This window comes from Doryrhamphus excisus, chromosome 19 (assembly GCF_030265055.1).
Source record: "Doryrhamphus excisus isolate RoL2022-K1 chromosome 19, RoL_Dexc_1.0, whole genome shotgun sequence".
NCBI lineage: Eukaryota > Metazoa > Chordata > Actinopteri > Syngnathiformes > Syngnathidae > Doryrhamphus > Doryrhamphus excisus.
In genome coordinates this window covers 1980001-2210000 of record NC_080484.1, presented here as the reverse complement: position 1 = coordinate 2210000, position 230000 = coordinate 1980001, and the positions used below count along the sequence as shown (strand labels likewise).

Here is a 230000-nt window from a genome sequence, read left to right as displayed (position 1 = left end):
AAAAATGAAACACCTCCAATCGACTGGTTAGCTCGTGAAGGTGGAACCAAATTATATAATCTATGTTTTTCCAGGGTTTGGGGCTGGTGACCATCAATAAGATAATTGTGTTACCTGGTTAGCTTGTGAAGGTGGAACCAAATTTTATAGTCCGGCCTCTGTGGCTTTTCAGGTTTCGTGGTCGGAAAAAAAAAGAAACACCTCCAATCAAATGGTTAGCTCGTGAAGGTGGAACCAAATTTTATAGTCCGGCCTCTGTGGCTTTTCAGGTTTCGTGGTTGGAAAAAAAATGAAACACATCCAATCAAATTGTAATGAAACACCTCCAATCAAATGGTTAGCTCGTGAAGGTGGAACCAAATTATATAATCTATGTTTTTCCAGGGTTTGGGGCTGGTGACCATCTATAAGACAATTGTGTTACCTGGTTAGCTTGTGAAGGCGGAACCATATTCTATAATCAATGATTTTCCAGATGTTTTGTCTGTTGATCTTCTATAGGATTACTGTGTTACCTGGTTAGCTCGTGGACGTGGAACCAATGTCTTTCACGTGGAATCAGATGTGAATGAAATCTCATCCGTCGGAGGTTTCAGCCCCGAGTGGCCGCCTTTCATGCTTATTTTTTTTTTTGTTACCTGGTTAGCTCGTGGACGTGGAACCAATGTCTTTCACGTGGAATCAGATGTGAATGAAATCTCATCCGTCGGAGGTTTCAGCCCCGAGTGGCCGCCTTTCATGCTTGTTTTTTTTTTGTTACCTGGTTAGCTCGTGGACGTGGAACCAATGTCTTTCACGTGGAATCAGATGTGAATGAAATCTCATCCGTTGGAGGTTTCAGCCCCGAGTGGCTGCCTTTCATGCTTATTTTTTTTTTGTTACCTGGTTAGCTCGTGGATGTGGAACCAAATTTTATAGTCCGGCCTCTGTGGCTTTTCAGGTTTCGTGGTTGGAAAAAAAAATGAAACACATTCAATCAAATGGTAATGAAACACCTCCAATCAAATGGTTAGCTCGTGAAGGTGGAACCAAATTACATAATCTATGTTTTTCCAGGGTTTGGGGCTGGTGACCATCTATAAGACAATTGTGTTATCTGGTTAGCTTGAGAAGGTGGAACCATATTCTATAATCAATGATTTTCCAGATGTTTTGTCTGTTGATCTTCTATAGGATTACTGTGTTACCTGGTTAGCTCGTGGACGTGGAACCAATGTCTTTCACGTGGAATCAGATGTGAATGAAATCTCATCCGTCGGAGGTTTCAGCCCCGAGTGGCCGCCTTTCATGCTTATTTTTTTTTGTTACCTGGTTAGCTCGTGGACGTGGAACCAATGTCTTTCACGTGGAATCAGATGTGAATGAAATCTCATCCGTCGGAGGTTTCAGCCCCGAGTGGCCGCCTTTCATGCTTATTTTTTTTGTTACCTGGTTAGCTCGTGGACGTGGAACCAATGTCTTTCACGTGGAATCAGATGTGAATGAAATCTCATCCGTCGGAGGTTTCAGCCCCGAGTGGCCGCCTTTCATGCTTATTTTTTTTTGTTACCTGGTTAGCTCGTGGACGTGGAACCAATGTCTTTCACGTGGAATCAGATGTGAATGAAATCTCATCCGTCGGAGGTTTCAGCCCCGAGTGGCCGCCTTTCATGCTTATTTTTTTTTGTTACCTGGTTAGCTCGTGGACGTGGAACCAATGTCTTTCACGTGGAATCAGATGTGAATGAAATCTCATCCGTCGGAGGTTTCAGCCCCGAGTGGCCGCCTTTCATGCTTATTTTTTTTTTGTTACCTGGTTAGCTCGTGGACGTGGAACCAATGTCTTTCACGTGGAATCAGATGTGAATGAAATCTCATCCGTCGAAGGTTTCAGCCCCGAGTGGCCGCCTTTCATGCTTATTTTTTTTTGTTACCTGGTTAGCTCGTGGACGTGGAACCAACGTCTTTCACGTGGAATCAGATGTGAATGAAATCTCATCCGTCGGAGGTTTCAGCCCCGAGTGGCCGCCTTTCATGCTTATTTTTTTTTGTTACCTGGTTAGCTCGTGGATGTGGAACCAAATTTTATAGTCCGGCCTCTGTGGCTTTTCAGGTTTTGTGGTTGGAAAAAAAAATGAAACACATCCAATCAAATGGTAATGAAACACCTCCGATCAAATGGTTAGCTCGTGAAGGTGGAACCAAATTACATAATCTATGTTTTTCCAGGGTTTAGGGCTGGTGACCATCTATAAGACAATTGTGTTACCTGGTTAGCTTGTGAAGGCGGAACCATATTCAATAATCAATGATTTTCCAGATGTTTTGTCTGTTGATCTTCCAAAGGATTACTGTGTTACCTGGATAGCTCGTGGACGTGGAACCAATGTCTTTCACGTGGAATCAGATGTGAATGAAATCTCATCCGTCGGAGGTTTCAGCCCCGAGTGGCCGCCTTTCATGCTTGTTTTTTTTTTGTTACCTGGTTAGCTCGTGGACGTGGAACCAATGTCTTTCACGTGGAATCAGATGTGAATGAAATCTCATTCGTCGGAGGTTTCAGCCCCGAGTGGCCGCCTTTCATGCTTGTTTTTTTTTTGTTACCTGGTTAGCTCGTGGACGTGGAACCAATGTCTTTCACGTGGAATCAGATGTGAATGAAATCTCATTCGTCGGAGGTTTCAGCCCCGAGTGGCCGCCTTTCATGCTTATTTTTTTGTTGTTACCTGGTTAGCTCGTGGACGTGGAACCAATGTCTTTCACGTGGAATCAGATGTGAATGAAATCTCATTCGTCGGAGGTTTCAGCCCCGAGTGGCCGCCTTTCATGCTTGTTTTTTTTAATTCTTCCATCGGTCTCCAGGGGTGTCCTCCCGTGTCCTTTGTGACCGGGGTCATCAGCTATGAGAAAGAACGGATGATAGAGCGAAGGACAAGGCGGAGCGCGTTGATAGCAGACTTCAAGCGAAGGCTGCGGATGAAAAAAAACACAAAAAAAACGCAGAAATGAAAAATACACTCGGCTGACAAAAGACTCTTGGTAACTTTCAATTCCATGAATGTGTCGCATGCAACCCCACCATGCTGCATTCTTCCTCTTATGCGCTTCTCTTTCTTCTTCTCTGCATTCAAATGAAGCAGGCCGTGACATTTTGGCAACTTGTCAAAACTGTCTTGGGTCCCGGGGGTCAAGAGGTTCTCTTAACATGCAGCGAACAAAGATGGAGAGCGTCTGAGGGACGAGACCTTGCTGACAACCTCTTCATTGAGCCGCCGATCAATGCCTAGCCGGGCACCAGCCCCGACACAATCATGCCACCTTCTGGACTAAATGGGAGCGAGCCCATCAAGGCCAGCGGAGGACGACTTGCTTCAATAACTGTGAGTGCGGCAAAGAAATGGCTTTTTTTTTTTTTTCTCCTCTTTTATCTGGAAATGTCGAGCACATTCTTTTCAGACCCGATCCTACAACTTGCCGCCAAACATTCTCAAACTGCAATTTCTTTCACTTCTTTTTTATTGAACTGAGCTAATGTCGCGCACATTCCCTTGTTTTTCACCGTCAAATAAAATGTTTAACTACGTTTCATTCCAAAAACACGTTTTGAAAAATACATCAATACAAATAATTGAAATCATTCACGACCAGTGTGAATGGTTGTTTGTCTTTATGTGCCCTGTGATTGGCTGGCCACCAGTCCAGGATGGACCCCGCCTGGGACAGCTGGGATAGGCTCCAGCACCCCCATGACCCTCGTGAGGATAAGCAGTAGAAAATGGATGAATGAATGAATGTATGTGAATGGACAAACATACTGTATGTGTGGATTATGTTTGTACTGTATGTGAATGGACAAACATACTGTATGTGTGGATTATGTTTGTACTGTATGTGAATGGACAAAAATACTGTGTGCGGATTGTTTGTACTGTATGTGAATGGACAAACATACTGTATGTGAATGGACAAACATACTGTATGTGAATGGACAAACATACTGTATGTGTGGATTGTTTGTACTGTATGTGAATGGACAAACATACTGTATGTGTGGATTGTTTGTACTGTATGTGAATGGACAAACATACTGTATGTGTGGATTGTTTGTACTGTATGTGAATGGACAAACATACTGTATGTGTGGATTGTTTGTACTGTATGTGAATGGACAAACATACTGTATGTGTGGATTGTTTGTACTGTATGTGAATGGACAAAAATACTGTGTGCGGATTGTTTGTACTGTATGTGAATGGACAAACATACTGTATGTGAATGGACAAACATACTGTATGTGTGCTTTGTTTGTACTGTATGTGAATGGACAAACATACTGTATGTGTGGATTATGTTTGTACTGTATGTGAATGGACAAACATACTTTATGTGTGGATTATGTTTGTACTGTATGTGAATGGACAAACATGCTGTATATGTGGATTATGTTTGTACTGTATGTGAATGGACAAACATACTGTATGTGAGTGGACAAACATACTGTATGTGAATGGACAAAAATACTGTGTGCGGATTGTTTGTACTGTATGTGAATGGACAAACATCCTGTATGTGAGTGGACAAACATACTGTATGTGTGGATTATGTTTGTACTGTATGTGAATGGACAAAAATACTGTGTGCGGATTGTTTGTACTGTATGTGAATGGACAAACATACTGTATGTGAATGGACAAACATACTGTATGTGTGGATTGTTTGTAGTGTATGTGAATTGACAAAAATACTGTGTGTGGATTGTTTGTACTCTATGTGAATGGACAAACATACTGTATGTGTGGATATGTGCACTGTATATGAATGGACAAACATACTGTATGTGTGGATATGTGTACTGTATATGAATGGACAAACATACTGTATATGCGGATTATGTTTGTACTGTATGTGAATGGACAAACATACTGTATGTGTGCTTTGTTTGTACTGTATGTGAATGGACAAACATGCTGTATGTGTGGATTATGTTTGTACTGTATGTGAATGGACAAACATGCTGTATGTCTGGATTGTTTAATTATTAAGAAAGAAAACAAATCCAAAGCTACATAACTGAGATGAATGGAAATCTACCAGTATGGAAAAACGTTATAAAGCCATTTCTAAAGCTTTGGGACTCCAGCCAACCACAGTGAGAGTTTATTATCCATAAACGGCCAACAAAAACGACCCCCACGACTCATCCAAGAGGTCACAAAAGACCCCACAACAACATGCAAAGAAGTGCAGACTGCTGAAAAAAAAAGAACATTAAGGCTGGTCTCCATTTTGCCAGGAAACATCAAAAATTATGAATTTAAATCAGGTTAAATAAAATGTATTTATCCTTGTGATATTGGTGTTGTTTGTTATGGAAGAATAACCTTCAAGGTTAAAAAAGATACTGATTTGAATTATTATTCATTGGGAAATGAATAAAAAGCATTTTGGGAGGTTGGCGGGTGGGGCTGTGGAGAAGAAGAGGGCGACAGAGAAGATTGGGCCACACCAATCGATGGAGCCTCACATCATGGCTGGTGCACAGCTGGACCTGCCCTAATTGGAGAGGGCGACGAGTGGCGAGGAGACGTCCTCAGAGAACACGCACGGATAGCGACACGCACGCCAAACACGGCTGAGCAATCTGAGCATCTCGACTGGCTAACCCATTAGCCTCCACACATACTAGCAATGGAATCACTGGAGAACTCCAACGTTTATGCTGTTGTTACTTTCTACTTTTTACATTTTTTTTTACTTTACATTATATTTTTACATTTTATAACTATTTCATCTTCCTTCTAGTACATTTTCTTCTCATAATTGCAATTATGTTCCCAAATATTCCCCAAATACTTCGATTTTTGCTAGTTTTATTTCAGCGTATTAACACTGTTTACAGGGTGACACTGGCCCTTTAAGAAGAATTGCATTGTGGGAAGTTGAGTGTTTTAGTCCAATGCTTTAGCAAGAGGCGGCGGTTTCGCGCGTCTTTCTGTTACCGCCCATTGTCTTCTGCGTCCTGATTGGCTGTAGACCACTGTCAATCAGTCCTCCTTCGTGCTGCTGTGACTATGGCTAACCCATTAGCCTCCACACATACCAGCAATGGAATCACTGGAGAACTCCAACATTTATGCTGTTGTTACTTTCTACTTTTTACATTTTTTTACTTTACATTATATTTTTACATTTTATAACTATTTCATCTTCCTTCTAGTACATTTTCTTCTCATAATTGCAATTATGTTCCCAAATATTCCCCAAATACTTCGATTTTTACTAGTTTTATTTCAGCGTATTAACACTGTTTACAGGGTGACACTGGCCCTTTAAGAAGAATTGCATTGTGGGAAGTTGAGTGTTTCAGTCCAGTGCTTCAGCAAGAGGCGGCGGTTTCGCGCGTCTTTCTGGTACCGCCCATTGTCTTCTGCGTCCTGATTGGCTGTAGACCACTGTCAATCAGTTCTCCTTCGTGCTGCTGTGACTATGGCTAACCCATTAGCCTCCACACATACCAGCAATGGAATCACTGGAGAACTCCAACATTTATGCTGTTGTTACTTTCTACTTTTTACATTTTTTTTTACTTTACATTATATTTTTACATTTTTTAACTATTTCATCTTCCTTCTAGTACATTTTCTTCTCATAATTGCAATTATGTTCCCAAATATTCCCCAAATACTTCGATATTTACTAGTTTTATTTCAGCGTATTAACACTGTTTACAGGGTGACACTGGCCCTTTAAGAAGAATTGCATTGTGGGAAGTTGAGTGTTTTAGTCCAGTGCTTTAACAAGAGGCGGCGGTTTCGCGCGTCTTTCTGTTACCGCCCATTGTCTTCTGCGTCCTGATTGGCTGTAGACCACTGTCAATCAGTTCTCCTTCGTGCTGCTGTGACTATGGCTAACCCATTAGCCTCCACACATACCAGCAATGGAATCACTGGAGAACTCCAACATTTATGCTGTTGTTACTTTCTACTTTTTACATTTTTTTTTACTTTACATTATATTTTTACATTTTTTAACTATTTCATCTTCCTTCTAGTACATTTTCTTCTCATAATTGCAATTATGTTCCCAAATATTCCCCAAATACTTCGATATTTACTAGTTTTATTTCAGCGTATTAACACTGTTTACAGGGTGACACTGGCCCTTTAAGAAGAATTGCATTGTGGGAAGTTGAGTGTTTTAGTCCAGTGCTTTAACAAGAGGCGGCGGTTTCGCGCGTCTTTCTGTTACCGCCCATTGTCTTCTGCGTCCTGATTGGCTGTAGACCACTGTCAATCAGTTCTCCTTCGTGCTGCTGTGACTATGGCTACCAAACTAGCTAACCGTGTGAAATGCTCGACGCCGGAGAAGAAACAAAAGAAGCTAACCGTGTGAAGAAAATAGGACGACAGGAGAAATATGTTTTAACGAGGATACACAAGTGCTAAAGTGAAATACGAGTGAGTAATCTTGAGAGTTTGTACAGTCTTAAACATATGTAATAGTTGTAAACAAACAAAATTAGCTACTTCCTGGAGTTCACTTATTGTGGGCTAATTTAGGAACCTATCCCCTGCGATAAACGAGGGAACGCTCTATTACCATTTTTTGATGCTAAAATACTAAAATTACATTATTTTTTATCATATTACATTATAACGGAAGTGTATAACTGCCAAGGTAAAATACATGTTATTAAAAGTGTTGGCAGTTTTTTTTTACCTTCATCTACATCATGACTTTTTCCACATTGTTTTATCAAATGTTCAATTGTTGTATCTTTCTTATCAATTTAATAATTCTTATTAAATTCTAAAATTAATATTAATTAAATAAATAAATATTATTAATAATTATTTTCAATTCTCATAATTATGACTTTATTCTCATAACATTTCTTTTCCACAACCTTCTTTTTCTATGCTACTAAAATGCGATAATTTTTCCTCATAATTTTTTATAAAATTGCACTTTTTCCTGAATATTTTTAATTTCATTTAAACTTTCTCCATAGAAATGTAATTGTGACTTTATTCGCATAATATTGTGACGACTTCTCGTAGCATTATAAGTTTTATACTACTGAAATTATGTTATTTTTTTTCATAATATTACAACATTATTCTTATAAAAATAGTTTTTTTTTCCTCATTAGAGTACAAATTTTCTGTGTTAATATTTAACTTAATTTGTGTAAAATTACTGCTGATTTTTCTGTTTTGGCTTTTTGGTGAAATGTTATTTTTTTTAGACTGTGCGATGGGCCAATAGAAAAACAGCCGCTGCTCACAAATGGCCCCCGGGCCACACTTTGGATAGCCCTGCCCTAACCCTAAACCAGCTTCAAAGAACCCCAACACTAACCTTAATCTAATCCCAACCCTGTATCTCCGACCCGAACCCTAAACGGGGGGGGGGGGGGGGTTCCATCTCCTGACCCCCCCAGTGGGACCTGAAGGGTCTGAGTGACATGTCGGAAACACGGAGAAGGAAAATAAATGTTTCCTCACATCTTCAGCCGGAAAAGTTGATGATGTAGTTTTTTTATCTTTGGAAATTTATGTCAGGGGGTGCAGGGGGGGGGGGGTCTTAGTGTGCAAACACGGTCCAGTCCACGTCTGGCTTCTGAAGCAGGCAGACCGGACCCGCCCTCTCGCCGTGTTCCCATTGTGGCGACCATTGTAGCAGTTTTGTCGCGGCCATATGGGCTGATTTAGGGATGCGGACCCCCGGCAGCTGAGCCTTTGTGGCGGTGTCACGGGGGAGGGGGGGGATTGTGTTCCTGTCTAATTCCCTCTTTCAGGGAACTGCAGATCAGAGTCTATAATGATCTGGGGCGGCCCAGCGCGGGGATTAGCCACATCAACAAGCCTGGTGTTCTTGTCCTTGCAGCTTTGTGGGGGCCGACCCTTGACATCCAACCTGCTCTGTGGGGACGGGGACGTCGTACCTCAACCGTGCGCGGAAATGCTGGAAGGCCCTCCTTGTACCCGATTAGACCATCGCAGTTCTTCAAAAAAAACTACAAACCTGCACCTTCCACTCCCAGGAGCGTCAAAACAAACCCCTCACCCGCTCACTTGCTAACTCGGGGTCACAGGAAGGGGGGGCTACACAAAGCGGATGGGGGTGGGATTAAGCCAGATGACATTTTAAGATGAAACAGACTCAAACAAGGAACCGATTCATCCCAAACATACACTTTCATTTTCCACCTCATTTCCTTCAGTGTAGTGCAGGGGTGTCCAAAGTGGAGATCGGGGACCACTTGTAGCCCGCAGCGCATTCAAAAAATACCTTTTTACAGGAAAACAGGTCAACAAGTCTGAGTTGATGAGAATAATATTTACAAGAAAAAAAGTTGAAATAGAAAAAAAATAAAAAGCTTAAATTGAAAAACAGCTGTAGTTTTCCAAAAAGAAAAAATGCAAATATTAAGAGATAACAATCCAAAAAAAGAAAAAAGCTGCAAATGTATGGAAATAAAAATATAATCTAATTTTCGTCATAAAGTTGCAGTGAGTGGAAAAATTACACACAAATTATACACAAAACAATAGCACACATGACCAAAAAATGATGTCATTTTATGAAAAAAATTGCAATATTACCAGTAGAAAGTGGTAATATTATAAGGAAAAATTATGTCATTTTACTTGCTTAGAGTCGAAATATTGTAATATGATAATGTATATGATATGCAATATGATATATGTTATAAGTGTAAAGTGCATGGGTTTTCTCCGGGTATTCCGGTTTCCTCCCCCATTCCAAAAACAAGCTAGGCTAATTAGCGACTCCAAATTGTCCATAGGTATGAATGTGAGTGTGAATGGTTGTTTGTCTATATATGTGCCCTGTGATTGGCTGGCCACCAGTCCAGGGTGTACCCCGCCTCTCTGGAATAGCCTACAGTACCCCCATGACCCTCGTGAGGATAAGCGGTAGAAAATGGATGAATGAATGAATGTATGTGAATGGACAAACATACTGTATGTGTGGATTATATTTGTACTGTATGTGACTGGACAAACGTACTGTATATGTGGATTATGTTTGTACTATATGTGAATGGACAAAATACTGTATGTGAATGGACAAACATACTGTATGTGTGGACATTTGTACTGTATGTGAATGGACAAACATATTGTATGTGTGGATTATATTTGTACTGTATGTGAATGGACAAACATACTATACATGTGGATTATGTTTGTACTGTATGTGAATGGACAAAAATACTGTGTGCGGATTGTTTGTACTGTATGTGAATGGACAAACATACTGTATGTGTGGATTGTTTGTAGTGTATGTGAATTGACAAAAACACTGTGTGTGGATTGTTTGTACTGGATGTGAATGGACAAACATACTGTATGTGTGGATTATATTTGTACTGTATGTGAATGGACAAACATACTATACATGTGGATTATGTTTGTACTGTATGTGAATGGACAAACATACTATACATGTGGATTATGTTTGTACTGTATGTGAATGGACAAAAATACTGTGTGTGGATTGTTTGTACTGTATGTGAATGGACAAACATACTGTATGTGTGGATTGTTTGTAGTGTATGTGAATTGACAAAAATACTGTGTGTGGATTGTTTGTACTGTATGTGAATGGACAAACAAACTGTATGGGTGGATTACCACTAACCACTCGGCAAGCTTTTATTTCGAAGGTTTTCGTCCCCCCCACGTGCCCAAGGCTAAAGGTCACATAAGCCCCCCGATTTTTTCATAGCTACATAAATGTACTTTATTCTCCAAAATGGCAGATAACAGTTAATATTCTATGAATATAATATTCACGTTGAATACCCCAGCTTGGTGTAGAGAAAGTGAAAATGAAATTAGCGTCAGGGCGTCTGGGTGTGTACATACACGGAGGAGTGCTATGTAGAGTACGTAGATACGGTACAGTATATATATGGAGGATGTACGTACGTGCTGAATGAGACTTTACATACATTGTACATGAAGGGTACTTCATTGTTTACCTTATTATTCTCAACAAGGCGGCGGGAAAACAAAACTTGCTTTCACTTTTAATTTGCTGCAGTCGCTGTTGGCATCTTTTTTTCATATTGGATTGTGTGTGTGTGTGTGTGTGTGTGTGTTCCCCAGGTGGAAAGGGCTTTCATTGAAATGCGTGCACTCAAAGGCCGGCGCCCGTGCAAGGCCAAGAGAGAAAAGGTGACCTATTTATCCTGCACTGTTATTTCTTTCTTTCTTTCTACCTCTTCTCTCGCTCTATTCGTCTATTCTAACAACACACACACACACACACACACACACACACACATGCATGGAGAGGACAGCTGCCTCCCGTGTGTTATTAGCATTGCAAATGATAGAAGAAGACGACTCACCAGGCCGCATCCTCCTGCTAGCCAGCTGCTGCCGGACCAAGATGGACGCCGCACATGATGTTCATCAGGGTATGACCCTAAAATGATACCGTGTGCTACTCTAACCTCTAACATCGTACGTCGTAAACCGGCACCCTCAATGTATGCTACTATTATACCGACAACATGACGTAGCATAGCATTATACACAGTACGTGTTATATACTACTAGTTAGCATCCACTTTAGCAACCATTAAGATAATTATTTAAAAAGAAATAACAGACAAAATTAAGGTAAGACTGTTGACGAGGGGACGGCGACGCGCCAATAAGCTACACGGTCAGTCGGCTAACCCATGCTAACTCGTAAACAGGAAGTAGGGACACAAACACCAAAGAAAAATAATACGCGTGGGGAAAAAAGGCCAGTGTTGGAATTTACATTATTATTCTTGTAAATGTACTACGAAATCGTCAATTCACGAAATTATTCTCATCAATTCATGTTTTTTTTTTTTCTCGTAAATGCACAATTTATTTGCGGAAGTTCGCCAATTTTTTCCTCATAAATTTGCTACTTTATTCTTGCAAAAGTTATAACTTTTTTCTTGTAAATACACAACTTTTGTCTATAACATTATTAACCATAAAGTTAGAACTTTATTCTATTTGACCACTTTTTACTAAATTTTACTAATTTTTTTAATCATACATGTACATTTTTGCACATTAATTTACGACTTTATTCTTGTAAATTTACTACTTTTTTCTCATAAAGTTATTAATTTATTCATGTAAATTATTTACGACTTTATTTCAAAATGTATCACTTTTCTAGTAAATTTATGACCTCATTTTTTTTTGAGTAAATTTTTGATGTTTTCTCCATAAATGTATGAGAAAAATTTCCACAAATTTACTACTTTTTTCTCATAAAGTTATGAATTTATTCACGTAAATTTACTACTTTTTTCTCATAAAGTTATGAATTTATTCACGTAAATTTACGACTTTATTTCAAAATGTATCACTTTTCTAGTAAATTTATGACCTTTCTCATTTTTTTTGAGTAAATTTTTGATGTTTTGTCCATAAATGTATGAGAAAAATTTCCACAAATTTACTACTTTTTTCTCATAAAGTTCTGAATTTATTCACGTAAATTTACGACTTTATTTCAAAATGTATCACTTTTCTAGTAAATTTATGACCTTTCTCATTTTTTTGAGTAAATTTATGATGTTTTTTTCATAAATGTATGAGAAAAAATTACCACAAATTTACTACTTTTTTCTCATAAAGTTATGAATTTATTCACGTAAATCTACGACTTTATTTGAAAATGTATCACTTTTTTTGAGTAAATTTATGACTTTTTTCTCATAAATATGAGAAAAATTTACAGCTTTTTTCTCATAGTTATGAATTTATTCACGTAAATCTACAGCTTTATTTCAAAATGTATCATTTTTTTTTGTAAATTTATGACCTTTTTCCTCATAAATGTATGAGAAAAAATTACCACAAAATTACTGCTTTTTTCTCATAAAGTTATGAATTTATTCACGTAAATCTACGACTTTAATTCAAAATGTATCACTTTTTTGAGTAAATTTATTACCTTTGTCTCATAAATAAATGAGAAAAATTTACCACAAATTTACAGCTTTTTTCTCATAAAGTTATGAATTTATTCACGTAAATCTACGACTTTATTTCAAAATGTATCACTTTTTTTGAGTAAATTTATGACCTTTTTCTCATAAATGTATGAGAAAAAATTACCACAAATTTACCACTTTTTTTCTAGTACATTTATGACTTTATTCTTGTAAATGTGTGACTTCTTTTTCCTCGTAAATTGGCAACTTAATGAATTTATTCTTGTAAATTTACTGCTTTTTTTCTCATAAATTTACCAATTTTTTGTCTTGTCTTTTTTCTCATAAATGTAGTTTTTTCTAGAAGTTGGAACATTTTTGTTCCAATGTTGGCAACGGCGATCCCTCCTGCTACATCTTCTTATTCCCTGGCAACTAAGACTTGTTAAGAAATAGAGTTCCAATGCCATGGTATGGTCTAGGTAACCAGGAATGTGTGGCATATTGGTCGTGTATGCATATTCAGACGCCATGAAAGCTTTTTTAACAGTTTTGTACAATAGGGGGCGTTCAAGGTCACACTGCTTAAGTAGATGCTGCAGCAAGCACATGAATCTGGGAAATGTGGAAATATTAATACATTAACATACAAACCAACATGGTGGTAGATGGCCACAGTGTATCACAGTGGCTCACCTTCATTGGGATTGGTTCTCAGACCCCCCCCCCCCCCAACACCCCCCATGTCTGAGTGATGGCAGCAGCATTGTGAGGGTCCCACAAAGAACAGGAAGCCTGGAGGTCGACGGGGGCCGGCCTGAAGGTCAGCACCATCAGTGTCGCTGTGATGGATGCCCGTGGGGGGGAAGGGGGGGGGGGCTGGTTACCGGTCACCAACAAGATGGCCGAATCTGACTTTAGATTGTTTGGCATTCCTGCGTTCTCCACCTGATTTCTTAATGAGTCATACTTTTTTTCTACATTTGAATGTTGACCATGTGACTTTTCCTCCGTACTGACATGACCAAGGAGGGATGGAAAGCCCCCCCCCCCCATGAAGCTGAATGGGCAGACCCTAAATATTGTCAATTCATACTGAGTCTGAGTCTGTTCATGCTACCCACATAATGTAACATACTGTTACGTACTGTTACATACCGTAACTTACTGTACATATTGTTAGATACTGTAACATACTGTTACATACCATAACATACTGTTAGATACTGTAACATACTGTACATACTGTTAGATGCTGTAACATACTGTTACATGCTGTACATACTGTTAGATGCTGTAACATACTGTTACATGCTGTACATACTGTTAGATACTGTTGCACACTGTAACATGCTGTACATACTGTTACATTCCGTAACACACTGTACATATTGTTAGATACTGTAACATACTGTTACATGCCGTACATATTGTTAGATACTGTAACATACTGTTAGATACTGTTACATACTGTAACATACTGTTACATGCTGTATCATACTGTTAAAGACTGTACATGCTGTTACATGCTGTAACATGCTGCACATACTGTTACATTCCGTAACATACTATACATATTGTTAGATACTGTTACATACGTAACATACTGTACATGTTAGATACTGTAACATACTGTTACATATGTAACACACTGTACATATGTTAGATACTGTAACATACTGTTACATACCGTAACATACTGTACATATTGTTAGATACTGTACCATACTGTTACATGCTGTACATACTGTAACATGGTGTTACACACTGTAACATGCTGTACATACTGTTACATTCCGTAACATACTGTACATATTGTTAGATACTGTAACATACTGTACATACTGTTACATACGTAACATATTGTACATATGTTAGATACTGTAACATACTGTTACATACCGTAACATACTGTACATATTGTTAGCTACTGTACCATGCTGTACATACTGTAACATGGTGTTACACACTGTAACATGCTGTACATACTGTTACATTCCGTAACATACTGTACATATTGTTAGATAGTGTAACATACTGTACATACTGTTACATACGTAACATACTGTACATACTGTTACATACGTAACATACTGTACATACGTAACATACTGTACATATGTTAGATACTGTAACATACTGTACATATGTTAGATACTGTACCATACTGTTACATGCTGTACATACTGTTACATTACGTAACATACTGTATATATTGTTAGATACTGTAACATACTGTTACATACCGTAACATACTGTACATATGTTAGATACTGTACATATGGTAGATACTGTAACATACTGTTACATACTGTAACATACACACATGCAATTTGGTCTTGGAACTCTGCCATGCAGGCCGTTTTTGCCCAGTGTCTTTCTTATGGTGGAGTCATGAACACTGACCTTAACTTTGGATGTTGTTGTGGGGTCTTTTTGTGACCCCTCTTGGATGAGTCGTGGCTGCGCTCCTTGGATCATTTTGGTTGTCCGGCCACTCCTGGGAAGGTTCACCACTGTTCTATGTTTTCGCCAGTTGTGGATAACGGCTCTCACTGTGGTTGGCTGTAGTCCCAAAGCTTTAGAAATGGCTTTCTAACCTTTTTCCATACTGATAGATCTCAATTCATCTCAGTCAGAAAAGTAGACTCCATTGAGTCATGGAGGGTGATGATGATGATGATGATGTAGTGGGTGGGAGAAAGAGATGTATCTGAGCTGAGGGGGGGGTGAATGTGGGGGGGGGCATGTGTCGTGGTCGCCAGGGCGACGTGTGTGTGTGTGGGAAGCAGTCCAAACATCGGCCGACTTTACTGACTCAAGGTGACCGGGCCGAGGTGGGAGTAGTAGAGGGGGGGGGGGGGGGGGTGACAGACAATGGCGGCTCCATTGGTGCTAATGGGGTACACATGTAACAAGATTAGGATGAGGACACCTGGGAGTGGTGGGTTGGGGGAGGGGGGGGCACATGGGGAGATGCCACAGCCAATTACATCTTTGCATCCATGTATGCAGTATACTGTATGTATCCAGTGTGTACTGTACTGCATATGAAATATTAATACATAGAGACTTATGTACTTTGTGTGTACCCACTTACTGTTGTGTTTCACAGTGGGGGCTCTTTTGGGGGGGGGTTGGTTCTCCTTGGAAGGGGTGAAGTGGCTTCTTCTCCTTGGGAGTGGAGCGCATTTCCTTTTGTTGCCCCCCCCCCACCCCCCACGTACAAACCCCACCCAACGTATACGTGCGCACCCCCCAAAGTCCCAAGCATCCAATACTGGGTTCTTCCTAAAAGTAAATGGCATTCCTCGGGGGGCCACCAGTGTAGCGGCTTTAGTGAGAGTGTGTGGGGGTGTGGGGGGGGGGGGCATTGGGTCTCCTGGGTGGCCCCTCGGAGGGGGGCGGAGACAATGTCTTATTAATTGACTGGGCGTCCTCAGCAGAGTGCAGGAATTTGGGGAAAGGGATATGGTGGGTTGGTGGGGGCGGGTTAGTGGGGGCGGTCTGGGGGGGGGGGGGCGGTCTTGGGGGAATCTAGGGATTGTGTGTCAAATTTGTAAGCAAAGATAGTGACGCATCTTATAGTTGGCGGGTGCGTCGTTAATGCTAATTCATGCTAAATGCTAATGCTAATGCTAAATGTTTTTGCATGAAAGAGATGTGATGGTGCGGTCGAGTCATAATATTTTGGAGCAATATTTCATACAAATGCTGCAAAGCGACCCGGCGAGCGCTTGCTGAATTAGCTGATAGCTTTTGGAGTGGCGAGCCTCCATCTGGATACTTGACCACCATTTGTACACACACACACACACACACACACACACACACACACACACACACACACACACACACACACACACACACGCTTTATAATGAGTTTCTACACACGCCTCAATTAGCTGAGCTGCCGGTACTTGTGGTGGAAGTGTAGCATACGTAAGTCTCCATTGTCCAAAAGGCCACAGCGTGAAACCACGATAAAGTACGCTATCAAAGACAAAAAAAACAAATTATCTTCCCTCTTCTCTTCAAATCTCCAAAATGGAACCGGTTGCTTTAAAATTGCATATAAAAAAACGCATAAAAAATAAATTCACGGCACAAAAGTCCTAATATCCACGTCAAAGTGGAGTCAAAATGAACACCGCATACCTCATTATAAGGCCGTGGTGTCATGTGACATCCTCCAGCCAATCAGCAGGTACCCCAAAGTAATAATAATAATAATAATAATAAAACTAAAATATTCCATTAGAATTAGATTTTTAAAACACGCTCTTGACTAGCAACAATATTATTTTATAATAATATTTTATTATATTATATTATAATATATAATAATATTATATATTACATATTATTGGTTAAAATTATTTTTAAAAATGGGAAAAGGTAATTAAATGTATTTTACTCCTTTTTGCAGATAAACTACCCTACTACACTAAACTACTATAGAAATAAAATATTCCATTAGAATTCGATTTTTAAAACACGCTCTTGACTAGCAACAATATTATTTTATAATAATATAATAATATTATATTTTATTATATTAAAATATATAATATATTTTATTATATTAAAATATATAATAATATAATATATTATATATTACATATTATTGGTTAAAATTGTTTTTAAAAATGGGAAAAAGTAATTAAATGTATTTTACTCATTTTTGCCGATATACCACGCTACTATGCTAAACTACTATAAAAATAAAATATTCCATTAGAATTAGATTTTTAAAACACGCTCTTGACCAGCAACAATATTATTTTATAATAATATAATAATATTATATTTTATATTAAAATATATAATAATATAATATATTATATATTACATATTATTGGTTAAAATTCTTTTTAAAAATGGGAAAAGGTAATTAAATGTATTTTACTTTTTTTATTTTGCCGATATACTACGCTACTACGCTAAACTACTATAGAAATAAAATATTCCATTAGAATTAGATTTTTAAAACACGCTCTTGACTAGCAACAATATTATTTTATAATAATATAATATTATATTTTATATTATATTAAAATATATAATATTATATATATTATATTAAAATATATAATATTATATATATTATATTATTATATATTATATTATATATTACATATTATTGGTTAAAATTCTTTTTAAAAATGGGAAAAGGTAATTAAATGTATTTTACTCATTTTTACTATAGAAATAAAATATTCCATTAGAATTAGATTTTTAAAACATGCGCTTGACCAGCAACAATATTATTTTATAATAATATTATATTTTATTATATTATAATAATAATATATATATATTATTATATATTATATTACATATTATTGTTTAAAATTCTTTTTAAAAATCGGAAAAGGTAATTAAATGTTTAAATTAAATTTTACTCATTTTTGCAGATAAACTACGCTACTACGCTAAACTACTATAGAATTAAAATATTCCATTAGAATTAGATTTTTAAAATAATTTTTATATATAATTTATAATTTAATTTATTTATAATTATTTTATATATTTATTTATTATATTATATTTATATTATATATTTATAATTACAAATATAATTATTTATGATGTTTTATTTTTATAATATAATATTTTATTATATTATAGTATAATATATAATTTAATGTATTTATAATTATTTTATATATTTATTTATTATATTATATATTTATTTATAAATATAATTATGATGTGTTATTTTTATAATATTTTATTATAGTATAATATATATATAACATATTATTGGTTAAAATTTAAAAATGGGAAAAGGTAATTAAATGTATTTGACTCATTTTTGCAGATAAACTACGCCAGTTTTAGTACTACACAAGGTAAAATAAACTACTGTAGAATATTAATTACTTACTCTCCTTTCTTTTACTACTTCAAAAACTGCCAAATCTATAAATCTAAAATATGGAGCTATGATATAATAATATGAATAATGAGCTTGACGATAGCTTGTTAAAAACATCATCAGATAGCACCTTTGTTTAGTAAACATAAAGGAACTTTTTTTATTGGAACATGACAAACAAATACTTCCAAGGACCTTAAAAATGTTAAATAAATATTTCCACGTTACTCAATGGTCATGGGGGGGTTGGGGGGGTGGACTGCAGACAGTGAACTGTCAGTCAAATACATAGAAATACAGTAGTTTTCTCACTTCAATGTAAAAAAAAAGGATCTTTACACATTGACACAATGCTGCCATCTAGCGGCCGTTCACTGAATGACCTTTCAACGTTAATACATATACTATCAAAGGGGTGAATTGGAATCCTTTAGTTGGTATAATGTAGTTACACAGTAGACTAAAATCATGTCATGAGCAAAGGCCTCAACCAATCACAGTGGGGGGATGAATGACAGATGAGTCGCATGGTAAAAACGGGTTCAAGTGCAAAGTGTTGCCGTTTTTTTTTAAAGCTTGTAGAAGGAAGTGGCGAAGGGATTTACTGCTACAGTACTTTCTGACGTGTGGAATCAACACAAGCCGTGAAAATCAAGCAGCCGCACACGTGGGGAATCGCTCGGAATATGTACAAAAAACAATTCACTTTTTTTTGTGTTACTTTTTAAAAAAAAAAAAAATTTAAAAAATATCGGACGCCGCGCCAACATCGTACGTCTCTACTTTTTAAAAGGAAAAGTGTACTTTTTAGGGCTTTTCTGTGCCTTCCAAAGATTTAAAAATGGATAAAAAAAAAAGAGGCAGCTAAGAATGCAAGTAATGGGACGCACCTATTCTGTCTATAAATTTAGCCTTGTGAAAAAAACCCTCCAAAAAGCACCAACAATGTTCCGTTTTCATCATGTGACCTGCATATTAGCCAAACTACAGCAACATTATTATTATTATTATTATTATTATACTGAAGAACTACATTACAAGAAGGAAAAAAGAGAAGAAAAGATAGAAAAAGAGAGAAGAGAGAGAGAGAAAAAAGAGACAAAAAGGAAAAAAAGAGAAAAAAAGAAGAAAAGAAAAACAAGAAAAAAAGATAGGAAGAGAAGAGAGAGAAAAAGAAAAAAAATAATTAAAAAAATGTTTAATTAAAAAAAAAGAACTACATTACCGGCGTAGAGAAGGAAAAAAAAGAAGAAAAGAAAGGATAGAAAAAAAGAGAGAAGAGAGAGAGAAAAAAGAAGAGACAAAAAGGAAAAAAGGAAAAGAAAAACAAGAAAAGAAGAAAAGATAGGAAGAGAATGGAGAAAAAGACACAGAGAAAAAGAAAAAAAATCGTTTTTAATTAATAAAAAAAAAGAACTATGTTACCGGCGTAGAGAAGGAAAAAAGAGAGGAGAGAGAGAAAAAAGAGGAGAAAAAAAGAAGAAAAGAGAGGAAGAGAAGAGAAAAAAAAAAAAAAGACAGAGAAAAAGAAAATGAAAAAAAATTAATTAAAAAAATAATAATAAAAAAGAACGTTACCCGCATAGAGAAGGAAAAAAGAGAAGAGAAGAAAGAAAAGATAGAAAAAAGAGAGGAGAGAGAGAAAAAAGAAGAGACAAAAAGGAAAAAAGAGAAGAAAAGAAAAGCAAGAAAAGAAAAGATAGGAAGAGAAGAGAGAGAAAAAGCAAATACATTTTTTTGTTTTAAATTATTTTAAAAGATTTAAATAAAAAAAAAACGGAAAAAAAAAAACTACGTTACCAGCATAGAGAGTTCTCCTGTTTTGTGTGGAAGTGGTAACTTTTTGGCTTCTTATTTTGTCTTTCCCCACCCTCGGTTATCGCTGTGTGGAGTTTGCATGTTCTCCCCGTGCATGCGTGGGTTTTCTCCGGGTACTCCGGTTTCCTCCCACATTCCAAAAAAAAACATGCTAGGCTAATTAGCGACTCCAAATTGTCCATAGGTATGAATGTGAGTGTGAATGGTTGTTTGTCTATATGTGCCCTGTGATTGGCTGGCCACCAGTCCAGAATGTTTACCCCGCCTCTCGCCTGAAGACAGCTGGGATAGGCTCCAGCACCCCCCCCCCTGCGACCCCCGTGAGGATAAGTGGTAGAAAATGAGTACTACTACTAGTAGTAGTAGGCTAGTATTAGCCTTCTTTTGCCCTATTATATCAAATTTGTCAGACATTTTTATTTTTAATAAAAAAAATAAATGAAAAAAAAATCAAGAAAAAAAATCAAATTATTTAGGGGGGGCTTCAGAATATTTTTAAATAGGTCTAACGACGCTACTGGCCCTTAAAAGTAAAAAAAAAAAAAAAACGTTAGGTTAATTAGCGACTCCAAATTGTCCATAGGTATGAATGTGAGTGTGAATGGTTGTTTGTCTATATGTGCCCTGTGATTGGCTGGCCACCAGTCCAATATGTGGACCCCGCCTCTCGCCTGAAGACAGCTGGGATAGGCTCCAGCACCCCCCCCCCCCCGCGACCCTCGTGAGGATAAGTGGTAGAATATTAGTACTACTACTAGTAGCAGTAGGCTAGTATTAGCCTGCTTTTGCCCTATTATATCAAATTTGTCAGACATTTTTATTTTTAATAAAAAAAATCAATGAAAAAAAATCAATAAAAAATATCAAATTATTTAGAGGGGGCTGCAGAATATTTTTAAATAGGTCTAACGACGCCACTGGTCCTTAAAAGTTAAAAAAAAAAAACGTTAGGTTAATTAGCGACTCTAAATTGTCCATAGGTATGAATGTGAGTGTGAATGGTTGTTTGTCTATATGTGCCCTGTGATTGGCTGGCCACCAGTCCAATATGTGGACCCCGCCTCTCGCCTGAAGACAGCTGGGATAGGCTCCAGCACCCCCCCCGCGACCCTCGTGAGGATAAGTGGTAGAAAATGAGTACTACTACTAGTAGTAGTAGGCTAGTATTAGCCTTCTTTTGCCCTATTATATAAAATTTGTCAGACATTTTTATTTTTAATAAAAAAAATCAATGAAAAAAAAATCAATAAAAAATATCAAATTATTTAGGGGGGCTTCAGAATATTTTTAAATAGGTCTAACGACGCCACTGACCCTTAAAAGTAAAAAAAAACAAAAAAACAAAAAACGTTAGGTTAATTAGCGACTCCAAATTGTCCATAGGTATGAATGTGAGTGTGAATGGTTGTTTGTCTATATGTGCCCTGTGATTGGCTGGCCACCAGTCCAATATGTGGACCCCGCCTCTCGCCTGAAGACAGCTGGGATAGGCTCCAGCACCCCCCCCGCGACCCTCGTGAGGATAAGTGGTAGAAAATGAGTACTACTACTAGTAGTAGTAGGCTAGTATTAGCCTTCTTTTGCCCTATTATATAAAATTTGTCAGACATTTTTATTTTTAATAAAAAAAATCAATGAAAAAAAAATCAATAAAAAATATCAAATTATTTAGGGGGGCTTCAGAATATTTTTAAATAGGTCTAACGACGCCACTGACCCTTAAAAGTAAAAAAAAACAAAAAAACAAAAAACGTTAGGTTAATTAGCGACTCCAAATTGTCCATAGGTATGAATGTGAGTGTGAATGGTTGTTTGTCTATATGTGCCCTGTGATTGGCTGGCCACCAGTCCAATATGTGGACCCCGCCTCTCGCCTGAAGACAGCTGGGATAGGCTCCAGCACCCCCCCCGCGACCCTCGTGAGGATAAGTGGTAGAAAATGAGTACTACTACTAGTAGTAGTAGGCTAGTATTAGCCTTCTTTTGCCCTATTATATAAAATTTGTCAGACATTTTTATTTTTAATAAAAAAAATCAATGAAAAAAAAATCAATAAAAAATATCAAATTATTTAGGGGGGCTTCAGAATATTTTTAAATAGGTCTAACGACGCCACTGACCCTTAAAAGTAAAAAAAAACAAAAAAACAAAAAACGTTAGGTTAATTAGCGACTCCAAATTGTCCATAGGTATGAATGTGAGTGTGAATGGTTGTTTGTCTATATGTGCCCTGTGATTGGCTGGCCACCAGTCCAATATGTGGACCCCGCCTCTCGCCTGAAGACAGCTGGGATAGGCTCCAGCACCCCCCCCGCGACCCTCGTGAGGATAAGTGGTAGAAAATGAGTACTACTACTAGTAGTAGTAGGCTAGTATTAGCCTTCTTTTGCCCTATTATATAAAATTTGTCCGACATTTTTATTTTTAATAAAAAAAATCAATGAAAAAAAAATCAATAAAAAATATCAAATTATTTAGGGGGGCTTCAGAATATTTTTAAATAGGTCTAACGACGCCACTGACCCTTAAAAGTAAAAAAAAACAAAAAAACAAAAAACGTTAGGTTAATTAGCGACTCCAAATTGTCCATAGGTATGAATGTGAGTGTGAATGGTTGTTTGTCTATATGTGCCCTGTGATTGGCTGGCTGGCCACCAGTCCAATATGTGGACCCCGCCTCTCGTCCCTACGACCCTCATGAGAAAAAAAAAACGAATGTTTCTGTAGCGGAGTAAACGCTGAAATATGATGGAGGAACAGAGGCGTTCAGCACCACGGACAGAACCACCACACTCCAAGATGGCTGCCAGTGTATCCTAGTTTGGAAGCGGGCGCGGAGAGAGGTGAAGAGGAGTAGGAGGGTGTTTTCTTTTGGAACAAACACAAGTGCGGCACATCAGCTAATAGAGCTTGGCTCCCGGAGGAGGAAGACGAGGAAGAGGAGGAGGAGGGGGAGGGGCTGAATGTAGGACACTCATCCCTTTGCCCCACTTGAGCTATTAATACACCAAAGAAAAAGGGGGGGGGGGGAGGCGGGCTGAATGAAGAACTCATGAGAAGTCTACGTGAGACGATAGCTTTGTAGTGCTTCGTCAGGCCTACTTCCTGCGGCGGCGGCGGCGGTGGCGGTGGCGCCGCTTTCAAGTTGAGGGAAACGCGGTCACGGTTTTTGTTTGAACGAGACAAAAGCATCACGAAGAGAGAGAGAGAGAAAGAGAGAGAGAGAGAGAGAGAGAGATGCATAGTTGAAAAGGCGATGAAATCCCACGTCCGACACGTCAACAAAACGCATGAAAAGGAGCGGAAGGAACGTTACGGCGACTTCCTGGTTATTCCACCTTTTTGGTTTTTACCGCCAAGAGTGCATCCTGAAAGGAAGACGACGAGGGAAAACACGGTGCTCCTGAACGCACCACACGGGACATCCACTCAAGACCAGGACGACCTCGCATGCACACACTTCATTTTGTATAAAAAAAGAAGAAAAGAAAAAGAAGAAAAGATAGGAAGAGAAGAGAGAGAAAAAGAAAAAAAAAGAAATAAAAAATAACTACATTACCGGTGTAGAGAAGGAAAAAAGAGAAGAAAAGAAAGAAAAGAGAGAAGAGAGAGAGAAAAAAGAAGAAAAAAAACCAAGAAGAGATAGGTAGAGAAGAGAGAGAAAAAGACAAAGAGTGAAAAAGAAAAAAAAGAAATAAAAAAAGAACTACGTTACCGGCATAGAGAAGGAAAAAAGAGAAGAACAGAAAGAAAAGAGAGAAAAAAAGAGAGGAGAGAGAGAGAGAAAAAGAGTAAAAAAAGGAAAAACAAGAAAAGAAAAACAAGTAAAGATAGGAAGAGAAGAGAGAGAAAAAGACAAAGAGTGAAAAAGAAAAAAAAGAAATAAAAAAAAGAACTACATTACCGGCATAGAGAAGGAAAAAAGAGAAGAAAAGAAAGAAAAGAGAGAAAAAAGAGAGAAGAGTGAGAAAAAAGAAGATAAAAAGGAAAAAAGAAAAACAAGAAAAGAAGAAAAGATAGGAAGAGAAGAGAGAAAAAGAAATAAAAAAAGAAATTAAAAAAAGAACTACGTTACCGGCGTAGAGAAGGAAAAAAGAAGAGAGAAAAAAAGAGAAGAGAGAGAGAAAAAAGAAGAGAAAAAAAGGAAAAAAAGAAAAAAGAAGAAAAGAAAAACAAGAAAAGAAGAAAAGATAGGAAGAGTGAGAAAAAGACAGAGTGAAAAAGAAAAAAAAGAACTACGTTACCAGCGTAGATAAGGAAAAAAGAGAGAGAAAAAAGAGAAAAAAATAAGAAAAGATAGGAAGAGAAGAGAGAGAAAAAGACAAAGAGAGAAAAAGAAAAAAGAAAGAAATTAAAAAAAAAGAACTATGTTACCGGCATAGAGAAGGAAAAAAGAGAAGAAAAGAGAGAAAAAAAGAGAGAAGAGAGAGAGAGAGAAAAAAGAAGAGAAAAAAAGGAAAAAAAGAAGAAAAGAAAAACAAGAAAAGAAGAAAAGATAGGAAGAGAAGAGAGAGAAAAAGACAAAGAGAGAAAAGGAAAAAAGAAAGAAATTAAAAAAAAAAAAGAACTACGTTACCGGCGTAGAGAAGGAAAAAAGAGAAGAAAAGAGAGAAAAAAAGAGAGAAGAGAGAGAGAGAAAAAAGAAGAGAAAAAAAGAGAGAAGAGAGAGAGAGAAAAAAGAAGAGAAAAAAAGGAAAAAAGAAGAAAAGAAAAACAAGAAAAGAAGAAAAGTTAGGAAGAGTGAGAAAAAGACAAAGAGTGAAAAAGAAAAAAAAAGAACTACGTTACCAGCGTAGATAAGGAAAAAAGAGAGAGAAAAAAGAAGAGGAAAAAAGAGAAAAAAATAAGAAAAGATAGGAAGAGAAGAGAGAGAAAAAGACAAAGAGAGAAAAGGAAAAAAGAAAGAAATTAAAAAAAAAGAACTACGTTACCGGCGTAGAGAAGGAAAAAAAAGAGAAAAAAAGAGAGGAGAGAGAGAAAAAAGAAGAGAAAAAAAGGAAAAAGAAAAGAAAAACAAGAAAAGAAGAAAAGAGAGAAATAGAGAGAAAAAGACAAAGAGTGAAAAAGAAAAAAAAAGAACTATGTTACCAGCGTAGATAAGGAAAAGAGAAGAGAGAGAAAAAAGAAGAGAAAAAAAGAAGAAAAGATAAGAAGAGAAGAGAGAAAAAGACAAAGAGAGGACGACCATGCGTTTTCATTTTGCATCATTTCAGCCAAAAACAAAAACAAAATGTCCGCCCTTTGTGAAAACCACAAGAAGAGCCAAGTTAAGGGTTGGTCCTTTCTATCAATCTGCAGTCGATTGGTCATGTCTGATCACAGACCTCAGGATGCTTGCGGCGTCCAAAATGCCACCATGATGCTGGAATCTACACAACTTAAAAGTGCTTTAAGGGGGGGACTCATGCTGAACGAGTCTGGTGACTCTCGGTTCAAAAGTACCCGGGTTCTGCAGGACAAGCAAACGAGTCAACACAGACGAATACCCAAAAGAAAGTCCCGGTTCAGTACAAAACTTACACGTTTTGAACGACTCGGTCAATAATCCACCATCTGTATTCTGTACACAAATGGACAAAAAACATCATCATCTTTGGCAAGCCAATATTTTTGGCCATGACTGAGTCAGGGGTATCCAAAGTGCGGCCCGGGGGCCATTTAGAGTCCATGGCTGTTTTTTTTTTTATTTTAAAAATACAAGAAAACGAAAAAAAAATACTTTTTTTTGCTTCTGTTTTGCTGTTTTATTTGTGCATTTTTTTCTCTTATTTATACTATTAAAAAATATTTTCAGCCTTTAATATTTCATATATTATAATATATTATTATAATATGTATTTGCCTCTTATTCTCCTAATATTTTTTCATTTTGGTTGTTTATTTGTATTATTACAAAGTGCTAACGGCCAATAAAAAAATTAGCGGCGGGCTGTTAATGCCCCCTGAGCTGCACTTTGGACACCCCTGCGCTAAGCTAAGTGGCTAAAGTTTGCTATCAACCATCTTGTATTCCATACACAAATGGACAAAAAACATCATTATCTTTGGCAAGCCAATATTTTTGGCCATGGGGTATCCAAAGTGCGGCGTGGGGCCCATTTAGAGCCCATGGCTATTTTTTTTTATTTTAAAAATACAAGAAAATGAAAAAAATACTTTTTTTGCTTCTGTTTTGCTGTTTTATTTGTGCATTTTTTTCTCTTATATATATTGTTAAAAAAATTATTTTCAGCCTTTAATATTTCAACCTTTTTTGCCTATTATTTTGCCAATTATTACAAAGTGCTAACGGACAATAAAAAAATTAGCGGCGGGCTGTTAATGCCCCCTGAGCTGCACTTTGGACACCCCTGCGCTAAGCTAAGTGGCTAAAGTTTGCTATCGACCATCTTGTATTCCATACACAAATGGACAAAAAACATCATTATCTTTGGCAAGCCAATATTTTTGGCCATGGGGTATCCAAAGTGCGGCGTGGGGCCCATTTAGAGCCCATGACTATTTTTTTTTTATTTTAAAAATACAAGAAAATGAAAAAAATACTTTTTTTGCTTCTGTTTTGCTGTTTTATTTGTGCATTTTTTTCTCTTATATATATATTGTTAAAAAAATTATTTTCAGCCTTTAATATTTCAACCTTTTTTGCCTATTATTTTGCTACAAAGTGCTAACGGCCAATAAAAAAAATTAGCGGCGGGCTATTAATGCCCCCTGAGCTGCACTTTGGACACCCCTGCGCTAAGCTAAGTGGCTAAAGTTTGCTATCGATGTTTCGCTTTATTTTTCCGTGTGTATCCTCACAGGCTAGCTTTAGCTTTAGCGCACCACATGCAGTAAAGGAGCAAATGTATGCTATCGCGAATCGTTCGTTTCAAGTCTAGTTTTTTGGCACGTGTGTTTTTTTTTTTTTTTTAGCGCTTCCTGTCCGTACCATGATGCCGATCTCTCCAAACAATCTCTGGGCGCCCGTTAGCCACTTAGCACCGACGACCGACGACTCAATGAGCCGCTACTCCAAAACAGTTTTTTTCAGAGACGTAGAAAATATTCTCCGTGTATTTTCTTCTGAATATACACAAATAAATTAATAATGTATATTAGCATAAATATTTCCATTAATTACCGTGATCCGTTTTGCCGGGGCTCCTCCCTCCGGAAAAAAGCGGACACCATACTTTCTGTTTCCAGTTGGCGTACAAAGCATCCAACATGGTAAACACTTTTTTGACTTTCCCTTTCGACCTTCGGAGGCATGGAGCGACATGGTGGGTGGGGGTAAACCAGGGTAAGGGGGGGGCAGGTCCTTCCTGGTCCAGTCCCTGGTGAGCTATTGCTAGTGGATATTGAGGTTGCCGCTCCTGCTGCATGCTTGCCTTTTCGGTTCGGAGACGTGCACGACGACATCCATGCAAAAAAAAAAAAAAAAACACGTAGGAAAGGTGAAAAAGAGGCAAAGGGCGTGGCTTAAGTCCTCGCTCACTTCCCGTCGGAAAAGTGAAAAGCAGGCAGGGGTGGCTCGGAGTTAGTTTCCTGGGTTGCGGCAGAGGTGGTGGCGTCAGCCGGGGGTTGGCCACCGTCGTTGTCGTCGTTGTCGTCGTTCTCGGGAAAGTTCTTCTCCTGCGACTGGGACGAGGATGAGGAAGAGTGGGTGCTCTCGCTGGAGCTGCTGCGCGTCTCCGTGCTGGTGCTGGTCTTCTTCATCTTGCGTCGCTTGGCCAGCGGCGCCTTGTCCACCGTCTGCAGGCGGAAGCCCTCACGCTTGCATTTGTTAAAAGCCTGCAACGGCACAAGTACAAAAAAACATTTTTTTTTAATATTTGCAGTGATTTTATAAGAATAAAGTCAAAATATTAAAAGGGGAAAAGTTGTACTTGAATGAGATAAAAAAGTTACAATTTTGAGGAAAAAGAATCTAATTAAAAGTGGCATAAAAAAGTGAAAATATTAAAGAAATTGTGAAATATTGGAAAAAAAAAAAGCCACAAAGACATAATATTGTGAGAAAAAAACTAAACAACAAATAATTTTTTTTAATATTTTTGGGGAATATCAGAAGAATAAAGAAAAATATCAAACATATAAAAATAAAAATAAAGACATTTCGTTGGCAATTTCACTGTTATTGTGCAATGACAATAAAGGAAGTCTATCTATCCATCCATCCATCCATCCATCCATCCATCTATGCCGGTAACATAGTTCTTTTTTTTTTTTTTCTTTTTCTCTGTTTGTCTTTTTCTCGCTCTTCTCTTCCTATCTTTTCTTCTTCCTTTTTCTCTTGTTTTTTCTCTCTCTCTTCTCTCTTTTTTTCCTCTCTTTTCTTTCTTTTCTTCTCTTTTTTCCTTCTCTACGCCGGTAATGTAGTTCTTTTTTTTTATTTTTCTCTCTTTGTCTTTTTCTCTCTCTTCTCTTCCTTTCTTTTTTCTTTTTCTTTTCTTCTTTTTTTCTCTTCTTTTTTCTCTCTCTCTTCTCTCTTTTTTTTCTTTTCTTCTCTTTTTTCCTTCTCTATGCCGGTAAAAAATGTAAAAAAAAAAATTTAAATTTAAAATTTATTTAACAAAAACGTAAATTATATTAGGAAGGCAGGAAGTGAACAAATGTAACAGTTACTGATTGTAAAAGTACCAGATGGATTGGATTAAATTACATTTAATAAAATGTATTTAATTTTATTTTATTTTATTTTAATTTATAAAAGGCTGATTGTAAAATTACCAGATGGATTGGATTAAATTTAATTTAATAAATTAATTTTAATTTTAATTTTAATTTTAATTTTAATTTTAATTTTAATTTTAATTTTAATTTTAATTTTAATTTTAATTTTGAATTCAGGAAGTGAACAAATGTAACAGTTAGTGATTGTAAAAGTACCAGATAGATTGGATTAAATTACATTTAAAAAAAATTAATTTAATTTCATGTAATTTTAATTTAGGAAAGCAGGAAGTGAACAAATGTAACAGTTAGTGATTGTAAAAGTACCAGATGGAGGGGTAGGATTTAATAAGCTTTGCTTCTTCCTACTCCTTTTGGACATGTGGAACTGGGAACTGATTATGGGATGCACTCAATTGGAATCTGATGCATGTTCAAATGAAATAAAACCATTAGCATTAGCATTAGCATAAATGAATGATGAATAATAATAATCCATTCTAGGCGGAGTGTGGCGTCTTACGTTGAAGGTGGCTTTGACGTAGGTGTGCACGGACACGGTCGACGATCCGAGGATGTCCGGGGTCATGAGCGGGTTGGAAGACAGCTGGCTGTCGTCCTGGAGCCAGGCGTTGTAGCGAAGGCCGCTCATCTTGATCCTCTTGTCGGGGTCCACGGTGAGCAGCTCTGGACGGTGACGGAGGGACATCGAATGAGACGTGAGACGTGAGCTCAGGGACTCGCGGTCTCACCTTGGATGAGGTCTTGGGCGCGCTGCGACACGTTCCTCCAGGCCTCGCCCTCGAAGGAGAAATCCCCCTGTTTGATTTTCTTCATGATTTCCTCGGCGCTGGTGTGGGTCAGGCTCGGTTCCTGACACTGGAAAGGGACCCGCCCGGAGAGCATCGTGTACTGCGGGGAAAGTCAACGTCATGATGCAACTTTCTTCGCATAACGGCGGCCATTTTGTATTTTTCCCTTCAAGGCAAATATGTTCAGAGCAGCACCGCATACTTCCGTCGGCCGTCACGTTATGAAAAGAAAGGACAACGGAGGATGCGTGATCTCCTTCTACGCCTTCAAAAGCCTTTTCAAGGCCGCCGCGCCCCCCCCCCGCCATTTTAACTCCACTCACCAGTATGACCCCCAGACTCCATAGATCGCAGGACTCGTCGTAGCCGTCGTACTTGAGTATCTCCGGCGCGGCGTACTGCAACGTGAAGCAGGGGGTCTTCAGGAGCTGATTGTCCGGCGGTTTGAGGCGGGCGAAGCCAAAGTCTATGATTTTGATCTCCAGGTTCTCGCTTTCGTCGGTGAAGAGCAGGTTCTGCGGAGCACAATTCCAAACTGGAGCGGGAGGCGGCGGCAATCATTGCTTTTTTATTTTTTTTTTTTCCCACACATTTTTCCAGCCGGGCGGCACGGCGGTCGAGTGGTTAGCGCGCAGACCTCACAGCTAGGAGACCAGGGTTCAATTCCACCCTCGGCCATCTCTGTGTGGAGTTTAGTTAAGTTTAGTTTAAATTAAATTAAATTAAATTAAATTAAATTAAATTAAATTAAATTAACCAGATTTAATTATATTAATTATTAATTATATTGAATTATACCAGATGGATTGGAATAAATTCAATGTAATAACATTTATTTTATTTTATTTTAATTTATGAAGGCAGGAAGTGAACAAATGTAACAGTTACTGATTGTAAAAGTACCAGATGGATTGGATTAAATTAAGTTGAATTTAATAAATTAATTTTAATTTAATCAATTACATTATATTAATTTAATTATATTAATTATAATAATCATATAATAATAATAATATAATCATATAATAATAATCATAATAATAATAATCATATTATAATCATAATTTAATTTCATTTAATTTTATTTAATTTTACCAGATTTAATTATATTATTTATTAATTATATTAAATTATACCAGATGGATTGGATTAAATTAAATTTAATAACTTTTATTTTATTTTATTTTAATTTATGAAGACAGGAAGTGAACAAATGTAACAGTTACTGATTGTAAAAGTACCAGATGGATTGGATTAAATGAATTTTAATTTAATAAATTAATTTTAATTTAATAAATTAAATTATATTAATTCAATAAGTGGTAACTTTTTGGCTTCTTATTTTGTCTTTCCCCATCCTCGGTTATCTCTGTGTGGAGTTTGCATGTTCTCCCCGTGCATGCGTGGGTTTTCTCCGGGTATTCCGGTTTCCTTAATTAGCGACTCCAAATTGTCCATAGGTATGAATGTGAGTGTGAATGGTTGTTTGTCTATATGTGCCCTGTGATTGGCTGGCGACCCTCTTGAGGGTAAGCAGTAGAAAATATTTTATTTAATTTTATTTTATTTTAAATTTTATATTTTATTTTATTTTAAATTTTATATTTTATTTTATTTTAAATTTTATATTTTATTTTAAATTTGATTTTATTTTATCTTATTTTGTTTTATTTTATTTTGACAGCTGGGTTAGGCTACAGCACCCCCCGCAACCCTCATGAGGATAAGCGGTAGAAAACGAATGAATGAATGAGTTCTCCTCCTATTTTGTGTGGAAGTGGTAACTTTTTGGCTTCTTATTTTGTCTTTCCCCACCCTCGGTTATCTCTGTGTGGAGTTTGCATGTTCTCCCCGTGCATGCGTGGGTTTTCTCACATTATTCCAGTTTCCTCCCACATTCCAAAAACATGCTAGGTTAATTCGCGACTCCAAATTGTCCATAGGTATGAATGTGAGTGTGAATGGTTGTTTGTCTATATGTGCCCTGTGATTGGCTGGCCACCAGTCCAGGGTGGACCCCGCCTCTCGCCCCAAGACAGCTGGGATAGGCTATCGCAATCGCAGAGGGAGGCGATAAGCGACAGGAAAAAGTCAACTGACCTCAGGTTTGAGATCCCGGTGCACCACGCCCACGTCGTGCATGTGGCTGACCGCCGACACCAGCTTGCGCATGATCCGGCTGGCCTCCGTCTCGCTGAAGTGTTGCTTCCTGCGGATGCGCTCCAGCAGCTCGCCTCCGCCGAGCAGCTCCAGAACCAAGTACGTGTGGAGCTGCCAACAAACACACCGCGACACGCCGTCACGTTTGATGCTACAAGAGCTTGGGTCAAGTTTGTGTTTAAAAATTCAGTGCAGACTTTAAAAATAAATAAATAAATATTGTAAAAATATATATGCTTAAAAAAATGTAAACATTTTTCAAAATCTTTACAAATTATTTTTTTAATTGCAAAAAATTAAGACAAATGTTAAAAATAAATACATTATTATTATTATTATTAGAGGACAAACTTTTAAAAATACACAAAAAATTTTTTTTAAGTAAATTTAAAAAAATAAATGAATAAATATTGCAAAAAATATATACTTAAATTTTTTTTAACATTTTTCAAAATCTTTACAAATTATTTTTTTAAATTGCAAACAATAAAATAAATGTTAAAAATAAATACATTATTATTTTTTAAAGAGGACAAACTTTTAAAAATACATAAAAAAAAATTTAAGTAAATTTTTAAAATAAAATAAATAAATATTGCAAAAATATATACTTAAATTTTTTTTAACATTTTTCAAAATCTTACAAATTATTTTTTTAAATTGCAAAAAATTAAAATAAATGTTAAAAATAAATACATTATTATTTTTTTAAAGAGGACAAACTTATAAAAAAATACATTAAAATTGTTTTTTTAATTCAGTCAGTAGTTTACTTTTGTGTCGGCTTTTCTAATAAGAGCACTTCAGAGAGTGCATACTTTAAAAAAGAAATAGTAATTGCATAAAAGTATTAATAATAAATATTATTAAATTATATAAATTAATAAAAAAAATATATCCAATGCAAAACACATTTAAGAAAACTAAAAAGTTTGTGTTTAGAAATTCCAAGTGCAGAGTTTAAAAATAAATAAATATTGTAAAAAAATATATACTTAAATTTTATAAAATTATATATTGTTTTACATTATATATATAACATTTATATTAACATTTTTCAAAATCTTTACAAATTATTTTTTTTAAATTGCAAAAAATTAAGATAAATGTTAAAAATAAATACATTATTATTTTTAAAGAGGACAAACTTTTAAAAATACATAAAAAAAAATTTTGAAGTACATTTTTAAAGATAAATGAATAAATAAATATTGCAAAAAATATATACTTAAATTTTTTTTTAACATTTTTCAAAATCTTTACGAATTATTTTTTTAAATTGCAAAAAATACAAATAAATTAAAAATAAATACATTATTATTTTTTTAAGAGGACAAACTTTTAAAAATACATTAAAAACATTTTTTATAAAAATTTAAAAATATATACTTGTAAAGTATAAAAATGTAAACATTTTTAAAAATCTTTAAAAATATTTTTTTAAATTGCAAAAAATTAAAATAAATGTTAAAAATAAATATTTTTAAAATACATAAATACATTTAAAAAGTACATTTTAAAAAATAAATTTTGTAAAAAAATATATATACTTAAAAAAAATTAAAATTTTTTAAAAATGATTTTTTAAAATTGCAAAAAAATTAAATAAATGTTAAAAATAAATACATTATTATTTTTTAAACAAAGGACAAACTTTTAAAAATACATAAAAAATGTTTAAAAAAGGAAATGAAACTTTTTAAAATAAAGAAAGAGTGCAGCATATCTGACAAGACCTCAGCAGACTAAGCATCATTTATCTGGAAAGACGCGGCCTCAGAACCGAAGAAAAGACGTCTTTGCCACACAATTAGCGAGCGTATCTGGAGTGTTTTTTTGGGACAGCGCTCAGTAAAAAGGGCCAAAACACATCCCTGGGGCTTCGGCATCCTCATTAATCCTCCTTCCCGGATTAATGAGGACGTAACGAGGCTACGGCGCGGCTCTGCATAATTCAGGAAACGCACCTGGTCGTGGTAGATTTCGTGTAACTTGACGATGTTGGGGTGGCCGTCGCAGAGCTTCAGGGCGGCTATTTCCCGCTGAGTCTGCGCCTCCATCCTAAAAACACACGTAGAACGTCGGTGTACAATCTTCCTGGTCTGAACGGGATATGGAATTCTTTCCGGAATATGTTGGTACCGTTTGCTGACTATTTTGACGGCGTATTTCTGCCCGGTCTTCTTGTGCGTGCAGCGCCTGCAGATGGAGAAGCTTCCCTCTCCGAGAGCGCTGTCCTTCAGGTCCATCTCATAGCTGATGTAGAAAGGAGAGTCCTGTACAAGCCAGCACGTGAAACAAACACATTATAATGGGACTGTCTCCGCAACTATGAAAAGAAGATGTAGCAGGAGGAATCGGTGTTGCTAACTTATATTTAGTGCAGCATCGAAGGACGTCTCACACGGTGGTGTGTTCAAGGAAAAACATCATTATCAATGAACCAAAGCTTTGGTCTTGTCGAAACAAACGCTGGAGCTTTGGTCTTGTCGATACAAATTGTCTTGTCGATACAAACGCTGTAGCTTTGGTCTTGTCGACACAAATACTGTCTTGTCAAAACAAATGCTGGAGCTTTGGTCTTGTCGATAGAAATGCTGGAGCTTTGGTCTTGTCGATACAAATACTGTCTTGTCGATACAAATGCCGGAGCTTTGGTCTTGTCGATAGAAATGCTGGAGCTTTGGTCTTGTCGATACAAATACTGTCTTGTCGATACAAATGCTGGAGCTTTGGTCTTGTCGATACAAATACTGTCTTGTCGATACAAATGCCGGAGCTTTGGTCTTGTCGATACAAATACTGTCTTGTCGATACAAATGCGGGAGCTTTGGTCTTGTCGATACAAATGGTCTTGTCGATACAAACGCTGGAGCTTTGGTCTTGTCGACACAAATGCTGGAGCTTTGGTCTTGTCGAAACAAATGGTCTTGTCGATACAAACGCTGGAGCTTTGGTCTTGTCGATACAAATACTGGAGCTTTGGTCTTGTCGATACAAATGCTGGAGCTTTGGTCTTGTCGATACAAACGCTGTAGCTTTGGTCTTGTCGATACAAATACTGCAGCTTTGGTCTTGTCGATACAAATACTGGAGCTTTGGTCTTGTCGATACAAATACTGGAGCTTTGGTCATGTCGATACAAATACTGGAGCTTTGGTCTTGTCGAAACAAACGCTGGAGCTTTGGTCTTGTCGATACAAATGCTGGAGCTTTGGTCTTGTCGAAACAAATGGTCTTGTCGATACAAACGCTGGAGCTTTGGTCTTGTCGATACAAATGCTGGAGCTTTGGTCTTGTCGATACAAATGCTGGAGCTTTGGTCTTGTCGAAACAAATGGTCTTGTCGATACAAACGCTGGAGCTTTGGTCTTGTCGATACAAATACTGGAGCTTTGGTCTTGTTGAAACAAATGGTCTTGTCGATACAAACGCTGGAGCTTTGGTCTTGTCGATACAAATACTGTCTTGTCGATACAAATGCTGGAGCTTTGGTCTTGTCGATACAAATGGTCTTGTCGATACAAATACTGCAGCTTTGGTCTTGTCGATACAAACGCTGGAGCTTTGGTCTTGTCGATACAAATGCTGGAGCTTTGGTCTTGTAAACACAAACGTGCAGCTTTGGTCTTGTCGACACAAACGCTGTAGCTTTGGTCTTGTCGATACAAATACTGTCTTGTCGATAGAAATGCTGGAGCTTTGGTCTTGTCGATACAAATGGTCTTGTCGATACAAATACTGGAACTTTGGTCTTGTCGATACAAATGGTCTTGTTGATACAAATACTGCAGCTTTGGTCTTGTCGATACAAACACTGGAGCTTTGGTCTTGTCGATACAAATACTGCTATGGCTTTGGTCTTGTCGATACAAATACTGTCTTGTCGATACAAATGCCGGAGCTTTGGTCTTGTCGATACAAATGCTGGAGCTTTGGTCTTGTCGATACAAATGCCGGAGCTTTAGTCTTGTCGATACAAATGCTGGAGCTTTGGTCTTGTCGATACAAACGCTGGAGCTTTGGTCTTGTCGACACAAACGCTGGAGCTTTGGTCTTGTCGACACAAACGCTGGAGCTTTGGTCTTGTCGACACAAACGCTGGAGCTTTGGTCTTGTCGACACAAACGCTGGAGCTTTGGTCTTGTCGACACAAACGCTGGAGCTTTGATCTTGTCGACACAAACGCTGGAGCTTTGGTCTTGTCGATAAAAATACTGGAGCTTTGGTTTTCTGTCCTCCTAAATGTTTTTATTTGCTGCCAGTGAATAAATTAAGCATACAAATATGTAATTTAAAAAAAAAAAGGCAGCATTCGAGGACCATGGACGTACCTTCATCATGGCGCTGCGGGCCACTGCAGCCGAGCCCGGCCGCTCGGAGCCGCCACAAAGCTGGACGGGGTCGTCCATCACCACGTTCCTCTTGAACAGGATGGAGGGGGCCATGAAAGAGTAGCCCTGTGTGCAACAACAACAACAACAACAACAACAACAACAACAGGCGTCACATCACACTGCTGTCGGTACAGCATGAATAAAATAGAATAGAATAGAATAGAATAGAATAGAATAGAATAGAATAGAATAGAATAGAATAGAATAGAATAAAATAGAATAAAATAAAATAAAATAAAATAAAATAAAATAAAATAAAATTGTCGATACAAATACTGTAGCTTTGGTCTTGTCGATACAAACGCTGGAGCTTTGGTCTTGTCGACACAAACGCTGGAGCTTTGGTCTTGTCGACACAAACGCTGGAGCTTTGGTCTCGTCTATACAAATTTTACTGTAGCTTTGGTCTTGTCAAAACAAACGCTGGAGCTTTGGTCTTGTCGACACAAATGGTGGAGCTTTGGTCTTGTCTATACAAATTCTACTGTAGCTTTGGTCTTGTCGAAACAAACGCTGGAACTTTGGTCTTGTTGACACAAACGTTGGAGCTTTGGTCTTGTCTATACAAATTCTACTGTAGCTTTGGTCTTGTCGAAACAAACGCTGGAACTTTGGTCTTGTTGACACAAACGTTGGAGCTTTGGTCTTGTCTATACAAATTCTACTGTAGCTTTGGTCTTGTCGAAACAAACGCTGGAACTTTGGTCTTGTCGACACAAATGCTGGAGCTTTGGTCTTGTCGACACAAATACTGGAGCTTTGGTCTCGTCTATACAAATTCTACTGTAGCTTTGGTCTTGTCGAAACAAACGCTGGAGCTTTGGTCTTGTCTATACAAATTCTACTGTAGCTTTGGTCTTGTCGACACAAATGGTGGAGCTTTGGTCTTGTCTATACAAATTCTACTGTAGCTTTGGTCTTGTCTATACAAATTCTACTGTAGCTTTGGTCTTGTCGACACAAACGCTGGAGCTTTGGTCTTGTTGACACAAACATTGGAGCTTTGGTCTTGTCTATACAAATTCTACTGTAGCTTTGGTCTTGTCGAAACAAACGCTGGAACTTTGGTCTTGTTGACACAAACGTTGAAGCTTTGGTCTTGTCTATACAAATTCTACTGTAGCTTTGGTCTTGTCGAAACAAACGCTGGAACTTTGGTCTTGTCGACACAAATGCTGGAGCTTTGGTCTTGTCAACACAAATACTGGAGCTTTGGTCTTGTCTATACAAATTCTACTGTAGCTTTGGTCTTGTCGACACAAATGCTGGAGCTTTGGTCTTGTCTATACAAATTCTACTGTAGCTTTGGTCTTGTCGAAACAAACGCTGGAACTTTGGTCTTGTCGACACAAATGCTGGAGCTTTGTTCTTGTCTATACAAATTCTACTGTAGCTTTGGTCTTGTCGAAACAAACGCTGGAACTTTGGTCTTGTCGACACAAATGCTGGAGCTTTGGTCTTGTCTATACAAATTCTACTGTAGCTTTGGTCTTGTCGACACAAATGGTGGAGCTTTGGTCTTGTCTATACAAATTCTACTGTAGCTTTGGTCTTGTCGACACAAACGCTGGAGCTTTGGTCTTGTCGATAAAAATACTGTAGCTTTGGTCTTGTCGACACAAATACTGGAGCTTTGGTCTTGTCGACACAAACGCTGGAGCTTGTAAACACCAGCGCAGTTTGAAGCGCATGCAGAGCTAGATAAAGCCGCTGGACGATGGCCACCGACGATGCTTTCAAATGCAGAAGTCACTGCCAAGCGATTGTTGGGGAGGTTGCCTGAAAGCCCCAGCTGTCAATGTTTTCCAATTAGACACCCCCGGGGGTTATTTGCTTTAGCAGACCACACCCCCGTAGCATTTACAGTGAATGGCTTTGGACGTCGCATATGTTTATTTGTCGGCGATTTTTTTTTTTTTTCTTGGAGTCGCATGAATAAATCCGACCAATTCTGGTCATTTCGGAGACACGCGGAAGCCGTCCAGCTGTTCCTTTTTTTGTTGTTCCAATCGCTCATTGTGAGGAGACGGCTGCTTAATTCCAACGGCGGGGATTCCGGAGCGCTAATCTTTTTTTCCCGCGCGGATGGACGGAAGCGTGGATGTTTGCCGAATGAATGAGATGCCCCAAATTGCCGGGCTTGAAAATGTGATTGCTCTGCTGTCAAATTACAGCCTGGCGCTCTTAATGCAATTTTAATTCTGTTTTGTTAGGCGCCATCGGGATGGGGGGGGCGAGGGGGGGGTATGGGTGTATGGGTACCAGGGGCACATTTTAAATCTGATCATTATTGCTACTCTCTGGGGCTGGCAAATTGTAAAGACCCCCTCCCTTTTAAAATTCCATCCTGCATGAATGGCAGCTGAGAGCGGCGGTTTTGGGAGAGAGAAGAAGAAGAAAAAAAAAAAAAAAAAAACGACAAGATGAAGTTGGCAATCACAAGCCGGGAGGCGTAACCGAGGCAGACGCTCCGACGCTCCGAAAGAGTGTCACCTTTTATTCCGGCAGAGAAGCCGCTTAATGCGTCTATTGATCTCGCCCGGGGGGGCTCAAGCATCCAGAAGGCAATCAAGAGTTGAAATTTCCACGCCGTATATCAGCCCGGCGAAGTAGTCACGGGACCCGATTATTACGCCTCAAAGCGCCATCAAAAATAGTCATTCGCATCTGTTACTTCAATGGAGGGGCCGCATATGGCGGGCAATTACGCCCACAAAAAAAAAAAAAAAAAGGGGGCCGTCGAGGCGACGTTGAATGCCAACGCGGAGCACGCAAGACGCATGTTGCCTCACAGCAGCCTTTTCACGACATTCAAAACGTCGCTTGATGATTTCGATTGCGGTGAAGTGTGTTTAAATATAGTCGGGGACAAAGACGACGTGTCACACGTGTCAACATTCGGCGCTGTCGGCAATATCGATGGCCGCGCCGGTACTTGCTAGCTAATTTTGTTAGCTAACGATAAAAGCAAAACACCATGAAAGCGCTTCAAGCAAGGGCAGTGGCGAAAGCTGATTGGTCCAGGACTCCAGCCTCGAGTGTATAAAAGACCGGGCAGGGAAAGAATGGGTGCTTTTTTGCTGCTGTGCTGTAATAAGACCCGCTTACTTGTAGGCATACAGGGACTGCAGATAATCCCGGATGTCTGTATTAGGTATTGTTGTCAGGTTCTCATTCTGTGATTTGGTTCTTTGAGATCCCCTTATCCCTTGAGCTTTGGGTCATGACCGAAAAAATGAGATTTCGGATACAGGCGGCTGAAATGAGTTTCCTGCGTAGGGTACCTGGACTCAGTCATCCGGATCGGGGGCTCAGAGTAGAGCCGCTTCTCGTTCACATCGAGAGGAGTCAGTTGAGGTGGCTCGGACATCTAGTCCGGATGCCTCCCGGACGCCTCCCTGGTGAGGTGTTCCGGGCATGCCCAGCCGGGAAAAGGCCCCGGGGCAGACCTAGGACACGCTGGAGGGACTATGTCTCACAGCTGGCCTGGGAACGCCTTGGTGTCCTCCGGGTGGAGCTGGAGGAGGTGGCCAGGGACCGGGAAGTCTGGGCTTCCCTACTAAGACTGCTGCCCCCGCGACCCGGACCCGGATAAGCAGAGGAAAATGGATGGATGGATGGAGATTCCCTTATCCTCTTAGAGTCCACAGGGGGAGGATTTCTACAGTACCCACCTGGAAGATGCGGTCACAGTTCTGAGGCAGAGCGGCAGGAGAGTAGGTCGGGTCCATTTCCGTGAACTCTTCCGCAAAGTTGCTGACGTCCAACTCGTCCCGGATCACCGGCTTAAATGGGGCGGGCACCTTTTTGGCCGCCAAGTCATCCCAGTTGATTTTCTACAGGAAAAAAACATAAATTCTGTGTTGGAAATATTTGTCATTTCAGGTCAGGACTTGGACTTTGGAGCTTTGGTCTCGTCGACACAAACACTGGAGCTTTGGTCTCGTCCACGCAAACGCTGGAGCTTTGGTCTCGTCCACGCAAACGCTGGAGCTTTGGTCTCGTCGACACAAACGCTGGAGCTTTGGTCGTGTCGACGCAAATGCTGGAGCTTTGGTCTTGTCGACGCAAAAGGCTGGAGCTTTGGTCTTGTCGACACAAAACGCTGGAGCTTTGGTCTCGTCGACACAAACGCTGGAGCTTTGGTCTCGTCGACGCAAACGCTGGAGCTTTGGTCTCGTCGACGCAAACGCTGGAGCTTTGGTCTCGTCGACAAACGCTGGAGCTTTGGTCTCGTCGACAAACGCTGGAGCTTTGGTCTCGTCGACAAACTCTGGAGCTTTGGTCTTGTCGACACAAAACGCTGGAGCTTTGGTCTTGTCGACACAAACGCTGGAGCTTTGGTCTCGTCGACGCAAACGCTGGAGCTTTGGTCTCGTCGACGCAAACGCTGGAGCTTTGGTCTCGTCGACACAAACGCTGGAGCTTTGGTCTCGTCGACGCAAACGCTGGCGCTTTGTTCTTGTCGACACAAATTCTACTGTAGCTTTGGTCTTGTCGACACAAATTCTACTGTAGCTTTGGTCTTGTCGACGCAAACGCTGGCGCTTTGTTCTTGTCGACACAAATTCTACTGTAGCTTTGGTCTTGTCGACACAAATTCTACTGTAGCTTTGGTCTTGTCGACACAAACGCTGGAGCTTTGGTCTTGTCGACGCAAACGCTGGAGCTTTGGTCTCGTCGACGCAAACGCTGGAGCTTTGGTCTCGTCGACGCAAACGCTGGAGCTTTGGGCTCGTCGACGCAAACGCTGGAGCTTTGGGCTCGTCGACGCAAACGCTGGAGCTTTGGTCTTGTCGACGCAAACGCTGGAGCTTTGGTCTTGTCGACGCAAACGCTGGAGCTTTGGTCTTGTCGACGCAAACGCTGGAGCTTTGGTCTTGTCGACACAAACGCTAGAGCTTTGGTCTTGTCGACACAAACGCTGGAGCTTTGGTCTTGTCGACACAAACGCTGGATCTTTGGTCGTGTCGACGTAAAACGCTGGAGCTTTGGTCGTGTCGACGCAAATTCTACTGTAGCTTTGGTCTTGTCGACACAAATGCTGGAGCTTTGGTCTCGTCGACGCAAACGCTGGAGCTTTGGTCTTGTCGACACAAATGCTTTAGCTTTGGTCTTGTCGATACAAACGCTGGAGCTTTGGTCTTGTCGACACAAAACGCTGGAGCTTTGGTCTTGTCGACACAAAATGCTGGAGCTTTGGTCTTGTCGACACAAAACGCTGGAGCTTTGGTCTCGTCGACGCAAACGCTGGAGCTTTGGTCTCGTCGACGCAAACGCTGGAGCTTTGGTCTCGTCGACAAACGCTGGAGCTTTGGTCTCGTCGACAAACTCTGGAGCTTTGGTCTTGTCGACACAAAACGCTGGAGCTTTGGTCTTGTCGACACAAAACGCTGGAGCTTTGGTCTTGTCGACACAAACGCTGGAGCTTTGGTCTCGTCGACGCAAACGCTGGAGCTTTGGTCTCGTCGACAAACGCTGGAGCTTTGGTCTCGTCGACAAACGCTGGAGCTTTGGTCTCGTCGACAAACTCTGGAGCTTTGGTCTTGTCGACACAAAACGCTGGAGCTTTGGTCTTGTCGACACAAAACGCTGGAGCTTTGGTCTTGTCGACACAAACGCTGGAGCTTTGGTCTCGTCGACGCAAACGCTGGAGCTTTGGTCTCGTCGACGCAAACGCTGGAGCTTTGGTCTCGTCGACGCAAACGCTGGAGCTTTGGTCTCGTCGACACAAACGCTGGAGCTTTGGTCTCGTCGACACAAACGCTGGAGCTTTGGTCTCGTCGACGCAAACGCTGGCGCTTTGTTCTTGTCGACACAAATTCTACTGTAGCTTTGGTCTTGTCGACACAAATTCTACTGTAGCTTTGGTCTTGTCGACGCAAACGCTGGCGCTTTGTTCTTGTCGACACAAATTCTACTGTAGCTTTGGTCTTGTCGACACAAATTCTACTGTAGCTTTGGTCTTGTCGACACAAACGCTGGAGCTTTGGTCTTGTCGACGCAAATGCTGGAGCTTTGGTCTCGTCGACGCAAACGCTGGAGCTTTGGTCTCGTCGACGCAAACGCTGGAGCTTTGGGCTCGTCGACACAAACGCTGGAGCTTTGGGCTCGTCGACACAAACGCTGGAGCTTTGGTCTTGTCGACGCAAACGCTGGAGCTTTGGTCTTGTCGACGCAAACGCTGGAGCTTTGGTCTTGTCGACACAAACGCTGGAGCTTTGGTCTTGTCGACACAAACGCTGGAGCTTTGGTCTTGTCAACACAAACGCTGGAGCTTTGGTCTTGTCGACACAAACGCTGGATCTTTGGTCTTGTCGACGTAAAACGCTGGAGCTTTGGTCGTGTCGACGCAAATTCTACTGTAGCTTTGGTCTTGTCGACACAAATGCTGGAGCTTTGGTCTCGTCGACGCAAACGCTGGAGCTTTGGTCTTGTCGACACAAATGCTTTAGCTTTGGTCTTGTCGATACAAACGCTGGAGCTTTGGTCTTGTCGACACAAAACGCTGGAGCTTTGGTCTTGTCGACACAAAATGCTGGAGCTTTGGTCTTGTCGACACAAAACGCTGGAGCTTTGGTCTCGACTTTTTTCTCTTAATACTTGGACACCCCCTTTTTGGGGGTGGAGCCCCTGCAAGTGGGACGCATAGTAAAACACCAACCTGGTAAAATGGATGCTTCTTGACATTGTCCACCCCGTTTGGACCGGAACCTAATCTCTTCTTGGGGTCTTTGGTGAGGAGTCGCTGGATGATGTCTTTGGCCAATGGCGACATGTCTTTGGGGAAGGGCGGGTCTTTTTTGAGGATCCTCCTGAGAAGCGGGATGACAGGCGCTGTCAGTTTGACGTCAGTCAAGACTCGACCCCCCCCAACTCCCCCGCCTTCTACCTGGCGATGTCTGTGGGAGTGTTCTCGTCTCCGTCGACGGTAAAGGGCGAGCCGCCGGTCAGGAGCTCATACATGAGGACGCCCAGACTCCACCAGTCCACCGCCTGTGTGAAGACAACATCGTCCATGAAGAAGAAGAAGAAAAAAAATGGCCGTCTCTGCGGTACCTTGTCATGTCCAGACTCTCCTTCCACAATTTCCGGCGCCATGTACTCGATGGTCCCGCACATGGAAAAGGCTCTTTCCACTTGTTTCTTTGAACGCATCATCACGCGTCAACATGAGGCGCGCTCCCGACGCAGCAGTTAAACTGCAATGGCGACCTACCTGGTCAAACTCCTTACTGAGGCCGAAGTCTGTGAGGACAATGTGGCCGTTTGAATCCAGCAAAATGTTCTCCAGCTTCAGGTCCCTGTACACGATCCCAAGCTGCAACGATGACAACAACAACAACAAAGAGGACAATTGTCAGTAATGTAATGGTAATGGTAATGGTAATGGTTTCATTTCATTTGAACATGCATCAGATTCCAATTGAGTGCATCCCATAATCAGTTCCCAGTTCCACATGTCCAAAAGGAGTAGGAAGAAGCAAAGCTTATTAAATCCTACCCCTCCATCTGGTACTTTTACAATCAGTAACTGTTACATTTGTTCACTTCCTGCTTTCCATAATACTAAAAATTAAAAAATATTTTTTTAATTAATTCTTATTTTTAATTTAATTTAATTTAGTTTAATTTAATTATAAATATAATTTAATATGAATATATAATAATATGAAAAAATAATTTAATTTAAATAAAATTAAATAAAATTAAATAAAATTAAATAAAATTAAATAAAATTAAATAAAATTAAATAAAATTAAATAAAATTAAATTAAATTAAATTAAATTAAATTAAATTAAATTAAATTAAATTAAATTAAATTAAATTAAATTAAATTAATCCATCTGGTACTTTTACAATCAGTAACTGTTACATTTGTTCACTTCCTGCTTTCCATAATACTAAAAATTAAAAATTATTTTTTTTAATTAATTCTTATTTTTAATTTAATTTAATTATAAATATAATTTAATATGAATATATAATAATAAAAAATAATTTAATTAAAATAAAATAAAATAAAATTAAATTAAATTAAATTAAATTAAATTAAATTAATCCATCTGGTACTTTTACAATCAGTAACTGTTACATTTGTTCACTTCCTGCTTTCCATAATACTAAAAATTAAAAAAAGATTTCTTAATTAATTTTTATTTTTAATTTAATTTAATTTAATTTAAATTAAATATGAATATAATTTAATATGAATATATATTATTATAAGAAAATAATTTAAATTAAATTAAATTAAATTAATCCAATCCATCTGGTTCTTTTACAATCAGTAACTGTTACATTTGTCCACTTCCTCCCTTCCTAATATAATTTACGTTTTTTGTTAAATTAATTTTAAATTTTTTTACATTTTTTAATTTTTTTATTTTTTATTTTTTTTTAATTTCTTGTCCCGTACCGAAGTACTTGTCGATATGAGCATCCAATGCCATAATGTGTACCATAGTGCATGTCAATATAGTGATATATATAGCACATCATGACTGGTTCAAGACTCTTCATCCTTGTATTTAGCAAACATCAACTGCTTGTATTGTTTCTTGAATTGGCTCATCGTTGTGCATTGTTTGATTCCCTTACTCAATCCATTCCATAGTTTGATTCCACATACTGAAATGCTATGGCTAGCATAACATAGTCCTAGCATAGAAGTGTTTCAAATGTACTTCTTCCCTGAGATCATATTTGTATACGATTGGTCCTTGAGCCTCACCTTGTTTAGATGTTCCAGCGCCAGCACGATCTCGCCGCTGTACAGCGCCACCTCCTGCTCCTTGAATCGCACCCTTTGTACCAGGTGTGTGAAGAGCTCGCCGCCGTTGACGTAATCTGCAAACAGAAATTTTTGTTTTTGTGTTACTACCCCAACCTTCCATAAGTGGGTCAAAAATGACCCAGTCAGGTTAATGAAAAATTGTTATCATTTCATATTCCAGGTATTCCTCAAAAAACATGTTTTTGATATCATGCCATTCACATTTTTAACTTACTTTTTATACATTTTAAGAAATTTTAGTTTTTGTGTTACTACCCCAACCTTCCATAAGTGGGTCAAAAATGACCCGGTCAGGTTGTTTTCTTGAAATATCTTCGTAATGAAATTTTTTTATCATTTCATATTCCAGGTATTCCTCAAAAACATGTTTTTTTAGGCATAAAAAGGCATTGATTCTAGTATGGGTGATTTTTTTGTCACTCGTGCATCTAAGGGTTAATCACACACAAAAACTGAACTGACCGAGGATGAGGTGCAGCTTGGTGTCGGTCTGGAAAGCGTAATGGAGCGTGACCAGGAACGGAGACTGACGGATGTGCTCCAGGACCTGCCGCTCCGACCACGTGTGCTCGGCCGTCTTGGCCTTCTGCACGATGGTGGCCTTCTTGAGGACCTTCATGGCGTACAGCTTGCCCGCATCGTGGCCGCTCACCTTCCTGACCAGGAACACTTTTCCGTAGGCTGGTGGGACGGCGGAGGATGAGGTCATTTAGAAATGAATAAGCGACATCCCTTTAATGAATGTAAACTCACCTCCTGTGCCCAGCACCTTTAAGAGCTCAAAGTTTTCAATTCCCACCCTCTCCACATGGCCCGTCAGATTGGCTGCAGGCAGAACACAAACAAAACACGACATTAACACAACCGCATACACCTTTTATGCATAAATACTCTTTTGCTTGAGCCTATCCCATGCAGCCCTGACATAAAATACATTATAAAAAAATAAAATTAAATTAAAAATTAAAATTAAAATTAAAATTAAAATTAAAATTAAAATTAAAATTAAAATTAAAATTAAAATTAAAATTAAAATTAAAATTAAAATTAAAATTAATTAAATTAAATTTTTTTGGAATGTGGGAGGAAACCGGAGTACCCGGATAAAACCCACGCATGCACGGGGAGAACATGCATGAACTCCACACAGAGATGGCCGAGGGTGGGATTGAACTCTGGTCTCCTAGCTGTGAGGTCTGTGTGCTAACCACTCGACCGCCGTGCAGCCCTAATAAAATAAAATAAAATAAAATAAAATAAAATAAAATAAAACAAAACAAAACAAAACAAAACAAAACAAAACAAAACAAAACTTAATTTAATTTTCTCTTAATATTGCAACTTCATTTTTGTATACATGAAATTAAGCCATTTTTCTCCTAATATTGCAACTTCATTTTTATATACAGGAATTATTAATTTTTTCTCTTAATATTGCAACTTCATTTTTGTATACAGGAATTATGCCGTTTTTCTCCTAATATTGCAACATCATTTTTATATACAGGAGTTATGCTTTTTTCTCCTAATATTGCAACTTCATTTTTGTATACAGGAATTATGCCTTTTTTCTCTCCTAATATTGCAACATCATTTTTATATACAGGAATTATGCTTTTTTTCCTCCCAATATTGCAACTTCATTTTTATATACAGGTATTATGCCTTTTTTCTCCTAATATTGCAACGTCATTTTTATAGACAGAAATTATGCTGTTTTCTCCTAATATTGCAACTTCATTAATTTAATTTAATTTAATTTAATTTAATTTAATTTAATTTAATTTAATTTAATTTAATTTAATTTAATTTAATTTAATTTAATTTAATTTAATTTAATTTAATTTAATTTAATTTAATTTAATTTAATTTAATTTAATTTAATCCACACATGCAAACTCCACACAGAGATGGCCGAGGGTGGGATTGAACTCGGGTCTCCTAGCTGTGGGGCTTGTGTGCACCCACAAAATTAATCAATTACTATGCATTTCAAGAAATGTAATTAAATGACATACAAATTGGTGAAATAAACCCTGCAAAACATTCCTAAATAAGCTTTTTAGTAACATACAAACCAAAAAAGGAATAAAAACAAAACCCGCTTTGTTGGCAGAGCTAAAAAAAAAATTGCCTTGTGTATTTTCTAGTAGTGTCTGCAAGAAAAGTCAGGGTGAATGACACACACACACACACACACACACACACACACCCCGGGCGATTTCGGGTTTGTTGACCTATCCAAATGTGCAACACAAAAAAAGAACACATGCATACTTCATAAATAGCGTCATAATCTTGACGCCCGCTCTAATATACACGACATGCTCACACGGCGTACGAGCATGACGCTACATTAAACAGGAAGGTCATTATCGTCCGTCTTTGAGGTCTTTGGTGTCTCCTCGTGTGGGCATCACAATCTTTCCATGCACGGCCACACGCGCGCGTGTGTGTGTGTGTGTGTGTGTGTTTATTGCAATTAAAGCGTCTCCAATTAGACGTGACAAGGCTATTAGGCCACTGGAATGCACGCGCCCGCGACTTTGAGGTCAGAAGTTCGGCTTGCATAACGGCGTCGTCATGCCCGCTCGCCCCGCCCAGGCAACGTTGATTTCAATGGATATTAATAGACTGACAGCCACGCAAGAGGAAGAAGAAGCGGGCGAGTGAAATGCGATTGTTCCTCAAAATATCTTCCTTCAATGACACTCGGATATTAAGAATGAAATGATGGCCGACACTGAATATGATTGGGCGCTCGCAGCTTTTGCACTCGCTCATAAACACATTATAGAGCAACTGGTATGCCAGAGAAGAAGAAGATGTAGCAGGAGGGGACGGCTGTTTGCAACTCATTCGTTCATTCATTTTCTACCGCTTTTCACCTCGTACTTGGGTACGGGACAAAAAAATAAAAATAAAAAAAATGTAAAAAAAAAATGTAAATTAAATTTAAAAATTAATTTAACAAAAACGTAAATTATATTAGGAAGGCTGGACGTGAACAAATGTAACTGTTACTGATTGTAAAAGTACCAGATGGATTGGATTGGATTGGATTAAATTAAATTAAATTAAATTAAATTAAATTAAATTAAATTAAATTAAATTAAATTAAATTAAATTAAATTAAATTAAATTAAATTAAATTAAATTAGATTAGATTAGATTAGATTAGATTAGATTAGATTAGATTAGATTAGATTAAATTAAATTAAATTAAATTAAATTAAATTAAATTAAATTAAATTAAATTAAATTAAATTAAATTAAATTAAATTAAATTAAATTAAATGTAATTTAATCCAATCCAATCCAATCCATCTGGTACTTTTATAGTCAGTCATTAAATTTAAAATTTAAATTTAAAATTTAAATTAAATTAAATTTAAAATTTAAATTTAAAATTTAAATTAAATTAAATTAAATTAAAAATTAAATTAAATTAAATTAAATTTAAAATTAAATTAAATTTAAATTTAAAATTAAATTAAATTAAATTAAATTTAAAAATTAAATTAAATTTAAAATTTAAAATTTAAAATTTAAAATTTAAAATTTAAAATTTAAAATTTAAAATTTAAAATTTAAAATTTAAAATTTAAAATTTAATTTAGAAAGGCAGGAAGTGTGAACAAATGTAACAGTTACTGACTATAAAAGTACCAGATGGATTGGATTAAATTAAATTAAATTAAATATTATTTTATTTTAATTTTAATTTTATTTAATTTTAATTTAGAAAGGCAGGAAGTGAACATATGTAACAGTTACTGATTGTAAAAGTACCAGATGGATTGGATTAAATTAAATTTAATAAAATTAATTATATTTTATTTTAATTAATTTTAATTTTATTTTATTTTAATTTAGAAAGGCAGGAAGTGAACAAATGTAACAGTTAGTGATTGTAAAAGTACCAGATGGAAGGGTAGGATTTAATAAGCTTTGCTTCTTCCTACTCCCTACTTCCTACTACATTATAGAGCAACTGGTATGCCAGAGATGAAGAAGATGTAGCAGGAAGAACAGCTGTTTGCAATTCATTCATTTTCGACCGCTTTTCCTTACGAGGGATGCGGGGGTTGCTGGAGCCTATTCCAGCTGTCTTGGGGCGAGAGGCGGGGTAAACATTCTGGACTGGTGGCCAGCCAATCACAGGGCACATATTGACAAACAACCATTCACACTCACATTCATACCTATGGACAATTTGGAGTCGCTAATTAACCTAGCATGTTTTTTTTTTTTTGGAATGTGGGAGGAAACCGGAGAAAACCCACGCATGCACGAGAACACGGAGAACATGCTAACTCCACACAGAGATGGCCGAGGGTGGAATTGAACCCTGGTCTCTAACCACTCGCCCACCGTGCCGCCCCCTGTTTGGAACTTTAGCGCTATATTTATTGAGTCACCAGGCCCTTCTTGAAAGCAACTAATCTAGAGAAGAGACTTCAAAAAACACTTGACAAGTGAGTTTTGCTTTTTCTTTGGCTATTTTTCTTGTGACAACAACCTTAAAGACAAGGAAAACTGTAATTCCAAGCCCTGGCTGTCCAGTACAATATGGCGACCTAGCATAACTGTACAATAATAAAACAACACTGCATGTACCACAACAAGTACTTTAGTTGTGTGTGTTTTTTTTACCTTTATAAAGCAGAGTACTATTACTTATTCTACTCACCGTAACCCCAAGTCAGTTCGTCTCCTTTAAAACATCGAAGCTTAATGTTGGAATGCTTAAATACGGCGTTAAATGAGGCATGTCCGGGCGACGCTAGCGTTAGCTCGCCGAGCGGGAGGTTAGCTTAATAGTTTGCACGGGGAAAACAGCACGACTTCTTACAAAGAGTACGTAGCCGCGCGTGCCGACAAGATAAACTCGGCTCTTTTCACCTCGTTGAATGGGGAAAGAGCTAGCAGCGAGTCGTAAGCTAATGTTAAGTTGTTTATTAGCTAGCGTCAGTAGTTAAATGGTTAGGTAACGCTAGAGCGCGCGCCAGGCAGCCACTTAAAGGAGTCGCCAAATGTCAACGTTCGCTTAACCCCGCCTGTTTTTTTTTGGGTTTTTTTGTCGTTTAAGCAACACGACTCCGCTGAAAGGATGACATTTTGAACGAAGCCGAAAAGCGCTCTCTTACCGTTTGTCAGCTCATGTTTCACCACAGTGAAGCGGTCCCCCTCGCCTCTGGACGAGCCCTCCATCGGGGATGGCATCGTAAGAATTGCGTGCGTCCTGCAGTTAAGCTCAAAGGCTCCCGACGAGGCCCCGCTAACGTAAAGACATTGTTACACACGGCGTTGACATTTTAGCCCTGCGCTTTGCCAGCTAAAGTTGATAGGTATGTGTGGAGAATATTACTAGTAAAGCTGTCAGCTTCAGTCAGTGGAAACACTTGCCTCTTACCTTCGCAACCAGGCGGCCCCTCGTCGCTGATTGGCGTTGCTATGTGAAATCCCCGTCGTTGATTGGCTGTTTGGATGGTAACGACGCATAAGGCCCGCCTCCATCAGGGCTCCTACTGTACCTTGTCATGTTCAACTGTCATGTCATTTAATGGTGCTGAATTAAATTAAATTAAATTAAATTAAATTAAATTAAATTAAATTAAATTAAATTAAGTAGTTACTTTGCTGAAATTTTGAAAATGAAATTAAATTAAATTAGTACAGTTTCTTTGCTGAAATTTTACTCAAGTTGAAGTAAAAGTCAAAAAAATAAATTCCAACTGTCATGTCATTTAAAGGTGCTGAATAAAATAAAATAAAATAAAATAAAATAAAATAAAATAAAATAAAATAAAATAAAATAAAATAAAATAAAATAAAATAAAATAAAATAAAATAAAATAAAATAAAATAGTTATTTTGCTGAAATTTTACTCGAGTTGAAGTAAAAGTCCAAAAAGTAAATTTACTCAAGCACAACTTTTATTTAAAATGTACTCAGAATAAAAGTGCAAGTGACACTAAAAGATATTCCATTGAAAAATAAAACACAGTTATTATTATTTGGAGATTTTTATATCACTATGTGTTTTTCAATGTGAAATCCCCATCGTTGATTGGCTGTTTGGACGGTAACGACGCATAAGGCCCGCCTCCATCAGGGCTCCTACTGTACCTTGTCATGTCCAACTGTCATGTCATTTAATGGTGCTGAATTAATTTAATTTAATTTAATTTAATTTAATTTAATTTAATTTAATTTAATTTAATTTAATTTAATTTAATTTAATTTAATTTAATTTAATTTAATTTAATTTAATTTAATTTAATTTAATTTAATTTAATTTAATTTAATTTAATTTAATTTAATTTAATCCAATTTAATCAAATTTAATCCAATCCATCTGGTACTTTTATAGTCAGTCATTAAATTAAATTAAATTAAATTAAATTAAATTAAATTAAATTAAATTAAATTAAATTAAATTAAATTAAATTAAATTAAATTAAATTAAATTAAATTAAATTAAATTAAATTAAATTAAATTAAATTAAATTAAATTAAATTAAATTAAATTAAATTAAATTAAATTAAATTAAATTACATTAAATTAAATTAAGCTAGAAATGCAACATGCACATTGCAAGTGAAATATGGAGTCAAAATTGGTATCTCTGTATGTAGCCATTAAGTTGAATGCCGGAGGTAAAAAAAAAAAATCAGGTTGAATGTGAAATTGCTAATGTTAGCGTTGATGAGGCCTAGTGTTTAACATGATGTTTCTAGCATTACTACAAAGTAAAAGTACAGGAACGTAGAACTGAGGTTGAGAAGTAAACTTCCCTCCTTTACGTCAACTAGCTAATTCTGCATTCCCAACCCTTTTGACAAAGAATATGACCAAAAGAAAGAAAAACACAAACTACAGTGCAAAACCATGCGGCACCAGCAGTCACATTAATGGTAAGAAGCAGTGTATTTATTATTGGTTAGCTTCAGTGTAAAATTCTTTAAAAAAATAATTTAGAGACTTATTATATTCTAATGTTATTGGTTTTGTTTAAAGATGCACACTTTTAGTTTTACTCAATGTTACAAAATAATACATATTAGCCAAAAAGGTTGGTGACAACCGCACTAGTGTGTGTGTGTATCTGGCTGCAGTTAAGCCACTTACTGAAAGGGGGCGCTAATGCGCCAAAGTGACGGATGCCAGCCGCCATAAAAGCGAGGAAGAAGCGGAAGTAGCTGGGTGCTGGCTGACCTCCGCTCCTCCTAGAAAACATGGCGGGTGTTCGAGCCCTTGGTGCTCTCTCCAAATTGCCTTTCCGGCTATACGCTGCCGCACCAGGTAAAAAAAAAACCACAATAACCATTTTAACTCTTGGGAATGTTATTTATTTACACGTAGGGACGCTAACGGTGGTGTTTTGTAGTGTTAGCTGTCTCGCTGTCTTACTCTCAACGCTAATTATTGTAATGAAGGTGTGCTAATGTATGAATAAACATGACATTTTTTGTTCCTTTACACAAAGATAAATTGTTTTTTGACCTACATATTCGCACATATAAATAAAAAACGCAAGTTAGCTACCATGACTAGCTACATGTTAGCTACCAAGTCAACCTGGGCGTTAGCTAAATGCTGTATCGTAGAATATTTTGTACATACTGTGTATATATAAAGCATATGTAATAAATCACTATGTCAAAGATATGACACATAGAGTCTCTCGGTGGCAAAATGAAACCTGTTCAAAGTTTACTCAGAGGATAAACTTGTGCCATTCATTCGCCATTGTAGTGACTGTCTGGCTGGTAGGTGGCAAATGTGGGTGAAAGGTCACAGTTATCCTGGGTTGTAGTGGGTGACATTATGGAGTGTTCCACCTTTTATTCTGGGGGGGGCATGCCGCCAGAGTGACAAATGTGAATGTATGACTATTAGGGGTGTAACTGTACGCCATTGTACCTCAATGGTAAGGTCACGGTTACTGTAACGGGTAACATGAAGTATTTTTCTGAGTGACGGGGGTACGCTGGAGCTTATCCCGGTGTACTTTTTGCAAAAGGGGAAAAAATGACATGACACCAGTTTATTTTTCTCCTGCAGGAAGTACCTTTCGCACCTTCTCGGTAGCTTCTGCGATGCTAGGTATGATTTGGTATTACATAAATAAGTTGATGCCAAAGTAGATCACTTTCTTAATATTTGTTTATTTATTTATTTTTAGCCCGAACCCACGTCAACTATGAGGTCAAGGGTGACGTCGCCGTGGTTCGACTGAACGACCCCAATTCCAAGGTATTGTTTTGGCTAGCTGACTTGTTTGTCGTCGTCGTCGCTTGATAGTGGAATGATTCCTCACACAGGTCAACACGCTGTCCATCCAAATGCAAAAAGAGTTGACGGAAGTGATGAATGAAGTGTGGGCCGACAATGCCGTTCAGAGTGCCGTCCTCATATCGTCCAAGCCGGGATGCTTCATCGCGGGAGCCGATATCAAGTAAGTGATGTAGTTTACAGGGGAACGTTAGTTAGCGGGACAAAAAAATTAAAATGTAAAAAAAAAAAAGAAATTTAAAATTAATTTTAAGAAAAACGTAAATTATATTAGGAAGGCAGGAAGTGAACAAATGTAACAGTTACTGATTGTAAAAGTACCAGATGGATTGGATTAAATTACATTTAATAAAATTAATTTAATTTGATTACATTTTATTAAATTTTGTTTAATTTTATTTTAATTTAGAAAGGCAGGAAGTGAACACATGTAACAGTTACTGATTGTAAAAGTACCAGATATATTGGATTAAATTAAATTTAATAACATTTTATTTTAATGAATTTTAATTTCGAAAGGCAGGAAGTGAACAAATGTAACAGTTACTGATTGTAAAAGTACCAGATGGATTGGATAAAATTAAATTTAATAAAATTTTATTTTATTTTAATTAATTTTAATTTCGAAAGGCAGGAAGTGAACAAATGTAACAGTTACTGATTGTAAAAGTAACAGATATATTGGATTAAATTAAATGTAATAATATTTTATTTTATTTTTTTAATTTTAATGAATTTTAATTTAGAAAGGCAGGAAGTGAACAAATGTAACAGTTGCTGATTGTCAAAGTACCAGATGGATTGGATTAAATTACATTTAATAAAATGTATTTTATTTTATTTGAATTAATTTTAATTTAAAAGTAAAAGTATTTTATTTAATTTTTATTAATTTAAATTTTTATTTAATTTTTATTAATTTTAATTTTTATTTAGAAAGGCCGGAAGTGAACAAATGTAACAGTTACTGATTGTAAAAGTACCAGATGGATTGGATTAAATTACATTTAATAAAATTAATTTTATTTTATTTTAATTAATTTTAATTTTTATTCATTTAAATTTTAATTTAGAAAGGCAGGAAGTGACCAAATGTAACAGTTACTGATTGTAAAAGTACCAGATGGATTGGATTAAATTAAATGTAATAAAATTAATTTTATTTAATTGTATTTAATTTTAATTAATTTTAATTTTAATTAATTTTAATTAATTTTAATTTTATTTATTTTTTATTTAAATTTAGAAAGGCAGGAAGTGAACAAATATAACAGTTAGTGATTGTAAAAGTACCAGATGGAGGGGTAGGATTTAATAAGCTTTGCTTCTTCCTACTCCTTTTGGACATGTGGAACTGGGAACTGATTATGGGATGCACTCAATTGGAATCTGATGCATGTTCAAATGAAATAAAAACACGACCATTCTTGTTAATGAGGTGAAAAATAGGTTTGATGCCAGTGTTTCCAGGAAGGTAGTGGGAATGTTGTTCCAGGTGGTGAAGATGCCTTCACTGACCAGAACTGATGTCCATTTTTGGAAACTTCGCTAGCCGTCCATCCCTAAATGTTTTCAACTGGTCCTAAGATTTTGATCAGGGTGTATGTCTTTAGCTCTTCATGACACGTTTGATGCCAGTCAGGAGTGACTAATAGTCTGTAAAATACGGTATTTAAACCTACTGGAATTGTCAGTAACAGTAACAATGCATCACCTTACCGCAGCATGATCCAGGCCTGCGACAGCGCCGAGGAGGTCACCGCTCTCTCACAAGAAGGCCAGAAGATGTTTGAGAAGATCGAAAAGTCCACGAAGCCTGTCGTGGCCGCCATCAACGGATCCTGTTTAGGAGGCGGACTCGAGGTGAGTGAAGTCTCTTGTCGTCGTCCCACTAAATCCAAACCAGTGTGCTAAACATTCAACGTTCGCGTCCCCAGTTCGCCATCGCGTGCCAGTACAGAGTGGCCACAAAGAGCAAGAAGACTGTGCTGGGGACTCCAGAAGTCATGTTGGGTCTTCTGCCCGGAGCGGGTGGCACACAGAGACTCCCCAAAATGGTCTGTACCGCTTTGGTGTACTGTTGCGCCTTCTTGAAGAAATAATGGAAATGCAATCAAGTCTTGGAATACCCAAATATTTTATCAGGATCAGACGTTTTCCATGAAAAATCGCATGATTGCTATATGTCGATAAATTAATAAGCTTTGCTTCTTCCTACTCCTTTTGGACATGTGGAACTGGGAACTTTTTTTTAGTTTAAAAAAAAATATATTAAAAAAAAAAATTTTTAATTAAAAAAAATGTATATATTTTTTAAGTAAATTCTTTACTATAGTCATATCACCTCATACTTGACAAAAAATGAGAAAATACATTTTTGAATTAAAACTTTTTTGTAATTAATTTTTTTTCCTTAATTTTTAAAACAAATTATTTTAAAAGAATTAATAATAAAAAATTATAATTTTTTAAATATTTTTTAAAAAATTCATAATTAAAAAAAAACTATATTAGGAAAGCAGGAAGTGAACAAATGTAACAGTTACTGATTGTTAAACTACCAGATGGATTGGATTAAATTACATTTAATAAAATTTATTTAATTTAATACGTCACCATAACTACGTTGAAAAATGTATATAATTAATCCATGTTGATATCAGCTGATTCCATCCCTGGATGATTAGAATCGGCAGCATAAAACCCCGATTGGGGCGCCCCGAAATATTGCACATTACAAACTAGTCCCTTTGCTTTGTTTAGTACCGTCAAACAAAAGTGACTGCTAAATAACCCGCCATGGGGCCAAAGGAAGTAGTTTGATAAACACTTAAATTTGTCATTTATAATCATTTAGCATTGTTTTCTACATGTAAACCCGACTATAAACTAACTCCGTATCAGATGTGTTTTTTTTATTTGTTGACTTAAACGGGTTTTGTGTGGTCTTGCGCCGCTTCCAGCTCGGCCTCCCCAACGCCTTTGACATGATGCTGACGGGAAGAAAGCAGAATGTCTTGCTAAAAGAGTTACCATACAGCTTATCTGAAACACTTCTATGCTAGGACTACGTTAAAAAGTCATAGCATTTCAGTATGTGGAATCAAACTAATATATTTTTAATTAAATTAGTAAATTCTTTACTATGGTCATATCACCTCATACTTCGGTACATGACAAAAAAAAATTGTTTTTTTTTTGTTAAAATTATTTTTTAATTTTAAAAAAATATTTACAAAATTATTATACATTGTTATTTAATTCTTTTAAAATATATTTGTATTAAAATATATATTTAAAAAAATTTAAAAAAGTAAAAAAAAAAATTAATTAAACAAGTTTTTAATAAAGTTTTTTTAATAAAAAAATTAATTTAAAAATATATATTTTTAAATTAGTATATTCTTGACTATAGTCATATCACCTCATCCTTCGATACATGACAAAAAATGAGAAAAAAAATGTAATGAATTTTTTTAATTAAATTTTTTTATTAATTAAAAAAAACAATATTTTAAAAGAATTAATAAAAAAAATAATTTTTAAAAATACTTTTTAAAAATTCATTTAAAAAAATTAAACTATATTAGGAAAGCAGGAAGTGAACAAATGTAACTGTTACTGATTGTAAAAGGTACCAGATGGGGGGGTAGGATTTAATAAGCTTTGCTTCTTTCTTTGCTTCTAACTCCGTATCAGATGTGTTTTTTTTTATTTGTTGACTTAAACGGGTTTTGTGTGGTCTTGCGCCGCTTCCAGCTCGGCCTCCCCAACGCCTTTGACATGATGCTGACGGGAAGAAACATCAGAGCGGACAAAGCCAAGAAGATGGGACTCGTCGACCAGCTAGTAGACACTCTGGGTAAACCAGTCGAATCTCTCACTTGGGAATTTTCAAAAGTTGTCTGATATTCCCGCCACTTTCTGCCACTCCGATCGCAGGTCCGGGTCTGAAGAGCCCCGAGGAGAGAACCATCGACTACCTGGAGGAGGTGGCGATTGAATGTGCGAGGGGCATCGTGGGTAAGAAGATTCCCCTACGCAAGGAGAAGAGCACCATGCAGAGTAAGTATGACTTGAAGCGCTTTTAGCGTAGCCGTAGCTTTAATGCTAACCGGCTATGCTATTGTTTACTTGAGCCGCCGCTCTCCATTTTCTCTGTGTAGAAATCCAAGACTACGTAATGAGCTTCGAGATGGTGCGCAATCAGATTTACAAAACGGTGCACGGTAAAGTCATGAAGCAGAGCAAGGGGCTTTATCCCGCGCCTCTTAAGATCATCGAAGTAAGTCAAGCGTTTCTTGGAGATTATTCCAATCGGATGTCACATTTTAAACGTCCTGTTGTGTCGCTTCCAGTGTGTGAAGACCGGAGTGGAGCAAGGCCCCATCGCCGGATACTTGGCTGAGTCTCAGGTAAAAAAATAGTCACTGATGGTGCTATATTGACATACTATGGTACACATTATGGCATTGGATGCTCATATCACTTCATACTATGGTCATATCACCTCGTACTTCGGTACGTGACAAAAAATTTAAAAAACATTTTTTAATTAAAAAAAATATATATATATTTTTTTAATTACATTTTTTTTATTTAAAAAATATTTTATTTTAAGTAAATTAGTAAATTCTTTACTATGGTCATATCACTTCATACTTCGGTTTATGACAAAAAATGAGAAACAATTTTTTTTAATTAAAACTATTGTAATTAAATTTTTTTTTCCTTTTTTTTATTCAAATTTTTTTAAAAAAAGAATTAATAATAAACAATTATAATAATTTTTTTAAATTAATAATTAAAAAAAAACTATATTAGGAAAGCAGGAAGTGAACAAATGTAACAGTTACTGGTTGTAAAAGTACCAGATGGAGGGGTAGGATTTAATAAGCTTTGCTTCTTCCTACTCCTTTTGGACATGTGGAAGTGGGAATTTTTTTTTAATTTAAAAAATATATTTAAAAAAAAAATTTTAATTAAAAAAAAATGTATATATTTTTAAAGTAAATTCTTTACTATAGTCATATCACCTCATACTTAACAAAAAATGAGAAAATACATATTTGAATTAAAACTTTTTTGTAATTAAAATTCTTTTCCTTAATTTTTAAAACAAATAATTTTAAAAGAATTAATAATAAAAAAAATTATCATTTTTTAAATATTTTTTTAAAAATTCATAATAAAAAAATATTAGGAAAGCAGGAAGTGAACAAATGTAACAGTTACTAATTGTAAAAGTACCAGATGGAGGGGTAGGATTTAATAAGCTTTGCTTCTTCCTACTCCTTTTGGACATGTGGAACTGGGACCTTTTTTTTTATTTAAAAAAATATTAAAAAAAAAAAAAAAATTTCAATTAAAAAAATGTATATATTTTTTTAAGTAAATTAGTAAATTCTTTACTATAGTCATATCACCTCATACTTGACAAAAAATGAGAAAACTAATTTTTGAATTAAAACTTTTTTGTAATTTTTTTAAATTAAAAAAATATTTTAAAAGAATGAATAAAAAATTCTAATAATTTTTTAAATATATTTTTTTATTAATAATTTAAAAAACTATATTAGGAAAGCAGGAAGTGAACAAATGTAACAGTTACTGGTTGTAAAAGTACCAGATGGAGGGGTAGGATTTAATAAGCTTTGCTTCTTCCTACTCCTTTTGGACATGTGGAACTGGGAACTGATTATGGGATGCACTCAATTGGAATCTGATGCATGTTCAAATTTAAATAAAACCATAACCATTACCGTATCTGTCCTCCAGAACTTTGGACACCTGGCAAAAACCACAGAGTCTGCAGCTCTGATCGGCCTCTATCACGGTCAGGTCACGTGCAAGAAGAACCGCTTTGGAGCCCCTCAGAAGGAAGTCAAGTAAGTACCTGGACGTCATGCTGAGTGTGTACTCAAACTCGGCCAACGATTAGCGGCACCAACGATTAGTGGCTCCTTCTTAATGATAACCAAAAGAATTCATCATATAAATAAAACACAAAGACTGGAAGCAATTCATCAATCATCACGACTCCAAATATTCCACCAAGTCATAATATTCACAGTAATCCAGCAGAATAGAACGTTTGGTGTCGTTCATGGAGTCACCACTCTTGTAAGTAACGCGTTTGCGCTTCACTTGTTTTTATTTTTTCATTTTTTAAAACCTACAAATGGTCACTGTTAAGTGGTTTTGGAAAATGTTACATATATTTGGCCTAAATGAAGCATTTTCAAGCATAAACATGACAATGAAGTCCAATACAAATTCAGAACCAAATTGAAATGTGTAGTGTTCTACCTTGGCCACTGGGTGTCACTAGTGTTACATTAAGTGTTACATTATGTTGCACTGACCAGACAACGGCCACTGCAGCAACAGCAAGTACTGTATTATGCCTTATTTGGTAGACTGTATTGGGTAATAGACTATAGGGCTGTTATTTCATGTTGGGGGGGGGGATAAGGGGAAGGAGAGGGGGAGATAAGGAAGGAGAGAGGGAGGGAAGTAGAGAGGGGCAAGGTGAGGGAGGGGGGAGGGAAGGAGAGGGGAGAGAGGGAAGGAGAGAGAGAGAGAGAGGGAGGGAGGGAGGGAAGTAGAGAGGGGAGGAGGAGAGAGTGGGAGAAGGAGGGAGGGGGGGAGGGAAGGAGAGAGAGAGAGGGAGGGAAGGAGAGAGAGGGAGAGGGAGGGAAGTAGAGCGAGAGAGGGAGGGAGGGAGGGAAGTAGAAAGAGGGAAGGAAGGAGAGAGAGGGAGGGAAGTAGAGAGAGGGAGGGAAGTAGAGAGAGAGGGAGGGAGGGAGGGAAGGAGAGAGAGAGAGGGAGGGAAGTAGAGAGAGAGAGAGGGAGGGAGGGAAGTAGAGAGGGGGGGGAGAGAGAGGGGGGAGAGAGAGGGGGGGGAAGTAGAGAGAGAGAGGGACGGAAGTAGAGAGGGAGAGGGAAGGAAGGAGAGGGAAGTAGAGAGAGAGAGAGAGAGAAGGAAGGAGAGGGAGGGAGGGAGGGATGGAGGGAAGGAAGGAGAGGGAGGGAGGGAAGGAAGGAAGGAAGGAGAGAGGGAAGGGAGGGAGGAAGGAAGGAGAGAGAGGAGGGAGGGAAGTAGAGAGAGAGAGGGAGGGAGGGAGGGAAGGAAGGAAAGAGGGAGGGAGGGAAGGAAGGAGAGGGAGGGAGGGAAGGAAGGAAGGAGAGAGGGAGGGAGGGAAGGAAGGAAGGAAGGAGAGAGAGAGAGAGGGAGAGAGAGAGGGAGGGAAGTAGAGAGAGAGGGGGGGGAGGGAAGGAGAGAGAGACGGAGGGAGGGAGGGAAGGAAGGAAAGAGGGAGGGAGGGAAGTAGAGAGAGAGGGGGGGAGGGAAGGGGAGAGAGAGAGAGGGACGGAAGTAGAGAGGGAGAGGGAAGGAAGGAGGAGAGGGAAGTAGAGAGAGAGAGAGAGGGAGGAAAGTAGAGGGAGGGAGGGAAGGGGAGGGAGGGGAGGGAGGGAGGGAGGGAAGGAAGGAAGGAGAGAGAGAGGGAGGGAAGTAGATAGAGAGGGAAGTAGAGAGAGAGGGAGGGAAGGAGAGAGAGAGAGGGGAGAGGGAGGGAGGGAAGGAAGGAAGGAAGGAGAGAGAGGGAGGGAGGGAGGGAAGGAAGGAAGGAGAGAGAGGGAGGGAAGTAGATAGAGAGGGAAGTAGAGAGAGAGGGAGGGAAGGAGAGAGAGAGAGGGGAGAGGGAGGGAGGGAGGGAAGGAAGGAAGGAGAGAGAGAGGGAGGGAAGTAGATAGAGAGAGGGGGGAGGGAGGGAGGGAAGGAAGGAGAGAGGGAGGGAGAGAGAGAGGGAAGGAGGGGTGGGAGAGGGGGAGGGAGGGGTGAGAGAGCCCAGGTAGGAATGACCTGGTGTGAGTAGTCCCAATAACAGTCACTTGAGCGGCCATCTTTGTAGTCCTCCAGACCAGGCACTCTGTTGTGGTGTCTAAGCAGCCTGTTCTAAAGGTGTGGTCTTTGCCACCAGGACTCTTGGTATTTTGGGAGCGGGTCTGATGGGAGCGGGTATCGCCCAGGTGACCGTGGACAAAGGTGTCCACACCATCCTGAAGGACACCACGGAGGCCGGTCTGGCCCGCGGGGAGCAGCAGGTTTACAAAGGGTGGGTTTGGACACTTGGACTTCTTCTTCTTGTTCTTGTTCATGATGGAGTCAAAGTGTGAAGGGTTCCATTTCCAGGCTGAACGACAAGGCCAAGAAGAAGAGCATCACAACCTTTGAGAGGGACTCCATTTTGTCCAACCTGAGCGGCAAGCTGGACTACAGCGGCTTTGAAAAGGCCGACATGGTGATTGAGGCCGTCTTTGAGGACATGAGCATCAAACACGCGGTCCTGAGGGAGGTGGAGGCTGTAAGTACAACTCCTTTAGGAGAACACCATGCACGCCTAAGAGCCTGGTTCCAATTGGGTCTTCCATCGCAGGTGGTTCCTCCTCACTGCATATTCGCCAGCAACACCTCCGCTCTTCCCATCAAGGACATCGCCGCCGCCAGCAAGAGGCCGGACAAGGTTTCAACACTTGGCTCCTCCTCCAAAGTAGAGATAAGACTCCCAACTGGTACTCCTCCTCCTCCTCCTCCTCCTCCAGGTCATCGGCATGCACTACTTCTCTCCGGTGGACAAGATGCAGCTCCTGGAGATCATCACCACCGACCAGACCTCCAAGGAAACCACGGCGTCGGCGGTGGCCGTGGGCCTCAAGCAGGGCAAAGTCATCATCGTGGTCGGGGTGAGTCCTTTAGCGGAACGCACACGACTCCTTCCACGCACAAGTGCACCCCCGTCAAGTGTCTTATGTGTGCAGGATGGACCCGGGTTCTACACCACCCGCTGTTTGGCCCCCATGTTGGCTGAAGCTGTCAGAGTATTTCAGGTGTGTACTCTTTGGGAGAGTATTTCAGGTGTGTACTATTTGGGAGAGTATTTCAGGTGTGTACTATTTGGACTGAACACTCTGAACTGATCATTGGAGGCTGAGGCAACAACTCTTTATTTGTCTATTCGTTCAGTAGTGCTCCTCTCATCATGGGCACAGATATAAAAACATCAATATTTGTATACTCCAAACCCTATAATATGCTTTTTAGGTATTAAAGGCATTATTCATTCAGTTTCACACTTTTTTTTCTTCCAGTTTTATACTTTTCTTTTCTTCCAGTTTTATACTTTTTTTCCCTCCAGTTTTATACTTAAAAAAAAAAATCCAGTTTTATACTTTTTTCCCCTCCAGTTATATTTTTTCCCAGTTTTATTTTTGTCTTCCAGTTTTATACTTAAAATTTTTTTTTTTCCAGTTTTATACTTAAAAAAAAATCCAGTCCAGTTTTATACTTTTTTTTCCTTCCAGTTTTATACTTTTTTCCAGTTTTATACTTTTCTTCCAGTTTTATACTTTTTTTTTTAATTCCAGTGTTATACTTTTTTTCTTCCAGTTTTATACTTTTTTTCAGTTTTATACTTTTCTTCCAGTTTTATACTTTTTTTTTCCCTCCAGTTTTATACTTAAAAAAAAAATCCAGTTTTATACTTTAAAAAAAATTCCAGTATATTTTTTTTTCTTCCAGTTTTATACTTTTTTCCAGATTTGTACTTTTCTTTTTTTTCCAGTTTTAATATTTTTTTCTTCCAGTTTTATACTTTTTTCCCCTCCAGTTATATTTTTTCCCTGTTTTATAATTTTTGTCTTCCAGTTTTATACTTACATTTTTTTTTCCAGTTTTATACTTTAAAAAAATCCAGTCCAGTTTTATACTTTTTTTTCGTCCAGTTTTATACTTTTTTTCCCTCCAGTTTTATACTTAAAAAAAAAAAAACAGTTTTATACTTTTTTCCCCTCCAGTTATATTTTTTCCCAGTTTTATATTTTTTGTCTTCCAGTTTTATACTTAAAAAAAAGTTTTTTTTTCCAGTTTTATACTTTAAAAAAAAATCCAGTCCAGTTTTATACTTTTTTTTTCTTCCAGTTTTATACTTTTTTCCAGTTTTATACTTTTCTTCCAGTTTTATACTTTTTTTTTAATTCCAGTGTTATACTTTTTTTCTTCCAGTTTTATACTTTTTTTCAGTTTTATACTTTTCTTCCAGTTTTATACTTTTTTTTTCCCTCCAGTTTTATACTTAAAAAAAAAATCCAGTTTTATACTTTAAAAAAAATTCCAGTATATTTTTTTTTCTTCCAGTTTTATACTTTTTTCCAGATTTGTACTTTTCTTTTTTTTCCAGTTTCCAGTTTTAATATTTTTTTCTTCCAGTTTTATACTTTTTTCCCCTCCAGTTTTATACTTTTTTCCAGATTTGTACTTTTCTTTTTTTCCAGTTTTATATATTTTTTTTCTTCCAGTTTTATACTTTTTTCCCCTCCAGTTTTATAATTGTTTTCCAGTTTTATAGTTAAAAAAAAAAACAGTCCAGTTTTATACTTTTTTTCTTCCAGTTTTACTTTTTTTTATTTCCAGTTTTATACTTTTTTTTAAATTCCAGTTTTATACTTTTTTTTAAATTCCAGTTTTATACTTTTTTCTTTTTCTTCCAGTTTTATACTTTTTTTATTCCAGTTTTATACTTTTTATTCCAGTTCTATCCTTTTTTTAATTCCGGTTTTATACTTTTTTTTAATTCCGGTTTTATACTTTTTTCTTCCAGTTGTATACTTTTTCCCAGATTTATATTTTTTATATTTCCAGTTTTACTTTTTTCTTCCAGTTTTATATATATTTTTTCTTCCAGTTTTACTTTTTTTTTTTTTAAATTCCAGTTTTATACTTTTTTCCAGATTTATATTTTTTTTTTCTTCCAGTTTTATACTTTAAAAATTTTTTCCCCCAGTTTTATACTTTAAAAGCAGTGACAATGTGCCGCATCTTCCTGGATTTGTAGCTGTCATTTCTTTTTTCCCCAGCAGATGGCGCCATAAAATGACTTTCCATTTAAGTTACCATTTAAAAAGAAGTAAATAGTATTTTAAAAAGCGTAAATATCCAGTATCTTTCCCTCCGTTTCCCACTGCTGTTTTTCCTGGAATGACTACTTGTGATTGGCTAACATGGACCAAGGATTGTGGGCTGTAGCGCCACCTGTTGCTTTGTCTTGCACGTAACACTTTGACACCGTGTTATGTACTTTTGTTACTGTTTGATTCTATTTGACTGACAGGAAGGGGCGGACCCCAAGAAGCTGGACGCTCTCACCACCAGCTTCGGCTTCCCCGTGGGCGCCGCGACGCTGATCGACGAGGTCGGTATCGACGTCGCCGCCCACGTGGCCGAGGATCTGGGCAAAGCCTTCGGCTCCCGTTTTGGGGGCGGGAACGTGGATGTCCTGAAGACGCTGGTGGAGAGAGGATTCAAGGGCAAGCGAGACCAGAATGGGAATTGTTAGCTCCTGAAACCAAACGTTGACATCTTTTCCTTTAAAGGTCGGAAGTCCGGGAAGGGCTGCTACGTCTACCAGCCGGGCCTCAAAGTCAGAGACGTCAACCCGGATGTGGAGGAAATCTTGGCCAAATACAAAATGGCGCCTAATCCTGCCGTGTGAGTTGCCTGCCTTTTTTCCCAAAAAATTCCCAAGTGGTCACATGACTTGTCACGCCTAGTTTCCACCTTTTTTTTTCAAAAAAATTCCCAAGTGGTCACATGACTTGTCATGCCAAGTTTCCGCCTTTAAAAAAAAAAAAAAAAAAAAAAAAAAATCCCAAGTGGTCACATGACTTGTCATTCCAAGTTTCCACCTTTTTTTTAATTCCCAAGTGGTCACATGACTTGTCATGCCAAGCTTCCGCCTTTTTTTTTGTAATTCCCAAGTGGTCACATGACTTGTCAAACCAAGTTTCCGGCTTTTTTCCCAAAAAATTCCCAAGTGGTCACATGACTTGTCGCGGCAAGTTTCCACCTTTTTTTTTAAATTCCCAAGTGGTCACATGACTTGTCATGCCAAGTTTCCGGCTTTTTAAAAAAAAATGTATTCCCAAGTGGTCACATGACTTGTCATGCCAAGTTTCCGGCTTTTTAAAAAAAAATTCCCAAGTGGTCACATGACTAGTCATGCCAAGTTTCCGGCTTTTTAAAAAAAAAATGTATTCCCAAGTGGTCACATGACTTGTCACGCCAAGTTTCCGGCTTTTAAAAAAAAAAAAAATTCCCAAGTGGTCACATGACTTGTCATGCCACGCTTCCGCCTTTTTTTTTATTCCCAAGTGGTCACATGACTTGTCATGCCAAGTTTCCACCTTTTTTCCAAAACATTCCCAAGTGGTCACATGACTTGTCACGCCAAGTTTCCGGCTTAAAAAAAAAAATATTCCCAAATGGTCACATGACTTGTAACGCCAAGTTTCCACCTTTTTTTTCCCAAAAAATTCCCAAGTGGTCACATGACTTGTCATGCCAAGTTTCCGCCTTTAAAAAAAAAAAAAATTCCCAAGTGGTCACATGACTTGTAACGCCAAGTTTCCACCTTTTTTTTTTCCCTGCAGCTCCTCTGACTCCGACATCCAATACCGGCTCATCTCCCGCTTCGTCAACGAGGCTGTGCTGTGTTTACAGGAGGGAATCCTGAACAATCCTTTGGAAGGAGACATCGGAGCAGTTTTTGGCTTGGGCTTCCCACCCTGCCTTGGAGGTCAGTCCACTAACTTCTCACTCCAGTAAACGGCATTCCTGGGGATCTGCGTGGCCGGAAAGCTCAGTCCCGAGAAAGTCGGGGTAGAAGTGCTGCTCCTCCGGACATCTCCCAGCTGAGGTGTTCAGGGCAGGAGGCCTTTGGGAAGACCCAGGAACACTTTGGAGAGACTGTCTCTCAGCTGGCCTGGGAACACTTTGGGATCCGCTGGGAGGAGCTGGACCAGGTGGCCATGGAGAGGAAAGTCTGGGTATGGACGGGGCACGGATGCCTGTCAAAAAAAAAAAAAAAAAAAAAAAAAAAACATCTCACATTTTTCCCGTTCTGGTCAATTTTTCCCAAGTTCCACATGAGTCGTTTGTCGCCCTCTCTGGTGGAAAATAGTATTACATTAAACATTCTGTACATTTTTGGCCCCGTTTTTGGACCGACGGATTTTTCGACTGCGGCATGCCTCACTTGTGAGTGCCCCCCCGCCCCCTCCTGTAAATATTCGATCTCATCTTTTGTCCTGTATTTTCCTGGAATTCCTGGAACTTTCATCATCTGTGATTGGCTAAAATGGACGTACTTGTGGCCTGTCGTGCCACCTGTTGATTTGCCATCCATCCATTTTCCTCCGCTTATTCGGGTCCGGGTCGCGGGGGCAGCAGTCTCAGTAGGGATGCCCAGACTTCCCGGTCCCCGGCCACCACCTCCAGCTCCACCCGGGAGGACACCAAGGCGTTCCCAGGCCAGCTGTGAGACATAATCCCTCCAAGTTTCCGCCTTTTTTTTTTTTTTTATTCCCAAGTGGTCACATGACCTGTCATGCCAAGTTTCTGCCTTTTTTTTAATTCCCAAGTGGTCACGTGACCTGTCATGCCAAGTTTCCACCTTTAAAAAAAAAACAAAAAAAAAAAAATTTCTCAAGTGGTCACATGACTTGTCATGCGTGCCAAGTTTCCGCCTTTTTTTAAAAAAATTCCCAAGTGGTCACATGACCTGTCATGCCAAGTTTCCACCTTTTTTTAAAAAAATTCCCAAGTGGTCACATGACCTGTCATGCCAAGTTTCCGCCTTTTTTTTGGAATTCCCAAGTGGTCACATGACCTGTCATGCTAAGTTTGCGCCTTATTTTTTTTAATTAATTTTTTTAAATTCCCAAGTGGTCACATGACTTGTCACGCCAAGTTTCCGCCTTTTTTTTTTATTCCCAAGTGGTCACATGACTTGTCATGCCAAGTTTCCGCCTTTTTTTTAATTCCCAAGTGGTCACGTGACCTGTCAAGTTTCCACCTTTTTAAAAAAAAAAAAAAATTCCCAAGTGGTCACATGACTTGTCATGTGTGCCAAGTTTCCACCTTTAAAAAAATAAATAAATAAAAAAATTCCGAAGTGGTCACATGACTTGTCACGCCAAGTTTCCGCCTTTTTTTTGTAATTCCCAAGTGGTCACATGACTTGTCATGCCAAATTTCCGCCCTTTTTTTAATTCCCAAGTGGTCACATGACTTGTCATGCCAAGTTTCCGCCTTTTTTTTTAAAAAAAAATTCCCAAGTGGTCACATGACTTGTCATGCCAAGTTTCCGCCTTTTTTTTAAAAAAAAAATTCCCAAGTGGTCACATGACTTGTCATGCCAAGTTTCCGCCTTTTTTTAAAAAAAAAAATTCCCAAGTGGTCACATGACCTGTCATGCCAAGTTTCTGCCTTTTTTTTAATTCCCAAGTGGTCACGTGACCTGTCATGCCAAGTTTCCACCTTTAAAAAAAAAACAAAAAAAAAAAAATTTCTCAAGTGGTCACATGACTTGTCATGCGTGCCAAGTTTCCGCCTTTTTTTAAAAAAATTCCCAAGTGGTCACATGACCTGTCATGCCAAGTTTCCACCTTTTTTTAAAAAAAATTCCCAAGTGGTCACATGACCTGTCATGCCAAGTTTCCGCCTTTTTTTTGGAATTCCCAAGTGGTCACATGACCTGTCATGCTAAGTTTGCGCCTTATTTTTTTTAATTAATTTTTTTAAATTCCCAAGTGGTCACATGACTTGTCACGCCAAGTTTCCGCCTTTTTTTTTTATTCCCAAGTGGTCACATGACTTGTCATGCCAAGTTTCCGCCTTTTTTTTAATTCCCAAGTGGTCACGTGACCTGTCAAGTTTCCACCTTTTTAAAAAAAAAAAAAAATTCCCAAGTGGTCACATGACTTGTCATGTGTGCCAAGTTTCCACCTTTAAAAAAATAAATAAATAAAAAAATTCCGAAGTGGTCACATGACTTGTCACGCCAAGTTTCCGCCTTTTTTTTGTAATTCCCAAGTGGTCACATGACTTGTCATGCCAAATTTCCGCCCTTTTTTTAATTCCCAAGTGGTCACATGACTTGTCATGCCAAGTTTCCGCCTTTTTTTAAAAAAAAAAATTCCCAAGTGGTCACATGACTTGTCATGCCAAGTTTCCGCCTTTTTTTTAAAAAAAAAATTCCCAAGTGGTCACATGACTTGTCATGCCAAGTTTCCGCCATTTTTTTATTTTTTTTAATTCCCAAGTGGTCACATGACTTGTCATGCGTGCCAAGTTTCCGCCTTTTTTTTTTTTAATTCCCAAGTGGTCACATGACTTGTCATGCCAAGTTTCCGCCTTTTTTTAATTCCCAAGTGGTCACATGACTTGTCATGCCAAGTTTCCGACTTTTTTTTTTATTAATTCCCAAGTGGTCACATGACCTGTCATGCCAAGTTTCCGCCTTTTTTTTGGAATTCCCAAGTGGTCACATGACCTGTCATGCTAAGTTTGCGCCTTATTTTTTTTAATTAATTTTTTTAAATTCCCAAGTGGTCACATGACTTGTCACGCCAAGTTTCCGCCTTTTTTTTTTATTCCCAAGTGGTCACATGACTTGTCATGCCAAGTTTCCGCCTTTTTTTTAATTCCCAAGTGGTCACGTGACCTGTCAAGTTTCCACCTTTTTAAAAAAAAAAAAAAATTCCCAAGTGGTCACATGACTTGTCATGTGTGCCAAGTTTCCACCTTTAAAAAAATAAATAAATAAAAAAATTCCGAAGTGGTCACATGACTTGTCACGCCAAGTTTCCGCCTTTTTTTTGTAATTCCCAAGTGGTCACATGACTTGTCATGCCAAATTTCCGCCCTTTTTTTAATTCCCAAGTGGTCACATGACTTGTCATGCCAAGTTTCCGCCTTTTTTTTAAAAAAAAAATTCCCAAGTGGTCACATGACTTGTCATGCCAAGTTTCCGCCATTTTTTTTATTTTTTTTAATTCCCAAGTGGTCACATGACTTGTCATGCGTGCCAAGTTTCCGCCTTTTTTTTTTTTTAATTCCCAAGTGGTCACATGACTTGTCATGCCAAGTTTCCGCCTTTTTTTAATTCCCAAGTGGTCACATGACTTGTCATGCCAAGTTTCCGACTTTTTTTTTTATTAATTCCCAAGTGGTCACATGACCTGTCATGCCAAGTTTCTGCCTTTTTTTTATTCCCAAGTGGTCATGTGACCTGTCATGCCAAGTTTCCACCTTTAAAAAAAAAAAAAAAAAAAAAAAAAAAAAAAAAAATCCCAAGTGGTCACATGACTTATAACGCCAATCCGCTTATCCGGGTCGCGAGGGCAGCAGTCTTAGTAGGGAAGCCCAGACTTCCCGGTCCCCGGCCACCTCCTCCAGCTCCACCGGGAGGACACCAAGGCGTTCCCAGGCCAGCTGTGAGACATAATCCCTCCAGCGTGTCCTAGCTCTGCCCCGGGGCCTTTTCCCGGCTGGGCATGCCCGGAACACCTCAGCAGGGAGCGCTTGCGTTGTCATGTATTCCCATTTTTGGTCATCCTCTTCCTCATAGTTTGCTAACTATCAGGATTTAAATAAACTAAAAAAAAAAAAAAACGTAATTTGTCGCCCTCTTGTGGTGAAAAATCGTATTACGTTTGAAGTGTTGCTTATTTTTATTCCAACCCATTCTTCATCATCAACTATGGGCGGCATGCTGTCATTTCTCCAACCTCAAGGTTCGATTCCCATTCCCCCTGTTGTAACAATAATGAAGTATCCTCGATTATGAAGGTTTTTTTTGTTTTTCCCAGCATTCCCGCACAAATTATCCCGTCTTTTTTTGCGTTGCAGGGCCGTTCCGCTTCGTGGACACCCTGGGAGCCGACAAGCTGGTGGAGAAGATGCGGCGATACGAGGCCGTCTACGGCAATCACTTCACACCGTGCCAACTCCTCCTGGATCACGCCGACGATCCCGGCAAAAAGTTTCATAAGTGACCCCCCCCCCCCCCCCCCCCCCCCCGCTATGGGAGCTTGTCTGTAGCACTTTGAAGCCACTGCAGTTATGTCATCAGGATGGGATGCTAACGTTTATGATGCTATTTTTCTACCTTCAAAGACTTTATGACTCGACGATGATGATGATGATGATGATGATAATGTAAATGTGGGAGAAATAAAATTTTATTGAATCAAATGCGAAAAAGACAAACCGTTAATTGACCAAAGTCAAAAATGATTTGGAGTGCATGAGAAAACTGAACATGTACAACACAACAGCAACAGAACTGAAAAAAAAAAAAAAAAAGGTGGTTGCCTACAGCCGCAAATGTTTTTGGAATAGTGGTATTTGGAAGTACTACCCAACAACTAGATTCGATTTTGTTGGGCTGCACGGTGGGCGAGTGGTTAGCGCGCAGGCCTCACAGCTAAGAGACCCACGTTCAATTCCATCTCTGTGTGGAGTTTGCATGTTTTCTCCGGGTGCTCCGGTTTCCTCCCACATTCCATAAAAACATGCTAGGTTAATTAGCCACTCCAAATTGTCCATAGGTATGAATGTGAGTGTGAATGGTTGTTTGTCTATATGTGCCCTGTGATTGGCTGGCCACCAGTCCAGCGTGAGGATAAGCGGATAAATTTAGATAATAGGATATATTTAATTTATAAATTTTTAACTTACAAGAATTCCAAGAATTTAAGTCAAAATATTTTTTTAAAAAAAAGTAATTTAAAATGATGAGGTAAAATATATTTTAGTACAAAAGGTGAAATATTAAGGAAAAAATACATTTTTATTAGAATAAAATTAGGTTAGAGAAAATGGTAGGACAAAGTCCAAATATCTTGGTAATGAAGTCATATTCATAAGAAAATGTACAAGAAAGTTAAAATTGTTGGAAATTTTAAATAAATAAAAAAAAGCAGAAATGTAAAATTTTATGGAAATAAAGTAAATATTAAGAGAAAAAAAGTCAATTTTGAACAAATATTAAGAGTGAAAAAGTCGTTTTAGTAGTAGAGTTGAAATATTAAAAAAAATAAATATATTTTAAAAATTAAACGAGAAAACACTGTGATAAATGAGGTTGGGGAAATGGTTAAATTATTAAAATAAAGTCTAAATATTAAGATAAAAAAAGTCAATTTTAAAAAAATATTAAGAATTAAAAGGTCATTTTAGTAGGGTTGAAATATTAAAAAATATATATATAAAATAAAATATATTGAAAAAAATAAAACAAGAAAACACTGTGATAAATGAGGTTGGGGAAATGGTTAAATTATGAAAATAAAGTCTAAATATTAAGATTAAAAAAAGTTAATTTTAAACAAATATTAAGAGTGAAAAAGTCGTTTTAGTAGTAGGGTTGTAATATTAAAAAATATATAAAATAAAATATGTTTAAAAAAATAAAACGAGAAAACATTGTGATAAATGAGGTTGGGGAAATGGTTAAATTATGAAAATAAAGTCTAAATATTAAGATAAAAAAGTTAATTTTAAACAAATATTAAGAGTGAAAAAGTCATTTTAGTAGTAGGGTTGAAATATTTAAAAATATATAAAATAAAATATATTTTAAAATAAAACGAAAAAACACTGTGATAAATGAGGTTGGGGAAATGGTTAAATTATAAAAATAAAGTCTAAATATTAAGATAAAAAAAGTTAATTTTAAACAAATATTAAGAGTGAAAAAGTCATTTTAGTAGTAGGGTTGAAATATTAAAAATATATAAAATAAAATATACTTAAATAAATGAGGTTGGGGAAATGGTTAAATTATGAAAATAAAGTATAAATATTAAGAGAAAAAAGTCCATTTTAAACAAATATTAAGAGTGAAAAGATCATTTCAGGGTTGAAATATTAAAAAATATATAAAATAAAATATATTTTAAAAATAAAACGAGAAAACACTGATAAATGAGGTTGTAAGTAATGGTTAAATTATGTAAATAAAGTCTAATTATTAAGGAAAAAAAGTCGATTTTAAACAAATATTAAGAAATAAAAAGGTCATTTTAGTAGGGTTGAAATATTTAAAAAATATATAAAATAAAATATATTTAAAAATGAATAATAAAACGAGAAAACACTGTGATAAATGAGGTTGGGGAAATGGTTAAATTATGAAAATAAAATAAAATTTAAAAAAGATTCTTAACATATTGACGTCATTTTCACTATGTGCTTAGGACGCCGCTGGTATTAATACAAGATACAGCACATTTATGCAAATTATAATATTTAGCATTAGCAAAGGAGGTAGCTCTCTTTAAAGTATGATGGAATAATAAAAATATTAATAAATAACAGTCCTACCGCCTTTTTAACGGCGCGTTCTACTAATGATATGTCCCGGCGACGGTAAACATGATTTATAAGGAAGTAGGCGAGATATGCTGCATTGCGATTGGTCGCGCGGGTCACATGACCGCCTCCCATTGTCCACCAGCGGCAGGGCGTGTACCGGAGCTGTGTTGACACACCGGCACGCAGCAGAATCTCACCCGGGATGAAGAGCGTGTGTCGCGGCTTGAATTCCGAGGATTTATCGGTGGATTTTGAGAAGCTTTAAAAAAAAAAGTGACGCATTCACGGACGAATGACGCACATTGTGTTTACCGCTCGTTCGTCAGCGCGTCGCTGAGGTGCCAGCATGCCCAAGATGAAGCACTGCGAGGCGGTCAGGGTGGTGGCCCGGTGCCGGCCCCTCAGTAAAAAGGAGGAGTCTTCAGAGTGCCAGACCATCCTGGATCTAGACCACAAGCTGGGCCAGATCACCATCAGGAACCCCGTGGCTCCACCTGACGAGCCCATGAAAGTCTTCACCTTCGACTCGGTTTTTGGTCGGGAGTCCAAGCAGAGCGAGATCTACGACGACGCCGTGAGACCTCTGGTGGACTCGGTGCTCCGCGGCTTCAACGGGACCGTGTTCGCGTACGGACAAACGGGGACGGGTAAAACTCACACCATGCAAGGCGTACCGGGGGACCCGGACAGGAGGGGCGTCATCCCCAACTCCTTCCATCACATCTTCACGCACATCTCCAGAACACAGAACCAGAAGTACCTGGTCAGGTCCTCCTACTTGGAGATCTACCAGGAGGAAATCAGAGACCTCCTCCGCAAGGACAACAACCAGAAGCTGGAACTGAAGGAGAATCCGGACTACGGCGTCTACGTCAAGGACCTGTCCTCGGTGGTGACTAAGAACGCCACCGAAATCCAGCACGTCATGAACCTGGGAGACCAGTCCAGGTCTGTGGGCTTCACCAACATGAACGAACGCAGCTCGCGCTCCCACGCCATCTTTGTGGTCACCGTGGAGTGCAGCCAGGAAGGCCCGGACGGCGAGGACCACATCCGGGTTGGGAAGCTCAACATGGTGGACTTGGCCGGAAGCGAGCGCCAGAGCAAGACGGGCGCCAAAGGGAAGCGCCTGAAGGAGGCCACCAAGATCAACCTCTCCCTCTCCGCCCTCGGGAACGTCATCTCGGCGCTGGTGGACGGGAAGAGCAGCCACGTTCCCTACAGGGACTCCAAGCTGACACGCTTGCTGCAGGACTCGCTGGGCGGGAACGCCAGGACCGTGATGATCGCCACGGTGGGGCCCTCGCACAGGAACCACAACGAATCCCTGGCCACCCTGAGGTACGCCAGCCGGGCCAAGAACATCAAGAACAAGCCTCGCGTCAACGAGGACCCCAAAGCCGCTCTGCTCCGGGAATTCCAAGAGGAGATCGCCCGGCTGAAGGCCCAGCTGGAAGAGCGGGGGACGCTGGCCAGGGAGCGCAGGAAGAGGCGGGACAGCAAGAGGCTCAGCAGGTGCTTAGCCGCTTTGGACGGGGACGCCGTTTTCCGAGAGAAGGCTGGCGAGGACGGCGGCGAGGACGACGGCGAGTCCAAGGAGAAGCGGAATAGCGTGGATGACGGCCAGTGGGATCAGGATGCGGTGGAGAAGATCATCGAGAAGTACAAGGTGGGATAACTGGGATTTGTAGTCCTTAGTCCGCCATTTTTGGAGTCTGCAGCGGCACCCGTAAAACCGGAGAGCGCTCTGCTCGCACGCTAGGAATTTCGAGGAATAGGAATTAATATGCGTTGTCTTGGGAATTCCTTCCATGTCGCCACAGTAGACCAAGTTCACCACGAGGTGGAAAATATCAACATCAACAGCAGCCCGCATTTAAGCCGCTTATGTCGACAACCTGCCTATCAAGTCCTGGTCCTTATTTTTACTAAAAAACGCTCACTTAAGTTGATGTCGACGTGCATGGGGGGCTGCTTCTGTCGACATTAAATGTGTTCTTGTTTACAAAGTGCCCGCTTAGGTCGACACTGACACATTTTTTTTTTTTTTTTAAGAAAAGTTGTCCGCTTAAGTTGACAAAAAATGTGTTATTTCCAAAAAGTCCCCACTTAAGTTGACGTCGATATACATGATCAACCGCTTCAGTTGACGTAAAATGTGTTCTTATTATTTCCTAAAAAGTCCCCACTTAAGTTGACGTCGATATACACAATCAACTGCTTTTGTTGACATAAAATGTGTTCTTATTGGTTCCAAAAAGTCCCCACTTAAGTTGACGTCGATATACATGGTCAACCGCTTCAGTTGACATCAAATGTGTTGTACTTGTTAGTAAAAAGTGCCTGCTTAAGTTGACGTTGATATGCACGATCAACTGCTTTTGTTGACATAAAATGTGTTATTATTATTTCCAAAAAGTCCCCACTTAAGTTGACGTCGATATGCACGGTCAACCGCTTCAGTTGATGTAAAATGCGTTGTACTTGTTAACCCTAACCCAAACCCTAACCCCAACCCTAACCCTAAACCCCAACCCTAACCCCCCTCTAACCCTAACCCTAAACCCTAACCCCAACCCTAACCCCCCTCTAACCCTAACCCCCCCAACCCTAACCCCAACGCTAACCCCAACCCTAACCCCAACCCTAACCCCCCTCTAACCCCAACCCTAAACCTAACCCCAACCCTAAACCTAACCCCAACCCTAACCACTAACCCTACTCTAACCCTAACCCCAACCCTAAACCCAACCCCCCTCTAACCCCAACCCTAACCCCAACCCTAAACCCTAACCCCAACCCTAACCCCCCTCTAACCCTAACCCCAACCCTAACCCCAACCCTAACCCCCCTCTAACCCTAACCCCAACCCTAACCCCCCTCTAACCCTAACCCCAACCCTAACCCCCCTCTAACCCTAACCCCAACCCTAAACCTAACCCCAACCCTAACCACTAACCCTACTCTAACCCTAACCCCAACCCTAAACCCAACCCCCCTCTAACCCTAACCATAGCCCCAACCATAACCCTAAACCTAACCCCACCCCTAACCCTAACCGCTAACCCTACTCTAACCCCAACCCTAACCCTAAACCCAACCCCCCTCTAACCCTAACCCCAACCCTAACCCTAAACCAAACCCTAACCCCAACCCTAACCCTAACCCCAACCCTAACCCCTAAACCTGTTCAGTGCAAAATAATCTTCCACCTAAAGGCCTGGTGGTGATAATTGGATGAACGTTGAAGGTTAGCCACCAGTAGAAAGGTTTGCACACGTACATAATATTTATTTCCAGGTTGGATGACGTCGACAACCACTTATGTTGATGTCAGTCAGCCAGGCCATTGGCTTGGCTTCTTTATACACTTGTATTGGTACTTGTACTGGTACTTGTACTGGTACTTGTACTGGTACCGACACAGAAGGTGGACGATCCCAGCGCTCCATCATGGCGCCGTAAGACAAGCCTGTGGTTTACCGTACGTTGGCGTTCGCCGTGTCTGCAGGCCATGGAGAGCAAACTTCTGGTGGGAGGCAAGACCATCATGGATCATACCAACGAGCAGCAGAAGCTGCTGGAGCAGAGGAGGCAGGAGATCGCGGAGCAGGTGAGCGCTCGCCGAGCCGGCCGGGTCCCGCTGAGAAGGCGCTAAGCCGCGACGACGGTGTGCGCAGATTCGGCGCGAGCGGGAGATGCGGCAGCAGATGATGATGCGTGACGAGGAGACCTTGGAGATGAGGGAGACCTTCTCCTCCCTGCAGCAGGAAGTGGAGCTGAAGACCAAGAAGCTGAGGAGGGTGAGATGGATCTTTTTTTTTTTTAACATTACAAGAATAACTCAAACGTTAGCGGTGCTAGCATGGCCATGTGATGCTACAGCGCTAACATCATGTTTTAGCAGTGACATCATGCTAGGTTAGCCTATTTGCTAACACTATCAAACACTCCCTCTTCTGTAGCTGACTCATGGATTCATTTTAAGATGTGTAGCGAAGCCTTTCTTTTTTTTTCCAAAATATTTTAAGAAAAAGCCAATTTTTTTATTTTATGATCATAAAGATTTAATATGTATTAATATATTGTATATTATATAGATTTTTAACATTACAAGAAAAATATTATTTTTTCGGAGATTTCGACGAAACAAACATTAGCAGTGCTAGCATCACGTTTTAGCAGTGACATCATGCTAGGTTAGCCTATTTGCTAACACTATCAAACACTCCCTCTCTGTAGCTGACTCATGGATTCATTTTAAGATGTGTAGCGAAGCCTTTCTTTTTTTTTCCCAAAATATTTTAAGAAAAAGCCAAATTTTTAATTTTATTTTATGATCATAAAGATTTAATATATATTAATATATTGTATATTATATAGATTTTAACATTACAAGAAAAATATTATTTTTTCGGAGATTTCGACGAAACAAACATTAGCAGTGCTAGCATCATGTTTTAGCAGTGACATCATGCTAGGTTAGCCTATTCGCTAACATTATCAAATAGACTCCCTCGTCTGTAGCTGACTCATGGATTCATTTTAAGATGTGTAGCGAAGCCTTTCTTTTTTTTTTCCAAAATATTTTAAGAAAAAGCCAAATTTGACCAATTTTTTTTTATTTTATTTTATGATCAGAAAGTTTTAATTTGTTGTATATTACACAAAAAATATGTATAAAATGTCAATTTTGAGTGTAAATATTTTTTCCAACGAAACTAACGTTAGCAGTGCTAGCATCATGTTTTAGCAGTGACATCATGCTAGGTTAGCCTATTTGCTAAGACTTTCAAATAGACTCCCTCGTCTGTAGCTGACTCATGGATTCATTTTAAGATGTGTAGCGAAGCCTTTCTTTTTTTTCCAAAATATTTTGAGGAAAAGCCAAATTTGACCGGATTTTTTTTATTTTATTTTATGATCATAAAGTTTTAACATATTGTATATTACACAAAAAATATGTATAAAATGTCAATTTTGAGTTTAAAGTCAATATGATTTTAATGTTATGAATAATCTATAATATACTGCGTATGTTTGAAAAAATGTATGTATGTATATTTTTTAACATTACAAAAAAAATTCTGAGATTTCGACAAAACAAACGTTAGCAGTGCTAGCATCACATTTTATCAGTTTTTTTTATCACGTTTTAGCAGTGACATCATGCTAGGTTAGCCGATTCGCTAACATTATCAAACATGGAGCTCCCTCATCTGTAGCTGACTCATGGATTCATTTTAAGATGTGTAGCGAAGCCTTTCTCTTTTTTCCAAAAGATTTTGAGAAAAAGCCAAATTTGACCAATTTTTTAAATTTTATTTTATGATCAGAAAGTTTTAATTTGTTGTATATTACACAAAACAGCGCTAACATCACGTTTTAGCAGTGACATTATGCTAGGTTAGCCGATTCGCTAACATTATGAAACATGGAGCTCCCTTGTCTGTAGCTGACTCATGGATTCATTTTAAGATGTGTAGCGAAGCCTTTCTCTTTTTTTCCAAAATATTTTGATGAAAATTCAAATTTGACTAGATTTTTTTTAATTTTATTTTATGATCATAAAGTTTTAATATATTGTAAATGACACAACAAAATAAATATCAATAAAAAATAATTAAATAAATAATAAAAAAATATCAATTTTCTTATTTTTCTTTTTTTTTCAAATAAATTTTCAGTTTAAAGTCAATATGTTTTTAATGTTATGAATAATCCATAATATACTGCATATGTATGAAGAAATTTATGTATGTATATTTTTTAACATTACAAAAAAAAAAATTTCCGAAGATTCCGAAGAAAAAAACGTTAGCATCAGTGCTAGCATCACGCGAGCTCCCTCATCTGTAGCTTGTTATGTTTTTGGGACGGGGGGGGGTTCAAGTGCTAACCGCTTTGTGTCCAAATATCCCGGCGGCGTTCAGCTGTACGCCAAACTCCAGCTGGTGTGGGCGGAGATGCGTGATGTCATCAACGAGCACGTGACCACCCGCCAGGAGCTGGAGCAGACCCAGAACGAGCTGGCCAGAGAACTCAAGTACAAGTGCGTGTCAACGCCACGCTCCACGCGGTGGCGGGAACGTCGGGACCAACTTGTGCAAAATTCCTTTCAGGTCCCTTTTGATTGAGAATTTTGTGCCGCCCGACGAGAAGAAGAAGGTCGTGAGCAGACTCCATTTTGACGCGGAGGAGGATCAGTGGAGGCTGACGTCGGTCGTCCCGTCCGAGAGGTGATGAAGCCCAGCATCTTATTTTGAAAATACCCAATATACGTCACCCTCTTCATCCTAGTGCGCCCGCACGGGTCAAGAGGAGGCCACTCTCCGCCGTGGGATACAAGCGGCCCATCAGCCAGTATGCGCAAGTCGCTGTTGCCACGGCAACCGGCACCCCGTCCAGATATCAGGTCAGCACTTTATTATTTTAAACAGTAAATAAAATCTAATAGCTATGAAAAGTTTGTTTACAGTTAAAATACATTATTAAAATACATTATCCTGGAAGTGCAAGGTTTTAGGCTTCTGTTGACAAGAAAGAAATTCAAGCTAGCAGTTAGCTTGCTAGCTTGTTAGCCATTTAGCCGTTAGCCGTTAGCCGGTGCTGTGAACAATGAGTAATACGAGTGTAAATATGACTTTATGCGTACTATTTCATGTATTTAGTTACTCGAAACCTGTAGCGTGGGGATTTACAATATAGCCATGCTAGCACACGACTGAAAAAAACTGCTAAAATATACGAAAATGTTATTTTAAACAGTAAATAAAATCTAATAGCGATGAAAAGCTTGTTTACAGTTAAAATACATTATTAAAATACATTATCCTGGAAGTGCAAGGTTTTAGGCTTCTGTTGACAAGAAAGAAATTCAAGCTAGCAGTTAGCTTGCTAGCTTGTTAGCCATTTAGCCGTTAGCTGTTAGTCGGTGGTGTGAACAATGAGTAATATGAGTGTAAATATGACTTTATGCGTACTATTTCATGTATTTAGTTACTCGAAACCTGTAGCGTGGGGATTTACAATATAGCCATGCTAGCACACGACTGAAAAAAACTGCTAAAATATACGAAAATGTTATTTTGAACAGTAAATAAAATCTAATAGCTATGAAAAGTTTGTTTACAGTTAAAATACATTATTAAAATACATTATCCTGGAAGTGCAAGGTTTTAGGCTTCTGTTGACAAGAAATAAATTCAAGCTAGCAGTTAGCTTGCTAGCTTGTTAGCCATTTTAGCCGTGAGCCGGCGGTGTGAACAATGAGTAATACGAGTGTAAATATGACTTTATGCGTACTATTTCATGTCTGCGCGAGTCGCTGTCGCCACGGCAACCGGCACCCCGTTCAAATATCAGCTCAGCACTTTATGAAACAATTTATTATTAGTCCAAAAATACTGTACTCAAACCCAAGCCATATGTACATGTATAGTAATAGTAACAATACTTCCGATTGCATATCATAACATAAAGAATATAACACGTTTCATATGTTTAAAATATAAAATAATAATTTATTCATTGAAGTAATGTATTTAGTTACTTAAAACCTGTACTATATTCATGTAGCGTGGGGATTTACAATATAGCCATGCTAGCACACAACTGAAAAAACTGCTAAAATATACGAAAATGTTATTTTAAACAATAAATAAAATCTAATAGCTACGAAAAGTTTGTTTACAGTTAAAATACATTATTAAAATACATTATCCTGGAAGTGCAAGGTTTTAGGCTTCTGTTGACAAGAAAGAAATTCAAGCTAGCAGTTAGCTTGCTAGCTTGTTAGCCATTTTAGCCGTGAGCCGGCGGTGTGAACAATGAGTAATACGAGTGTAAATATGACTTTATGCGTACTATTTCATGTTTGTGCGAGTTTGCACGTTTCATATGTTTAAAAATATAAAATAATCATTTAAATCATTTATTCATTGAAGTCATGTATTTAGTTACTCGAAACATGTAGCGTGGGGATTTACAATATAGCCATGCTAGCACACGACTGAAAAAAAATGCTAAAATATACGAAAATGTTATTTTAAACAGTAAATAAAATATAATAGCTATGAAAAGTTTGTTTACAGTTAAAATACATTATTAAAATACATTATCCTGGAAGTGCAAGGTTTAAGGCTTCTGTTGACAAGAAATAAATTCAAGCTAGCAGTTAGCTTGCTAGCTTGTTAGCCATGTAGCCGTTAGTGTGAACAATGAGTAATATGAGTGTAAATATGACTTTATGCGTACTATTTCATATCTGAAGATTATCTAATAATGTTAAAAAAACGTATTTACCAAGTCTTATACAGGTTCTGTATGCCCTAACTACGAAAATATACCGTTCATAAACATTATAGTAACTATATCGCGGTGACTCATTTAACGCGGTCGGGTCTGGACCCAATTAACCGGCAAAAACCGAGGGACGACTGTAGCTTACCGTCTACGGTTCCCTCCAGGCTGAGAACATCATGCTACTGGAGCTGGACTTGTCTCCACCAACCATGTTCGCCTTGAACCTCCACGGGGCTCATCTGGAGAGAGCCTTCTCCCCCCGCCTCATGGCCGACCCTCTGGCGGACGTCCCTATGCGAGACAGGGCTGCTGCGTCGGCCCGGGTTAGGAAATCCCAGTCCTGGTGAGTGACGGACGGCCATGGAATGTTTAGCATTATATGGAGGTCTAGCACTCCCTGCTGGATTGTTTTGGTAACTACAGTCACTTCGTACTGCAAAGCCAAAAGTCTCCGTTTTATTGGAAGAAAGTTGTTTAGTATCGCGAGAATGACACTCCAAGACAAAAACGTGAATGTGACGAGATTAAAGGGAAACTATTGTAAGGAAAAAACTAATTGTACCAGAAAAAAATTAATATATGAAAATATATATTTCCATCTAAGACAAAAGTTTTAATGTAATGAGATTGACGTAAACATATTTTGAGGAAAAAAAATTACCTCTAAAAATGTCATAATAATAATCATATTAATATGATAATATCACAAGAAATGTCACATTTTGAGAAAAAATATATTTTTATATTAAGGCATACCTTTTAATATTACAAGAAAAAAAACAAAGTGAATTTTATCATATTGTATCTGAAAAAAATATTGTAGAAATGGGATATCAAATAGAAATATATATTGTATATATTTTCCAAGATAGTCTCATGACGTTTTGACAAAAAAGTCAAAATTGTACAACATATATTGATATATATGATTATTACAAATTAAAATATTAATTTTATGAGGTAAAAGTCAAACTATTTTGAGCAAAAGCCTAATTTTACGAGAAAAAATTCTTAATTTTATGAGAATAAAGTCATAATATACTGTACCATACAGTATATTAATGAAATATGAAAGTATAATATAATAAATACATAATTATGCATAAAATCTAAAAAATATAATAATAAAATAGAAAAAATATAATATATATATATAATATAATATAATAAAATAAATCAAATATATAATAAAAACAAAACAAAATAACAAAACAAAATAAATTATAAATATACAATATTTTGAGGAAGGCTAATTTTACCTGAAAAAATTGGTAATATAAAATAAACAATAAAAACAAACTATAAAAAACACACATTCTATGTGAAGTAAGCCATAAAATATTGTATAAAAATGTTACTATAACAAGAAAAAAGTAATAAATAAAACAATAATACACATTTTATCATATACATTTATTACAATATTTAAAATAAATAATTTTACGAGACAACAAAATAGAAATTTTTAAGTATAAAGTCAAAATAAAAACAAATGCATATAAATATTGTAAATTATTCATAAAGGTGAATAAAAATATGCTGCGTCCTTTCTGCATCTTCTTATGTTGTCATGAAATTATGATGAAATAATAATAATAAGGGATTACACATAAACCCCCAGGTATCAAGCTCCGCAAGCAGCATGCGTTTCACCATCCTGGTCCTCCAGCACCCTGACCTCATCTCAGAGTCCCAGACGGAGACCCTCCTCGGCGGTCCATCTCCCGGCGGAGGCCCCTCTCCGGACCAGCCCCTGAGTGTCATCGGTACCTGTGTAGAAGCACATCAGTCGGCATGAAGCGACCAAAAGATACGAGCTGCTTATTTAGTCTGCTTTTTGTCTTCTGCTTTCATGGAAAAGCTCTCTTGATGAAAACCTGAAGTCAGCAAAAAAAAAAAAAAAAGCACAACGGCCAAAAGCTTTAATAACGTCTATTGTTTGATTTGGGGTCAATGCGGGACAATGGCGGGCTTAGCGGGTATTGTTGCTGATGTGTTACTTGCTGCTAATGTCATTATGAGGCAAATATACATGCGGTATTAGCTAAATTAGCTGCCTTATTTTTATTTTTTTTTACTGCTATGATGTTGTGAGAGGTGAATTCGTGTACTTTAAATGTGGAAAATAAAGACCTTAAAAAGAGACTTGTACTGAATACATCACGGCATATCATAGCAACCGACAAACACCATGCAAATACACCCCCATCACTGATTGGATGCTTTGAGAGTGCTTATGATGCACTTCTAGAAAATGTACACATTAACTAATTAACTTATACTACTTAAGAATAAATATACTAATGCAGCCGTTTCCGTTGTTTTTTGTAATGGGGACACACACTCACAACATTTATACTACATACAGAAGACAATATAATTTGACTTGTCGTTCAAACAGTACCGTGAAAAGAACCGAAATGTCGGAATCGTTCAAAACGTTCCGGGTTTTCACTGAACTCACGTGTCCTCGTCTCCGTTCACTCGCTCACTTACTCACCCCCACTATACCGTTCAGCTTTTTCAGTGGTAAAAGCAACAGATCCGGTCTTTTGCCTCCATTCGACTCTCCTTTTCCTTTCTCCTTCCGGCTGCGTCACAGACCCGACAAAACAAACGATACAACTCGTCTCGCTGACTTCACTTAGTGTAACCTTTTGCGCGTGTGCGATTTTGTGAGAAGTGACGTGACCCGGGTACCCGATTCAGTTTTGAACCGGCACATAAGAACTCGAGTCTGTAAATTGAATCGATTTTTTTTGTCATCACTTGAATGGAAGTCAAAGGTGCCGGTAAAAAGTGCAGCTCAAGCTTGTATACAGACAAACGTTACGAAGTCACGCGAGAATTCGTCGGCGTGTGTACTTTAACGTAACGTGACGTCACATTGCCTGGCGGCGCTCACGTGACTCCACTTACAGCAACAGAAAAAAAAAAAAATCCAATATGGAGGACAGAATGAGGCCTAAGCGGCGACATTTTCGCTAACAGACGAGCGAGGCTTTTAACAAGCGCGGCGGCCGCCATGAGGGAAAGGCAGAAGAAAAAGAAGGGGAGGACGTGGGCGGAAGCCGCGAAGACGGTACTAAGCAAGACGCCATTGCAATAATGGCTGCCCTTCTGTGTTGCTCTCCGCTTGACCGAGCCCACTTGGGTTGTGTGACAGTTGTTATTAGCAGTTCACCGCCTCCTTCCTCGCAAGTCTCACTTGCCTCAAAAGTCATATTAGCTATCAAATAATCACCAAATAAAGTTGTTATTGTACCTAAACGCGCTCTTTCGAGACATATTTTTGTCACCAAGTGGAAAGCAACATAGCATGGGAGCCAAGCTAGCATAGCATGCTAGAGCCTGTACTGTAAACAAGTTATTTTGTTAAGGCTTGCCACTAAAACGCAATAACACTCAATAATTAATAAACGCTGCGTAATGTTATTTTAATACAGGTATTGTCATTAAAATGCATACCGTGGTATTGTTGACAAATGACATTGTAACATTGCTCACGTTACGTTTGTATAACTGCAGTAAGTAGAGCTTCAAATTGCTAAAAGAAGAAATCGGAATGAGACAAAAAATGAGTCAGCAATTTATTGCAAAGAAGCATTAAATTGTTCATCAGTTTAAAAGGCAACATTTGTTAAAAATGTGGATTGAATGTGATGTCAAATTGTACCAGAAAAAAAGACAAAAGTTTTAATTTAATGAGATTGACAACATATTTTGAGGAGAAAAAAATTACCTCTAAAAATGTCATAATAATAATCACATTAATATGATAATATCACAAGAAATGTCACGTTTTGAAAAAAAAATTATATTAAGGCATACCTTTTAATATTACAAGAAAAAAAACAAAGTGAATTTTATCACATTGTATCTGAAAAAAAATATTATAGAAATGGGATATCAAATAGAAATATATATATTGTATATATTTTCCAAGATAGTCTCATGATGTTTTGACAAAAAAGTCATAAAATTGTACAATATATATTGGATTATTAAAGGCATACCTTTTAATATTTTATCACATTGTATCTGAAAAAAAAATCATAACTGTATGAGAATAAAGTCATGTTATATTGTAAAAATGGGATATCAAATAGAAATATATACTGTATATATTTTCCAAGATAGTCTCATGATGTTTTGACAAAAAAGTCGTAAAATTGTACAATATATATTGGATTATTACAAATTAAAATATTACTTTTGTGAGGTAATAGTCAAACTATTTAATAATGAAATGTCATTATATATTGTATTAATATGATAATATCACAAGAAATGTCATGTATTGAGAAAAAAGTCATAAAATTATATTTTTATATTAAGGCATGCCTTTTAATATTACAAGAAAAAAGTAAATTTTATCACTTTGTATCTGAAAAAAAAATCATAATTGTATGAGAATAAAGTCATGTTATATTGTAAAAATGGGATATCAAATAGAAATATATATATTGTATATATTTTCCAAGATAGTCTCATGATGTTTTGACAAAAAGTAAAAATTGTACAATATATATTTGATTATTACAAATTAAAATATTAATTTTATGAGGTAATAGTCAAACTATTTAATAATAAAATGTCATTATATATTGTATTAATATGATAATATCACAAGAAATGTCATGTATTGAGAAAAAAAGTCATAAAATTATATTTTTATATTAAGGCATACCTTTTAATATTACAAGAAAAAAAAGTAAAAAAATATAGAAAGAAAATATATATTGTAAAGAAATATATATTGTATATATTTTCCAAGATAGTCTCATGATGTTTTGACAAAAAAGTAAAAATTGTACAATATATATTGGATTATTACAAATTAAAATATTAATTTGATATTAATTTTTGATATTAATAATTTGATTTTATTTCTATTTTTCTATTTTTATTTATGTTTTTTTTTCATTGCCTTTAGTGAATATATTTTTTTGTCGCAGGTCCTGGAGAAATACCCCAACACGCCCATGAGCCATAAAGAAATCCTTCAGGTGATCCAAAGAGAACGACTTAAGGAGATAAGGTGAAAAAACATGTCCGTGTATTTCAACTTGTCTGTTGTCACCTCAGCTTTCTCCGTAACCGATCTCCTTTAAACTTATTCACATCATCCTTTAATATTTTTCTAATTATTTCATTTATTTTTCTTTGTTTTCTTTTTTTATTGTCACTGTTTTCATCCAGAAGGTAAGAACACGTTAGTCCCCCACCACCTTTTCTCCCCACACATACGCAACAAACTCACTTTTTGCATGTGACCCTCACGTGTGGCCAAATGTGGCCCGCAGGACACTAGTTTGAGACCCCCGCCTTGATATGAAAGTTTAATGTTAGTGCGGCCCGCGCAAGTTTGATACGGACGCTGTATGGTATCATGTACCCAGAAAAAATTATTACGTTTGATTAATGTTCATGTTAAAGGTTAAATAACTGTTAATAGTTATCCTCCCGATCCGTGTGGAAGTGGTAAGTTTTTGGCTATTAAAGTTGAAAGGAAATAACTCGAAGGCTACCGTTTAGGTCGCTAGCTCGCTAGTTTGCGAGACCCTGCAGTTGCGCAATATGTTGTAAATCAGGGGTCTCAAACACGCGGACACTAGTTTGAGGCCCCCGCCTCGATATGAAAGTTTAATGTTAGTGCGGCCCGCGCAAGTTTGATACGGATGCTGTATGGTATCATGTACCCGGAAAAAATTATTACGTTTGATTCATGTTCATGTTAAAGGTTAAATAACTGTTAATAGTTATCCTCCCTATCCGTGTGGAAGTGGTAAGTTTTTGGCTATTTAAGTTGAAAGGAAATAACTCGAAGGCTACTGTTTAGGTCGCTAGCTCGCTAGTTTGCGAGACCCTGCAGTTGCGCAATATGTTGTAAATCAGGGGTCTCAAACACGCGGCCCACGGGCCAACTTTTTGGCTATTCAAGTTGAAAGGAAATAACTTGAAGGCTACCGTTTAGGTCGCTAGCTCGCTAGTTTGCGAGACCCTGCAGTTGCGCAATATGTTGTAAATCAGGGGTCTCAAACACGCGGCCCGCGGGCCAACTGTGGCCCGCAGGACACTAGTTTGAGGCCCCTACCTTGATATGAAAGTTCAATGTTTGATATGGATGCTGTATGGTATCATGTACCCGGAAAAAAATATTACGTTTGATTCATGTTCATGTTAAAGGTTAAATAACTGTTAATAGTTATCCTCCCTATCTGTGTGGAAGTGGTAAGTTTTTGGCTATTTAAGTTGAAAGGAAATAACTCGAAGGCTACCGTTTAGGTCGCTAGCTCTCTAGTTTGCGAGACCCCGCAGTTGCGCAATATGTTGTAAATCAGGGGTCTCAAACACGCGGACACTAGTTTGAGACCCCCGCCTCGATATGAAAGTTTAATGTTAGTGCGGCCCGCGCAAGTTTGATACGGACGCTGTATGGTATCATGTACCCGGAAAAAATGATTACGTTTGATTAATGTTCATGTTAAAGGTTAAATAACTGTTAATAGTTATCCTCCCTATCTGTGTGGAAGTGGTAAGTTTTTGGCTATTTAAGTTGAAAGGAAATAACTCGAAGGCTACCGTTTAGGTCGCTAGCTCTCTAGTTTGCGAGACCCCGCAGTTGCGCAATATGTTGTAAATCAGGGGTCTCAAACACGCGGACACTAGTTTGAGACCCCCGCCTCGATATGAAAGTTTAATGTTAGTGCGGCCCGCGCAAGTTTGATACGGACGCTGTATGGTATCATGTACCCGGAAAAAATGATTACGTTTGATTAATGTTCATGTTAAAGGTTAAATAACTGTTAATAGTTATCCTCCCTATCCGTGTGGAAGTGGTAAGTTTTTGGCTATTCAAGTTGAAAGGAAATAACTTGAAGGCTACCGTTTAGGTCGCTAGCTCGCTAGTTTGCGAGACCCTGCAGTTGCGCAATATGTTGTAAATCAGGGGTCTCAAACACGCGGCCCGCGGGCCAAATGTGGCCCGCAGGATACTAGTATGAGGCCCCCGCCTCGATATGAAAGTTTAACGCTGTATGGTATCATGTACCCAGAAAAAATGATTACGTTTGATTAATGTTCATGTTAAAGGTTAAATAACTGTTAATAGTTATCCTCCCTATCCGTGTGGAAGTGGTAAGTTTTTGGCTATTCAAGTTGAAAGGAAATAACTCGAAGGCTACCGTTTAGGTCGCTAGCTCTCTAGTTTGCGAGTTAGCATGTGTCTCGAGACCCTGCAGTTGCGTTTTTAATAAATGCGTTTTTTTTTTAATTTTTTTGGAAGACCTGATGCGGCCCAGTCTCACCCAGACCCGAGCTCCAGTGGCCCCCAAGTAAATTGAGTTTGAGACCCCTGCCCTATAGTCAACTTTACACTGCAATTATTTATTGGTTACGCCACGTTACGCAACTTTTATACTGCAGATACTGGAGAATACTACATCAATACTACATCACTTATATGTCGATATGTTTTCACCAATAATAGACCAAGAAGCGGAAATGATTTAGTCATCAATTTCTGATGAGTAATTAACTCTTCCTCTCACGACGCAGCGGAACGTCTCCATTGGCGTGCCTGAACGCGATGCTGCACACAAACTCCCGCGGCGAGGAAGGGATGTTCTACAAGGTTCCGGGCAGAATGGGCGTGTACACGTTAAAGGTCAGTTGGACGCCATAAAAAAAAAAAAGGTTGGCAAAGGTCCCGCCGTAAACCGGTTTTATGTCCCCTAGAAGGACATCTCCGAGGTGGCAAAGGAGATGTCTGAGGAGGCGTCCGACGACAGCAGTGACAACCTCTCTGACTCCCGGAGCATAGAAAACGGCAACAACGGCGCCCATCAGGAAGGCCGGAGAAGAAAGTGGATGCGAAGAGGTTTGGCCCACACAGTACACAGCATTACTACATTTTATTCTTTAGGTACACAACAGATGTACTTTTAAAGATAATAGCCCCTGACACTTTAAAGAGGAAACTTTATTTGCTGTTATTGACCCCTGACCACTTCCTCATTAGGCACTGTGCAAGTAACATCAGTGTTGTATTTGTGGTGCCGTACTACAAACTGCAAGTCTTCAATGGTAATGGTAATGGTTTTATTTCATTTAATCTTATTAAATTAAATTAAATTAAATTAAATTAAATTAAATTAAATTAAATTAAATTAAATTAAATTAAATTAAATTAAATTAAATTTTATTTTATTTTATTTTATTTTATTTTATTTTATTTTATTAATTTCATTTAATTGTATTTGATTGTATTTAATTTATTTGGTTTTATTTCATTTTATGTTATGTTATGTTATTTTATTGCATTTCATTTATTTTATTTAATTTTATTTAATTTTATTTAATTTTATTTAATTTTATTTAATTTTATTTAATTTTATTTAATTTTATTTAATTTTATTTAATTTTATTTAATTTTATTTAATTTTATTTAATTGTATTTTATTTTATTTCATTTTATGTTATTTTATTAATTTCATTTAATTGTATTTGATTTTATTTAATTTTATTTGATATTATTTAATTTTATTTGGTTTTATTTAATTTTATTTCATTTAATTTTATGTTATTTTATTGCATTTCATTCATTTTATTTAATTTTATTTAATTTTATTTAATTTTATTTAATTTTATTTAATTTTATGTAATTGTATTTAATTGTATTTAATTTAATTTAATTTAATGTTATTTTATTAATTTCATTTAATTGTATTTGATTTTATTTCATTTTATTTCATTTTATTTCATTTTATTTGGTTTTATTTCCTTTTATTTCATTTTATTTCATTTTATTTCATTTTATTTCATTTTATTTCATTTAATCTTATGTTATGTTATTTTATTGCATTTCATTTATTTTATTTAATTTTATTTAATTATTTTATTTTATTTTATTTTATTTTATTTTAGGGGTTAGGGGTTAGGGGTTAGGGGTTAAGGTTCACACTCCCCCCCGCCGAGAACGGTAACAAAGTGAACTGCTTGACAATTAATCCAAGATTTGAAATTTGCATGCATCCACTTCTTGTTGATTCTTGTAAGTAACAACGCTCAGCACCGCCATCTGTTGGCATGTAAACAAACTACACACATCCATCCCGGGCGCAGTAATATACCATCAATCGTGAGCGCAGAAATCGATCGATTTGTCCGCTAACGATGGATCCATCTCGGGCGTAGCGCTATCGATCGATCGCGCAGATCCATCGTTAGCGCGTAACATAAACATGGAACCTACCAAAAGAAAGATTAGACTCCCATATTTCATCTTCCCAGCGTTCCAGCATGGACAGCCCGCTTTAAATCACACCACTGATTTTCAATAATATTTAGTTCTGGGGACTTAGATGGCCATTCCAGAACCTTGGACTTGTTCCTCCGCATGAATGCCTTAGTACAGGGGTCGGGAACCTTTTTGGCTAAGAGAGCCATGAAGGCCAGATATTTTAAAATGTGTATCTGTGAGAGCCATATACATTTTTTTAAACATTGAATGCAATAAAATGTGTGCATTTTTTATGTAAGACCAACAGTTTTAGATATAATGGGCTCTAATTACGTAGACCAGGCACACTACCCCACGCCAATGGGGTGTGGCCAGCATACTTTCGTGAGCAGCGCAGTGTCTAATAATAAATCAAATACTTGCTGCCATTAATGCAACTTCTGCTGCTGCATAGTTTTGAACCGTATTCAGTATATTTCATTCTTTTGGCCATCTTTGTCAAAAGACTTGGTTCTGCAGCTTTAGCTAGGTGACTATTTGACTAAAGGAGGAAAGTTTACATTTACATGTTTTTTTGACATCTCAATGACCGAGGTAGACTACCGCATTACCCAGTAATAATCAAGTTTTGGTGTTTGACCTGGAAAATATCATCAAGAAAGATGGATATGGTCGGCCATATTGCAGTAGAAAATAGATGGACGAATTAAAATGCATAAGAAAGTTTTGATTTTTAATATTATTTTTAACAGTCATTTCTGTGATGTTTACTTTAAAATGTTAGCACACATACATTTTTATTGTGGTAAATGCTTGAGAGCCAGATACAGTCATCAAAAGAGCCCTACCTGGCTCCCGAGCCATAGGTTCCCTACCTCTGCCTTAGTAGAATTGGAGTAGTGGTTATGGTCATTGTCTCGTTGGAAGTATCCAGCCAGGGCGCAACTTCAATTTTGTCACTGATTCTTGAACACTGTTGGCAAAAATCTGCTGATACAGTAAACCTCGGATATATCGGTGACGCTTTAAAGAGGAAACTTTATTTGCTGTTAATGACCCCTGACCACTTCCTCATTAGGCACTGTGCAAGTAACGTCACCTTACAGTTGTACTGCACTATTTGTTGTATTTCTGGTGCCGTACTACAAACTGCAAGTCTTCCATGGTAATGGTTTTATTTCATTTGAACATGCATCAGATTCCAATTGAGTGCATCCCATAATCAGTTCCCAGTTCCACATGTCCAAAAGGAGTAGGAAGAAGTAAAGCTTATTAAATCCTACTCCTCCATCTGGTACTTTTACAATCAGTAAATGTTACATTTGTTCACATCCTGCTTTCCTAATTTAATTTAATTTTATTTAATTTTATTTAATTGTATTTTATTTTATTTTATGTTATTGTATTAATTTCATTTAATTGTATTTGATTTTATTTAATTGTATTTGATTTTATTTAATTTTATTTGGTTTTATTTGATTTTATTTCATTTTATTTTATGTTATGTTATTTTATTGCATTTCATTTATTTTATTTAATTTTATTTAATTGTATTTAATTGTATTTAATTTTATTTAATTTTATTTAATTTTATTTAATTTTATTTAATTTTATTTAATTGTATTTAATTTTATTTAATTTTTATTTTATTTTATGTTATTTTATTAATTTCATTTAATTGTATTTGATTTTATTTAATTGTATATGATTTTTTTTAATTGTATTTGATTTTATTTAATTTTATTTGGTTTTATTTGGTTTTATTTAATTTTATTTCATTTATTTAATTTTATTTCATTTAATTTAAGTTATGTTATGTTATTTTTTTGCATTTCATTAATTTTATTTAATTTTATTTAATTGTATTTTGTTTTATTTAATTTTATTTAATTGTATTTTATTTTATTTTATTGTATTTTATTTCATTTTATGTTATTTTATTAATTTCATTTAATTGTATTTGATTTTATTTAATTTTATTTGTTTTTATTTAATTTTATTTGTTTTTATTTCATTTTATTTTATATGTTATGTTATTTTATTTTATTTTATTGCATTTCATTTATTTTATTTAATTTTGTTATTATTTTATTTTATTTTATTTTATTTTAGGGGTTAGGGGTTAGGGGTTGGGGTTCACACTCCCCCCGCCGAGAACGGTAACAAATGACTCGGATATATCGGAAATTCGCTCACAACGGACAGATAAAAAAGAACCGATTTTTCTGTAATGCATTTCCAATAAAAATTCATTGCATATATCGGATTTTTTTATAACGGATTTCGCCTATTTCGGACTAAATCTCCAGTCCCGTTCCAATGCATTTCCATGAAATTTCCCTCGCATATATCGGATGGCCGCATCATGGCGCTCCCAATTCGCCGTATCGTGACAGGCCGCTATATGACATCATTTTTCAGCGTTTGCAGCGTTGCCTGCGCATCCAGGTACATTGGAAACATAGTCAAGGAAGTGCCTTTTTATAACGGATAAAATCCCATTTACGCATATACCGGATATAAATCCCATATATGACATTTTCCGGTATACGCATATAACGCGGTGATGTCCCCGCCGCATCGTTGTGTCAGTGACCTCGCCTTTGTGACCTCCTTACCGTAGCAGGCCAATATTTCAAGATGTAAGAGGACTCAAAAAAAAACCCGTCTGCAGAGATTGCTTCTAACAATCGTCCAACTGACCGCATTTACTCGAGTTGCATTGTTGCTAAGTAATCCCATCTCGCCTCCATTGTGCACGCTGGCGCTTCCAGTTTCGTCACAACAAAAAGAAGCGACGCGTTACAGTGTGGCGCACCGCCCTCAGGAAGTGTATTTTGTAACATCTGTCTTTTGTGTGTCCTAATAGTTCCCTCCAAGCTGCAGTCGCAGCCGCCGCCGCCGCCGTCGTCGTCGTCGCCTCCGCAGCCTCGCTCCTCGTCGCCGTCCGTGCCCGCCGCCAAGCTCATCTCGCCCTCGCAGAAGCACAGCAAGAAAGCGCTCAAACAGGTAGGGCTCCAACTGGTGCGCCTCATGCGCCTCATGTACCCAGAAAAAATGATTACGTTTGATTCATGTTCATGTTAAAGGTTAAATAACTCTTAATAGTTATCCTCCCTATCCGTGTGGAAGTGGTAAGTTTTTGGCTATTCAAGTTGAAAGGAAATAACTTGAAGGCTACCGTTTAGGTCGCTAGCTCTCTAGTTTGCGAGACCCTGCAGTTGCGCAATATGTTGTAAATCAGGGGTCTCAAACACGCGGCCTGCGGGCCACTAGTTTGAGGCCCCCGCCTCGATATGAGAGTTTAATGTTAGTGCGGCCCGCGCAAGTTTGATATGGATGCTGTATGGTATCATGTACCCAGAAAAAATTATTACGTTTGATTCATGTTCATGTTAAAGGTTAAATAACTGTTAATAGTTATCCTCCCCATCCGTGTGGAAGTGGTACGTTTTTGGCTATTCAAGTTGAAAGGAAATAACTTGAAGGCTACCGTTTAGGTCGCTAGCTCTCTAGTTTGCGAGACCCTGCAGTTGCGCAATATGTTGTAAATCAGGGGTCTCAAACACGCGGCCCGCGGGCCAAATGTGGCCCGCAGGATACTAGTATGAGGCCCCCGCCTCGATATGAAAGTTTAACGCTGTATGGTATCATGTACCCAGAAAAAATGATTACGTTTGATTAATGTTCATCTTAAAGGTTAAATAACTGTTAATAGTTATCCTCCCTATCCGTGTGGAAGTGGTAAGTTTTTGGCTATTCAAGTTGAAAGGAAATAACTTGAAGGCTACCGTTTAGGTCGCTAGCTCGCTAGTTTGCGAGACCCTGCAGTAGCGCAATATGTTGTAAATAGGGGTCTCAAACACGCGGCCCGCGGGCCAAATGTGGCCCGCAGGACACTAGTATGAGGCCCCCGCCTCGATATGAAAGTTTAACGCTGTATGGTATCATGTACCCAGAAAAAATGATTACGTTTGATTAATGTTCATGTTAAAGGTTAAATAACTGTTAATAGTTATCCTCCCTATCCGTGTGGAAGTGGTAAGTTTTTGGCTATTCAAGTTGAAAGGAAATAACTTGAAGGCTACCGTTTAGGTCGCTAGCTCTCTAGTTTGCGAGACCCTGCAGTTGCGCAATATGTTGTAAATCAGGGGTCTCAAACACGCGGCCCGCGGGCCAACTGTGGCCCGCCGGACGCTAGTTTGAGGCCCCCGCCTCGATATGAAAGTTTAATGTTAGTACGGATGCTGTATGGTATCATGTACCCAGAAAATATTATTACGTTTGATTAATGTTCATGTTAAAGGTTAAATAACTGTTAATAGTTATCCTCTCTATCCGTGTGGAAGTGGTAAGTTTTTGGCTATTCAAGTTGAAAGGAAATAACTTGAAGGCTACCGTTTAGGTCGCTAGCTCTCTAGTTTGCGAGACCCTGCAGTTGCGCAATATGTTGTAAATCAGGGGTCTCAAACACGCGGCCCGCGGGCCAAATGTGGCCCGCAGGATACTAGTATGAGGCCCCCGCCTCGATATGAAAGTTTAACGCTGTATGGTATCATGTACCCAGAAAAAATGATTACGTTTGATTAATGTTCATCTTAAAGGTTAAATAACTGTTAATAGTTATCCTCCCTATCCGTGTGGAAGTGGTAAGTTTTTGGCTATTTAAGTTGAAAAACAGCATTTTCCTCTCCACTCTGCTGCTTTTTGTGTGTGTGTGTTTCATAATGAGGTTTCACTCCAGGGCGCAGATCATAATTCAGTCCATCTGTGCCGCCGAGGAGATTTCAGCGTCCAACTTCTGTGATTGATGCTGGCGTTACGCAAGCCTTTGTCATTGTCATTTAGCCGTTAGCTAAGCAGGCGGAGGAGCCGGAGGCAGTGATTCATTTTCGGAGAACAAACAGCGCGTTACGTACACACTTTCACACCTTTTTTAGGTCTTTACGCCGGTGGTGTTTGTTTTTTTTATCTGTAGGCCTTGAAGCAACAGCAACAGAGGAACCAGCGCAGACAGGGGGTGATGCCGACCACCTCCAGTTCCAGACTGCTCCTGAAGACCATCAAAGATATGGCTGACAATATCACCGCCAAAACCGGTGAGTCGTATATGCGTACGCTGAACGTACAAGTCATTTTTTTGTACTAAAAATCTATTTTCATTTTACAACTTACACACTCCTGATCAAATTTTAAAAGCATATAAAGATAGTACATTTTGCACTTTAAATTTTTTTTAAAAATATAATACATTTTAAAAATAAATAAATAAATAATTTGATATTTTTTATTGATTTTGTTTTTATTTTTTATTGATTTTTATTATTTATTTATTTTTTTTTACAAAATAAATCTCTGACAAATGTCATATAATAGGGCAAAAGCAGGCTAATAAGCAGGCTAATAGTAATTGGCTAATAGTAATAATCAACCTCTTGTGTTGACATTAAATGTGTGTCATTATTATGCCAAGATACCCGCTTAGGTTTGCGTCAACATGCACGGTCGACCGCTTTTGTCAACATGAAATGTATTCTTATTGCTAAAAAGTGCCACTTAAGTTGCCGTCGACTTAGACACTTTAATGACATTAAATGTGTTTTTTTTTACTATTACCACTTTATTTTAAAAATAAATAAATAATAAATAAATAAATAAATAATTTGATATTTTTTATTGATTTTGTTTTTATTTTTTATTGATTTTTATTATTATTTTTTTACAAAATAAATCTCTGACAAATGTCATATAATAGGGCAAAAGCAGGCTAATAAGCAAGCCAATAAGCAGGCTAATAGTAATTGGCTAATAGTAATAATCAACCTCTTGTGTTGACATTAAATGTGTGCCATTATTATGCCAAGATACCCGCTTAGGTTTGCGTCAACATGCACGGTCGACCGCTTTTGTCAACATGAAATGTATTCTTATTGCTAAAAAGTGCCACTTAAGTTGCCGTCGACTTAGACACTTTAATGACATTAAATGTGTTTTTTTTTACTATTACCACTTTATTTTAAAAATAAATAAATAATAAATAAATAATTTGATTTTTTTTTTTTGATTTTGTTTTTATTTTTATAGATTTTTTTTTATTTTTTTTTTACAAAATAAATCTCTGACAAATGTCATATAATAGGGCAAAAGCAGGCTAACAAGCAAGCCAATAAGCAGGCTAATACTAGCCTAGTAATAATCAGAAGAACAATAATGATGATAGTAAGACATTTCAAACTTCTGAGATACATCCTGAGGCTCATGGAACAAAAGAGTCAAGTGTAACCCCCCCCCCCCCCCAAAAAAAAAAAAAACATATTCATAAGGTCATAAACTGGGTTTATATGATCTAAACATAAAAATATTCCATTTATTAACTAACAATTCATTCAACATTCATTTTCTACCGCTTTTCCTCACGAGGGTCGCTGGAGCCTATCCCAGCTGTCTTCGGGCGAGAGGTCGCCAGCCAATCACAGGGCACATATAGACAAACAACCATTCACACTCACATTCATATATATATATATATATATATATATATATGGAGCAGTCCAAGAATGCTTTTAGATGGGGGAGGGACCACAGCAGCACCCACTGTTCGTTGAGAAGAGTGTATGAATATTTGCTGTTATGTTATTTGTCGCTAGATGTTATGTTTTTTTTTTTTTAAACAACACTGATCCCTTCTGCTACATCTTCTTATTCTCTATCCTCTCAAAAGATCTTTGCCTGCCAGTCGTACCGAGGAAAGTTTCCCAGAGGTCAAGTCGTCTCAGTGCAGGTAAAGCTGAAGACCATTCACTGCTATTTTATTTTATTTTTTATTTTATTTTATTTTATTTTATTTTATTTTATTTTATTTTATTTTATTTTATTTTATTTTATTTTATTTTATTTCATTTCATTTTTTATTTAATTTCATTTAATTTTGTTTTGTTTTGTTTTAATTTTATTTTTTGTTTTGTTTTATTTTATTTTATTTTATTTTTTATTTTGTTTTATTTTATTTTGTTTTGTTTTATTTTTTGTTTTGTTTGGTTTTATTTTATTTATTTCATTTTATTTCATTTCATATTTTATTTTATTTTATTTTATTTTATTTGTTATTTTATTTAGTTTTGTTTTAATTTTATTTTTTGTTTTGTTTTATTTTATTTTTTATTTTGTTTTATTGAATTTTGTTTTGTTTTATTTTTGTTTTGTTTTTTGTTTTATTTTATTTTATTTTATTTTATTTCATTTTACTTTTGATTTTATTTTGTTTTGTTTTAATTTTATTTTTTTTGTTTTGTTTTGTTTGATTTTCTTTTATTTTTTATTTGGTTTTGTTTTGTTTTGTTTTGTTTTGTTTTTTGTTTTGTTTAGTATTTTATTTTATTTTATTTTATTTTATTTTATTTTATTTTATTTTATTTTATTTTATTTTATTTTATTTTATTTTATTTTATTTTATTTTATTTTATTTTATTTTATTTTATTTTATTTTATTTTATTTATTTTTAAAATTTTATTTTATTTTATTTTTCGGAAACTACATGTGCCCTGTATTTTTCTCCGCAGGGCACCTGAAACGCAACAGGTGTAAAATAGACGTGGAGACGCCGGACTCCATTTTGGTCAACACCAACCTGCGGGCGATCATCAACAAGCACACCTTCTCCGTCCTTCCGCCAGACTGCCAGCAGAAACTGCTGCGACTTCTCCCTGAAGTTGACCAGCAGGTGGCGCCTCCGATACCCACACAAGTTTTCCTTGACGTGAAATATTCCAAGTGATACTGACTCCCTCGTCTCCTTCGCCAGGCCTGCGTGGACGGCCTCCTCAAGGTGACCAGCTCCGCCTTGAACAACGAGTTCTTCACGTCAGCGGCGCAGGCCTGGAAGGAACGGCTGGCTGAGGGTCGGTAACGAGAGTCACACGCTTATGTCGACAACCTGTCTGTGGATCAACTCAAGTGCACCGTGTTCTTATTCCTAAAATATACTCGCTTAGGTTTTCGTCAACATGCACGGTCGACCGCTTTTGTCACCTAAAAAAAGTCGTCAACTGCTTGTGTCGACCTAAAATGTGTTCTTATTATTGCTAAAAGGTGCCGCTTAAGTTGCCGTCGACTTAGACGCTGTAATGACATTAAATGTGTTCTTATTACTATAAAGTCGTCGTTCACGGACTTGCACGGTCAACCTCTTGTGTTGACATTAAATGTGTGGCATTATTATGCCAAGATACCCGCTTAAGTTGTCGTCAACATGCACGGTCGACCGCTTTTGTCAACATGAAATGTATTCTTATTGCTAAAAAGTGCCCGCTTAAGTCGATGCATTCTTCACGTCAGCGGCGCAGGCCTGGAAGGAACGGCTGGCTGAGGGTCGGTAACGAGAGTCACACGCTTATGTCGACAACCTGTCTGTGGATCAACTCAAGTGCACCGTGTTCTTATTCCTAAAATATACTCGCTTAGGTTTTCGTCAACATGCACGGTCGACCGCTTTTGTCACCTAAAAAAAGTCGTCAACTGCTTGTGTCGACCTAAAATGTGTTCTTATTATTGCTAAAAGGTGCCGCTTAAGTTGCCGTCGACTTAGACGCTGTAATGACATTAAATGTGTTCTTATTACTATAAAGTCGTCGTTCACGGACTTGCACGGTCAACCTCTTGTGTTGACATTAAATGTGTGGCATTATTATGCCAAGATACCCGCTTAAGTTGTCGTCAACATGCACGGTCGACCGCTTTTGTCAACATGAAATGTATTCTTATTGCTAAAAAGTGCCCGCTTAAGTCGATGCATTCTTCACGTCAGCGGCGCAGGCCTGGAAGGAACGGCTGGCTGAGGGTCGGTAACGAGAGTCACACGCTTATGTCGACAACCTGTCTGTGGATCAACTCAAGTGCACCGTGTTCTTATTCCTAAAATATACTCGCTTAGGTTTTCGTCAACATGCACGGTCGACCGCTTTTGTCACCTAAAAAAAGTCGTCAACTGCTTGTGTCGACCTAAAATGTGTTCTTATTATTGCTAAAAGGTGCCGCTTAAGTTGCCGTCGACTTAGACGCTGTAATGACATTAAATGTGTTCTTATTACTATAAAGTCGTCGTTCACGGACTTGCACGGTCAACCTCTTGTGTTGACATTAAATGTGTGGCATTATTATGCCAAGATACCCGCTTAAGTTGTCGTCAACATGCACGGTCGACCGCTTTTGTCAACATGAAATGTATTCTTATTGCTAAAAAGTGCCCGCTTAAGTCGATGCATTCTTCACGTCAGCGGCGCAGGCCTGGAAGGAACGGCTGGCTGAGGGTCGGTAACGAGAGTCACACGCTTATGTCGACAACCTGTCTGTGGATCAACTCAAGTGCACCGTGTTCTTATTCCTAAAATATACTCGCTTAGGTTTTCGTCAACATGCACGGTCGACCGCTTTTGTCACCTAAAAAAAGTCGTCAACTGCTTGTGTCGACCTAAAATGTGTTCTTATTATTGCTAAAAGGTGCCGCTTAAGTTGCCGTCGACTTAGACGCTTTAATGACATTAAATGTGTTCTTATTACTATAAAGTCGTCGTTCACGGACATGCACGGTCAACCTCTTGTGTTGACATTAAATGTGTGTCATTATTATGCCAAGATACCCGCTTAAGTTGTCGTCAACATGCACGGTCAACCGCTTTTGTCAACATGAAATGTATTCTTATTGCTAAAAAGTGCCCGCTTCAGTTGATGTCAAGATGCACGGTCAACAGACTTACTTAGTGGAAGTAAAATGTCTTCTTATTACTAAAGAAGTCGTTGTTGACATGCACGATCAACCGCTTGTGTCGACATAAAATGCGTCCTCATTTCTATCAGGTGCCCGCTTCAGTTGATGTCAAAATGCACGCTCAATGTCTTTAGTCGAAGTAAAATATCTTCTTATTACTAAAGAAGTCGTCGACATGCACGGTCAACCGCTTGTGTCGACATAAAATGTGTCCTCATTTCTATCAGGTGCCCGCTTCAGTTGATGTCAAGATGCACGGTCAACAGACTTACTTAGTGGAAGTAAAATACTTTCTATTTTACGTATTACTTATTACTAAAGAAGTCGTCCACATGCACGATCAACCGCTTGTGTCGACATCAAATGTGTCCTTATTTGTATCTATCAGGTGCCCGCTTCAGTTGATGTCAAGATGCACGGTCAATGTCTGTAGTCGAAGTAAAATGTCTGCTTATTACTAAAGAAGTCGACATGCACGATCAACCGCTTGTGTTGACATAAAATGTGTTCTCATTTCTATCAGGTGCCCGCTTCAGTTGATGTCAAAATGCACGCTCAATGTCTTTAGTCGAAGTAAAATATCTTCTTATTACTAAAGAAGTCGTCGACATGCACGATCAACCGCTTGTGTCGACATAAAATGCGTCCTCATTTCTATCAAGTGCCCGCTTCAGTTGATGTCAAGATGCACGGTCAACAGACTTACTTAGTGGAAGTAAAATGTCTTCTTATTACTAAAGAAGTCGTCGACATGCACGGTCAACCGCTTGTGTCGACATAAAATGTGTCCTCATTTCTATCAGGTGCCCGCTTCAGTTGATGTCAAGATGCACGGTCAATGTCTTTAGTCGAAGTAAATGTCTTCTTATTACTAAAGAAGTCGTCGACATGCACGGTCAACCGCTTGTGTCGACATAAAATGTGTCCTCATTTCTATCAGGTGCCCGCTTCAGTTGATGTCAAGATGCACGGTCAACAGACTTACTTAGTGGAAGTAAAACGTCTTCTTATTACTAAAGAAGTCGTCCACATGCACGATCAACCGCTTGTGTCGACATAAAATGTGTCCTTATTTGTATCTATCAGGTGCCCGCTTCAGTTGATGTCAAGATGCACGGTCAATGTCTTTAGTAGAAGTAAAATGTCTTCTTATTACTAAAGAAGTCGTGAAGTCGTCCACATGCATGATCAACCGCTTGTGTCGACATAAAATGCGTCCTCATTGCGATCAGGTGCCCGCTTCAGTTGATGTCAAGATGCACGGTCAATGTCTTTAGTGGAAGTAAAATGTCTTCTTATTACTAAACAAGTCGTCATGCACGATCAACCGCTTGTGTCGACATAAAATGTGTCCTCATTTCTATCAAGTGCCCGCTTCAGTTGATGTCAAGATGCACGGTCAACAGACTTACTTAGTGGAAGTAAAATGTCTTCTTATTACTAAAGAAGTCGTCCACATGCACGATCAACCGCTTGTGTCGACATAAAATGTGTCCTTATTTGTATCTATCAGGTGCCCGCTTCAGTTGATGTCAAGATGCACGGTCAATGTCTTTAGTCGAAGTAAAATGTCTTCTTATTACTAAAGAAGTCGTTGACATGCACGATCAACCGCTTGTGTTGACATAAAATGTGTCCTCATTTCTATCAAGTGCCCGCTTCAGTTGATGTCAAGATGCACGGTCAACAGACTTACTTAGTGGAAGTAAAATGTCTTCTTATTACTAAAGAAGTCGTCCACATGCACGGTCAACCGCTTGTGTCGACATAAAATGCGTCCTCATTTCTATCAGATGCCCGCTTCAGTTGATGTCAAGATGCAGGGTCAATGTCTTTAGTAGAAATAAAATCTCTTCTTATTACTAAAGAAGTCGTCCACATGCACGGTCAACCGCTTGTGTCGACATCAAACGTGGTGTTGCTACTGAAAAGTGCCTCTTAAGTTGCTGTCGACATGGACGGTTGACATAAAACGTGTTGTCGCTGAAAAGTGCCGGTTTCAGTTGTCGTCGACATGCACGGCCAACCACCTTTGAATGTGTTGTGAAACAATGTGTTTGTCATATGACTAAAACTGTCCGCTTATGTCGACGTGAATTTTTTTTTTTTCACCAGGTGAATTCACTCCCGAGCTGCAGCTGCGAATGCGCCAGGAGATTGAGAAGGAAAAGAAGGTTGAGCACTGGAAGGAGGTCTTCTTTGAAAGCTACTATGGTGAAAAGTAGGTAGAACATCTTGGAGATGTTGCCGTTTATGTTTTCTTTCAAAAAAAGACCCAAAATCTTTCTGTACAGTTCTGGACTGAGCTTCGAGGAATCCAAAGAACTGACCAAGGTGGATCTGAAATGGGAGACAAAGCCGCATGCGCCGGTGGGCGCCGTTAAAGCGTCGGAGGGAATCAAAGCCGTCAAGAACCGCAACCGGGCGGACGGTGCGGGTGCAAAATCGACGCCAACGCAGTCACCTAAACCGTCAAAACCATCATCGCTCCCCACCCCGGAACCCATGAAGACCAGGCGCTCCCAGGATCGCAAGATGCATGCGGCGCTTCAGTCCGCTCCAACCTCCGCGCCGCCGCCCAATGAACGCGCCCCCGAGGTGACATGCATCGAGAAGATCGAGAAAGACAATCAACCAGAAGCAGAACTCCCCCAGTCTCCCGCCAGGACGAGCCCGCCACCGCAGGCATCTGCGGTTAACCCACCCAAGGAGATGAGGCCCCAGCCCGACGGGACCCCCGAAGACCAGAAAAGGAAGTCTCCCGGCGCGAGGGAGGACGAGGTGACGCCGGAGAAAAGGCCACGCTTGTCCTCAGTTTCCTCGCCGGCGTCTTCGGTTTCATCCGTGTCCCCCCCGGAGTCGTCCATACCGAGCCCCGCGACGCCCACGCCGACTGGCAACCCCAGAGTTCCACCACTCAAGGTAGGAGCGTGATTCATTCATCTTCAAGGTCACATGGTATGCTCTTTGTCAACAATCTCCAATAAGCACATGCAAACTCCACACAGAGATGGCCGAGGGTGGAATTGAACCCGGGTCTCCTAGCTGTGAGGTCTGCGCGCTAACCACTCGACTGCCGTGCAGCCCTGACAAATAAAATAAAATAAAATAAAATAAAATAAAATAAAATAAAATAAAATAAAATAAAATAAAATAAAATAAAATAAAATAAAATAAAATAAAATAAAATAAAATAAAATAAAATAAAATAAAATAAAATAAAATAAAATAAAATAAAATAAAATAAAATAAAATAAAATTTTATAAATTTTATAAATAAAAAATAAAATAAAATTTTATTTTATTGTATTTGTCAAAATTTTATTTTATTTTATTTTATTTTATTTTATTTTATTTTATTTTATTTTATTTTATTTTATTTTATTTTATTTTATTTTATTTTATTTTATTTTAGTAAATTAAATTAAATTAAATTAATTTTTTTTACTGCCTGTTTAATTAAATTTAATTAAATCATTTTCTACCGCTGACCCTCAAGAGGGTCGCAGGGGCTGCTGGAGCCTATCCCAGCTGTCTTAGGGCGAGAGGCGGGGTCCACCCTGGACTGGTGGCCAGCCAATCACAGGGCACATATAGACAAACAACCATTCACACTCACATTCATACCTATGGACAATTTGGAGTCGCTAATTAACCTAGCATGTTTTTGGAATGTGGGAGGAAACCGGAGTACTCGGAGAAAAACCCACGCATGCACGGGGAGAACATGCAAACTCCACACAGAGATGGCCGAGGGTGGAATTGAACCCGGGTCTCCTAGCTGTGAGGTCTGCGCGCTAACCACAAGACTGCCGTGCAGCCCTGACAAATTAAATTAAATTAAATTAAATTAAATTAAATTAAATTAAATTAAATTAAATTAAATTAAATTAAATTAAATTAAATTAAATTAAATTAAATTAAATTAAATTAAATTAAATTTTATTTTATTTTATTTTATTTTATTTTATTTTATTTTATTTTATTTTATTTTATTTTATTTTATTTTAGTAAATTAAATTAAATTAAATTAAATTATTTTTTTTACTGCCTGTTGAAATAAATTACCGTGCAGCCCTGACAAATAAAATTAAATAAAATTAAATAAAATTACATAAAATTACATAAAATTACATAAAATTACATAAAATTACATAAAATTACATAAAATTACATAAAATTACATAAAATTAAATAAAATTAAATAAAATCAAGTCATATCAAATAAAATCATTTTCTACCGCTTACCCTCAAGAGGGTCGTGGGGGCTGGAATTGAACCCGGGTCTCCTACCTGTGAGGTCTGCGCGCTAACCACTCGACCGCCGTGCCGCCACCTTTGCATTCTTCATCTTGCAAAATTCATCTTCAAGCTTTTGTTTCTTTTCAGATCCCCGTGTCGAGAATTCTTCCCGCCCCCGTGTCGCCCAGCCCCGTACCACCCAGGACGCCCCTCCCCTCCCCGGCTCGTACAGGTGCTCGCACTTTGGCCGACATCAAGGCCAAAGCTCAGCTTGCGCGGGCCCAGCGAGCGGCCGCCGGCGCCTCCAAGCGAACCATGCCGATTCTCGCTCCAACATCTCCAACATCTCCACCAACCTCCGCCCGTTTAGCGGCACCCACTTACCCACAAGATCCACTTGGTCCGCTCAGTCCAAGTCCCTGGAAACAGGACAGTACCTGTACTAGCACAGCCAGTGTGCAACCTCAGAAGCCGGCCCAGTCTCTCCATGCCGCTAAGTGTCAGGACACCCTTTATGGGTCAACCGGGACCAACTCGTGTATCCCCGCTAACAACCCCCTGGTCACGAGGCTCCTGCAGGGAAAAGAGGTCCCCTTGGAGCAGATCCTCCCGAAACCCCTCACCAAGACGGAGGTGAAGATGAACACGTCTTATTCAGGCGTCGATGGTGGAGGCCCAGAGCCCCAGCAACATGGCACCCAAAGATTCTCCCTCCCCGACAACAACCCCAGACCCCACAGGGAACCCCCTGACAAGGACACCCAGGAGCAGATTTTACAGACTCTCATGGAGAGGAAAGTCCAAGCCGCAGACGGGGAAGGGCACCTGGACCGACCGTGGACTTCTGTCGGCTTCCTGGCTCGTAAGAGGACGCCCAGGCCCGCCATGTCGGGTCACTACCTCCTCAACGTGTCCACCTACGGTCGGGGGTCGGAGAGCAAACGCTGTCACCAGGCCGCCATCCCAAACGTGTGCGCTGTGAAAAGGGAAAGCGCAGACGGCGACGCGAAAGGGGAAGTGCCCGGAACCGAGAGCGAGGACGCGGGGGCCGGCGTCAAAACCGAACCGGGATCGGAGTATAACTCCGGCGGTACTGATAGCAACCAAAAGCAACCCGAACCCCGCAACCGTGGGAGATCCGAGCCATATCCGCTCTTAACAGACGGCGCTCACCAGCGCCAGAGGAAGTCCGTCCATCAGGAACCCGCCGCTGCGCGTTACGGCGGAACCATCAGCATGTCCATACCTCACGCTTTGAAACCCTCACCGCCCTCCTCGTCGGACGCCAGTAGCGTCATGTCCTTCTCCGTAACGGTCACTACCATACCAGCCGGGAACTCCTTGGACCACGGCGGCCAGAGTCAGACGTCGCCCGACGCGGCGTTCATGGAGAGCGCCGCCATGGACGACGGCGTGCAGTCCCAGTGCTACTGCAGGCTGAAGGCCATGATCATGTGCAAAGGATGCGGCGCTTTCTGCCACCACGACTGCATCGGACCGTCGGAACTCTGCGTCTCGTGTCTGGTGGTACGATGACGCCGTGTCCTTCGGGACGGCGAACGAACGGATCTTTCTCGCAGGTAGTCAGTCGCCTTCTGAATCTCGTTGCACCTTAGCGACGCCGCCGAGCGCCGACACATCTACACTGGATGCTCTTTTGCTCCGACATAGAAATCCATTTTTTAATCCAATCCGTAGTCTTTTGCACTCGCTAGCATTAGCACTCGCTAGCATTAGCATGATATATTTTTTTAAAATATATATTTGTGTAGTTTTTAAACAAGGAGGGAACACGAATGTGGCTATTTTTGTAGAAGCTATAGACTGTTGTGTTTTAGACTGACACTTTTTAATATTAATATCGGGCCTAATAATAATAATAATCCACAAAAGGGTGCTGATGATAATCATAGTTTATTTAAAAAAAAACTACAAAAACTTTATTTGTCAATTTATGCACGCATAGCAGGGAAGAAGTGCAAATATTTTGTATTTACAGTCCAAACTTCTCGAAGAATCATGTATAGTTTTAGAGATTTCAAAGGAATTTTCTAAGGTATACTTTATAATAATCGAGATTGATGATTTTTGTGAGAAAATTTTCTCACAATTTTTTTTTTCGCCAAGGAATCATTTTTAGATATTCAAAACTCCAAAAAGCAAAACTTATTTTTGTGACACGTACTTAGTCCATGTTAGTCCACCTTTAGACCAATACTCATCTTTGTACTTATTCAGGATTATCTGGGAGGGGGGGGGGGGGGGTGTCCAAAGTGCGGCCAGGAAGCCATTTGAAAAAAAACAAAAAACAAACATATGTAATTTTATGAGCATAAAGTGAAACAAAAAACAACAGAAATGGAAAAATATAATATAATATGAAAATATAATCTGAAAATTCTTTAAAATTATTTTAAAATATGAAAATATAATAAAATAATTTAAAAATAATTACAAAATTAATTTTAAATTATTTTGAAATTATTTTAAAATTATTTTGAAATTATTTTAAAATTATTTTTAAATTATAAAAAAAAATATAAAAAAATATAATAATATAATAATATAATAATATAATAAAATAATTTCAAATTAATAATTTTAAAATTATTTAAAAATTATTTTAAAATTATTTAAAAATTATTTTAAAATTATTTAAAATTATTTTAAAATTATTTTAAAATTATTAATTTGAAATTATTTTATTGTTTATTTTATGTCATTTTATTAGAATAAAGTGAAACATTAAAAAAACAACAGAAATGGAAAATTAAATATATTACAAAAACATAATAAAATATTTAAAAATTAATAATTTTAAAATAATTTAAAAATTACATAAAAATAGAATATAAAAATAAAATATTTTTTATTTATTTTTTTTATTACGTTTTGTTCGTTTTCTGTACAAAAAAAGCCAACAGCAAAAAGCGACAAAGAGTAAAGTTGCTGGTTTTCCGGCTGTATGAACGCTGCTATGAAATAGAGGATAAACGGTATATTTACTAAATGTCCATATTCACTAATATTTGGACACCCCCACCCTCATACGTTTGCTTTTTCGGGTTCTAGAGTCAGTTTGTGTTTCAACACAGAGTGGAGGAAACGGGTCTGGGTGGACCTAAAAATATAAATACAACAAAAAATATAGATATGCATAATTTTTGTTGAGTAAATATTCACAGCAGATGGGAATATTTTATTTGCAGAAACAATCAGCGGTGATTTATCACAAAACGAGTCGAAGCCCCTCCCACGCCATGCAACCAAATAATTTTTACTTTTTAAAATATGAAAATAAACTTTTCAAGATTTCCTGCATTTGCAGGAAAATTTAAAAAAATAACTAATAAATCAAAGTAATATATTTGAATTAATATATTTTAATAAAATATTTTCTTTGAAGAAATTCAACAGGGTATTGACTGTTTTAGTTGTGAATGAATATATTGAATTTATATCAGCCGGGTGTTTTTCTTGATGTTTGTTTGGACCAGGATGTAAACACGACGTAAAATATCGAAAATTATCGTGAGTGGATTATTTCCTGTTCGGATAAAAATTTGAGAAATATGGACGCGCTTTCCACTTTCCCCACGCACACGTTCCTGCTAGCATTTAGCCGCCGAGAACTATTTCTACATCCTATGCTCTTGAATGTGATGATGCTGTGTTTATGTCGCCACAGCGCTCCACATTGGGAGTTATTTGTGGTAGATACCGGCGTCGGAAAAACAATCGGCATCATCCGAAAGACACGGAAAGTGAGACGGTTTTGTTGTCCCCTGTTGAAAAACTGCGGATGAATGTGACTCGGCGTTGTCTGCACTTGTAAACAAAGTGTATTTTATCAAAAAGATATAGACTTTTATGAATAAATCATATAAAATACATATTGTTGTGGCTTCTACTACAATCCAACTGCTCCCGACAGCTCCTGATCCGATCCATTTGTACTTCTTAAAGGGGAAGTGCACTTTTGGGGGGGAATTTTGCCCATCATTCCCATTCCTTATGTGAAACATGAATAGATTTTTTTCACTTTTCTGTGCATTAATGACACAACAAAAAGAGTTAGTTAGAATATGAGCTAGCTAACAATGCTGTCATTGGGATACACTTGTTTCAACCATGATTATTGGGGGAGGGGGGGGGGGGGTCCAAAGTGCGGCCAGGAAGCCTTTTGCCAAAAAACAAAAAAAAAAACAACAGAAATGGAAAAATATAATATAAAAATTTAATAAAATAATTTAAAATTAATAATTTAATATTTAATAAAATAAATAATTAATACAAAAAATAAAATAAAAATATAATATAAACATTTAATTTATTTATTTATCTATTTCATTTTCTGAACAAAAAAGCCAACAGCAAAAAGTAAAGTTTTTGCCGTTTTTCCAACAGATTATATATTTTATTAGCATTTATTAGCATAAAGTGAAACATTACAAAACACAGAAAAACAACAGAAATGGAAAAATACAATATAATATAAAAATTTAATAAAATAATTTAAAATTAATAATTTAAAATAATTAAAAAATTAAATAAAAATATAATATAAAAATACAATTTTTATTTTTTATTTTTTCATTTTCTGAACAAAAAAAGCCAACAGCAAAAAGTGACAAAGAGTAAAGTTGCCGTTTTTCCAACAGATTATATATTTTATTAGCATTTATTAGCATGAATTGAAACATTACAAAAAACAAAAAAACAACAGAAATGGAAAAATATAATATAATATAAAAATTTTATAAAATAATTTAAAATTAATAATTTAATAATAATTTACAATAATTTAAAATTTAAATAAAAATATAATATGAAAATACAATTTTTATTTATTTATTTATTTTTATTTTGTTTCATTTTCTGAACAAAAAAAGCCAACAGCAAAAAGTGACAAAGAGTAAAGTTGCCGTTTTTCCAACAGATTTCTATCCATTTTCTGTGCATTAATGACACGACGAAAAGAGTAAGAATATGAGCTAGCTAACAATGCTGTTACAAAAACATTACAAAAAACAAAAAAACAACAGAAATAGAAAAATATAATATAACATTAAAATTAATAATTTAATAATTTTAAAATAATTTAAAAATTAAATAAAAATATAATACAAAAATAAATATTTTTTATTTATTTATTTATTTTTCATTTTATGAACAAAAAAAGAGTAAAGTTGCTGTTTTTGCCCATCATTCCCATTCCTTATGTGAAACATGAATAGATTTCTATCCATTTTCTGTGCATTAATGACACGACAAAAAGAGTTAGTTAGAATATGAGCTAGCTAACAATGCTGTTGGGACAAAAAGTAAAGAAAAAAAAATACGCATTTATTAAAAACAAAAAATATACAAACTTTTTCAGTGCTTTGGTTCCGATTTTCTACAAGAAAAGCTCTGATAAAACATTCCACTGTTCTCAAATATCTTACTTTTTATTTTTCTACACAAAATAAGATGAAAAATAAATAAACAAATCAAGAATAAAGAAAATCAATCAATCAGTAATAAATAAATATAATAATAAAAACTTAAGAAACCACATATAGTTGGTGGGTAGACAAATTATTTTTTTCAGATTGATTTCAGATGCTAACTCGCAAGCTAGAGAGCTAGCGACCTAAACAGTAGCCTTCAAGTTATTTCCTTTAAACTTAAATAGCCAAAAACTTACCACTTCCACACGGATAGGGAGGATAAATATTAACAGTTATTTAACCTTTAACATGAACATTAATCAAACGTAATCATTTTTTCTGGGTTGAGTCTTTGTAACGAAATAGAGAGCTAGGTATCCAGACTAGCGATTAGCGACGCGTCGTGTTAGCCCACCAGATAAAAATAGTTATTTATGTTAGCTGCTATAATAATAATAATATCGCTGAAGAACACTGGAACACTGTTGTTGTTTTTTTTAAGGGCTTTGGCGTCAAAATAGCTAGCTAGCTAGCTCATATTAACTCATTTTCTTGTGCTAGCATGCACAGAAAAGGGAAAGAAATGTGTTCTTTTTTTTTAAATGCATTTGTAGCAATGGATATATTTTATATATAATAAATGTTGTTGGGTGTTTGGATTTATAAAAACGTGTCAATGTTACATTGTGGAATATTTTAATTTTGTTATTTGATATACTTTGTTTTCGGAATGTTGATTAGCTCTGTGTTAGCTCAATTAAAGACTTTTTATTAGTCTTTTTTTTAATTAAATACTTTTCCACTAGGTGGAAATTACCCCTAAAAATGACAAATACAAATAAAGTGTCAATATGTAATATAAAAAGTGATAAAAAATCGATAATCTCCCTCACTGTACGTTTTGCTAGCATGCGTGTGTCCCACTTCTTCAAGTTCGGGTAGAAACAGCGGCCTCTGCCGGACGAGTAAGGCATCGTCACCACCGGAGGGTAAAAATAAGCTGCAGTGCATGAATAATAGCAGCAGTGCGCCTTTAAAGCGGCGTTGCTTCACGCATGCGCAAAGAGGCGCAGGTGACCGCGCATGGCACCTCCAGTGTTTGCTCCAGCTCCGCCGCCTGGCTGGCTGACGACGCCGAGCGGCGCGTCAGTGTGCGCGGCCACCACCACTGCAGTGCTCCGGGGGCGAGGAGGAGTCGAGCGAGACCACTGAAGACTGATGGACGGCCCGCAGAGACGCTGCTTCCGGCGGTGGCTCCTCGGACTGCTGTGAAGACGACCCCGGTCGTCATTTTGATTGATTTCCTCCATCCTTGACATCCTTCCTCGCATCCTTGCTTCCTGATGCTGATGCAGCCGAGGATGCTGACGATGCTCTAAGGAGGCAGCTGACGTGATTCGATGGTGGTGGGATTCGAACGCATCGACACCGGTGAGAAAACGCGCGGGCGGTCCTTTTTTATGGTTCTTGATCATCCGCATCATCGTAACCACACAGCGACCAAATACGGCGCATCATGGCCGCACATGAGTGATTTTGTGATGGGAGGAAGCAAGGCGAGATACCGCAGAGCAGCGTCAAACGACGCTCAAGGTGCGGTTACGTGAACGCACCTTTAAGATGATGATGTCACGTTCAAGCACCGGCCTGTATTTGTGCGTGAACATGTCACAGTGTTGTCGATTATTGACGAGTTTGCTGCCTCCCCCACCGCCATTGTTACGTATAATAACGTAGTAATAACATATCATAAACATATTTCATTTTATGACATTGTCACGTGACAATAATTCATATCAATGCGGGATTCCATTACTTGGATTTTAGCAAAAATTATCTGATGAATACAAATGCAGTGACTAATATAATAATAATAATTTGATTATTTAACATTAATTATTTTTAATTATAATTTTATTGTTATTTTATTTTTAATTTAATTTGAATTCTATTTTAAATTTTATTTTAATTTATTTTAATTATATTTAATTATCATTAATTTTATTCTTGCAAAATTGTCAATCTCGCTCATATCAATAGTTGCAACATAATGAATAAAAAAATTAATACATTTTTATTTTTTTCCAATAATTGTGAACATAATGCTCATCTCAATAGTTTAGAATTTCCAATTAATATAATGAATAAAATTTATTTAAATACATTTTATTTTCTGTAATTATTGGTAATAACTGGATATATTTTTAGAATTATTAAAATAACTCAACATGAGATTAAATTTTTTTTTTTTTACAAAATTGTCCAAATCTTGCTCATTTCACTAGTCTACGATTTCCGAATATTATACTGAAATAAAAAATGAATATATTGGTATTATTACTCAAATATGTCAATGAGAGATACAATTTTTATGATTTATTGCCCCTGCGTAATTGTCAACATACTGTATTGCTCATCTCAATAGTTTAGCATTTCCAATTAATATCATGAATAAAAGTTTATTTCAATACATTTTATTTTCTGTAATTATTAGTAATAATTGTATATATTTTTAGAATTATTAAAATAACTCAACATGAGATAAAATTATTTTTTTTAACAGAATTGTCCAAATCTTCAAAACATACTGTATTACTCATTTCCAATAATTTTCCAGCAATATAATTAATAAAACTATAATCATAGTTGTATTATATATTACGACAATGAAGCCTATTCTGTTTTATTATTATAATTTTTCAAAAAATTTAATGCACGGTTTAATTCATAACTGTTTAAAGTCTTGCTCACTTCAATAGTTTACTCTTTCAAAGCAATATAATAAATAATAATAATAATAATAATAATAATAATAAATTTTATTTTATGCCATTACTAGCAATAATCATGATCAGAATTCTCAAAATACATCAAAAGCAGGATTTGATTAAAAACATTTTTACAGTATTGTATATTTAGTATAGTAGTATAAATGTGTGTATATAAAGTATATTTATAATATTTATAAACATATTAAATACAGTATTTGAATAGACAGTATTTTGAATATGTTCTAAATGTTCCTTAGCATCTATTTGATGAATTAATTACAGTTAATCAAGCAATTGTGCAACTGTGTATCACTTTGTATTCTCCAGAGGGTACAAATAAAGTTTTTTTTAATTGAATAGCTGTTTATCTATGGCTGAGTTGGTGTTAGCGGACACTTTTTTGGCATGAAGTCATCATGGAGGCTTAGCGTTTTCAAACACGCCAAACAGCGCAATCATATCTCTTCTAGATGGTGAGAGGGGGGGGGGGGGGGGGGGGGGGGAGAAAAAGACCATAATGTACACAAAATTGTAAATATTAAATAGAAGCTTGGTTAGCATGCGCTACATACACAGAGCACCATATCTAGTGCTATTGCTGATAGGCTAGTGGATAGCAAAGGAGTACTCTATTATTGTCTTTGTCAAGGAAGGATTTGGGATATATTTCATGTTTTCATGACTATTTTTTTTTAATTTGTCTTCTTTTTTTTCATATTACAGGGTCAAAGTCAAGAGATACAGTTTTGTGTGACACTCCACCATTGACAGGTACATACTTAACTAGCAGTTAGCTTGTATGTCAACTCTTGGCTAGCGGTTAGCTTGTATCTCAACTCTAAACTAGAAGTTAGCTTGTATCTCAACTGTGTAATAAATTAAAGCAGATATTTTTTTGTTAATCCAAGGAATTACAGCTGGAATGGTGAAAAAGAAAGTAGATTTAATCATAAAAATAAAAAATAATAAAAATAATAAAGCATACTTAGCTAGCGGTCAGTTTGTATCTGAACTCTTAGCTAGCGGTAAGCTTGTATCTCAACTCTTGGCTAGCGGTTAGCTTGTATCTTAACTCTTAGCTAGCGGTTAGCTTGTATCCGAACTCTTAGCTAGCGGTTAGCTTGTATCCGAACTCTTAGCTAGCGGTTAGCTTGTATCTCAACTCTTGGCGAGTGGTTAGCTTGTGTCTCAACTCTTAACTAGCGGTTAGCTTGTGTCTCAACTCTTGGCTAGCGGTTAGTTTGTATCTGAACTCTTGGCTAGCGGTTAGCTTGTATCCGAACTCTTAGCTAGGGGTTAGCTTGTATCTCAACTCTTGGCTAGCGGTTAGCTTGTATCTTAACTCTTAGCTAGGGGTTAGCTTGTATCTTAACTCTTAGCTAGGGGTTAGCTTGTATCTGAACTCTTGGCTAGTGATTAGCTTGTATCCGAACTCTTAGCTAGGGGTTAGCTTGTATCTCAACTCTTGGCGAGCGGTTAGCTTGTGTCTCAACTCTTGGCTAGCGGTTAGCTTGTATCCGAACTCTTAGCTAGCGGTTAGCTTGTATCTCAACTCTTGGCGAGTGGTTAGCTTGTGTCTCAACTCTTAACTAGCGGTTAGCTTGTATCTCAACTCTTAGCTAGCGGTTAGCTTGTATTTAAACTCTTGGCTAGTGGTTAGCTTGTATCTCAACTCTTGGCTAGCGGTTAGCTTGCATCCGAACTCTTAGCTAGGGGTTAGCTTGTATCTGAACTCTTAGCTACGGGTTAGCTTGTATCTGAACTCTTAGCTAGTGGTTAGCTTGTATCCGAACTCTTAGCTAGCGGTTAGCTTGTATCTGAACTCTTAGCTAGTGATTAGCTTGTATCTCAACTCTTGGCGAGCGGTTAGCTTGTGTCTCAACTCTTGGTTAGCGGTTAGCTTGTGTCTCAACTCTTGGCTAGTGGTTAGCTTGTATCTCAACTCTTGGCTAGCAGTTAGCTTGTATCCGAACTCTTAGCTAGTGGTTAGCTTGTATCTGAACTCTTAGGTAGCGGTTAGCTTGTATCTTAACTCTTAGCTAGCGGTTAGCTTGTGTCTCAACTCTTAACAAGCGGTTAGCTTGTATTTAAACTCTTGGCTAGTGGTTAGCTTGTGTCTCAACTCTTAACTAGCGGTTAGCTTGTATCTCAACTCTTAGCTAGCGGTTAGCTTGTATTTAAACTCTTGGCTAGTGGTTAGCTTGTATCTCAACTCTTGGCTAGCGGTTAGCTTGTATCCGAACTCTTAGCTAGGGGTTAACTTGTATCTGAACTCTTAGCTAGTGGTTAGCTTGTATCTGAACTCTTAGGTAGCGGTTAGCTTGTATCTCAACTCTTAGCTAGCAGTTAGCTTGTATCTTAACTCTTAGCTAGGGGTTAGCTTGTATCTTAACTCTTAGCTAGGGGTTAACTTGTATCTGAACTCTTAGCTAGCGGTTAGCTTGTATCTCAACTCTTGGCGAGTGGTTAGCTTGTGTCTCAACTCTTAACTAACGGTTAACTTGTATCTGAACTCTTAGCTAGTGGTTAGCTTGTATCTCAACTCTTGGCTAGCGGTTAGCTTGTATCTTAACTCTTAGCTAGGGGTTAGCTTGTATCTTAACTCTTAGCTCGCGGTTAGCTTGTATCTCAACTCTTAGCTAGCAGTTACCTTGTATCTCAACTCTTAGCTAGCGGTTAGCTTGTATCTCAACTCTTAAATAGCGGTTAGCTTATTCTCAACTCTTGGCTAGCGGTTAGCTTGTATCTAAACTCTTAACTAGCGGTTAGCTTATGTCTCAACTTTTAACTAGCGGTTAGCTTATGTCTCAACTCTTGGCTAGCGGTTAGCTTGTCTCTCAACTCTTAGCTAGGGGTTAGCTTGTATCTCAACTCTTAGCTAGCGGTTAGCAAATAATCGCCAAAGTCATAGAAATTGCAGTCAAAGCCATGTCATGTGATGTCAAGCTAACCGGGGTCATAGCCACAATGCTGAAAAGAGGCTAGCAGTGGGGGCTAGTACAGGGAAAGGGGGGGTCATGGTGTTGTTGTTGTTGTTGTTGTGTGGCAGGATGATCGAGGAAGGCAGCAAACGAGGAAAGGCCACGGTGGAGAAGAGGCAGCTCTTCATGGAGATGAGTGAGTGACTAAATTTCACCCGAATAATCCCCTTAGCAGCAACAACTGCAATCAAGCGTTTGTGATAACTTGCAATGAGTCTCTCTGTGGAGGAATTTTGGCCCAGCCATCTTTGCAGAATTGTTGCCATTAGGAAAACAAAAAAAAGCCTCCAACATGGCTGTGTTTACCGTATTTTCCCGACTATTTTAGGTATCCAAACTAGCGATTAGCGATGCATCGTGTTAGCCCACCATATAAAAATAGCTTTTCATGTTAGCTGCTACAATACAAAGATTGGTTAATATACAACGTATGTAAATGGTACACTGTTGGTGTTTTTTTTAAGGGTTTTGGCGTTAAAATAGCTACCTAGCTAGCTCATATTAACTCATTTCCTTGCGCTAGAATGCGCTAGAATTTTTTTAAAGTGCAGTTCCCCTTTAAGTATTTGTTGTCCTTAGCCTGATTGGCTAGTGTCGCCCAAAATAACTTTGTCCAATCTTCTTTGAGAAGTTTGTGTGCCATCAGAAAGAAGTTTTATTTGAGAAAAAAATCATAGCTTGACCCTGGAACAGATCATCTGTACTTCCTTGTTATTATTTGATTAAAATGCTAACATTTTGCAACATATTTCTTGACAAAAAATCTTGCTCATCTCAATAGTTACAATTGCCGGGCAACATAATGAATAAAAAATGAATACATTTTCATATAATCATTAACAATGAACAGATATATTTGTATAATTATTCAAATATGTCATTAAGAGATTAAATTTTTGTGTTTTTTCCAATAATTGTGAACATATTGTATTGCTCATCTCAAGAGTTTTTAGCATTTCCAATTAATATAATGAATAAAAGTTTATTTCAATACATTTTATTTTCTGTAATTATTAGTAATAATTTGATATATTTTTAGAATTATTAAAATAAAAAATATAAAAAATATATTAAAAATATTAAAAAAAATTAAAATAACATGGGTTAATTTTTTTTATAGAATTGTCCAAATCTTGCTCATTTAAATAGTTTATGATTTCTGAATACTATACTGAAATAAAAAATGAATAGTTTATTTCATGTAATTATTATAAATATACAGATATATTGGTATTATTACTCAAATATGTCAATGAGAGATACAATTTTTATGATTTATTGCCCCTGCGTAATTGTCAACATACTGTATTGCTCATCTCAATATTTTAGCATTTCCAATTAATATCATGAATAAAAGTTTATGTCAATACATTTTATTTTCTGTAATTATTAGTAATAATTGTATATATTTTTATAATTATTAAAATAACTCAACATGAGATTAAATTCTTTTTTTTTTACAAAATTGTCCAAATCTTGCTCATTTCAATAGTTTACAATTTCTGAAATTAAAAATTAAGAGTTTATTTCATGTAATTATTATTAATAAACAGATATATTGGTATTATTACTCAAATATGTCAATGAGAGATACAATTTTTTATGATTTATTGCCCCTGCGTAATTGTGAACACACTGTATTGCTCATCTCAATAGTTTAGCTTTTCCAATTAATATCATGAATAAAAGTTTATTTCAATACATTTTATTTTCTGTAATTATTAGTAATAATTTGATAGATTTTTATAATTATTAAAATAACTCAACATGAGATTAAATTCTTTTTTTTTTTTTTTACAAAATTGTCCAAATCTTGCTCATTTAAATAGTTTACAATTTCTGAAATTAAAAATGAAGAGTTTATTTCATGTAATTATTATAAATAAACATATATATTGGTATCATTACTCAAATATGTCAATGAGAGATACAATTTTTATGATTTATTGCCCCTGCGTAATTGTCAACATACTGTATTGTAACTGTGTATCACCTTGATACAAATAAAGTTTTTTTAATTGAATAAAACTATAATCATAGTTGTATTATTAGCAGTATTTGTTGTTTTTTCCAGGAGCTCAAAACTTCGACGTCATCAGACTGTCCACCTACAGGACGGCTTGCAAACTACGCTTCGTGCAGAAGCGATGCAACCGTAAGAAAAAGCCGTGCATTCGTTTATTTGTATCTGCGGCGCCGCCTCGTGAACACATTATAACGGGACCGTCTGTGAACGTACCTTGTGGTGTGTCCTGCCTGTGTCACAGTTCACCTGGTGGACGTGTGGAACATGATCGAGGCCTTTCGAGACAACGGACTCAACACGCTGGACCACGGCGCCGAGATCAACGTGTCTCGCCTGGAGACCATCTTGTCCTCCATCTACTACCAGCTCAACAAGCGCCTGCCCACCACGCACCAGATCAACGTGGAGCAGTCCATCGGCCTGCTGCTCAACTTCATGGTGGCCACCTACGACAGGCACGTATTTCACCCGTGGGCCGGGTTAGCATGTTCCAAACTACACTAGCGTGTTAATTTAATTTAATTTAATTTAATTTAATTTCATTTAATTTAATTTAATTTAATTTAATTTAATTTAATTTAATTTAATTTAATTTAATTTAATTTAATTTAATTTGTTCATTTCCTGTCTTTCAAAATTAAAATTAAAATTAAAATTAAAATTAAAATTAAAATTAAAATTAAAATTAAAATTAAAATTAAAATTAAAATTAAAATTAAAATTAAAATTAAAATTAAAATTAAAATTAAAATTAAAATTAAAATTAAAATTAAAATTAAAATTAAAATTAAAATTAAAATTAAAATTAAAATTAAAATTAAAATTAAACATGCAATTGAACATGCATCAGATTACAATTGAGTGCATCCCATAATCAGTTCCCAGTTCCACATGTCCAAAAGGAGTAGGAAGAAGCAAAGCTTATTAAATCCTACCCCTCCATCTGGTACTTTTACAATCACTAACTGTTACATTTGTTCACTTCCTGCTTTTCTAATTTAATTTAATTTAATTTTCAAATTTCAAATTTCAAATTTCAAATTTACATTTGTTCACTTCCTGTTTAAAATTAAAATTAAAATTAAAATTAAAATTAAAATTAAAATTAAAATTAAAATTAAAATTAAAATTAAAATTAAAATTAAAATTAAAATTAAAATTAAAATTAAAATTAAAATTAAAATTAAAATTAAAATTAAAATTAAAATTAAAATTAAAATTAAAATTAAAATTAAAATTAAAATTCATTTGTTCACTTCCTGCATTTTTAAATTTTTAAATTTTTAAATTTTTAAATTTTTAAATTTTTAAATTTTTAAATTTTTAAATTTTTAAATTTTTAAATTTTTAAATTTTTAAATTTTTAAATTTTTAAATTTTACATTTTTACATTAAAAAAAAAATTCTGCAGAGAAGCGATATACTCGTAGTATATGCCCTCATACGTCGCAAGAGAGTTATCTGACTGAAGCACGTTTTAACTCCTTTCACAAAGATTTTATGTTATTGTTTTTAAAATGCACTTTAATATCAGATTCTAATTTCAAATTCCCGGAAATGTAGCTCTTCAAAAATTGCTTAGCTTTAATTCTGGAAAATGTAAAGTTGACTGATACGACAAGGTAATATGACAAGGTAATACACAAGGTAATTGAAAGTGCTTTACAGAAAAGAAGGGTAGAGTCGCTTCCTAAAATCACGTATGTGATTATCACATATGTAGAGTACATAGAATACAAATACTGCAGTGTGTTGTATTACTAGAGTCACCCTGCCTGGTTGCCCCCCCTCCCCCCTTCCCGACCCCCCGAGGCACGATGCATGATGGCGCTCTGAGGTTTATGAGCCGGCGTAAAGCTCTGTCGTTATTGTTCACCCTGAGAGTGATGGACCGCTCGGCCAAGGGCGGGGCAAGGCTGGGCCATCTCTGTCTCTGCCGCAAGGAAGTCAGCGTGGGGTGTTTGGCGTGCGCATTAGCATGTTAGCATGCCGTGTAGCTTTGGATTTGTTTTCTAATTTAATCATAAAAAGTTTCATTTCAAAACTGCATTTTAGAGTTGAGAGTTTAGAGTTTTGTTCATTGACTATAAATGTTCATATTTGTTTGATGATCTGAAACATTTTATGGAAGCCCGTTTACGCCACTAAAATAATCTCGAAATAATGAGATAAAAAGTCGAAATTCTGAGATATAAAGTCAAAATTATGAGATAAAAAGTCGAAATTCTGAGATAGAAAGTCGAAATTCTGATATAGAAACTTGAAATAATGAGATAAAAAGTCGAAATTACGAGATAAAAAGTCAAAATTCTGAGATAGAAACTAGAAATTATGAGATAGAAAGTCGAAATAATGAGATAAAAAGTCAAAATTACGAGATAAAAAGTCAAAATTTTGAGATAAAAAATTGAAATTATGAGATAGAAAGTCAAAATAATGAGATAAAAAGTCGAAATTATGAGATAAGAAGTTATAATAATGAGAAAAAAGTCCAAATTCTGAGATAAAAAGTCAAAATTCTGAGATAGAAAATCGACATTATGACATAGCAAGTCGAAATAATGAGATAAAAGTCGAAATTACAAGATGAAAAGTCAAAATTATGAGATAAAAAGTCATAATAATGAGATAAAAAGTCAAAATTATGAGATAAAAAGTCAAAAATCAGAGATAGAAAGTCGAAATTATGAGATAGAAAGTCAAAATAAGTCGAAATAATGAGAATAAAAAGTCAAAATTATGAGATATAAAGTCAAAATTATGAGATAAAAAGTCAAAATTCTGAGATAGAAAGTCGAAATAAGTCGAAATAATGAGATAAAAAGTCGAAATTCTGAGTTAGAAAGTCAGAATTGTGAGATAAAAAGTCGAAATAATGAGATAAAAAGTCGAAATTACGAGATAAAAAGTCATAATTATGAGATAAAAAGTCATAATAATGAGATAAAAAGTCAAAATTCTGAGATAAAAAGTTGAAATTTTGAGATAAAAAGTCATAAGTCAAATAAAAAATAAAATAAAATAAAATAAAATAAAATTTATTAAATATAATTTCATCCAATCCATCTGGTACTTTTACAATCAGTAACTGTTACATTTGTTCACTTCCTGCCTTTATAAAATAATAAAAAAATATAATAATAAAATAAAATAAAATATTAAATCCTACCCCTCCATCTGGTACTTTTACAATCAGTAACTGTTACATTTGTTCACTTCCTGCTTTCCGTAATACAGTTTAAGGGTTTTTTTTGTTTTTTGTAAAATAAAATAAAATAAAATAAAATAAAATTTTATTAAATGTAATTTAATCCAATCCATCTGGTACTTTTACAATCAGTAACTGTTACATTTGTTCACTTCCTGCTTTCCATAATACAGTTTAAGGGTTTTTTTTTAAATTTAATTTTTAAATTTACAATCAGTAACTGTTACATTTGTTCACTTCCTGCCTTTATAAAATAAAATAAAATAAAATAAAATAAAATAAAATAAAATAAAATAAAATAAAATAAAATAAAATAAAATAAAATAAAATAAAATAAAATAAAATAAAATAAAATAAAATAAAAGTAATTTAATCCAATCCATCTGGTACTTTTACAATCAGTAACTGTTACATTTGTTCACTTCCTGCCTTTATAAAATAAAATAAAATAAAATAATTTTATGAATTAAAAGTTGTCCAAATGTCTTCCATTAGTATTGAAACATGCTTTGTCTGTCCCGTGCAGTGAAAGCCACGGCAAGCTGACGGTGTTCTCCATGAAGGCTATGCTATCAACAATGTGTGGAGGCAAAATAGTAGACAAGCTGCGCTGTGAGTTGACTACATTTGACTTTATATAACAATAAAGGCCTTGGTGTTGCTGTGGGCGGCCACACGGGGGTGCTGTTGCTTCATATTTTCCCATTCCCTTTCACCGACCATGTTTGCTTTCTCAGATATTTTCTCACAGATCTCCGATTCCAGTGGCGTGATGGTGTTTGCCAAGTTCGACCAGTTCCTCCGTGAGGTACTCAAACTCCCCACCGCCGTTTTTGAAGGTCCTTCTTTTGGCTACACCGAGCACTCGTTGAGGACCTGCTTCCCTCAGCAGGTAGGAAGAAGACCTCTGAGTGTCACTTCCTGAGTTTTGGTCTTTCTCTGATGTTGTGTGTGTTTTGTGTGTGTGTGTGTGTGTGTATGTGTGTGTTTGTGTTTGCATCTAGAAGAAGATCGTGCTGAACACGTTTTTGGACGTGTTGATGGCGGACCCTCCACCCCAATGCCTGGTTTGGCTGCCGCTCATGCATCGATTGGCTAACGTTGAAAATGGTAAGTGCCGTTATTAATTTCTATATTCCTCATTATAACTGATGGACACTAACACTGACAGCCGTGGCTGTAGGCAACCTCCTTAAGTCTGTATGCATATGATTTTGCAGTTTCTATTGCATACTTTTTTATAGAATTCTGCTATAAAACCAACAAACCCTTCATAAAACACACGGGGTTCCTACAACGGTTCCTCCAGGGTTCCTCCAATCAGCTCTCCTGTTCTCGTTCTTCTTCTCCTTTCAGTCTTCCATCCGGTGGAATGTTCGTATTGCCGGAGCGAGAGCATGATGGGTTTCCGCTACCGTTGCCAACAGTGCCACGGCTACCAGCTGTGCCAGAGCTGCTTCTGGCGGGGCCACGCCAACGGCCCCCACAGCAACCAGCACCAGATGAAGGAGCACTCGTCCTGGGTAAGACCTCTTGGAGAAAGGTTTTTGGTGTTTGGGGCTCATTTTAGCAACATTGATTTTATTGACTGCATTAGCGTTCCTGCTATACCACATCATATATACTTCTATGCTAGGACTACGTTAGCGTTAGCATAGCATTTCAGTATGTGGAATCAAACTATGGGATGGATTGAGTAAGGAAATCAAACAATGTTATTTTTATTTTATTTTATTTTATTTTATTTTATTTTATTTTATTTTATTTTATTTTATTTTATTTTATTTTATTTTATTTTATTTTATTTTATTTTATTTTATTTTATTTTATTTTATTTTATTTTATTTTATTTTATTTTATTTTATTTTATTTTATTTTATTTTATTTTATTTTATTTTATTTTATTTTATTTTATTTTATTTTAGAAAGGCAGGAAGTGAACAAATGTAACAGTTACTGATTGTAAAAGTACCAGATGGATTGAATTAAATTACATTAAATTAAATTTAATTACTTTAATTTAATGTAATTACTTTAATTTAATGTAATTTATTTTTATTTTTATTTTTATTTTTATTTTTATTTTTATTTTTATTTTTATTTTTATTTTTATTTTTATTTTTATTTTTATTTTTATTTTTATTTTTATTTTTATTTTTATTTTTATTTTTATTTTTATTTTTATTTTGAAAGGCAGGAAGTGAACAAATGTAAAATGTGGCATTTTTTAAAAACAGCACTTAAATTCTATGAAAAAAAATGCAGCTTTTTAATGCACTTTATTTTTTTTACAAAATGTATCATTTTGTAACAGTTACTGATTGTAAAACTACCAGATGGATTGGATTAAATTACATTTAATTTTTAATGTAATTTAATGTAATTTAATGTAATTTAATTAATTTTAATTTTAATTTTAATTTTAATTTTAATTTTAATTTTAATTTTAATTTTAATTTTAATTTTAATTTTAATTTTAATTTTAATTTTAATTTTGAAAGGCAGGAAGTGAACAAATGTAGAATGTGGCATTTTTTAAAAACAGCACTAAAATTTGAGAAGCGCTGACTTTGGTTGATCTGTGTGAGATGATGATGATGACGATGATGACGATGATGATGCCGACCCATCCCTTGCTGTCGCCTGTGCAGAAATCTCCGGCCAAAAAGCTGAGCCACGCCATCAGTAAATCTCTGGGCTGCGTCCCCATCGGAGAGCCCCCGCATCCCGTATTCCCCGAGCAGGCGGAGAGACCGCAAGAGCCCCCTCACACCGTGTAAGTGTTGCCGCCATGTCGCCGTCGCCGCCATGTCGCCGTCGCCGCCATGTCGCCGTCGCCGCCATGTCGCCGCCGATTAGTTTCGAACTTCACGTCGGAGGCTGAAAAATGTCCGATTGCCGTCATCAATCACTATAATTGATTTTTTTTAAATTTCTATTGAATTTCATATAACGTATTTCCTGGACTATAAGCCTAAATAAATAAATAAATAATAATAAATAAATAATAATTTGATATAAATAATTTTATATTTTTTCTTGATTTAAAAAAAATTCTATTGTTTTTTTTTTTACAAAAAAAAATCTCTGACAAATTTCATATACTGTATTTTCTGGACTATAAGTTTAAATAAATAAATAATAATAAATAATTAATAATTCGATATAAATAATTTTATATTTTTTTATTGATTTTTTAAAAAAATTCTATTGATTTTTTTTACAAAAACAAATCTCTGACAAATTTCATATACCGTATTTTCTGGACGATAAGTTTAAATAAATAAATAATAATAAATAATTAATAATTCGATATAAATAATTTTATATTTTTTATTGATTTTTAAAAAATTTCTATTGATTTTTTTTACAAAAACAAATCTCAGACAAATTTCATATACTGTATTTTCTGGACTATAAGTCTAAATAAATAAATAATAATTAATAATTTGATATAAATAATTATATATATATTTTTTATTGATTTTTTAAAAAATTCTATAGATTTTTCTTTACAGAAAAATCTCTGACAAAGTTCATATACCGTATTTTCTGGACTATAAGTTTAAATAAATAAATAATAATAAATCATTAATAATTCCATATAAATAATTTTATATTTTTTTATTGATTTAAAAAAAAATTCTATTGATTTTTTTTTACAAAAACAAATCTCAGACAAATTTCATATACTGTATTTTCTGGACTATAAGTCTAAATAAATAAATAATAATTAATAATTTGATATAAATAATTTTTTTTTTAAATTGATTTTTTAAAAAATTCTGACAAATTTCATATGCTGTATTTTCTGGACTGTAAGTCTAAATAAATAAATAATAATTAATAATGTGATATAAATAATTATATATATTTTTTATCAATTTAAAAAAAAATTCTATTGATTTTTTTTACAGAAAAAATTTAATATACCATATTTTCTGGACTATAAGTCTAAATAAATAAATAATAATAAATAATAATTTGATCATATCTTGTGCATCCCCCCTGTTTTAGGAACCTAGTGCTAAAAACAATTTTTTTGGTATTGAATTTTGACAAAAACGACAAAAACAAACATCACATTTATTGAATTGTTTATTAAAAAAAATCCCCTTAATTCTATAAAGTGTAGTGTTTTTAAAGATGGACTTTTATTATGATTATATTTGCCATCCCATAGTGGGTCCCCCGTATTTTCTGGACTATAAGTTTAAATAAACAAATAATAATAAATAATTAATAACTCCATATAAATAATTTTTTTTTTTTGATTTTTTAAAAATTTCTATTGATTTTTTTTTACAAAAACAAATCTCAGACAAATTTCATATACTGTATTTTCTGGACTATAAGTCTAAATAAATAAATAAATAATAATTAATAATTTGATATAAATAATTTTATATTTTTTTATTGATTTTTTAAAAAATTCTGACAAATTTCATATGCTGTATTTTCTGGACTATAAGTCTAAATAAATAAATAATAATTAATAATTTGATATAAATAATTTTATATTTTTTTATTGATTTTTTAAAAAATTCTGACAAATTTCATATGCTGTAGTTTTTTGGACTATACGTCTAAATAAATAAATAATAATTAATAATTTGATATAAATAATTATATATATATATTTTTATCGATTTTTTAAAAAATTCTATTGATTTTTTTTACAATTTTTTTTTGGACAAATTTCATATACCGTATTTTCTGGACTATAAGTTTAAATAAATAAATAATAATAAATAATTAATAATTCGATATAAATAATTTTTTTTATTTTTTATTGATTTTTAAAAAATTTCTATTGATTTTTTTTACAAAAACAAATCTCAGACAAATTTCATATACTGTATTTTTTGGACTATAAGTCTAAATAAATAAATAATAATCATATCTTGCGCATCCCCCCTGTTTTAGGAACCTAGTGACGCCCCTGCTAAAAACAATTTTTTTGGTATTGAATTTTGACAAAAACGACAAAAACAAACATCACATTTATTGAATTGTTTATTTTTTAAAAATCCCCTTAATTCTATAAAGTGTAGTGTTTTTAAAGATGGACTTTTATTATGATTATATTTGCCATCCCATAATGGCTCCCAGGCCGGTTGGTTGGTTGGTTGGTTGTCAGGAACGCCGCCAAGCTTCCGCTTTCTACTTTGATTGATGAGACATGAGAGAGAAGAGAAATGTGGCTTGGCGTAGTTGTTGCCAATTCCCATCAATTGTCTCCGGAACGTTTTTTTTCCCATCTTTTCCCATCAGGTGTGTGTGTGTGTGAATCCGCTCGACTTTGATTCCAACAGACGCCGTTCTCCCAGTTGTCCGACGTCTCGCTTTTACTGGCCAGTTTCTGTTTCCGTTCTGGGATTTTTGGTCTTTAAGGTTCGGGACGTGTGTCTCGGGAAGTTCGAATCCCGGATCACAGCTTCTTGATGTTCGACTCGTGTGCCGCTTTTACCGCCTCGGGCTTGGAAGCACCAAAATAGCACATGTAAAAAAAAAACAAAAAAAAACTTTCACTTTCACTTTCACTTTCTCTACGTCAAACTGCATCCGACATCCTGTACACGCTACAAATACTGCAGTACTTTTTGACGGGCTTGTTTTACTACTACGAAACCACACAATAATAAATACATGTTCAGATGAAGGACAGGGAGAGTCGGCACTGCCAAGATTATTTCATGACTTTGTTGCTGGGCGGAATTCACACAGCCCCCGAGCCAGCAGAGGAAAGGACAGGGAGAGTCGGCATGGATTCTGCTCCATCACTTGTTGCTAGGCAGAATTCATGGAGGATATGAAGTGGGATATGACGCTAGCTCTTTCGTTTTCGGGGCAACTCGGGGCAGAGAGCTACTCTGCCCCACAAAGCACAGAAAGGACAGGGAGAATCGGCAAAAAGGTTTTTGAATTTTCGAATGACTATTTACGTTATTTGCTATAACCACGCCCTTGTTGCTAGGCGGAATTCATGGGGTACCAAAAAAGCATTGACTTGATGCTAACTCGGCTCTGCTAGCTACTATAGCATTGTGTGTGGCTTATTTACTTATTAATTAATTTAGGAATAAATATTAATATATTATATATATATATATTATATATTAATTAGAATTATATTATAATTATAATTAATATTATAATAATATATAATATTATTATTTATTATAATTATATTATTATTATTATATTATATATATAATATAATATATAATATTAATATAATAATAATATATATAATATAATATATATATTATATTATTATAATAATAATTATATTATTTATTATAGTAATATAATAAATAATAATTACTATTATAATATATAATTACTTGACAGAAGTTTGTTCTCAAAATGTCATTTATTGATTTGTTTGTTCTTCTCATAATATTGCAATTTTTTGCAATTCAAATATTCAACTTTATGCTACAAAATGACATTTGTTTTATATTTTTACTTCATTCTTGTAATTTTATGATTTTTTTCCCATAATATTTAGACTTTATAAATTAGTTAATTAGTTAAAAAAAAAAGTTAAAATGAAAATTAATTTTTCCCCAACCTAATTTTCACTTTAACTTTATTTTTTTAAAATAATATTCCAGATTTTTTTTATCTTAAATATTTGAACTCTATGCAACTAAGATCTTATTTTTTATTATTTATTTCATATATATATATATATTTTTTTTATTTTTTATTTTTTATTTTTATGTTCTTAAAAATACATTGTATGATATACACTTTTTTCCTAATATTTTGACTTTATGAATTAGTTAATTATTTAAAAAAAAGTTAAAGTGAAAATTAGGTTTTCCCCAACCTAATTTTCACTTTAACTTTATTTTTTTTATAATATTCCAGATTTTTAAAAATCTTATTTTTCCTCATGTTCTTAAAAATACATTATATTATATACAATTTTTTCCTAATATTTTGACTTTATGAATTAGTTAATTATTAGTATTATTTTTTTTAATTAGGTTTTCCCCAACCTAATTTTCACTTTAACTTTATTTTTTTAAATAATATTCCAGATTTTTTTATCTTAAATATTTCAACTCTATGCTACTAAAATCTTATTTTTCCTCATGTTCTTAAAAATACGTTATATTATATACACTTTTTTTCCTAATATTTTGACTTTATGAATTAGTTAATTATTTTTTAAAAAAGTTAAAATGAAAATTAGTTTTTCCCCAACCTAATTTTCACTTTAAATTAATTTTTTTAAATAATATTCCAGATTTTTTATCTTAAATATTTCAACTCTATGCTACTAAGATCTTATTTTTTTATTATTTATTTCATATATATATTATATATATTTATATTTTTTTATTTTTTATTTTTTATTTTTAGGTTCTTAAAAATACATTATATTATATACACTTTTTTTTCCTAATATTTTGACTTTCATTTTGTAAAATAACGGTTGAGGATTTTTAAATAAAAAAAAAAATTCTGTCGTGGTCCGAATAAGAAACAGCCGCGGCCTCCAAATGGCCCCTGGTCTGCACTTTAACCACCCCCTGACCTGCATTGAATGACAGCCTTTTGTCATCCTGGTCAGTCTATCCTTGACTGGGTCAGCCGTAATTCCCCCCCCCCCCCCCCCCCCCCCCACCCATGCTTTTTACGGTCCTGGATGACACAGCATGGAGGTGAGGATTAATGTCCGACGCCCCCCCCCCCCCCCTCCTCCTCTTCCTCCCCCAAGGAAGGTGTGTGCTGTCATTGATGGCGTTGCAGGTCACATTGGCTCCTAAGTAACCTCGGAGACGCCTTGAAGCCGGCGACAAATAACCGTTGCTATTTATAGACTGATAGATTTATGAAAAACGGGGGGGGGGGGCAGTCAGGATGTATAAAGGCAGTTATGGCGCAGAGAAGAGAGACAGGAGAGAGAGAGAATCTGTGTCGTCACGAGGTCAGGTGACTGTGGAGTTTCCGTGGAGACAGCAGCAGCGGCGGCGGCATCGGCGTGGTAGCGGAGATGCTCGTCTGCGCTGGCGGTCGCACGCGTCGTTCTTCCTAGGCGCATTCTCTCGAGGTAAGCCTCGCTTATTTACTTTAGCACGTTAGCGGCGTCCAATCGGCGTTCTTCTGTGACGGAACTCCGTAACGCACGTTGCTTCGAAGTACATCCTGGTGATTTGCAGCCATATTTTTATCCGATAATGTGTTCTTAAAATAAAGCCACCGAGTCGGCGATGTCTCAGATATTTCGCCATACCGCTTAACGAGACCCCCCCCCCCCCGGGGGATTTATACATGTAAAACATGTATAAATCCAAATGTATTTATTTAATTAAATTATTACATTTTTATTGATTTTTAAAAAAAAATATTGATTTGTTTTTACAAAAAAAATCTCTGACAAATTTCATATACCGTATTTTCTTTTTAGTCGCACCTAAAAATGTAAAACATGTATAAATCCAAATTTATTTATTTATTGAAATTATTACATTTTTTATATTTCTTTATTTATTTATAAAAAAATTTATAGAATTTTTTTTTCTACAATTTCTTTTTACAAATTTCATATTTTAAAAAAATATTTTTTTTAAAATATAAAACATGTATAAATCCAAATTTATTTATTTATTGAAATTATTACATTTTTTATATTTTTTTTATTTATTTATAAAAAAATTATTGAATTTTTTTTTCTACAATTTTTTTTACAAATTTCATATTTAAAAAAATATATATTTTTTTTAAATATAAAACATGTATAAATCCAAATGTATTTATTTATTTAAATTATTACATTTTTGATATATTTTTTTTTATTTAAAAAAAATTATTGATTTGTTTTTACAAAAAAAATCTCTGACAAATTTCATATACCGTATTTTCTGGACTATAAGTCGCTCCAAAATATAAGTCGCACCTAAAAATGTAAAACATGTATAAATCCAAATTTATTCATTTATTGAAATTATTACATTTTTTATATTTTTTTATTGATTTAAAAAAAAATATTGATTTTTTTTTTTACATTTTTTTTTTTTTTACAAATTTCATATACCGTATTTTCTGGACTATAAGTCGCTCCGGAGTATAAGTCGCACCTAAAAATGTAAAACATGTATAAATCCAAATTTATTTATTTATTGAAATTATTACATTTTTTATATTTTTTTATTTATTTATTTATAAAAAATTTATTGAATTTTTTTTCTACAATTTTTTTTTACAAATTTCATATTTTAAAAAAAATATTTTTTTTTAAATATAAAACATGTATAAATCCAAATGTATTTATTTATTTAAATTATTACATTTTTAATATTTTTTTAAATTGATTTTAAAAAAAAATTATTGATTTGTTTTTACAAAAAAAATCTCTGACAAATTTCATATACCGTATTTTCTGGACTATAAGTCGCTCCGGAGTATAAGTCGCACCTAAAAATGTAAAACATGTATAAATCCAAATTTATTTATTTATTGAAATTATTACATTTTTTACAATTTTTTATTTATTTATAAAAAAATTTATTGAATTTTTTTTTCTACAATTTTTTTTTTACAAATTTCATATTTAAAAAAAATATTTTTTTTTAAAAATATAAAACATGTATAAATCCAAATGTATTTATTTATTTAAATTATTACATTTTTTATATTTTTTTTATTGATTTTTTAAAAAAATTATTGATTTGTTTTTACAAAAAAAATCTCTGACAAATTTCATATACCGTATTTTCTGGACTATAAGTCGCTCCGGAGTATAAGTCGCACCTAAAAATGTAAAACATGTATAAATCCAAATGTATTTATTTATTTTAATTATAAAATTTTTGATTAAAAAAAATACTAGACATGAAATAGCACCCCATTTACGCGTCTATTACCCAATATAATCGACCTAATAAGAGAAAATAAAGCTTATTAGGCATAATAAACCTGTTTACCACCTTCTAAATACGCTCTTTTTAACACTATTAGAGCCCACTAGACATGAAATAACACCCCTATAGTCACCTTTACACTCCTATTACCCAATATAATAGACATAATAAGAGAAAATAAAGCATAATAGGCATAATAAACCGGTTTACCACCTTCTAAATATGCTTTTTAACACTATTAGAGCCCTCTAGACATGAAATAACACCCCTATAGTCACCTTTACACTCCTATTACCCAATATAATAGACATAATAAGAGAAAATAAAGCGTATTAGGCATAATAAACCTGTTTACCACCTTCTAAATACACTAACACTATTAGAGCTCTCTAGACATGAAATAGCACCCCTATAGTCAACTTTACACTCCTATTACCCAATATAATAGACCTAATAAGAGAAAATAAAGCGTATTAGGCATAATAAACCTGTTTACCACCTTCTAAATACGCTTTTTCACAGTATTAGAGCCCTCTAGACATGAAATAGCACCCCTATAGTCAGCTTTACACTCCTATTACTCAATATAATAGACATAATAAGAGAAAATAAAGCATATTATGCATAATAAACCTGTTTACCACCTTCTAAATACGCTTTTTTAACACTATTAGAGCCCTCTAGACATGAAATAGCACCCCTATAGTCACCTTTACACTCCTATTACCCAATATAATAGACATAATAAGAGAAAATAAAGCGTATTATGCATAATAAACCTGTTTACCACCTTCTAAATACGCTATTTAACAGTATTAGAGCCCTCTAGACATGACATAGCACCCCTATAGTCACCTTTACACTCCTATTACCCAATATTATAGACATAATAAGTAAAAATAAAGCGTATTAGGCATAATAAACCTGTTTACCACCTTCTAAATACGCTATTTAACACTATTAGAGCTCTCTAGACATGAAATAGCACCCCTATAGTCACCTTTACACTCCTATTACCCAATATAATAGACATAATAAGAGAAAATAAAGCATATTAGGCATAATAAACCTGTTTACCACCTTCTAAATATGCTATTTAACAATATTAGAGCCCTCTAGACATGAAATAGCACCCCTATAGTCACCTTTACACTCCTATTACCCAATATAATAGACCTAATAAGAGAAAATAAAGCGTAATAGGCATAATAAACCTGTTTACCACCTTCTAAATACGCTTTTTAACACTATTAGAGCTCTCTAGACATGAAATAGCACCCCTATAGTCACATTTACACTCCTATTACCCAATATAATAGACATAATAAGAGAAAATAAAGCGTATTAGGCATAATAAACCTGTGTACCACCTTTTAAATATGCTATTTAACAGTATTAGAGCCCTCTATACATTAAATAGCACCCCTATAGTCACCTTTACGCGGCCATTACCCAATATAGTAGACCTAATAAGAGAAAATAAAGCGTATTAGGCATAATAAACCTGTTTACCACCTTCTAAATACACTATTTAACACTATTAGAGCTCTCTAGACATGAAATAGCACCCCTATAAGTGTGCTGTTGGCGAGTCGCAGTGACTTTTTTTTCGTGTTTTTTTTTCATGCAGCGTCCTGGAGAGTCCCAGCCGGCTGGACGAGGAGCACCGCCTCATCGCCCGCTACGCCGCACGCCTGGCGGCCGAGGCGGGGAACTCCACGGTGAGTGCAGGATGGAACGTTGGCAAAATGGCGCTTCCATCAGACTTTTTTTTTTTTTTTACTTAGGAATCTATGTAAGCTTGTTTACCTCACTGGAAGAAAAAAATGCTAAGTCACCAGACAGGAAGTCACAATGTCGGCTCCCAACTAAAATGATGTTAATCTAAAAAAATATCTAAAAATGATAGATTTGAAGTGAAGTGTAAATTATGAAATAAAAAGTCATAATTATGAAATAAATTGTCAACATTTTGAGATAAAAAGTCCAAATGATGTCATAAGAAAATCATAATTGTGAAAAAAATTGACATTTATATAGTAAAGTCATATTTATAAAAATGTGAAACTCATAAATTCATAAATATGAGATACAAAGTCAAATTTATGAGATAAAAATTGGAAATGATTCATAATTATGAAATAAAAAGTCCAATTTGTGAGATACAAAATCATGATTTGGACATAAAAAGTCAAACTTATGAAATTAAAAAATGGAAATTATTAGACAAAAAGTAAAAAGTTTGAACTCAAAAGTCACAATTCTAAGATAAAAAGTCGAAATTATGAGATAGTCATAAATATGATATAAAAAGTCAAATTTGTGAGCAAAAAAAAACAAAATTATGAGATTAAAAATGAACAATTCTAAAAGTTGTAATTATGAGATAAAATCATAATTATGGGAACAAGTGGAAATTCTGAGACAAAAATTATATGATAAAAAAATCGAAATTGTGAGATAAAAATTCATAATTATGAGATTAAAAATCAACAATTCTAAAATGAAAAGTTGGAATTATGAGATAAAATCATAATTATGGGAACAAGTGGAAATTCTGAGACAAAAATTGATATGATTATTGATATGATAAAAAAATTATGAGATAAAAAAGTCAAAATTATGAGATTAAAAATGAAAAGTTGGAATTATGAGATAAAATCATAATTAATCAAAACTCCCATAAAAAAGTTGAAATATCTTCGTAATGAACATTTTTTTATCATTTCATATTCCAGGTATTACTCAAAAATTACTTTTGATTTCATACCATTCACATTTTTAACTTATCTTTTATACATTTTAAGAAATTTTAATTTTTGTGTTACTACCCCAACCTTCCATAAGTGGGTCAAAAATGACCCGGTCAGGTTGTTTTCTTGAAATATCTTCGTAATGAAAAAAATTTATCATTTCATATTCCAGGTATTCCTCAAAAATCATATTTTTGATATCATGCCATTCACATTTTTAACTTACCTTTTATACATTTTAAGAAATTTTAAGAAATCTTCCATAAGTGGGTCAAAAATGACCCGGTCAGGTTGTTGTCTTGAAATTTCTTCGTAATCAAATTTTTAAAATCATTTCATATTCCAGGTATTCCTCAAAAAACATGTTTTTGATATCATGCCATTCACATTTTTAACTTAACTTTTATACATTTTAAGAAATTTTAAGAAATCTCCCATAAGTGGGTCAAACATGACCCGGTCAGGTTGTTTTCTTGAAATATCTTTGTAATTAATTTTTTTTTATCATTTCATATTTCAGGTATTACTCAAAAAACATGTTTTTCATATCATGCCATTCACGTTTTTTACTTATCTTTTATACATTTTAAGAAATTTTAGTTTTGGTGTTACTACCCCAACCTTCCATAAGTGGGTCAAAAATGACCCGGTCAGGTTGTTTTCTTGAAATATCTTCGTAATGAAATTTTTTTATCATTTCATATTCCAGGTATTCCTCAAAAATCATATTTTTGATATCATGCCATTCACATTTTTAACTTACCTTTTATACATTTTAAGAAATTTTAAGAAATCTTCCATAAGTGGGTCAAAAATGACCCGGTCGGGTTGTTTTCTTGAAATTTCTTCGTAATAAATTTTTTTTTATCATTTCATATTTCAGGTATTACTCAAAAAACATGTTTTTCATATCATGCCATTCACATTTTTAACTTATCTTTTATAGATTTTAAGAAATTTTAGTTTTTGTGTTACTACCCCAACCTTCCATAAGTGGGTCAAAAATGACCCGGTCAGGTTGTTTTCTTGAAATATCTTCGTAATGAAATTTTTTTATCATTTCATATTCCAGGTATTCCTCAAAAATCATATTTTTGATATCATGCCATTCACATTTTTAACTTACCTTTTATACATTTTAAGAAATTTTAAGAAATCTTCCATAAGTGGGTCAAAAATGACCCGGTCGGGTTGTTTTCTTGAAATTTCTTCGTAATAAATTTTTTTTTATCATTTCATATTTCAGGTATTACTCAAAAAACATGTTTTTCATATCATGCCATTCACATTTTTAACTTATCTTTTATAGATTTTAAGAAATTTTAGTTTTTGTGTTACTACCCCAACCTTCCATAAGTGGGTCAAAAATGACCCGGTCAGGTTGTTTTCTTGAAATATCTTCGTAATTAATTTTTTTTATCATTTCATATTCCAGGTATTCCTCAAAAAACATGTTTTTGATATCATGCCACTGTGCTGTAATTTATTTTTAAATTCACAGTGTGTTGTTTTTTCCCCTCCACAGCAACAATGCCCTCCGTCGGACTTGAGTTTCAACTTTGATGCCAACAAGCAGCAGAGGCAGTTGATCGCAGAGCTGGAGAACAAAAACAGGTCGGCATCGTCGGTTCCGACTATGCCCGGACCAGGTTGAGTTCCATCTCGGTTCTTAAACCGGTTGTGTTCTCCAGGGAGATCCTGCAGGAGATCCAGAGGCTGCGTCTGGAGCACGAGCAGGCATCCCAACCCACGCCGGAGAAGGCCCAGCAGAACCCCACGCTGCTAACGGAGCTGCGGCTACTCAGGTAGCGAGATTTTTTTAGCACATATCCACTAACTCATCCAGAACGGCGTTCCCGGGAAAAATGGCGGGAGAGTCCACGAGTCAGCATGTAGAGCATGGGTGTCCAAAGTGCGGCACGGCTATTTTTTCATTGTCCCGTGAAAATACCTTCTAAATATGCTTTTTAACACTATTAGAGCCCTCCAAACATGAAATAGCACCCCTATAGTCACCTTTACACTCCTATTACTCAATATAATAGACATAATAAGAGAAAATAAAGCGTAATAGGCATAATAAACTTGTTTACCACCTTCTAAATACACTTTTTAACATTATTAGAGCCCTCCAAACATGAAATAACACCCCTATAGTCACCTTTACACTCCTATTAGCCAACATAGTACACACAGGAAGAGACACTAAGATATATTAAGCATAGATAACCTGTTTACCACCTTCTAAATACGATTTTTAACACTATTAGAGCCCTCCAAACATGAAATAGCACCCCTATAGTCACCTTTACACTCCTATTACCCAATATAATAGACCTAATAAGAGAAAATAAAGCATAATAGGCATAATAAACTTGTTTACCACCTTCTAAATACACTTTTTAACATTATTAGAGCCCTCCAAACATGAAATAACACCCCTATAGTCGCCCTTACACTTCTATTAGCCAATATAGTACACACAAGAAGAGACAATAAGATATATTAAGCATAGATAACCTGTTTACCGCCTTCTAAATACGATGTTTAACACTATTAGAGCCCTCCAAACATGAAATAGCACCCCTATAGTCACCTTTACACTCCTATTAGCCAATATAGTACACACAAGAAGAGACAGTAAGATATATTAAGCATAGATAACCTGTTTACCACCTTCTATATACGATTTTTAACACTATTAGAGCCCTCCAAACATGAAATAGCACCCCTATAGTCACCCTTACACTTCTATTAGCCAATATAATAGACCTAATAAGAGAAAATAAAGCGTAATAGGCATAATAAACTTGTTTACCACCTTCTAAATACACTTTTTAACATTATTAGAGCCCTCCAAACATGAAATAACACCCCTATAGTCACCCTTACACTTCTATTAGCCAATATAGTACACACAAGAAGAGACAATAAGATATATTAAGCATAGATAACCTGTTTACCGCCTTCTAAATACGATTTTTAACACTATTAGAGCCCTCCAAACATGAAATAGCACCCCTATAGTCACCCTTACACTTCTATCAGCCAATATAGTACACACAAGAAGAGACAATAAGATATATTAAGCATAGATAACCTGTTTACCACCTTCCATATACGATTTTTAACACTATTAGAGCCCTCCAAACATGAAATAGCACCCCTATAGTCACCCTTACACTCCTATTAGCCAACATAGTACACACAAGAAGAGACAATAAGATATATTAAGCATAGCTAACCTGTTTACCACCTTCCATATACGATTTTTAACACTATTAGAGCCCTCCAAACATGAAATAGCACCCCTATAGTCACCCTTACACTTCTATTAGCCAATATAATAGACCTGATAAGAGAAAATAAAGCGTAATAGGCATAATAAACTTGTTTACCACCTTCTAAATACACTTTTTAACATTATTAGAGCCCTCCAAACATGAAATAGCACCCCTATAGTCACCCTTACACTTCTATTAGCCAATATAGTACACACAAGAAGAGACAATAAGATATATTAAGCACAGATAACATGTCTACCACCTTCCATATACGATTTTTAACACTATTAGAGCCCTCCAAACATGAAATAGCACCCCTATAGTCACCTTTACACTCCTATTAGCCAATATAGTACACACAGGAAAAGACACTAAGATATATTAAGCATAGATAACCTGTTTACCACCTTCTAAATACAATTTTTAACACTATTAGAGCCCTCCAAACATGAAATAGCACCCCTATAGTCACCTTTACACTCCTATTACCCAATATAATAGACCTAATAAGAGAAAATAAAGCGTAATAGGCATAATAAACTTGTTTACCACCTTCTAAATACACTTTTTAACATTATTAGAGCCCTCCAAACATGAAATAACACCCCTATAGTCGCCCTTACACTTCTATTAGCCAATATAGTACACACAAGAAGAGACAATAAGATATATTAAGCATAGATAACCTGTTTACCGCCTTCTAAATACGATGTTTAACACTATTAGAGCCCTCCAAACATGAAATAGCACCCCTATAGTCACCTTTACACTCCTATTAGCCAATATAGTACACACAAGAAGAGACAGTAAGATATATTAAGCATAGATAACCTGTTTACCACCTTCTATATACGATTTTTAACACTATTAGAGCCCTCCAAACATGAAATAGCACCCCTATAGTCACCCTTACACTTCTATTAGCCAATATAATAGACCTAATAAGAGAAAATAAAGCGTAATAGGCATAATAAACTTGTTTACCACCTTCTAAATACACTTTTTAACATTATTAGAGCCCTCCAAACATGAAATAGCACCCCTATAGTCACCTTTACACTCCTATTACCCAATATAGTACACACAGGAAGAGACACTAAGATATATTAAGCATAGATAACCTGTTTACCACCTTCCATATACGATTTTTAACACTATTAGAGCCCTCCAAACATGAAATAGCACCCCTATAGTCACCTTTACACTCCTATTAGCCAATATAGTACACACATGAAGAGACAATAAGATATATTAAGCATAGATAACCTGTTTACCACCTTCTAAATATAATTTTTAACACTATTAGAGCCCTCCAAACATGAAATAGCACCCCTATAGTCACCCTTACACTTCTATTAGCCAATATAGTACACACAAGAAGAGACAATAAGATATATTAAGCATAGATAACCTGTTTACCGCCTTCTAAATACGATTTTTAACACTATTAGAGCCCTCCAAACATGAAATAGCACCCCTATAGTCACCCTTACACTTCTATCAGCCAATTTAGTACACACAAGAAGAGACAATAAGATATATTAAGCATAGATAACCTGTTTACCACCTTCCATATACGATTTTTAACACTATTAGAGCCCTCCAAACATGAAATAGCACCCCTATAGTCACCCTTACACTCCTATTAGCCAACATAGTACACACAAGAAGAGACAATAAGATATATTAAGCATAGCTAACCTGTTTACCACCTTCCATATACGATTTTTAACACTATTAGAGCCCTCCAAACATGAAATAGCACCCCTATAGTCACCCTTACACTTCTATTAGCCAATATAATAGACCTGATAAGAGAAAATAAAGCGTAATAGGCATAATAAACTTGTTTACCACCTTCTAAATACACTTTTTAACATTATTAGAGCCCTCCAAACATGAAATAGCACCCCTATAGTCACCCTTACACTTCTATTAGCCAATATAGTACACACAAGAAGAGACAATAAGATATATTAAGCACAGATAACATGTCTACCACCTTCCATATACGATTTTTAACACTATTAGAGCCCTCCAAACATGAAATAGCACCCCTATAGTCACCTTTACACTCCTATTAGCCAATATAGTACACACAGGAAGAGACACTAAGATATATTAAGCATAGATAACCTGTTTACCACCTTCTAAATACAATTTTTAACACTATTAGAGCCCTCCAAACATGAAATAGCACCCCTATAGTCATCTTCATATTCTTCATATCTTCATATCACTCATATTAGCCAATATAGTACACACAAGTGAAAAAATATGATAATATTCCAAAATATTGTCATTCAATCCCAGCCATTTTCACAATTCAACCCCTTTTTAGCGGCCATTTTTGTTTATATTGACAGATTTTTCAAAGCACATGAAATATTATTTTTTTATGATTAATAAACACGGAAACTCATCTTTCATCAGAAAAAAAAATTCTACTTTTTTCCGTTCTTTAGTAACCAGCAGTAGAACATAGGTAAGTTTCAGGAAAATATCAGTTCCCAACTAAAAAGATACATTTGTAAAAAGCATAATGTCCAAACAACACAAAACAAGCTTAACTTAATTTATTTACAAATACAGCACCTTAAAATGCTGCACGGTGGTCGAGTGATTAGCGCGCGGACCTCACAGCTAGGAGACCAGGGTTCAATTCCACCCTCGGTTATCTCTGTGTGGAGTTTGCATGTTCTCCCTGTGCATGCATGTTTTTTTTCCGGTTATTCCGGTTTTCTCCCACATTCCATAAAAACATGCTAGGTTAATTAGCGACTCCAAATTGTCCATAGGTATGAATGTGAGTGTGAATGGTTGTTTGCTTTTGCCCTATTATAGAAAATTTGTCAGACATTTTTATTTTTAATAAAAAAAATCAATGAAAAAAAAATCAATAAAAAATATCAAATTATTTAGGGGGGGGCTTCAGAATATTTTTAAATAGGTCTAACGACGCTACTGGCCCAAGAAGTAAAAAAATAAAAATAATTAGTTTAATTAGCGACTCCAAATTGTCCATAGGTATGAATGTGAGTGTGAATGGTTGTTTGCTTTTGCCCTATTATAAAAAAATTGTCAGACATTTTTATTTTTAATAAAAAAAATCAATGAAAAAAAAATCAATAAAAAATACGAAATTATTTAGGGGGGGCTTCAGAATATTTTTAAATAGGTCTAACGACGCCACTGGCCCTTAAAAGTAAAAAAAAAAAAACATTAGGTTAATTAGCGACTCCAAATTGTCCATAGGTATGAATGTGAGTGTGAATGGTTGTTTGTCTATATGTGCCCTGTGATTGGCTGGCCACCAGTCCAGAATGTGGACCCCGCCTCTTGCCACAAGACAGCTGGGATAGGCTCCAGCACCCCCTTGCTTGTGACCCTCGTGAGGATTAGCGGTAGAAAATTAGTACTACTACTACTAGTAGTAGGCTAGTATTAGCTTGGTTTTGCCCTATTATATAAAAATTATCAGACATTTTTATTTTTAATAAAAAAAATCAATGAAAAAAAAATCAATAAAAAATATGAAATTATTTAGGGGGGGCTGCACAATATTTTTAAATAGGTCTAACGACGCCACTGGCCCTTAGAAGTACCTCTTTGGGCCAATCGAATGCGAAAAAGTGATATTTTTTTTAGAAAAGTACATTAAAAATGTACAAGAAGAAAGCTGAAATAATTGAAAGTAAAAGCAAAAATGTAGAAACTGTAATTGTACATGGCCATGTGTGTGTGTGTGTGTGTGTGTGTGTGTGTGTGTGTGTGTGTGTGTGTGTGTGTGTCAGACACAGAAAAGACGAGCTGGAGCGACGCATGTCGGCCCTGCAGGAGAGCCGACGGGAGCTGATGGTGCAGCTGGAAGGACTCATGAGGCTGCTGAAGGTATACATATTTTCATATATGGGGGGGGGGGGGGGCGTAACGTCATTATGATATCCTAATTTTCAGAAAAATAATAATATTCCACATTTTTTTTGAATTTTTTTTTTGCTGTTTTTATCCAAAATATTCTTCTGATAGTATTATGACTTTATTCCCATTATTCCCATAACACTTTTTCAACTTAAGTTTGTTTTTTTTTCTCATAATATTACTTATTATATTATTATTACTTATTATTATATTCCGACTTAATTTTTGTAAAATTACTGCTGACTTTTAAATTTTTTTTAGTTTTTTTTCAAATATTTTTCATTTTTGTCTTGTAAATTTTCTTTTTTTAATTATGTAAAACTTAATTTCCATAATATTTAGACTTTATTTCGATAATATCATAACTTTTTCCCCAACCTAACTTTCACTTTTTTCCAAAAATCTTTCTTCATAATATTACAACGCTATTCTTGTAAATGTATGACTTTTTCTTATTACATAACAACTTTTTTGTGTTAATATTTTGACTTAATTATTGTAAAATTACTGTTGATTTATCCAATTGTAGGGTTTATATTTTTTTAGTATTTTTCTTAACGAATCATTTATAAATAGTTTAATTATAATAAATAAATAATAAATAAATACATTTAATTTTTGTAGTTTTTTTTCAAATATTTTTCATTTTTGTTTTGTAAATTAAAATAAATAATAAATAAATAAATTTAATTTTTGTAGTTTTTTCAGATTTTTTTCATTTTTGTTTTGGAAATTTTCTTTTTGTAATTATGTGTAACTTTATTTCCATAATATTTAGACTTTATTCCTGTAATATCATAACTTTTTCCCCAACCTAACTTTCACTTTGACTTTGTTTTTTTGTTCCAAAAGTGTTTTTTCATAATATTCTTGTAAATGTATGACTTTTTCTTATTACATAACAATTTTTTTCTGTTAATATTTTGACTTAATTATTGTAAAATTACTGTTGATTTATCCAGTTTTAGGGTTTATATTTTTTTTTATATTTTTTTATATTATTTTTCTTAAATGATAATTTATAAATTATATAAATTATATTATTATATAAATTATATAAATTATATTTTTAAAGTGCCACAGGCTTATTTAAAAAAAAAAAAAAAACAAAAAACAGAGGTGGGCCTCATATGGCCCCCAAGCTGCATCTTGGACACCCCCGGGCTGCAAATGACTGACTTGGTGTTTTGCTTGCTGACAGGATGAGGAACAGAAGCAGGCGGTGAGTGGACCTTCTAAGAACGAATCCATTTGATGGACAGGAACCTTGCAGCCATTTTGTCTAAAGAAAAGTCAGAAGTGACTGAGAGTTTTCCTTCCAGTCCCAGTCTGGAGGGTCCCCCCACTCGTCCCCCAGCCACGGGGCGGGCTGCTCCATGCCCATGCCTATACGCTCCACCTCAGCTGGCTCCACCCCCACCCACACGCCACAGGACTGCTTGGCGGGTGTGGGAGGCGACGTGCTGGAGGCCTTCGCTCAGGGTAATAAAAGACATCCCGAGTCCCGGAGTCCCGGAGTCCCGGAGTCCCGGAGTCCCGGAGTCTCGGAGTCTCGGAGTCCCGGAGTCGGATCTCCAAGCTTCGTCGTGGACGTGAAAGTGGAATTTTCCATTTGTGTGTTGCAGGTGTACCTCGGAACCTGCGTAACGACCTCCTGGTTGCCGCCGACTCCATCACCAACACCATGTCTTCACTGGTGAAGGAGCTCCACTCAGGTGGGACCACGCTTCAATTGCTCACAGATGATGACCCTTGTAACAGTTACTGATTGTAAAAGTACCAGATGGATTGGATTTTATTTTATTTTATTTTATTTTATTTTATTTTATTTTATTTTATTTTATTTTATTTTATTTTATTTTATTTTATTTTATTTTATTTTTTTTAATTTTTTTTTTATTTTATTTTATATATATTTTATTTTACACAAAAAAACTTAAACTGTATGACGGAAAGCAGGAAGTGAACAAATGTAACAGTTACTGATTGTAAAAGTACCAGATGGATTGGATTTTATTTTATTTTATTTTATTTTATTTTATTTTATTTTATTTTATTTTATTTTATTTTATTTTATTTTATTTTATTTTATTTTATTTTATTTTATTTTATTTTACACAAAAAAAACTTAAACTGTATTACGGAAAGCAGGAAGTGAACAAATGTAACAGTTACTGATTGTAAAAGTACCAGATGGATTTTATTTTATTTTATTTTATTTTATTTTATTTTATTTTATTTTATTTTATTTTATTTTATTTTATTTTATTTTATTTTATTTTATTTTATTTTATTTTATTTTATTTTATTTTATTTTATTTTATTTTATTTTATTTTATTTTATATATATTTTATTTTACACAAAAAAACTGTATTACGGAAAGCAGGAAGTGAACAAATGTAACAGTTACTGATTGTAAAAGTACCAGATGGATTGGATTAAATTTTATTTTATTTTATTTTATTTTATTTTATTTTATTTTATTTTATTTTATTTTATTTTATTTTATTTTATTTTATTTTATTTTATTTTATTTTACACAAAAAAAACTTAAACTGTATTACGGAAAGCAGGAAGTGAACAAATGTAACAGTTACTGATTGTAAAAGTACCAGATGGATTTTATTTTATTTTATTTTATTTTATTTTATTTTATTTTATTTTATTTTATTTTATTTTATTTTATTTTATTTTATTTTATTTTATTTTATTTTATTTTATTTTATTTTATTTTATTTTATTTTATTTTATTTTATATATATTTTATTTTACACAAAAAAACTGTATTACGGAAAGCAGGAAGTGAACAAATGTAACAGTTACTGATTGTAAAAGTACCAGATGGATTGGATTAAATTTTATTTTATTTTATTTTATTTTATTTTATTTTATTTTATTTTATTTTATTTTATTTTATTTTATTTTATTTTATTTTATTTTATTTTATTTTATTTTATTTTATTTTATTTTACACAAAAAAAACTTAAACTGTATTACGGAAAGCAGGAAGTGAACAAATGTAACAGTTACTGATTGTAAAAGTACCAGATGGAGGGGTAGGATTGAATAAGCTTTGCTTCTTCCTACTCCTTTTGGACATGTGGAACTGGGAACTGATTATGGGATGCATTCAATTGGAATCTGATGCATGTTCAAATGAAATGAAACCATTACCATGTTCGATTTTGTGCTCTTGTAGTGGACGACGGGGCAGACGAGGAAGAGACCAACATGAGAAACGGAGGGGAGAGAGGTCAGTGCTGAGCAACCAATCAGATCCAGTGGAACCTCTAAACTCCCATATTTTTTTTTGGTCTTTGTGTTCCTTTCCTAAAATAACCGCTTCCAAAAATAGCAAGCTGTAAAAATAGCGCGATGTCCTGCGTGTTTTTTTTTTTTTTTTTTTTGCAGGCACAATGCGAGTACACAAGCAATGAGCAGAGAAGAGAACTCCATCCCTGCAGGTCCGCAGGTCATCCATCCACCAGGAGCAATCAACAACAACGACGACCACGACGACGACCCCCACCAGGCGTTAGCACGTAGATAATGCATGCCGTCATCTGAGCTAAACAGGAAACAACGTAGGGGGAGGTGTCTCATTAGCCAGTGTGTTAAACCTGCTGTAATAATATCACCCGCTCAAGATGGCCGCCGTCCAACTGCTTTTTAACCGTTAGCTTTTCCAAGCTAATGTTTTTTTTTTCGGAGTTCTGCCCACGAATTCATGGTCCCACACGTCAACATAGCCTAATGTTCTACTTGCATGTTAACCCCCCCCCCCCCCCCCCCCCAAAAAAAAAGAAATGGCTTAGCAACTAGCTTAGCATTAGCATCACACATGTAATGGGATTAATGTTAGCTCTTCCGTCAAAAAAGCTAGCATTGGAACAATACTAGCTATTAATAAATCTAATAATAATCTGGATGGGTTAATGTTAGCGCTTTAGTCAAACAAGCTAGCATTGGAAAAATACTAGCTATTAATAAATCTAATAATAATCTGGATGGGGTTAATGTTAGCGCTTCGGTCAAACAAGCTAGCATTGGAACAATACTAGCTATTAATAAATCTAATAATAATCTGGATGGGGTTAATGTTAGCTCTTCAGTCAAACAAGCTAGCATTGGAACAATACTAGCAATTAATAACTCTAATAATAATCTGGATGGGGTTAATGTTAGCTCTTTAGTCCAACAAGCTAGCATTGGAACAATACTAGCTCTAAATAAATCTAATAATAATCTGGATGGGGTTAATGTTAGCGCTTCAGTTAAACAAGCTAGCATTGGAACAATACTAGCTATTAATAAATCTAATAATAATCTGGATGGGGTTAATGTTAGCGCTTCGGTCAAACAAGCTAGCATTGGAACAATACTAGCTATTAATAAATCTAAGAATAATCTGGATGGGGTTAATGTTAGCTCTTCTGTCAAACAAGCTAGCATTGGAACAATACTAGCTATTAATAAATCTAATAATAATCTGGATGGGTTAATGTTAGCTCTTTACGCAAACAAGCTAGCATTGGAAAAATACTAGCTATTAATAAATCTAATAATAATCTGGATGGGGTTAATGTTAGCGCTTCGGTCAAACAAGCTAGCATTGGAACAATACTAGCTATTGATAAATCTAATAATAATCTGGATGGGGTTAATGTTAGCGCTTCGGTCAAACAAGCTAGCATTGGAACAATACTAGCTATTAATAAATCTAATAATAATCTGGATGGGGTTAATGTTAGCGCTTCAGTCAAACAAGCTAGCATTGGAACAATACTAGCTATTAATAAATCTAATAATAATCTGGATGGGGTTAATGTTAGCTCTTTAGTCAAACAAGCTAGCATTGGAACAATACTAGCTATTAATAAATCTAATAATAATCTGGATGGGGTTAATGTTAGCGCTTCGGTCAAACAAGCTAGCATTGGAACAGTACTAGCTATTAATAAATCTAATAATAATCTGGATGGGTTAATGTTAGCTCTTTGGTCAAACAAGCTAGCATTGGAAAAATACTAGCTATTAATAAATCTAATAATAATATGGATGGGGTTAATGTTGCTATATGATGCATTCGAGAAGGCTGGGAATTGTGAAACGTGAGAAAAAAACATGGCCGTCAACCACGATAAGCTAGCGTTTTCACATTCCGTCAAGTAAATGTTTTTTTTTTTTTCAAAATGACAGCTATAGCATTTGGTATTTTGAGTTGCGTTCTGAAATTTCCCAGTTCTCTCAAATGCAGCACAAAGACAAACCCCTCCAAGCGGCATGCGTACGTCTGGCAGCCATGTTGGTAGGCTTTCAAGGTGGCGACAGGGATGGAGCCGTCGATTCTCGGTTCAGGAGAAAAAAAAAGTGTTTTTAAGTTAAGCGCTTTTTTTGAGTGACGCATGTTGGATATTGTTTGTGTTTGTGTCTTTTTGGGGGCGACGGGGGCGGGCGGGGGGAGCGGGGGGGGGGGTGTGGGGCGCTAAATACAAAGGTTACCGTAATTACCGTAAATACCGTAAATGCTCTGATTAGACATGGGCCGTTTATTAAGCTAAGCCGCAAACAAGACGGGGCGTTTAAAATAATCAAAATAATGATTCGGAGTGCATGAGAAAGTGCGGCCATTTTGCTTTGGTCGGTTTCCTGTTTTGTTGGTTTAGTAGCAGAATGACTCAAAGAAAAAAAAAGGTATACAACACAGCAGCAACAGAACCGATAGTGTAATAGCGGTAAAGCGGTTCATGATTGGAGGTTGCCTACAGCCACAGCCAGTTTTTTTCAGAGGCATTAATTGAAGCATTTATGGTCGTCAGCATTTTCCCGCTTTTTGTCCCGTCCGGCAAGAGAGGTTCAAAGTCGTCCTGGCAATATTCCGCCTTGGGGGGAAAGACCTTTTGATATGTGGGCATGCCCAGAAACTACCACAACCACGTCCCAAAAATTGTCTCATTCCAAGGTGGAAACAGTAGCCATTAAGGAACTGTTTGCCAACAGGTACAGGAAAGACCTTTTGATATCAAGGCATGCCCAGAAACAACCACAACCACGTCCCAAATATTGTCTCATTCCAAAGTGGAAACTAGCTATTAAGGAACTGTTTTGCCGGTAGTACATGAAAGACCTTTTGATATGCGGGCATGCCCAGAAACTACCACAACCACGTCCCAAAAATTGTCTCATTCCAAGGTGGAAACTAGCTATTAAGGAACTGTTTTGCCGGCAGTACAGGAAAGACCTTTTGATATGCAGGCATGCCCAGAAACTACCACAACCACGTCCCTAAAATTGTCTCATTCCAAGGTGGAAACAGTAGCCATTAAGGAACTGTTTTGCCAGCAGGTACCGGAAAGACCTTTCGATATGTGGGCATGCCCAGAAACAACCACAACCACGTCCCAAATATTGTCTCATTCCAAGGTGGAAACAGTAGCCATTAAGGAACTGTTTTGCCAGCAGGTACAGGAAAGACCTTTTGATATGCGGGCATGCCCAGAAACAACCACAACCACGTCCCAAATATTGTCTCATTCCAAGGTGGAAACTAGCTATTAAGGAACTGTTTTGCCGGCAGTACAGGAAAGACCTTTTGATATCAAGGCATGCCCAGAAACGACCACAACCACGTCCCAAATATTGTCTCATTCCAAGGTGGAAACAGTAGCCATTAAGGAACTGTTTTGCCAGCAGGTACAGGAAAGACCTTTTGATATGCGGGCATGCCCAGAAACAACCACAACCACGTCCCAAATATTGTCTCATTCCAAGGTGGAAACTAGCTATTAAGGAACTGTTTTGCCGGCAGTACAGGAAAGACCTTTTGATATCAAGGCATGCCCAGAAACGACCACAACCACGTCCCAAATATTGTCTCATTCCAAGGTGGAAACTAGCTATTAAGGAACTGTTTTGCCGGCAGGTACAGGAAAGACCTTTTGATATGTGGGCATGCCCAGAAACAACCACAACCACGTCCCAAATATTGTCTCATTCCAAGGTGGAAACTAGCTATTAAGGAACTGTTTTGCCGGCAGTACAGGAAACACCTTTTGATATGCGGGCATGCCCAGAAACAACCACAACCACAACCACGTCCCAAATATTGTCTCATTCCAAGGTGGAAACAGTAGCCATTAAGGAACTGTTTGCCAACAGGTACAGGAAAGACCTTTTGATATCAAGGCATGCCCAGAAACAACCACAACCACGTCCCAAATATTGTCTCATTCCAAGGTGGAAACTAGCTATTAAGGAACTGTTTTGCCGGCAGGTACAGGAAAGACCTTTTGATATGTGGGCATGCCCAGAAACAACCACAAACACGTCCCAAATATTGTCTCATTCCAAGGTGGAAACTAGCTATTAAGGAACTGTTTTGCCAGCAGGTACAGGAAAGACCTTTTGATATGCGGGCATGCCCAGAAACAACCACAACCACGTCCCAAAAATTGTCTCATTCCAAGGTGGAAACAGTAGCCATTAAGGAACTGTTTTGCCAGCAGGTACAGGAAAGACCTTTTGATATCAAGGCATGCCCAGAAACGACCACAACCACATCCCAAAATTGTCTCATTCCAAGGTGGAAACAGTAGCCTTTAAGGAACTGTTTTGCCAGCAGGTACAGGAAAGACCTTTTGATATGCGGGCATGCCCAGAAACAACCACAACCACGTCCCAAATATTGTCTCATTCCAAGGTGGAAACTAGCTATTAAGGAACTGTTTTGCCGGCAGTACAGGAAACACCTTTTGATATGCGGGCATGCCCAGAAACAACCACAACCACGTCCCAAATATTGTCTCATTCCAAGGTGGAAACAGTAGCCATTAAGGAACTGTTTTGCCAGCAGGTACAGGAAAGACCTTTTGATATGTGGGCATGCCCAGAAACAACCACAACCACGTCCCAAAAATTGTCTCATTCCAAGGTGGAAACAGTAGCCATTAAGGAACTGTTTTGCCAGCAGGCACAGGAAAGACCTTTTGATATGCGGGCATGCCCAGAAACAACCACAACCACGTCCCAAATATTGTCTCATTCCAAGGTGGAAACTAGCTATTAAGGAACTGTTTTGCAGGCAGTACAGGAAAGACCTTTTGATATGCAGGCATGCCCAGAAACAATCACGTCCCAAAAATGGTCTCATTCCAAGGTGGAAACAGTAGCCATTAAGGAACTGTTTTGCCAGCAGGCACAGGAAAGACCTTTTGATATGCGGGCATGCCCAGAAACAACCACAACCACGTCCCAAATATTGTCTCATTCCAAGGTGGAAACTAGCTATTAAGGAACTGTTTTGCAGGCAGTACAGGAAAGACCTTTTGATATGCGGGCATGCCCAGAAACAACCACGTCCCAAATATTGTCTCATTCCAAGGTGGAAACTAGCTATTAAGGAACTGTTTTGCCGGCAGTACAGGAAAGACCTTTTGATATGCAGGCATGCCCAGAAACAACCACAACCACGTCCCAAAAATTGTCTCATTCCAAGGTGGAAACAGTAGCCATTAAGGAACTGTTTTGCCGGCAGTACAGGAAAGACCTTTTGATATGAGGGCATGCCCAGAAACAACCACGTCCCAAATATTGTCTCATTCCACGGTGGAAACTAGCTATTAAGGAACTGTTTTGCCAACAGGTACAGGAAATACCTTTTGATATCAAGGCATGCCCAGAAACGACCACAACCACGTCCCAAATATTGTCTCATTCCAAGGTGGAAACTAGCTATTAAGGAACTGTTTTGCCAACAGGTACAGGAAAGACCTTTTGATATCAAGGCATGCCCAGAAACGACCACAACCACGTCCCAAATATTGTCTCATTCCAAGGTGGAAACTAGCTATTAAGGAACTGTTTTGCCAACAGGTACAGGAAAGACCTTTTGATATGCGGGCATGCCCAGAAACAACCACAACAACAACTCTTCCCAGGAATGAGACAGTCTTTGGAGTCCATCCATTAAAATGTTGCAGATTGTATAAACAGCGTACAGTTCCCCGAGCTCCTTTTGTCGTCGTACTTTCTTGACGGACGTATTTACAGTACGCATTTCGCTGACCACGCCGCAGGTACGACGCCTCAAAACGCGCACGTTATTATTTTGGTGTTTCGTAAAAGTGCTGTAAAACCATGAATGAGTTTTTTTTTATTTTTTTTTCGAAAACACGCCTTTTTCCATTCGTGCCAAAGTGTGCAGTCGCTCGTACGAATCACAGCCCGTGTCGCCCACGATGTCCGCAACGTTTTACTGTGTGTCGTCCTCACTCATAACGTCGCTTGTTTCACACACTAAAAAAAAAAAAAAAAAAAAAGTCGATTTGGGAGACGCCCTCGCATTAAAAGAACCGCCGGATGAATAATTACGCATACGCTGGAATTTGCGTTTCACATTTACGTTACTTGATGACTACGTGCAAAAACACCTGATGTTATTTATTAGTCGCTATGTGTGTGTGTGTGTGAGTGTGTGTGTGTGTGTGTGTGTGTGTGTTCAGGCTTCTGGTAAATACATTTTGTTTGTCATGTTGATTTGGAAAAACTTCTGTGATGAAGCCGCCATCTTTTGTAAATAAATCAGATGTGAGATATTAAAAAAAAAATGTCATTGTCATTGTTTCAGGTGTACTGGTAAAAAAAAATCTCCATCAAAAAAATGCTTTTACATTTTTATTTTTATTTAATTTTTATTTATTTATTTTTATTTTTATTTTTATTTTTATTTTTATTTTTATTTTTATTTTTATTTTTATTTTTATTTTTATTTTTATTTTTATTTTTATTTTTATTTTTATTTTTATTTTTATTTTTATTTTTATTTTTATTTTTATTTTTATTTTTATTTTTATTTTTATTTTTATTTTTAATTTATTTATTTTTTAATTTTTTTATGAGAGGTGAACTTATTTTTACACTTGATAGACAGTGATCCATAAGACTGTGGAACATTTCTATTTTTCATTGTTTCCCACAATTTTATATTAATTAAAAATATGTTTTTCCCCTTTAAAATTGCAATTTTATGCTACTAAAATGATGTTATTTTTATATTATTTTAATATTGCGATTTTGAAAAATTGCAATTTTTTTCTCATTAGATGACAATTTTTTTCTTTAATATTTTGATTTTGTTAATTTTTTTTTTTAGTTTTTCTTTTATTTTTAGAATGGGCGGTACTTTGGACACCTATTCTATATTACTACCATCCTATTTAACTAGCAATACTGCGTACAGCCACTAGAGAACGACATAAATCATTTTTTGTGACCTGGCGTGTACTTCCATCTGACAGCTTGAAATAAAAATGATAAAAGTCCAAAAGTGATGTGCGATACTACACATTTAGATATCAATCCGATACCGAGTCAATCGAAGGTCAGTATTATAGATATCGATACTTTATGCTTATGAAAAAAATTTTTGAGTATCATTGACTTTATATAAATAATATATTTTTATTTTTATTTTTAATTTTATTATTATTTTTATTTTTTTTATTTTTATGAGAGGTGAACTTATTTTTACACTTGAATGACAGTGATCCATAAGACTGTGGAACATTTCTATTTTTCATTGTTTCCCACAATTTTATATTAATTAAAAATATGTTTTTCCCCTTTAAAATGCCAATTTTATGCTACTAAAATGATGTTATTTTTATATTATTTTAATATTGCGATTTTGCAAAATTGCAAATTTTTCTCATTAGATGACAATTTTTTTCTTTAATATTTTGATTTTGTTAAATTATTTTTTTTATTTTTTTTATTTTTAGAATGGGCAGTACTTTGGACACCTATTCTATATTACTATCATCCTATTTAACTAGCAATACTGCGTACAGCCACTAGAGGACGACATAAATCATTTTTTGTGACCTGGCGTGTACTTCCATCTGACAGCTTGAAATAAAAATGATAAAAAGTGATGTGCGATACTACACATTTAGATATCAATCCGATACCGAGTCAGTCGAAGGTCAGTATTATAGATATTGATACTTTATGCTTATGAAAATTTATTATGACATTTTTGAGTATCATTGACTTTGTGATTTTTCCCTCTAATTTCATTATAATCACAATAAAATCATTTTTTTTGTCAAGAAAATATATATAAAATATAATAAATATAATTTTTTTTAAAAAGAAAATATGTAACATGACAATATAACAAAATACTACAATTATTTCCATAGTGTAAAATAACTAAACAAGAGCAATCTTGGAGATTGTACACAGTATAAATACATATGATATATTTAACAATACAACAAAAAACACATATAGGATCTTATCACGCTGGTATCGATCTGTACAACCAATCAACAATATCGATATCGGGCTTGATCCTTCAAAGGCTACTGCGTATTAAACCGGCGGACTTTAGGACCCGGGGGCGCCCACCAGGCCAGCGTACAGGCCGCTGCAGTGAGAGCGGAGCATCTGGAGGAGCGCTGCCCGGCCAGGGGGAGGCGGTGGACGGGGAAGAGAAGAGAGAGGAAGAAGGAGGCTCCGGGTGGTGGACGAGACCAAATCAAGAAGGGTCAGGCCCGGGACTCGGGAGGAGGGACATCGGGTACGAATACACTGCGAGTTCGATTCCAAACACACACACATATATATGCACCTTTTTACGGAAGCGGATAGAGGCAGGGAGGGGGGCCGGCTAGTGGCTGCATCGTGGCGGGGAAGAGATATCGGAAGGAAGGCAGCGAATTCAAACGGAGGGTGCGTGCTGTATAGTGGGGGGGTTGCATTTTTTTTGCAGATGCGCTGATTGGACACGCGTGCCTGAACTTGACCTTAGCGCGAAAAAAGGACCGCCGCGGAGCAATATGACGACCACGGCCTGCAAGAGAAGCCCCCTTTCCCCCAGGTCTTATTGCAAGCAGGCGGCCCCCACCCCCTTACCCCTCCCCGCAGCGGCAACATATTGCAACACCTGCATTATTACCACCGTTATCACACTTTATATCATGACACTTTCTGTTTCATGCCTCACCATGGGGAGGAAATGGCTTTTTTTTACCAACACCAATGGTGCCAGTGAACGCATCACCTATTGTACACGTTGTAAAAATGGATGATTTTGTAAGGTTTTGTCTTTTTTTCATAAGAGAGAAACAAAACAGCATAAAACTGTCATTTTGAATGTCGAAACCATTGCGTCCATTAAGAACTCCATTGTAAAAATGGCTGTTTTTATACAAAGGGTTTTTCCTAAGCGAAAAAAAAGTGGCATTGATTGTAAGAAGTGCTTGGATGTTAAAGCGATTGCCTGCCGTCCGTTCGGAATAATTAATATTGTAAATTTTTTCCACGCAATAAATAAAACTGCGTTATAAGAACTTAAGTCCTCCGTGAAGAACTCCACTGATGGCAGATTCTGCGAGGTGTTTACAAGACTAAAGCGACATTGAGTACTATTTTCATTTTATTTTATTAAGAACTCCGTGGTAAAGTGGCTAATTTAGTTGTACATTCCAGTAAGAGAAACAAAGTAGCATCAATTTGTAAACTGGAATGTTGAAACCATTGCGTCCATTAAGAACTCCATTGTAAAAATGGCTGTTTTTATACAAAGGGTTTTTCCTAAGCGAGAAAAAAGTCGCATTCATTGTAAGAAGTGCTTGGATGTTAAAGTGATTGCCTGCCGTCCGTTCGGAATAATTAAAATTGTAAATTTTTTCCACGCAATAAATAAAACTGCGTTATAAGAACTTAAGTCCTCCGTGAAGAACTCCACTGATGGCAGATTCTGCGAGGTGTTTACAAGACTAAAGCGACATTGAGTACTATTTTCATTTTATTTTATTAAGAACTCCGTGGTAAAGTGGCTAATTTAGTTGTACATTCCAGTAAGAGAAACAAAGTAGCATCAATTTGTAAACTGGAATGTTGAAACCATTGCGTCCATTAAGAACTCCATTGTAAAAATGGCTGTTTTTATACAAAGGGTTTTTCCTAAGCGAGAAAAAAGTCGCATTCATTGTAAGAAGTGCTTGGATGTTAAAGTGATTGCCTGCCGTCCGTTCGGAATAATTAAAATTGTAAATTTTTTCCACGCAATAAATAAAACTGCGTTATAAGAACTTAAGTCGTCTGTGAAGAACTCCACTGATGGCAGATTCTGCGAGGTGTTTACAAAACTAAAGCGGCATTGAGTACTATTTTCATTTTATTTTAATAAGAACTCCGTGGTAAAGTGGCTAATTTAGTTGTACATTCCAGTAGAGAAACAAAGTAGCATCAATTTGTAAACTGGAATGTTGAAACCATTGCGTCCATTAAGAACTCCATTGTAAAAATGGCTGTTTTTATACAAAGGGTTTTCCTAAGCGAAAAAAAAGTCGCATTCATTGTAAGAAGTGCTTGGATGTTAAAGCGATTGCCTGCCGTCCGTTCGGAATAATTAATATTGTAAATTTTTTCCACGCAATAAATAAAACTGCGTTATAAGAACTTAAGTCCTCCGTGAAGAACTCCACTGATGGCAGATTCTGCGAGGTGTTTACAAGACTAAAGCGACATTGAGTACTATTTTCATTTTATTTTATTAAGAACTCCGTGGTAAAGTGGCTAATTTAGTTGTACATTCCAGTAGAGGAACAAAGTAGCATCAATTTGTTAACTGGAATGTTGAAACAATTGTCCTCCATTAAGAACTCCATTGTAAAAATGGCTGTTTTTATACAAAGGGTTTTCCTAAGCGAGAAAAAAGTGGCATTGATTGTAAGAAGTGCTTGGATGTTAAAGCGATTGCCTGCCGTCCGTTCGGAATAATTAATATTGTAAATTTTTTCCACGCAATAAATAAAACTGCGTTATAAGAACTTAAGTCATCTGTGAAGAACTCCACTAATGGCAGATTCTGCGAGGTGTTTACAAAACTAATGCGGCATTGAGTACTATTTTCATTTTATTTTATTAAGAACTCCGTGGTAAAATGGCTAATTTAGTTGTACATTCCAGTAGAGAAACAAAGTAGCATCAATTTCTTAAACTGGAATGTTGAAACCATTGCGTCCATTAAGAACTCCATTGTAAAAATGGCTGTTTTTATACAAAGGGTTTTTCCTAAGCGAGAAAAAAGTGGCATTGATTGTAAGAAGTGCTTGGATGTTAAAGCGATTGCCTGCCGTCCGTTCGGAATAATTAATATTGTAAATTTTTTCCACGCAATAAATAAAACTGCGTTATAAGAACTTAAGTCGTCTGTGAAGAACCCTACTGATGGCAGATTCTGCGAGGTGTTTACAAGACTAATGCGGCATTGAGCACTATTTTCATTTTATTTTATTAAGAACTCCGTGGTAAAATGGCTAATTTAGTTGTACATTCCAGTAGAGAAACAAAGCAGCATAAATTTTTAAACTGGAATGTTGAAACCATTGTCCTCCATTAAGAACTCCATTGGAAAAATGGCAGATTTTATATCTTTTACTTCCAAGCCAGCAAAAAAGCATCATTGGTTGTTGTAATATGAATGTTGAAGTGATTGTCGTTCATTGTAAAAATGTCTGATTTTGCCCCCCCCCCCCCGACCCCCCCAGGAGAGAAGAGGAGCGAGGAAGGATCTCTCATTTTTTTCATTTGTACTTTTTCCATCTCCGCCTTCATCAACGTGAACCGTCGACCCCCTTCCATAGCATCGCCCCCGTCCCCGCCATGCCGTCCAACGCCGTCAGCGACGCTACATTCAAAGACTCCACCGACTCGACGGGAAGCAACACGGTAAGAAACAGGCGGCTGAATTTGGCCCTTTTTTTGGAATCAGTTATTGGCCACTCTTCCTGCATTGGTCGCTCTAGCACGGGTTTAATAACGTCAAGGATTTGGAGCGTCTATTTCATTTAATTCAATATTCTATCTATTTTAAATATTCTATCGAAATGTAAAAAAATCCCAAAATATAGAATTCAACAACATTTTTATTGAAATTTTTTTTAATTAAAAATAATCTTGAAATGAAAAATATCTGTAAAAAAACATTATGAAAAAAATTCTACATGAAAAATGCAAAAAACCATAAAAATAAAAAACAAAACATATATATGTAAATAGAAAAAATCTTAACATTAATAAATATACAAACATTAAAATATTTGTATAAAACTTAAAAAGAGTAACATTTGAAAAAAAATTCTAAATATTTCAATTAAAAATAATCCAAAAATATACAATTGAAAAAAGATGGAAATAAAAAAATAGAAATTGAAAAATATATTTACATAAAAAAAATTAAAGCACAAAAATATCTGATCTTTTTTCTGTGAAAAAATCTAAATAAAAGAACAAAAATTTTCTACTGATACCTATATATATATATACGTATATATATGTAAATACATATATATGTATGTCAATGGAAACAAATCTTAACATTAATAAAGATATAAACATTTAAATATTTTAAAAAAACTTAAAAAGAATAACATTTGAAAAAAAATCTAAATATATCAATTAAAAATAATGGAAAAATATACAACTGGGAAAAATGAATGGAAAAAAATAGAAATTGAAAAATATATTTACATCAAAAAAATTTAAATCACAAAAATATTTGATCTTTTTTTTAACTGTGAAAAAATCTAAATAAAAGAACAAAAATTTTAATCTACTGATATCAGCTGATAACTATATATATATATATATATATAAAGATATAAACATTTAAATATTTGTATAAAACTTAAAAAGAATAACATTTGAAAAAAAATCTAAATATATCAATTAAAAATAATCAAAAAATATACAACTGGGAAAAATTAATGGAAAAAAATAGAAAAAAATCTAAATATATCAATTAAATTAATTGAAAAATTTATGGAAAAAAATAGAAATTGAAAAATATATTTACATAAAAAAATTTAAATCACAAAAATATCTGATCTTTTTTCTAACTGTGAAAAAGTTTAAATAAAAGAATAAAAATATTAGTAAAAATAGGTTGCACGGTGCACGAGAAAAAAAGACAGAAATTATATGAAAAAATATATTTACATAAAAAAAAATACATTTAAAACACAAAAATATCTAATCTTTTTTCAACAAATAGAAAAAAACTTTTAAAAAAAAGTATGAGTACGAGTCTGATGGCGTATAGTGAGGTAGGTTGAATATCTCATTCAAGACTGATGATGATGATGATGATGATGATGATGATGATGATGCGGCAGGTGTGATGTGACATACGCCGCCAGGGCGTTGGCTGCTTGAGCTGATGGAGAGGGTGGGTAGGGGGGTGGGGGTGGGGGGGGGAAAGCGTGTCCTCTCGCTTCCATGCTACCATCGCACGGCACTGCCCGCCGTCTTGTTGCCTGGCAACAGCCGTAATAAGCGGCTACTCTTGACAGAAATAGCGCACACACACACACACATGTACGCGGTGGGGAGTAGTACGCGTCACCCCGGGCTAGAGACAGAAAAGCTTCCTGGTGTTTTGTTTACCCCCCCTAACCCCCACCCCACAGAAAGGAAGGCGTGTCTCCCATTATAATAATATAAATAATATTATTATAATATATTATTATAATATTATTATATTTATATAATAATATAAATATAAAATAAAAATAAAAATAAAAATAAAAATAAAAATAAAAATAAAAATAAAAATAAAAATAAAAATAAAAATAAAAATAAAAATAAAAATAAAAATAAAAATAAAAATAAAATAAAAAATAAAAAATAAAAAATAAAAAATAAAAAATAAAAAATAAAAAATAAAAAATAAAAAATAAAATAAAATAAAATAAAATAAAATAAATTCATATAATAAAATTATTTATTTTATGATGACCTTTTATGCTCATTTTGGACCCTTTGTATCGAGTTGTGGACTTCTATAGAGCAGCTACACACAATAACCTGCACAAAGTAAAAAAACATTCAAATAAAAAACAAAACATTGAAATTAACATATATACATATATATGTAAATAGAAAAAATCTTTACATTAATAAATATATAAACATTTAAATATTTGTATAAAACTTAAAAAGAAGAACATTTGAAAAAATTACTAAACATTTCAATTAAAAATAATAATTACAAATATTTTTTTAAAAATAAAAATTATAGATAGAAAATTGAAAAAAATATTTACATAAAAAAATTAAAGCACAAAAATATCTGATTTTTTTTCCAACTGTGAAAAAGGTCTAAATAAAAGAACAAATAGAAACAAACAGAAAAAACTATAACCTGCACAAAGTAAAAAACATTAAAATAAAAAACAAAACATTGAAATTAACATATATACATATATATGTAAATAGAAAAAATCTTAACATTAATAAATATATAAACATTTAAATATTTGTATAAAACTTAAAAAGAAGAACATTCGAAAAAATTACTAAACATTTCAATTAAAAATAATTAAAAATATAAAAAAATTATTATATTTTTTTAATAGAAATTGAAAGAAATTTACATAAAAAAAATTAAAGCACAAAAATATCTGATTTTTTTCTAACTGTGAAAAAGTCTAAATAAAAGAACAAATAGAAAAAAGAAAGAAAGAAGAACATTCGAAAAAATTACTAAACATTTCCATTGAAAATAATAATAAAAAATAATAAAAAATTATTTTTTTTATACTAAAATATTAAAAAACATTGAAATTGAAAAATATATTTACATTAAAAAAATAATGCACAAAAATATCAGATTGTTTTTCCAACTGTGACAAAGTCTAAATAAAAGAACAAATAGAAAAAAACATAAAAGTACGAAAAAAAATACTAAACATTTCAATTAAAAATAATAATTACAAAAATTTAAAAAATAATAAAAATAATAATTTAAAATAATAGAATATAAAAAAATAGAAATTGAAAAAGATATTTACATTAAAACTTTTAAAATTAAAGAAAAAAATATTAAATATTTCAATGAAAAATAATCCAAAAATATACAAAAAAATCAAAACTATATCAGAATATCATCAGTCAGAATATCAAGAAGCAAATATACATATATTATTTCGGAAAAAGTTATGCTAATTTTCCACTCTTTGTATTGAGTTGTGGACTCCTGTAGAGCAGCTACACACAATAACCTTCACAGAGAACTTTCTAGATCTTTCAGAATCTGCACCTATGCAGAACGCTTTCTTTTGGAGTTTTTATTCCACCCATCGCCGCCTTCAGACACGCCCACTCTGCTGGGATTGGTCACAACAGCTTGTGCCCGGGCATGCCCATATAAGGAAGTCAGTGCGCCAGTGTTGGAAAAGACTTGATAGACAGCAACCAGAGTCCATGTTGTGGCAGCTGTCACGTCCACACACACACACACACACACACACACACACAGAATGAGAGGTTACAAGTGGGCGTGTCCTTCTGGTGGGCGTGTCCTTTGTCACAGCGTCCATACAGCCGGCATTCTTGGCATGTTTATGTCCTGTCGTAATCTAAGAATCTAAGCAAGTCCCTGAGTGGCTGCTGGCGAGTTGAAGTAAAAGGCGGCGAGCTAAACAGGAAGTGCGCAAAGGCTTCCATTGCTGGTTTCTGTCTGTTCCTCCTCCCGTGAACGCATCACCACACCGCCACAAGGTGGCGCTGTTGTTCAACACAGCATGGCTTGAAATTTCTCACACAGCTGTACAAGAGGACTTGTAACTCCGCTGCATCCAGTCGAATCACCACTAAAAAATTATTATTAATTATTATTAATTATTATTAATTATTATTAATTATTATTAATTATTATTAATTATTATTAATTATTATTAATTATTATTAATTGACTAAAAATAAATAAATACAATAAATGTAAACAAAATTAAATAAAAGCAATGAATAAAACAGTAATCACAAACAACAATAAATAATTTCAACGCTGTTGTTCAACCCCACATGACTTGAAATTTCTCACACAGCTGTACAAGAGAACTTGTAACTCGACTGCATCCAGTTGAATCGCCACGAAAAAATTATTATTAATTTATTATTAATTTATTATTAATTTATTATTAATTTATTATTAATTTATTATTAATTTATTGTTAATTTATTGTTAATTTATTGTTAATTTATTATTAATTTATTATTAATTTATTATTAATTATTATTAATTATTATTAATTATTATTAATTGACTAAAAATAAATAAATAAAATAAATGTAAACAAAATTAAATAAAAGCAATAAATAAAACAGTAATCATAAACAACAATAAATAATTTGAACGCTGTTGTTCTACACAGCATGACTTGAAATTTCTCACACAGCTGTACAAGAGAACTTGTAACTCGACTGCATCCAGTCGAATCGCCACGAAAAAATTATTATTAATTTATTATTAATTTATTATTAATGTATTATTAATTTATTATTAATTTATTATTAATTTATTATTAATTGTTATTAATTAATTAACTAAAGATTTAAAATTATTGTTAATTTATTGTTAATTTATTATTAATTTTAAAATTATTGTTAATTTATTGTTCCAGTCGAATCGCCACAAAAAACATAATTAATTATTATTAATTTTTATTAATTATTATTAATTATTATTAATTATTATTAATTATTTAACTAAAAATAAATACATAAATGTAAACAAAATTAAATATAAGCAATGAATAAAACCGTAATCACAAACAACAAGAAATAATTTCAACAAATTATTTTTAAAAGATAATATTATATGTATATGTCATAATTACAGTGAAGAAAATAAGTATTTGAACACCCTGCTATTTTGCTATTTCTCCCACTTAGAAATCATGGAGGGGTCTGAAATTTTCATCGTAGGTGCATGTCCACTGTGAGAGAGATAAACTAAAAAGAAAAATCCAGAAATCACAATGCATGATTTTTTAACAATTTATTTGTGTGATACAGCTGCAAATAAGTATTTGAACACCTGTGTATCATCTAGAATTCTGACCCTGAAAGACCTGTTAGTCTGCCCATTAGAAGTCCACCTGCACTCCATGTATCATCCTGAATCAGATGCACCTGTTTGAGGTCGTTAGCTGCATAAAGACACCTGTCCACCCCATACAATCAGTAAGACTTTAACTTGTAACATGGCGAAGACCAAAGAGCTGTCCAAAGACACCAGAGACAAAATTGTACACCTCCACAAGGCTGGAAAGGGCTACGGAGCAATTACCAAGCAGCTTGGTGAAAAAAGGTCCACTGTTGGAGCTATCATTAGAAAATGGAAGAAGCTAAACATGACGGTCAATCTCAATCGGAGTGGAGCCCCATGCAAGATATCACCTCGTGGGGTCTCAATGATTCTAAGAAAGGTGAGGAATCAGCCCAGAACTACACGACAGGACTTGGTCAATGACCTGAAAAGAGCTGGGACCACCGTTTCCAAGGTTACTGTAGGTAATACACTAAGACGTCATGATGTGAAATCATGCATGGCACGAAAGGTTCCCCTGCTTAAACCAGCACATGTCAAGGCCCGTCTTAAGTTTGCATATGACCATTTGGATGATACAGAGGAGTCATGGGAGAAAGTTTTATGGTCAGATGAGACCAAAATAGAACTTTTTGGTCATAATTCCAATAAGCGTGTTTGGAGGAAGAAGAATGAAGAGTACAATCCGAAGAACACCATCCCTACTGTGAAGCATGGGGGTGGTAGCATCATGCTTTGGGGGTGTTTTTCTGCACATGGGACAGGACGAGTGCACTGCATTAAAGAGAGGATGACTGGGGCCGTGTATTGTGAGATTTTGGGGAACAACCTCCTTCCCTCTGTCAGAGCATTGAAGATGGGTCGTGGCTGGGTCTTCCAACACGACAACGACCCGAAGCACACAGCCAGGAAAACCAAGGAGTGGCTCCGTAAGAAGCATATCAAGGTTCTAGCATGGCCCAGCCAGTCTCCAGACCTGAACCCAATCGAAAATCTTTGGAGGGAGCTCAAACTCCGTGTTTCTCAGCGACAGCCCAGAAACCTGACTGATCTAGAGAAGATCTGTGTGGAGGAGTGGGCCAAGATCCCTCCTGCAGTGTGTGCAAACCTGGTGAAAAACTACAGGAAACGTTTGACCTCTGTAATAGCAAACAAAGGCTACTGTACCAAATATTAACATTCATTTTCTCAGGTGTTCAAATACTTATTAGCAGCTGTATCACACAAATAAATTGTTAAAAAAATCATGCATTGTGATTTCTGGATTTTTCTTTTTAGTTTATCTCTCTCACAGTGGACATGCACCTACGATGAAAATTTCAGACCCCTCCATGATTTCTAAGTGGGAGAAATAGCAAAATAGCAGGGTGTTCAAATACTTATTTTCTTCACTGTACATTGAAAAATGCATAATATGCTGTCAATCAAACCTCCAGAGTGTGTCAATAACACCATTATTGATTTGCTGGAGTGATGATGCTAAATGGTTTATTTTCACCACAACCCATAGGGGGCGCTAGCAATGCTAACCGGCTATCCCCCACCCCCCACCCGTAGGTCGGGGTGTGCCTCAAAGAGGGCCCCAGCAGCAACCCCCACCCGGGGCCGCCCCCGTCCTACAACGGGGACGTGGGCGGGCACAGAGACAGGACGTCCAACTCCTGCTTCGCCAAGTCGGAAAGGACGGAAGCGGAGAACGGGATCCTCAGGGAGCCTTCGTCATCCTCCTCTTCCTCCTGCCGGTCGGAGGACGGCGTGCAGGCTCAGTGTCTCCCCCAGCAGGACAGATTGTTGCAGGACGGCGAGGCCACGCCGCATAAGAAGCGAGGGCGGCGGAAACTGGAACGCCCGACCAAATGTGAGTCATTATTATTATTATTATTTTACTACAATGAATAAAACTACAATACTACTACAATATTAGTATTCATTATTACGCGCTTCCTGGTGACTATTTCGCCATACGCACACACGCGGGGACGAGACGTGTTCATTGGAGGTTAACTGGCGATGTAACGTTGCTGTTTTTACATGAGTGGGATGTTAGTACATTAGCATGATGCTAGTGTTGCTAACATTGACTTCAAATATTACAGAAACAATATAATTAAAAATTTAAAATTTAAAATTTAAAATTTAAAATTTAAAATTTAAAATTTAAAATTTAAAATTTAAAATTTAAAATTTAAATGTAAAATTTTTAATTTTTAATTTTTAATTTTTAATTTTTAATTTTTAATTTTTAATTTTTAATTTTTAATTATATTGTTACTGTAATGTTATTATTTTAAATTTTAAATTTTAAATAATAACATTACAGAAACAATATAATTAATAATTAATAATTAATAATTAATAATTAATAATTAATAATTAATAATTAATAATTAATAATTAATAATTAATAATTAATAATTAATAATTAATAATTAATAATTTTACATGAGTGGAATCTGAGTACATTAGCATGATGCTAGTGTTGCTAACATTGACTTCAAATATTACAGAATATTACTGATTGGCGGCGTACGTCCAAAGATGACATCAATCACCAGCAGTGATTGATGGCGTCCGTTGGGAGGCAAAGATGGAGATGAAGTATCTTCTTCCCTCGCTATAAACGTCTCCCCCCCCCCCCATCCCCCCCACCGTGGGCCAAGTGTGACGCTCGCTCGTCCCTTGGCGTGGAGACATGACCTCCAAATGAAGTCTTGGGGTGGATGGGGGACGGGGAGGGCGGACGGTGACCAGAGGTCTTGTCTTGCTGTGTTGATATGATTTAAGCTTATAAAGATAGTACGGTGGATGAGTGGTTAGAATGTTGGCCACACAGTTAGGAGATGGGGAAGACCTTCGTTCAAATCCCTCCACTTGGCATCATGCTAGGTTAACTGGCGATGTAACGTTGCTGTTTTTACATGAGTGGGATGTTAGTACATTAGCATGATGCTAGTGTTGCTGACATTGACTTCAAATATTACAGAAACAATATAATTAATAATTTAAAATTTTAATTTAAAATTGTATTTAAAAATATTTAAAAAATTTAAAAAATATTAATTTAAAATTTAATTTAGAAATATTTAAAAAAATTTAAAATATTAATTTAAAATTTAAAATTTAAATTTATATTTTTTTATTTTTATTGTTTCTGTAATATTTGAAGTCAATGTTAGCAACACTAGCATCATGCTAATGTACTAACATTCCACTCATGTAAAAACAGCAACGTTACATCGCCAATTAACCTAGCATGATGCCAAGTGAAGGGATTTGAACGAAGGTCTTCCCCATCTCCTAACTGTATGGTTAATTTTAAAATTAAATTTTAAATTTTAAATTTTAAATTTTAAATTTTAAATTTTAAATTTTAAATTTTAAATTTCAATTTTTAATTTTTAATTTTTAATTTTTAATTTTTAATTTTTAATTTTTAATTTTTAATTTTTAATTTTTAATTTTTACATTTTACATTTTACATTTTACATTTTACATTTTAAATAATAATTAATAACATTACAGAAACAATATAATTAATAATTAATAATTAATAATTAATAATTAATAATTAATAATTAATAATTAATAATTAATAATTAATAATTAATAATTAATAATTAATAATTAATAATTAATAATTAATAATTAATTTTTATTGTTTCTGTAATATTTGAAGTCAATGTTAGCAACGCTAGCATCATGCTAATGTACTAACATTCCGCTCATTCCACTCATGTAAAAACAGCAACGTTACATTAAAAAATAATTAAAACTAATAACTAATAACTAATAATTAAATAGGCTGCACGGCGGACGAGTGGTTAGCACGCAGGCCTCACAGCCAGGAGACCGCAGTTCAATCCACCCTCAGCCATTTCTGTGTAGGGATGATCTCCATTGCTTCTTTGCTCCACCTTTTCAATACCTGCATGTCATCGCCAAGGAAATACCTGCTTCTCAGGCTTCACTACACGTCTTAAAATCAGATTCCTCCAAGTAGACAGACATGGGAGACGTATGCTTTATCATTTTAGCAAAGAGGCTAACCTACTGTGATGTAACGTTGCTGTTTTTACATGAGTGGAATGTTAGTACATTAGCATTAGCATTAGCATTAGCGTTGCTAACATTGACTTGAAATATTACAGAAACAATAAAAATAAAAAAATATATATATTAATAAAAGTAGGCTGCACGGCGGACTAGTGGTTAGCGCACAGGCCTCACAGCTAGGAGACCGGGGTTCAATTCCACCCTCGGCCATCTCTGTGTGGAGTTTGCATGTTCTCCTAGCGTAAAGCCTAGCGTAAAGCCTAGCGTAAAGCCTGTTTGTGGAACACGAAACGTTGGTTTTGAAGACTTCTGTTGTGTTGTCTCTGCAGATGTGGAGCACATCGAGGAGGACGGTGGCCAAGTGGTGAAGAGCGAGGTACGTTAGCGGAAGGGCTAACTCTTTCTTCCTGGGTGTCGTGCCAAACTTTGTAGTGCTGGATTCTTACACAGAGGCTTGCATGCTAGCAAACTGGAACCCCCCCCCCCCCCCCCCCCCCCGCCATCCTATTGATCTTTTCTGAGATGCCCGTGGGGGTGGGGATTTACTGTAAAAAAACACTAGTCAAAGATCCTCGATAGAACAGGAGAGAGATGCTGTTTTTAAGGACCTACTGCAAAAATGCCAGTCAAAGATCTTCTCTACATGACAGAAGCTGTTCTTAGGAAACACTACTCAAAGATCCTTTGTATGACAGGAGCGCCCTGCTATTTGTAAGGGCCTACTGCAAAGACGCTAGTCAAAGATCCTCTATATGACAGGATCCTACTGCAAAAACTCAAGTCAAAGATCCTATAAATGACAGGATCCTATTGCAAAAGTGCAAGTCAAAGATCCTATAAATGACAGGATCCTACTGCAAAAATGCTCATCAAAGATCCTCTACATGACAGGATCCTACTGCAAAAACACCAAAGATCCTCTATATGACACGATCCTACTGTAAAAATGCTAGTCAAAGATCCTATAAATGACAGGATCCTACTGCAAAAACACCAGTCAAAGATCCTATATATGACAGGATCCTACCGCAAAAACACTAGTCAAAGATCCTCTATGTAACAGGATCCTATTGCAAAAACACTAGTCAAAGATCCTTGATATGACAGGATCGTACTGCAAAAACTCTAGTCAAAGATCCTATATATGACAGGACCCTACTGCAAAAACGCTAGTCAAAGATCCTATAAATGACCGGATCCTACTGCAAAAAACGCTAGTCAAAGATCCTCTATGTAACAGGATTCTATTGCAAAAACGCTAGTCAAAGATCCTTGATATGACAGGATCCTACAGCAAAAACATTAGTCAAAGATCCTATAAATGACAGGACCCTACTGCAAAAACGCTAGTCAAAGATCCTATAAATGACAGGATCCTACTGCAAAAACGCTAGTCAAAGATCCTCTATATAACAGGATCCTATTGCAAAAACGCTAGTCAAAGATCCTATATATGACAGGATCCTACTGCAAAAACACCAGTCAAAGATCCTCTACATAACAGGGTCCTACAACAAAAACGCCAGTCAAAGATCCTATATATGACAGGATCCTATTGCAAAAATGCAAGTCAAAGATCCAATAAATGACAGTTTCCGACTGCAAAAACGCTAGTCAAAGATCCTATATATGACGGGATCCTACTGCAAAAACGCAAGTCAAAGATCCTCTATATGACAGGATCCTACTGCAAAAACGCTAGTCAAAGATCCTCCATACGACAGGAGTGCTCTGCTGTTTTTGAGGTCTGACTGCAAAAATGCAAGTCAAAGATCCTCGAAATGACATGAGCTCTAAGTTACAAATTTTGGTCAAAGATCCTTTATTTTACAGACCGTCTCTGCCGCTCAAAGATCCTCGATATGACAGGAGTGCTGTGCTGTTTTTCAGGATATAGTACTTCCAAAAAGCTTGTCAAAGATCTTCAGGACGATAGCAGTGGGTTTTTAAGGACCAGTCAAAGATCCTTACCATGACAGATGGAGTTGATTAGTTGTGAAGTGAAGTGAGCGTCCCAAGTGAGGATCGGGTGGGGTCGGCCATCTTAAGAGACGGTGATCGGCTGCGTTCCGTGCGAGTGAACGGGAAGACGTTGTAGTTTGTGGCGGTGGTAGTTTGGAACGTGGAGTCGGGTTGCCGGGCGGATTCCGCGGCATGGCGTGCTAGGGGTTATGACAGCGTTGACGCAAGCGGCTCATTTGTTTTGTGTGTTGTTGTTGTGACCGCCTCAAACAGGGAGGTCGCGGGAGGCTGCGAGGGGGCGTCGGCTGGGAGGTCAGCCTTCGCCAGAGGCCCGTGCCCAGAGTGACCTTCCAGGCTGGTGACCCCTATTACATTAGCAAGCGGACCAGGGAGGAGTGGCTGGCCAAGTGGAAGATGGAGGTGAGTACCACGGCTCTCTCTCCCAGCCACCGCCATCTCTAGCGAGGGAGGGGCGGGGTAAACGGAACATCAGGCGTGTAAGACTTGAACTGGGTCATGTGATACCACATCAAGGGTTTGCGGCGCCCGCGTTTCCTTCCTTTGTGCTGCCAATTGTTGCGGAGGTCGATCTATTACAGGATCCTACTGCAAAAACACTAGTCAAAGATCCTATAAACGATAGGATCCTACTGCAAAAACGCTAGTCAAAGATCCTCTATATGACAGGATCCTACTGCAAAAACACCAGTCAAAGATCCTCTATATAACAGGATCCTACTGCAAAAACACCAGTCAAAGATCCTCTATATAACAGGATCCTACTGCAAAAACACTAGTCAAAGATCCTCCATACGACAGGAGTGCTTTGCTGTTTTTGAGGTCTGACTGCAAAAATGCAAGTCCTCTATATAACAGGATCTTACTGCAAAAATGCTAGTCAAAGATCCTCTATATGACAGGATCCTACTGCAAAAACGCTAGTCAAAGATCCTCTATATGACAGGATCCTACTGCAAAAACGCTAGTCAAAGATCCTCTATATGACAGGATCCTACTGCAAAAACGCTAGTCAAAGATCCTCTATATGACAGGATCCTACTGCAAAAACGCTAGTCAAAGATCCTCCATACGACAGGAGTGCTTTGCTGTTTTTGAGGTCTGACTGCAAAAATGCAAGTCAAAGATCCTCTATATAACAGGATCTTACTGCAAAAATGCTAGTCAAAGATCCTCTATATGACAGGATCCTACTGCAAAAACACCAGCCAAAGATCCTCTATATGACAGGATCCTACTGCAAAAACACCAGTCAAAGATCCTCTATATGACAGGATCCTACTGCAAAAACACCAGTCAAAGATCTTCTATATGACAGGATCCTACTGCAAAACCGCTAGTCAAAGATCCTCTATATGACAGGATCCTACTGCAAAAACGCTAGACAAAGATCCTCCATAGGACAGGAGTGCTCTGCTGTTTTTGAGGTCTGACTGCAAAAATGCAAGTCAAAGATCCTCTATATGACAGGATCTTACTGCAAAAACGCTAGTCAAAGATCCTCTATATGACAGGATCCTACTGCAAAAACACTAGTCAAAGATCCAATAAACGATAGGATCCTACTGCAAAAACGCTAGTCAAAGATCCTCTATATGACAGGATCCTACTGCAAAAACGCTAGTCAAAGATCCTCCATACGACAGGAGTGCTCTGCTGTTTTTGAGGTCTGACTGCAAAAATGCAAGTCAAAGATCCTCTATATGACAGGATCCTACTGCAAAAACGCTAGTCAAAGATCCTCTGTATGACAGGATCCTACTGCAAAAACACTAGTCAAAGATCCTCTGTATGACAGGATCCTACTGCAAAAACGCTAGTCAAAGATCCTCTATATGACAGGATCCCACTGCAAAAACGCTAGTCAAAGATCCTCCATACGACAGGAGTGCTTTGCTGTTTTTGAGGTCTGACTGCAAAAATGCAAGTCAAAGATCCTCTTTATAACAGGATCTTACTGCAAAAATGCTAGTCAAAGATCCTCTATATGACAGGATCCTACTGCAAAAACACCAGTCAAAGATCCTCTATATAACAGGATACTACTGCAAAAACTCCAGTCAAAGAGCATATATGTATATATGACAGGATCCTACTGCAAAAACACTAGTCAAAGATCCTATAAACGATAGGATCCTACTGCAAAAACGCTAGTCAAAGATCCTCTATATGACAGGATCCTACTGCAAAAACACTAGTCAAAGATCCTCCATACGACAGGAGTGCTCTGCTGTTTTTGAGGTCTGACTGCAAAAATGCAAGTCAAAGATCCTCTATATGACAGGATCTTACTGCAAAAATGCTAGTCAAAGATCCTCTATATGACAGGATCCTACTGCAAAAACACCAGTCAAAGATCCTCTATATAACAGGATACTACTGCAAAAACTCTAGTCAAAGAGCATATATATATGACAGGATCCTACTGCAAAAACACTAGTCAAAGATCCTATAAACGATAGGATCCTACTGCAAAAACGCTAGTCAAAGATCCTCTATATGACAGGATCCTACTGCAAAAACACTAGTCAAAGATCCTCCATACGACAGGAGTGCTCTGCTGTTTTTGAGGTCTGACTGCAAAAATGCAAGTCAAAGATCCTCTATATAACAGGATCTTACTGCAAAAATGCTAGTCAAAGATCCTCTATATGACAGGATCCTACTGCAAAAACACCAGTCAAAGATCCTCTATATAACAGGATACTACTGCAAAAACTCCAGTCAAAGAGCATATATATATGACAGGATCCTACTGCAAAAACACTAGTCAAAGATCCTCCATACGACAGGAGTGCTCTGCTGTTTTTGAGGTCTGACTGCAAAAATGCAAGTCAAAGATCCTCTATATCACAGGAGTGCTTTGCTGTTTTTGAGGTCTGACTGCAAAAATGCAAGTCAAAGATCCTCTATATAACAGGATCTTACTGCAAAAATGCTAGTCAAAGATCCTCTATATGACAGGATCCTACTGCAAAAACACCAGTCAAAGATCCTCTGTATGACAGGATCCTACTGCAAAAACACTAGTCAAAGATCCTCTATATGACAGGATCCTACTGCAAAAACGCTAGTCAAAGATCCTCCATACGACAGGAGTGCTTTGCTGTTTTTGAGGTCTGACTGCAAAAATGCAAGTCAAAGATCCTCTATATAACAGGATCTTACTGCAAAAATGCTAGTCAAAGATCCTCTATATGACAGGATCCTACTGCAAAAACACCAGTCAAAGATCCTCTATATGACAGGATCCTACTGCAAAAACACCAGTCAAAGATCCTCTATATCACAGGATACTACTGCAAAAACTCTAGTCAAAGAGCATATATATATGACAGGATCCTACTGCAAAAACACCAGTCAAAGATCCTCTGTATGACAGGATCCTACTGCAAAAACACTAGTCAAAGAACCTATAAACGATAGGATCCTACTGCAAAAACGCTAGTCAAAGATCCTCTATATGACAGGATCCTACTGCAAAAACGCTAGTCAAAGATCCTCCATACGACAGGAGTGCTTTGCTGTTTTTGAGGTCTGACTGCAAAAATGCAAGTCAAAGATCCTCTTTATAACAGGATCTTACTGCAAAAATGCTAGTCAAAGATCCTCTATATGACAGGATCCTACTGCAAAAATGCTAGTCAAAGATCCTCTATATGACAGGATCCTACTGCAAAAACGCTAGTCAAAGATCCTCCGTACGACAGGAGTGCTTTGCTGTTTTTGAGGTCTGACTGCAAAAATGCAAGTCAAAGATCCTCTATATAACAGGATCTTACTGCAAAAATGCTAGTCAAAGATCCTCTATATGACAGGATCCTACTGCAAAAACACTAGTTAAAGATCCTATTAACGATAGGATCCTACTGCAAAAACGCTAGTCAAAGATCCTCTATATGACAGGATCCTACTGCAAAAACGCTAGTCAAAGATCCTCCATAAGACAGGAGTGCTTTGCTGTTTTTGAGGTCTGACTGCAAAAATGCAAGTCAAAGATCCTCTATAGGACAGGATCCTACTGCAAAAACACCAGTCAAAGATCCTCTATATAACAGGATACTACTGCAAAAACTCTAGTCAAAGAGCATATATATATGACAGGATCCTACTGCAAAAACACTAGTCAAAGATCCTATAAACGATAGGATCCTACTGCAAAAACGCTAGTCAAAGATCCTCTATATGACAGGATCCTACTGCAAAAACACTAGTCAAAGATCCTCCATACGACAGGAGTGCTCTGCTGTTTTTGAGGTCTGACTGCAAAAATGCAAGTCAAAGATCCTCTATATGACAGGATCCTACTGCAAAAACGCTAGTCAAAGATCCTCTATATGACAGGATCCTACTGCAAAACCGCTAGTCAAAGATCCTCTATATGACAGGATCCTACTGCAAAAACGCTAGACAAAGATCCTCCATAGGACAGGAGTGCTCTGCTGTTTTTGAGGTCTGACTGCAAAAATGCAAGTCAAAGATCCTCTATATGACAGGATCTTACTGCAAAAACGCTAGTCAAAGATCCTCTATATGACAGGATCCTACTGCAAAAACACTACTCAAAGATCCTATAAACGATAGGATCCTACTGCAAAAACGCTAGTCAAAGATCCTCTATATGATAGGATCCTACTGCAAAAACGCTAGTCAAAGATCCTCTATATGACAGGATCCTACTGCAAAAACGCTAGTCAAAGATCCTCCATACGACAGGAGTGCTTTGCTGTTTTTGAGGTCTGACTGCAAAAATGCAAGTCAAAGATCCTCTATATAACAGGATCTTACTGCAAAAATGGAACGGAACATCAGGCGTGTAAGACTTGAACTGGGTCATGTGACACCACATCAAGGGTTTGCGGCGCCCGCGTTTCCTTCCTTTGTGCTGCCAATTGTTGCGGAGGTCCATCTCTTCTTCTCCGTTCCACTTGTTGCTAGCTTCTTATTCTTGGTGTTATTCCTGCTATGTGCATGTTATTCCAGCTCAGGAACTTGTGTGATCATGGAAGAATGGAAGTGCTAAGAGTGATCCAGTACGTGTCCGTGACAGGCGGGTCCATTTTTCCACATCGGGAAAATGAAAAGGATGTGGATATTTTACTACTGGATCTTTACTACGTTGAGTATGTAGAGTACGTAGAGTACGTAGAGTAGGTAGAGTATGTATAGTACGTAGAGTAGGTAGAGTATGTATAGTACGTAGAGTAGGTAGAGTACGTTGAGTATGTAGAGTACGTAGAGTAGGTAGAGTACGTAGAGTAGAGTAGGTAGAGTATGTAGAGTAGGTAGAGTATGTATAGTACGTAGAGTAGGTAGAGTACGTTGAGTATGTAGAGTACGTAGAGTAGAGTAGGTAGAGTATGTAGAGTACGTAGAGTAGAGTAGGTTGAGTATGTAGAGTACGTAGAGTAGAGTATGTAGAGTACGTAGAGTAGAGTAGGTAGAGTACGTAGAGTATGTAGAGTAGGTAGAGTATGTAGAGTAGAGTAGGTAGAGTATGTATAGTACGTAGAGTAGGTAGAGTACGTTGAGTATGTAGAGTACGTAGAGTAGGTAGAGTACGTAGAGTAGAGTAGGTAGAGTATGTAGAGTACGTAGAGTAGAGTAGGTAGAGTATGTAGAGTACGTAGAGTAGAGTATGTAGAGTACGTAGAGTAGAGTAGGTTGAGTATGTAGAGTACGTAGAGTAGAGTATGTAGAGTACGTAGAGTAGAGTAGGTAGAGTACGTAGAGTATGTAGAGTAGGTAGAGTACGTAGAGTAGAGTAGGTTGAGTATGTAGAGTACGTAGAGTAGAGTATGTAGAGTACGTAGAGTAGAGTAGGTAGAGTAGGTAGAGTACGTAGAGTACGTAGAGTAGAGTAGGTAGAGTAGGTAGAGTACGTAGAGTAGGTTGAGTAGGTAGAGTACGTAGAGTACGTAGAGTAGGTAGAGTAGGTAGAGTATGTAGAGTCGGTAGAGTAGGTAGAGTACGTAGAGGTAGAGTACGTAGAGTATGTAGAGTAGGTAGAGTATGTAGAGAACGTATAGATGGTAAAGTACGTAGAGTATGTAGAGTACGTAGAGTAGGTAGAGTACGTTGAGTATGTAGAGTACGTAGAGTAGAGTAGGTAGAGTACGTAGAGTACGTTGAGTATGTAGAGTACGTAGAGTAGAGTAGGTAGAGTACGTAGAGTAGGTGGAGTATGTATAGTACGTAGAGTATGTAGAGTAGGTAGTGTAGGTAGAGTACGTAGAGTATGTAGAGTACGTTGAGTATGTAGAGTACGTAGAGTAGAGTAGGTTGAGTATGTAGAGTAGGTAGAGTAGGTAGAGCACGTAGAGTACGTAGAGTAAAGTAGAGTATGTAGAGTACGTATAGTGTATATATGTAGTACATAGAGTACACATGGGACATATACTGTCGGTTACATTGACAGAAGTGTATGTAGTATATACATTATGTCCCCCAAGTCAATGGCTGTGAAATAGGAGGCAAGCAAGGACCCCCCCCCCACTCAACCCCCCATCCTACTCCTCCTCTACCCCCCCCCCCTTCCCCCGAGCTGGAGAGCCGGCCTGCTGGCAAGCTGCCAAGGTTTTGCTCTCCCGGACGCTGGAGTCGCCTTCAGCCAATCACAAACAAGCTGGCGAACCACCTGACCCCTGAATTCCCAGACAAAGAAATGTTCATGCTTTTGGAAGGGGAGGGGGGTGGGGGGGGGGTGCTAACGCCAACACACTGTATGATGGGGCTGGTGGCGTGTTTGGGTATGCGCACCGCGTGGGTTTGTTTGCTAGCATAGGAAGTGTTAGCATGGGGAAATATGCTGACTGCAGCAATTTCTAAAAGATGTACTATGTAGCCTAAAGGGGGGTTTTGGGGGGGGGCGGGGGGCCTGCAAGGAGGTGCTCGTAGCGTTTGGGAAGGAGGGAAAAAGGAAAGTTTTTTCCCTGTGGGGTTTGCTCCGTGCTCGGACTGTTTCCTGTTTCCCTGCGGGTCACGTGCTCTATGGTTTTTATTGTAAAAATAGAAGAAATAGAAAAACTACAAGTATAAAGTCCAAATATTAAGACATTGTAATATTATGGAGAGAAAAAATTAATTAAAAAAAATGAATTTAACAAGAAAAAAATTTTTTTTACAAGTCTAAAGTCCAAATATTAAGACATTATAATATTATGGAGAGAAAAAATGAATTTTAAAAATAGAATTCAACAAGAAAACAAAAAATTACCCCAAATATTAAGACATTGTAATATTATGGAGAGAAAAAATTAATTAAAAAAATAGAATTTAACAAGAAAAAAAATTTTTTTTACAAGTCTAAAGTCCGAATATTAAGACATGCTAATATTATGGAGCGAAAAAATGAATTTAAAAAATAGAATTTAACAAGAAAAAAAAATATTTTACAAGTCTAAAGTCCAAATATTAAGACATTATAATATTATGGAGTGAAAAAATGAATTTTAAAAATAGAATTCAACAAGAAAACAAAAAATACCCCAAATATTAAGACATTGTAATATTATGGAGAGAACAAATTAATTTTAAAAATAGAATTTAACAAGAAAACAAAAAAAAACAAATTTATTTTACAAGTATAAAGCCCAAATATTAAGACATTTTAATATTATAGAGAGAAAAAATGAATTTTGAAAATAGAATTTAACAAGAAAAAACAAAAAAGAGGAACAAATGAATTTTAAAAATACAATTCAACAAGAAAACAAAAGAAAAACACATTTATTTTACAAGTATAAAGTCCTAATATTAAGACTTTGGAATATTATGGGGAAAAAATGAATTTTAAAAATAGAATTTAACAAGAAAAATAAAAAAAAAAGTATAATTTTTTCGTTTTTTTTTTTTGTAGCGTAATTATATTTTGATAGCGGTTGATCCGTTGGTTGTTGATCAGGAAGTAAGGAGGCTGGCGTTGCCCCGTAGCAGACATTGTGGTTAGGCATCCAAGCTACTTTTGGCGTGAGGCCTTTTCCTCTTGTTGCCCCACAAAAGTCACAAAAGTCCCCACAACATGGGGCAAACACGTTTTCACACTATTGTATGTAGAAATGAAGAAATCAAATTTGCTTGTGGAAGCACGTGTGTGTTTTTTTTTTCGAAATATTTGGACTTAATTTTTCAGATTTTTTGCATTTTTTTCATTTTTTTTTTTTTGTAGTGTAATTATATTTTGATAGCGGTTGATCCGTTGGTTGTTGATCAGGAAGTAAGGAGGCTGGCGTTGCCCCGTAGCAGACATTGTGGTTAGGCATCCAAGCTACTTTTGCCGTGAGGCCTTTTCCTCTTGTTGCCCCACAAAAGTCACAAAAGTCACAAAAGTCCCCACAACATGGGGCAAACACGTTTTCACACTATTGTATGTAGTAAAGAAAAAATCAAATTTGCTTGTGGAAGCATGTGTGTGGTTTTTTTTCGAAATATTTGCACTTAATTTTTCAGATTTTTTGAATTTTTTTTTTTTTTTTTTGTAGTAATTATATTTTGATAGCGGTTGATCCGTTGGTTGTTGATCAGGAAGTAAGGAGGCTGGCGTTGTCCCGTAGCAGACATTGTGGTTAGGCATCCAAGCTACTTTTGCCGTGAGGCCTTTTCCTCTTGTTGCCCCACAAAAGTCACAAAAGTCACAAAAGTCCCCACAACATGGGGCAAACACGTTTTCACACTATTGTATGTAGAAATGAAGAAATCAAATTTGCTTGTGGAAGCATGTGTGTGTTTTTTCTCGAAATATTTGCACTTAATTTTTCAGATTTTTTGAATTTTTTTGTTTTTTTTTTGTTTTTTTTTTGTAGTAATTATATTTTGATAGCGGTTGATCCGTTGGTTGTTGATCAGGAAGTAAGGAGGCTGGTGTTGCCCCGTAGCAGACATTGTGGTTAGGCATCCAAGCTACTTTTGCCGTGAGGCCTTTTCCTCTTGTTGCCCCACAAAAGTCACAAAAGTCCCCACAACATGGGGCAAACACGTTTTCACACTATTGTATGTAGAAATGAAGAAATCAAATTTGCTTGTGGAAGCATGTGTGTGTTTTTTCTCGAAATATTTGGACTTAATTTTTCAGATTTTTTGCATTTTTTCGTTTTTTTTTTTTTTTTTTTGTAGCGTAATTATATTTTGATAGCGGTTGATCCGTTGGTTGTTGATCAGGAAGTAAGGAGGCTGTTGTTGTCCCGTAGCAGACATTGTGGTTAGGCATCCAAGCTACTTTTGCCGTGAGGCCTTTTCCTCTTGTTGCCCCACAAAAGTCACAAAAGTCCCCACAACATGGGGCAAACACGTTTTCACAATATTGTATGTAGAAATGAAGAAATCAAATTTGCTTGTGGAAGCATGTGTGTGTTTTTTCTCGAAATATTTGGACTTAATTTTTCAGATTTTTTGCATTTTTTCGTTTTTTTTTTTTTTGTAGCGTAATTATATTTTGATAGCGGTTGATCCGTTGGTTGTTGATCAGGAAGTAAGGAGGCTGGCGTTGTCCCGTAGCAGACATTGTGGTTAGGCATCCAAGCTACTTTTGCCGTGAGGCCTTTTCCTCTTGTTGCCCCACAAAAGTCACAAAAGTCCCCACAACATGGGGCAAACACGTTTTCACACTATTGTATGTAGAAATGAAGAAATCAAATTTGCTTGTGGAAGCATGTGTGTGTTTTTTCTCGAAATATTTGGACTTAATTTTTCAGATTTTTTGAATTTATTTGTTTGTTTTTTTTTGTAGCGTAATTATATTTTGATAGCGGTTGATCCGTTGGTTGTTGATCAGGAAGTAAGGAGGCTGATGTTGTCCCGTAGCAGACATTGTGGTTAGGCATCCAAGCTACTTTTGGCGTGAGGCCTTTTCCTCTTGTTGCCCCACAAAAGTCACAAAAGTCACAAAAGTCCCCACAACATGGGGCAAACACGTTTTCACACTATTGTATGAAGAAATCAAATTTGCTTGTGGAAGCATGTGTGTGTTTTTTCTCGAAATATTTGGACTTAATTTTTCAGATTTTTTGCATTTTTTCGTTTTTTTTTGTTTTTTTTTGTAGCGTAATTATATTTTGATAGCGGTTGATCCGTTGGTTGTTGATCAGGAAGTAAGGAGGCTGGTGTTGTCCCGTAGCAGACATTGTGGTTAGGCATCCAAGCCGTGAGGCCTTTTCCTCTTGTTGCCCCCCCCTCCCGCCCCTCCACAACCCCCTCCCGCCCCTCCACAACCCCCCCCCCCCCACCCAACCCCCCTCCATCTTGTCGCTTGTTTTTGATCATGAAAAGTACTCCAGTGACGGGCAGGCGTGCGGAAATGATAAAGACCACATTGTGAGTCTCGGTTAGATCCTTTACACTAAAACCCCCACACCCCCCCCCTCCCACACACACACACACACACATAGTGGGAGCATGAGCCCCCCCCCCCCCCCCTTCTAAAAAGAGAGGGAAGACGGCCAAAGACAAATAACTCCTATAGCCACTGTACTTTCTCTCCTCCCCCCTGAGTCTTAACCAGCCAATGGCGTGTCCCTGTACATTATATACATTATATACATTATATACATTATATACATTATAGACAGACAGGGTCGGGTTCAGTGGGCCATCTGGAAGGAACACTGCCTCCAGTGTGCACGTGTCCCGATGCCTTTGAAGCATCCAGTATGGATATTTATACAACACGTGTTCCTACTCCTTAAAGCAGGAAGCCCCGCCTCCATTTAAAGGCGCTATTGTTTATACGGCGAGAGAGAGAGAGAGCGGAGGAGCTTTTTTTTTTTTTTTTTCATTGGGAAGCTAAGAGGCACCGGAGCAAAGTAAGCACAGCTGTGTGTTAGCGATGCTATATACGTAGCATGATGTGTGTTTACGTACGTAGCGACTACAACGTAGCACGCCTAGCAGAGCTTCCATCAAGAGGAAGTTCTACTCTGTCGGAATTGGAATGATCCAAAAGACTCAGGTACCACCACCGTCACATCTAAAACCACAAGCTTCTAAGATGCTAGGCTAGGCTAAGCTAAGCTATGCTATAATGCTATAGCTTTTTAATTAAAGGAAACTTTTTGTGCTCGACCTTTCCGATCTTTAATGCATATAAAAGTATAAAGCCCAAATATTAAGAAAATGTGAGAAAAAGTGAATTTTAAAAATAGATTTTAACAAGAAAACCAAAAAAAAACCCCAATTTTATTTTAAAAGTATAAAGTCCAAATATTAAGACATTGTAATATTATGGAGAGAAAAAAATAATTTTAAAAATAGAATTTAACAAGAAAACAATAAAAACACATTTATTTTACAAGTATAAAGTCCAAATATTAAGATATTTTAATATGATGGAGAGAAAAAATGAATTTTAAAAATAGATTTTAACAAGAAAACAAACAAAAATACATTTATTTTACAAGTATAAAGTCCAAATATTAAGACATTTTAATATTATGGAGAGAAAAAATGAATTTTAAAAATAGAATTTACAAAAAAAAAAAACGCATGTATTTTACAAGTATAAAGTCCAAATATTAAGACATTTTATTATTATGGAGAGAATTTTTTTTTTTAAATAGAATTTACAAAAAAAAAAAAAAAACGCATGTATTTTACAAGTATAAAGTCCAAATATTTAAACATTGTAATATTATGGAGAGAAAAAATGAATTTTAAAATAGAATATATCAAGAAAACAATAAAAACACATTTATTTTACAAGTATAAAGTCCAAATATTAATACATTTTAATATTATGGAGAGAAAAAATGAATTTTAAAAATAGATTTTAACAAGAAAACAAAAAAAAAACACATTTATTTTACAAGTATAAAGTCCAAATATTAAGACATTGTAATATTATGGAGGGAGAAAAAAATTAAAAAAATAGAATTTTAAAATAGAATACATTAAGAAAAAAAAACACATTTATTTTACAAGCATAAAGTTCAAATATTAAGACATTTTAATATTATGGAGAGAAAAAATGAATTTTAAAAATAGATTTTAACAAGAAAACCCAAAAAAACACATTTATTTTACAAGTATAAAGTCCAAATATTAAGACATTGTAATATTATGGAGAGAAAAAATTAATTTAAAAAATAGAATTTTAAAATAGAATACATTAAGAAAAAAAACACATTTATTTTACAAGTATAAAGTCCAAATATTAAGACATTGTAATATTATGGAGAGAAAAAAATAATTTTAAAAATAGAATTTTTAAATAGAATACATTAAGAAAAAAAACACATTTATTTTACAAGTATAAAGTTCAAATATTAAAACATTGTAATATTATGGAGAGAAAAAATGCATTTTAAAATAGAATATATCCAGAAAACAATAAAAACACATTTATTTTACAAGTATAAAGTCCAAATATTAAGACATTTTAATATTATGGAGAGAAAAAATGAATTTTAAAAATAGATTTTAACAAGAAAACCCAAAAAAAACACATTTATTTTACAAGTATAAAGTTCAAATATTAAGACATTTTAATATTATGGAGAGAAAAAATACATTTTAAAAATCGATTTTAACAAGAAAACAATAAAAAAACACATTTATTTTACAGGTATAAAGTCCAAATAATAAGACATTGTAATATTATGGAGATAAAAAAAGAATTTTAAAATAGAATATATCAAGAAAGCAATAATTTTTAATTATGATAATTAATTTTAGCTTTTTTTTTTAACAGTTTCAAGCAAAAAATCAGCTGAGACGGCTCTTTTAGACGCGAACAAGGTACCACTGTATAAATGGCAATAAAGAAATACCGGCAAGTCGACAACGACAACAAATAAATGATGCTAATTTTATACCCCATTTAAACTCATTTTTTGTGTTTTGGCCGTCATAGGAAAAAGTTAGGACACCCGTGTTGTAACAAGATATTTTGTGTCCGGCGTCCATTTCCCAACGTCTACCGTGGATGTCTTCCAGGCAGAGAAAAAGGCCAAAGTGATGTCAGCCATGAACGCAATAACCGACCCCGAGGACGAAAAGGAGACGGAAGAGTCCCGGAAACCAGACGCCTCCATCGACCAGCATCCGCCGCCTTCCAAACATCAGGAGCCTCCGCCAAGTCCGCCGCGGTCCAAGCCGCAGCATCCATCGCAATCCCAGCCGTCGCTCCCGCAGCAACAACAACAACAACAACAACAACAGCCTACTGACCCCGCCTCCCCCACGGTAGCCACCACCCCCGAGCCTGTCGCCGTCGTAGGCGGAGACAAGACATCCCCCGAGCCTGGAGACACTGAACTCGACTATGAGGTAAGGCTTGTAAAATTCCGTAAAAGTATTCCGAGTATTATTTCTAGAGAGTATAGCCTCCTTAATTTAATTTAATTAAAAGGACTTAAATCTTTTTATTTTATAAATTTAATTTAATTTAATTTAATTTAATTTAATTTAATTTAATTTAATTTAATTTAATTTAATTTAATTTAATTTAATTTAATTTAATTTAATTTAATTTAATTTAATTTAATTTAATTTAATTTAATTTAATTTAATTTAATTTAATTTAATTGTTACATTTGTTCACTTCCTGTTTTCCTAATAAGATTTAAGTCCTTTTAATTAAATTAATTTAATTGAATAAAATTAATACATTAATACATTTGTTCACTTCCTGTTTTCCTAATATGATTTAAGTATTTTTAATTTAAATTAAATTAAATTAAATTAGAAAAACAGGAAGTGAACAAATGTAACAATTAAATGAAATTAATTAAAAATGCTTAAATCTCTATTAGGAAAACAGGAAGTGAACAAATGTAAAAATTAAATTAAATTAAATTAAATTAAATTAAATTAAATTAAATTAAATTAAATTAAATTAAATTAAATTAAATTAAATTAAATTAAATTAAATTAAATTAAATTAAATTAAATTAAATTAAATTAAATTAAATTAAATTAAATTAAAAATAATAATTAATTTTATTTAATTTAATTTAATTGTCCATAGGTATGAATGTGAGTGTGAGTATTATTTCTAGAGAGTATAGCCTCCTTTTTCCCATTCTCGTTTCCTTTGCGTTTTCTCATCAGGACGATCGTGGTTTCGGCATCGGCGATCTGATCTGGGGTAAGCTACGGGGGTTCTCGTGGTGGCCAGGACGTATCGTGTCCTGGTGGATGACGGGCCGCAGCAGAGCCGCCGAGGGGACCAGATGGGTCATGTGGTTCGGAGACGGAAAATTCTCAGTGGTCAGCATTTCCTTTCTTTTTGAGAATTTAAACGTACGTTACTTTTAAGCGGCGGACGTGATGACATCACTGACAGGAAACGACCTTTTTTGGCTACTTTTTGCAGGTTTGTGTTGAGAAACTCTTGCCTTTTAGTTCCTTCAGCAATGCCTTTCACCAAGCAACCTATAACAAGCAGCCCATGTACAGGAAAGCCATCTACGAGGTGCTTCAGGTAAGGGACAGCGTCATGCCCTAAGACAGGGGTGCCCAAAGTGGGGGTCTGGTTAGTTTGGCTAAAAGGTAAAGTAACAATATAAACAACTATAATAACTATAAAAGCAATCTTCACTCACTATATGTACTGCAAAAAAAGAGTAGTAAGGATAATTTAATTTAATTTAATTTATTTTAATGTATTTTTAATTTATTATAATTTATTTTAATTTATTTTTAATTTATTTTAATTTATTGTAATTTATTTTAATTTATTTTAATTTATTTTAATTTATTTTAATTTAATTTAATTTAATTTGTTAATTTAAACTGTTACATTTGTTCACTTCCTGTTTTCCGAATATGATTTACGTATTTTTCATTAATTTAATTTAATTTAATTTAACTGTTACATTTGTTCACTTCCTGTTTTCCTAATATGATTTAAGTATTTTTAATTAGTTTAATTTAATTGTTACATTTGTTCACTTCCTGTTTTTCTAATTTAATTGAATTTAATTTAATTTAACGGTTACATTTGTTCACTTCCTGTTTTCCTAATATGATTTAAGTATTTTTAAATAATTTAATTTAATTTAATTTAACTGTTACATTTGTTCACTTCCTGTTTTCCTAATATGATTTAAGTATTTTTAATTAATTTAATTTAATTTAACTGTTGCATTTGTTCACTTCCTGTTTTCCTAATATGATTTAAGCATTTTTAATTAATTTAATTTAATTGTTACATTTGTTCACTTCCTGTTTTTCTAATTTAATTTAATTTAATTTAACTGTTACATTTGTTCCCTTCCTGTTTTCCTAATATAATTTAAGTATTTTTAATGAATTTAATTTAATTTAATTTAACTGTTACATTTGTTCACTTCCTGTTTTCCTAGTATGATTTAAGCATTTTTAATTAATTTAATTTAATTGTTACATTTGTTCACTTCCTGTTTTTCTAATTTAATTTAATTTAACTGTTGCATTTGTTCACTTCCTGTTTTCCTAATATGATTTAAGCATTTTTAATTAATTTAATTTAATTGTTACATTTGTTCACTTCCTGTTTTTCTAATTTAATTTAACTGTTACATTTGTTCACTTCCTGTTTTCCTAATATGATTTAAGTATTTTTAATTCATTTAATTTAACTGTTGCATTTGTTCACTTCCTGTTTTCCTAATATGATTTAAGCATTTTTAATTAATTTAATTTAATTGTTACATTTGTTCACTTCCTGTTTTTCGAATTTAATTTAATTTAATTTAATTTATAAATACTTAAATCATATTAGGAAAACAGGAAGTGAACAAATGTATTAATGTATTAATTTTATTCAATTAAATTTATTTAATTAAAAGGACTTAAATCTTATTAGGAAAACAGGAAGTGAACAAATGTAACAATTAAATTAAATTAAATTAAATTAAATTAAAAATAAGAATTAATTTAATTTTATTTAATTTAATTGTCCATAGGTATGAATGTGAGTGTGAATGGTTGTTTGTCTATATGTGCCCTGTGATTGGCTGAATGAATGAATGAACATAGCTACTTAGCTCCACGTCAGCACTCTCTCAGCCATACAAGCTAGCTTAAGCCTAGCTTAAGCCTAGCTTAGAAATGTAACCCTAACATCTAACCCTAATTCCCAGGCGGCAGGCGGCCGAGCGGGCAAATCATTTGCTGCCTGTCCTGACAGCGATGAGAACGAAACCTCCAAATCAGTGGAACGTCTGAACAGGGAGATGATCGAGTGGGCGATGGCCGGGTTCCAGCCGAGTGGACCTAAAGGTTTGGAGCCCCCAGAAGGTAAGAAAGACATCTCCCATTTGTTTGGTGATGGTTGCACAATCCACAATCCCGCGGTTGATACCCCAGAGGAGCGCAACCCGTACAAAGAGGTTTACCCGGAGATGTGGGTGGAGCCAGAAGCGGCAGCCTACACGCCCCCGCCGGCTAAAAAGCCTCGCAAGAGCACAGTGGAGAAACCCAAGGTCAAGGACATCATCGACGAAAGGACGCGAGGTAAGCGGCCTCCTTTGTCTTTTGTTGTTGGGGTACAGCAGGGATCTGTTCCGTGCCCCTTCCTGTATCATCAAATGTTGACTTTTTTAAATTTTAATTTTTTGATGTCTGTTTTTTTTTTACTTCAAATACTTTATTTTATTTTTTATTATTTAATATATATATATTATTATTATTTTATGATTACTTTATTTTATTTTTTATTTATATTATTTTTATTTATATTATTTTTTATTTATATTATTTTTTATTTATATTATTTTTTATTTATATTATTTTTTACTTATATTATTTATTATTAATATTATTTATTTTAGTTTAGTTTATTAAAGAAAAAAAAGGATGTCTGTCCATCAATAAAGTAAAACCTCAGGTCACAATAAGCGGCCTCCTTTGTCTTTTGTTGTTGGGGTACAGCAGGGATCTGTTCCGTGCCCCTTCCTGTATCATCAAATGTTGCCTTTTTTAAATTTTAATTTTTTGATGTCTGTTTTTTTTTACTTCAAATACTTTATTTTATTTTTTATTATTTAATATATATTATTATTATTTTATGATTACTTTATTTTATTTTTTATTTATATTATTTTTCATTTATATTATTTTTTATTTATATTATTTATTATTAATATTATTTATTTTAGTTTAGTTTATTAAAGAAAAAAAAGGATGTCTGTCCATCAATAAAGTAAAACCTCAGGTCACAATAAGCGGCCTCCTTTTGTTGTTTGGGTACAGCAGGGATCTGTTCTGGGCCCCTTCCTGTATCATCAAATGTTGCCTTTTTTAAATTTGCCTTTTTTAAATTTATGCCTGTTTTTTTTACTTCAAATACTTTATTTTATTTTTTATTATTTAATATATATTATTATTATTTTATGATTACTTTATTTTATTTTTTATTTATATTATTTATTATTTATATAATTTATTTTATTTTACTTTATTTTATTTTTATTATTTAATATTATTTAATATACATTATTATTATTTTATGATTACTTTATTTTATTTTTCATTTATATTATTTATTTTATTTTACTTTATTTTATTTTTATTATTTAATATTATTTAATATACATTATTATTATTTTATGATTACTTTATTTTATTTTTTATTTATATTATGTATTATTTATATTATTTATTTTATTTTAGTTTATTTTTATTATGTAATATTATTTAATATATTATTATTATTATTTTATTATTACTTTATTATTATTTTTATTATTATTATTTATTTATTTTATATTATTTTTTATTATTATTTTTATTTATATTATTTTTTATTTATATAATTTATTTATTTTTGTTTTTAAGAAAAAAAAAACAGCAAAGGTGAGCTGAAGTTTGAACAAAGGATGTCTGTCCATCAATAAAGTAAAACCTCAGGTCACAATAAGCGGGGATCAGCAGGGATCTGTTCTGTGCCCCTTCCTGTATCATCAAATGTTTTGCATTCTTGTGGTGGATATTAGGTATGCAACAATACACTCAATTTATGGTTTGCTAAACGAACTTGCCTTTTTTAAATTTAAATTTTTTATGTCTGTTTTTTTTTTACTTCAAATACTTTATTTTTTATTTTTATTTTTATTTTTATTTTTATTTTTATTTTTATTTTTATTTTTATTTTTATTTTTATTTTTTTTTAATTTTTTTATTTTTATTTTTATTTTTATTTTTATTTTTATTTTTATTTTTATTTTTATTTTTATTTTTATTTTTATTTTTATTTTTATTTTTATTTTTATTTTTATTTTTATTTTTATTTTTATTTTTATTTTTATTTTTATTTTTATTTTTATTTTTATTTTTATTTTTATTTTTATTTTTATTTTAAAACCTCATGTCACAATAAGCTGCCCTCCTGTGGCGTACCGCAGGCATCCGTTCTAGAGCCCTTTGTGTTCCTATGTTCTAATCCACAATAATAAACTCCTACAACATTTACACACTGCATGTATTTATTCTACTAACTTGTGTTTTTCCGTCTCAGAGAGACTCATTCACGAAGTCAGACAAAAGTGCCGCAGCATCGAGGGTAAGTCCTCCCGAAAGAATTTCGATTTTGTGTCTGACCTCGATACTGTTAAATACCGACAACCGTTGATCATTTCTCCCTGCAGATATTTGTATCTCCTGTGGAAGTCTGAATGTCAGCATCGAGCACCCGCTGTTTGCAGGAGGAATGTGCCAGGGCTGCAAGGTCGGCCGCTGCAAGTATCGAGTATTTGAGTACTTCGAGTATTGCTCCTAACATCGGTGGGCTACCTTCGGTCTTTCAGAACTGCTTCCTGGAGTGTGCGTATCAGTACGACGACGACGGCTACCAGTCGTACTGCACCATCTGCTGCGGCGGACGCGAGGTGCTCATGTGCGGGAACAACAACTGTTGCCGGTGAGACATTGCAGACGTACTTTGATTTTTTTTTTTATATATTTATACATTTTATTTGTACATTTATACAATTAATTGCAATATCCGAATAGTCATCTTTACACTCCTATTAGCCAATATAGTACACACAAGCATAGAAAAACCTGTTTTTACCACCTTCTAAATATGCTTTTTAACGCTATTAGAGCCTTCTAGACATGAAATAACACCCCTACAGTCACCCTTACACTCTGATTAGTCAATATAGTACACACAAGAAGAGACAATAAGATATATTAAGCATAGATAACCTGTTTACCACCTTCTAAATACGATTTTAACACTATTAGAGCCCTCTAGACATGAAATAACACCCCTACAGTCACCCTTACACTCTGATTAGTCAATATAGTACACACAAGAAGAGACAATAAGATATATTAAACAAAGAAAACCTGTTTACTACCTTCTAAATACACTTTTTAACACTATTAGAGCCCTCTAGACATGAAATAGCACCCCTATAGTCACCTTTACACTCCTATTAGCCAATATAGTACACACAAGAAGAGACAATAAGATATATTAAGCATAGATAACCTGTTTACCACCTTCTAAATACGATTTTTAACACTATTAGAGCCCTCTAGACATGAAATAACACCCCTACAGTCACCCTTACACTCTGATTAGTCAATATAGTACACACAAGAAGAGACAATAAGATATATTAAACAAAGAAAACCTGTTTACTACCTTCTAAATACACTTTTTAACACTATTAGAGCCCTCTAGACATGAAATAGCACCCCTATAGTCACCTTTACACTCCTATTAGCCAATATAGTACACACAAGAAGAGACAATAAGATATATTAAGCATAGATAACCTGTTTACCGCCTTCTAAATACGATTTTTAACACTATTAGAGCCCTCCAGACATGACATAGCACCCCTATAGTCATCTTTACACTCATATTAGCCAATATAGTACACACATGAAGAGACAATAAGATATATTAAGCAAAGAAAACCTGTTTACCGCCTTCTATATACACTATTTTAACACTATTAGAGCCCTCCAGACATGAAATAGCACCCCTATAGTCACCTTTACACTCCTATTAGCCAATATAGTACACACAAGAAGAGCGAATAAGATATATTAAACATAAATAACCTGTTTACCACCTTCTAAATACGCTTTTTAACGCTATTAGAGCCCTCCAGACATGAAATAACACCCCTATAGTCACCTTTACACTCCTATTACCCAATATAATAGACCTAATAAGAAAAAATAAAGCGTATTAGGCATAATAAACCTGTTTACCGCCTTCTAAATATGCTTTGTAACACTATTAGAGCCCTCCAGACATGAAATAACATCCCTATAGTCACCCTTACACTCCTATTAGCCAATATAGTACACACATGAAGAGACAATAAGATATATTAAGCATAGATAACCTGTTTACCACCTTCTAAATACACTATTTTAACACTATTAGAGCCCTCCAGACATGGCATAGCACCCCTATAGTCATCTTTACACTCATATTAGCCAATATAGTACACATGTGAAGAGACAATAACATATAATAAGCATAGTTAACCTGTTTTTACCACCTTCTATATAGGCTTTTTAACACTATTAGAGCCCTCCAGACATGAAATAGCACCCCTATAGTCATCTTTACACTCATATTAGCCAATATAGTACACACAAAAAGAGACAATAAGATATATTAAGCAAAGAAAACCTGTTTACCACCTTCTAAATACACTATTTAACACTATTAGAGCCCTCCAGACATGAAATAGCACCCCTATAGTCATCTTTACACTCATATTAGCCAGTATAGTACACATGTGAAGAGACAATAACATATAATAAGCATAGTTAACCTGTTTTTACCACCTTCTATATAGGCTTTTTAACACTATTAGAGCCCTCCAGACATGAAATAGCACCCCTATAGTCACCTTTACACTCATATTAGCCAATATAGTACACACAAGAAGAGACAATAAGATATATTAAGCAAAGAAAACCTGTTTACCGCCTTCTATATACACTATTTTAACACTATTAGAGCCCTCCAAACATGAAATAGCACCCCTATAGTCATCTTTACACTCATATTAGCCAATATAGTACACATGTGAAGAGACAATAACATATAATAAGCATAGTTAACCTGTTTTTACCACCTTCTATATAGGCTTTTTAACACTATTAGAGCCCTCCAGACATGAAATAGCACCCCTATAGTCACCTTTACACTCATATTAGCCAATATAGTACACACAAGAAGAGACAATAAGATATTTTAAGCATAGATAACCTGTTTACCGCCTTCTAAATACACTTTTTTGACACTTTTAGAGCCCTCTAGACATGAAATAGCACCCCTATAGTCATCTTTACACTCATATTAGCCAATATAGTACACACAAAAAGAGACAATAAGATATTATAATGTTATTTCTGTATTATTATTATACAGGTGCTTCTGCGTGGAGTGCGTTAACCTCCTGGTCGGCCAAGGGGCGGCCCACGCCGCCATCAAAGAGGACCCCTGGAACTGCTTCATGTGCGGCCAGAAGGGGGCGTACGGTCTGCTGGAGCGCCGCCCCGACTGGCCCTGCCGGCTCCAGCACTTCTTTGCCAACAACCACGACCAGGATTTTGTAAGTAAGCCCCCACCTTGAATGAACGTAAAATGGATGTCTTATCTCCATGCATGTCTCTGTATTGGTGCCTGTGGTGCTCCAGGAACCACCAAAGATTTACCCCCCCGTCGTGGTGGAGAACAGGAAGCCCATTCGGGTCTTGTCGCTATTTGATGGCATAGCAACAGGTGAGAGTTTTTATCACATGACTGTAAATTATGTTCATATAATATAATATAATATAATATAATATAATATAATATAATATAATATAATATAATATAATATAATATAATATAATATAATATAATATAATATAATATAATATAATAAATAATAAAAAAATATTTTGTTATTTATTATTATATTATATCATAATATATATTATTATATAAAATATATTATATTATATTATATATATGTAATATATTATATTATAATTATATTATGAGGGTAATAATATTATTTTATTATTTATATTATATCATAATATTATATCATATTATTTTATTTTATTATTTATATTATTATATCATAACATATATTATTATATATAATATATTATATAATATATCATATTATAATTATATTATTATATAGTATAATATTATTTTATTATTTATATTATTATATATAATATATTATATTATATTATATATAACATATTATATCATAATTATATTATGATATCATATAATATAATTTTATTATTATTATTATTATATTATAACATTATAACATAATATTATTTTATTTTATTATTTATATTATTATATCATAACATATATTATTATATATAATATATTATATTATATATCATATTATAATTATATTATTATATAATATTGTATTATTTATATTATTATATATAGTATATTATATTATTATATATATTATATTATAATTATATTATTATATTATATCATATTATTTTATTGTTATATTATTATATTATATCATAATATTATATCATAATATAATATTTTATTTTATTATTTATATTATTATATTATATCATTAGATTATATTATATTATAATATAATGTTACTTATTGTTGTTATTACTTTTTATCATAATTTCAATCATAATAATTGAACTTTCTGAAAAATGTGAAATAATATTATTATTTAATTACAGTAATATCAATAAAAATAATATGATTTTAACAATAATGTATTATCTTTGGATTGTCCTTATTATTGTTATTATTATTATTATTATTCCATATTAATATTATTTAAATAGTATTTTCAGTAATTATTTTCATTGAAATTATAATAATAATATTTCTGACAAAATATTGCAAAACAAATATTATTATTAATAATACTAATACTATAAATAAATATGATTATATTAATAACAGTATACGTATTACAATATTAGGAATGATGATGTAATTTTTATTGTTGTTATGAAAACGTATGAATGCTAACGAAAGCAATAGTGCAGGTTTGGATATTCCAGGAGTAGAGCAGTCAATCATCATGTCAAGTGTCAATCATCCAAGCCTCGCTTTTCCCCATCCCAGGGTTGCTGGTTCTGCGAGATCTGGGTATCCAAGTGGGCCGCTACGTGGCCTCGGAGGTGTGCGAGGACTCCATCGCCGTGGGGATCGTGCGGCATCAGGGTCGCATTATGTACGTGGGCGACGTGCGGACCGTTACGCGTAAACACGTGAGTCGTTATTCTCCATAAGTGGTGACTCGTGTACGAGTGCCGCCGAGTATCCATAAAGTTTTTTTTTTTTTTTTTTTTATAATTCTTCACAGATACAAGAGTGGGGTCCTTTTGACCTTGTCATCGGCGGGAGTCCGTGCAACGACCTCTCCATCGTGAACCCTGCCCGGAAAGGCCTTTACGGTGAGTTCAAGGTCGTTTGCAATGTCGGCGACTTGTTGTTTCACAACCGCGTTCTGTCCCCAGAGGGGACGGGCCGCCTGTTTTTCGAGTTCTACCGACTCCTGCACGAGGCTCGGCCGAAGACGGGCGAAGAGCGGCCTTTCTTCTGGCTCTTTGAGAACGTGGTAGCCATGGGTGTCAGTGATAAGAGGGACATATCTCGCTTTCTGGAGGTCAGCACAACACGCCTGATGTATTGTCATGGACTGGCGCCCCCTGGTGGTCATGGCCCTTTAAATAAATTACCGCATCTTTCTGCACTTCCTGTATCTTCCTGTATCTTCCTGTCCGCTGGTCGCCAGTGCAACCCGGTGATGATCGACGCCAAGGAGGTGTCGGCCGCCCACCGTGCCCGCTACTTCTGGGGAAACCTGCCTGGCATGAACAGGTCTGTGGGAGAATGGTGAGGGAAGAATCGTCCGATAAACCATCATCTCGCTTAAACTATCTCTGCACTTTTACATAATATTGTAATAATAATAATAATAATAATATCTTTCGCCCCCAAAGACACTTTGGACTCACTCTGTGTGAGATTTCCCAAAAACGAACTGATCCCTCTTGCTACGTCTTCTTATTCTCTTGTGATGTTTGGATCAGTTATGATTGCCGAGCCAGCAAAATGGTTTTTGATTGGTCCTCATTTGTCCCCTCTTCATTGTCCTCAGTCCCCTGTGGGAGAATGGTGATGGAAGAATCGTCCGATAAACCATCATCTCGCTTAAATGGCGTTAAACTATCTCTGCATTTTTACATAATATTGTAATAATAATAATAATAAGATTTTGGGCGCCCAACCACACTTTGCAGTCACCTTATGTTGGATTTCCCAAAAGCGTACTGATCCCTCCTGCTACGTGTTCTTATTCTGTTGTGATATTTGGATCAGTTATGATTGCCGAGCTCCAAAAAAAATGATTTTTGATTGGTCCTCATTTGCCTCCTCTTCATTGTCCTCAGTCCCCTGTGGGAGAATGGTGATGGAAGAATCGTCCGATAAACCATCATCTCGCTTAAATGGCGTTAAACTATCTCTGCATTTTTACATAATATTGTAATAATAATAATAATAATAATAATATCTTTCGCCCCCAACGACACTTTGGACTCACTCTGTGTGAGATTTCCCAAAAACGTACTGATCCCTCTTGCTACGTCTTCTTATTCTCTTGTGATGTTTGGATCAGTTATGATTGCCGAGCCAGCAAAATGGTTTTTGATTGGTCCTCATTTGTCCCCTCTTCATTGTCCTCAGTCCCCTGTGGGAGAATGGTGATGGAAGAATCGTCCGATAAACCATCATCTCGCTTAAATGGCGTTAAACTATCTCTGCATTTTTACATAATATTGTAATAAATAATAATAATAAGATCTTTGGCCCCCAACGACACTTTGGACTCACTCTGTGTGAGATTTCCCAAAAGCGTACTGATCCCTCCTGCTACGTGTTCTTATTCTGTTGTGATGTTTGGATCAGTTATGATTGCCGAGCTCAAAAAAAAATGATTTTTGATTGGTCCTCATTTGTCTCCTCTTCATTGTCCTCAGTCCCCTGTGGGAGAATGGTGATGGAAGAATTGTCCGATAAACCATCAACTCGCTTAAATGGCGTTAAACTATCTCTGCACTTTTACATAATATTGTAATAATAATAATAATAATAATAATATCTTTCGCCCCCAATGACACTTTGGACTCACTCTGTGTAAGATTTCCCAAAAACGTACTGATCCCTCCTGCTACGTGTTCTTATTCTGTTGTGATATTTGTATCAGTTATGATTGCCGAGCTCCAAAAAAAATGATTTTTGATTGGTCCTCATTTGCCTCCTCTTCATTGTCCTCAGTCCCCTGTGGGAGAATGGTGATGGAAGAATCGTCCGATAAACCATCAACTCGCTTAAATGGCGTTAAACTATCTCTGCACTTTTACATAATATTGTAATAATAATAATAATAATAATAAGATTTTGGGCGCCCAACCACACTTTGGAGTCACCTTATGTTGGATTTCCCAAAAGCGTACTGATCCCTCTTGCTACATCTTCTTATTCTGTTGTGATGTTTGTATCAGTTATGATTGCCGAGCTCCAAAAAAAAAGATTTTTGATTGGTCCTCATTTGCCTCCTCTTCATTGTCTTCAGTCCCCTGTGGGAGAATGGTGAGGGAAGAATCGTCCGATAAACCATCATCTCGCTTAAATGGCGTTAAACTATCTCTGCACTTTTACATAATATTGTAATAATAATAATAATAATAAGATTTTGGGCGCCCAACCACACTTTGCAGTCACCTTATGTTGGATTTCCCAAAAGCGTACTGATTCCTCTTGCTACGTCTTCTTATTCTGTTGTGATGTTTGGATCAGTTATGATTGCCGAGCCAGCAAAATGGTTTTTGATTGGTCCTCATTTGTCCCCTCTTCATTGTCCTCAGTCCCCTGTGGGAGAATGGTGATGGAAGAATCGTCCGATAAACCATCATCTCGCTTAAATGGCGTTAAACTATCTCTGCATTTTTACATAATATTGTAATAATAATTATAATAATAAGATCTTGGGCGCCCAACCACACTTTGGAGTCACCATATGTTGGATTTCCCAAAAACGTACTGATTCCTCTTGCTACGTGTTCTTATTCTGTTGTGATATTTGTATCAGTTAAGATTGCCGAGCTAAAAAAAAAATGATTTTTGATTGGTCCTCATTTGCCTTCTCTTCATTGTCCTCTCCCCTGTGGGAGAATGGTGATGGAAGAATCGTCCGATAAACCATCATCTCGCTTAAATGGCGTTAAACTATCTCTGCATTTTTACATAATATTGTAATAATAATAATAATAATAAGATCTTGGGCGCCCAACCACACTTTGCAGTCACCTTATGTTGGATTTCCCAAAAGCGTACTGATTCCTCCTGCTACGTGTTCTTATTCTGTTGTGATATTTGGATCAGTTATGATTGCCGAGCTCCAAAAAAAATGATTTTTGATTGGTCCTCATTTGCCTCCTCTTCATTGTCCTCAGTCCCCTGTGGGAGAATGGTGATGGAAGAATCGTCCGATAAACCATCATCTCGCTTAAATGGTGTTAAACTATCTCTGCACTTTTACATAATATTGTAATAATAATAATAATAATAATAATAATAATAATATCTTTCGCCCCCAACAACACTTTGGACTCACTCTGTGTGAGATTTCCCAAAAACGTACTGATCCCTCTTGCTACGTGTTCTTATTCTGTTGTGATATTTGGATCAGTTATGATTGCCGAGCTCCAAAAAAAAATGATTTTTGATTGGTCCTCATTTGTCCCCTCTTCATTGTCCTCAGTCCCCTGTGGGAGAATGGTGATGGAAGAATCGTCCGATAAACCATCATCTCGCTTAAATGGCGTTAAACTATCTCTGCACTTTTACATAATATTGTAATAATAATAATAATAATAATAATAATAATAATAAGATCTTTCGCCCCCAACGACACTTTGGACTCACTCTGTGTGAGATTTCCCAAAAACGAACTGATCCCTCTTGCTATGTCTTCTTATTCTCTTGTGATGTTTGTATCAGTTACGATTGCCGAGCCAGCAAAATGGTTTTTGATTGGTCCTCATTTGCCTCCTCTTCATTGTCCTCAGTCCCCTGTGGGAGAATGGTGAGGGAAGAATCGTCCGATAAACCATCATCTCGCTTAAATGGCGTTAAACTATCTCTGCACTTTTACATAATATTGTAATAATAATAATAATAATAATAAGATTTTGGGCGCCCAACCACACTTTGCAGTCACCTTATGTTGGATTTCCCAAAAGCATACTGATCCCTCTTGCTACGTCTTCTTATTCTGTTGTGATGTTTGGATCAGTTACGATTGCCGAGCCAGCAAAATGTTTTTTGATTGGTCCTCATTTGTCCCCTCTTCATTGTCCTCAGTCCCCTGTGGGAGAATGGTGATGGAAGAATCGTCCGATAAACCATCATCTCGCTTAAATGGCGTTAAACTATCTCTGCACTTTTACATAGTATTGTAATAATAATAATAATAATAATAATAATATCTTTCGCCCCCAACGACACTTTGGACTCACCCTGTGTAAGATTTCCCAAAAACGTACTGATCCCTCCTGCTACGTGTTCTTATTCTGTTGTGATATTTGTATCAGTTATGATTGCCGAGCTCCAAAAAAAATGATTTTTGATTGGTCCTCATTTGCCTCCTCTTCATTGTCCTCAGTCCCCTGTGGGAGAATGGTGATGGAAGAATCGTCCGATAAACCATCATCTCGCTTAAATGGCGTTAAACTATCTCTGCACTTTTACATAATATTGTAATAATAATAATAATAATAAGATTTTGGGCGCCCAACCACACTTTGCAGTCACCTTATGTTGGATTTCCCAAAAGCGTACTGATCCCTCTTGCTACGTGTTCTTATTCTGTTGTGATATTTGGATCAGTTATGATTGCCGAGCTCGAAAAAAAAAATTAATTGGTCCTCATTTGCCTCCTCTTCATTGTCCTCAGTCCCCTGTGGGAGAATGGTGAGGGAAGAATCGTCCGATAAACCATCATCTCGCTTAAATGGCGTTAAACTATCTCTGCACTTTTACATAATATTGTAATAATAATAATAATAAGATTTTGGGCCCCCAACCACACTTTTGGGGACACCCTGTGTGGGACTTCCCAAAAACGTACTGATCCCTCCTGCTACGTGTTCTTATTATTGGATCAGTTATGATTGTTTTTTGATTGGTCCTCATTTGTCTCCTCTTCAGGCCCCTGGCGGCCATGTGCAGCGACAGGTTGGACCTGCAGGACTGTTTGGAACACGGAAGAACCGCCAAGGTGAGCCACCCGCCGCATGATTTTCCGACGCGGACCTCCAAGCCTCACGTGAGCGTGTCCCGTGTCCCGTGTCCCGTGTCCCGTGTCCCGTGTCCCGTGTCCCGGCAGTTTGACAAGGTGAGGACCATCACCACCAGGTCCAACTCCATCAAGCAGGGCAAGGACCAGCACTTCCCGGTCTTCATGAACGAGAAGGAGGACATCCTGTGGTGCACTGAGATGGAGAGGTAACGCCACGCCCGTACGCTTGAGTTCGGATCGCCGCCGTTCGCATTTGGACGCTTTCTGGTGTCAAACCCGAGCATAAAAGCATAAAAAATATGATGAGAAAAAAAACAAATATACATAGTTGTAATTTGGGGGAAATTATCTTTGGGAATAAAGTCACAATATTATGAAAATAAAATAATTTTAGAAGAAAATTAAAATATTAAAAAAATAAAAATGAATGAATGAATAAATACAAGCAACTTAATTGGCACACATAGGTACGCTATACATGAGTACCATCTAGTGGCTCAAATGTGAATTACATCTCAAAAATCGTCTATAAAATGCTGAGTTTTCCAGGATAATAGTTGGAATATTTAAAAAAAAAAATCAGCAGGTATGGATAAATGAAGCAGTAATTTTCCCAGAATTATGTCAAAACCAAAATATTAATATAAATATATTAGGAATATTATGAGGAAAAATAATGTCATTTTCATAGCACAGTGCTGAAATATGAAAGAAAAATGTGTTAGTTTTTAAAAGCTATAATATGATGAGGAAAAAAAACAAATATACATAGTTGTAATTTGTATGAAAATAAATAATTAAATAATAATTAATTAATTAATAATTAAAATAAAATAAATTAATTAATAATAATTAATGAATAAAATAAAATAATTTTAGAAGAAAATTAAAATATTAAAAAAATAAAAATGAATGAATGAATAAATACAAGCAACTTAATTGGCACACATAGGTACGCTATACATGAGTACCATCTAGTGGCTCAAATGTGAATTACACCTCAAAAATGACCTATAAAATGTTGAGTTTTCCAGGATAATAGTTGGAATATAAATAAAAAAAATCAGCAGGTATGGATAAATGAAGCAGTAATTTTCCCAGAATTATGTCAAAACCAAAATATTAATATAAATATATTAGGAATATTATGAGGAAAAATAATGTCATTTTCATAGCGCAGTGCTGAAATATGAAAGAAAAATGTGTTAGTTTTTAAAAGCTATAATATAATGAGGAAAAAAACAAATGTACATAGTTGTAATTTGTATGAAAATAAATAATTAAATATTAATTAATTAATTATGAAAATAAAAAATAATTAATTAATAATTAATTAATTAATAATTTTAGAAGAAAATTAAATATTAAAAAAATAAAAATGAATGAATGAATAAATACAAGCAACTTAATTGGCACACATAGGTACGCTATACATGAGTACCATCTAGTGGCTCAAATGTGAATTACACCTCAAAAATCGTCTTTAAAATGTTGACTTTTCCAGGATAATAGTTGGAATATTTAAAAAGCAGGTATGGATAAACGAAGCAGTAATTTTCCGAGAATTATGTCAAAACCAAAATATTAATATAAATATATTAGGAATATTATGAGGAAAAATAATGTCATTTTCATAGCACAGTGCTGAAATATGAAAGAAAAATGTGTTAGTTTTTAAAAGCTATAATATGATGAGGAAAAAAAACAAATATACATAGTTGTAATTTGTATGAAAATAAATAATTAATTAATTATTAAAATAAAATTAATTAATTAATAATTAATAATAATTAATTAATTAATTAAATAATTTTAGAAGAAAATTAAAATATTAAACAAATAAAAATGAATGAATGAATAAATACAAGCAACTTAATTGGCACACATAGGTACGCTATACATGAGTACCATCTAGTGGCTCAAATGTGAATTACACCTCAAAAATCGTCTTTAAAATGTTGACTTTTCCAGGATAATAGTTGGAATATTTAAAAAGCAGGTATGGATAAATGAAGCAGTAATTTGCCCAGAATTATGTCAAAACCAAAATATTAATATAAATATATTAGGAATATTATGAGGAAAAATAATGTCATTTTCATAGCACAGTGCTGAAATATGAAAGAAAAATGTGTTAGTTTTTAAAAGCTATAATATGATGAGGAAAAAAAACAAATATACATAGTTGTAATTTGTATGAAAATAAATAATTAATTAATTATTACAATAAAATTAATTAATAATTAATTAATTAATTAAATACTTTTAGAAGAAAATTAAAATATAAAAAAAATAAAAATGAATGAATGAATAAATACAAGCAACTTAATTGGCACACATAGGTACGCTATACATGAGTACCATCTAGTGGCTCAAATGTGAATTACACCTCAAAAATCGTCGATAAAATGTTGAGTTTTCCAGGATAATAGTTGGAATATTTAAAAAGCAGGTATGGATAAATGAAGCAGTAATTTTCCCAGAATTATGTCAAAACCAAAATATTAATATAAATATATTAAGAATATTATGAGGAAAAATAATGTCATTTTCATAGCACAGTGCTGAAATATGAAAGAAAAATGTGTTAGTTTTTAAAAACTATAATATGATGAGAAAAAAACAAATATACATAGTTGTAATTTGTATGAAAATAAATAATTAAATAATTATTAATTAATTATTAAAATAAAATTAATTAATTAATAATTAAATAAATAAATAAATAATTTTAGAAGAAAATTAAAATATTAAAAAAATAAAAATGAATGAATGAATAAATACAAGCAACTTAATTGGCACACATAGGTACGCTATACATGAGTACCATCTAGTGGCTCAAATATGAATTACACCTCAAAAATCGTCTTTAAAATGTTGAGTTTTCCAGGATAATAGTTGGAATATTTAAAAAGCAGGTATGGATAAATGAAGCAGTAATTTTCCCAGAATTATGTCAAAACCAAAATATTAATATAAATATATTAGGAATATTATGAGGAAAAATAATGTCATTTTCATAGCACAGTGCTGAAATATGAAAGAAAAATGTGTTAGTTTTTAAAAGCTATAATATGATGAGGAAAAAAAACAAATATACATAGTTGTAATTTGTATGAAAATAAATAATTAAATAATAATTAATTAATTAATAATTAAAATAAAATTAATTAATTAATAATAATTAATGAATAAAATAAAATAATTTTAGAAGAAAATTAAAATATTAAAAAAATAAAAATGAATGAATGAATAAATACAAGCAACTTAATTGGCACACATAGGTACGCTATACATGAGTACCATCTAGTGGCTCAAATATGAATTACATCTCAAAAATCGTCGATAAAATGTTGAGTTTTCCAGGATAATAGTTGGAATATTAAAAAAAAAAAAACATCAGCAGGTATGGCTAAATGAAGCAGTAATTTTCCGAGAATTATGTAAAAAATATGAAAGAAAAATGTGTTAGTTTTTAAAAGCTATAATATAATGAGGAAAAAAACAAATGTACATAGTTGTAATTTGTATGAAAATAAATAATTAAATTAATTAATTATTAAAATAAAAATTAATTAATTAATAATTAATAATAATTAATAAATAATAATTAATTAATTAATACAATAAATAATTTTAGAAAATTTAATTTAGAAAATTAAAATATAAAAAAAATAAAAATGAATGAATGAATAAATACAAGCAACTTAATTGGCACACATAGGTACGCTATACATGAGTACCATCTAGTGGCTCAAATGTGAATTACACCTCAAAAATGACCTATAAAATGTTGACTTTTCCAGGATAATAGGAGCAATAACTGACCTATTCCCAACCCCTAATGTTCTCAATGTTTTCTGGGTATGCCTCCCAGGGTCTTTGGCTTCCCGGTCCACTACACGGACGTGTCCAACATGAGCCGCCTGGCCCGTCAGAGGCTGCTGGGTCGATCGTGGAGCGTGCCCGTCATCCGCCACCTCTTTGCACCGCTCAAAGATTACTTTGCTTGCGTTTGAGCGGCGAGAGCGCTCACTCTGAATTTTTTTTTTTTTTTTGTATTTTTATAATTTGTACGCATTTTTTTTTTTATTATTTAATTTTTTTTTAGCAGTGTTATGATTTATTTGTGTAAAATCGATACTTGAGACTATGCTTTCTTCTCAAGACGCTGAGACAGAAAAAGAGCTAAAAACGCGTGAAGCGGCGGGGCTCGGAATTTCGTTTTTTCCTTGCCTTGCTTCCGGCGACTGAGCCTCGCCGATGATGATGTGACGGACGTACGCCGTACGTCTCTTAAGAATCCCGAATCACAAATACCTCTTAGTTTACAGTTTCTACACACATTTAAAGGTACTACTGTATAACGGTTACTACACCATGGTGCTCCGCAAAATGACCGCAAACGTGGATCAAACCACTTCCTTTAGGCCGCCGCCGAGTTCTGCGGCTTTTCTACCGATCGTCTGGTGCTCGTCGAAGCTCTCGGCTCCGCTCAGGCCGCCGCAAACACACCGCGACGCTAGTTTTGACGTCGGCCTGCGTGGCATTTACTGTACAAGTGTTCAAACGCCAGCGGGGGTCGCCGCCCCGCCGCGTTACCGTCAAGGTGCAAACGTCCTCGACGCGACACGGTGCGGCTTCACAAAGTCCTTCTACCTTTTTTATAGCAATTTTATGTGCGGTTTTATCAACATATGAAGCACTTTTTTTAATCTGTACTTTAATCTGTAATTTAATTTTTTTTTTTTATTTTTTGCTGTTTCGGTTCCAACCGTTCAGGACTTTTTCATGATTTCATGACTTTTTTTTTTTTATACGTGAGGGCTGTGGTGCCGATGTGGAAGAGTGGCTTTTCCCATCCTGTCAAACTTTTTCATTGTCCGAGACAATGAAAAATTCATTAAACAAGAATTAATTCATTTTAAATATAATTAGACAAGACAAAAAACAGTAAAAAAATAAAATAAAATTACCTGTAATTTTATTGTATTTTTTACTGTGAAAAATACAGTAAAGAAATGTTGTTAAAATTTTATTTTTACTGTAAAAAAATAAAATAAAATTACAGGTAATTACGTGTAACTTTATAAAATTACCTGTAAAAAATTACCTGTAATTTTATTGTATTTTTTTTACTGTTTTTGTTTTAATTACCTGTAATTTTATTTTAATAAATTTTTTTACTGTTTTTTTTACAGGTAATTACAGGTAATTACCTGTAATTTTATTGTATTTTTTACTGTAAAAAAATACAGTAAAAATAATTTTTAGTAAAAATTGAAAAACAGCATTCATTAAACAAGAAGTAATTAATTTTAAATATAATTATACAAGACAAAAACCAGTAAAAAATAAAATAAAATTACAGGTAATTAACTGTAATTTTATTGTATTTTTTACTGTAAAATATACAGTAAAGAAATTTTAGTAAAAATTTTATTTTTACTGTAAAAAATAAAATAAAATTACAGGTAATTACCTGTAATTTTCTTGTACTTTTTACTGTTTTTGTTTTAATTACCTGTCATTTTATTTTTTTTACTTTTTTTTTTCCAGGAATAAAGAAGTTTTTACAGTTTTTTTACAGGTAATTACCTGTAATTTTATTGTATTTTTTACTGTAAAAATACAGTAAAAATAATTTTTAGTAAATATTTAAAAACAGCATTCATTAAACAAGAATTAATTAATTTTAAATATAATTAGACAAGACAAAAAACAGTAAAAAATAAAATAAAACTACAGGTAATTTTTACCTGTAATTTTATTGTATTTTTACTGTATAAAATACAGTGAAAAAAAATTTTAGTAAAAATTTTATTTTTACTGTAAAAAATAAAATAAAATTACAGGTAATTACCTGTAATTTTATTGTATTTTTTTACTGTTTTTGTTTTAATTACCTGTGATTTTATTTTATTTTTTTACTGTTTTTTTCCAGGAATAAATAATTTTTTACTCTTTAAAACTCTTTACTCTTTAATTACCTGTAATTACCTGTAATTTTATTGTATTTTGTACTGTAAAAAATACAGTAAAAATATTTTTTTGTAAAAATTGAAAAGCAGCATTCATTAAACAAGAATTAATTAATTCTAAATATAATTAGACAAGACAAAAAACAGTAAAAAATAAAATAAAATTACAGGTAATTACCTGTAATTTTATTGTATTTTTACTGTAAAAAATACAGTAAAAAAATGTTAGTAAAAATTTTATTTTTACTGTAAAAAATAAAATAAAATTACAGGTAATTACTTGTAATTTTATTTTATTTTTTACTGTTTTTGTTTTAATTATCTGTAATTTTATTTTATTTTTTACTGTTTTTTTTCAGGAATAAAGAATTTTTACTGTTTTGTACAGGTAATTACAGGTAATTACCTGTAATTTTATTGTATTTTTACTGTAAAAAATACAGTAAAAAAAATTTTTAGTAAAAATTGAAAAACAGCATTCATTAAACAAGAATTAATTAATTTTAAATGTAGTTAGACAAGACAAAAAACAGTAAAAAATAAAATAAAATTACAGGTAATTACCTGTAATTTTATTGTATTTTTACTGTAAAAAAATACAGTGAAAAAAATGTTTTAGTAAAAAATTTTATTTTATTTGTTTTAATTACCTGTAATTTTATTTTATTTTTTACAGTTTTTTTCCAGGAATAAAGATTTTTTTACTGTTTTTTTTTCAGGAATAAAGTCAAAATATTAAGAGAAAAAAATCAAATGACAAAAAAGAATAATGCTATAATATATAATATACAATATGAGGAAACATAGCATCAATTCAGCAGCATAAAAGTTGAACTATTCAAGAAAAAATATGTAATATGAGAATTTTTTTTTTTTGGGGGGGGAAATTAGGTTGCAGAAAAAATTGTCACATTACGGGAAGTTAATAGTTGGAATATTAAAAAAAAAAAACATCAGCAGGAATAGAAAAATCAGCAGTAATTTTCCGAGAATTATGTCAAAGCCAGAATATTAATAATATTAATATTTTAGAATTATTATTCTGAAAAATAATGTCATTTTCATAGCACAGTGCTGAAATATGAAAGAAAAATGTATTGGTTTTTAAAAGCTATAATATGATCAAATATACATAGTTGTAATTTGGGGGAAATTAACTTTGGAAATAAAGTAATAAAATAAAATAAATAAGAAATAAAAGAAAAAAAATAAAGCAGTAAAAAAATAATTTTCGAAAAAAAATAAAATATTAAAAAAATTAAAAAACAACCGCAAAAATTAGATTTCGATGACAATACTAATAATTACAACTTGTAGGATTATTTCATTCTAAGTTCTTAAGTGACCTTATCGCTTTCACTTTGGGCCCGCCATCAGCACCCCCCCCCCCCCCCCCAATAATTGAGAGATGGAGGAATCCACACTTCCTGTTAGCCGACACAGCCCTCCTCCGGTGCTACACATTCAACGGTATCTATATGATCAGCATACGAGAACCGTACTGGTTTTAAGTTCCTTATTGTAACGAAAGTGAATAAACTCTATGATTAAAAAAATAAAAAAAAAGGCATTTTAACTTTGTACTTGAAAAAAAAAATAATAAAAAGTTTTCCTATATTGTTTTTAGACTAGATGATTGCTGTAGTCGGTGCTTATTTGTGGGAAATTGTCACTGTAGCGTAATAATGTATGCTAATACGCGCTCAACTTCTCCATGTTTGTTTATGATATTATTATTATTTTTTTTAATCTGAAACACTTGTCTTCATATTATTTACTAGCATCACTGTTTATGGACAATTTTTTTATTTTTTTTAATTTTTTAATTTTTTTTTTAAGAAGAGTTTTTCCAGCAAATGTAGCAGTCATGCTCCTACACATACACATCTTATGTTTAGCGTCCCCAGAGAAGATAAAGAAGACTCCGTATGTATTTGTGCTGGAGAACACTTGAATAAATGGATTGTTTTTGTGAAAAAAAAAAAATATATATATATATTTGTCTTGTGTGGCTGGCATTCAACAGAAATGTTGGGGGAAATAGCATCCGAAGCTACATGGTCCTGTGTGAAAAGCTAATACCTGGTTAGGCCACCCTTGGCAGCAAATGGCTTTCTGGCTCAGAATTTGGACTTACTATCTTATTATCTCGACTTTTTATCTCATTATTTCGACTTTCTATCTCATTATTTTGACTTTTTATATCATAATTTTGACTTTCTATCTCATAATTTTGACTTTATCTCATAATTTTGACTTTCTCTCGCATAATTTTGACTTTTTATCTCATTATTTCGACTTTTTATCTCATAATTTTGACTTTTTATCTAATTATTTTGAATTTTTATCTAATTATTTTGACTTTCTATCTCATAATTTTGACTTTCTATCTCATAATATTGACTTTCTATCTCATAATTTTGACTTTCTCTCATAATTTCAACTTTTTATCTCATAATTTTGACTTTATCTCATAATTTCTACTTTTTATCTCATAATTTTGACTTTTTATCTCATAATTTTGATGTTTTATCTCATATTTTGACTTTTTATCTCATAATTTTGACTTTCTATCTCATAATTTTGACTTTTTCTCTCATAATGTCAACTTTTTATTTCATAATTTTGACTTTTTATCTCATATTTTGACTTTTTATCTCATAATTTTGACTTTTTATCTCATAATTTCGACTTTTTATCTCATAATTTCTACTTTCTATCTCATAATTTTGACTTTTTCTCTCATAATGTCAACTTTTTATTTCATAATTTTGACTTTCTATCTCATAATTTTTACTTTATCGGATAATTCTGACTTTTTATCTCATTATTTCAACTTTATCTCATAATTTTAACTTTTTATCTCATTATTTTGACTTTCTATCTCAAAATTTTGACTTTTTATCTCATAATTTTGACTTTTTATCTCATCATTTCGACTTTCTATCTCATTATTTAGACTTTTTGTCTCATTATTTTGACTCTTTAACTCATAATTTCAACTTTTTATCTCATAATTTTGACTTTTTATCTCATTATTCTGACTTTTATCTCATTATTTTGACTTTTTGTCTCATTATTTGGACTTTTTAACTCATAATTTCAACTTTTTATCTCATAATTTTGACTTTGTCTCATAATTCTGACGTTCTATCTCATAATTCTGACTTTTCATATAATTATTTTGAATTTTTATCTAATTATTTCGACTTTTTAATCTCATAATTTTGACTTTTTATCACATAATTTTGACTTTCTATCTCATAATTTTGACTTTTTATTTCATTATTTTGACTTTTCATCTCATAATATTGACTATCTCATAATTTTGACTTTTTATCTCATAATTTAAACTTTTCATCTCATATTTCGACTTTCTATCTCATAATTTCGACTTTTTATCTCATTATTTACACTTTTTATCTCATTATTTTGACTATCTCAGAATTTTGACTTTCCATCTCATAATTTCAACTTTTTATCTCATTATTTCAACTTTTTATCTCATTATTTTGACTTTTATCTCATAATTTTGACTTTTTATCTCATAATTTTGACTTTCTATCTCATTTTTTTTCAGTAGCGGAAACAGGCTTCCATAAAATGTTTCAGATCATCAAACAAATATAAATATTAGTCAACGACAACACAACTCTAAACAAAATGCAGTTTTGAAATTAAAATTTATGATTAAGGGAGGAAAAAAAAACCAAAGCTACACGGCCCCGTGTGAAAAAGTGATTGATCTCAATTCGTCTCCGTTATGTTGTTTAAATGCATTTTGTGTTGTCAGTGACTAATATTTACATTTGTTTGATGATTTCTTTTTTTTTTTTTTTTTTAAATGATCTCCTGTAATTTAACTTTAATTTTTTTTAAAAATCCTGTCCTGTCTTTCATCTGGTGGTAGATGTAGATGCACACATTCAGTGAGAAAAAGGGTGTTGGCCGCCTTCAGATGATGGTGCTGCAGTGCTTAGTCATCTTGACTTTTTCTACTTTTATCCCGTTTTATTCCCTTTTTTTAAATAAAACAAAAAGCTATTTCAGGCCAAACGTGGTAGAATCAAGTCTTAAAATAACCATAACAGTATTTTAAAGATGTGATGCAGCACAATGAGGCTGAGATCTTAAATATTGTCTTCCCTCGCCACCCTCTGTTTCACATTGGTACGGCCTTCCAGGGTTGGCCACGCCCTCTGTCACTACTAATTGGTTGCTTAGGCGACGGAGCTGCGGCGGATTGGACAGGATGTTGAAATCCGAATAAAGCCAACTGTTAACAAGCGACTCAAAACCGGAAACGAAATGATAAGTAAAGTAAAATAATTCTGAAGCATATATGGATTACGTTTTGGGTAATATTTATTATTTTATCACCACTTATCACAATTAGTGTCTATGAGGGGTACGACAAGAATCAAAATATGCGTCCTGTAGTTCATGTTTAGCTATACGTGCTGGAGCTATGCTTTTATTTCGAAAGCAGCAACCGGAAGCAATCCCTAAGCACGTGAATACTAGCGATATTGCCGCAAGTCGCGCTGGACCAGCTAGCCGCCAGGAAAGCATCCATCGGGCGTGTTGTGTGGTGGGAGTGAGAGCCGTGGAGCGGAGCTGCGGAGCTGCGGAGCTGCGGAGCCGGACGTCAGGTACGTGAGGGCGGCTAACAGACCGGGGGCTGCGCGCTCCGGAGCCCCGGAGCTTTGCCCCCAACCCGCAAGGTGAAGGAGGCAGGTGGCTAAGATGGTTAGCTTACTGGCGTCTACCGGAACACAACATTGTTGGTCTTTTTGGGCTTAGGACGGGGACGCTTTGCTAGTTTTTATTGTGCTGGAGGCCGGGCCCGGGGGAGGAGGAGGAGGAGCAGGTGGAGGAGAGAGAGAGCGAGGGAGGGAGGGAAGGGGTTTAGGCGTTTCTGGGTCGGCTGACGCTAATGGACACCGGTTTCTTTGTGTGCCGCCTTTTTGTGACAGACACGTGACATGGTCCTTAACGTACTTGTACATTATATTGCTACACCTCACATTGTTGTAATGCAAAGGAGCTTTATCTGTCATCACCATCATCATCACCATCATCATCATCATCATCAAGGCGTCAGGATGCCGCACCCACATACGCACCAAGGGGGCACGCGCCATTACGTGTGGGCACGCCTTCATACAGAGGTGGAAAAAAAGCCGCTGGCCCTTTAAATATATTCAATTGAGTCATGACTAGAGGTGAAAAAAAGGCCGCTGGCCCTTTAAATATGTTCAATTGAGTCATGACTAGAGGTGAAAAAAAGGCCGCTGGCCCTTTAAATATATTCAATTGAGTCATGACTAGAGGTGAAAAAAGGCCGCTGGCCCTTTAAATATATCCAATTGAGTCATGACGAGAGGTGAAAAAAAGGCTGCTGGCCCTTTAAATATGTTCAATTGAGCCATGACTAGAGGTGGAAAAAAAAAGCAGCTGGCCCTTTAAGAATATTCAATTGAGCATGACTACAGTGTAAAGTTTGTATTTCATAGATGCCACTCACTCTTATTGTGGTCTAGCGCCATCGTCGGTCTAGAGAGGGACCCCCCCCTGCATTGTTGGGGTAAAAAATAGACTTTTTGTTCTCGTGACTCGCTGGGTCGCAGACGGCAACTGGCACGGCCCAACCCAGAACACAAACTGACCGGCCTCGCATCCCGAACAGCATCACTTCTAATTGTGCTTCTTAGCTGCGCTGTCACACAATGAGGTATCGTTGTCGACTAGTTCTGGTATTCGTTGTCAATAAAAAAATAATTCTGGTTTTCATCCGCAGAGCTAAAGCCATGACTACTACGACAAGCACGCCGGCGATGGCGCGCATCCTCATCAAGGGTGGCAAGGTGGTGAACGACGACTGCACCCAGGAGGCCGACGTTTACATCGAGAACGGCATCATCCAGCAAGTGGGCAAGGAGCTGATGATACCCGGCGGCGCCAAAGTGATCGACGCCGCCGGGAAGCTGGTCCTCCCGGGCGGCATCGACACCAGCGTTCACCTGGAGGAGACGTTCATGAACGCCACCACGGCCGACGACTTCTACAGCGGCACAAAGGTAAGGAGTAATACAGATTAAGATTAAGATTAAATAGATGTGCAAAGCCTTGTATATAGTATAGAGTCTATATACATATACTATAAGACTATAAGTCTATATACGTATATACTATAAGACTATAGTATATAGTCCTGTCACTAGGCCTATTTAAAAAAAAATTGAAAAAATATTCTTAAGCCCCCCTAAATAATTTTATATTTTTTATTGATTTTTTTAAATTTATTTTTTTACAAAAAAAAAATCTCTGACACATTTTATATATTAGGGCAAACGCAGGCTAATAAGCAAGCCAATAAGACTAAAAGATTGCATTGTTAATGACTTTCTAAATACGGTTTTTAACCTGATTAGAGCCCTGTAGACATGAAATAACACCCCTATAGTCATTTTTTACATCACATTATGCCGCAGGGACTTGAGATGGCTGTTAGCTAGCAAGCTACTGAGCTAACCAGTTACAGAACACATTTCTAAATACAGTTTTTAACCTTATTAGAGCCCTGTAGACATGAAATAACACCCCTATAGTCATTTTTTACATCATATTGTGCAGCTCTTATGCCGCAGGGACTCGAGATGGCTGCTAGCTAGCAAGCTACTGAGCTAACCAGTTACAGAACACATTTCTAAATACGGTTTTTAGCCATATTAGAGCCCTGTAGGCATTAAATAACACCCCTATAGTCATTTTTTACATCACATTATGCCGCAGGGACTTGAGCTGGCTGCTAGCTAGCAAGCTACTGAGCTAACCAGTTACAGAACACATTTCTAAATACGTTTTTTAGCCGTATTAGAGCCCTGTAGACATGAAATAACACCCCTACAGTCATTTTTTACATCACATTGTGCAACTCTTGTGCCGCAGGGACTTGAGATGGCTGCTAGCTAGCAAGCTACTGAGCTAACCAGTTACAGAACAAGTTTCTAAATACGTTTTTTAACGTGATTAGAGCCCTGTAGACATGAAATAGCACCCCTATAGTCATTTTTTACATCACATTATGGCGCAGGGACTTGAGATGGCTGTTAGCCAGCAAGCTACTGAGCTAACCAGTTACAGAACACATTTCTAAATACGTTTTTAGCAATATTAGAGCCCTGTAGACATGAAATAACACCCCTATAGTCATTTTTTACATCACATTATGGCGCAGGGACTTGAGATGGCTGTTAGCTAGCAAGCTACTGAGCTAACCAGTTACAGAACACATTTCTAAATACAGTTTTTAGCCGTTTTAGAGCCCCGTAGACATGAAATAACACCCCTACAGTCATTTTTTACATCACATTGTGCAACTCTTATGCCGCAGGGACTTGAGATGGCTGCTAGCTTGCAAGCTACTGAGCTAACCAGTCACAGAACACATTTCTAAATACGTTTTTTAACCTTATTAGAGCCCTGTAGACATGAAATAACACCCCTATAGTCATTTTTTACATCACATTATGGCGCAGGGACTTGAGATGGCTGCTCGCTAGCAAGCTACTGAGCTAACCAGTTACAGAACACATTTCTAAATACGGTTTTTAACCTTATTAGAGCCCTGTAGACATGAAATAACACCCCTACAGTCATTTTTGACATCACATTGTGCAACTCTTATGCCGCAGGGACTTAAAATGGCTGATAGCTAGCAAGCTACTGAGCTAACCAGTTACAGAACACATTTCTAAATACGGTTTTTAACCTTATTAGAGCCCTGTAGACATGAAATAGCACCCCTATAGTCATTTTTTACATCACATTATGGCGCAGGGACTTGAGATGGCTGTTAGCTAGCAAGCTACTGAGCTAACCAGTTACAGAACACATTTCTAAATACGTTTTTTAGCCGTATTAGAGCCCTGTAGACATGAAATAACACCCCTATAGTCATTTTTTACATCACATTATGGTGCAGGGACTTGAGATGGCTGTTAGCTAGCAAGCTACTGAGCTAACCAGTTACAGAACACATTTCTAAATACGGTTTTAACCTTATTAGAGCCCTTTAGACATGAAATAGCACCCCTATAGTCATTTTTTACATCACATTGTGCAACACTTGTGCCGCAGGGACTTAAGATGGCTGCTAGCTAGCAAGCTACTGAGCTAACCAGTTACAGAACACAACATTCTGTGTGCCTTGAGAGTCAGAATGGTCTAAAATGGCCGCCACTGAAGGGGCTGGAATGAGTTAGCGAGGGAGCGATACTGGACCACGATATCGTGAGATCCGACTGTATTTGTTATGGTTATTAACAATGCTATCGTTTTAGCATAGGGCGTGAAGAAGCACTGGATCAATTGCCAGTAAAAGCTTTTCCCTGCCACTCCAGTTTCCCGGATAAATATTGATCAGGGAAAATGCTTTTAAGATGCGGATAGCGGCTGCGTCGTCGGGGCGGCATCGAGATGGGGACGCTGGCGTGATGCAACGTAGATGACGCGATGCGCTGAAGTCACCGCACGGATGGCGACAGACACTGTGCGACGGCGTCTTCCTTCTTTACCCCCCCCCACACACACACACCCCCCCGACACGCCCCACGCCGTCCACCAAGACAAACACAAGAGGTGTTGCCATGGTTACCACTGGGGAATCGCTGCCAAGTCTTTTCACACACACGGCATTGTGATCGGAAACAATGCTTCTCAGACTGCCCCCCCCTTACCCCCCCCAAAATACTCTACTCCACTCAAGAGGTCAGCTGACAGATGCTGCAGTAGAAAGCATGTAGTTGTTCATATTTCCATCTTTTGTCAATGAATCATTCAATCCCAGCTGTTTATGATGATGATTATTATATTATATTATATTATATTATATTATATTATATTATATTATATTATATTATATTATATTATATTATATTATATTATATTATATTATATTATATTATATTATATTATATTATATTATATTATATTATATATCATTCATTCATTTCCTACCGCTTATCCTCAAGAGTGGTGGGGGGGGTGCTGGAGCCTATCCCAGCTGTCTTCGGGCAAGAGGCGGGGAACACCCTGGACTGTTCGCCAGCCAATCACAGGGCACATATTTTTATTTCTATAATTTAATTTAATTTTATTTAATTTTGTTTTATTTAATTTTATTTAATTTTATTTAATTTTATTTTATTTTATTTTATTTTATTTTATTTTATTTTATTTTATTTTATTTTATTTTCTACCGCTTTTCCTCACGAGGGTCGCGGGGTGCTGGAGCCTATCCCAGCTGTCTTCGGGCAAGAGGCGGGGTACACCCTGGACTGTTCGCCAGCCAATCACAGGGCACATATAGACAGATTTTATTTAATTTTAATTTTAATTTTAATTTTAATTTTAATTTTAATTTTAATTTTAATTTTAATTTAATTTAATTTAATTTAATTTAATTTAATTTAATTTAATTTAATTTAATTTAATTTAATTTAATTTAATTTAATTTAAATTAATTTAATTTAATTTAATTTAATTTAATTTAATTTAATTTAATTTAATTTAATTTAATTTAATTTAATTTAATTTAATTTTTAATTTTAATTACAAACATTTACATTTACATTTTTTATTATTTTTTTATTTTTTATTTTTTAATTTAATTTAATTTAATTACAAATTTAATTACAAATTTAATTACAAATTTAATTTAAAATTTAATTTAAAATTTAATTTAAAATTTAATTTAAAATTTAATTTTATTTTATTTCATTTTATTTCACTTATCTGTACTGTACAGACTCCAGTTGAAATGAAGCCAGGAAAATGTAACAAAATGGAGATCCTACAATCAAATTCAAGAGTGAAATTGTTGAGTATTGTAAATGTGTACATTTTGGTAGGTGTCCATTAAAATGCCACTCGCACCCCTCCCCCAGGGGGGCACGCCCCGCTATTTGAGAAGCGCTGGGCAATATACAGTAGACATGGTTTTCCCAAAAGATTTGACTCTCATTTTCCATTAGAAAAACATGTTTGCCGTTATTTAGTAGTCAGCAGTAGAACATAGGTAGGTTTCAGGAAAATATCAGTTCCCCACTAAAAAAAAAAAAGCATAAATTTCATACATTTCAAGCATAAATGTAGCTATATATATTTAGCCAAAATGCCTAAACAACCATGCCACAACATAACCAACACAAAAAATGGCTTTTGCATAAAATTATTATTTTTTGACAAAAATAACTATAATTTTTATATTTGGAACCAAACCGTATATGCTGTATTATTTTTGTTGGTATAAGTTATGTTTTGAGATTGTTCTGCCTTCCAGGCTGCTTTAGCCGGCGGCACCACCATGGTGATGGCGCACGTTCTGCCCGAGAAGAACGAGTCTTTGCTGGATGCGTACGAGTCCTGCCGTCGCTCGGCGGACGCCAAAAGCTGCTGCGACTACGCGCTGCACGTGGGAGTCACTTGGTGGGGGCCCAAGGTGCTGGTCCTTTTGGCGGAACTGATTCTTGACGCATCACATCGCACATTGCAGCTAACTTCCTGTTTGGGATTATTGCAGGTCCGTGGCGAGATGGAGAAGCTGGTGAGGGAGAAAGGAGTGAACTCCTTCCAGATGTTCATGGCCTACAAGGACATGTTCATGCTGAGGGACAGTGAGCTCTTCCAGGTCCTGCAGCACTGCAAGGACATCGGCGCCATCGCCAGGGTCCACGCCGAAAACGGCGAGCTGGTGGCGGAGGTCTGGGACCATACGTGTTGCAAACTTTACTATTTCAGTTGCTTTAGTTATACTATTTCATGTCTTTTTTCCTCCATTTTGAATATTTTATATATACAATATATATATATATATATATATATACAAGTTTGGTCAAAAATGGAGGGTTGGCTTAGTTTTAAGATGTGTAGCGAAGCCTGCTGTTTTACAAAATGGCGGGCACATGAACATGAAATTAGCGAGGGTTGCGGCGGGTGCTGGAGCCTATCCCAGCTGTCTTCGGGCGAGAAGCGGGGTACACTCTGGACTGGTCGCCAGCCAATCACAGGGCACATATAGACAGATTTATTTTATTTTATTTTATTTTATATTTTATTTTATTTTATTTTATTTTATTTTATTTTATTTTATTTTATTTTATTTTATTTTATTTTATTTTATTTTATTTATAGACACATATAGACAAATGTATTTTATTTTATTTTTAATTTAGTTTAATTGTATTTAATTTTATTTAATTTTATTTAATTTTATTTTCCCTGATCTGTGCTGTCCAGACTGAAGTCCTGCAGCACATCGGCGCCATCGCCAGGGTCCACGCCGAAAACGGCGAGCTGGTGGCGGAGGTCTGGGACGATACGTGTTGCAAACTTTACTATTTCAGTTGCTTTAGTATACTATTCCATGTCTTTTTTCCTCCATTTTGAATATTTTATATATACAAGTTTGGTCAAAAACCAGCAACAAAGACATGTAGGGTTGGCTTAGTTTTAAGATGTGTAGCGAAGCCTGCTGTTTTACAAAACGGTGGGCACATGAACATGAAATTAGCATGAAAAAGTCATCCAAAAGGGCATATATTCAAATGTCTTTCCTCTCGGTTTTGTCCCAGGGTGCAAAGGAAGCGTTGGAGTTGGGCATCAGTGGACCCGAGGGCATCGAGATCAGCAGGCCTGAAGAGGTACGATGTCACACTCCACCTTAAAACGTCACCACAGCGACGGAACGGAATAGCTCTCGTGGTCTCTAAGACACAATGCACTTGTTGATTGCTCAAGGTGGGAGGCGGGATTTATCCCTTAGAAACACAGAGTGGATGCTCTTGTAGTCCAGAACGCCCATATAAGGAAAAAGGCAGTAGGGCTCACTGTGATGTCACAGGGAGACTCTGAAAGCAAGCATTCACATGTTCTGCTTTTTGTGTTAAAAAAATCTAGTTTCCAGGAACATGTCTTGATAAATGGGTGTCCCCTATTTATGTCCCCTAGCATGCCCCCCCATGACACCCCCACCCCACCCCAATCCAATTTGACTGGCTTGCTGCCAGATAATTATCAGGCCTTTCCGTTCCAAACCGGATTGGTGTAAGTGTATCTTTAGTGGATGAAGTCATTGAGGGGTATTGGATTGCATCACTCGGGGACCACGAGTGCCGTCACACCACTAACCGCACCGCATGACCTCATCCCTGCGTTCACAGCTGGAGGCTGAGGCGACCCACAGGGCCATCACCATCGCCAACAGGGTGAGGAGGGGCGAGCACACAACCACGGCCGCAAACATCATCACGTCAAACAATCATGTGACGCTTTTTTTTTTTTTTTTTCTCCCTTTAGGCCCGCTGCCCCATCTATCTGGTCAACGTGTCCAGTATGGCGGCCGGAGACGTGGTCGCCACCGCCAAGATGCAAGGTGATGCATTTTTCGATGCTGCACTTGAATTCGTATATTGAACAAATAATCACGTCCTGGCCCGACGTGTTCCGCGTACTCATAAAGATACGTACGGGGGGGGGGGGGGGGGGGGGCAGACTATATATTTTACACGTAACAGTCCACCTGGTATTATTGTATCTGTAAAATTGTCAGATTATAATCTGCTATTATTATTTTATATTTATATTTACATATTTTAAAAATAATAAAATATTATAATAATTACAATAAAATTAAAATAATAATTATTATATTATTATTATGTAAAATATGCAAATATAACAATAATATTATATATAATTAATATAATAATTAGCATTAATATAATAATTATAATAATCATAATAGTTCTAATAATAATTATAATAATCTAATAATAATAACAATAATAATAATAATAATAATAATAATAATAATAATAATAATAATAATAATAATAAGTGCTCCTGAAAAAAGGGACACAAGCACATAATAATAATAATAATAATTATAATAATAATAATAATAATTTAATAATTATAATAATAATAATAATTATCATTATTATTAATTAATAATTTAATAATAATAATAATAATAATAATAATTATTATTATTACTATTATTATTATTATTATTATTATTATGTGCTTGTGTCCCTTTTTAATAATAATAATAATTATTATTATTATTATTATAATTATTAAATTATTATTATAATTATTAATTAATAATAATTATTATTATTATTATAATTACTAAATTATTATTATTATAATTATTATTATTATGTGCTTGTGTCCCTTTTTTCAGGAGCACTTTGTAAACAACAGACCATGTCAAACAACGAAATTGATACAACCATCAAAAGGTTGGCTCAGGCCATGATGCCAGGTTGTATGTTGAGTTTAAATGAAATACTTTGGAAAGATTGGGCGGGGCCGTATTCAAACACTTGGCGGGCCGGATGTGGCCCCCGGGCCGTAGTTTGCCCACCCGTGGGTTAGTTGATACCAGGGGTGTCCAAACCATGGTGAAAAATCCACTTTTATATTCAAAGGAAATTAATAGGGAGTTCATAAAAATGTATAAAAACATGTATTGGCATTGAAAGAGTTAATATTAATACGTGGTTTCCTAAACTTGCAACTTTTAATTTTTTGTCTTTGATATTCAACTTACATATTTTATTTTTATTTTTGTCAAATTGCTGTTTTTTTTTTATTTATTTTATGTCCCAATAGCCACTAAAAAACAGCCGTGGGCTGTGATTGGCCCTTGTGCCACACTTTGGACACCACTGGCTTATCGGACACATGTTGTAGTATTGTCAACAGCAACATTCACTTCCCCTTTGGCTTCAAAATAAAAATTTTATAAAAATTTTAATAAATTTTTTTCTCATAATATTAAGACTTAAAAAAATAAACTCTGTGCTACTACAATATGTCTTCATAATAATATGATTTTAATCTCCAAAAACTATTTCGACTTTAAACTTGTTTTTCCTTTCCCCCCCACAACCATTTCAATTTTCTTCTCATAATTATGACTTTGTTCCTATTATATTTTGACTTTATTCTCATATTTTTTCTGCAACCTAGTTTCCCAAAACCACACCTTTTTATTTTCATAATAATAAAAAAGTATTTAATATTTAAGCTTTATGCTACTAAAATTCAGTTTTATTCTCACAATTTTGTTTTCTAATAATTATTTTTTTACATAATTTTTTAATAATTTTTTAAATATTTTTTTTCTCTTAATACTTTTTAATATTATTATTGTAAAATGACAGCTGTTTTTTTTGGCTTGTTCAACTATTTGAACTTTCTTGTAAATTTTATTATTGTAATTATGACTTTCTTTCCACAATACTTTGACTTTGAAACCATATTTTCCAAAAATGTTGTTTTCACAATACTGTTTTTCAACTTTATGTTACTAAAATTAAATTTTAAAAAATCTTATTATATCACTACTTTTTACTCTTAATATTTTGACTTTATTCTTGGAAAATTACTTGGAAAATATTTATACATTTTTCACTTTTTGCTGTTTTCTAGTTCAATTGTATTTTCATAACATGCCACGGGCCAATATAAAAACCTGTTTACTGCAAATAGCCCTCAGGCTGTACTTTGAACACCCCTGGGCTAAATTCAAATAACAAGCCAGCAAGTTACCAGTAAGCAAGTTCACCAAGCTCCTGATCTCATCACTGAATTCATTGAGGGTAGAGCGCCCTCACATGGTTGTCAATGGCAGCGTTCATTCCTTGGTTCATGTCCTTCGTTGGGAACTGTAACTGCAGGTCGGGTGGTCCACGGGGAGACGAGCACCGCCCACGCCGTGCTGAACGGTAGCCAGTACTACCACCAGGACTGGGCCCAAGCTGCGGCGCACGTCACCCTGCCCCCTCTGCGTCTGGACCCCAGCACGCCCAACTACCTGATGAGCCTGCTGGGAAAGTAAGGATCTCGCTCGCGGGAACTTGAAAATAGTTTCTCGTTTTGTGACTTTGCCATGTGCTTCCTCGCAGCGACACGCTCAATGTCCTCGGCTCCGATCACCGCCCGTTTACCACCAAACAGAAAGCCATGGGGAAGGATGACTTCACAAAGATCCCCCACGGGGTTCCTGGCATTCAGGACCGCATGAGCGTCATCTGGGAGAAAGGAGTGGTATGCGTCTCTGTGCTGTGGCATTAGAAAGCATTGACGCTAACGCGAATGCTAACGCGAATGCTAACGCGAATGCTAACGCGAATGCTAACGCCAATGCTAACGCCAATGCTTACGCCAATGCTTACGCCAATGCTAACGCCAATGCTTACGCCAATGCTAACGCCAATGCTAACGCGAATGCTTACGCGAATGCTAACGCGAATGCTTACGCGAATGCTTACGCCAATGCTAACGCCAATGCTTACGCCAATGCTAACGCCAATGCTAACGCGAATGCTTACGCGAATGCTAACGCGAATGCTAACGCGAATGCTTACGCGAATGCTTACGCGAATGCTAACGCCAATGCTAACGCCAATGCTAACGCCAATGCTAACGCCAATGCTACCGCCAATGCTACCGCCAATGCTAACGCCAATGCTAACGCCAATGCTAACGCCAATGCTAACGCCAATGCTTAAGCGAATGCTAACGCCAATGCTAACGCCAATGCTAACGCCAATGCTAACGCCAATGCTAACGCCAATGCTAACGCCAATGCCAACGCGAACGCCAGCGCGAACGCCAGCGCGAGCGCTAACGCGAGCGCTAACGCGAGCGCTAACGCGAGCGCCAACGCGAGCGCCAACGCGAACGCCAACGCAAACGCCAACGCGAACGCCAACGCGAACGCCAACGCCAACGCGAACGCTTCCGCGAACGCTTCCGCCAATGCTAACGCCAATGCTAACGCCAATGCTAACGCCAATGCTTACGCCAATGCTTACGCCAATGCTAACGCCAATGCTAACGCCAATGCTAACGCCAATGCTAACGCCAATGCTAACGGCAATGCTAACGCCAATGCTTACGCCAATGCTAACGCCAATGCTAACGGCAATGCTAACGCCAATGCTAACGCCAATGCTAACGCCAATGCCAACGCCTACGCCAACGCCTACGCGAACGCCTACGCGAACGCGAGCGCTAACGCGAGCGCTAACGCGAGCGCTAACGCGAGCGCTAACGCGAGCGCTAACGCGAATGCTAATGCTAACGCTAATGCTAACGCTAATGCTAACGGATGCCCGTCTTTACAGATCGGAGGCAAGATAGACGAGAATCGCTTTGTGGCCGTCACCAGCTCAAACGCCGCCAAGATCTACAACCTCTACCCCAGGAAGGGCAGAATCATCCCGGGAGCAGATGCCGATGTGGTGGTCTGGGACCCAGAGGGGTCCAAGTACGTGGAACACCACCCGGCCGACCTTCCACCCACCTGACTGTCACTCACTGTCCTGTGTCACGTCTTGTCTGCAGGACCATATCCGTGGAAAACCAGCTCCAGGGTGGAGACATGAATCTGTACGAGGGTCTTCGCTGTCACGGTGTTCCTTTGGTGACCATCAGCCGGGGACGGCTGGTCTACGAGAACGGCATGTTCACGTGCGCCGAGGGCTCTGGGAATTTCTGTCCACTGAGGACCTTCCCGGACTTCCTTTACAAGAAGATGGTTCAGAGGGAAAAGGTAGCGTGGCTTCACCCCGGGTCTTCTTGATGAGCATATATAAATAAAATAAATATATACATTAATAGGGAGTTTATAAAAATGTATAAAACCATGTATTGGCATTGAAAGAGTTAATATTAATACATGGTTTCCTTTTTTTTAGTCTTTGAAATTCAACTTGTTTTTTTTCTTTGTTTTATGTGCCAATGGCCACTAAAAAAAACAGCCGTGGGCCGTGATTGGCACTTGTGCCACACTTTGGAAAACCACTGGCTTATCGGACACATGTTGTTATACACAATTTCACATCTTTTAACAACATTAAAAGATGTCAGCAACATTTGAGTTGCTGTACATCTTAACCAAGAGGATGAAACCTCAGAACAAAGTGAAAAATGAAAAGATGCAAGTTTGCCATTTTGTTATTTTGTAAAGAAATACACGGAGATAAGCTAACTAGGCTTTGTAACGATAATGGATATATGGATTTAGCAAACTGTGCTACACCGGCTGGACGGTAAGAGGGTTCACTCTGCAAGCGCTTGTGTGCATTGGCTCTATATTAAATGAACACAGAGGAGAGTGAGCCATCTTCTCAGCTATTATGCATCTCTGTTCCAGTAGCGGGGCCTACACGAAAGCTAGCAGCTAGCAAGCAGACGCGAATGTGGACGAAGTTAGAAAGGCGATAGCTAAGCTGAATGCTACTGTTCCAGCTTTATAGTAAACATTTACCGAGGCGCAGTAAATATTAAACGAAACAGAGCAAAATAGTAATACACAAAAATAGCAGTGATACGCGGTGACGTCATGACGTCGAGGGCTACAATCTAAACTTCCGTAAGTCCTGCGGTCGGTCATATTAATTATTTTACACAGCTCAAATATGAGCTGTATATCCGTACTTTAACAATATATTACATAACTGTGTGTGTGGTGGTTAGAATTATATTCCACAATGATGTATTTTTTCCCCTTTATCTTTATAATGTAACATCGCTGGGAGTACTTCCTGTTTCCCAGAGTGCTTTGCTGTACAGTTTTTCTAAACAAGCCATTTGTGGCTAATCAGAATCAGAATGCCCTTTATTGTTATTTTACATATAGTAGAATTAAATTTCAGCAGTTCCATTTTCAATGCAAGACAGTATAACAGTACAAAATATAGAAATTAGAAGAATAAATAAAGAATAAATAGAAGAATTAATGGTATGCTTCACACGGGTGCTTGAGTACCATCTAGTGGCCGAAATGTGACATGACACACTGATGACAACTTAAAAAAACGTCAAAATGATGGAATATTTTGTTAAATATTTATATATATATTGTTAAATATGTGCTGCAAATGACCCCCCCCCCAAGCCTTGTATTTGTGTGTGTTTTCTTGTCCACTTACCAGTGCCAGTCCGCAAAACGTGTGGAGAGGGAACCCTACAAGGGCGACGTGGTCGCAGTGGCGAACGCCGGGAAGAGGGACGTCGGCACCTCGGAACTGGACACCCCGACACGTCCGAGCACCCGTCACGGCGGCGTGAGGGACCTCCAGGAGTCCAGTTTCAGCCTGTCCGGTAGTACACAGTACACAGTACACAGTACACAGTACACACCTTCAGTTATTGACGACTGATGAGGAAACGGCGCTAACACACTCCCCCCCCCGCCATAGGTGCCCAGATTGATGACAAAATTCCCAAGAGATCCTCGGCCAGGATCCTTGCACCTCCTGGTGGACGATCCAGCGGGCTTTGGTGATCCCCCAGGGACATATTTGTCCAGAGGAGATGTTTTTATTTATTTTATTTTTTATTTAAGATGCCTTTGTACGCGACGTTAGCTCCACTGTGTACCGAACCGGATGTAATAGCACGGTCATGTGACTGATCGATTTGTAGTTAGTGCTACGCCCCCGCCACCGCTATATCCGCACGGAGCTCTTTGTTGGTAGACGTGGGAAGAAAAAAAAAAAACAAAAAAAAACGAGGGCCTTGCGTTGCGTTGCGTTGCGACTACACTGCCGACACACGCTGGCAAAGTCAGGACCGCGGGTCCGAGTCTCACCCAAACTGCCTTTTTCCTCACTCAAACACATCATTACTGTATGTGCCGCCATTGCTCCGACTGTGTGATGTCACAATGGAAAAGGTCATCCATGTTTAAAAACACCCAAAACGCCGCCATTGAAGTTTCTCCTCGTACATCTAAGTACTGTTTTACCGCAGCCGTCCACTGTTTGGTTATAAAAGTAGAAGTAGTGTCCTACTAAAATAACATACAATAACGTTGTTTTCACTTTCAGATCCCAAGCTTGAAGATATTATCATTTCTTTTAAAGAAAAAAAAAAAACAAACACTGGTGCTGAACATTGTTGTCACTTTGTATCTTTTTGTTTCTTCCCTTCCCCGAGCGTTTTCTCACATTTTGAGTGAAAATAAATGACAATGAAATCAACACTTGTGTACTATGTCTATGTACTGTGTGTGTACTGTGTATTGTGTAATGTAGGGGTGTTACAAGATCTCTCCGATACACACGGGCACGTTCCTGGGATTTAATTTATTTTAATTTTTTTTTAGTAGGTTAAAAAAAATGTGCGTCTAAACTAAATTTCTTGTTCATGTGGGGCACAAAGCCTGGATCAATAACAATAGGATTCCAATAAATGAAAAGGAACTGGATAATCAATATACATGTTACCATGCATAATGTAAAAAAAAAAAATATATATATATATATATATATATATATATATATAAAATGTTATTTTTTTACTTAATTTATGTATAAATTTTATATTTTATATATATACAATTTAATAATACTATATATAGATTTATTAAATTGTATATATAATAAAACTTACAATTTAATATTTCTATTTATATACTATTTATACATTTTATTTTATATATTTTATATTATATATTTGACTTAATTTTATATATATATTGTATTATATATACAATTTAATAATACTATATATAGATGTATTAAATTGTATATATAATAAAATTTACAATTTAATATTTCTATTTATATACTATTTATATATATATAATTATTAAATTGTATATATAATACAATATATATATAAAATTTAGTAAAATATATAAAATAAAATGTATACATATATGATTTTTATATGTATAATAATAATTATAAATAAATATAAAATTATGTAAAAAAATAAATATAAAAATAATACATATATAAAATGTACAATTTAATAATGTTTCTATTTATATATATGTATATTCTATTTATATATATAGAATTAGTATTAAATTGTATATATATAATAAAAGTTATATATATAATATAATTTTTTATATGTATAATAATTATATATAATATATATAAAAATTATGTAAAAAAAATAAAAATAATATATATATAATTTTATATGTAATTATATATGTATGTAATTTGTAATTTTGTATGTAAAAATATAATAAAATTTATATATAAAATTTAATAATTATATATGTTATTTTACATTATACACGGTAATATATATATATATAATTTAATAATAATTGTATTGATATTATTATATATTTAATAATTATTATTAAATTTTATATATATATATGTCATAATTGAATAATAATTGTATTGATATAGTACAAACACGCACTTTGTCCCATCTATTCCATCGTGCATCAGCTGACGAAAAGTCGAGTCCTCCAGGAAAAAGTCTTCATAAAAGCACAAAGCACGTCACGTGTCTCCAGCGTCCTATTTTTAATGCTCTCTTTAAACAGCGTGTCGCCGCCTGCGCATGCGCATGCATCGCAACACTCAACACGAGCAGACAGGGCGGCCCACAGACACAGGCAAAGGCGGGTGCAGACCTCGGAGGGTCCGAGCACGACGACGGCGGGCGACGCACAACAACACCAAACCGTTAACACAGTGAGTAACAACAAGACCACCTATATGCGTGTTGTGTTCAAGGCGGTGGGTTTTTTTTTGTGTGTTCTTTTTGTTCGCGCTCGGCAGTGCGGAGGTATTTGCGGCGGCCTGCGAGCGGGGGGGGGGGGGGGGCGTGAAGGCATTATTATGCAGGGAGGGGGTTTGAACACAACAGTCCCCTTTTTATTGTTGGCAGCAAATAACAGACCGCCGCCCTGCGTGTTCGTCCTTTGCTGCCGCCGGCCTCCGGAGCTTCACACCCCGGATGTTGGTGCAGTCAATCCGGCAACGAGGCCCCGTGGGCGGCTGCAGCTTTCCGGAGGACAGATGCTCCTCTCCGTATAATAACCGGTACTACAAAAAAAAAAAAAAAAATCAAAAGACGAGCACTTGAACGCAGCACGACTGCTATCTTAGTAGTACCGGATGTAGACTTGCTAAGTGGGTGTCACGTGCTTTAAAGTGGCTACCAGGTGATACAACCAGCATCCTTTAGCCACCTGCCTTCTTCCCACTGCAGGGAGTGTCGGGGAGGGGGGGGGGTACATAGAAGGTTGCCAGATGTTTTGCTGACTTCCACACGCATTGGGGTGTCGGTGTGTATGCCAGGAGAGGATTAAGCTACTCAGCGTACGTCTGGATTAAAGCTAAGAAGCTAAGAAGCTAAGAAGGCTCCTCTCGGCATCTGAGCGGCTAATTGCAGTCAAGAAGCACGACTGAGCTCAACGCGCGTGGCTGCGTGGAACCGAAAGCACCGATACGATACGTGTGGTGGGCTACAAACGCATCTGGACCGCCTCTCTTACCCTTAAGCAATAATAATAATAATAATAATAATAATAATAATAATAATGATGATGATGATGATGATGATGATGATGATGATGATGATGATAATAATCAAAATCATCAAAATCATCAAAATCATCAAAATAATCAAAATAAAGAAATAAATAATAATAATTATTATTTATTTATTTATTAACATTTATATTATTTTATTAATAATAACAATAGTAATAATTATTAATTAAATTAAAAAATATAATTATAAATTAAATGATCAATTAAATAAATAATTAATTATAATTATTATTATATTGAAAAAATATGCGCTGTCTGCACGCATCGCGCATGCGCAAAATAATAGTAATTTTTAGCATTATTTATTTATTATTAATAATAATAATAATAACAATAATAGTAATAATTATTATTATTATATTGAAAAAAATAATACCCTGTCTGCTCGCATCGCGCATGCGCACAATAATAATAATCATTTTCATTATTATTATTATTATTTATTTATTATTATTTACTATTATATTGAAAAAAATATGCCCTGTCTGCTCGCATTGCGCTTGCGCAAAATAATAGTAATTTTTTGTATTATTATTTATTTATTATTAATAATAATAATAATAACAATAATAGTAATAATAATAATTATTATATTGAAAAGTCTGCTCGCATATATATATATATATATATATATATATATATATATATATATATATATATATATATATATATATATATATATATATATATATATATATATATATATATATATATATATTAGTAATCGCTAAGCCTGGGTCAATAACAACTGGATTCCAATAAATGAAAACGAACTGGATAATCAATAAAAATAAAATAATAAAAGTAAAATAATTTATATATACATATAATAATATATAATAATAATTATATATATATCTTTTATTATATATATTAAAATAAAATTTATATATATATAATAAAATGTGTATATATATATATACATATAATTTTGTAATATATATACTATATAATTTATGTAGTATATTTTATTATATATATATTGTTTTGTTTGTTTGTTATAATAATAATATTCTCATAATAATCAATGTTCAAGGTTTTTTCTACAATATTTTCATGTTATTCTGGCAAAATTACTTCAGATTTTTTCAATTTTTGCATTTTTCTTTGTTTACTTGTTCTATTTTTCGAATGTGTTTGCGGGCCGCACTTTGGACACCCGTGTTTGCTGACGTTGTTTCAGCACGGTCGACGTGGTCGAAGTGATGAAAGGTGCAAATCGGGCACATTAGAGACCCGGACTGCCGTTGTATTTTTATTTTGCACTGAACAGGAAGTCCTTGTGTCGGGTTGCAGGTGAGCGATGGCAGTGAACGTGTACGCCACGTCTGTGTCCATCGACAACCTGAGCCGCCATGACATGCTGGCGTGGGTCAACGACTCCTTGCACCTCACCTATACGAAGATCGAACAGCTCTGCTCGGGTAAGATAGCGACGGGGGCGGGGCGGCGGGGGCTAGCATGCTACGCTAACGCTGTGGCGTTTCAGGGGCGGCGTACTGCCAGTTCATGGACATGTTGTTCCCGGGCTGCGTCCTCCTGAAGAAGGTCAAGTTCCAAGCCAAACTGGAACACGAGTTCATACACAACTTCAAAGTTCTTCAAGCGGCCTTCAAAAGGATGAGCGTGGACAAGGTCGGGGGGGGGGGGACTTCCTGTGCGGCGGTTTTCGTGTAGTCTCACGGTCTCGTCCCACTCAGATCATCCCGGTGGAAAAGCTGGTCAAGGGGAAGTTCCAGGACAACTTTGAGTTCGTGCAGTGGTTCAAGAAGTTCTTCGACGCCAACTACGACGGCAAGGAGTACGACCCGATGCTCGCCAGACAGGGGCAGGACGTGACCCCCGCCCCCAACCCAGGTGATCACTTTACCCACAAAGCAAAGAGAACTTCAGGTAACGAGAAAAAAAAACGGTTTTGGCTGAGCTTTGGATGGCTCCGAAAAAAAAAAAAAAAAAAAGCAGCGACGCACAAAATAAATGGCCGCCATTTTTTTTTTTTTTTTTTTTTTCCCCCTCAGTGCTCACTTTATTATTATTATTATTTATTTATTATTTTAGTGCTTTTCGGAACGCTTGCGCTGCCATTTTAAGCGTAACGTGCAGGGCAAGAGTAGGGCCCGCCACAAACTCATTTGGACCGCCACAAATACATACACACATTATAATGGGACTGTCTGTGCTTCTAATACGCAAAGGCTAAAAAGACGACGTAGCACGCCGGCGTCCACTGTGCCGTACATTCTAAAAACATTTCACAAGAAAACAACAAAAATGGAAAAAATCTTTCAAAAAAATTTCAAAAGAATTTTGCAAAAATAGTCAAAATATTAAGAGGATTTTTTTTTTAAAAAATTCACAGACCCCCCCTCCCCACCCCCTCACCTAAATTTTTCAAAAATTACTTTTTTTTGTTTGAATCTTATTATAATACAAACAAAATAACACTCATTTTAATTCTTTATTATTATTTTTTTAATATTTGAACTCTATGCTACTAAGAGTTTATTCCTGTAATATTGTATAATATTTTGGGGTTAGTATGCGATTTTTTGACTCTAATATTTTGACTTTATTCTGATAAAATCACAGCATTTTTGCTTTTTTTTTTTTTTAAATTCAACTATTTAATTTTTTTTCTTGGAAAATTATTTTTTGGAATTATGACTTTATTCCCATATTTAGATTTACTTGTCTTCTGCAGCCTAATTTTCCAAAAATCACAAATTAAATGTTTTTTTTATATATGCTAACAACTAGCTAACAAAAATTCACAGACCCCCCCTCCCTACCCCTTCACCTAAATTTTTTCCAAAAATTACTTTTTTTTTGGTTTGAATCTTGTTATAATACAAACAAAATAACACTCATTTTAATTCTTTATTATTATTTTTTTTTAATATTTGAACTCTATGCTAGTAAGAGTTTATTCCTGTAATATTGTATAATATTTTGGGGTTAGTATGCGATTTTTTGACTCTAATATTTTGACTTTATTCTGATAAAATCACAGCATTTCTGCTTTTTTAAAAAAAAAAATTTCAACTATTTAAATTTTTTTCTTGGAAAATTAATTTTTGGAATTATGACTTTATTCCCATATTTAGATGTACTTAATTTTGTACCTAATTTTCCAAAAATCACAATTTTTTGCCTCTAATATTTTGACTTTATTCTGATAAAATCACAGCATGTCTTCTTCTTTTTTTAAAAAAAAAAAAATTCAACTATTTAAATTTTCTTTTAAATTTTATTTTTGGAATTATGACTTTATTCCCATATTTAGATTTTTAGATTTATTTAGATTTATTTAGATATATTTAAATAAATTCATTTAGATTTGAATAAAGATTTAATAGTCTAATTTTCCAAAAATCACAAATTAGATGTTTTTTTTTTTTTTTCAAAATATAGAAATCACTGCAGATTTTTCCATTTTTGAGATTTTCTTATATAGTTGTCTTGTAAAATTCTATTTTTAGAATGTGCCAAGCATCAAAGCGTCAGTCAGATTCGAACTAAAACAATCTTTGTGCGCCAACAGGACCACAGAGGACGTCTCCAACGGTCCCGAAAAACATGCCGACGCCGCAGCGGGTCCAACACAACACTCCGGCCATGAGGAAGAACCCCACTTTGTCCCGAAACGGCGGCAGCGACGCGGAGATCATGGAACTAAATCAACAGGTGGAATGTCTAAATCAGGGGTGGGCAAACTTTTTGACTCATGGGCCGCATTGAGTTAACAAAATTGTGCGGGGGGCCAGAACATATATTTAACACACATGATTTTACGCTTATAATTTTAATAATTTTAATAATTTTAATAATTTTAATGATTTTTATATTTTTAAAATATTTCTAAATAATTTTTAATATTTTTAAATAATTTTAATAATTTTTAAATAATTTTTTAATATTTTTTTTATATTTTTTAAATATTTTTTAATAGTGTTTTAATAATTTTTTAATAATTTTTAATAATTTTTAATAATTTTTAATAATTTTTAATAATTTCTAATAATTTTTAATAATTTTTAATAATTTTTAATAATTTTTAATAATTTTTAATAATTTTTAATAATTTTTAATAATTTTTAATAATTTTAAATAATTTTTAATAATTTTAAATAGGTTTTAATAATTTTAAAATAATTTTTAAATAATTTTTAATAATTTTACGCCTTGAATTATTTGTCTAATTTTAATTGTCATACTATCAGCTATATGTTCTTGTTTCCTTTTTTTCAGGAGCACTTTAAACATCAGACCACATCCAACTACGATTTATTATTATTTTTTTTTTTACTGAATAAGACGTCCGACTTGAAAGTCATGTTGCCAGCTGGTATGTTAAAAGTTGAAATACTTAAAAGCAACTGGCGGGCCGGATTCAAACGTTTGGTGGGCCGCATGTGGCCCCCGGGCCGTAGTTTGCCCACCCCTGGTCTAAATGAACGTCTATCATTCACCTCCAAGACCTGTACTTCCCTTTTCTGCCAGCAGAGGCCGCTGTTGCGTTAGAAAAGAACACAACCTCCTTTGGCACACAGTAACGCGTTGTTATTGTTATTGTTATTGTTATTGTTATTGTTATTGTTATTGTTATTGTTATTGTTATTGTTATTGTTATTGTTATTGTTATTGTTATTGTCGTCTTTCTTTCCAAGTTGATGGAGTTGAAGTTGACGGTGGACGGCCTGGAGAAGGAGAGAGACTTTTATTTCAGCAAGCTACGAGACATCGAACTCATCTGCCAGGAGCACGAGAACGACAGCAGCCCGGTCCTCAGCAGGATAATCGACATCCTTTACGCCACAGAGGTACGTATGTCTCTCCATCCGGGACACGCCCACACCAGCATCCTCTCGGCATTTTCAATTATTCTCGATATAAAAAAAAAAAAATTTGTTGATATTTTAGATATCTACAAGAGATTAATTGGATTTACCGTAATTACTATAATATAAGACACTATTTTTTTTTTAACCCTGTGTGAGGCTAATTTATGGCTCAATTTCTATCAATCACGACTCATTTTACCAACAACACTAAAGTCATCACACAGCAACTGAACACTGCATACCTTGCACAAATGTGCCAACGTACCAATATGAGTTTAAAATGAAAAAAAAAAAAAAAACAACTCAAAGTTTTCCCCTAATGCTAATGATTGGAGCGCTGTAATGATATCAGCCTCCCTCTGGGCAACAGAGTGATCACTGCAGCGTCATCCTTCCATTTCTTATGCATTGTCCTCCAATGAAGTGCTTCCGTCAAAGCAAATACATTATGTGAAAACTGCGAAAAAAAATTCTAAACCCGTATTGGTACATGTTTGTATATTTCTGAAATAAATAGTGTGTTAAATAAGCAATTATTTAACAAGAATAAAGTCAAAATATTGAGAAAAAAGTCAAGTTATTTTATGAGAATATTGTGGTAATATTATGAGGACAAATAATAAAAAAATAATAAAAATTAAAAATAATAATAAGAGAAAATAATGACATTATGAGAAATAAACTAAAGAAAATATTATATATAATGTAATATATATAATATTATTATAATATAATAATATAGGAATAAAGTCATAATATTACAAAATTATTTAAGAAGAAAGTTGAAATTTGGAAAATTAAAAAAAAAAGACAGAAATTTGTCTTCATTTTTCAAATCCATTGAATTGAATTTATTCACAAATTTCAAATAGAAATAAACTAAAGAAAATAATATATATATTATAATATATATAATATTATATGTGTTTATAATAATACAATGTATTGGGAAAACTATGACGTTTAAAAAATTTGAAAACTGCGAGAGAAAAAAAAATTCTAAACCCGTATTGGTACATGTTTTTATATTTCTGAAATAAATGTGTGTTAAATAAGCAATTATTTAACAAGAATAAAGTCAAAATATTGAGAAAAAATTCAAGTTATTTTATGAGAATATTGTGGTAATATTATGAGGAAAATAAATAAAAAATAAATTATTAAAAATAATAATAATAGAAAGTAATGACATTATGAGAAATAAACTGAAGAAAATATTATATATAATGTAATATATATAATATTATAATATAATAATATAGGAATAAAGTCATAATATTACAAAATTATTTAAGAAGAAAGTTGAAATTTGGAAAATTAAAAAAAACAAAAATATGAAAAAGACAGACATTTTTGTTCATTTTTCAAATCCATTGAAGTGAATTTATTCACAAATTTCAAATAGAAATAAACTAAAGAAAATAATATATATAATATTATATGTGTTTATAATAATATAATGTATTGGGAAAACTATGACGTTTAAAAAATGTGAAAACTGAGACAAAAAAAAATTCTAAACCCGTATTGGTACATGTTTTTATATTTCTGAAATAAATGTGTGTTAAATAAGCAATTATTTAACAAGAATAAAGTCAAAATATTGAGAAAAAATTCAAGTTATTTTATGAGAATATTGTGGTAATATTATGAGGAAAATAAATAAAAAATAAAATATTAAAAATAATAATAATAGAAAGTAATGACATTATGAGAAATAAACTAAAGAAAATATTATATATAATGTAATATATATAATATTATTATAATATAATAATATAGGAATAAAGTCATAATATTACAAAATTATTTAAGAAGAAAGTTGAAATTTGGAAAATTAAAAAAAGCAAAAATATGAAAAAGACAGAAATTTGTCTTCATTTTTCAAATCCATTGAATTGAATTTATTCACAAATTTCAAATAGAAATAAACTAAAGAAAATAATATATATATTATAATATATATAATATTATATGTGTTTATAATCATATAATGTATTGGGAAAACTATGACGTTTAAAAAATGTGAAAACTGCGAGACAAAAAAAATTCTAAACCCGTATTGGTACATGTTTTTATATTTCTGAAATAAATGTGTGTTAAATAAGCAATTATTTTACAAGAATAAAGTCAAAATATTGAGAAAAAATTCAAGTTATTTTATGAGAATATTGTGGTAATATTATGAGGAAAATAAATAAAAATTAATTTTTCAAATTAATTATTAAAAATAATAATAATAGAAAGTAATGACATTATGAGAAATAAACTAAAGAAAATATTATATATAATGTAATATATATAATATTATTATAATATAATAATATAGGAATAAAGTCATAATATTACAAAATTATTTAAGAAGAAAGTTGAAATTTTGAAAAATTTTTAAAAAATGCAAAATTATGAAAAAGACAGAAATTAGTTAATTACATGTCTTTTGACCATCTCTGCCCCCATCTCTGTCTTCCAGGAGGGCTTCGCGCCTCCAGAAGATGAAGAACTTGACGAGCAAGCCCACCTGGACCAGGATGAATACTGAACCCCCTCCTCCTCCTCCTTTTACCCCCTCCTTTTCTTTTCTTTTCTTTTCTTTTCTTTCTACTCTCTGCACGCTATCACTTACCGAACGCCGCCTCACCACCGCCATCGTCGTCCATCCCACGAGCAGTACTGTGACGCCAACATATCTCGAAGATCTCTCAGCATGAGCCGAGAAGACCGCCAAAAACAGAGTGGGGGGGGGGGGTGTAAATAAGGAGGATATTTGCTAAATAGTTATTTATT

The 230000-nt window shown here is 35.4% G+C and overlaps 8 protein-coding genes across 19 annotated transcripts in view; 7 read left to right on the top strand and 1 right to left on the bottom strand.

The window, feature by feature from the left end:
* Positions 1-18978: 18978 nt before the first annotated feature.
* rps6ka5 (ribosomal protein S6 kinase, polypeptide 5) lies at positions 18979-50903 on the bottom strand. Of its 5 annotated transcripts, XR_009120172.1 has the most exons (19): positions 50621-50894; positions 46224-46295; positions 45933-46151; positions 45408-45523; positions 43892-43993; positions 43732-43818; positions 43565-43668; positions 43337-43487; positions 40347-40508; positions 36610-36735; positions 34418-34551; positions 34243-34336; positions 32216-32386; positions 30439-30630; positions 30056-30215; positions 29827-29990; positions 27769-28421; positions 26166-26205; positions 18979-26094 (listed from the first exon to the last, which is right to left on the bottom strand). XR_009120172.1 is itself a non-coding variant. In XM_058056493.1 (18 exons), the coding sequence occupies exons 2-18, from the start codon at positions 50694-50696 to the stop codon at positions 28122-28124; spliced, it is 2430 nt and encodes an 809-aa protein (XP_057912476.1). In that variant the 5' UTR covers positions 50697-50751; positions 50887-50903; the 3' UTR covers positions 26184-28121. The 5 variants fall into 5 exon arrangements, 3 of the variants coding, with proteins under 3 accessions (XP_057912476.1, XP_057912477.1, XP_057912478.1); XR_009120171.1 differs by having other exon boundaries at positions 18979-26205; XM_058056493.1 differs by lacking the exon at positions 18979-26094 and having other exon boundaries at positions 26184-28421; positions 50621-50751; positions 50887-50903.
* Positions 50904-52654: 1751 nt separating this feature from the next.
* On the top strand, positions 52655-70881 carry hadhab (hydroxyacyl-CoA dehydrogenase trifunctional multienzyme complex subunit alpha b). The gene is made up of 20 exons (XM_058056477.1): positions 52655-52780; positions 53543-53584; positions 53664-53734; positions 53803-53936; positions 55498-55636; positions 55711-55830; positions 57533-57635; positions 57716-57838; positions 57940-58058; positions 58132-58188; positions 59552-59661; positions 61759-61893; positions 61971-62142; positions 62215-62301; positions 62381-62521; positions 62597-62665; positions 64945-65140; positions 65207-65321; positions 66263-66408; positions 70524-70881. The coding sequence occupies exons 1-20, from the start codon at positions 52714-52716 to the stop codon at positions 70667-70669; spliced, it is 2292 nt and encodes a 763-aa protein (XP_057912460.1). The 5' UTR covers positions 52655-52713; the 3' UTR covers positions 70670-70881.
* A 2244-nt stretch (positions 70882-73125) lies between these two features.
* Positions 73126-83456, top strand: LOC131106930 (kinesin-like protein KIF3B). The gene is made up of 8 exons (XM_058056478.1): positions 73126-74661; positions 76504-76605; positions 76673-76795; positions 78926-79044; positions 79115-79231; positions 79293-79407; positions 81461-81639; positions 82918-83456. The coding sequence occupies exons 1-8, from the start codon at positions 73339-73341 to the stop codon at positions 83051-83053; spliced, it is 2214 nt and encodes a 737-aa protein (XP_057912461.1). The 5' UTR covers positions 73126-73338; the 3' UTR covers positions 83054-83456.
* Positions 83457-84094: 638 nt separating this feature from the next.
* On the top strand, positions 84095-106866 carry asxl2 (ASXL transcriptional regulator 2). Of its 2 annotated transcripts, none has more exons than XM_058056476.1 (12): positions 84095-84378; positions 86255-86337; positions 88857-88965; positions 89040-89178; positions 93410-93549; positions 95519-95639; positions 97262-97321; positions 98101-98261; positions 98343-98439; positions 102420-102525; positions 102599-103226; positions 104694-106866. In XM_058056476.1, exons 1-12 carry the CDS (start codon positions 84322-84324, stop codon positions 106080-106082), a joined length of 3090 nt encoding a protein of 1029 aa, XP_057912459.1. In that variant the 5' UTR covers positions 84095-84321; the 3' UTR covers positions 106083-106866. The 2 variants fall into 2 exon arrangements, with proteins under 2 accessions (XP_057912459.1, XP_057912458.1); XM_058056475.1 differs by having other exon boundaries at positions 84099-84378; positions 89037-89178; positions 104694-106865.
* A 4028-nt stretch (positions 106867-110894) lies between these two features.
* dtnbb (dystrobrevin, beta b) lies at positions 110895-144590 on the top strand. 3 transcript variants are annotated; one of them, XM_058056673.1, is made up of 19 exons: positions 110895-111409; positions 113473-113520; positions 115799-115866; positions 117805-117885; positions 117998-118211; positions 121491-121576; positions 121702-121856; positions 121969-122074; positions 122321-122487; positions 123616-123740; positions 132473-132563; positions 135121-135209; positions 135287-135400; positions 140674-140770; positions 142002-142022; positions 142123-142282; positions 142426-142515; positions 144001-144054; positions 144213-144590. In XM_058056673.1, exons 3-19 carry the CDS (start codon positions 115800-115802, stop codon positions 144236-144238), a joined length of 1743 nt encoding a protein of 580 aa, XP_057912656.1. In that variant the 5' UTR covers positions 110895-111409; positions 113473-113520; position 115799; the 3' UTR covers positions 144239-144590. The 3 variants fall into 3 exon arrangements, with proteins under 3 accessions (XP_057912656.1, XP_057912659.1, XP_057912657.1); XM_058056676.1 differs by having other exon boundaries at positions 110904-111409; positions 121972-122074; XM_058056674.1 differs by lacking the exon at positions 110895-111409 and adding an exon at positions 113112-113222.
* Positions 144591-152272: 7682 nt separating this feature from the next.
* Positions 152273-199991, top strand: LOC131107275 (DNA (cytosine-5)-methyltransferase 3A-like). 4 transcript variants are annotated; one of them, XM_058057145.1, is made up of 22 exons: positions 152273-152382; positions 155360-155540; positions 162259-162559; positions 165084-165130; positions 166990-167136; positions 179659-179991; positions 180775-180933; positions 181040-181147; positions 182790-182946; positions 183016-183162; positions 185165-185209; positions 185295-185374; positions 185454-185566; positions 188057-188240; positions 188326-188410; positions 189755-189900; positions 189996-190086; positions 190150-190298; positions 190428-190513; positions 194906-194975; positions 195084-195202; positions 198874-199991. In XM_058057145.1, the coding sequence occupies exons 2-22, from the start codon at positions 155475-155477 to the stop codon at positions 199013-199015; spliced, it is 2775 nt and encodes a 924-aa protein (XP_057913128.1). In that variant the 5' UTR covers positions 152273-152382; positions 155360-155474; the 3' UTR covers positions 199016-199991. The 4 variants fall into 4 exon arrangements, with proteins under 4 accessions (XP_057913128.1, XP_057913127.1, XP_057913131.1 ...); XM_058057144.1 differs by having other exon boundaries at positions 190428-190528; XM_058057148.1 differs by lacking the exon at positions 166990-167136.
* A 5491-nt stretch (positions 199992-205482) lies between these two features.
* Positions 205483-219792, top strand: dpysl5a (dihydropyrimidinase like 5a). 2 transcript variants are annotated; one of them, XM_058057578.1, is made up of 13 exons: positions 205483-205629; positions 206778-207057; positions 211323-211481; positions 211563-211742; positions 212614-212682; positions 213202-213246; positions 213338-213413; positions 215731-215887; positions 215959-216100; positions 217183-217325; positions 217403-217610; positions 218995-219163; positions 219262-219792. In XM_058057578.1, exons 2-13 carry the CDS (start codon positions 206788-206790, stop codon positions 219345-219347), a joined length of 1704 nt encoding a protein of 567 aa, XP_057913561.1. In that variant the 5' UTR covers positions 205483-205629; positions 206778-206787; the 3' UTR covers positions 219348-219792. The 2 variants fall into 2 exon arrangements, with proteins under 2 accessions (XP_057913561.1, XP_057913560.1); XM_058057577.1 differs by lacking the exon at positions 205483-205629 and adding an exon at positions 206454-206711.
* A 1553-nt stretch (positions 219793-221345) lies between these two features.
* Positions 221346-230000, top strand: part of mapre3a (microtubule-associated protein, RP/EB family, member 3a) — a 9149-nt gene continuing 494 nt past the window's right edge. The window contains exons 1-7 of the mRNA XM_058056535.1: positions 221346-221508; positions 223669-223796; positions 223862-224007; positions 224073-224229; positions 225914-226056; positions 227040-227192; positions 229687-230000. The exon at positions 229687-230000 is cut by the window's right edge and continues 494 nt beyond it. Coding sequence (XP_057912518.1) covers positions 223676-223796; positions 223862-224007; positions 224073-224229; positions 225914-226056; positions 227040-227192; positions 229687-229755 — 789 coding nt within the window. The 5' untranslated portion in view covers positions 221346-221508; positions 223669-223675 and the 3' untranslated portion in view covers positions 229756-230000. The remainder of the gene's footprint in view (positions 221509-223668; positions 223797-223861; positions 224008-224072; positions 224230-225913; positions 226057-227039; positions 227193-229686) is intronic.

Coding starts and splice junctions, on each gene's coding strand:
- LOC131107275 (XM_058057144.1), top strand. CDS start 155,475: ATGCCGTCCAACGCCGTCAGCGACGCTACATTCAAAGACTCCACCGAC. Junction 162,560..165,083: donor ACTGGAACGCCCGACCAAAT/GTGAGTCATTAT, acceptor TTGTCTCTGCAG/ATGTGGAGCACATCGAGGAG. Junction 188,411..189,754: donor ATTTGATGGCATAGCAACAG/GTGAGAGTTTTT, acceptor TCCCCATCCCAG/GGTTGCTGGTTCTGCGAGAT.
- asxl2 (XM_058056475.1), top strand. CDS start 84,322: ATGAGGGAAAGGCAGAAGAAAAAGAAGGGGAGGACGTGGGCGGAAGCC. Junction 97,322..98,100: donor GTCAAGTCGTCTCAGTGCAG/GTAAAGCTGAAG, acceptor TTTTCTCCGCAG/GGCACCTGAAACGCAACAGG. Junction 98,440..102,419: donor GAAGGAACGGCTGGCTGAGG/GTCGGTAACGAG, acceptor TTTTTTCACCAG/GTGAATTCACTCCCGAGCTG.
- LOC131106930 (XM_058056478.1), top strand. CDS start 73,339: ATGCCCAAGATGAAGCACTGCGAGGCGGTCAGGGTGGTGGCCCGGTGC. Junction 79,232..79,292: donor TCGGTCGTCCCGTCCGAGAG/GTGATGAAGCCC, acceptor TCTTCATCCTAG/TGCGCCCGCACGGGTCAAGA. Junction 81,640..82,917: donor GTTAGGAAATCCCAGTCCTG/GTGAGTGACGGA, acceptor ATAAACCCCCAG/GTATCAAGCTCCGCAAGCAG.
- hadhab (XM_058056477.1), top strand. CDS start 52,714: ATGGCGGGTGTTCGAGCCCTTGGTGCTCTCTCCAAATTGCCTTTCCGG. Junction 53,735..53,802: donor TGAACGACCCCAATTCCAAG/GTATTGTTTTGG, acceptor TTCCTCACACAG/GTCAACACGCTGTCCATCCA. Junction 62,522..62,596: donor AAGTCATCATCGTGGTCGGG/GTGAGTCCTTTA, acceptor TTATGTGTGCAG/GATGGACCCGGGTTCTACAC.
- dpysl5a (XM_058057577.1), top strand. Junction 217,326..217,402: donor TGGGACCCAGAGGGGTCCAA/GTACGTGGAACA, acceptor TCTTGTCTGCAG/GACCATATCCGTGGAAAACC. Junction 217,611..218,994: donor AGATGGTTCAGAGGGAAAAG/GTAGCGTGGCTT, acceptor TCCACTTACCAG/TGCCAGTCCGCAAAACGTGT.
- rps6ka5 (XM_058056493.1), bottom strand. CDS start 50,696: ATGCCATCCCCGATGGAGGGCTCGTCCAGAGGCGAGGGGGACCGCTTC. Junction 43,994..45,407: donor CGCTGGAACATCTAAACAAG/GTGAGGCTCAAG, acceptor TCATCGTTGCAG/CTTGGGATCGTGTACAGGGA. Junction 29,991..30,055: donor CGCCCAAGACCTCATCCAAG/GTGAGACCGCGA, acceptor GTCACCGTCCAG/AGCTGCTCACCGTGGACCCC.
- dtnbb (XM_058056673.1), top strand. CDS start 115,800: ATGATCGAGGAAGGCAGCAAACGAGGAAAGGCCACGGTGGAGAAGAGG. Junction 115,867..117,804: donor GCAGCTCTTCATGGAGATGA/GTGAGTGACTAA, acceptor TGTTTTTTCCAG/GAGCTCAAAACTTCGACGTC. Junction 121,577..121,701: donor AATAGTAGACAAGCTGCGCT/GTGAGTTGACTA, acceptor TTGCTTTCTCAG/ATATTTTCTCACAGATCTCC.